Genomic DNA, 288,358 nt, shown 5'->3' with positions numbered 1-288,358 from the left:
CAGAAGGCAATGCCCACCCTTCTGTGGGTGAAGATCCGGGGTGATGGGTGAAGGTCAGCTGCGAAGTCCATGAGCTGCAGAGGAGTCCCTGAAGTCGTCTAGGAGCTGTCCCTCGACTGTCTCCGGAATGCAGACGGGCTAGTGGTCAGGAGAACCACCAGCAAGAACAAGCAAATACAAGTTGGATCTGAAGAAGATTTGCAGGGCTGGAGAGGGCCAGCAATGTCCTGGGGACTCGACCCTTGGCGGGGAGTCTGGGTTGACCCTAAGAAGACAGGAGAGCCAGCAGAAGCAGTCACAGCCTCCAGAAATACCCACTGACGGCAGGCACAGTAAGTCTCAGTGAGGCCCAGGCAGCACACCCGAAGAGTAATCCCATGTTACTGGAGCAGCAGAGAGGAGACTGTCCTTGCAGACGTAGAGTGTTGGGGGCTGGGCCTACTTGGAGCCTGAAGATCCCTTGGAGCAGAAGTCAACAAGCCTTGGTTGGTGCAACAGTCGCGGTGCACAGGGATTCCGTCCTGGAGGAAGGGGCAAAGGCTCACCGTCTCCCAAGCTGGACAGAAGGCAGAGGACCTTTCAGAACCACTACCTGTGTTGGAGAATCTTCGCAGATCCAGAGGACAGCAGATCTCAGCAGCCAGATGTCGTTGCCTTAGGTGCTTGCAGATGCAGGGGAGTGACTCTTACATTCCAAGGGTGATTCCTTCTCGCTTCTTTTGTGCACTTGAAGTCTTGCCCACCCTACAGGATGCATAGCCATGGAAATGTTGGAAAGTGCTGACACCAGCCAGTGAAACAATGCTGCAGGGCGACATGGTCTCGTGTTCACTCTTGTTCATTTCCACTGAAGTCCAGCAGTGGTTTCGGTGGCCAGGAGCAGAAGAGGTTGTTGCAGAGGAGTCCTGGTGGAGTCTTGCACGCCAAATCTGGGGACCCACCCACAAGGAGTCCCTCAATAGCCCAAAAAGGGGCTTGGTCACTTTGCAAGGTGACCACCGATCAGAGGGGGTCACTGACATCACCTGCCTAACCTGACCACTCAGATGCTCCCAGGGGCCTCTGCCCATCTTGGTTTCAAGATGGCAGAATCAAGTGGCCACGTGGAGGAGCTCTGGGCACCACCCCTGGGGTGGTGATGGAAAGTTCGTTTGTCCAGTTTCATGCAAGAGCAGGGATCGGGCATCTCTGGACTGGTGCATACTGGTTTTTGCAAGGAGGGCACCAAATGTGCCGTTCAAAGCAAGCCAGTGGCGTGGGGAGGCTACCCCTCCCAGCCTTGTAACATCTATTTTCAAGGGAGAGGAGGTTGCACCCCTTTCCCACAGGAAATCCTTTGTACTGCCTTCCCCTGCTTGAGCTGGTCAAGCAGCAGGAGGACAGAATCCTGTCTGAGGGGCTGCAGCAGCGGGGACTGCTCACTGACCTTGGACGACTGGTAGCAGCAATACTGGGGGGGTCCTCTGAGGAGCTCCTAGAGTGCAGGAAATCATGCCATTAATCCTGGCATCAGTATTGGGGTATGATTCCGACATGTAATATACCAAACATGCCTAGGTTCAGAGTTACCATGGCCAGTACATAGCTAAAATGGCTTCCCGCACTTGTGAAGTCCAGGGAATGGCAACTGGAATTCATAGGGGCACCTCTGCTCTTGCAGGGGTGCCCACACACAGGGACATGCACCCTGCCCTTAGGGCTAGAAGGGCCTACCATAAGGGTGACTTACAGTGACCTGGTGTAGTGACCAGCAGTGAAAGGATTCACGCAGGCTGCAAATGGCAGGCCTACTGACACAGTTTGCATGGGCTCCCATGGGTGGCATAATACATGCTGCAGCCCATGGGGGATCCCTGATATACCAATGCCCTGGTTACCTAAGTACCATATACTAGGGACATACAGGGGTACACCAATATGCCAATTTTGGGGTGTAAAGGGTACAAAGGTAACCAAATTTAGAGGAGAGAGAGCACAATCACTGGGGTCCTGGTTAGCAGGATCCCAGTGAAAACAGTCTAAGCACACTGACAACAGGCAAAAAGTGGGCGTAACCATGCCAAAAAGAGTGACTTTCCTACAGGCTCCAAAAGCAATCTTCCCTGGTTCGAACCACTCCAGTTCTCACATTTGACTGCTGCCATAACACTTTCACAAGACTTACAGACTCTAGCATTAAGCAGCAGGCCAACAAAATGCAGAACGTTCCAAGGGCCATAGAGACAACCCAAAGAGCCATCTTCCTCATCCCTAATGTACAATCTTGAGTTCACCTATGACACTGGAAAGTGAGAGCAGCTCATCCTCTTGGCAGTAGGTGCAGTGTCCAAGATATTACAGAAATAGCTATACAGATGACATCTTTTGCATTTGATTGGAGCTGGTTTCAGACCTGATAATCAGCGATGATGAAAATTTCCAGTCTCCCTATCCAACCACGTTCTATTACAGTGTGGGGACCACTATCTCCTACAGTAGTTGCTTAGGGCACCTGAAACCATGTTTGTATTCCTATCTTGTCAACATAGTTACTGTTAGACTGACCTGAGGAACAGGCCTGGCCTTTAGCATGTGCAAGCTGGGCCCACGCCCAGACCTTTAGAGGGCACAGGAGCTGCCTGCAGCAATCTTCTACTGATGTGGCTCCAAAGAAAAGTACATTTAAACATTCTTATTGGAGCCTGCTGGTGCCCATGTCTGCCTTTTTGGCTGCTTTTCCTCTCACAACTCTCCATTCTCTTGTCCCCTGAACATTCCCCCCTCCATTCCCATTGCTTTCAGCACACAGTTAAAAGGGCGAATGAAAAAGGGAGCCAAATTTGGTTTTGTAAAGGGGGTGCACTGAGCAAATGCCAGCTCTGCTAACAACAGATCTCTCTCTACAACTATTTTCTCTCCCTTCCTCTCCAGCGATCTGAAGTTTCCCAGGTTCAAGTGTAAAGTTCTCATCCAATCAGGGTTTCTTATTTGTACATTGTGATTCTGTTTATGTCATAAAATCAACACCTGAAGCACCAGAATGCTAAGGAAAGTCGAAGACTATGCAAGCTACTCACAAATGGACCTGGAAAACTTAGTTTCTCTGCCTCTCCTTCCACATCATGTGGTAAGATGAAGGGGACCTCATACAGGAAGCCAGTGTAAAATGAGGCACATTACTGGCTAAATACAAACAAGCATTTCCAATGCAATGGGTCTTGCATTTGCTCCAGTTACAGCTACTGGCAGTGTAAATTCCTAACTGGACTTTTCTTGCCACATAAATAGAGAATGAAAAGTAAAACATTAGTTGACATAAGCGAGCTGATTCAAAGCACCATGGCCACCATGAGCGCGAAGGAGACACAAGGAACAAGCCGATTCAAAGCACCATGGCCGCCATGAGCACGGAGAGACACAAAAGGAAAAATAATTTAGCTCACAGTCAAACGTATCAGCAGTCGTGCAATTATCTATGTAACAGGGTCAGTTTGCAAGGCGGTAACAAAACCGCCCCACAGAGGGACAAAGGTAAATCATTTACCAATGATAAAGGATTTTTGAAAGGCAAGCCCACGAACGAGTGAAAGTGATGGGCGTGAGGTGGGCGTGGTTAAAAGCCCACAATACTTACAATAGGTCAAGCGCTTGTGTGCTTGACCTAAAAACAGGGCGTAGCTGCCACTGTTCTTGTTGGCAGAATTAGAGTCTGTCCCTGCCTGCTAATTATATCATCACTGCAATTAAGAAAGTGGGTCACTTTATTAGCCCTGGTCCTTAGTAAAGGTGAAGTTTTTAATCTTCTTGTCTCCTCCGCAGGTTTGATTGTGAGTTCCTGAGATTTGTGGTAGTGTGTCCGCACTGACATCCTCCAGCGAGCTGAAGTGAGCCTGATTTAGTGATGCCAGGTACAAGGACAGTCTGTGGCCAAACGCAGAGACAGGCACAGACAGGCCTGTAATCAGTGGTTAATTTGTAAAAAAAAAAATGTGCCAGTGCCCAAAGCTCTCATTTGAAACTCGCTGCTGCTGCATTTAAATGTGTAAGCACGGAATACTAAGGCAGCGTAATCCTGAAGCCGTCTGGGGCCTCTTTAATCCATTTACAGCTACTTCCTGCCCCTTCACCTCACTCTTGCATCTTTCTGCTCTCTCCGTTTGTGACACTTTTCAGTCTTTCTTTGCTCCATCTTTCCCATATGTGTCTTTTGCTTGCAGTAATTGCATGATGAAGACAAAAAAAGTTCCGGCCCCCAAAAATAAGTGCCGTGCCACCCACCAGCTCAGGTTAAGCACTGCCTGTAACAGCCAACACATTCTGACCCTGCAGAATCTAACCAGCCAATTGAAAATGATTAAAATAGGTTGGCATGTCCTGCACTGCAAGAGGTATGCTGGAGGCCCTGTACAATGAGTCCCTGCTGTAGGATGACCAGAATTTTGAAGCCCAAAACGGGACATTTCACAAAAATAGAGGGTTTACAATTTTACTTCAACTGAGCGCACAGAATGATACCGCTCATCAGCGCAGAATTACAGAAGAGGCACTAAGGACATCAATAAAATGCGATTTTACAAGCCAGTGAAATGCCTGTTAATTACTTTGCTTTCTGATGACACCTGTTAACTATCTCTGCTTTGCAAAAAAAATCACCTCCTATCATTTTCGGGCAACCCTCTCTAAAAACCGGGACATTTCATAAAAATAGAAATAAGACTACAATTTTACTTCGACCAAGTGCACAGAATGACAGCGCTCATCAGCGTAGAATTACAGCAGAGGCACCGAGAACATAAATAAAATGCAATTTTTAAAACCAGGATCATGCCTGTTAATAAAATTCCTTTCTTATAACAGACGTTAACTATCCCTGCTTTGGAAAACATAAAAAGGTACCTCGCACCATTTCCTCTCAAAAAACGAGGACATGAGCTAAATTTCCTGAAATCTGCCGGGGCAGCTGGTGAAAAACCGGGACTGTCCCGGGAAATCCGGGACGCCTGGTCACCCTACCCTGCCGCAGTTCGCCACTCAGAAGACGCAAGGTTCAAGCTTCATAGCGCCGACTGCGACAGTGGAAATACATGCTACTGAGCACAACAGTGCCTGAGCAGATGCCGGGCCCCTGTGGTACCAGTACTCTCTTTGTCCGAGGAGAAGTTCCGGTACTCAAGAGGAGAAAATGAAAAAGTGCAGATTTAAAGCACTGCCTATTGGCTCTGTCAATGTTTTTTAAATATGTTGCACAGCAGTGCACAATGGCTCAAAGCCAATAAAAACAAAGCACTTTGGTGCAGCCAGCATTGACCATGCTATAGCTCTTTGTTTTTGTTTAGTTTAAGCTATGCTGCACTGCAGCCTGTGCTGCTGTGCAACATCTGAAAAAAAACATTAACAAAGCCAAATAGCTCTGCCCGCCCTGATCGCTGCAGCAGATCCTATGGCCTGGACATGGGGAATCACAAACACAGCAAAGTGAAACTCCACTTTGAGAGGAAGAAACCCTCACTGACAACCTGTGTGGACGCCGGGGGTGACTCGTCTGATTAAGATCTCACAGGGGCTGACTCAGACCTGGATGGCATGGTGCTACTGACTGAGATGAGACACAACATGTGCTTGATCGACTCCAAAACTGAAAATCTCAACCAACCAGCTGGACTAGATGAGCAATAAGTTCCAAAATAATAAATGCTGCTGTTATCAGGACAAGCAGAGGTTGATTGATAAAGAGGATGATGGTACAACTTGCAACGACAAAATGCTGCGGATGGCGAAGGTGTTGGAGGTGATCAAGGACAAAAACGAGGGCCTGGAGGCCCACTCCAGGAGGAACAACATCGAGATCCTGGGCTTGTCGGAGTCCACCACCATGTGGAAAATTGAGCCTTTCATTGAAGACCTGCTGTTTTCCCTCTTCAGTGAACAGCTCATCAGCCTCTTTTTGGTTGAGTGGGCAAATCGCTCATTTGGTCCCAGCCCGTCTACTGGGGCCCTGGTGTGGCTAATTACCACTCAACTCCACTAAAAGGACCGCAACACAATTCTGCGGCTCTCAATGGAGATGAAAGATATTCAACATCAGGGCAACAAGCTCTCCGTACACCCGGACTTCACGCAGGCAATCCAGAATGACAGCAGAGATTTTCTAGCTGCAAAAAGACTGTTAATGAAAGATGTGTGCTAGTGCTATCAGTATTAGAGAAGGGACCGCACAAAGATCTATAGCCCCTTCTGTAATACTACAGAGCCTAACAGGAGCACATTCCCTTTGCGCTTCCAGGGCACTGTATGCAATAAAGCTTCTGCTGCTCATCTAACTCCCTAGGCACTCTCTGTCTATCTACAGATGGACTTCATCCAAATTCTTCTTATGTTTTTAGTGATATCGTGAATGTTTCTAGGCTGAATTGAGGCATATTCTGGTAATCGTCCATACGCTGCTGAGAAAGGGCTAATTATAGATTTCATTTCTGGATTCAAAATCCCCCTTCAACTAGGAAAGTGATAAGGGCTGCCATTACATGCCATCTGTAGCTCAGTAACTGCCCCTAATAACTAGGCAGTACTTATAATGGCCAAACCACCCCCAGTCCCCTGGAAAGAAGAACACTTTCAGTTCACTTTAAAAAAAAAAGAAATCAAGATAACAAAATTCTGTTCTGAGATTGGCCTCACGTGGCACAGTATACTACCCTGGGCACTCTGGTCAACCCAAGCCACTCCCGCTCAAAAGACTAAGGGCCTGATTACGACATTGGCAGATGGGATTCCCCGTCACAAACGTGACGGATATCCTGTAGGAAAGTACCATCTTGCCTGGCATGTTACCCCCATATTTCACTGTATATATGTTGTTTTAGTTGTATGTGTCACTGAGACCCTGCCAGCCAGGGCCCCAGTGCTCATAAGTGTGCCCTGTTGTGTTACCTGTGTTATGACTAACTGTCTCACTGAGGCTCTGCTAATCAGAACCTCAGTGGTTATGCTCTCTCATTTCTTTCCAAATTGTCACTAACAGGCTAGTGGCCATTTTTACCAATTTGCATTGGCATACTGGAACACCCTTATAATTCCCTAGTATATGGTACTGAGGTACCCAGGGTATTGGGGTTCCAGGAGATCCCTATGGGCTGCAGCATTTCTTTTGCCACCCATAGGGAGCTCTGACAATTCTTACACAGGCCTGCTACTGCAGCCTGAGTGAAATAACGTCCACGTTATTTCACAGCCATTTTACACTGCACTTAAGTAACTTATAAGTCACCTATATGTCTAACCTTTACCTGGTAAAGGTTGGGTGCTAAGTTACTTAGTGTGTGGGCACCCTGGCACTAGCCAAGGTGCTCCCACATTGTTCAGGGCCAAATTCCCCGGACTTTGTGAGTGCGGGGACACCATTACACGCGTGCACTATACATAGGTCACTACCTATGCATAGCTTCACAATGGTAACTCCGAGTATGGCCATGTAACATGTCTAAGATCATGGAATTGCCCCACCAATGCCATCCTGGTATTGGGGAGACAATCCCATGATTCCCCGGGTCTCTAGCACAGACCCGGTTGCTGCCAAACTGCCTTTCCCGGGGTTTCACTGCAGCTGCTGCTGCTGCCAACTGCTCAGACAGGTTTCTGCCCTCCTGGGGTCCAGCCAGGCTTGGCCCAGGAAGGCAGAACAAAGGACTTCCTCAAAGAGAGGGTGTTACACCCTCTCCCTTTGGAATAAGGTGTCAGGGCTGGGGAGGAGTAGCCTCCCCCAGCCTCTGGAAATGCTTTGATGGGCACAGATGGTGCCCATCTCTGCATAAGCCAGTCTACACTGGTTCAGGGATCCCTCAGCCCTGCTCTGGCGCGAAACTGGACAAAGGAAAGGGGAGTGACCACTCCCCGGACCTGCACCTCCCCTGGGAGGTGCCCAGAGCTCCTCCAGTGTGCTCCAGACCTCTGCCATCTTGGAAACAGAGGTGCTGCTGGCACACTGGACTGCTCTGAGTGGCCAGGGCCAGCAGGTGATGTCAGAGACTCCTTCTGATAGGCTCCTTCAGGTGTTGCTAGCCTATCCTCTCTCCTAAGTAGCCAAACCTCCTTTTCTGGCTATTTAGGGTCTCTGCTTTGGGGAATTCCTTAGATAACGAATGCAAGAGCTCATCAGAGTTCCTCTGCATCTCTCTCTTCACGTTCTGCCAAGGAATCGACTGCTGACCGCGCTGGAAGCCTGCAAAACTGCAACAAAGTAGCAAAGACGACTACTGCGACACTGTAACGCTGATCCTGCCGCCTTCTCGACTGTTTTCCTGGTGGTGCATGCTGTGGGGGTAGTCTGCCTCCTCTCTGCACTAGAAGCTCCGAAGAAATCTCCCGTGGGTCGACGGAATCTTCCCCCTGCAACCGCAGGCACCAAAGAACTGCATCACCGGTCCTCTGGGTCTCCTCTCAGCACGACGAGCGAGGTCCCTTGAACTCAGCAACTCTGTCCAAGTGACTCCCACAGTCCAGTGACTCTTCAGTCCAAGTTTGGTGGAGGTAAGTCCTGGCCTCCCCACGCCAGACTGCATTGCTGGGAACCGCGTGTTTTGCAGCTACTCCGGCTCCTGTGCACTCACCGAGGATTTCCTTCGTGCACAGCCAAGCCTGGGTCCCTGGCACTCTAACCTGCTTTGCACGACCTCCTGAGTTGTCCTCCAGCGGCGTGGGACTCTCTTGTGCAACTTCGGGTGAGCACCGATTCACTCCACTTCGTAGTGCCTGTTCCGGCACTTCTGCGGGTGCTGCTTGCTTCTGAGTGGGCTCCTTCTCTTGCTGGACGCCCCCTCTGTCCCCTCACGCAATTGGTGACATCCTGGTCCCTCCTGGGCCACAGCAGCATCCAAAAACCCTAACCGCGACCCTTGCAGCTAGCAAGGCTTGTTTGAGGTCTTTCTGCGGGAAAACACTTCTGCACGACTCTTCAAGACGTGGGACACCCATCCTCCAAAGGGGAAGTTTCTAGCCTTTGTCGTTCCTGCAGAATCCTCAGCTTCTACCATCCGGTGGCAGCTTCTTTGCATCCCCAGCTGGCATTTCCTGGGCATCTGCCCACTCCCGACTTGATCGTGACTTTTGGACTTGGTCCCCTTGTTCCACAGGTACCCTCATCTGGAAATCCATCGTTGTTGCATTCCTAGTGTTGGTCTTTCCTGCAGAATTCCCCTATCACGACTTCTGTGCTCTTTGGGGAACTTAGGTGCACTTTGCACCCACTTTTCAGGGTCTTGGGGTGGGCTATTTTTCTAACCCTCACTGTTTTCTGACAGTCCCAGCGACCCTCTACAAGGTCGCATAGGTTTGGGGTCCATTCGTGGTTCGCATTACACTTCAAGAGTATATGGTTTGTGTTGCCCCTATCCCTATGTGCCCCCATTGCATTCTATTGTGACTATACATTGTTTGCACTGTTTTCTATTGCTATTACTGCATATTTTGGTATTGTGTACATATATCTTGTGTATATTTGCTATCCTCATAATGAGGGTACTCACTGAGATACTTTTGGCATATTGTCATAAAAATAAAGTACCTTTATTTTTAGTATATCTGTGTATTGTGTTTTCTTATGATATTGTGCATATGACACTAGTGGTACTGTAGGAGCTTCACTCGTCTCCTAGTTCAGCCTAAGCTGCTCTGCTAAGCTACCTTTTCTATCAGCCTAAGCTGCTAGACACCCCTCTACACTAATAAGGGATACCTGGGCCTGGTGCAAGGTGTAAGTACCCCTTGGTACTCACTACAAGCCAGTCCAGCCTCCTACATTGGTTGTGCAGCGGTGGGATAAGTACTTTGCAACTACTTACCACTTTTGTCATTGTACTTTTCATAAGAGAAAATATACAAAACAAGTTCAGTGTATGTACACCTAACCAAAAAGTTTTGCTTTTCTTCTCTCACTTCTTTACTAAGTGCTGAAAAGTACCTCTAAAACTTTCAAAAAAGTTCTTTAAAAGTTTTTAAAGTTTTTTTCCTGTTCTTTAAAAAATTCTAAAAACTTTTTCTTTCTTTTTCTATCCCTTAAACACTTTATATAATGTTGGCACAGGCCAAACTGTTGACCTGTCCAAGACTGCTTATGATCACCTTAGCTGGAAGGCAGCAAGGAGTCTCTGTGTAGAAAGAGGTTTAGGGGTAGGGAAGAATCCCTCTAGAGAACTATTAGTTAACATGCTAGTTGAACAAGACAAAACTTTTGTTGGTACTTCTGGTGAGAAATTAGCTGATGGTTCCCAGTCTGATTCTGGGGCACCCCTAGCAAAAGAGTTGGGTGGGAATCTCTCCAACCTGCCCCTTAGCAGGCCACCTAGCATAGCTGGTATTGATGTGAATTCACATCACAGTAAGAGTGTTGCTTCACATCACAGTAATAGTGTTGTTTCTCATCACAGTAGAAGTGTCACTTCTGTAGGCCAGAATGTTAGTGTGCCATCTGTTAGGGCCAGGTCTCCTTCTGTTCATTCTCACCATTCCTCTGTTTCAAGACATGCCCTACCCACCCACCCTGATGACAGAGTGTTAGAAAGGGAGCTCAATAGATTGAGAGTGGAACAATCCAGGCTGAAGCTCAAGAAGCAACAGCTGGATTTAGATAGGCAGTCCTTGGAAATAGAAAGAGAAAGACAGAGATTGGGTTTAGAAACCCATGGTGGCAGCAGCAGTATTCCAAATAGTCATCCTGCAAAAAGCATGATTCTAGGAATCTGCACAAGATAGTTTCCCCTTACAAGGAGGGGGATGACATTAACAAGTGGTTTGCTGCACTTGAGAGGGCCTGTGTTGTACAGGAGGTCCCTCAAAGGCAGTGGGCTGCTATCCTATGGCTATCTTTCAGTGGAAAGGGTAGGGATAGGCTCCTTACTGTAAAAGAAAGTGAGGCCAATGATTTCAAAGTTCTTAAGAATGCACTCCTAGATGGTGATGGCTTAACCACTGAACAGTACAGGATGAAGTTCAGAGAAACCAAAAAGGAGTCTTCACAAGACTAGGTAGACTTTGTTGACCATTCAGTGAAGGCCTTGGAGGGGTGGTTACATGGCAGTAAAGTTGCTGACTATGAAAGCCTGTATAACCTAATCCTGAGAGAGCATATTCTTAATAATTGGGTGTCTGATTTGTTACACCAGTACCTGGTGGACTCTGATCTGACCTCTCCCCAAGAATTGGGAAAGAAGGCAGACAAATGAGTCAGAACAAGGGTGAACAGGAAAGTTCATACAGGGGGTGACAAAGATGGCAAGAAGAAGGATGGTAAGTCTTCTGACAAGGGTGGGGACAAATCTAAAAATGAGTCTTCATCAGGCCCACAAAAACACTCTGGTGGGGGTGGTGGGCCCAAATCCTCTTCAAATCAAAACAAAGAAAAGAAACCATGGTGCTATTTATGTAAAATAAAAGGCCATTGGACAACAGATCCCAGTTGTCCAAAGAAAAGCACCAAGCCTCCTACCACTACAACCCCTGCTGCTACACCTAGTGCCCCTAGTAATAGCAGTGGTGGTGGGAGCAAACCTACTAATAGCCAATCCAAGGGAGTAGCTGGGCTCACTTTTGGTAACTTAGTTGGGGTTGGTCTTGTTAGGGAGACCACAGAGGCTGTGTTAGTCTCTGAGGGGGCTATTGATTTAGCCACCTTGGTTGCTTGTCCCCTTAACATGGATATGTACAAGCAACTACCCCTAATAAATGGTGTTGAGGTTCAGGCCTACAGGGACACAGGTGCCAGTGTTACCATGGTAATAGAGAAACTGGTCCACCCTGAACAACACCTACTTGGTCACCAGTACCAAGTAACCGATGCTCATAACAACACACTTAGCCACCCCATGGCTGTTGTAAATCTCAACTGGGGGGGTGTTACTGGTCCAAAGAAAGTTGTGGTTGCCTCAGATTTACCTGTAGACTGTCTACTAGGAAATGATTTAGAGACATCAGCTTGGTAAGATGTGGAGTTGGAGGCTCATGCAGCAATGCTGGGCATCCCAGGGCATATTTGTGCTTTAACCAGGGCTCAGGCCAAAAATCAAAAAGGACAGGGTGACTTGGATCCTGGAAGAATGGACCAAGTGCTCCCTAAAGCTAGGGTTAGTAAGGGTAAATCACTACCTACTATCCCTCCCTCTACAGTGGATTCAACTTCTGAGGAAGAAGAATTTCCACCCTGTGCAGAACCTACACCAGAGGAGCTGGAAGCAGACACTGCTGAGCTTTTGGGTGAAGGGGGGCCTGCCAGGGAGGAGCTGAGTGTGGCACAGCATACCTGTCCCACATTAGAGGGTCTAAGGCAGCAAGCTGTCAAACAAGCAAATGGGGATGTCAGTGACTCTCGCAGAGTTTACTGGGAGGACAACCTCTTGTACACTGAAGCAAGGGATCCAAAATCTGGAGCTGCCAGGAGATTGGTGATTCCTCAGGAGTACAGAAAGTTCTTCCTAACTCTAGCGCACGACATTCCCTTAGCTGGACATTTGGGGCAAATGAAAACTTGGGACAGGCTTGTCCCCTTGTTTCATTGGCCTAGAATGTCAGAGGACACAAAGGAATTTTGTAAGTCCTGTGAAACCTGTCAAGCCAGTGGCAAGACAGGTGGCACCCCTTATCCCACTGCCTGTGGTTGGGGTTCCCTTTGAAAGGGTAGGGGTTGACATAGTTGGCCCCCTTGACCCTCCTACTGCTTCAGGCAATAGGTTTATCTTGGTGGTAATGGACCATGCCACCAGATATCCTGAAGCAATTCCTCTAAGGACCACTACAGCTCCTGCAGTGGCAAAGGCCCTCCTGGGAATCTTTTCCAGGGTGGGCTTCCCAAAAGAGGTGGTATCAGACAGGGGAAGCAATTTCATGTCTGCTTACTTAAAGGCCATGTGGAAGGAATGTGGTGTGACATACAAGTTCACCACACACTATCATCCACAAACAAATGGACTGGTGGAGAGATTTAACAAAACTCTCAATGGCATGATTATGGGACTCCCTGAAAAACTCCGCAGGAGATGGAATATCCTGTTACCTTGCCTCCTTTTTGCTTACAAGGAGGTACCCCAAAAAGGAGTGGGCTTCAGCCCCTTTGAACTCCTATTTGGACACCCTGTGAGAGGTCCTCTAACACTTGTTAAGGAGGGTTGGGAACAACCTTTAAAAGCTCCAAAGCAAGACATAGTGGACTATGTACTTGGCCTAAGATCTAGGATGGCTGAGTACATGAAAAAGGCCAGTAAAAACCTTCAGGCCAGCCAAGAGCTCCAAAAGCAATGGCATGACCAGAAGGCTGTTTTGGTTCAGTACCAACCAGGGCAGAAAGTGTGGGTCTTGGAGCCTGTGGCCCCAAGAGCACTCCAAGACAAATGGAGTGGACCCCACATAATTGTTGAGAAGAAGGGTGAAGTCACCTACTTAGTTGACTTAGGCACTGCCAGGAGTCCCCTTAGGGTGCTCCATGTCAATCGCCTGAAACCCTACTATGACAGGGCTGATCTCACCCTGCTCATGGCAACAGATGAGGGACAGGAAGAAGAGAGTGACCCTCTCCCTGATCTCTTCTCTTCCACAGAACAAGATGCTATAGTGGAAGGTGTAGTTTTGGCAGATTGTGTTGAGCAGAATGACCACTGCATAAATCTCCTGGGTCAGTTTTCTGAACTCTTCTCTACTGTGCCAGGCACCACGTCTTGGTGTGAGCACACTATAGATACTGGAGACAGTTTGCCTGTCAAAAGTAAGATCTATAGGCAGCCTGACCATGTCAGAGACTGCATAAAGCAAGAAGTACAGAAAAAATGCTTGAACTGGGAGTGGTTGAGCACTCTGAAAGTCCATGGGCCTCTCCTGTGGTACTTGTACCAAAACCTCATTCCAAAGATGGAAAGAAAGAAATGCGGTTTTGTGTAGACTATAGAGGTCTCAACCAAGTAACCAAAACTGATGCTCACCCTATACCCAGGGCAGATGAGCTAATAGATACACTGGCATCTGCCAAGTATCTAAGCACTTTTGATTTGACTGCAGGGTATTGGCAGATCAAGTTATCAGAAGATGCAAAAGCAAAAACTGCTTTTTCAACCATTGGAGGCCATTACAGTTCACAGTAATGCCTTTTGGATTGAAAAATGCACCTGCCACTTTTCAGAGGTTGGTGAATACAGTCCTGCAAGGGCTGGAAGCTTTTAGTGCAGCATATCTAGACGATATAGCTGTCTTTAGCTCCAGCTGGGATGATCACCTGGTCCACCTATGGAAAGTTTTGGAGGCCCTGCAAAAGGCAGGCCTCACTATCAAGGCTTCAAAGTGCCAGATAGGGCAGGGGAAAGTGGTTTATCGGGACACCTGGTAGGTGGAGAACAGATTGCACCACTTCAGGGGAAAATCCAAACTATTATAGATTGGGTTCCCCCTACAACTCAGACCCAGGTGAGAGCCTTCATAGGCCTCACTGGGTATTACAGGAGGTTCATAAAGAACTATGGCTCCATTGCAGCCCCTCTTAATGACCTCACATCCAAGAAAATGCCTAAAAAGGTATTGTGGACAGCTAGCTGTCAGAAAGCTTTTGAGGAGCTGAAGCAGGCGATGTGCTCTGCACCTGTCCTGAAAAGCCCCTGTTACTCCAAAAAATTCATTGTCCAAACTGATGCATCTGAATTAGGGGTAGGGGCAGTCTTATCACAACTTAATTCTGAGGGCCAGGATCAACCTGTTGCTTTTATCAGCAGGAGGTTGACCCCTAGAGAAAAGTGTTGGTCTGCCATAGAGAGGGAGGCCTTTGCTCTGGTCTGGGCACTGAAGAAGTTGAGGCCAGACCTGTTTGGCACTCACTTCATTGTTCAGACAGACCACAAACCTCTACTTTGGCTAAAACAAATGAAAGGTGAAAACCCTAAATTATTGAGGTGGTCCATATCCCTACAGGGAATGGATTATACAGTGGAACATAGACCTGGGAGTACCCACTCCAATGCAGATGGACTCTCCAGATATTTCCACTTAGACAATGAAGACTGATCAGGTCATTGTCCTTCGTTTGGGGGTGGGGATTGTGTAGGAAAGTACCATCTTGCCTGGCATGTTACCCCCATATTTCACTGTATATATGTTGTTTTAGTTGTATGTGTCATTGGGACCCTGCCAGCCAGGGCCCCAGTGCTCATAAGTGTGCCCTGTATGTGTTACCTGTGTTATGACTAACTGTCTCACTGAGGCTCTGCTAATCAGACCCTCAGTGGTTATGCTCTCTCATTTCTTTCCAAATTGTCACTAACAGGCTAGTGACCATTTTTACCAATTTACATTGGCATACTGGAACACCCTTATAATTCCCTAGTATATGGTACTGAGGTACCCAGGGTATTGGGGTTCCAGGAGATCCCTATGGGCTGCAGCATTTCTTTTGCCACCCATAGGGAGCTCTGACAAATCTTACACAGGCCTGCCACTGCAGCCTGAGTGAAATAACGTCCACGTTATTTCACAGCCATTTTACACTGCACTTAAGTAACTTATAAGTCACCTATATGTCTAACCTTTACCTGGTAAAGGTTGAGTGCTAAGTTACTTAGTGTGTGGGCACCCTGGCACTAGCCAAGGTGCTCCCACATTGTTCAGGGCCAATTCCCCGGACTTTGTGAGTGCGGGGACACCATTACATGCGTGCACTATACATAGGTCACTACCTATGCATAGCTTCACAATGGTAACTCCAAATATGGCCATGTAACATGTCTAAGATCATGGAATTGCCCCACCAATGCCATCCTGGTATTGGGGAGACAATCCCATGATTCCCCGAGTCTCTAGCACAGACCCGGGTACTGCCAAACTGCCTTTCCCGGTGTTTCACTGCAGCTGCTGCTGCTGCCAACCCCTCAGACAGGTTTCTGCCCTCCTGGGGTCCAGCCAGGCTTGGCCCAGGAAGGCAGAACAAAGGACTTCCTCAAAGAGAGGGTGTTACACCCTCTCCCTTTGGAATAAGGTGTAAGGGCTGGGGAGGAGTAGCCTCCCCCAGCCTCTGGAAATGCTTTGATGGGCACAGATGGTGCCCATCTCTGCATAAGCCAGTCTACACCGGTTCAGGGATCCCTCAGCCCTGCTCTGGTGCGAAACTGGACAAAGGAAAGGGGAGTGACCACTCCCCTGACCTGCACCTCCCCTGGGAGGTGCCCAGAGCTCCTCCAGTGTGCTCCAGACCTCTGCCATCTTGGAAACAGAGGTGCTGCTGGCACACTGGACTGCTCTGAGTGGCCAGGGCCAGCAGGTGACGTCAGAGACTCCTTCTGATAGGCTCCTTCAGGTGTTGCTAGCCTATCCTCTCTCTTAAGTAGCCAAACCTCCTTTTCTGGCTATTTAGGGTCTCTGCTTTGGGGAATTCCTTAGATAACGAATGCAAGAGCTCATCAGAGTTCCTCTGCATCTCTCTCTTCACCTTCTGCCAAGGAATCGACTGCTGACCGCGCTGGAAGCCTGCAAAACTGCAACAAAGTAGCAAAGACGACTACTGCGACACTGTAACGCTGATCCTGCCGCCTTCTCAACTGTTTTCCTGGTGGTGCATGCTGTGGGGGTAGTCAGCCTCCTCTCTGCACTAGAAGTTCCAAAGAAATCTCCCGTGGGTCAACGGAATCTTCCCCCTGCAAACGCAGGCACCAAAGAACTGCATCACCGGTCCTCTGGGTCTCCTCTCAGCACGATGAGCGAGGTCCCTTGAACTCAGCAACTCTGTCCAAGTGACTCCCACAGTCCAGTGACTCTTCAGTCCAAGTTTGGTGGAGGTAAGTCCTTTCCTCCCCACGCCAGACTGCATTGCTGGGAACTGTGTGTTTTGTAGCTACTCCGGCTCCTGTGCACTCACCGAGGATTTCCTTCGTGCACAGCCAAGCCTGGGTCCCCGGCACTCTAACCTGCATTGCACGACCTCCTGAGTTGTCCTCCGGCGGCGTGGGACTCTCTTGTGCAACTTCGGGTGAGCACCGATTCACTCCACTTTGTAGTGCCTGTTCCGGCACTTCTGCGGGTGCTGCTTGCTTCTGAGTGGGCTCCTTCTCTTGCTGGACGCCCCCTCTGTCCCCTCACGCAATTGATGACATCCTGGTCCCTCCTGGGCTACAGCAGCATCCAAAACTCCCCAAACCGCGACCCTTGCAGCTAGCAAGGCTTGTTTGCGGTCTTTCTGCAGGAAAACACTTCTGCACGACTCTTCACGACGTGGGACATCCATCTTCCAAAGGGGAAGTTTCTAGCCCTTGTCGTTCCTGCAGAATCCTCAGCTTCTACCATCCGGTGGCAGCTTCTTTGCATCCCCAGCTGGCATTTCCTGGGCATCTGCCCACTCCCGACTTGATCGTGACTTTTGGACTTGGTCCCCTTGTTCCACAGGTACCCTCGTCTGGAAATCCATCGTTGTTGCATTGCTGGTGTTGGTTTTCCTGCAGAATTCCCCTATCATGACTTCTGTGCTCTTTGGGGAACTTAGGTGCACTTTGCACTCACTTTTCAGGGTCTTGGGGTGGGCTATTTTTCTAACCCTCACTGTTTTCTTACAGTCCCAGCGACCCTCTACAAGGTCACATATGTTTGGGGTCCATTCGTGGTTCGCATTCCACTTCTAGAGTATATGGTTTGTGTTGCCCCTATCTCTATGTGCCCCCATTGCATTCTATTGTGTCTATACATTGTTTGCACTGTTTTCTATTGCTATTACTGCATATTTTGGTATTGTGTACATATATCTTGTGTATATTTGCTATCCTCATACTGAGGGTACTCACTGAGATACTTTTGGCATATTGTCATAACAATAAAGTACCTTTATTTTTAGTATATCTGTGTATTGTGTTTTCTTATGATATTGTGCATATGACACTAGTGGTACTGCAGGATCTTCACTCGTCTCGTAGTTCAGCCTAAGCTGCTCTGCTAAGCTACCTTTTCTATCAGCCTAAGCTGCTAGACACCCCTCTACACTAATAAGGGATACCTGGGCCTGGTGCAAGGTGTAAGTACCCCTTGGTACTCACTACAAGCCAGTCCAGCCTCCTACATATCCTGTCCGCTCTATTACAAGTTCCATTATATCCTATGGAACTTGCAAAATGGCTTGGGATGTCCGTCATGTTTGTGACGGAGTGTCCCATCCGCCAAGGTCGTAATCAGGCCCTAAGTGAAGTCACCATGACATAGTCAAGAGGAGTCCCATGCATCTCCTGTCCAATTCCTTAGTGTTTCTAGCTTGACTAAACTTGCACTTAAATTATGACAACTATTCAGTATTGCACATAACTTATTTGCTGTTTCTAGAGTTTCTGTTCTCAGGTCTGTTACAATTTGCAGCCAGAAGACGCTAAAAGGAATCTACCCTCCAACCTCTTTGTCTCCATGGCTTCTAAGTCCTGCTCAACACACACGCTGCTGTAAAGTACCATGGAGTACTACCCTGCATCCAAGCAAGCCACTGCAAGAGGACCACTGACCCAAAAGACTCCAACTCTGCAACCACCTCTGTGAGCCAATCTTCTCTTACACATCCTGACCCTGCACTACTGAACAGCTGTGCTTCACCAGCATAGGCAGTAACCCCAGCTGGCACCTTCCTTCAACCTGCTGCTCCAGGCCTCCTCTCACAGCTGAGATAGTGCAAATCCTCACATCTACCGAATTCCCAGATGGATCCGGGTTGCCTTCTTTCCTAAAAGTCGTTATTTGGCTCTGCTCAGAACGGCCTGGGGGAGGGTGCCAAGAGGCCATCAACTTACACCCTCTCTTACACCTGCAGTGCCTTGAGACCCTAGGGGTGATTAGCCGTGCTTTACAAATCATTGATTGATTTATTGATTTATTGATTGACCCTGCCTGCTGCTCATGAGAGGAAATGATGATCTCTGTACAGGGGAAGCACTTACTCATATTTCCTTGAGCAGTATGGACAGTGTCTTAACTTCTTTTCTTAGTGGGCCTGTTCCCACTGATGCCCAGGGAGGGCACGAAGGGTTACGGCCTCTATTAGTTTTAATGAAGAACAATGTTCTGACATGTACTTGTAAGGAAATGCCTCTTTTTGTATGGTCACCCCCAGGTTTTGACAGATGCTGCTTGTTTTTCGACTCGGAGAGTGCACTGAGGCCGCTAACCAGACCTTAGTGCCCTGATCCTAAAGTGTATGTTGAATTGATTATGCCCGATTGAAAATGGTTAACTTACATGTAAGTCCTTAGTGAATAGTACCCCTGGTACCCACAGCATGTAGGTTAAAGGGGTACCCAAGGGCTTGCAGCACTGATTGTGCCATCCTGAAGGTCCCCAAGTAAAACAAGTCTGCCAGTCCACCAATGCAGACTGGTAGAACAGTCGTGCACTGCTAGCCAGTCTTTGCCACTGAAAGCAACGGCAAACCCACGGCTTTCCCTGGACTTGTGTATAAGTCACCCCTCTGGTAGGTCCACTGAGCTCTAAAGGCAAAGTGCAACATATGACACATGCAGGACATGTACTTTACATGTCCTGACAGTAAAACACACAAAACAACAATTTTTACTGTGAAAAGACTTGTTCAGCCAATTGGTGAGTACCGGATTACATGCAGACTCTCAGCTGTGCTAACTCCTGACTGATGCAAACAAAGTGGGCACTCCAAGGTACCAATCAACTTGTTACATTAAGCCCTACTTGTATCTTAAGTCAAAATAAATATAACTTGTAGTATGCAGTTTTAGCAAAGTTGCCACTTAATTGCCTTTAAAACTCCTGTGCCTTCCTGGGCACACATGGAGCCTGCTCCATGAGACAGCTTTCTGGCCTCTTGGAGGGAAATGCTAATGACTCGCAGGAAGGAGAATAATGAGGGATTGCAGGCCAGGGAGGTTGCATATCCCTCCTGCATGAAGCCACTCAGGTTTTAGCCCCAAAAGACAGGCTTCAAAGGTGAAGCTGCCTTTGAAGATCAGATGCGAGGGCTGCCCTACTGTCGAGGTAGACAGGCATGAGGAACAGGGAGGGGAAACCAGGTGCCATACTGGCCTCCCCAGGGGTGTGTAGGTAGCCCTGAAGTAGCCACAACAAGGGGAAGAGCTAGGGAGGTCTGTACAGCAGGAGAGAGGTCTCACCATCTCGGGAGTGGACAGAATGGTGCATTATGGGATAGCTAGATGCCATACTCCACAGGAAGTGGTCACTAGTTGGGAAGGAACCGCATCATGCCTTGCAGGCAGTTTCTGAGCATAAAGAGGCACCCATATCGCAGATCTTGACTGACTTGGAAGAAGGACCAAAGAAGGACTGCCCTGCTGCAGTGAGGGACCAGCAAAGAGAGGCAGCACCAACGAGAACTGCACCAGATGGCTAGCAAATAAAGGGACTCTGCCTGCCGTGTCCTGCTCAAGGAGAAGCTGTCTCAAAAACCCAGTCAAGTCAAGAGAACTCCAAGGGCCAGCTGACTGGCCTCCTGTTTGCAGCACAGGAACACAATAGCTGAAGAAGCTGGCGCAAGTTGGTAGCCCAAAGTCTTCAAGCCACTACCACCATGGCCGTACAAGCGACCTCGACCCTTGTGGCCAGGACCATCTAACCAAGTTCGTGGACTAAGGAAAAGCCACAGGAAGACCTCCCACCCATTGCCCGCCATGCATCTATAGCACCATTGACCATCTTAGCATCCTGTATCCGCTGCATTAGGACAACTTCCATAGGAACCTATATCAAAGAAGTGCCTTGAACTTACGAAAGACTGATTCTTCCTCCAAGGTAACTGTTTCTGTGGACCTTGCTGTTCTCCTTGACTGGCTTCCTGCCATAGTTGTTTACCTAAAGTAACTGAAAGTAACCACAATGATACTTACTGTTAGATCTGTCAGCCTTAGCATGGTCTTCCCCCAATCTTTTTGCCTCACTCCTACATTCTTGCTGATCTCGTTTTTGTTGGACTTAGGACTCTGTGCACTTTGCCACTGCTCACCAGTGCTAAAGTGTGTGTGCTCATTTTCTAAAACATGGTGAAATTGGCTTACACTCAATTGGCACCGTTAATTTAAAGTCCTAGGGCATATTAATTAAATGCTACTAGTGGGCATGCAACATTGATTGTGCCACCCACTTAATTAGCCATTTAAACATGTCTTAGGCCTGCCATTGCAGACTGTATGTGCAGTTTAAACTGCCATTTCGATCTGGCAAAACAAACCTTTTGCCAGGCCTAAACCTTTCCATTTTTATACATGTAAATCACCCCTAGAGTAGGTCCTAAACAACCCTTAGCGATGGGTGCACTGTATCGAAAAAGTTGGACAAGTACTTTTAAATGTCCTGGTAGTGAAAAACTCTTAAATTTGTTTTTCACTAACATTGGGTTACCTTATTACAGTTAATAAGTGATAACTTTCAATTGGGAGCACGGATAGCGGAAGAGTTTGGTGTGTAAAGAATTGTAATTTAAAATTCTCTTTTATGTTTTTTTTTTTTTAACGTATTTGTTTACTAGTATTTCAGACGGTTCATCATTTTATTCACGAGATCATAACAGGTTACATGGCTGTATACGACACCTTTCCATGACAACTTTGAAACAGTTAACCAGCACTGCTATTGTCTTATATTACCCCCGCTCTGAGGGTTGTTCCTCGCAGAACTCTGCTTACAAGGTAATAATCTGCGGTGGGGGTCGCCAGTGGGTCTCTGGTTCAGTGCGGCACATCCGTGAAGCAGGGTGGTTTATCACCACCACTTGCAGCTCTAGGACCTCAGTTTCCCATCTACTCTTAACACAACAATTAACAAGCAAAACATACAACTTGCCCAGGGATCTGAACCAAACTACTTGGCATATGGGTGTGCCTGCATTTGCATGGGGTCTAACTGGGGGAGAGAAGAGGGGAGGGCCATGCATGATCGTTGAGAGAGGTCCCAGAGGGATGAGTTTGCCATAGTCCTAACTCCGCGGTTAAGCGGTCCATCTGCAGCGTCATCTATAGTCGCCTCGAGATTTTCCTCTGCCCATATCGGTCTGTTCCTCAACCCTCTCATTTCTTCCCTCTGAAGTGCACGTTATTCCACCCTGGCCCCGCAAGTAACGTCTGCTACCCATGTGCTCAACCTCGTCCATTTCTATTCTTCTAGGCCATTGCTACCCTCCTACGTGCTAGTCCCAATGCCAGGTCAATAAACCTGTTCCCCACCTTTGTTTTGGTGGGGGCTATCGAAAAGCAGACAGTCGGGCCATTATCCATGTGCCTGTCCAGGGTGCTAGGAAGTCTAGTAATAACCTCCCCCAAGAAGCGTTGCAACACCGGGCATCTCCAAGTCATATGGCATAACTCTGCGTCGCTCAGCCTGCATTGTGGGCAAGTCCTTGAAGTTGCACCATATATCCGATTAATTCTATGCGGGGTAAGATAGGTCCTATGCACATAGTGATACTGGATATACTTCAAGCGTGTGTTTCGTGATATTTTGTATGGGTATACCAGGATTCGGTCCATTCAGTGTCTGTCAATTGTGTACCTAGATCCGTGTTCCAATTACTTCTTAGTCCCTCCAATGGTCGGTCTATCATCCGATTCTGGGCTCTGTAGAACCACGTCACCAGTTGATCCGCCCCCAAGAATCAGCATGGATTGTAAGATCGCAGCCGCAGCGGGTTCCTCACTTCTATCCCCCCACATCGCTTTCAGGGCTCTTATGATGGCCCCATAATTTAAGAACTGGCCATTGACTAAGCCTGTTTGTTCCGTCAAGTCGCCAAAGGGGATCAACATCCCTCCTTGGTACAGGTCCCCCACCATTGCGATCCCCAACTCCATCCACTGTTGTAGCTGTCATGCGGTAAATGTGGGAAGCCAACAAGGGGAAGGGCTGGGATATATGGGTTTGTCGTGTGTGTTCGCCTAAGGGCCCTGCACTAGGCTGCCAAGGCCACGGCCACCAGTATACTCGATCCAGGGAGAGCCCGTTTCACCCGAAGTAGGCAAGCCAGGAGTCACACCTCTTGAGTAGGCCCCTCGTCTAGGTCGACCATCGAGGGGTCCCGCCCATTGAGCCATCCGCCAGCCACTGAAGCTGAGCTGCCAAGTGGTACCGCTCGAAGTCGGGTACCCCAATCCCCTCCTTCCCAGACGGCAGGCGTTGGTGCCCCATTTCCCACACCAATTCTCGTAAGAGCCTGTATAAGGTGTGAAACCAGCACGCTGGGATGAGCAACAGTAGGTTGGCAAAGTAATAGAGAAGCCTGGGGAGCGTCACCATTTTGGACAGGACGATCCGTGCCATAATGGGGAGTTTGCTGATTGCCAAAAGGCTACTGCAGTCTTCAATGCCTGGAATACTTCTCCCAGGTTTCCCTCGCAAAGGTCTTTCAAGTCATTATAAATTTGGATTCCCAGATCCTTAAAGGTGCAGGGGGCCCACTGGACATCATCTGGACAGGAGAGAGGGCGTGGCATCCCTGCTATCATCGGGAAGACACACGTCTTTTGTCTGTTGAGTTGCAGGCCTGAGAGATTGCCAAAGTCCTCCAGCATCTGCAAGACCTGTGACAGCACCTCAATCCCATCCCGTAAGTAGCTGAGGAGGTCATCTGCATATGGGGAAATAATGTGCGGGGCTTCCCGCCTGATCACTCTCTACTCTCTGGCTACAGCTCGGAAGCTCTCCGCTAGCAGCTCTATAGCTATGACAAACAATAAGGGCGAGAGGGGGCATCCCTGCCTAGTTCCCCTGCAGATTTCATAGCTACTTGAGATTGTGTGTCCTGTCTTCACCATTGCCGTGGGTCGGGTGTAAAGCAGATTAACCCATCAAGCCCATTGCTGCTCCATCCTCGTCCTGACCGCTTCAAGGTAGTCCCATCGCACTGTGTTGAAGGCCTTTTTCAAGTCCACAACACTATCATAGCTGCCATCTCCTGGGGACATCGACCATCATAAAGTAGGGAATAGAGTTGCCATAGGTTGTGCGATGTACTACACGTAGGAATAAACCCATTCTGGTCCTTAGGAATGAGTGTCTGCATGTGAGGTAGTAACATGGTCGCGAGGACCTTGCTAAGCACCTTAATGTCAGTGTTTAACATTGACAATGGGCGGTAATCAGCCACAGTCATGTCAGTCCATTTACCCTTGGGAGAGGTGTCACCAAGGCCTCCCTTGTGGATGGCGGTAGCACTCCCTTCTCGTAGGTCTCTGTATACATCTGTACCAGTCGCGGCGCCAGGTTTCTGGTAAATCTCTGATAGAATTCTGGCAGGAGGCCATCCGCTCCCAGGGTTTTTCCTATTGCCAGGGCTTTGATGGCAGTTCCCACCTCCTGAGCGCACATCTGTGCCCCTAATTCTGCGCTGTCCTGCTCCAGTAACATCACCAGCCGTAGACTCTCCAGATAAGTTTGGAGAGTCCAAGTCATCCCCCCCTTGGTGTGCTATACAAATATGTGTGATAGACTCTAAACTCATCATTGATGTCTGTCAGAAGAATAGAGTGGAGTCCCGGCTCTGGACTGCAAGCGGGTAATTGGGGTGCCCTTGCCCTCTTGGTTGATCAGCCAGGCTAATACACTCCCCGCGATTCCCTCTTCTTCATGTATCCTGCCCAAGTATGCCTTGTAATCGTGGCATTTAAGGTGCTCTAAGGCTTCGGTGTGGGCTTCTCGCATTTCTGCTAGCTGTCGAGTGGCGCCCGGGTCTGTCCCCAGCCTTGATTCCCACCTACGCAGCTCGGTCTCAAAGCGAGTTAGTTAAGTTTCTAGTTCCTTCTTAATCCCCACTGTTTGTCCAAGGCAGTACCCCCCTAATGACCACTTTCAAGGCTTCCCATTCCATCCCCCTCGAGGAGGCGGTCCCCTTGTTCAGGGAAAGATAGTCCGTCAATTTAAAGGCTAATGCAGTTCGGAAGACCTCATCCTCTATGGCCCCAGGGTACAGTCGCTATGTCGGTATCGGGGCGGCGCCTCCCCAATGTCTGCAGTGTCAGCAGCAATGGGCTGTGATCAGAGACTGCTCTACCCAGGTATTCAGTATGTAGGACATCGCTCATGAGGTCAGCGGAGCAGAATATGTGATCTATCCTTGTGTGTCCTTGGTGGAGGGAAGAGTAATGTAAGTATTCGCTACTGTGAGGGTGTTAAGTCCGCCATGTATCTTCCATACCCCATTGGTCTATCCATTGCACCATGCCCTTCACCACTCTAAGTGTTGCTGCTCCCTGCAAAGGGGGAGTGGAGCGGTCTCAATCTGGGTCAATGATACTGTTGTAATCCCTCCCCCAGTAAATAGGGCCCATCTGTGAATCACGCAAGGCGGGCTGAAAGAACCTGCCAAAAGATATTCTGGTCTTGGTTAGGGGCGTATACGCTCCCCAAGACTATCGGTCTGCCACTAAGGCCTCCCTCCACAAAGACATATTGCCCTTCTTTGTCAATGTCTACTGTGATAGCCTTGAAGGGCACCCACACCCGCACCAATATCAGTGCACCTCGTGCATATGCTGATTAAGCAGTGGCAAAGAGTTGCCCCCGCCCGCGCCAGCGAAGACTATCAGCCTCTGGCTTAGTGAGGTGGGATTCTTTTAGGAATGCTATATGGACCCCTCTCCGCTTCATGTAGGTCAGTATATTATGCCGTTTTAATGTGGTCCCCATCCCTCGGATGTTCCAGGACATTAATTTAATTGCAGTGCCATTATTCAACATAGTTTTGCAATATCCACTGATCAACTTTCCGGACTCTCCTCCCTTGTCCCTCCGTCCAACCCACACTGCCAACACCTCACACCAATTACATATCTGGGCTTCAACAAGAACAACAATATTCAAAACCCAACTCTGCGACCCAAGGGCAGTCCAGCAATGGCCAACCGCCCAAACCGGCAAAACTGAACTACGAAATTCACCCATCATCGCCCTTCTGAAGCAGACCAAGGGCTAGTGGGGGGTAATATGGCCATAAGCCTATAACAAACCGGACGCTTGACCAGACTGGCACCGCCCAGTTGCAATCCGCCGCTCCCGCCAGAAGCCTTTAGCAAAGCAAGGGTAGGCCCTTGGGGGAGCTCCTCAGTCACACTGGCAACAGACTCAAGATCGGAGGTGTCCTCCGTTTTGTGTACATCAGTGGAGTAGTTTCTGTCCCTATCTGAGATAGGCGATTCCGTTAGCAATGCTGCATCCTAAATCTCCGCACATTGCTCCTGGGTTGCTTGTAGTTGCGTTGGTCGCACTAGGCAGTCTGTGACAGTTCAACCCTTGGAGCGGCGTCTTTTCCCACGACGACCAGCTGCCCTGGGCTCATTTCCCCGCACCGTCAACTTTTCCACCTTTATAAGATTCAAGCCAGGCCCATGCTTCTTCCGGGATCAGGCAAAAGTGCATTTTGCCTTCCCACATTATCCTCAGCTTTGAGGGGAAGAGCAGCGCATAATGGACCCCTTCGTCACGTAGTGCCTTCTTCGCAGTCATATATGAAGCCCGCTTTGCTGGCACCTCTGCTGTGTAATCGGGAAACATGTTGACATGTTGACTCTGCTGTTCTCTACTGCAGAAGGCCCCGCCTCTTGTGGTCTCTGTAACAGGATGTCTCGGCCCCTATAATGTAGCAGCTCAGACACTACAGTCTGGGAGGCCGGCCTGGTGCCAAGGGGGCCTAGGCAGCACCCTGTGCGCTCTTTCCAGTTCAAAAACTGAAGTAAACTGCTGCTCGCCAAGGAGGGACTTCATTCAGGGTTCCAAGAAGGCCACCATATCAGCACCTTTGGCCCCCTCCGGGAGCCCTAAAATGCATACATTATTGCGGCGACTGTGTCCCTCTGTGTCCTCCTTCCAGTATTCTAGCCTCTGCACTTTATCGGTGAGGTAGGCTATCTGTGTCTCGTGCGACCGTTGCTGGGTTCCAAGGCTTATCAATTCTTCCTCTGTAGTTTTCACCCTGTCACAAAGCTTCCAGTGGTCTGCCCGTAGGTGGCTCAGCTCTGTCGAGACAGACCCGGGGGACACCCGATCTCTTGCCTAAGGGTGTTTTTGGATTCCTCAATTGCTTACAGGATCTTTTGTAAGGTGGCTTGCTTTGGGGGGGGTTGTGAGTGCGGATGTAAGATCCGCTCCCCCGCACCCTGTTCCCTCTCAGGGCTGGGTGGTCTCTGCGCCTGTGTTTTAAGGCGTTGTTTTCCCATTGGGGGGAGGGCTCTGTGCTTGTTCCCGTATTCGTCTGGTTGGCCACAGTGGGAAGTGTCTGGGGACAGGACCCGTTAGTCCCCCCCCCCTCAGCCAGCAGACTCCCCAGGCATCCCGCTGGCCCGATGCCTGTTTCCCATGCAGGCACCCTCTGCTGGTGGGTCTCTGACACTCGATGACCCACCAGGTGTAGCTATGTGCAGACGGTGTGCTCCAGACAGGGCCACACTTCTCTGGACCCAGAACATTTCTGGGGGCCGCCTCGCTTACCTCTCAGTGGAGATTTCGCAGACCCCCATCACCTCTACTCGTGCCCGACGGGGGACTAGGGGCCCCCGAGACTCATACTTGCCCCGCAGGGGAGCAACAGTGTCTGATAGTCCCCACCCCACTGGCGAGTCTCCTCTGGGGCCCACCCCACTCACGCAGACCCCTTCTCTCTGTCTGGCCTAAGGCGCCAGCCCCAGCAGTACACCCCTCAACTCCGCCACAAGAAGGTGCCTTGCCTCCTGCCTTCCAGCGACCTTCAATCCCCAAGCTGTCAACGCCACAGTCCCTTCCGGGTTCGTGGTCTCTGGGCTCTGCCTGCACCCCCAACCAGTACTCTCCTCCTCACCTGGCTGGGAGGGGGCCGTCCGGGCCCCGTCGTGTAGATCTCCTGCGCCTCCTAGTCTTCTGAAGTTGGGCCTCCCACCTCTACGCTGCTGCTGGCAGGGAGGCCCAAGCGCTATGGCTTCGTTTTCCTCTCCCTCTGTGGCCAACTCGGCGTCTTCAAAGCCGCATGGCCGCCATCTTGCCCTCTCACTGGCGCTGCCAGTCTCCTCCACCTGTTTCCGTGCCAGCTGATGGCAGCAGGGGACCGCCGCTCGCTCCCCCCAGTCGGTGCACCTCTTGTGCACCTAGAGGTCACATCCGCCTGCCTCGGCTCCAGGCCGCGGCCTCGTAGTGTCAGGATCACCACGGGCCAGTCTGGAGTTTGTCTATGTGTAGGAGGCTGGCCTGGTTTGTAGTGAGTAACAAGGGGTACTTACACTCTGCACCAGGTCCAGGTATCCCTTATTAGTGTAGAAGAGGTGTCTAGCAGCTTTGATAGAAAAGGTAGCTTAGCAGAGCAGCGTAGGCTGAACTAGGAGACATGCAAAGCTCCTACTATACCACTGGTGTCATATGCACAATATCATAAGAAAACACAATACACAGATATACTAAAAATAAAAGTACTTTATTTTTATGACAATATGCCAAAAGTATCTCAGTGAGTACCCTCAGTATGAGGATAGCAAATATACACAAGATATATGTACACAATACCAAAAATATGCAGTAATAGCAATAGAAAGCAATGCAAGCAATGTACAGTCACAATAGATTGCAATGAGAGCACATAGGTATAGGGGCAACACAAACCATATACTCCAAAAGTGGAATGCGAACCACGAATGGACCCCAAACCTATGTGAGCTTGTAGAGGGTCGCTGGGACTGTAAGAAAACAGTGAGGGTTAGAAAAATAGCCCACCCCAAGACCCTGAAAAGTATGTGTAAAGTGCACCTAAGTTCCCCAGAGAGCACAGAAGTCGTGATAGGGGAATTCTGCAAGGAAGACCTACACCAGCAATGCAACAACGATGGATTTCCAGACGAGAGTACCTGTGGAACAAGGGGACCAAGTCCAAGAGTCACACTCAAGTCGGGAGTGGGCAGATGCCCAGGAAATGCCAGCTGAGGGTGCAAAGAAGCTGCCACCGGATGGTAGAAGCTGTGGATTCTGCAAGAACGAAGAGGACTAGGAACTTCCCCTTTGGAAGATAGATGTCCCACGTCGTGAAGAAGCTTGCAGAGGTGTTCCCACGCAGAAAGACCGCAAACAAGCCTTGCTAGCTGCAAGGGTCGCGGTTAGGGTTTTTGGATGCTGCTGTTGCCCAGGAGGGACCAGGATGTCGCCAATTGCATGAGGAGACAGAGGGGGGTGCCCAGCAAGACAAGAAGCCCTCTCAGGAGCAGGCAGCACCCTCAGAAGTGCCGGAACAGGCACTACGAAAAAGAGTGAACCGGAGCTCACCCGAAGTCACAAAAGAAGGTCCCATGACGCCGGAGGACAACTCAGGTGGTCGTGCACTGCAGGTTAGAGTGTCGGGGACCCAGGCTGGGCTGTGCACAAAGGAAATCCTGGAAGAGTGCACAGGAGCCGGAGTAGCTGCAAATCACGCGGTACCCAGCAATGCAGTCTAGCGTGGTGAGGCAAGGACTTACCTCCACCAAACTTGGACTGAAGAGTCACTGGACTGTGGGAGTCACTTGGACAGAGTTGCTGAGTTCCAGGGACCACGCTTGTCGTGCTGAGAGGGGACCCAGAGGACCAGTGATGCAGTCTTTTGGTGCCTGCGGTTGCAGGGGGAAGATTCCGTCCCACAGGAGATTTCTTCGGAGCTTCTAGTGCAGAGAGGAGGCAGACTACCCCCACAGCATGCACCACCAGGAAAGCAGACGAGAAGGCGGCTGGATCAGCAATACAAGGTTGCAGTAGTCGTCTTTGCTACTTTGTTGCGGTTTTGCAGGTGTCCAGAGCAGTCAGTGGTCGATTCCTTGGCAGAAGGTGAAGAGAGGGATGCAGAGGAACTCTGATGAGCTCTTGCATTCGTTATCTAAAGAATTCCCCAAAGCAGAGACCCCAAATAGCCAGAAAAGGAGGTTTGGCAACTTAGGAAGGAGGATAGGCTAGCAACACAGGTAAGAGCCTATCAGAAGGAGTCTCTGACGTCACCTGCTGGCACTGGCCACTCAGAGCAGTCCAGTGTGCCAGCAGCACCTCTGTTTCCAAGATGGCAGAGGTCTGGAGCACACTGGAGGAGCTCTGGGCACCTCCCAGGGGAGGTGCAGGTCAGGGGAGTGGTCACTCCCCTTTCCTTTGTCCAGTTTCGTGCCAGAACAGGGCTGGGGGATCCCTGAACCGGTGTAGACTGGCTTATGCAGAGGTGGGCACCATCTGTGCCCATCAAAGCATTTCCAGAGGCTGGGGGAGGCTACTCCTCCCCAGCCCTGACACCTTTTTCCAAAGGGAGAGGGTGTAACACCCTCTCTCTGAGGGAGTCCTTTGTTCTGCCTTCCTGGGCCAAGCCTGGCTGGACCCCAGGAGGGCAGAAACCTGTCTGAGGGGTTGGCAGCAGCTGCAGTGAAACCCCGGAAAGGTAGTTTGGCAGTACCCGGGTCTGTGCTAGAGACTCGGGGATCATGGAATTGTCTCCCCAATGCCAGAATGGCATTGGGGTGACAATTCCATGATCTTAGACATGTTACATGGCCATGTTCGGAGTTACCATTGTGACGCTATACATAGGTAGTGACCTATGTATAGGGCACGCGTGTAATGGTGTCCCCGCACTCACAAAGTCTGGGGAATTTGCCCTGAACAATGTGGGGGCACCTTGGCTAGTGCCAGGGTGCCCATACACTAAGTAACTTAGCACCCAACCTTTACCAGGTAAAGGTTAGACATATAGGTGACTTATAAGTTACTTAAGTGCAGTGGTAAATGGCTGTGAAATAACGTGGACGTTATTTCACTCAGGCTGCAGTGGCAGGCCTGTGTAAGAATTGTCAGAGCTCCCTATGGGTGGCAAAAGAAATGCTGCAGCCCATAGGGATCTCCTGGAACCCCAATACCCTGGGTACCTCAGTACCATATACTAGGGAATTATAAGGGTGTCCCAGTATGCCAATATGAATTGGTGAAATTGGTCACTAGCCTGTTAGTGACAATTTGTACAGAGAGAGTATAACCACTGAGGTTCTGGTTAGCAGAGCCTCAGTGAGACAGTTAGGCATCACACAGGGAACACATACATATAGGTCACAACCTTATGAGCACTGGGGTCCTGGCTAGCAGGGTCCCAGTGACACATAACAAACATACTGAAAGAACAAGTTACTTACCTTCGATAACGCTTTTTCTGGTGGATACACTGACGACCTGTGGATTCCTCACCTTATGAATTCGAACCTTGCGCCAGCATCCGACGGAAAGTCTTCTTCCTAGCTGTCTACGTCGACGAGGACGTCATAATGGCACGGCTCCGCGTGACTCCGTCTGACGTCAACGTGCAAATAAGAGGTCCCCGTCGGCGTACTAACGTCAGTTTCACCTCACTTTTTTTGTGCCTTTAAAGCAAATAGGAGTAAACCGACCATGAAAATTGATAAATAATATAGAAAGATATACACACACAAAAACATTGATCATTTAAACAATCCATTCTTATTGAGAGCTGGAATACATAAATATACAAAATAAATAGAGAAATATCACTATATACATATAAATATACATATATATGCGCTTTCATATATATAAATATAAAAATATAAGAATAAATATTAATCTAAATACTGCAAGATAAGAGGGTAACCAGGCAGGCAACGGGGAGGCGGGAGGGACCGTGAGGAATCCACAGGTAGTCAGTGTATCCACCAGAAAAAGCGTTACCGAAGGTAAGTAACGTGTTCTTCTGATGGATACAACTACCTGTGGATTCCTCACCTTATGAATAGAGTCCCAAGCAGTACCGCACTCGGTGGTGGGTGCCCACCTGATTACACTAAGAAATCGTGCAATACCGAGCGAGCAAAGTGACCGTCCCTCCTCATCTCTGAGTCTAAACAGTAATGTTTCACAAAAGTATGGAGGGACGCCCAAGTTGCCGCTTTACATATATCCATCAATGGAACTCCCCTCGCCAAGGCCGAGGATGCGGATTTAGCCCTAGTAGAGTGGGCCCTGATACCTTCAGGAGGGACTTTTTTTTGCCAAAGAGTAACAGATCTTTATACACAAGATGACCCACCTGGAGAGTGTCCGTTTCTGTACAGCTCTGCCCTTTTGTTGACCAGCATATCCAACAAACAGTTGCTCATCCAAACGAAAGTCTTTAGTTCTTTCGAGATAAAAACTCAGGGCCCTCTTAGGGTCCAACCTATGGAGTCTCTCTTCTTCTTTAGACGGGTGGGGAGGAGGGTAAAAAGCAGGAAGAGTGATATTCTGCCCTAAATGAAAAGGGGTGACAACTTTCGGCAGAAAAGCAGCCCTGGTTTTTAGAACCACTTTATCAGGGAAAAACACAGTGAAAGGAGGCTTAACGGAGAGCGCCTGAAGCTCTCCAATCCTCCTAGCAGAAGTGATTGCGATCAAGAAAACAGTCTTGAAGGCTAAATATCTCAATGGACATGAATGCATGGGCTCGAAAGGCGAACCCATTAAGAATGTTAAAACAAGATTTAAGTCCCACTGAGGCATGTGAAAAGGAGTAGGAGGAAAGCTATTCACCAAACCCTTAAGGAACCTATGTACAATGGGAGACTTGAATAAAGATGGCTGATCCGGAAGGCAAAGAAAGGCTGACAGAGCTGCCAAATAACCCTTAACTGTAGCTATAGCACAGCCTTTCTTCGCCAAACTGAGAACAAACAAAAGTACATCTGAAAGATGGGCCTTTAAAGGATCTTTTTGTTTCTCTCCACACCACAACACAAATTTTGCCCACCTTCCGGCATAAACAGACTTAGGCCCTCATTCCAACATTGACGGGCGGCGGAGGCCGCCCGTCAATGTTGCTCGTCAGGAATACCGCTCCGCGGTCCAGAGACCGCGGAGGGTATTCCAAGTTTTCCCCTGGGCTGGCGGGCGGCCGCCGAAAGGCCGCCCGCCAGCCCAGGGGAAAACGACCTTCCCACCATGAAGCCGGCTCGTAATCGAGCCGGCGGAGTGGGAAGGTGCGACGGGTGCTACTGCACCCGTCGCGTATTTCACTGTCTGCTATGCAGACAGTGAAATACATTTTGGGGCCCTCTTACGGGGGCCCCTGCAGTGCCCATGCCGTTGGCATGGGCAATGCAGGGGCCCCCAGGGGCCCTGCGACTCCCCCTCCCGCCATCCGGTTCCCAGCGGGAGAACCGCCAGGAACTGGATGGTGGGAGGGGGAGTCGGAATCCCCAAGCCGGCGCAGAGGATTCCTTGGGGGCAGCGGGAAACCGGCGGGAGACCGCCGGTTTCCCTTCTCTGACCGCGGGTAAGCCGCCGCGGTCAGAATGCCCCGCGGGGCACCGCCAGCCTGTCGGCGGTGCCACCGCGTCCCGCGGCCCTGGCGGAAGTAATCCGCCAGGGTCGTAATGACCACCTTAGTGTAGTGTCGCCTGGACGATAGTATAACATCCACTAAATCCGGTGGGAGAGAAAAAGAACTCAGGTTGCCCCGTTCAATCTCCAGGCATGAAGGTGCAGGCTCTGGAGGTGGGGGTGTAGAACCTGCCCCTGCGATTGAGAGAGGAGATCTGCCCTGAGCGGGAGACGGAGCGGAGGGCACTGAGAGAGTTGAAGTAGGTCTGTATACCATACCCTTCTCGGCCAGTCCGGTGCTACCAATATGACTTGGGCCCGGTCTTGACGAACCTTCCTCAAAACCCGAGGAATCAAGTGTATGGGGGGAAACGCGTACAGCAACTGGCCGTTCCAGGACATCTGAAACGCGTCCCACAACGCCCCTTGCATCGGATACTGGAGGCTGCCGAATAACAGGCAATGTGCGTTCTCCCGAGTGGCAAATAAATCCACCTGAGGAGTACCCCACATCTCGAAGATGTGGAGGACTAGATCCGGATGGAGACGCCACTCGTGATCTAATGAGAAGTGACGACTGAGAACGTCCGCACGTACATTCAACACTCCGGCCAAATGATTTGCCATCAAGCAAATCTGATGGTCCTGAGCCCAGGACCAGAGTCGTAGGGCTTCTCGGCAAAGAAGATACGACCCCACTCCTCCCTGCTTATTGATATACCACATCGCGGTAGTGTTGTCCGTCAGAATCTGAACTGACTGACCGCGAAGGGAAGGGAGGAATGGCCTTGAGCGCCAAACGTACAGCCCGCAATTCCAACAGATTGATATGCAACATCTGTTCCACTGGAGACCAACGACCCTAGATCTCCAGGTCCCCCAGATGAGCTCCCCACCCTAGAGTGGAAGCATCCGATATCACTGTGGCCACCGGAGGTGGTAGTGAAAACGGTTTTCCTTGGGAAAGGTTGCCGTCCACTGTCCACCAATAAAGATCCGCTACAGCGTCCCTGGAGATCTTTATTGAATCCCTGAGATCCCCCTTGTGCTGGAACCACTGTCTGCAGAGACACCACTAAAGAGCCCTCATATGCCAGCGAGCATGAGTGACCAACAGAATGCAAGAAGCAAACAGACCTAGCAGGCGTAAGACTTTGAGGACTGGAACTGCCGCTCCTCCTTGAAACAAAGGAATCAGCGCCTGAATGTCCCGTACCCGCTGAGGCGGGGGGTAGGCCCGAAACCTTGTTGTGTCCAATACTGCCCCTATGAACTGACTGACCGCAAAGGGAAGGGAGGAATGGCCTTGAGCGCCAAACGTACAGCCCGCAATTCCAACAGATTGATATGCAACATCTGTTCCACTGGAGACCAACGACCCTAGATCTCCAGGTCCCCCAGATGAGCTCCCCACCCTAGAGTGGAAGCATGCAATATCACTGTGGCCACCGGAGGTGGTAGTGAAAACGGTTTTCCTTGGGAAAGGTTGCCGTCCACTGTCCACCAATAAAGATCCGCTACAGCGTCCCTGGAGATCTTTATTGAATCCCTGAGATCCCACTTGTGCTGGAACCACTGTCTGCGGAGACACCACTGAAGAGCCCTCATATGCCAGCGAGCATGAGTGACCAACAGAATGCAAGAAGCAAACAGACCTAGCAGGCGTAAGACTTTGAGGACTGGAACTGCTGCTCCTCCTTGAAACAAAGGAATCAGCGCCTGAATGTCCCGTACCCACTGAGGCGGGGGGTAGGCCCGAAACCTTGTCGTGTCCAATACTGCCCCTATGAACTGACTGACCGCAAAGGGAAGGGAGGAATGGCCTTGAGCGCCAAACGTACAGCCCGCAATTCCAACAGATTGATATGCAACATCTGTTCCACTGGAGACCAACGACCCTAGATCTCCAGGTCCCCCAGATGAGCTCCCCACCCTAGAGTGGAAGCATGCGATATCACTGTGGCCACCGGAGGTGGTAGTGAAAACGGTTTTCCTTGGGAAAGGTTGCCGTCCACTGTCCACCAATAAAGATCCGCTACAGCGTCCCTGGAGATCTTTATTGAATCCCTGAGATCCCCACTTGTGCTGGAACCACTGTCTGCGGAGACACCACTGAAGAGCCCTCATATGCCAGCGAGCATGAGTGACCAACAGAATGCAAGAAGCAAACAGACCTAGCAGGCGTAAGACTTTGAGGACTGGAACTGCCGCTCCTCCTTGAAACAAAGGAATCAGCGCCTGAATGTCCCGTACCCGCTGAGGCGGGGGGTAGGCCCGAAACCTTGTCGTATCCAATACTGCCCCTATGAACAGGAGGCGTTGAGAGCGCTCCAAGCGAGATTTGGGTACGTTCACCGAAAAACCCAGATCGAACAACTGCGTTGTCATTCGCAGATGAGACAACACAATCTCTGGAGACTTGGCTTTGATCAACCAATCGTCCAGGTAGGGAAAAACCGCTACCTCCCTCTTTCTGAGATGTGCTGCAACAACTGCCATCACCTTTGTGAAGACCCGGGGTGCTGAAGTAAGACCAAACGGGAGGACCGCAAACTGGTAATGTTGCGATCCGACCACAAAACGGAGATACTTCCTGTGCGACTTGATTATGGGAACATGAAAGTACGCATCCTGCAAGTCGACAGACACCATCCAGTCTCCTTCGTTCAACGCCAACAGCACCTGCGCTAGGGTCAGCATTTTGAATTTTTTTCTGCTTGAGGAACAAATTCAAAATCCTCAAGTCTAGGATCGGCCTTAGACGACCGTCCACTTTGGGAATCAGGAAATATCTTGAATAACACCCCTGACCCCTTTCCTGCAACGGTACCAACTCTATAGCGCCCTTTGCCAACATGACTACAACCTGCTGTTGCAACAACAGAAGATGTTCTTCTGAACAAAAGGAGGGATGGGGAGGGAAGGGAGGAGGAAACTCCTGAAAGGGGAGAGCATAGCCCTTTTCCACAATTCCTAGCACCCACGAGTCTGTTGTAACTGACCTCCATTGCTGCAGAAAAAGACTCAATCTTCCCCCTACAGGAGAAGTGTGACTGATAAAGTGGGGAAAACTAGGGCTGCTTCTGCTGTTGTCCACCAGAGGAGGATGAAGAAGAAGAGAGCTGCTGGGCTGGACCTCTAGCCCTACCCCTACCTCGCCCTCTGAAGGCACGATAGGGCGGGTTGGCAGGTTGTTGGGCATAAGATTGAGACCTACGAAAGGCAGAACCTCTAGCAAACCCTCGAAACCTACGAAAAGGCCTGTACAATGTAGCAGAAGGGGTCTGCAAACCCAGGGACTTAGCTGTAGCCCAACAGTCTTTAAACCGTTCAAGGGAAGAGTCTGCCTTGTCCCCAAACAGCTTTTCCCCATCAAATGGAAGGTCCATTAAAGTGGATTGTACATCCGACGAGAAGCCCGAAGACCTTAGCCAGGCATGCCTTCTCGTAGCCACCGATGTTCCCATGGCCCTGGCAATAGAATCCGTAGTATCCAGGACAGATTGAATAATCCAAGAAAAGGGCCCCAAAAGATTTTTGCACTTCCTGTGGCAGATCTTTTGCCATCTCCTTAGCAGAGTCCATTAGGGCATGAATGTATCTGCCTAGCACACAAGTGGAATTGGTAGCTTTCAGGGCCATGCTGCAAGAGGAGAACATTTTCTTCGAGGATTGCTCCATCCTCTTGGATTCTCTGTCTGTTGGAACACCAGGGAATGTACCAGGGGCAGATTTTGCAGAACCACCAAACTCTCCGGAGTCGGGTGACGAGATAGAAAAACTGGATCTCCTGGGGCACTCCTATGCCTTCTCGCCACTGCCCTGTTCACCGCAGGAGATGTCACCGGCTTTTTCCACAGGTCCATAATAGGCTCAGTCAAAGCCTCATTAAAAGGCAACAAAGGGTCAGCACTGGAGGAAGAAGGATGAAGAACCTCTGTGAGCAGGTTAGTCTTAACTTCTGCCGTGGACAAAGGCAAATCCAGATAGTCAGCTGCCTTCCTCACCACAGCATGGAAAGAGGAGGCCTCCTCAGTAAACTCCCCCGGAGAAGCAATGTCCCACTCCGGGGAAGTATCCAAACCACTTGCAGTGGCAAGTCCCTGGAAATCATCAGAAGGCTCTATCCCACCTTCCTCAAGCCTTCTGTATTCCTCTTCCTCCAGAAGCCTCAACGCCTTCCTTCGAGATCTTAAATGCATCTCCAGAGCCGGTTTGACAATGACACCATCGACGCCGATGATCTCAGACCTTGAACGGGTTCCGGAAGGCTCCCGGATTCAACCGGCGCCGGCCCGAAGTCGGCAGATGACCTCCTCGACACCGAATGTACAGAAGGAGATGGAGCCGGTCTGGATGAGGCCACCAATGACGCCGGATGGCGTGGAGAAGGAGTCGGACGAGAAGCCGACGGATCCACGGTCCCAGGCGAAGGACTCCTGCCAGGGGAAACCCCCGGCGCCGAACCACCAGGCTCTGTAGGGCAGAAGGGCATGAATGGAGCAGCCCTGTACGACGCCGGCGAGCCCAAATTGAATGCCAATGGCCCCGTGGGACCCGCCGGTGCACCAGCAGGGGCCATGGATTGAAAAACAGCATACATTGCATTCAAAAATGCGGCCGGATCCGTCCCTGGAGTCGGGAAAGCCGGGTACTGCTGTGTAGATGTCTGGGGAACATCAGGATCCCTCGGTGCCGGTGAGAAGCGAGGACTACCTTGAGTGACCTCATAGACTGAAGGCGCCGGTGACAACCCCGGACTCTCCGGCTGAGGCGTGACCGTAGGACTCATCTCCCACGTCTTCTGGCGCCATGACGAACGAGATCTCGACCTCGAACGACTCCTCGATCGGCTCCGCTCCGAACGGCGCCGAGAGTCATGACGGCGCCGAGAGTCATGATGACGCCGCTTCTTATGTTTTTTGGGAGAAGCATGGGAAGAAACCTTCTTGTGTTCCTTCTTCTTTGCCTTGGCCAAGAAGAGCTTCGCTTCACGTTCCTTCAGAGATTTCGGATTCATGCTCTGGCACGAAGAACACCCTTCCACATCATGCTCGGAGCTTAAACACCAAATACAATCCGAATGGGGGTCGGTCACTGACATCCGACCCCCGCATTCCCTACACGGCTTAAACCCAGACTTCTTCGGAGGTGACATTGTAACTTCAAGAGATCGCTACAGTAACCAACGGGCCAGGAAGAAAAAAACTTTGGAGTCGAATGCACGGAAAAAGGAAAAACTGACGTTAGTACGCCGACGGGGACCTCTTATTGGCACGTTGACGTCAGACGGAGTCACGCGGAGCCGTGCCATTATGACGTCCTCATCGACGTAGACAGCTAGGAAGAAGACTTTCCGTCGGATGCTGACGCAAGGATCGAATTCATAAGGTGAGGAATCCACAGGTAGTTGTATCCATCAGAAACATAGGGTTTTCACTATGAGCACTGGGCCCTGGCTAGCAGGATCCCAGTGAGACAGTGAAAACACCTGACATATACTCACAAACAGGCCAAAAGTGGGGGTAACAAGGCTAGAAAGAGGCTACTTTCTCACACTATGCGGCCGCCATCTTCGGCGGTTGGCTCCACCTCCTCAAATTCTCTTTAATGGTTAAGTTAGATTTTAAGTCACAATACTGAAACTGCCATTTTTAGAAGGTGGTATTTTCTTTTCTCAGTCATTTGGTGCCTGCAGCCAGGATCCTGGGTTACATGACTAGGTGTAGCTGGCAGTTGGTGTTTGTGTATTGCTCCCAGACAGTGAGACAAAGGGGAAACAGGTGTTGGCAGGATGGGTCATCATTGACTTGATCGGGGCAGAGCTGTCACATACCACATTTGCACATCACTAAGGCTCTGCCTCAGCACACTCACAAAGGGTTTCACACTAGTTTATTGTGCCCTCAGACAAGCAGGGGTCAGGGCACACTCACAAAGGGTTTCACACTAGTTTATTGTGCCCCAGACAAGATGGGGCCAGGGCAGGGAGGCGGGAAATTCAAAACACCTCTGGGGGTAGAAAAGCTCCAGAACCTTCTCCTACTGGCATCAAGTATAAATACTGGACCTTCAGACTCAACTCTTCAGTACACTCCTAGACCCGTGGATACTACAGAAGGACACCCTGCTGCACTGCTGCTTGAGACCTACCATGTTTGCTGAGAAGGAAGACTGGTCTTGCACCCTTCATCCCAGGATGAAGTGACGCCAGTGATCAGCTGACAGATGATCTGTTCTGAGCTCCAAGGACATACAAGTTCCAGAATCCTCCCTGCATCTGCCCAGCTGACCTGCTGCCTTAGCGCTGCTGGCTTCAGATGGAGTGAGCGCCCGATCCTCAAGAGGTGCCCCTCAGGTCCTGGACACTTGGGGCCTGATTTATGAAAAGTTAGCGCCGCCTTAACATAATGTTTTGATGCAAAAGCAGCGCAAACTTACAAAATATAATTATTTTGTGCTGCTTTTGCGTAAAAAAATGACGTTAAGGCAGCATTAACTTTTCAAAAATCAGGCCCTTGGTGTAGCTTTAGCTGAACTCTCCTTTCTAGAAAAGGAGAAATCCTGAGGTTTTGGGCTCTTTGTGACTGAAAAACGTGCCTGTTCAAGCCAAGATCTTGCCACCCATGCTGGCCAGCAATGCAATACTTTGGTAAATCTGACTCTAAGCTACAGCAACCACCAGCAACGACTGCCAATAAAAGATCTGCACTTCTCACTACAGCATTGACAGCCCGCAGTGGCCACCAACATGAATCTCCCACGACGCCCGACACAATCTTTGCGCTACAGCGACGACCATCCAGAACACCTGGCGTGCTCTTCCCTCTACAGCAATGACCAACTGCATTGCTCTCCCTGATTTACGTGGCCCCATCCATGCTGGACTTTAGAAGGTAACTTTCAGCGTGACTATCCTGGTTCCCGTACCAGGCCTGCGCTTCATTGCAGTCAGCCTGAACTTGTAACTTTCACCAGGTCTCGCATGACCAGATAACCACGAGTGGTGCCTTGTGCTTTTAGGCGTTACACTTACCTTAGTTTGACCTTTATTTCGGCCACCAGGGCAATAAAAGTACAACACAGTTCAAATAAAATTATAAATATAGCATTTGACAGACACATATACGCAGCAAGAAAACATTTAGAAAAAAACAACCTAAAATCAAGATCATAATATTCTTTATACAAATAACCTACAATTACATAATCAACTGTGCATACAAGGACATGGCCACATCGATAATGATAAAAGCCCCATGGCTCCAAGACACTTTGCAACAGAAATAACTAAAACCTGAGGGGTATCTGATCTAAGAATATAGAGAGTGACAGCATGGCTTTGAACACCTAGTAGTCTACAGGCAGGAGCAAGCCAATTCCTGCAAGGCGCTGCGTAGACAGGACAAGGAAATAAGACATGGGGTACATTTTCAGTGTGGGCGTTGCATGCTGGACAGGTCGCTACTCCCCCCGGCGACCAATTGCAAGTAAATGATCTCAACGGTAGAGATCCCACGCAAAACTGAAAATAAAGCTTCCTGTCCCTTGGGGCCAAAATGATATCCCAGAATGCCTCATATTTACACACATCTTTAAAGTCAGAACAATCATGTAACAGCTTGGAACAAGTCGCAATACGCATCTCATCAGAGTCTGCCACCCTTCAGTAGTACTTCTTTAAGTTGCTCTTCGAAGGAAATGAGGCAACATCTGGGCAGTCCCAAAGCTCACGCAAGCCTAGGCGGTATAACAAGTCTTTCATATTTTTAAGCCTGGGGACACAAGAAAAACCAAGGGCTGAAGTATAGGAGGAAAGCTCTGGGGTGGTCCAGACCCACCTCCAATATAAAAGAGAACGCAAACGAGTTTTGGGTCCAATCCTCTTGATACCCAAGTGTAAAGAAATGGCTCCCTGTTGCAGTTACCCCCCACTTTTTGCCTGATACTGATGCTGACTTGACTGAGAAGTGTGCTGGGACCCTGCAAACCAGGCCCAAGCACCAGTGTTCTTTCACCTAAAATGTACCATTGTCTCCACAATTGGCACAATCCTGGCATCCAGGTAAGTCCCTTGTAACTGGTACCCCTTGTACCAAGGGCCCTGATGCCAGGGAAGGTCTCTATGGGCTGCAGCATGTCTTATGCCACCCTAGGGACGCCTCACTGAGCACAGGCACACTGTTTGCCAGCTTGTGTGTGCTGGTGGGGAGAAAATGACTACGTCGACATGGCACTCCCCTCAGGGTGCCATGCCAACCTCACACTGCCTGTGGCATAGGTAAGTCACCCCTCTAGCAGGCCTTACAGCCCTAAGGCAGGGTGCACTATACCACAGGTGAGGGCATATGTGCATGAGCACTATGCCCCTACAGTGTCTAAGCAAAACCTTAGACATTGTAAGTGCAGGGTAGCCATAAGAGTATATGGTCTGGGAGTCTGTCAAAAACGAACTCCACAGCTCCATAATGGCTACACTGAATACTGGGAAGTTTGGTATCAAACTTCTCAGAATAATAAACCCACACGGATGCCAGTGTTGGATTTATTAAAACATGCACAGAGAGTGCATCTTAGAGATGCCCCCTGTATTTTACCCAATTGTTCAGTGCAGGACTGACTGGTCTGTGCCAGCCTGCTGCTGAGAGACGAGTTTCTGACCCCATGTGGTGAGAGCCTTTGTGCTCTCTGAGGACAGAAACAAAAGCCTGCTCTGAGTGGAGGTGCTTAACACCTCCCCCCTGCAGGAACTGTAACACCTAGCAGTGAGCCTCAAAGGCTCAGGCTTCGTGTTACAATGCCCCAGGGCACTCCAGCTAGTGGAGATGCCCGCCCCCTGGACACAGCCCCCACTTTTTTCAGCAAGTCCAGGAGAGATATTGAGAAAAACAAGGAGGAGTCACTGGCCAGTCAGGACAGCCCCTAAGGTGTCCTGAGCTGAGGTGACTCTGACTTTTAGAAATCCTCCATCTTGCAGATGGAGGATTCTCCCAATAGGATTAGGGTTGTGCCCCCCTACCCTCAGGGAGGAGGCACAAACAGGGTGTAGCCACCATCAGGGCTAGTAGCCATTGGCTACTAACCCCCCAGACCTAAACACACCCCTAAATCGAGTATTTAGGGGCTCCCAGAACCCAGCAAGACAGATTCCTGCAACCTAAGAAGAAGAGGACTGCTAAGCTGAAAAACCCTGCAGAGAAGACGGAGACACCTGCTTTGGCCCCAGCTCTACCGGCCTGTCTCCCCCCTTCTAAAGACACTGCTCCAGCGACGCTTTCCCCAGGGACCAGCGACCTCTGAATCCTCAGAGGACTGCCCTGCTCTAGAAGGACCAAGAACTCCAGAGGACAGCGGCTCTGTTCACCCAAGACTGCAACTTTGTTACAAAGGAGCAACTTTAAATCAACTTGCGTTTCCCGCCGGAAGCGTGAGACTTGCTACTCTGCACCCGACGCCCCCGGCTCGACTTGTGGAGAACAATCACTTCAGGGAGGACTCCCTGGCGACTGCGAGACAGTGAGTAGCCAGATTTGCCCCCCCTGAGCCACTACAGCGACGCCTGCAGAGGGAATCCCGAGGCTCCCCCTGACCGCGACTGCCTGTTCCTCAGATCCCGACGCCTGGTAAAGACTCTGCACCCGCAGCCCCCAGGACCTGAAGGATCCGAAGTCCAGTGCAGGAGTGACCCCCAGGAGGCCCCCTCCCTCGCCCAGGTGGTGGCTACCCCCAGGAGCCCCCCCCCTTGCCTGCCTGCATCGCTGAAGAGACCCCTTGGTCTCCCATTGATTTCAATTACAAACCTGACGCGTGTTTGCACACTGCACCCGGCCGCCCCCGTGCTGCTGAGGGTGTACTTTCTGTGCTAACTTGTGTCCCCCCCGGTGCCCTACAAAACCCCCTGGTCTGCCCTCCGAAGACACGGGTACTTACCTGCTGGCAGACTGGAACCGGGGCACCCCCTTCTCCATTGAAGCCTATGCGTTTTGGGCACCACTTTGACCTCTGCACCTGACCGGCCCTGAGCTGCTGGTGTGGTAACTTTGGGGTTTCTCTGAACCCCCAACAGTGGGCTACCTTGGACCCAAACTTGAACCCTGTAGGTGGTTTACTTACCTGCAAAAACTAACAAACTCTTACTCCCCCTAGGAACTGTGAAAATTGCACTGTCTAGTTTTAAAATAGCTATGTGATTTATATGAAAACTGTGTATGCTATTTTGATTATTCAAAGTTCCTAAAGTACCTACCTGCAATACCTTTCATTTGAAGTGTTACATGTAAAATTTGAACCTGTGGTTCTTAAAATAAGCTAAGAAAATATATTTTTCTATACAAAAACCTATTGGCCTGGAATTGTCTCTGAGTGTGTGTTCCTCATTTATTGCCTGTGTGTGTACAACAAATGCTTAACACTACTCCTTTGATAAGCCTACTGCTCGACCACACTACCACAAAATAGAGCATTTGTATTATCTCTTTTTGCCACTATCTTACCTCTAAGGGGAACCCTTGGACTCTGTGCATACTATTCCTTACTTTGAAATAGTGCATACAGAGCCAACTTCCTACACCACGTCCTTAAAAAGAGGAAACAACAGAGTACTCTGAGGAAGGGAAACACGCTTCCTCACAAAGGTGTTTTCGATAGAGGATAGTTCTTGAACATTGGAATAGCCCCATAACTCTGCACCATAGAGGGCGGAACTCATGGCCTCAGCCTCATAAACCTGGCGTGCCGGGCGAATGGGTTTAGTATAAGAAACACCAAATTCCTTGATCAAGGCACCAGCAATTTGCTTTTGTTTCAATGCCGCCTTTGCAGTGTGTGGTTTCCAAGACACGTTCTCCTAAATCATTAGACCAAGGTAGCTGAAAGATTTCACTGTCTCAAGTAGGATACCTCTAAGTGTAATATTCCCTTTAAATGATCTGTGGGGGTTATACAACATCAATTTAGTTTTGGAGGTATTGATCTCCAATCCCTGAGAAGAAGAACTCCTCCAAGCGGATTAGGAGTTTCCGCAAGCCACTAGGGGTCTTGGAGATCAAGAGAGTGTCATCTGCAAATAGTAGAACTGGAACTTTACCAGCCCCTAGAAATGGCGCATCTACCTCCACCTGTGCTAAAAAGGGGGCAATATCATTGATATAAAATGAGAATAACGTAAGAGCAAGAACACATCCTTTGCCGTACTCCCATTGAAACTGGAATTATAACAGTTAACTGACCTTGGTCACCCCACCTTATGCATGCATAGTTACCCTCATGAAGGCGTACAAGTAGTGAGAGAATATGGGAATGTATTGCGATACCCGAAAGAGCATTCCACAACTTTGCACCAGGTACTAAATAAAATGCTGATTTTAAGTCTACGAAAGCAACGTAAAGATTCCCTCTATCAATTAAAACCGTTTTCCAATATAAAAGCAGATACTTAAAAACTTGGTCTATTGTAGAGATTTTCCTGTGAAAACCAGTATATCAAAATCAGACATCCAATCCTGAATTTTCCCTAACAATGACAGAAAACGTTTTGTAAACAGTCCAAGAGACTAATCGGTCTATAGTTACAGGGCAAAGACATGTCACCCTTTTTATGGCTGGGTACAACAAAGGTACCTCTCCATGAATCAGGAATTGGAGCCCCTGCCACTCTCACACTGGATATAAAAAGGATGTAACTAGACCAAGCCTCCACATCAGGGAAGAACAAGTCAGCTGGAACACTATATGGAACGGGCGCCCTACCGCGCTCAATCATGCCAAGTGAATGTATAACATCGGAGAGTGAACAATTGGGTATTTGCAGAACTAGACAGTTGGCCAAGATCAACAGAAAGAGCCCAAGAAGGCTGATGTGCCACACTAGAGTGATCTGCAGCATACAATTGACTAAAATAATCTACCCAATCGGATGCAGCAATATTCGTTCTGACGTCCAATGCACCCTTGTCGGAACCACGCGCAACCAAAGACCGAAACATTCAACAGTCCTCTTCAAGTGATGCATCTTTTAATGCTACCCACCACCGCTCGTCTTGTTCACATTTGGCTTTCCAAAGGGCAGCCCTGTAAGACTTCCTGGTTGTACGAAATGGAACCAATATCCTTAAATTTAATGGCTTTGGCCAGTATTCTATTTAGTACCCGGCATTCTTTATTAAACCAGGGATGTTTCTTTTTGTGTCTGCCTTTATTGCGATCTACCAAAAAATGAGCCGCAATACTCTCAGAACAAGAGATATGAGATGTTATCTGTTGGGCGTTGTTAGTTATGGAATCCTCCTCTAAAAGCACTAGCATGGACCTCAGAGCCTCATTCACACCATTTAAAATGTCGGGCCGTGCTGCTACGTGATGCATTTTCAAGTGACGTTTGTCATTAGACATGCTAATGTCCTTTGACAATGTGCTGAGAGTAGAGGACACAAGTGATTGACCCCAAGGGGCAAGCATTAGAAGAGAAAGTGGGTTCTGATCGCTCTCAGTCCTCTCGATGACCATCATATCAATGACGAAAGACCACAGTCTTAAATCAGCTAGGCAGTCGTTAATTCTACTTGCGTGATTGACCCTGTTGTTCGTGCGACAACCCTTTGCATCTGATCTAGTTCTGCCATTAAGGGCCTTCAGCCCAAACTCAATAGACAGTGTTTTTAAATGCAAGGCTGCATGCGACCACCTCTTAACGGGGGGATATCTAAAAAGGGAATAGACCACACAAATCCTCCCCATACGTGATGCTAAGATCGTCCCAATTAAGAGGCTCAAAAGTGACATTAAAGTCACCCGCCACAATGAGCTTAAAATGCCGAGGACATTGCCTAACGAACAATTACAAAATGAGGCGAGTACAGGAGCCCAAGCTCCCCCTGACCCATCTTCCATAAACACTGATAATAATCACTCCTGAGCTTTGCCCGCATTGCAACTGAATACCTAGTATGTCAGGGGAGTCAATAGTTAACTGCTGAATGCAGCAATTTAATGTAGTTCTAACCCAAATGGTAGGCCGCGGGAAGGTCTACCCCTCTTACTAGGGAATGCTAGGGTATGAAAGGTCAAATAGCCAGACCTAAAGAGCGGATCCAAAGCCCATGTTTCCTGGAAAGGACGGATGTCGTAGTCCTCAATGAACCTTAAAACTTTGAAATTGCATATCTCCAGCTCCACTGATTAGATTTTTTTTGTTTTGACGTCAAATAATTTATTAAAATAAACCAATTTTTCTAAATTGGGGTGGGATTTTTCTTGTGTTGTGTTTTCACTTTAATACTGTTTCAAGTGCTGCATAAATACTTTACGCATTGTCTCAAAGATAAGACTTTTGCGGCCAGCTACCAGGGGGAGACGCACAGGTACTTTTGGGGTTTGCTTGTGACTTCACCCTGACAACAGCTGAGGTTGCTGCTTGAGTAGGGTTTCACCTCCTCAACCAGTATCCCATTTTCCTACATTGGTGTCGACCGGTGAGGATTAGGACTTGTGTTTGTGCAGTGCCATACAGTGATTCTGTGTTACAATAAAAATCCCAGATAAATTATTTGATACCAATCTGAGTTTCTTTTAAATTCTCCTTGATTGGCTCTTTTGCTTTTCCCAAACTCACTAACATTCACCTGTTTTTTACTATAACTGCAGAAACTGAATTCAAAGTCATCAACTTGGAGTGCTACAACATGGTTAAGCTCAAGGAGATCTGTAGGGAAATGGGACTTCCAACTACAAAAGGCACAGGTCCTGAACTGCAGCACACAGGGGAGGGGGGATGACTTGTCTCCTGAATTGAAACTCTCTCCTGGAGCAGAATTACATGCATCTTCCCAAGTCCTGTCCCCAGAGGAACTGGCGTGCAGGAAGGTTGACAGGAAGTGTAGGCTGCAACTTAAAATGAAGGAAAAGAAACTGGCCATGGATGCAGAGGAGAGAAAAATGGCTTAGGAAAGGAGCATCAGCGAGCTGTAAAAGCTAGGCAAGTAGAGTCCAGAAACAATGGTGGCAGTATACCTGCAGCATCTGAGAGGGACAGGAAAGTCCACCTACTTAAAGATCTGGTGCCCAGCTAAGTGGTAGAGGGTGACATTGACAAACTGTTTTCTTCCTATGAGGTGGCCCTTAAGATGCACAGGGTCCCAGAAGACTACCGGGGGAGGAGAAGGGGCATCACTCTAGAAACATGCCAATAGTGGAGAGGGATAGCTTACTTACACTGGAGGTGGGAGACCAGATGAAGTACACTCCCATGAAAACCATCTTTGTCACCAAGTATGGGCTCACCCTAGAGAAATACTGCGTTAGGTTCAGGGATAGCAAAAAGTAGCAAAACCAGTTTTGGGTGGATTTCCTGGATTACAGCAGCAAAGCACTGTATGATTGGGCGTGAGGCAGCAAAGTTGATAATCTTACTGGAATGTTTAATCTGATACTGAGAGCGCACATGTTCACTATCTGTTTTACAGAGCTGCGCCAGCACCTAACTGATAGTAAACTCATGGATCCCAGGGAGCTTGCTGAGGAGATGGACCTCTGGGTCAGCACCAGAGTTACCGAAAAGGTATCTGGGGGAGTTATCACCAGAAAGGTGTCCAGGGGTCCCACCAGTAGTAGGGGAGGGGCTTAGAAATAAGGAATTCTCTAAAGGCCCCCAAAATAACTACCAAGGGAACAACAGTAACCAGTCTAAGCCTAAAAAAGAGGCGTCATGACAAACAGACAGGGAGATTTGTCCCCCAGTGTACTGAGCATTGTGAATATGCACACTCAAAGGGAGACACCAAATGACCAAAGAGGGCATAGCCCCCCACTGGTGGCAGACACCTGGGTTGGCCTGTGTATTGTTTGGAGGGGAGAGAACAGAAGTTAGCTTAGCGTCACTCAGCAATAGAGAGATGGTGCCAAAAGCCCATGAACCTTCAAATATTTCTTATTATAGGCAGTGGGTCACCATCAATGGAAAATGATGGCGGCACTGAGAATCATAAGAGCCAATATGACTACTGAGAGGTGTCATCTGGTGGCCATTCCAAATACATTCCACCAGGTCACAGCTGAAGACAACCGTGAGAGTCCCTAACCAGCGGCTCTAGTTCCCTTTGAGTGGGAGGCTCAGGTTCTCTAAAAGTAGTTGTGAGCCATGCCATGCCTGCAGACTGTCTGTTGGGCAATGACCTAGAGCACATTGTCAGGAAGAATGTGGACCTGAGATGTTAGGGTTGCCTGAATGGGTCTGTATGACAACAAGGTCCATGGCTGCCCAAGAGGAGAGTCAAGGTAGACTGGATCCTGGAAGAATGACCCAGGCAGCTGCAAAGAATAGGAAAGGCAGGGGCACAGGAAACCAGCTCCTGGCACTCCCACGGTACCAGTTGATGGGGTACCTGAGGAAGCCGCCCCTCAGCCAACCAAGGAGGACACTGTCACCCTGGGAGACCTAGCTGAGCTTCATGGATGGCAAGATGAGGGTGGCACACCAGGGAGGAATTCTGTAAGACGCAGAAAGAGTGCCCAGCTCTAGAGAGCTTGAGGTGGGAAACTGAGCCACAAGCAGCAGGTTATACCTCTGGAGGTCACTTTATCTATTGGGAGAATGATCTCCTGTATAGTGAGACTAATGTTCTTGGACCTGGGGGAGCCTGTATGCTGGTGGTCCTCCAGCGTTACAGGGCCTTCCTACTGGGGCTGACTCATTAAATACCCCTGGCAGGACATCTGGGGCCGGACAAGGCCTTTGGCAGGACTGTCCCCCATTTCTATTGGTCCCTGAAGGAAAAACCCTCATTCTGTAGATCTTGTCCCACCTTCCAAACCAGTGGGAAAAAGAGGACAGAAGCTGAAGGCTTCCCTAGTCTGTTGTTGCACTCCCTCTGAGGGGGGGGGGGGGGGAGTCAGCTACAAACTGTCTCTCCTCAACCAGGGGCAGTGCTCCTGGAAGAAGGCTTTATTACTGTTGAAGTGCTGCATAAATACTTTACACATTGACTGTAAGTTAAGCCCGACTGAGTGAAAAGCACAGGTGGATTGGGGTATGCTTGTGACTTCACCCTGACAAGAATTGTGGTTGCTGTTTGAGTATGGTTTAACCCCAATCAATCAGTAACCCTATTTCCTACACTTAAGTTTTTCATGAAAACGTTTGTCAAATTCACTGATTTTGCTAATGCTTCTTCCAGGCTAAGTAAAAAGTGCACATTTACTATACCTTGTAAGGAAAATGTTACTTACCCAGTAAGCCTGTTTGTGGCATGTAGTGCTGTAGATTCACATGCTTAGCATAACCTGTCAACTAGTGTTGGGCTTGCATGGATGCAAGTTGTTCTTTTAAGAAAGTTTTTTGAGTCACGAGGTAGTGTGACTCCTCTTGCTGGTAATGCACATGGTCATCGATTCCATTTTTAAATTGTTTTCCCGCAAGGTGGGTGAAGATGGAATGAGAAGCAGAACATAGTATAGTGAAATGTCCAATCTAAAGTATTTTTTGATAACCCATTAAAGTATCTAACAAACACAAGTGTCTCGGGAGGAGGATGGGCGCATGTGAATCTATAGCACTACATGCCACGAACAGGAGCTTACTGGGTAAGTAACATTTTCAGTTCGAAGCATCTGTGGATTTAGATACATATGCTTAGAATAGACTGTAAAGCAGTCCTTCTCCTTAAGCGGTGGCTAACCTGGGGGGGGTTACAGTTGTTTGAAATAATGTACCTAGAACTGCATGGCCCACATTAGCTTGTTGACGGGCCAGTACATCTACACCGTAATGCTTTGTAAATGTATTTGGCACAGACCATGTAGCTGTTTTACATATGTCATCTATAGGCATATTACCTAAAGAAGGCCATATAAGGGCCAGATGTAGGAAAAAAGCAATTTGCGACTTGCAAATTGCGAATCCCTCCGACTCGCAATTTGCAAGTCGCAAATTGCTATGCAGTACGGTGTCTCAGACACCGACTGCAACTCGCAATGGGGTCGCAATGACCCACCTCATGAATATTCATGAGGTGGGTCGCAAATTGCGGCCCCATTGCGAGTATAGGCACTCGCTAACATGGAGGCCTGCTGACGTCAGCAGACCTCCATGTTAGCGACCTGCTTTTAAATAAAGCAGTTTTTTTTTTTTTGAAGTGTAGCCCGTGCGAGCTGCACTTAAAAAAAAAAACGAAACCTTTAGTTTCGGTTTTTTTCAGGGCAGGGAGTGGTCCTTTGGACCACTTCCTGCCCTGAAAAAATATTTTGGGCTCCAGTCACAAACTGGAAGGGGTCCCATGGGGACCCCTTCCAATTTGCGATTGGGTTACCATCCACTTGAAGTGGATGGTAACTGCGATACCATTTGCGACCGCATATGCGGTCGCAAATGGTATTGCATCCCAATGCGACTCGCAAATAGGAAGGGAACACCCCTTCCTATTTGCGAGTCTGAAATGCATTTTGCGAGTCGGTAACGACTCGCAAAATGCATTTCTGCATTGGGATACGCGTTTTGCGACTCGCAAACGGCAAATTTTGCCGTTTGCGAGTCGCAAAACGTTTGCTACATCTGGCCCTAAGTTCCTTTTTTACGAGTGGAGTGAGCTCTAGGCAGAATGGGAAAAGGTATTTTAGCTTTAGCATAGCACGTTTGGAAGCAATTAACTATCCAACGTGCAATGCCTGACTTAGAAATGTCCCTTCCTTTATGTGGTTTCAAAAGGGCAACAAAGAGCTGTTGTGTTTTTCTAAATGATGTGGTTCTATCAACATAGTACTAGGGCTCGTTTTACGTCTACGTTATGTACAGCCCTTTCCACAACTGAGCCAAGTTGGGGAAAAAAGACTGCCAATTCAATAGATTAAGATGGAATTGAGACCCCAACTTCAGACGAAATTTAGGGTTGGTACGTAGTACCACCCTATCTTTATGCAGCTGGAAGAAGGGTTCTTCTGAAGCTAATACTTTAAGCTCACTGGCACATTTGAGTGAAGTGATAGCAACCAGGAATGTTACCTTCTAGGACACAAACTGGGGGGTCTTTAATGGAAGGCCCATTAATCTTGTTAACACGAAATTGAGATTTCAAGTGAAAGCTGTCGCATCCTAGGAGGAAGGACTCTTAAGACCTCCCAGGAAGGCTTTAATAACTGGAATCCTGAATAGGGAATTGTGGTGTTTGTTTTGAAGATATGCGGCTGCTGCAGTGTTTTACTCCTGCATTCCTGGTCGCTGGGGTGTACTGTGCTACTTACCTTTGTGTTTTTCTGATACCCCCAGCTCCCCTCTACACATTTTACTTACCCAGGTGGGCGTGCCTTATTTGCATTCCCTTTTTTTTTAGTATGTGGTTTGTGTTACCCCTAGGTTCACTATTGGTTATTGCTATTTGCACAGTTTTCTAACATTTTCTAGGCCAGTTTCTGATTACTAGTGTATATATTTAGTGTATTACTTACCTCCTAAGGGTGGGTCTCCTATTATTTTGTGATTTGTTCCAAAAATAAAGTACCTTTATTTTTGTACAACTGAGTGTTTTTGTTTTCATGTGTGTAAGTGCTGTGTGACTACAGTGGTATTGCATGAGCTTTCTTTGTCTCCTAGATAAGCCTTGGCTGCACAGCCACAGCTACCTCTAGAGAGCCTGGCTTCTAGGCACTGCCTACACTTCACTAAGAGGGGATACCTGGTATAAGGTGTAAGTACCATAGGTACCCACCACACACCAGGCCAGCTTCCTACCCCACCTCAAAATGATCTCGGCTAGATGGGCAAGCTGAGGGGACCTGGTGCCCCCTGCACTTAGAGATAATACGTCAGTCATATTGTCTGTTTTGATTAGGACTACTGTGGTACTGTGCATGTTTATCTTTTACTGTCTACATTTATATATTATGGTATGTTCCCTTTTCTTCCTTTGTTCCACCTACTTCTTTTCCTTTGCCTCAGCCACAGTTCTATTAGAAAGTTAGGTTTTGAATGTGAGGAGTTGGATACTGTTGGTGATTTGTACAGCGAGGGATTAGCTGGACTTCCTGTGTTATGAAAAATAAACAACTTTTTCTACACAACAAAGTCTTTCTTTTGGATTCATCGACTTCACATTGGTGACGAGGATGGGATCTGAACCAACGCATGCAAAGCATAATGGATTAGCACTTGAGAAATCTTTTGGGAAAAGAAAACCGAATGAAGGTGAACCTGGAAAAGATTTTGTCACTGCACTTAAGAAATTAGCAGGGCTACATCATCCTGGTGACAACACTGAGGAAAGGATATGCAACCAGTTCATGGTAGAGTGTAGAAACGACAAAGTGCGTGAGGAGTTGTGGGTCAAAAATGATCCTAGTCTGATTAAGATTATCACCAGCAACAAACAGGTGGAATATTCCTTGCATTGTATACGAGAACTTGGAAAGTCCAAAGAAAAGGAGTTTTCTGTTCAAGCAAGTGGTGTAATTGGAAAAATCAACCCAATGTAGTCAAGCCAGAGATTTTATGTTATCGTTGTGGGAATCCAAATCATTTGGCGAGTTGTAAGGAGTGCCCAGATGCTCATATCACCTGTAGGTTGTGTGGCAAGAAGGACCATTTCACCAAATGTTGCAAAGCCCTGGCAGTTAAAGAGAAATTCAATGAAATTGACTTTGAAGACAACAATGTGATCTTGCAAATTGTTAATGATGTTAAGTGTGTATCATGTGTGAAATGTAACCATCCAAACCGACATGGTCAGGGTCAATGAAATAGATTTGTTCATGATGATAGACTCAGATGCAAGGTTATCTCTGGTGTCTGATGTTGATTTTGCTAGACTATTTAAGAGATAGGTAAATCTTCTGGACCCTGATGTGAAACCATTTAGTTACTGCGGAAAACCGATTGAGATGGTGGGGTATTTTGAAGCAGAGTTTGAATTTAAAAGAAATCGTGCCTCAGGCAAGGTATATGTTCCTGTGAAGGGCGATACTATCCTGAGCTGGCCACATCAAAAACTCCTTGGGATATTTTTGGATCCCAATCATGATCCCCAGGTACACGTTAAGGTGGAGAATGCATCAGACATATTCTGTGGAGACGTCCGAGTTGTGTTCTTAGACAAAGAAGGATGCGAAAAGGGCTACTCCTACCACATTGTCTTTAAAGAAAATGCTATCCCAACTGCTTGCAAAGTGAGAAGCATGGCAAAAAATGTACATCCCGCTGTCGAAGCTGAGCGTGAAAGATTAAAAAGTGAAGGAATGATCAAACCTGTAGAAGCTGTAAGCTGGGAAGCTCCAGTGATGGTAGCAACAAAACCCTCAGGGGATACCTGTTTATGTATTGACCTAGGACACCTTAACAGAGAGGTTGTCCCCAACATTCAGGAGATGACTGCGATGCTAGGCAAGGCTAAGTACTTTACAACATTAGACTTGACCTTGGGCTATCATCAGATTCATCTCACTGAAGATTCTAAGAACCTCACAGCATTTATCGCGCCGTTTGGTGATTTTAGGCTTAACAGGATGCCGTTTCAACTGTGTACAGTGGCATCAGTATTCCAAAGACTCATGGCCTGTTTCTCAATTCATTAGGACAGGACATAAGTTCTGAGTTGTACAACTTGAACATTTGGCTCATTTAGGACACCAGGGTATTTCCAAAAGCAAAGAAAGACTTATGAGTATTTATTGGTGGCCAGGGATGGATACAATGGTAGAGTGCATGGTGAAGTATTGCAGGGAGTGCAGGTTGAGTGATAAAACTATGAAAGTAAGAACTGTCCCCATGGTTTGCAGGGAAGTTGCATGTGATGTATGGGAATTACTGTGGCTGGAGTTCCTGAGTTATTAAGAATAAACTTCACTTTTTCTACACAAGATACGGATTCCTCTGCTTTGCAACTAGATTGCCAATCAGGTGAGGAAGGAAGGCTTTGAGCGCTAGGTGAACAGCTAGCAACTCTAGGTGATTGATATGGAGTTGTGTCTGGCTGCATTTTCAGCATCCCCAGACAGTCAGACCATGTGAATGTACTCCCTGTCCCCTGAGGGAGGCATCTGTTGTTTTAGTTTTTTGCGTTACTGGGTTTATGGAAGGCCGTCCTTTTACGAGGTTGTTGGTGTTCCACCACTGCAGCGAGTAGTAAGCTTGCCAGGCAACCAATCTTCCCATTGACCATCTGCTTGAGTCCATTGTTGCGCTAAGCACTCTTGCAACAGGTGTTCAGTTTGGCATGAGATACCACGGCTAACACATGATGCATCCTATCGGGGAGAACATGACTGTCCTCACATTCACCTGTTGATAAGGCTGAAACTGCGGAATGGGTGCCTGGAAGGATTGAATCCTGGCACCATTGGGATAAGTTATTCCCCATTGAGAGTCAAGGGTAACTCACAGGTAGGGTTGTATTTGAAGGGGTTGGAGGTGGGATTTGACTGCTTGGTTAGTAAAGCATAGTTGATTAAGTAGGTTTATGGTGGGCTGAGGGTTTTGGAAGTGCTTTTGATGAGCCAGTCATCTAGATATCGAAAGACATGTATGCTTTGTCTGAGCAGGTGAGCAGCTACTACTGCAAGACATTTGGTAAAGACTTTGGGAGTGGTTGTGACGCCAAAGGGAATCACTTTGAATTGGAAATGCTGCCAGTTTATTACAAACCTGAGATACCAGTGATGTGTCAGGTGAATAGGAATGTGGAAAGCGGTGTCCTTGAGGTTGAGTGCGGTCATGACGTTGCCTTGTTGTAATAATGGGGTGACATCTTGAAGAGTGACCAAGTGAAAGTGCTCAGAGAAAATTTATTCATTTAGGGGTCTGAGGTCCAAGGGGACCTTTCCTTTTTGGGAATAAGGAAGTAAAGTGAATAGACTCCTGTGCCCTGCTGTTGGAGTGGCACTGGTTCTATGGCACCTTTTTTGAGTGCCTGCGCTTCTTCCCTGAGCAACTGCTGATGTTGTGGTGTAAGTCTGCATTTGCAAGGTGGAATGTTGGAGGTGTGGAAGTGAGCTCCAGACAATAACCATGTTGGATAATATCCAACACCCACTGGTCAGAGGTGATACTGCGCAAGGAGCAAAACAACTCTTGTATTCGATCCACGACATCCACGACTGGGGGAGAATGGTTGGCAAGTCAGTTTTCGGTGGTTGTGGCAGAGGGTTTTGTGAATCCGATCTTGCCTCTACCTTTAAAATTGTTACCCCTATAGGAGCCTCTGTAGTATCCTCTAGGCGAGGTGGTTTGTGCTTGGGGATGCTGGTAGGAGGTGGAAGCCTCAGTCTTCATTGTCATCTTTTTTATTTTTTCAAGGAGCGCTAACTTGGAAACCGAAAAGGTATTCACAGCCAAATGGGAGGGCCAAGCAGGTTTGTTGGACCTCAGGTTTAAAACCAGAGACTTAGAGTAAGGCATGTCTTCTGAGGAGGACACTAGAATGTATGCCTCTAGCAGCAGTGTCAGCAGGGTCGAGGGCACATCAGACGGTCATGTTAGAAATGAGCTTGCCTTTAGAGGCAATCTGATAAGCTTGTTCTCTCATAGGGGAATCCATGTATAGTCATAAGCACTGAATAGTTCCGCCCGCCTGCAGGGACCGCAGAGCATTTCTCTGAAAATATCTTCTTAAGTGTTGAAGTTCGCCTTTCTTCGGAAAGGCCTGCAAAGTCACTTAAGAATGTCATTATGCAGCCTAAAGGAGAGGCTACAAATGCCAAAATTATTCATCCTGTTTGGGTGAAGAAAGGTCCTGCCAGGCAGATATGCATTCAAATGCATGAATATTTGGAATGTTTTAAAGAAAAAATCTTTCACAAACCTTTTTGCAATAATACATAAAGGCAAAGAAGTGCAGGGCAGAGTAGCCCATAGGCTGCCATTTTACAGACTAAAAAGTAAATCTGTGCCTTTAAGAGCAGGTGGTCCTCCCATATCCCCTCATGCTTAGCAAAAGGCAGTTACCTCAGTTCTTTTTTCCAGCTCCTGCTAACAGGACCCTGAAGCCTGAGCCCCACCTAGAGTTTTTTTCACAAAAATGTTTACTCAAATACTTTAGATTACATCTTCATTCGACGTTTTTCATCTTGCCTGACTATTTTCTGTCATTTCTTTTAACAATTCTGACAGAAATTTAAGGTATTTTACCATCCAAATGTCTTCACTTTTTGACAAGTGCCCTTGCTGTGGCAGGAAGAAGGCCAAAACAGACCAACATGAGGTCTGTATTATCTGCCTTCCGTCTTCACGCCTGTGATATATGTAAAACTTCTCCAGACGCACTCTGCGTGACAGAGAGAAAATTCATCTCCACGCCAGGAAGGACATCAGAAGAATAAAGCAGCCTACCGGTAGGACCTTAGAGCGAGGGGAAGGCCTGTCTTCCACCAGGGCTCTCACTTCATCGGCCAGTGGACACGGAACATCCCAGAAATTACGTAAGTCCCGGTCGATGCCGAGAACGTCACCGTTGAGGCAAGTAACAGCGCCGTCGAGAGCAAGTTCGCCGTCGAGGAGCAAGTTCAACGGCGAGGAAGCAACACTGAGTCCTCTCGATGTTCATTGACATCGAGAGTCAACACGCCGTCGAAGGGACATGGTCATCCGACGTCGAGAAGTACTTCTCTGTTGAGGTTGCCGCTGGCACAGCGTGGACGGTAGACGTCGAGGGACACCCAACGTCATGAAGGATCGACGTCGAGAGAAACACTTCAACGTCACACATCGACATCCAAGAGCTTGTCAATGTCGAGGAAGTCACCAAGGAAGAGGAGGATGATCTACTCCACATTTGACGCTTTTCCTTCTCTCGTGATGGTTCCATCAACTTCCTCCTCCACATACCACAATGCCTTCATCGATTTTGCCGCCTCCACCTGATCTTCTCGCTCAATGTAGTGCCTCGAGTACCACACCCTGAACCGGCTCCTACGACTCCTATAGCCTCATCAAGACATTCGTGTCACCGTTCATCTAGATGTTCCTCTAGTTCCAGACATCACCACCATCACAATAGATCAAGTTCTTGATCTCATCGACGTCATTCCTCTTCGTCTACCGGAGACTATTCTCCAACTCTGTCTGACTCTCCAACACCCAGAGTCTCTCCAATTGATGATGTGAACACATTTCCGGAAGTTCTTGTCTGAGGTGCTACAAAGCTTAATACTCCTATGGCGGCACCTACACCCACATCATCCGTGGTCTTCAAGACTTGCTTCCGCTGGTCCCAGGCCTCCTAGAATCGGCAATGAACTTATTCCTGACACCAGCCACAGCCAAGCCCGCGCCTTCTAGGCTCCAAAAGAAATATCGTCCTCCAGAGCAGGATCCTTTATTTCTAAGGGCAGAACCAGCATCAGATTCCATGGTTATTGTAGCCGCTAAGAAGTTGCATTCTACTTCTCCTTCGTCCTCCTCTCCACCAAACAAGGAGAGCAAAATACTGGACGCAGCAAGCCGCAAAGTTTGCTCAACATCTGCAATTTCCATGAAGACAGCCAGTGCCACAGCCCTCTTGAGCAGATATAACTGAGTTCTTTGGGACTCCATCCTTCAATTTGCTGACCATCTTCCCAAAGATAAAAAAGATAATTTCCTTGAAGTCATCAACAAAGGTGTTATGGTTTCTAATCAGATAATTAGCGCAGCGGCGAATTCTTCTATATTAGCAGCACATGGATATTGTCATGGAATATCCCTGAGAAGACACTCATGGCTACGTCTTACTTCTGTGAAGCCAGAAGCACAACAAAGAACACAAAGCCTTCCTTTTACAGGTTCTACTCTGTTTGGTTCTCACGCTGATGAGATGTCTAGAATGAAATCAGAACTTGACACTCTTAAAGCTGTAGGCATTGAAAAAGCTAGAGAACAGTGTAAGTCGTTCTGTCCTTACCACTGCAGGTGTTTCTCACAGACATTCCAAACTCCGCAATGGGGGCCACCTAAATCTCAACAACACCAGAGATCATATCAAACTCAGCGCAAGCAAATGCGAGGTTGTTCCACTCAACAAACAACCCAAGGAGGACGTCAACCTTCTATGTCTAAGCCCTGAACCATTCCTCCCCCCTCGTCCGTTACCCACTTCGGTAGGGGGAAGTATCTTGCATTACCTGACAGAGTGGCAGCGCATCACATCAGACGCCTGGGTACTGAATAGTGTGCAAAATGATTATTGTCTCAGGTTTACAAACCCTCCGCCTTCTATTCCACCAAAGCCCTCCATGTCCCATTCTCTCAGGGCAGAGGTCAACATTCTATTACAAAAGAAGGCGATAGAACCAGTTCCCACCGATCAAGGTGCAAAAGGGATTTACTCAAGGTATTTCCTAGTGCCAAAGAAAGACAAGCACAAATTCAGACCTATTCTCGATCTAAGAATAGCCAACAAATGGATTCAAAAGGAGAAGTTCAGAATGATGGCTTTGCATCAGATATATTCCCAGCTTCAGCAAGGAGACTGGATATGTTCCATCAACCTTCACAATGCATACTTCCACATTCCCCCATTGCCAGGAAGCATTGGAAGTTCCAAAGGTTTCTTGTGGGACAAGACCATTTCCAATTTGCAGTGCTCCCATTCGGCCTCAAGTCAGCGCACGGAACGTTTTCCAAATGCATGGCTGTGGTGGCAGCCCATCTAAGAAAGCATCGAATCTTTGTCTATCCCTATCTAGACGATTGGCTCATAAAGGCATCCACATCTCAAGAAGCCAAACTACATTTCAATTGGTACTTACCAACTTATTCAACGATTGGGCCTTCAAGTCAACCTCGTCAAGTCAACGTCATCACCTGTCCAGAGGTTGCACTACTTAAGCGCCACCATCAATACCATTCAGGCAAAGTTGTTTCCTTCGGACGTGAGACGTTTATCGATCCTTCTGAAATGTCAAGTTCTCGAGAAAGCTCCTCAGTCAACAGCAAGAATAGTCTCATCTCTTCTAGGATCGATGGCTTCTTGCATCCACCTCACTCCCAATGCTCGCCTCCACATGAGACCCTTGCAGGAGTGTCTAGAAAATCAATGGAATCAGCTAATAAATGATTGGGAGGACAGGATTACTCTCTCCCCACAGGCAACACGGTCCATCATCTTCTGAAAGGGATGTCCTTCCACCAGCAAGTCCTCTCGCAGACGATAGTCACGGATGCATTGTTGCTAGTATGGGGTACCCACATGGATCATCTGCAGATTCAAGGCTCTTGGTCTCAGAAGGAGAGATTGCATCACATCAATCTCCTAGAGCTATGGGCAGTTCATCTGGCACTCAAAGCCTTTTTCCCGGCATTCACCACGAACAACCTACTTGTTCAGACAGACAATACAGCCACCATGTATTACTTGAACAAGCAGGGGGGGCACCAGATCCCGATCTCTATCATTGAAGGTGCAGACAATATTGAATTGGCTTCTGGCCAGAAACCTAACAATAACACCAATTCACCTCCCTGGCATAGAGAATGTACACGCAGACACTCTCAGCAGAGCGCCGAACGAAAACCATGAGTGGGTGCTGCACAACAACATCGTACAAAACATCTTCTCAATGTGGGGCACACCTTCTATAGATCTGTTTGCAACAGCAGACAACAGAAAAAGCCTAAACTTCGCCTCCAGGTACTACCATCGAGGGACATTGGGGAATGCCCTATGGATAGACTGGTCAAACATAGTTCTCTACACCTTTCTGTCACTTCCCCTGATCCCAGCAGTCCTGATCAAACTGTCCAGCTCCAAAGAGAAAATGATCCTCATCGCTCCGGAATGGCCCCGACAGTGGTGGTTTCCAGACCTTCTTCACCGGTCAGGCTGTCCATATATCAGGTTGCTATACAGGCCAGACTTTCTGAAGAAATTCGGAGGACAAATGAGACATCCCAATCTCTCGTCGTTGAATTTGGCAGCATGGCTCCTGAGCTACTGCAGTATGTTCACCTTAATTTGCCACAACGCAGTATGGACGTTGTAAGAAAAGCAAAACTACCATCTACCAGATCAGCATATGCCTTAAAATGGAAAAGATTCTGCATTTGGTGTTTAGACAAGAACATAGATCCCACAGCATGTGGGTAAGATGTTATTCTTCCATACCTATTGCAGCTAGCAAAATCTGGTTTGCAATTCTCATCCATAAAAGTACACCTAGCAGCTCTCACTGCATACAGGAAAAGTCCTTCACAAACCTCTTTCTTTAAAATTTCAGTCATTAAAGACTTCCTAGAAGGGTTAAAGAAGGTTTTTCCAAGATTGTAATGAGAACACATCCAAAATTCCTACCAAAAGTTATATCTGATTTCCATGTAAACCAGACTATGGGGGTGATTCTAACCTTGGCGGACGGCGGAGGCCGTCCGCCAAGGTACCGCCGTGAAATGACCGCACCGCGGTCAAAAGACTGCGGCGGCCATTTAAACATTTCCTCTGGGCCGGCGGGCGCTCTCCGAAAGAGCGCCCGCCGGCCCAGAGGAAATGCCCCTGCAACGAGGACGCCGGCTCAGAATTGAGCCGGCGTAGTTGCAGGGGTGCGACGGGTGCAGTTGCACCCGTCGCGTATTTCAGTGTCTGCAAGGCAGACACTGAAATACTTTGCGGGGCCCTCTTACGGGGGCCCCGCGGCACCCCCTACCGCCATCCTGTTCATGACGGGTTTCCCGCCATGAACAGGATGGCGGTAGGGGCTGTCAGAATCCTCATGGCGGCGGAGCGCGCTCCGCCGCCATGAAGGATTCCCCCGAGCAGCGGTAAGTCGGCGGGAGCCCGCCGACTTGCCGCTTCTGACCGCGGCTGAACCGCCGCGGTCAGAATGCTCGTGGGAGCACCGCCAGCCTGTTGGCGGTGCTCCCGTGGTCGGTGGCCCTGGCGGCCACCGGCCGCCAGGGTCAGAATGACCCCCTATGTCTTTACCAACTTTTTCAAAACCCATCTACTCCTGCAGAAAGAACACTTCACTCTCTTGATGTGAAGAGGGTTTTAAAATTTTACTTAGACAAAACGAAATCCTTTCGCAAGTCACAGCAACTGTTCATTAACTATGGTTCAGTTCGAACAGGCCTTGCCACCTCCAAGCAATCTTTTTCCAGGTGGATTTTGTTGTGTATTTTGCTTTGTTACCAGTTAGCCAATAAGTCCCTTGTTGGCAGACCTAAAGCACATTCTACCAGGGGCAAAGCAGCCGTGACTGCTTTGATGAGAAACATTCCTTTAGCAGATATTTGTCCTTTACTTAGCACTACTGTCTTGATTCTGATGCTGGGGCAGATGCGCAAGTAGGACAGGCTTCTCTTAGAAATCTCTTTGCATAAAGAAATATCACTCTATTGTTCTGTCTAATCCACCACTCTCAGGGGGATGGGCTTGCTACTTTATTCAGCGCTTATGACTATACATGGAAATCCCCTATGAGAGAAGGAATAGTTTCTTACCTGTAACCCTACGAGAGAACTGGAGTTACAGGTAAGAAACTATTCCTTTTTTTGATTCTCTGGGAGATGTTGGAGAATTTCCTCAATCTTGTCCCAGTGGGCCCTGTCGCAGACGGAGAGGAAGCCAATGGAATTGGCAATCCACCAACGGTTGGCGCATTGTACAGCCACCCTCTTACCCGCAGCATCAATCTTTTTACTCTCTTTATCTGATGCCTCACCAGATGTTTGGGAGTTGGCCCTCTTGAGTGCTGTGGGAATCAGGTGTATGATATTCCTTTATGTATAGGGTCACTGGGCGAAGCCTTATATTTTTTGTCGACCTGTGGTGTAATTACCTGAGACCTAACAGGGTCGTTGAAGATGTCTGCAGTGTCTCAACATGTCTTTTAGCATTGACAGGCACTGTGCCTAGCGTTGGGTAGAGGACAAGGTCTCAAATAAAAAATCGTCCTCGAGAGGCTCACTGTGTAGCTGCACCTTATGAAAGGTGGCAGCTCTTACTATAAGGTCATGGTCGTAGTGGTGTCGTCCGGAAGAGAGGGTTTAGCAGGATACAGATCAGTGTTTGTATCAGCAGGTGGTTCTGAATCGTAAGTGACCCATGGGTAGGAAAGAAAAACCGCCCATATCTTCCCTCCCACCTCTCCTCCCTGTGTAAGAGTGGAGGGAACCCTCTGGTAAGTATGGTGCAGGGGAGGCTGGTGAAGCTAGTGGTGACTGTGTGTGGCTATGTTTTGGTGGAGGTGGGGTTTCCAAAGCCTCTTCAAAGGACAACTGACTCTAGGATGGCTGTGCACCAGTAAGAGGTCTTGTGATGATGTGTCCGGATATCTCATAGTATGTTTTGTCTGGAATTCATCTCCTCTTGTAGACACTGAAGCACAGGTTCCAGACGCTCAGAACAATGCGCTGGTGTGCCTAAGGTAACAGATTTAGATTCCGAACTCAAAAGTTTCAATGCCGGTGGTTTCGGTGCAGATGATTTCTGGTCCACAACAGATACTTTCTGTACCAGTGTTGCAACAGCAAGGATTTCAGCTCCAATGCAGGAGGGGTTGTTTAGGGAGCGTGTGCTGTTTTTTTCGGCGCCAAGCGAAGGCTGGGCGTGTCTGAGACCACTGGTCGGTGCCGACCGTGGTCTGAAGGCAGTGGTGACCCAACAATGGATTCTGGCCGATCTGGCGTGCGTTGGTGACAGTTTATGGTGGTCTGTTGGGGCCAGGGTCGAGGTGAAGGGGGCACAGTACTCAAAGCATGACCTGAGGTGAGCTCCTGCAGCTCTATGTCAGAGCCGGAGCGTCGTCATGGGAGAAGGTGTCTTTGTCTGCAGCCGACACCTGCACCTGTGCCTCCTCTTAATGGCCCTTGGGTCCGAAGTGTTTTTCAAGCTGAGGTGGGACACTTTAAGATATTGAGCTCGACAATGGCACAGCGTCTTCTTGGACTGAAAGGATTTGCAGGCCTCTGTTAGCCTCTTCACGTTCAGGAGAGAGGCATAAATTACACACATGGTGGCGATCCGTGCATGGGTACTTGGTGTGAAATCGAAGATAGAAGCAAAAGGGCATCTGTTCCATTACCAGGTGGACATGGTGCAGAGGGAACGACAAAGATGTAAAGTCTGCCCGAAGGGTGAAGCCCCACAGGGGCAGCAGCCACTCGAGTCGCCCAGACAAAGACAACGTTGATGAACGGACGAGGGAGTCAGGAAAAAAGACAAAATCTAAACAATACCGACGATAAGCCTAAGAGAAATAAGTGACGGAGCAGAGGAACACATGTCCGAACCCAATAGCTGAAGAAAACAATCTAACAATGGAGTCGATGACCATGTGCATCACCAGCAAGAGGAGGAGTCACACTACGTCATGACTGTAAAGACTTTCTTCAAAACAAAACAACTTGCACACTTCCAAGTACAACACAAGATGGCAGGATTATGCCAAGCATGTGTATCTACATCCACACATTCCTCGAACATTCTACATCTCTGGAACCCTCGATGGATCTTTTTCAGGTAAAAATGTATAATAAAATCTAACCTATTTTAATAAATTAGTGTTTTTCACTGCTGTGTTTGTTTCTTCTGCAATTATTTTGTTGCTGTTTCAATAATTTACCTGTTTTTCTTTGTGTAAGCCTGACAACTTTCAGCCAAAAAGTCAAAGCTATCCAGGATTAACAAATGAAACCTAATGATCCGGAAGGGCTTGGTAAGTGTATTAGACAGTGAGGTCACCGAACCACACCACATAATACACCCCATTTTCTCACAATAAACATTTTCATACTTTGTGTAGACATGTGAGCAGATTTCTTGAACCAGGAGCATGAATGAAAGCTTATGTATTATTATATGAATGTGAGAGACAGCTCTATCCTCATTTTCACAGGGAAGTAGTTGAAGAACTTATCACACTTTTTTTCTGGAGGTATTTGTATGCGTACATCAGATTTAGGAAGAGTGAAGTGTTTTATGACATTGAACAACTTTTTCTGGTGTTTTTGTTTTGTTTGCTCCATATTTGCTTTCCATTTACACTAATTTGGCTTTGAATATTATTATTTAGGCACTTCCTATAAGGAGCTTTTTTCTGTTGAAGGTCTATTGTCTCCAATTCATTTTGATCAATATATAAATATGTATATTAGACAGTGTAGCTATAATTAAGACCATGTTTACATAAGAAATAGTTTTTTTGGTTTGCTAATACGTTTGGCGCCATTTTAGGAAGCTTCATGAAACTGTCCACAAAAAAAATGCTTTCCATCTCAGCTCCTTCCTGGAAAGTTTTGGGGTGAACCGTCAAGCGGGACACAAGGGAAAAAAGGGAGGGGGCTGAGGGAGGTGTCCCAAAGCATTTTCCCCATGAAATTTCCCACCGGAACTTTAGACAGCGTTACGGGCAAAACGGCTGAACAGAATTGAATCAAATTTGGCAGAAAGCTACATATATACTTAGAAACCATGTTTTTTGTGATTTTGTGTAAATCAGTTCAGACGTTTGAGAGAGTTTAAGCTTTAACATTTATAGATATCTAGCGGCGTGGTCCTACCAAGGGAATGACGAAGTACTAAACATGAAATTAAGCATACTGATTGGCTCTCGCAGGACCAAGGGCTGTGATAGGCTGGCTGCAATATGAAAAAAAAATTTGTGGCTGCCATTTTAGGACTCAGAACCTCAGTCAAAGAAAACAGCAAATAAAAGGGCACATGTAAGGCTACCCAGACCCCTGGTCCTTGTGGGTCGGGACTTATGGGAGCCACCATGGGGTCAAAGTGAAAGAAAAAATAAAAGATTTTTAGCATTGTTGCGGGTCTCGCACAGTTTGAGTGTGGAAAAATCACCTAAGTACAGCAAAATTACTGTGAATTTCTGCTAAATTACTGTGGGACAAAATCAAAAAATAAAAGTTGGGTGGGTGTCCGTGGGTTGTTGTGCAACTCTGAGGGGTCGGTCAGCAATAGGGGGTGGAGGGCTGGCCACCAGCAGGGGGTTCCCTGGGCGGCCTGGGATTGACGAGGCGCTGCGGTCACATGCACTCCTCCGCACACAGCCAAAGGCCTTGCACAGCACGTGGTAGGTTTACTTAGGTATGGTAATAAAATATTACTTTACATAAAAAACATAGGAATTCACTGAAAAAAAAATCAAAGGTTAAAGAGTTGTTATAGTTAGGTGGAAATAACAGTTAAAACATTACATTTTAAACTAAAAATCACTGAAATACATCAGGTATATTTAACTCAAGAAACTATAACTTGTGTACTTGCCATGAACTGCTTATAAGCTCACATTTGACATCATTCATGACATATTCAACCACACCTTTGATAAAATCACTAAAGACATATGAAATGACATCATTGATGACCACAATGTGTATGTGGGGACACAAGTTAGAGTTTCTTGAGTCAACCATAACTGGTGAATAACTGATCATGCCTGTAAGTGGGCAGATTTTCCTCATTTTTTGTCTTTTCATTTAGGGATGTAAAAAACAGAATGTTTTTGCTCTTGAGCTGGATGATGAATATGTGACTCAATAGCTCACAACAACATTGTTCACATATCCACGCATAAATTAAAATCTGAAAGTTCTAACTTGTAATTGGTGGCTAAAAGTTACTTCATAATGAAACCCAAAGCCCCATGTTTCTGAAACTCCCACACCAAGTTTAATTTTGACCCTGAGGTTAGCAAATAAAACGGAAACATATTTTATCATCCAACCACCAATAAATGCAATACAAAAACTACCCCCTGGACTGGTAGAAAGGCCAATTAACATAAGAAAAGTATTTGGGGGAGGCTTGGAGGAAGCGATGGAGGGGCAGACTGTCACTTCAGTAAAGCGCTGTAGGAATTTATAAGAACACAAAAGAAAAAAAACAATTTTGCAGCTGGAAGGCACTGTAGATACACAAGTTGTGCATGCCTTTGCCACCTTCTTACTGGTTGGAAAAATATATTTTATTTCATAAAGTATTTTTTTCTTTGTGGTTGTCAAGAATGGCTGTGCCTGCCACAAGAGGCTCCCATGATTTCACAACTGCTCCAGAATCTCAATGGATCCTTGTCATTTTTAGACTGCACTTGTGACTGATTTTAAATGTACGACAGACCTGAGATGGCAGTTAAGGTGGCCCTACCCTACTTAACGCAGATCACATGGCGCCATCCTGTGGACCTGACTCGTACAAGATGAGGATGAGTAGATAAAACGCTGTGAATGGAGATGGACGTGGAAAGGAACTGTGCTTGATTACTTTAAAAATAAACTGTTATCTAGAATTATACTATCACAGGCCTCCACCTCATTATATTCTGTTCCCTGTAACCTAGTTTCACCAAGAGTGCATGCGGGAATGCACATACACACATGTAGGCACAGGCCCAAAACATGCCCACCACTCCCCACTCCGCCATTCCCATCTGTGTAAGCCACCTGATGGTTGAGATGCTAGTGCTGCAGTAAAATTTTTCTCTGTAAAGTGGGTCACAGGTGCTTTGAGCCAGGCTCATGACACAAATACTTAAAGCAAACCAACAAAAAATGTCCCTCCTTTGCAAAAACTGAAGATCTCAATTTTGTTTTTGCACTAATACAATGTACAATCTTTACCAACTTTGTTGACCCATTAAATACTTCCACACACTACAAAACACAAAGTCTTAAATAAAACAAATCACTTTGTGGTACAAAGACATTTCCTGAGGACGATGTTCAACATCCGGTAACAGCAGGCCTCTGGAGAGGGTGGACATCTTGAAGGTAGCAGGTCTGGCTTTAAGAAGACTGAACAGGCATGCTGAAGGTTCTAAGCCACGTAAATATTTTAATATTACAGGAACTATTTGGATCACAAGTTCCAATCAATGTTCACTATTGTTTTACCTTTTGTGTCAAGTACACACAGTGACCATTTCTCATTCACACATTCCTCCCACAAAATACAAAGACTAGCAAACAATGTCTTTTTCTCTAAGAACAATATATATTTTTTCCTTTTCAAAATAAATACAAACAGAAACTGTGAAATAAGATTCCAAAAGAAGGACCAGTCACATAAAACAAAACTGGCCCAGAAAATTCTACTCAACAGCATACTGCCTAACTCTGAAGGCATCAGACAAGTAATAAACATTGTATTGCAAAGATACAATTTGCTGTCAGTCCTGTTTAGTAAATAAAAAAAGTCACAAGGTTAAAGTAGCATACCAATGTCATTCGCCTGAAAATGGCTTATAGGTGAGAATAATTTAAATTCTCCTCGAATGTACACTATTTACAGTCACAAGAAGGGGACAAAAGGGCCTAGCCAAAATATTGTCAGTTAAGGGCATGGAAGCCGGGCAAAATACAATTTTCCTTCAGATTGTCAGTTTTCTGTGGTTTGCAGGCGCTTTGCGTTGGGGTACAGCATGCAAGTGTTGTGCTGTAACTTCAACATGCTTGATTCTGAATTATCCTACAGCTTAAGACCCACCAGCGAGACTTGGGAGCCACAGCCTGTCCTCCGCGACCACTCTAGGGGGATCACTCGTTTATCTCGGTAGCAACCACAACTTCAAGAAAAACACCATTATTGAGGGTGAGGCAGGTTTGGATCCACACTCTGCTCTTCTAAGAAAAACTGGTGAGGCTCCTGCAAGCTATATATGAAGCTGATTCTCCATCTTCTATGTGAGATCACATAACAAAACATAAGATTATGAAAGAACTGCTTGCCCTTGCCCCCTTCCAGCAATATTTAAAATGTAAACAATCCCTGTTTTCCTTTTTACAGCATCCTATGGCTGAACCCCTACCGGTTGAAGCTTGGCTGCCGGTCCTTCCAGATCTGGAAGCTCAGGATCTCCCTAGTCATCGGCCAAGAGCAGTGACCGCGTCTGCCGATTGAACGCCCGTGCCAAGAGAAAGATGACGAACTCTTTCTGTTGCATCACATTATCAACGGTTAACACAAAAAAATGCCTTGAAGAGTACATTTCTGACAATATGAACAATACGTACAAAATAGGGAGGGGGGGACTATACAGGGAAATCAGTGACACATCCTCGGCCACAGTGTTGTCAAGTAGAAAGTCTGCGCTGCACACACGTCCACCGTTAGTCGCTCTCACTGGAGTCACTCGTTTGGTCACCTTGGACTTTGTTGCGGTGCTGCATCGCACGGTGGTACGCAATTTGCACAGACTTGCGGATGTTCGACTTTCGCCCTTCGAGCATTTTTTCCTTATCCATCTCCTGGTTGACGCCCAGAGGAACCAGCTTCGACCTGGGTAACCACTGCCTGCAGGTAAGAAGTAAACACAGCATCATCAGTTATGTAATACTGTAACGTGAACCTGGGTGCCAGAGAAGCAGGCTGCACCTGGGACCTGTGTCAGAGGCAGCAATACGCCCCCTTGGACTCCGGCACGCCACACCCTCCCTTTGAGCAGACAGGACTAGGATTCAAGCCACATCATTTCTCAACCTTTGTGGATACACAAACAACCAGGCGCGCTTTCCAAAGCCTAGTCCCAGCCAACAGACTGGGGAAACCGATCCTCACCACCTAACCAACTATCCATTTAAAATGATACCTGAAGAATGGACACATACCTCTCTCTGCTGCAACTAATCTCTACCCTTTAAAAGAGCAGTCAAGAAATGACATTTCTGGCTGCCCACATGAGAAGAGCCGTACAAGCTAGCACAGCAGAGGACTGTTAACACTGCAACCAGGAACGTGATGCAACAGAACCAGCACTGATGCAGTACTGAGAGTGTCCTACCATGAGTTTAACAGCAGATGGATGGATCTGTGAGGTGAGAGGACTGCAATTCTGATCTTATTTATAAAAAAAGACTGATTTGAATTGTTCATCATTACCAGTGATTATCAGTGCATCATTTTCCACAGTGAGGCAACTGGAAGATACTTGAAATAGACAGTGTACATTTTTTTACGGATCCAACTGCTTAGCTACGCAAACAGCAGTCTCCGGAGGAACTCCATGAAAATGTAAGGTCCAGAAACATATCAATGTCCACCTCATGAGTCAGGCGTGTGCATAGACAAGGACTTCCTGAAATTGGGGTAACCCCTTAAAGAGCTTTGTTTCCCCATTCTGGTAACAGTGCCATCAAAGAGCACTTTTACCATGGGGAGAATCTCCTCTGCTTGCAACGTAATCTACAAAACTGCAGGTAAGCCACTTACCAGGTACGCTTATTGTCAAAGAACAGAACAAGGTAGAGGTGTTCTCGTGCTTCCTGCGTCATCTGCTCGCCCAGCTTCAGCACTTCCACTGGCGGAACCGGGATGGGGACGCCGTGATGGAACACGCCTTCCCTTGGCATTTTTGGATCAATAATCTGTGCGGGCAGTAAACATATCAACACGGCAAAAGCAAATTAGAACCTGCTCATCAGCACTGAGATCCTGTCTGGAAGATCCCCGCAGAAGTATACACCAAGACCAAGCCGCTGCTCTCGAGAAGTGGCCCTGCGACTGCAAAACCAAAGCTTCCTGCAACTGGCCAAATCATGTCGTAGGTGGTAATAAGGACTGCAGTATCGTTTTAGCATGGTTTTGCGAAAACAATCGGATTTCTAATTATGGATTTCACATATTACCCAATTTCTCTTTCCTGATTAACAATTTTTTGCGCCGTTGCCTGAGTTTAGTTATCTGCAAACCACCCGTATAAAGATCTCAATAGAAACTTGACAACTACGTTTTCTTCACATACAATCCATTTACAAATGTGTTAAACTCCTAGGTGCCCTGTCCAACCTAGAGAAACCTTTGTGAAAGTTTCACTCAAATGAATCCATGCTTATTTTAGCGTAATTAAGTGTTTGGGGGCTTGCAAATTATCCTGTAAGGAAATCATCAGTTTAAAAAGTTACATTTTAAAGAAGTGGGCAGCATTTCGCTTGCTCACCCAAGACTATCCACAACCATATCTCACTCTCAAGTTTAATGGCATGCACAAGTACACATAGTCCTCAACACCCCTCCCATCTATGGCTAAAGAATAGCAACCTCACTACTGAGCTGTATCCTGAGTTCATCAAAAATAGCAGGCGATAAAGATTATCTACCAGTGCAGGGTAAGATGGGTATCCTCGGCACTTTGCCCACACCAGGTCCAAGGAATCAAGAGGTGAGTCTTCATCCTCGGAAAGCCACCCTGATCCTCGCGACATTGATTTGCGCATCACTAAACCAAAAAAAAACACAAAAAGCCTTGTTAAAGGTAGAGTGAGCCTAGCCTAGCACACACACAAGAAATTAAGGTGTTTTAGATACATCTACTACCAGTCCCTTTTCATGACTCAATACAATGCAGTCATTTAACCCCACTGGGCATGGCCAAATGTTATCTGGGAGAGAGAAGAACTGTACACAGGACATCTGCTGCACCTCACTCTAAGGTGTTTTTGGGCCTCTCAAACAAATGTCATGTGTTAATACTTGTATTTTACTTTTATACCCAGGTTGTGTTTGGTGGGAACTACTGAACACTTGTCGTCCCTTCTAGTGCTAATCTGAACATAACATAATACCTGCCAGAAGTTCACTCCATTTTTTGCCAAATTTGTCTTGTGTGTTCTCCAAATGTTAAGAATTACCTTTACAATACAATGTTCCAGTGGCAGAATTCGCATGGATACCGCCCATATATGCTAGGTGGGCTTGTGTGCCAAAAACTACCACCAATATTTTAGAGATAAAATTTGTATCATTGTGTGCTCTCCCCCCCCCCCAAAAAAAAACCTCCCTACCCCTTGAAGTCCCCCTGCCAGCCCCAGTATACTCTGGCTGCCCTCTCAAAGGCAAAGAATTACCTCCAAGGTCCCAGCACCAGCCGATTACCACCTGTTCCCCACGCCACAAATTTAATCCATTATGCCAGCGTGAGCTTCAGCTTTTTTTTCCAAAGAGCGCTACAATGCCAGTAATTACTTCTAGTGTGTCAGGGCTTCACTCTCCCACGAGTGCCTTCCCTTATGCTAGAATTATCGTCAATATGCCAGCTGCAGTATGTCACCTTGTGTGCAGTCATAAGCACAGAATTATATAGCTATGCAATGACCAGCAGACAACTGACAATCATAAAACACACAAACACACTATTACTCACTCACACTCTCTCACGCTCATTCATACTCAGTCTTGCATGCTCTCTTCCCCCTCACTTCCTCTAACTCCCACTTACTCATTCTCACAGTCACTCATTGTAAGGAAATGCCTCCTTGGCATGGTTGCCCCCTGACTTTTTGCCTTTGCTGATGCTATGTTTACAATTGAAAGTGTGCGGAGGCCTGCTAACCAGGCCCCAGCACCAGTGTTCTTTCCCTAACCTGTACTTTTGTATCCACAATTGGCAGACCCTGGCATCCAGATAAGTCCCTTGTAACTGGTACTTCTAGTACCAAGGGCCCTGATGCCAAGGAAGGTCTCTCAGGGCTGCAGCATGTCTTATGCCACCCTGGAGACCTCTCACTCAGCACAGACACACTGCTTGCCAGCTTGTGTGTGCTAGTGAGAACAAAACGAGTAAGTCGACATGGCACTCCCCTCAGGGTGCCATGCCAGCCTCTCACTGCCTATGCAAGTATAGGTCAGCCACCCCTCTAGCAGGCCTTACAGCCCTAAGGCAGGGTGCACTATACCATAGGTGAGGGTACCAGTGCATGAGCCTGGTACCCCTACAGTGTCTAAACAAAACCTTAGACATTGTAAGTGCAGGGTAGCCATAAGAGTATATGGTCTGGGAGTCTGTTTTGCACGAACTCCACAGCACCATAATGGCTACACTGAAAACTGAGAAGTTTGGTATCAAACTTCTCAGCACCATACATGCAAACTGATGCCAGTGTACATTTTATTGCAAAATACACCCCAGAGGGCACCTTAGAGGTGCCCCCTGAAACTTAACCGACTGTCTGTGTAGGCTGACTAGTTCCAGCAGCCTGCCACACTAGAGACATGTTGCTGGCCCCATGGGGAGAGTGCCTTTGTCACTCTGAGGCCAGTAACAAAGCCTGCACTGGGTGGAGATGCTAACACCTCCCCCAGGCAGGAGCTGTAACACCTGGCGGTGAGCCTCAAAGGCTCACCCCTTTGTCACAGCACCGCAGGACACTCCAGCTAGTGGAGTTGCCCGCCCCCTCCGGCCCCGGCCCCCGCTTTTGGCGGCAAGGCCGGAGAAAATAATGAGAATAACAAGGAGGAGTCACTGGCCAGTCAGGACAGCCCCTAAGGTGTCCTGAGCTGAGGTGACTCTGACTTTTAGAAATCCTCCATCTTGCAGATGGAGGATTCCCCCAATAGGGTTAGGATTGTGACCCCCTCCCCTTGGGAGGAGGCACAAAGAGGGTGTACCCACCCTCAGGGCTAGTAGCCATTGGCTACTAACCCCCCAGACCTAAACACGCCCTTAAATTTAGTATTTAAGGGCTACCCTGAACCCTAGAAAATTAGATTCCTGCAACAACAAGAAGAAGGACTGCCTAGCTGAAAACCCCTGCAGAGGAAGACCAGAAGACAACAACTGCCTTGGCTCCAGAAACTCACCGGCCTGTCTCCTGCCTTCCAAAGAACTCTGCTCCAGCGACGCCTTCCAAAGGGACCAGCGACCTCTGCATCCTCTGAGGACTGCCCTGCTTCGACGACGACAAGAAACTCCCGAGGACAGCGGACCTGCTCCAAAAAGACTGCAACTTTATCCAAAGGAGCAGCTTTAAAGAACCCTGCAATCTCCCCGCAAGAAGCGTGAGACTTGCAACACTGCACCCGGCGACCCCGACTCGGCTGGTGGAGAACCAACACCTCAGGGAGGACCCCCGGACTACTCTACGACTGTGAGTACCAAAACCTGTCCCCCCTGACCCCCCACAGCGCCGCCTGCAGAGGGAATCCCGAGGCTTCCCCTGACCGCGACTCTCTGAAACCTAAGTCCCGACGCCTGGAAAAGACCCTGCACCCGCAGCCCCCAGGACCTGAAGGACCGGACTTTCACTGCAGAAGTGACCCACAGGAGTCCCTCTCCCTTGCCCAAGTGGAGGTTTCCCCGAGGAAGCCCCCCCTTGCCTGCCTGCAGCGCTGAAGAGATCCCTTGATCTCTCATTGACTTCCATTGCGAACCCGACGCTTGTTCTAACACTGCACCCGGCCGCCCCCGCGCCGCTGAGGGTGAAATTTCTGTGTGGGCTTGTGTCCCCCCCGGTGCCCTACAAAACCCCCCTGGTCTGCCCTCCGAAGACGCGGGTACTTACCTGCTGGCAGACTGGAACCGGGGCACCCCCTTCTCTCCATTGAAGCCTATGCGTTTTGGGCACCACTTTGAACTCTGCACCTGACCGGCCCTGAGCTGCTGGTGTGGTAACTTTGGGGTTGCTCTGAACCCCCAACGGTGGGCTACCTTGGACCAAGAACTGAACCCTGTAAGTGTCGTACTTACCTGGTAAAACTAACAAAAACTTACCTCCCCCAGGAACTGTGAAAATTGCACTGTGTCCACTTTTAAAATAGCTATTTGTGAATAACTTGAAAAGTATACATGCAATTGAAATGATTCAAAGTTCCTAATGTACTTACCTGCAATACCTTTCAAACAAGATATTACATGTTAAATTTGAACCTGTGGTTCTTAAAATAAACTAAGAAAATATATTTTTCTATACAAAACCTATTGGCTGGATTTGTCTCTGAGTGTGTGTACCTCATTTATTGTCTATGTGTATGTACAACAAATGCTTAACACTACTCCTTGGATAAGCCTACTGCTCGACCACACTACCACAAAATAGAGCATTAGTATTATCTATTTTTACCACTATTTTACCTCTAAGGGGAACCCTTGGACTCTGTGCATGCTATTCCTTACTTTGAAATAGCACATACAGAGCCAACTTCCTACATTGGTGGATCAGCGGTGGGGTACAAGACTTTGCATTTGCTGGACTACTCAGCCAATACCTGATCACACAACAAATTCCAAAATTGTCATTAGAAATTGATTTTTGCAATTTGAAAAGTTTTCTAAATTCTTTAAAGTCCTGCTAGGGCCTTGTGTTAGTCCCTGTTAGCATTTCTTTTAGAGTTTAAAAGTTTGGTAAAAGTTTGAATTAGATTCTAGAACCAGTTTTAGTTTCTTAAAAAGTATTCCAACTTTTAGAAGCATAATGTCTAGTGCAGATGTGAATGTGGTGGAACTCGACACCACACCTTACCTCCATCTACAGATGAGAGAGCTAAGGTCACTCTGTAAACTAAAGAAAATAGCAATGGGCTCCAAACCTACCAAAGTACAGCTCCAGGAGCTTTTGGCAGAGTTTGAAAGAGCCAACCCCTCTGAGGATGGCAACACAGAGGATGAAGATAGTGACTTGGAGGGAAATTCCCCCCCTCCAGTCCTACTTAGGGAGAACAGGGCTTCTCAAGCCCTGACTCCACAAATAATAGTCAGAGATGCTGGTTCCCTCACAGGAAGGACCAACAACTCTGAAATCACTGAGGATAACTCCAGTGAAGAGGACATCCAGTTAGCCAGGATGGCCAAAAGATTGGCTTTGGAAAGACAGATCCTAGCCATAGAGAGGGAAAGACAAGAGATGGGCCTAGGACCCATCAATGGTGGCAGCAACATAAATAGGGTCAGAGATTCTCCTGACATGTTGAAAATCCCTAAAGGGATTGTAACTAAATATGAAGATGGTGATGACATCACCAAATGGTTCACAGCTTTTGAGAGGGCTTGTGTAACCAGAAAAGTGAACAGATCTCACTGGGGTGCTCTCCTTTGGGAAATGTTCACAGGAAAGTGTAGGGATAGACTCCTCACACTCTCTGGAAAAGATGCAGAATCTTATGACCTCATGAAGGGTACCCTGATTGAGGGCTTTGGATTCTCCACTAAGGAGTATAGGATTAGATTCAGGGGGGCTCAAAAATCCTCGAGCCAGACCTGGGTTGACTTTGTAGACTACTCAGTAAAAACACTAGATGGTTGGATTCAAGGCAGTGGTGTAAGTAATTATGATGGGCTGTACCATTTATTTGTGAAAGAACACCTGTTAAGTAATTGTTTCAATGACAAACTGCATCAGCATCTGGTAGACCTAGGACCAATTTCTCCCCAAGAATTGGGAAAGAAGGCGGACCATTGGGTCAAGACTAGGGTGTCCAAAACTTCCACAGGGGGTGAGCAAAAGAAAGGGGTCACAAAACCTCCCCAGGGGAAAGGTGGTGAGACAACCAAAAATAAAAATAGTAAAGAGTCTTCTACAGGCCCCCAAAAACCTGCACAGGAGGGTGGGCCCAGAGCCTCTTCACAAAACAATCCTGGGTACAAGGGTAAAAACTTTGATCCCAAAAAGGCCTGGTGTCGAAACTGTAGTCAGTCTGGACACCAAACTGGAGACAAGGCCTGTCCCAAGAAAAGTTCCACTCCAAACTCCAATCCAGGTAACACTGGAATGGCTAGTCTCCAAGTGGGATCAACAGTGTGCCCAGAGCAAATCAGGGTCCACACTGAAGCTACTCTAGTCTCTGAGGGTGGGGTGGATTTAGCCACACTAGCTGCCTGGCCGCCTAACATGCAAAAATACAGGCAGCAGCTCTTTATTAATGGGACAAGTGTAGAGGGCCTGAGGGATACAGGTGCCAGTGTCACCATGGTGACAGAGAAACTGGTTTCCCCTGGCCAATACCTGACTGGAAAAACCTATACAGTCACCAACGCTGACAATCAGACTAAAGCACATCCCATGGCCATGGTAACTTTAGAATGGGGAGGGGTCAATGGCCTGAAACAGGTGGTGGTCTCCTCAAACATCCCAGTAGACTGTCTGCTTGGAAATGACCTGGAGTCCTCAGCATGGGCTGAGGTAGAACTAAAAACCCATGCAGCCATGCTGGGTATCCCTGAACTGGTGTGTGTAAAAACAAGAGCACAATGCAAGGCACAGGGTGAAAAAGTAGAGCTGGAGTCTGGAAGAAAGGCCCAGCCTACCAAGAGAAAAGGAAAGTCAGTTGGGACACCAACTGAAACACAGTCAGAAAAAGAGAACCTCTCTTCTCAGGAAGAAGTTCTGCCCTCTGAGGGAACTGAGCCTTTGGAGCTTGAACCTTATCAGGTTGAGCTCTTAGGCCCAGGGGGATCCTCAAGGGAAGAGCTGTGTAAGGGACAAGAAACCTGTCCCTCTCTTGAAGGCCTTAGGCAGCAAGCTGCTGAAGAGTCCAAGGGCAAGAAAAATGGAACACATAGGGTCTATTGGGAAGATGGACTCCTGTACACTGAGGCCAGAGACCCCAAACCTGGTGCCACTAGGAGAGTGGTAGTGCCTCAGTCGTTCAGAGAGTTTATTCTGACCTTAGCCCATGATATTCCCCTTGCTGGGCATTTGGGACAAACCAAGACGTGGGAGAGGTTAGTCAACCACTTCTACTGGCCCAATATGTCCCACAAGGTTAAGGAGTTTTGCCTCTCCTGCCCCACCTGTCAAGCCAGTGGTAAGACAGGTGGGCATCCAAAGGCCCCCCTCATTCCACTTCCAGTGGTGGGGGTCCCCTTTGAAAGAGTGGGTGTGGACATAGTTGGTCCACTAGAACCTCCCACAGCCTCAGGAAATATGTATATCCTAGTAGTAGTGGATCATGCTACTAGGTATCCTGAAGCTATTCCCCTTAGGTCGACTACTGCCCCTGCAGTAGCCAAGGCCCTCATTGGTATCTTTACCAGAGTGGGTTTCCCTAAGGAGGTGGTGTCTGACAGAGGTACCAACTTCATGTCAGCATACCTAAAACACATGTGGAATGAGTGTGGAGTGACTTACAAATTCACTACACCATACCATCCACAAACTTATGGCTTAGTTGAGAGATTCAACAAGACATTAAAAGGCATGATCATGGGGCTCCCAGAAAAGCTCAAAAGGAGATGGGATGTCCTCTTGCCATGTCTGCTTTTCGCTTACAGAGAGGTGCCACAGAAGGGAGTAGGATTCTCACCCTTTGAACTTCTGTTTGGTCACCCTGTAAGGGGACCACTTGCTCTTGTTAAAGAAGGCTGGGAGAGACCTCTTCATGAGCCTAAACAGGACATAGTGGACTATGTACTTGGCCTTCGCTCTAGAATGGCAGAGTACATGGAAAAGGCAAGCAAAAACCTTGAGGCCAGCCAACAGCTCCAGAAGTTTTGGTATGACCAAAAGGCTGCAATGGTTGAGTTCCAACCAGGGCAGAAAGTCTGGGTTCTGGAGCCTGTGGCTCCCAGGGCACTTCAGGACAAATGGAGTGGCCCTTACCCAGTGCTAGAAAGGAAGAGTCAGGTCACCTACCTGGTGGACCTGGGCACAAGCAGGAGCCCCAAGAGGGTGATCCATGTGAACCGCCTTAAGCTCTTCCATGACAGGGCTGATGTAAATCTGTTGATGGTAACAGATGAGGATCAGGAGGCAGAGAGTGAACCTCTCCCTGATCTTCTGTCATCAGACATAAAAGATGGCTCAGTAGATGGAGTGATCTACTCAGACACCCTCTCTGGCCAACAGCAAGCTGATTGTAGGAGAGTCCTACAACAGTTTCCTGAACTCTTCTCCCTAACCCCTGGTCAGACACACCTGTGTACCCATGATGTGGACACAGGAGACAGCATGCCTGTCAAAAACAACATTTTTAGACAGTCTGACCATGTTAAGGAAAGCATCAAGGTGGAAGTCCACAAGATGCTGGAATTGGGAGTAATTGAGCGCTCTGACAGCCCCTGGGCTAGCCCAGTGGTCTTAGTCCCCAAACCTCACACCAAAGATGGAAAGAAAGAGATGAGGTTTTGTGTGGACTACAGAGGGCTCAACTCTGTCACCAAGACAGACGCCCATCCAATTCCTAGAGCTGATGAGCTCATAGACAAATTAGGTGCTGCCAAATTCTTAAGTACCTTTGACTTGACAGCAGGGTACTGGCAAATAAAAATGGCACCTGGAGCAAAAGAGAAAACAGCATTCTCCACACCTGATGGGCATTATCAGTTTACTGTTATGCCCTTTGGTTTAAAGAATGCCCCTGCCACCTTCCAAAGGTTGGTGAATCAAGTCCTTGCTGGTTTGGAGTCCTTTAGCACAGCTTATCTTGATGATATTGCTGTCTTTAGCTCCACCTGGCAGGATCACCTGGTCCACCTGAAGAAGGTTTTGAAGGCTCTGCAATCTGCAGGCCTCTCTATCAAGGCATCCAAATGCAGATAGGGCAGGGAACTGTGGTTTACTTGGGCCACCTTGTAGGTGGAGGCCAAGTTCAGCCACTCCAACCCAAGATCCAGACTATTCTGGACTGGGTAGCTCCAAAAACCCAGACTCAAGTCAGGGCATTCCTTGGCTTGACTGGGTACTACAGGAGGTTTGTGAAGGGATATGGATCCATTGTGACAGCCCTCACTGAACTCACCTCCAAGAAAATGCCCAAGAAGGTGAACTGGACTGTAGAATGCCAACAGGCCTTTGACACCCTGAAACAAGCAATGTGCTCAGCACCAGTTCTAAAAGCTCCAGATTATTCTAAGCAGTTCATTGTGCAGACAGATGCCTCTGAACATGGGATAGGGGCAGTTTTGTCCCAAACAAATGATGATGGCCTTGACCAGCCTGTTGCTTTCATTAGCAGGAGGTTACTCCCCAGGGAGCAGCGTTGGAGTGTGTAAAGAAATGGCTCCCTGTTGCAGTTACCCCCCACTTTTTGCCTGATACTGATGCTGACTTGACTGAGAAGTGTGCTGGGACCCTGCTAACCAGGCCCCAGCACCAGTGTTCCTTCACCTAAAATGTACCATTGTATCCACAATTGGCACACCCTGGCATTCAGATAAGTCCCTTGTAACTGGTACTTCTAGTACCAAGGGCCCTGATGCCAAGGAAGGTCTCTAAGGGCTGCAGCATGTCTTATGCCACCCTAGAGACCCCTCACTCAGCACAGACACACTGCTTACAAGCCTGTGTGTGCTAGTGAGAACAAAATGAGTAAGTCGACATGGCATTCCCCTCAGGGTGCCATGCCAGCCTCTCACTGCCTATGCAGCATAGGTAAGACACCCCTCTAGCAGGCCTTACAGCCCTAAGGCAGGGTGCACTATACCATAGGTGAGGGTACCAGTGCATGAGCACTGTGCCCCTACAGTGTCTAAACAAAACCTTAGACATTGTAAGTGCAGGGTAGCCATAAGAGTATATGGTCTGGGAGTCTGTCAAACACGAACTCCACAGCACCATAATGGCTACACTGAAAACTGGGAAGTTTGGTATCAAACTTCTCAGCACAATAAATGCACACTGATGCCAGTGTACATTTTATTGTAAAATACACCACAGAGGGCACCTTAGAGGTGCCCCCTGAAACTTAACCGACTATCAGTGTAGGCTGACTAGTTTTAGCAGCCTGCCACAAACCGAGACATGTTGCTGGCCCCATGGGGAGAGTGCCTTTGTCACTCTGAGGCCAGTAACAAAGCCTGCACTGGGTGGAGATGCTAACACCTCTCCCAGGCAGGAATTGTCACACCTGGCGGTGAGCCTCAAAGGCTCACCTCCTTTGTGCCAAACCAGCAGGACACTCCAGCTAGTGGAGTTGCCCGCCCCCTCCGGCCAGGCCCCACTTTTGGCGGCAAGGCCGGAGAAAATAATGAGAATAACAAGGAGGAGTCACTGGCCAGTCAGGACAGCCCCTAAGGTGTCCTGAGCTGAGGTGACTCTAACTTTTAGAAATCCTCCATCTTGCAGATGGAGGATTCCCCCAATAGGGTTAGGATTGTGACCCCCTCCCCTTGGGAGGAGGCACAAAGAGGGTGTACCCACCCTCAGGGCTAGTAGCCATTGGCTACTAACCCCCCAGACCTAAACACGCCCTTAAATTTAGTATTTAAGGGCTACCCTGAACCCTAGAAAATTAGATTCCTGCAACTACAAGAAGAAGGACTGCCCAGCTGAAAACCCCTGCAGCGGAAGACCAGAAGACGACAACTGCCTTGGCTCCAGAAACTCACCGGCCTGTCTCCTGCCTTCCAAAGATCCTGCTCCAGCGACGCCTTCCGAAGGGACCAGCGACCTCGACATCCTCTGAGGACTGCCCCTGCTTCGAAAAGACAAGAAACTCCCGAGGACAGCGGACCTGCTCCAAGAAAAGCTGCAACTTTGTTTCCAGCAGCTTTAAAGAACCCTGCAAGCTCCCCGCAAGAAGCGTGAGACTTGCAACACTGCACCCGGCGACCCCGACTCGGCTGGTGGAGATCCGACACCTCAGGAGGGACCCCAGGACTACTCTGATACTGTGAGTACCAAAACCTGTCCCCCCTGAGCCCCCACAGCGCCGCCTGCAGAGGGAATCCCGAGGCTTCCCCTGACCGCGACTCTCTGAAACCTAAGTCCCGACACCTGGGAGAGACCCTGCACCCGCAGCCCCCAGGACCTGAAGGACCGGACTTTCACTGGAGGAGTGACCCCCAGGAGTCCCTCTCCCTTGCCCAAGTGGAGGTTTCCCCGAGGAACCCCCCCCTTGCCTGCCTGCAGCGCTGAAGAGATCCCGAGATCTCTCATAGACTAACATTGCGAACCCGACGCTTGTTTCTACACTGCACCCGGCCGCCCCCGCGCTGCTGAGGGTGAAATTTCTGTGTGGACTTGTGTCCCCCCCGGTGCCCTACAAAACCCCCCTGGTCTGCCCTCCGAAGACGCGGGTACTTACCTGCAAGCAGACCGGAACCGGGGCACCCCCTTCTCTCCATTCTAGCCTATGTGTTTTGGGCACCACTTTGAACTCCGCACCTGACCGGCCCCGAGCTGCTGGTGTGGTGACTTTGGGGTTGCTCTGAACCCCCGACGGTGGGCTACCTTGGACCAAGAACTAAGCCCTGTAAGTGTCTTACTTACCTGGTTAACCTAACAAATACTTACCTCCCCTAGGAACTGTGAAAATTGCACTAAGTGTCCACTTTTAAAACAGCTATTTGTGAATAACTTGAAAAGTATACATGCAATTTTGATGATTTGAAGTTCCTAAAGTACTTACCTGCAATACCTTTCGAATGAGATATTACATGTAGAATTTGAACCTGTGGTTCTTAAAATAAACTAAGAAAAGATATTTTTCTATATAAAAACCTATTGGCTGGATTTGTCTCTGAGTGTGTGTACCTCATTTATTGTCTATGTGTATGTACAACAAATGCTTAACACTACTCCTTGGATAAGCCTACTGCTCGACCACACTACCACAAAATAGAGCATTAGTATTATCTATTTTTACCACTATTTTACCTCTAAGGGGAACCCTTGGACTCTGTGCATGCTATTCCTTACTTTGAAATAGCACATACAGAGCCAACTTCCTACATTGGTGGCAGCGGTGGGATACAAGACTTTGCATTTGCTGGACTACTCAGCCAATACCTGATCACACGACAAATTCCAAAATTGTCATTAGAAATAGATTTTTGCAATTTGAAAAGTTTTCTAAATTCTTAAAAGACCTGCTAGGGCCTTGTGTTAGATCCTGTTTAGCATTTCTTTTAGAGTTTAAAAGTTTGTAAAAGTTTGAATTAGATTCTAGAACCAGTTATAGATTCTTAAAAAGTATTCCAACTTTTAGAAGCAAAATGTCTAGCACAGATGTGACTGTGGTGGAACTCGACACCACACCTTACCTCCATCTTAAGATGAGGGAGCTAAGGTCACTCTGTAAACTAAAGAAAATAACAATGGGCCCCAAACCTACCAAAATACAGCTCCAGGAGCTTTTGGCAGAGTTTGAAAAGGCCAACCCCTCTGAGGGTGGCAACTCAGAGGAAGAGGATAGTGACTTGGAGGACAATTCCCCCCTACCAGTCCTATCTAGGGAGAACAGGGTCCCTCAAACCCTGACTCCAAAAATAATAGTCAGAGATGCTGGTTCCCTCACAGGAGAGACCAACACCTCTGAAATCACTGAGGATAACCCCAGTGAAGAGGACATCCAGTTAGCCAGGATGGCCAAAAGATTGGCTTTGGAAAAGCAGCTCCTAGCCATAGAAAGGGAAAGAAAAGAGATGGGCCTAGGTCCCATCAATGGTGGCAGCAACTTAAATAGGGTCAGAGATTCTCCTGACATCCTAAAAATCCCCAAAGGGATTGTAACAAAATATGAAGATGGTGATGACATCACCAAATGGTTCACAGCTTTTGAGAGGGCTTGTGTAACCAGAAAAGTAAACAGATCTCACTGGGGTGCTCTCCTTTGGGAAATGTTCACTGGAAAGTGTAGGGATAGACTCCTCACACTCTCTGGAAAAGATGCAGAATCTTATGACCTCATGAAGGGTACCCTGATTGAGGGCTTTGGATTCTCCACTGAGGAGTATAGAATTAGATTCAGGGGGGCTCAAAAATCCTCGAGCCAGACCTGGGTTGATTTTGTAGACTACTCAGTCAAAACACTGGATGGTTGGTTAACTGGAAATGAAGTGTGTAACTATGTTGGGCTTTATAATTTGTTTATGAAAGAACACATTTTAAGTCACTGCTTCAATGAAAAGTTGCATCAGTATCTGGTAGACCTAGGTCCAATTTCTCCCCAAGAATTGGGAAAGAAGGCAGACCACTGGGTCAAGACTAGAGTAACCAAAACTTCCACTGGGGGTGACCAAAAGAAAGGGGTTACAAAAACTCCCCAGGAGAAAGTGGGTGACACTAGAAACAAAGAAAAAGAGTCCTCTGTAGGCCCCCAAAAACCAGAACAGGTGGGTGGGCCCCAAGACACAACCCAAAACAAAGGTGGGTACCAGGGTAAGAACTGGGATGCCACTAAGGCATGGTGCCACAACTGTAAACAGTCTGGGCACCACACCAAGGACACTTCTTGTCCCAAAAACAAACCCCAGAACAAGATTCCAGGGGTAACCAGTGTAGCCATGGGAGATGACTCCTCAGATGAGGAGGTCTTCATAGCCTTCAACTGGAAACAGGGCCCAACAGGTGAGTTGGAGATTCCAGAGGGAAGTAGACACTTCCACCACCTACTGGTGAATGGAATCCCAACCACTGCCCTGAGAGACACTTGTGCCAGTCACACTATTGTGCATGACAGGCTGGTGCTCTCAAACCAGTACATCCCAGGTGAGACTGCCAGGGTAAGAGTTAGCCTAGACAGGGTCACTAAGAGACCTGTGGCTTTAGTGCCCATAGAAGTGGGTGGCACTCTTAGCTGGAGAAGGGTAGTAGTCAGTACAGACCTCCCCCTTGATTGTCTCCTTGGAAATGACTACCCAGAGGTTAGTCAGAGCCCAAGAGAGGAACTGGTCCAGTGCCAGTCCTCTCCCAAGGATTCTGGAAGTCCTGCCCCTGCAGTAAATGCAAGCAGACCCCAGAAGAAGAAGAAAAGAAAACAGAGTAGGAAGGGTGGACAACCTTTAGCCAAGGTTACAGCAAGCCAAGGAGATTCTGCTCCAGTAGGGGAGAACTCCAAAAATGGCCCTGATAAAGTCCAACCTGACCCACAAGAAGTCCTGGCTAGTCAGGCAACTGTTAAACCTGAGTGGGTGGCTCCTCAGCTAACAGAAGAAAGAGTGGAAGAAGGGTGTTTACTACAAGATGTGGTAACCCCCCACTCTAATACAGCAGGCAGGCAACCTGAACCCAAAGAAGCCTGTAACTTAGCCCCTTCCCTTTTAGGTGAAGAGCTAAAGGTGTGGTTCTGGGCACTGACAGCTGTCAGTGGCCTCTGCTGGGTGTTAGCCTTTATGGCTGCACTATCCTTGGCATGGTGGTCTGACCCCATGCCAAATAACAAGTTAGGCCCCCTGACCCTGTTGGTCATGGTGGGGTTACTCCAGCTCTGGGTAACCTCTTTGGGTAAGCTAGGGGTGACCCTGGCTAAGATAAGATTAGCAGAGGTGGATACCTCTGACCTCAAAATAGAGAGAATGGGTGAAGACATAAAAAGCACAGACAAGAGGCAGTTCAGACTAGGTCCTATCACTGTGGAAGTGGGTCAGTTCCCCAGAGGGAATGACCTGAACAGGAGGATGTAAGGCAGAGTAGGCCCTGCAACAAACCAGCCATTTCCTCTACTCTTCCTCGCCTGACAGACTAGGAAGACTCTTCCAGCGTTGGCTGAGTCTCCTGGCCTGTGGGCTGGGGGGGGCTTGTGTAAAGAAATGGCTCCCTGTTGCAGTTACCCCCCACTTTTTGCCTGATACTGATGCTGACTTGACTGAGAAGTGTGCTGGGACCCTGCTAACCAGGCCCCAGCACCAGTGTTCCTTCACCTAAAATGTACCATTGTATCCACAATTGGCACACCCTGGCATTCAGATAAGTCCCTTGTAACTGGTACTTCTAGTACCAAGGGCCCTGATGCCAAGGAAGGTCTCTAAGGGCTGCAGCATGTCTTATGCCACCCTAGAGACCCCTCACTCAGCACAGACACACTGCTTACAAGCCTGTGTGTGCTAGTGAGAACAAAATGAGTAAGTCGACATGGCATTCCCCTCAGGGTGCCATGCCAGCCTCTCACTGCCTATGCAGCATAGGTAAGACACCCCTCTAGCAGGCCTTACAGCCCTAAGGCAGGGTGCACTATACCATAGGTGAGGGTACCAGTGCATGAGCACTGTGCCCCTACAGTGTCTAAACAAAACCTTAGACATTGTAAGTGCAGGGTAGCCATAAGAGTATATGGTCTGGGAGTCTGTCAAACACGAACTCCACAGCACCATAATGGCTACACTGAAAACTGGGAAGTTTGGTATCAAACTTCTCAGCACAATAAATGCACACTGATGCCAGTGTACATTTTATTGTAAAATACACCACAGAGGGCACCTTAGAGGTGCCCCCTGAAACTTAACCGACTATCAGTGTAGGCTGACTAGTTTTAGCAGCCTGCCACAAACCGAGACATGTTGCTGGCCCCATGGGGAGAGTGCCTTTGTCACTCTGAGGCCAGTAACAAAGCCTGCACTGGGTGGAGATGCTAACACCTCTCCCAGGCAGGAATTGTCACACCTGGCGGTGAGCCTCAAAGGCTCACCTCCTTTGTGCCAAACCAGCAGGACACTCCAGCTAGTGGAGTTGCCCGCCCCCTCCGGCCAGGCCCCACTTTTGGCGGCAAGGCCGGAGAAAATAATGAGAATAACAAGGAGGAGTCACTGGCCAGTCAGGACAGCCCCTAAGGTGTCCTGAGCTGAGGTGACTCTAACTTTTAGAAATCCTCCATCTTGCAGATGGAGGATTCCCCCAATAGGGTTAGGATTGTGACCCCCTCCCCTTGGGAGGAGGCACAAAGAGGGTGTACCCACCCTCAGGGCTAGTAGCCATTGGCTACTAACCCCCCAGACCTAAACACGCCCTTAAATTTAGTATTTAAGGGCTACCCTGAACCCTAGAAAATTAGATTCCTGCAACTACAAGAAGAAGGACTGCCCAGCTGAAAACCCCTGCAGCGGAAGACCAGAAGACGACAACTGCCTTGGCTCCAGAAACTCACCGGCCTGTCTCCTGCCTTCCAAAGATCCTGCTCCAGCGACGCCTTCCGAAGGGACCAGCGACCTCGACATCCTCTGAGGACTGCCCCTGCTTCGAAAAGACAAGAAACTCCCGAGGACAGCGGACCTGCTCCAAGAAAAGCTGCAACTTTGTTTCCAGCAGCTTTAAAGAACCCTGCAAGCTCCCCGCAAGAAGCGTGAGACTTGCAACACTGCACCCGGCGACCCCGACTCGGCTGGTGGAGATCCGACACCTCAGGAGGGACCCCAGGACTACTCTGATACTGTGAGTACCAAAACCTGTCCCCCCTGAGCCCCCACAGCGCCGCCTGCAGAGGGAATCCCGAGGCTTCCCCTGACCGCGACTCTCTGAAACCTAAGTCCCGACACCTGGGAGAGACCCTGCACCCGCAGCCCCCAGGACCTGAAGGACCGGACTTTCACTGGAGGAGTGACCCCCAGGAGTCCCTCTCCCTTGCCCAAGTGGAGGTTTCCCCGAGGAACCCCCCCCTTGCCTGCCTGCAGCGCTGAAGAGATCCCGAGATCTCTCATAGACTAACATTGCGAACCCGACGCTTGTTTCTACACTGCACCCGGCCGCCCCCGCGCTGCTGAGGGTGAAATTTCTGTGTGGACTTGTGTCCCCCCCGGTGCCCTACAAAACCCCCCTGGTCTGCCCTCCGAAGACGCGGGTACTTACCTGCAAGCAGACCGGAACCGGGGCACCCCCTTCTCTCCATTCTAGCCTATGTGTTTTGGGCACCACTTTGAACTCCGCACCTGACCGGCCCCGAGCTGCTGGTGTGGTGACTTTGGGGTTGCTCTGAACCCCCGACGGTGGGCTACCTTGGACCAAGAACTAAGCCCTGTAAGTGTCTTACTTACCTGGTTAACCTAACAAATACTTACCTCCCCTAGGAACTGTGAAAATTGCACTAAGTGTCCACTTTTAAAACAGCTATTTGTGAATAACTTGAAAAGTATACATGCAATTTTGATGATTTGAAGTTCCTAAAGTACTTACCTGCAATACCTTTCGAATGAGATATTACATGTAGAATTTGAACCTGTGGTTCTTAAAATAAACTAAGAAAAGATATTTTTCTATATAAAAACCTATTGGCTGGATTTGTCTCTGAGTGTGTGTACCTCATTTATTGTCTATGTGTATGTACAACAAATGCTTAACACTACTCCTTGGATAAGCCTACTGCTCGACCACACTACCACAAAATAGAGCATTAGTATTATCTATTTTTACCACTATTTTACCTCTAAGGGGAACCCTTGGACTCTGTGCATGCTATTCCTTACTTTGAAATAGCACATACAGAGCCAACTTCCTACAGAGTGCCATTGAGAGGGAGGCCTTTGCTGTGGTTTGGTCCCTGAAGAAGCTGAGACCATACCTCTTTGGGACTCACTTCCTAGTTCAAACTGACCACAGACCTCTCAAATGGCTGATGCAAATGAAAGGTGAAAATCCTAAACTGTTGAGGTGGTCCATCTCCCTACAGGGAATGGACTTTATAGTGGAACACAGACCTGGGACTGCCCATGCCAATGCAGATGGCCTTTCCAGGTTCTTCCACTTAGAAAATGAAGACTCTCTTGGGAAAGGTTAGTCTCATCCTCTTTCGTTTGGGGGGGGTTTGTGTAAGGAAATGCCTCCTTGGCATGGTTGCCCCCTGACTTTTTGCCTTTGCTGATGCTATGTTTACAATTGAAAGTGTGCGGAGGCCTGCTAACCAGGCCCCAGCGTCAGTGTTCTTTCCCTAACCTGTACTTTTGTATCCACAATTGGCAGACCCTGGCATCCAGATAAGTCCCTTGTAACTGGTACTTCTAGTACCAAGGGCCCTGATGCCAAGGAAGGTCTCTCAGGGCTGCAGCATGTCTTATGCCACCCTGGAGACCTCTCACTCAGCACAGACACACTGCTTGCCAGCTTGTGTGTGCTAGTGAGAACAAAACGAGTAAGTCGACATGGCACTCCCCTCAGGGTGCCATGCCAGCCTCTCACTGCCTATGCAAGTATAGGTCAGCCACCCCTCTAGCAGGCCTTACAGCCCTAAGGCAGGGTGCACTATACCATAGGTGAGGGTACCAGTGCATGAGCCTGGTACCCCTACAGTGTCTAAACAAAACCTTAGACATTGTAAGTGCAGGGTAGCCATAAGAGTATATGGTCTGGGAGTCTGTTTTGCACGAACTCCACAGCACCATAATGGCTACACTGAAAACTGAGAAGTTTGGTATCAAACTTCTCAGCACCATAAATGCACACTGATGCCAGTGTACATTTTATTGCAAAATACACCCCAGAGGGCACCTTAGAGGTGCCCCCTGAAACTTAACCGACTGTCTGTGTAGGCTGACTAGTTCCAGCAGCCTGCCACACTAGAGACATGTTGCTGGCCTCATGGGGAGAGTGCCTTTGTCACTCTGAGGCCAGTAACAAAGCCTGCACTGGGTGGAGATGCTAACACCTCCCCCAGGCAGGAGCTGTAACACCTGGCGGTGAGCCTCAAAGGCTCACCCCTTTGTCACAGCACCGCAGGACACTCCAGCTAGTGGAGTTGCCCGCCCCCTCCGGCCCCGGCCCCCACTTTTGGCGGCAAGGCCGGAGAAAATAATGAGAATAACAAGGAGGAGTCACTGGCCAGTCAGGACAGCCCCTAAGGTGTCCTGAGCTGAGGTGACTCTAACTTTTAGAAATCCTCCATCTTGCAGATGGAGGATTCCCCCAATAGGGTTAGGATTGTGACCCCCTCCCCTTGGGAGGAGGCACAAAGAGGGTGTACCCACCCTCAGGGCTAGTAGCCATTGGCTACTAACCCCCAGACCTAAACACGCCCTTAAATTTAGTATTTAAGGGCTACCCTGAACCCTAGAAAATTAGATTCCTGCAACAACAAGAAGAAGGACTGCCTAGCTGAAAACCCCTGCAGAGGAAGACCAGAAGACAACAACTGCCTTGGCTCCAGAAACTCACCGGCCTGTCTCCTGCCTTCCAAAGAACTCTGCTCCAGCGACGCCTTCCAAAGGGACCAGCGACCTCTGCATCCTCTGAGGACTGCCCTGCTTCGACGACGACAAGAAACTCCCGAGGACAGCGGACCTGCTCCAAAAAGACTGCAACTTTATCCAAAGGAGCAGCTTTAAAGAACCCTGCAATCTCCCCGCAAGAAGCGTGAGACTTGCAACACTGCACCCGGCGACCCCGACTTGGCTGGTGGAGAACCAACACCTCAGGGAGGACCCCCGGACTACTCTACGACTGTGAGTACCAAAACCTGTCCCCCCTGAGCCCCCACAGCGCCGCCTGCAGAGGGAATCCCGAGGCTTCCCCTGACCGTGACTCTCTGCAACCTAAGTCCCGACGCCTGGAAAAGACCCTGCACCCGCAGCCCCCAGGACCTGAAGGACCGGACTTTCACTGCAGAAGTGACCCCCAGGAGTCCCTCTCCCTTGCCCAAGTGGAGGTTTCCCCGAGGAAGCCCCCCCTTGCCTGCCTGCAGCGCTGAAGAGATCCCTTGATCTCTCATTGACTTCCATTGCGAACCCGACGCTTGTTCTAACACTGCACCCGGCCGCCCCCGCGCCGCTGAGGGTGAAATTTCTGTGTGGGCTTGTGTCCCCCCCGGTGCCCTACAAAACCCCCCTGGTCTGCCCTCCGAAGACGCGGGTACTTACCTGCTGGCAGACTGGAACCGGGGCACCCCCTTCTCTCCATTGAAGCCTATGCGTTTTGGGCACCACTTTGAACTCTGCACCTGACCGGCCCTGAGCTGCTGGTGTGGTAACTTTGGGGTTGCTCTGAACCCCCAACGGTGGGCTACCTTGGACCAAGAACTGAACCCTGTAAGTGTCGTACTTACCTGGTAAAACTAACAAAAACTTACCTCCCCCCAGGAACTGTGAAAATTGCACTAAGTGTCCACTTTTAAAATAGCTATTTGTGAATAACTTGAAAAGTATACATGCAATTGAAATGATTCAAAGTTCCTAATGTACTTACCTGCAATACCTTTCAAACAAGATATTACATGTTAAATTTGAACCTGTGGTTCTTAAAATAAACTAAGAAAAGATATTTTTCTATACAAAACCTATTGGCTGGATTTGTCTCTGAGTGTGTGTACCTCATTTATTGTCTATGTGTATGTACAACAAATGCTTAACACTACTCCTTGGATAAGCCTACTGCTCGACCACACTACCACAAAATAGAGCATTAGTATTATCTATTTTTACCACTATTTTACCTCTAAGGGGAACCCTTGGACTCTGTGCATGCTATTCCTTACTTTGAAATAGCACATACAGAGCCAACTTCCTACACTCATAGACAAACATACTCACATTCACTGTGTGTGACTCTTACACACACATACCCCTTCCAACTCACTCACTGATACTGACAACTCCTGTTGTACAGGTGCACTGGGCTGATAAATGGGATCCTGTAGGTCCCTAATGCCTCTGGCCCTGGTGCAAGTACAACAGCTGCACACTTTATAGCTACAGTCCTGAGTTACTTCCATGTCACCTCACAATCCCCTCCACTCAATCCTAAACACACTCAAACTCCTCTAATCACTCGCTTTCCAAGCTTACATTATTCATGTTTCGGAACACCGAGGAGATCCACATACAAGAAGCTCACACAAATACATACAGCATACACTGTTTCTATAAAACCTTAAAATTAATTACGGTATACACAGACACACATCGCTAGCCCAAAGTTCATAAGAAAATCAATACAAGTTTAAAAAACATATAATGAAGTAACAAATGTGACAGCAGAACAATTCATTAGGGGATCCATCAGTAATTGTACGGCTTCCGAGGAGGATCGTACAGACGGTTTCAGCAAAATAGGCCTCAACCATTTATGGCGATACAATAAAAGAGCGGGACAGACGAATAACGCGATTCAGATCTTGGCTCCCATTATGGCAAAAATTGCATATCTCAGAGGTTCCGTACCATTTAGTAGTAAGACAATTTAAAGCAAGCATATCTAACCGCAACAAGATCCAAAATCGTTTAACCCCATGGGGCATGTTCCATTTAACATACGGTTGTACTTTATTCATTAAAATCCAATCTTTTATTATTTGGTATCCCTTTTTTTTTTTTTTTTTTAAACACACACCTCGCTGTCCAAGCGAAAGCTTAAGGCCCACAAGGCATGTTTTAAACTAGCCTATAATTCGGGGGGCACTGAGCGAAAGTACCAGGCTTGACTTCAGTTGGGCTCCAGCATACTTGAAACTCCTGTAGATGAGAATCGTATCCTTCTTGTCTACAAGGGTTTCTTTTCTTGTAAAGTGCCCTAGTATGTCCCCTTCACTCCTCTCAAGACAGGCCACCCAATATGCAACACCAGTCAGGCCTTGAACAAGAGCGCTTTTAGTTTCCATTTCTAGCCTTAATGCTGTCACTGGTATTGAGGTATCACCGGCAGAACGTTCCCTCAATACTGGCCCTTCAATTTTATTCAAAAATCCCCATGACGCAATATCTATAAGCTCCACTGCATAAAGTAGAGTTTCGGAGATTTTAGCTCGCTAAACCTCTAAAAGGTGTGAAAAACGTCTTCTGCCTGTAACCACATACAGTGCACCCAAACCCTTGGCCTGAGACCGAGCTTTACACGTGTTTTTTAAAATGTGATCAATGTCACTCAAATTACAGCACATTATTTTCCCTAGAGAAGTAAAGGATTTTACCACTTCCAATTTTTGGGCATCCAAGTGCCAAGAAAAATTGGCATGTTTAGTTTTTTTCTTGCCATTGAAGCAGAGCATTTTGCTCTTGAAGATGTTAATCTTTAAATAGTGTACATCAGCGAATTGTTGAATTGCCTCCAGTCGATTGAGACCCTTGAGGGTAAGATCCAAGATCACTATGTCATCCGCATATAGGAGATATGAAACTGGTTACCTCCCACCCCCTAATAATCGGGGATAAACCCGTACTCTCTGGTAGGGAAGCTTATATAAAGAGAAGAGCAGCGGGGCCCTTGTTTTAGGCCATTTGTCGTTGAGATTTCCCTTGCAAGGCCACCTTCCCCACCTAATAGGGCCTTGCACGAAGTAGAAGAATGGAGGGCAATGATTAAATGCAAGATGGTACCCGGCATAACTAGATCAGACAGCTTTTATTCACAGCACGGATCGCTCCGCTTTATCAAACGCCGTGGAAAAATCTATGAATGCTGCATAAATCACACCACCTCTAGTAGGCACATATATCTCATTAATTAATTGTAGGGCAGCTACATTGTCAAGGTTTCCATGTATTTTCCTACAACCTGTCTACTCAAACGGTATAATTTTGTTATCTTCTGCCCACGAGTTTAGCTATGCCAACAAACATTTAGAGAAGACTTTATCAACAGCATCTACTAAAGCAATCTGGTGACAATTTACTGGCAGATTACCGTCTATCTTTTTAAACAGAAGGGGCAATAATACTTCCGGTTCAGGAGAGGGGCACATTCCTAATCTCATAGCAGCTTCCAAAGACCAGAAACAGTAATTTGGCCGAAAGGGAGGCTTCCTGTTTCACTAGAGAAACTGGGACTTGGTCCGGCAGAAGAGAACATTTATAAAATTAGACTCAAAAAGATGGAGGATTATGGGTGGATGCGCTGGATTCCAAAATGGGGAGCTTCTCTGACTCCCCACTTGCCGCATACAGAATAGAGATGAAGATGATCCAGATATCTTCCACAATTGGGGAAGGAGTAGACCCAACTCTTGCCCCACACCCTTCTACCACTATTTCCCAGAAATTATTCATCTGCCCCCTTGGGAAACCAATGAAATGTCACGGCTTTGGATTAAATTAAAGCTCTTAGTATCTGCGCAACATGCAGCTAAAAATCCACCATTCAGGATTTAGTCAAAGTCAAAAAGGGAGAAAAAAAATCCAGCAAAAAGGGATTAGCATCACTGAAGAACCAAGGATTATCTCCCTGATGGAATGATGTTAAAGATCCTTTCGCCGTACACGAGTCCACAAATGGAGCAGCCGCCGGATTGCGAGAAGGAGGGCATTTAATTGGTGAAAATGAGGGGAAAGGGATGTGGAATTCCTATAGCCCAATGCACAGGACATATTATTTGGGGACAAAGACAACACATGTTCATGTTTATTTTGTCCTTGAGATAAGTAGGCCCTACCCCCGTCGTACAAACCCTTTGGCTGCCAGTTTACAGGGAAGGGAACTGTTTGCACTTCAGGTAATATTTGTGTCTATAGGTTAATGCTGTTTGAACTTGTATTTGTGGTTCATTAATGCAAAGCCTCTTTTATTAGGGGGAGCACTATAAATAAACTTGTAAGGTCACCCTGCACTACTGACAGTGGTTTCAGAAAAAAGAAAGGGTATACGTTTGAAAAGTTTAACAATACGAGGTTAAATATAATACTCCCAGAATGCTCTCTGATTAGAATTAAGTAAGATTCATTATTCTTTCCTTTCAAAATAAAATGTAAAAAAAAAAAATGCAAGTAGGTAAAAAAATAATTTGCCAAATTAATGTGATATTTTAGATACTATTTCTTTAAAGCATCATTTAGTAAAATATGTTGATGCATGCTAGTATTTCCGAACAAGATTCAGAATGGAAAATCAGAAACCCTTTATGGGAAACATGAAAATAAACAGGTACTGTCAAAGCGAACTAATCTAACATTGGTTGTCAGTCTTCTGGTTTTGTCAATGCGTGTCTTGTTTTGACACGGTTAAAGTCACAAAAGTGCACCCATGGTATGGCTTGTCTCATAGCTGAACTATGTTGCCTACACGTCGTGGTTAACTCCCATCCCCAGCATTCAGCTGTTCAATAAATTTAGTTTATGCATTCATATTGAGGACAGACATGATTTAAAGATTTGATTTTGCAGAACCATGAGTAAATAGCTGTCTAGTTTAACTTTGTGTAATTGCAGACAAATGGATGACCAGAGCAAACCAGAGACGGCTTCACAAGAATGTCTAATATTAAAAAGTAAACAAGAATCACCAGACTGTTCTGGAAGCATTAACGTATTTCAGGGTAGCAATAAAATTCTATACTCCAATGAAAGACTTCAATAGAAGATACTGATTACACTCCTTAGTCTCGAGTTTGAATTTAAATCTCTGAGAGGCAAGAGACTGCCTAGAGTTTATCTACCAAACATCTTGAATAATGTAATCTGGGCAGCAACCTAGCTTCTCCACCAATGGGTGTCATTATTTTATAGACCTGGGTAACTGCATAAAGGAGCATTGGTACACATAAAATGACTTCCGTCTAGGGACCACAAGCAGTTTTATCTAGGACAAGTGTTGGATGCCTTAATTTTTTTATTTAACAACTAACAACATTCAACCATTATGGCAAAGGAGAGAGTGAACTGAAGTATTCCTCTAACTCTATCACTCTTTAAACTCTAAACAGTAAGATGACTACTGCTGTCCGATCAGGACGATAAAGCACAGGATTGCTTTCTGGAGTGACTGCGCTTTCATGATTGGGGCATCCAGAGCGGGTCACTGTGGACAAAGACTTGCCTGTCCCAGGGTTCTTGAACTGATGCTGGTAGGACTGCCCTTTGATGCGGCTGTGAATGTGGCTGTAGAACACGCTTCTGCAGTGCGATCCCACACTCACTTGCAGGTACAACTCACAATGATATGCGATTTTACCCAAATTAGAGAACTATCACTAGTCCTGGTTATGGTGCCACCTTTATTATTACTATAATGTACGGGCGGTGCTTTAGTGGAGGAATAAAAGATGGAACATGCTGTGAGGGAAGAGGTAGGCACAGATACCTGCCATTCCTTGAACACACAAGACCCGTCAATACCAGGCTCAGACTCAGTATATGAGAGAGCAATTTGGCTAAGACTAAAAAATGAAAACATTTTTAATAAAATAAACACCATAAACTCTGCCCCAAGCAAAGTAACGGAAGAAGGACAAGTGGTTCTCGGTTTACTGTTAAACTTGTCCATGTTATTGTATTCGGAATCATAATTTTCATATACAAATGTGAAATTGTCAATGCTACCATATTTACATAGGCCACAGCACGAATTTATAAAATAAAAACAGAAGACTACTGGTAATAGGCTTAAAAGAGACGGGGTGGTTTGACACGCCCTGTAGGCGGCAACAGCGGTCTACTGATGAGTGTTAGTCTTACTTCGACTTGGTAGCTACCGACTTATTGGGGCATGACGTGCAATGCCTACAGCTTGGCCAGTGCCTGGATACCCCCACGGGTGACAAGCAGCAATCTACAAAACCACCTTACATTACACCTTTGAGGGAATGAAAGCAGAGCGGCCTCAACTCACTGCTCAAAAGCAATAGGTTTATAGCAGTGAGTAATTTTTATTCTAAGACAGCATAAATTCTGCTTCATACCAACTGGATTACTGGATCAGTTAATTGCTATTCCTTTTGTAAACAGCAGCAAATGTCCTTGTGACTACTTCTTCACCATGTAAAGACCTCCAATTATTACATACGTAAACAACTGCTAATAAACCATTCCAAACACTAAGCACAGCAGCAGTTGTAAAGACTTAATTTGTCTGATTCTTGCGCACAGCGGGATACTATGTTACCTAGACCATAAACTGAAACACACCGTACAATATCAGACTTGTTTCACACATGACGGATACATTTCTGTCAACAAAACGTCTGAAGAATGGTAACAGTGCATGTGTAGTTTTGGCTCTGTGTTCAGCACAACACTGACGGCTGTCCTACTAAATACTCACAGCCATGTCCAACTCCTCGCCCGCTGCCTGCAGTGTACGACTCATTTTCAGTACCAGATGTGTCCTCACTGCTGTAATCTTGGAAGCTCTCGCGAGAAAAGGAGGGCTTCCCCCTGCCCTGCTTTGAAGGGGTTGTACTGGAAAGAAAGTAACGGTTACAGAGAATGTTAGTAACTTAATTCATGCTCACGCCACTACCCCATTCTGAATGCAAAAACATAATTTGAGAATGCACTGCGGTACACATGCAAATACTTTTGTAATCACAGGGCCAACAACACTGTTAATCTCCAAAGTAAGAAGAAAGGGAGATGCACAGATCACCAACAACAGTATGAAACACTGGAAAAGCAACATTTCACATTTTCACTGTAACAGCTTGGAATACCTGCATTACTATCCTGTCCAGATGAGGTCAAAAAAGACGTGGTGGTATAGAGGCATTTTGTGGGTCACAGAACATGGAGCAATTGTATCGCACTGTACGGATACTGAGACAAAGATGATAAAGGAAACTGAAGTGTGGGGGTAAGGTTCAACAGTAAACAACCGTTTGCCTTGCCTCCTTCCCATAATACAATGCATCAGTGTTCCCTAGTCACCATGCTGTAGGTATCAAGGACATGATGAAAAGGGGCCCATCAAAGATATACAGCATAGTTCCAGGAGAGTAAGATTCATGGCAGATGAATATAAAAAGAAATAATTTACATAGTTTAGTCTTCTCTTCCAATACACAAGTCACTGCTAGACGAATACTAGGCACCCTCAAAGTAACAGATATATGGACCTCCTACTCGTTTATGATTAAAGCTTGAGACTTCTACACCAAAACAAAAAAGGAAAGAAAATTAGTTACTTACCGGTAACTTTAGTTCTCCAGTATTGGAATCTTTCATAGAGTCACATGCTTGAATCATTCCCCGCCATCGAGATGGGAGCCCCGGTACCTTTAATCAAGTAGTATTAACCTAGGCTTAAACCTAGAGGCCCTTAGGCCTCTAACTTTAGCACTCAATCAGAGTCATTTTAAGAAATAAGGACCAAACTTCAGGGCCCACCAATCAGCCGGCACCACCCTCTAGAACCTTCCTGAGAGAAGCTCCAGTTCCTTAGATTTTCTAAGCACAAGTGCGTATAGGATATAATAGAGGTGAAGTGAGCTTCTCCGGGGAGGCGGGAGGGTCGCATGTGAATCTATGAAAGATTCCAATGCTGGAGAACTAACGTTACAGGTAAGTAACTCATTTTCTTTCTCCAGTATTGGATCTTTCATAGATTCACATGCTTGAATCGGAGTAGTACGCAGTGTTGGTGTACATTGTGTTGCACATCCTTCTGTTCAATATATACATTAATCTCATGTTTAAATAAATATATACATAATATAAAATGCCAAACATTACAGGCTAAACTTTTATGAAAATTTACCATGTACTTCAAACATCTTTTTATAGGCAATGTGCATACCTGAAATCAGGATGGTTGGATGAAAGGTATCGCTCACCTTCACTGGAAATGATTCCTGAGGACCGCCTGGCCCGCCACTACCTCTCCTTGAGATAATGCACCCAAGCAGTAATGCCTGGTAAAATTATGGCAGCTTTTCCAAGTTGCTGCCCTGCAAATGTCTAGGAGCGGGACACCTGCAAACGGTGCTGCTGATGAGGAAAGTGCCCACGTTGAATGTGCGCGGACAGAGGTTTGCCCACTGCCTGATGGCAAAAATCAGATTGCTGAAGAAATCCATCTAGCGATGCTCTGTTTAGCAATCGGCTGGCCCTGTTTCGGTGCGCTGAAAGCCACAAATAGTTAGTTGGTTTTGCAAAATGCGTTGGTCCTGTCCCGATAGAATTTAATGCATCTTTTAATGTCTAAAGAGTATAATGCCTTCTCTGCTGGAGTTGTAGAATTTGGAAAGAATGTTCTGAAAACTAAGGGCTAATTTAAATGAAAGTCTGAGGGGACTTTTGGAATGAAACGTGGGCTTGTGCGCATGATTATTCTACATGTTTAATCTATAAAAACGGATCCTGTATGGATAGTGCTTGTATCTCACTGACATGCCTGGCTGAAGTGAGAGCAACAAGGAGAGTCACTTTCAAAGAAAGACATTTCATAGAAGCTCTATGTATTGGTTCAAATGGCGGCTTCATGAGCTGCGCAAGAACAATGTTTAAATTCCAGGAGGGAAGAGGAGGTCTGAAGGGTGGAAAAACTCTGAAAAGCCCTTTTAGAAAACATTTGATCAATCTAGAGGACCATAACGAAGGCGAAGAGTCTGACTGCCTATAAAATGCAATAGCCTCCAGGTGAACCTTTACAGAGGAATGGGCGACACCTGAGTGTGCTAAATGTAGCGAATAAGGCAAAAGTTGTTCCGGTGATAAAGGAATGAGGATTAATTTGTTGTTGTTGGCACCATAAACAAAATCTCTTCCACTTACATGAATTTGTTGGTGCTAATTGCTCTGGCCTTGGACAGTAGATCTCTGCACTCCTGTGGAATGTTTAGGTGTGCGAACTCAAGGTGCTCAGGAGCCATGCTGATAACTGCATTGATTCAGGATTCGGATGTAAGGCTTGTCTGTTGTTCATTATTAGCAGATGCGGAGATATTCTCAGTGGATGCGAGGCTTCACTGACAGGAGAAGAAGCTCTGTGAACCAATGCGGGCGAGGCCAGTATTGGGCTATTAATATTAGCGTGCATGGTTCTCTCTTCATTTTTGTTAGGACTCTCTGGATCAAAGTAATGGGCGGGAAAGCGTAGGTAAAGATTCCTGACAATGCTGTGGGAAACACATTCCCCGATGATCCCCTCTGGTGATGCCAGCTTGCGTAGTATTGGCATTTTGTGTTTGACCGGCTGGTGAAGAGGTCGAGGTTGGGTGATCCCCACTGGGAAAATATGTGGTTGACTGTAGGCTGGTCAAGTTCCCATTCGCGACAGACTGATTTCAGTCTGCTAAGCGAGTCCGCTACCTTGTTCTGGATGCCTGGAAGGTGAACTGCTGTTAGGAGTACACCATGCTGGACAGCCAAGTTCCAAATGTCCTGTGCTTCCTTGGAGAGAGGAAGGGATCTTGTGCCTCCCTGCTTGTTGATGTAATGCATTGTAGTGGTATTGTCTGTTCTTATTACCACTTCTGAATAGGCTATCTTCAGGAGGAAAGCCTGCAAGGCTAGGCGGACTGCTTTCAGCTCTAGCAGATTGATGTGCATTGCTTGTAACGCCGGTGGCCATTTGACACTTATCTGAAGGACCTTTAAAACTGCTCCCCAACCCTTCAGAGAGGCATCTGTGGTGATTATCCACGGGGCTGGGCGATGCAGAAAAGATAGGCCAATGGGAATATGATGTTTCTGAGACCACCACAGCAGAGCCTTGGTGATTGCCGGAGTGATTTTTGATGCAGTCTTCGAAGCTTCCTGAGACCTGGAACCATTGCATATTGAGCTGTTCTTGCATGGGGCGAATTTTGAGTCTGCAGAGAGGAACTGGAGCTATGCATGTAGACATCATCCCCAATAAGGATTTGTAAAGGCGTACTGAAACGTATTATCTTTTTGCATTGACTTTGCCAGAGATAGTAGTTTTTGTTGTCTTTCTACAGTGGGGCAGGCCATGCTGGATTGAGTGGTGTTTTTGTCGAAGATACTGGAGTAGTTCTTCCATCTTGTCCCAGTGGGCTGTCATACCTCGCCAGGAGTGCCAGAGAATTTGCAATTCTCCAGTGATTTGCAGCTTGAGCAGCTACCCTTTTGCCTGCTGTGTCTAGTTTTTTCCTCCCTATCTGGAGGAGGAGCATCCCCTGTAGACTGGCTAATAGCACACTTTCACACCGCACTTACCACTATAGAATCTGGTTGTAGTTATGTTCTTATAAACGGTGGATCTGAGGGTGCAGCTCTATATTTTTCATCTACCCTTGGTGCAATGATCTTTGCCCTAACAGGTTCTTTGAATATGGCTATGGCATATCTGAGCATACTTGGTAGCATGGGTAGAAACGGACTCTCTATGAGTGTTGGTTAAAGTATCAAAGAGGAAATCCTCTTCGATTGGGTCAGTATGCATTTTCACATTATAATATGCTGGTGCCCTTGACATAACTTGTTTATATACTGTTGTACCCTCAGGGGGTAAAGGCCTTGCTGGATAAAGGTCAGGGTCATTAGGGAGAATGGGATCTGAACTGTATAGATCCCATTGATCTACATCTTTGGCACATCAGTTAATTCATCCCTATGAGGTGACTATGACCCTTTTGGAGAGAATTATGGTTGTGTAAAGGATGTAGGAGATTGTGGTGGTGGTGGAGTAGGAGGAAGTATAGGAGAGTGAGGTGGAGAAGGCGGAGGTTGGTCTGGAGCCTTGTCTTTTTCTTTGGAGAATTTCTCAGGGGGAGGAACAGTGTCCAATATTTCTTGGAAAGTAAGTCTCCTTTTAACTGGAATGGGAGGAGAAGCAATTATTTTCCCCGTTCCCTTTTGTATACGAGTTTAGCGCTGGCCAGCGGCCATGACTTCCAAAATAGGCTCCACAAAAGAAGTCTCTTCAATTGATACTGTAGTCTTTGCCAAGGATAATTTTTGGTTCTGAAATGTTCGATACTGAAGTCTTTTTTCGAGCCAAAAGTTTTGGCTCCAAAATCGATGGTGATGGTTGCTTTTTCAATGCCGAGGTGGTCAATTCGAAAGTTCGACCCAATCCCGATATAGATTGGGATGGCACTGAGTCTTTGGTCAGTGCCGAGGGCATCTTGGTCTTTATGAATTTCGGCGCCAAAACGGAGGGTGGGGCATCCAAATGTAATTTTCGGATCTTACCATGGTCCGAAGGTAGTGGTGGACCGATGACCAACTTAGAAGTCTTTCTTAACATCTTTGCATGCTGAGATGCGGCTGGTGTACTCATGTACTGCGCTGCTGGCTCTCGATGTCAGAATCTTGGTCAGACTCGGAGTCTCGTATTGAAAGGGCTGCCTGATGTCCAAGTTCTTCTTGTGTATGTTCCTCTCCAAAGATGTCGGGAGTGTAATTCGTTGTCTTCGATGCCATTTCAAACTGACCCGCTCTTCTGTCCGGGAGGGTCTTTTTGGAACGAAAATACCTTCAGGCGTCACAGGTCTCTTCCTTATTTTCCAGGGACAAGCACGATTTACACACCAAGGGTTGATCCATGTACGGAAACCTGGAGTGGTATCGAGGATAGAACCTAAACAGAGTTAGTTCCATTAGCTCAGCATTTTTTGACAACAGTTGGCGAAGTAGGCCCAAAAAGGGCGCAGACGGCCCTAGGGGCACTGAACCGACCCTGACCATGAAAATTGGATCGATTGATTAAAGTGTACAAATATGCGAAAACTATACCAACGTCGAAAGACAGATGGAAATTAAAGTTCGAAACTGACTGAAACAAGATCTACCGGAGCAAGAGGAAACATGTCTGAACCCGACGGCAGAAAAAACACAATCTAACAAAGGGCTCATTGCTCATGTGCACTATCACCAAGAGGAGGAGTCACTCGAACTCGTGACTCAAAAATATTATTCGAAGAAAAACAACTTGTAACACTCCAAGCCCAACACTAGATTGATGACGTATGCAAAGCATGTGTATCTACAGCCACACATGCCACTGAACAGTTACTTTCCCTCTTTTACAATCTTTCTGGTGGATATTCTATCTGCCTGCAGATTCCTCATCTGTTGAATACCCCCCCAGGAGCCTCACTGGATCCAGAAACGTAATAGCTTCCCTATGCCGGTTAGGGGCGCAGGCGCCATCTCGCAACCAGAAATTACACTGACATGACATTCCTGGAACCACTATGTGACAGCCTGGTGCACTGACATCAGACTCCCTTCCATTTTTTCCATGCCCTCACAGACAGACGAGCAAATGATTATCAGTTTGAGGCCATACAGTGCAACCCTCTAACTCTGTCATTTTACAGTGTGACTAAGACCATCTATCAGAATGGGAAGTAGAATGGAATCAATGAAGAATCTGAGGACAGACAGACTAGCCACCAAAAATAAAATGTTGCTTACCCTGTAAGCATCTGTTCGTAGCACGTAGTGCTGTAGATGCACAATGCTCTGTATACTCCTGTCATCTATTGCTTTTCTTCAAAGAAGTCTTCTAACTCTCAAAATCTGCTGTGACTCATACCATACAGAATAATGAGCATGGGCACAGACTCCATTGTTTTTCACACAACACGAAAGAATGTGTATGGATTGTCAAGTGAGAGTGTACTACGTGTATTGTTAATCTAGTTAACAGGAAAAGAGATATGTATCAACACAAGGTTGCTGGGAGGAGGATGGGTGCCGTCTTCACGACAGTGTAGCAGATCTTAATGTGCAACACAAACCACCGGGAAACTTGACTCTTCTGCATGGCCCTGTCCTTTTCACACCCACATATTCCATTGATAGCTGATCATGAATTTAGTATTCTCGTATTCTTTGCATACAGAAGCTCCTGGCCCTGAGAGAATCCAAACAGTAAAGCATTTCTTCCTCCTTGGTGTGATGAGGTGGTGGATAGAAAGTAGCCAGATGATGGACTGGCTCATCTGGAATGAGTCACCACTTTTGGAAAGAACAAAGCTTTTGTCCTCAGGACCAACTTTCCTGAGAGAAAGCTGTTCAAGTCGAAAGAACACATAATGCCTACAACTCACTAACGCACTGAGCAAAGGTAACGGCAAATAGGAAAACTGTCTTTATCGTTGTAGGAAGCTGGCCCTTTATGTGGTAAGTTAATACCGTGTAAAGGGTCCGTGGGTTCCCCAGTGAGTGGAAAGGGCTTGCTATGTAATCCCAAGTGCTCTATTTAGGGGTAGTGTACTGAGCAGCCTTATGTATAACACAGAGGAGTGCAAGGCATCTACAAATACACAGAATAAATGAGACCGACGACTCACAAAGGAGACCCACAACAATTTATAAAAATAGCAAGTTCAGTTAGGTATGCTTTTATATAGGAATTCTTTTCACTTTAAAAAGTGGGCAAAGCGCAATTTCTGCAATGTTATCCTATAGGAGAAAAAATAAGTTCTACTAACAGAATACAGCGACTTACAAGACCAATCTCCAGGAGTTGAGCTAAGTGGTGGGCAAGGTCCACGGCACCACCAGCAGCACAGGGGAGACTGAGTTCAGGGTGCAAGACAGCGTTGGGTGCCTAATGTTTTTCAATGGCGATCAGTCACTGTGGAAGGAGGCCAGTAAGGCTGAACCAACAGCAGGACTCAGGCCTCACGATGCTCGGGCAGAAGTAGGCATCTTTGGTCCGCTTCTTCACAGCTCAGAGGGGATGAATGCAGAGGTGTCGGGTTTTCCTGGGAGTGGTTGCAGTGGTGGGGGGCTGCATGCCGAGGCAGCAGGCGTCGCCGGGTAGTCCAGGAGGGGTGAAACCACAATGGACTTGGGCTCTAGAGGGCTGGGGTACCTTTTTGGCACAGGTGGTCTACTTCAACTTGGGTCAGAGACGACGGGTTCAGTGGTGACATTAGGTGTTGGGTTTTGGCGTTCCTGAAGGCTTCAGAGTCCCTTCTTTGAAGTTTGCTGGAGAACAGGTCTGCTCTTCACAGGAGATCTTGAGTCTTTTTTGAAGACAGGCAGCCCTCCCAGGTTTCTGGAGTCCCAACTGAAAGTTGAGTCGACTTTGGTGCAGATTTTGACGAGGGATGCAGACAGGCCAGTGGGGTTGGTAACAGGTCAGCCTTTTCTTTGTCTCCTCTTCTGCAGTTCTTTGGTGTCCCTGGACTTCTAAGGTTGTCAAGATCTGCTTCTTTGGCGCCAGGGATGCTCCTAAATACTGAATTTAGAGGCATTAACCAATGGGCTACTGACCCTGGGGTCACTATGCTCCCTATATGACCACTTACAGTGGGAAGTGGGCATCACCCCTGTCCCAGATTTCATAAAGATGGCTACTTCTGAAATTCGTGTCCACCTCACAGTAGCCACCTTAGGGGGTGGTACTTGCCTGGGAGTGGCACGCCAACCTGACTAGCTGATTTTCCTACCTATCCAGGTGCCAATGCAGGCTCTGGACAGAGTGGGTGGCATCCTCTCCTGTAAGGGGGCCAGATTAGCATTCCAAAGAAAGCAGCTTCTTTGGAGCCCCCCGGTCATAGGAGGCTAATCAGCAGGTCATCCTGTGGTAGGGGGTGTTACAACCTATCCCCAGACAGGCCTTTGTTCTGGGCCTTGAGAGCAAAGGCTCTCACCCAACAGGTCAGATCAGCAGAAACCAGTCAGCAAAGGCACCAGAGGTTGGTAGGTTTTTAGGAGGCACCTCTAAGGTGCCCTCTAGGTGCATGTATTGGTAAATACAAGACTGGCATCAGTGTGGGTTTACCAATACTAGATGTTTGATACCAAAAAAGTGAAGCCATCATATGGCTGGGGAACTTATTTTCACCAGTGTCCTGGCCATGGTTTAAAATGGTTTCTTTGGTCACTTGCACTGGCAGTAATGGACTGACCCACACAGGGGCATATCTGCTCATGCAGGTATGCCCTCACATGTATTATTAAGCACCCTGCCTTAGGGCTGTCAGGCTGCTGTAGGGGCGACTTACAAATATTACATGCAGTGTTAGGGGACATGGCACACAGGGATGTGCGACATGTCATGTTTTCACTTTTGTCTGCACCAAGATACGCTGCCTGCTGTGGCACCCTATCATGTACTTGGTGAGGGGTCCCTCAGGGTGGCACAATTTGTGCTGCAGCCCTTAGGGACCTTTCTCAGTACCAGGGGTACCATTTACTAGGGACTTACAGAGGGTGCTAAAGTATTTGCCAAATGGACAGTTTTAGGGGAAAGAACACTGGCACTTGGGGACCTGGTTGACAGGGACCCAGTGCACTTCAGTCAAAGTTGCATCAAATACCAGGCAAAAAGTGGGTGTACTGCAACAAAAAGCCCAGTTCCCTACAATAGTCAACAGCCGCAATGGTCAGCTGTGCAAGGACTCGAGTATGCTTCCTCCTAGAAACACTACTACCAACCCAAAAAGGAAACCTCTACTTGCCCATGCTGCCAAGCATCCTGGACCAGGGCAAAGAGGCTTCTAGGGAACCAGTGAACGCCAGGGCCCTCACACCTAGAGTGGAGAAAAAATATAAACACTCCACACCAGATCCTAAGTATATCAAGGGGAATGTCCCCACAGACTCAATCATTGTGACCACTGTGAGGAAAAGAAACAATGCTCCCACCTCCACGAGTCCACCACTCGAGAACGAGAGTAAGAGGCTGGACCTAGTGGGAAGAAAAATGGAGAGGGAAGCCGCGACGCAGTGGAGGATAGCCAAGTCCAACAGCCTTCATGAACGACTACGGGCACCAGCAGTGGCAGGAAATAGAGGACATCTGGCAACACCTCCCAGATGATTACAAAAAGAGGGTCAAGGCAGTCATCCAGGAGGGAAAAGGCTTTGCAAATAGATGCCTAAAGTCTGCGCTGGATGCAGCAGATACGGCCAGCAGACAGATGTGCACAGGCACCACCTTAAGAAGACATGCCTGGCTGAGTATATCAGGATTCAAGCCAGAGGTGCAGGCATCCATAATAAACATGCCTTTCACAGCGAAAACCCTGTTTGGACAAGCTGTGGATGAGATCCTAGAGTAAATAAAAAAGGACAATGTGACTCCAAGAGCTATGGGCGCTTTACAGTTCTGAGGCAATCATAAAAAGGAGCACACCCAGTAGAAAACTCACAGGCAGTACGCCTTTCAATGCGGGGCAACAACAGGGGCAGCAGTGGAAGACTTCCTTTCAGACAACACAACCACAGCCTTATCAACAGTGGCAGCATCCATCAAGACAGCCCTTTCAGGGAAGGGCGAGAGGAAGGGGACAAACCCCCAGAGGTGTTTCAAGCAAGTGACTGCCAATCCAAGGACCCAAAACACATAACACCAGAGGGGGGCAGAATTAAAGGGTTCCTCCACCTTAGAGGAACACCACAGACAAATGGATCCTAAACATTATCTGCCACGGATGCTGCATAGAATTAAACAAACAACCCAAGCACGGACCACCAATGGCAAGGCCTTACAAGGGGATAGAACTAAAATAGCTAAAAACAGAAGCAGAAAGGAGAACAACTCACATGAGTGGGAGCTAAAGCAGGAAGTCATCCAGGGAATCTTCAAGATCTGGGGCACACCAAGCATAGACTTGTTCGCAACAGCATCAAACGCAAAATGCCAACACTTCGCCTCCTGGTTTCCACACCCCCGGTCAAAAGGGAATGCCCTGTTAATAAACTGGTCAGGAAAATTTGCATACGCCTTTTCTCCGACTCCCCTAATCCACAGGGTGCTGGAGAAAGCCAGAGACTCGGGGAGCAAAATCATCCTCATAGCCCCACAAAGGGCAAGACAGGCCTGGTACTCCGATCTACTGAGATGTCCAGGGAACAAATAATCCCACTGAAACCAGTGAAGGATTTACTAACTATACAACACAGGGAAGTCTACCACCCAGTGCCAGTTGCGCTTAACCCAGCAGCTTGGCTCCTGAATACTTAAGAGTTCAGACACCTACAACGTCCTCCAAGGACAATGGAAGTCCTAAGGGAGGCAAGGAGACCAAGTACGCAGAAATGCTACACTCTAAAATGGAAAAGATCCATCCACTGGTGTACAGCCAACAATAAGACTGAATCCAGAACACATCAAACCAGGCATTAATATACCTCACCCATCTGCTAAACAGTGGCCTCACCTATGCTTTGTTAAAGGTACATCTGGCAGCAACAGTGGCATACACTAGGGCACATCCGGAGCCAGCCTCTTTACATCCACAGTAGTAAAGAGATTCCTAGAAGGGTTAAAGAGGGTAGCACCACCAAGATCAGCGCCAACACTGTCCTAAACACAGTGTTAACACCACTGATGACAGAGTCGTCGAACTCATGCACAAGTCAGATCTGAAGTCAATGTCTCTAAGGACTGCCTTCCTAATAGCAGTCACATCACTTCACAGAGTCAGCGAACTACAAGCGCTAACGGTACAGGAACCGTATTTACAAATACACAAGGACAAAGTGGTTCTCAGAACTAACCCGCAGTTTAAACAAAAGTTAGTAATGCAGTTCCATGTTAATCAGCGCAATCTACTGTCGGCCTTTTTCCAGGAGCCAGAGACTCAAGCAGAGAGAGACCTTCACACTCTTGATGTCCGAAGGTCCCTAATGTACTACTCAGAAGAGACAAAAGCTTTTCGCAAAGGAAACCAGCTTTTCGTGTCATTTGCCAACGCAAACCAGGGTTCACCAGTATTTGAAGCAACTATCACCAGATGGATTGTCAACACCATCCAAATCCGTTACGAAAAAGCAGGCAAGCAGCTAGCTATCAAGCCCAAAGCGCATTCAACCAGAAAGAAAGGCGCCACACTGGCCTACCTGGCAAACGTACCAATCGAGGACATCTGCGCCGCAGCGACCTGGGCAACCTCACACACATTTGCAAAATGCTACTGTGTGGACATCCAATGAACAAAGAAGCACAAGCAGGGCATAAGATACTTGTAGGAAGTTGGCTCTGTATGCACTATTTCAAAGTAAGGAATAGTATGCACAGAGTCCAAGGGTTCCCCTTAGAGGTAAGATAGTGGCAAAAAGAAAATTCTAATGCTCTATTTTGTGGTAGTGTGGTCGAGCAGTAGGCTTATCAAAGGAGTAGTGTTAAGCATTTGTTGTACACACACAGGCAATAAATGAGGAACACACACTCAGAGACAATTCCAGGCCAATAGGTTTTTGTATAGAAAAGGAAAATGTCACTTACCCAGTGTACATCTGTTCGTGGTATTAGTCGCTGCAGATTCACATGCTGTGCACATCCCGCCATCTGGTGTTGGGCCCGGAGTGTTACAAGTTGTTTTTCTTCGAAGAAGTCTTTTCGAGTCACGAGACCGAGGGACTCCTCCCATTTCGACTCCATTGCGCATGGGCGTCGACTCCATCTTAGATTGTTTTCCCCGCAGAGGGTGAGGTAGGAGTTGTGTATGCTAGTAATAGTGCCCATGCAATGGAGTGAATGCGTATGTACATAATAAAGTTTCAAGTAATCTATTTACAAATGTACAAATGTTTAAGATCTACTTCTAAACGGCTACAGGCTCCCGGGGAGGCGGGTGGGCGCATGTGAATCTGCAGCGACTAATGCCACGAACAGATGTACACTGGGTAAGTGACATTTTCCGTTCGGTGGCATGTGTAGCTGCAGATACACATGCTGTGCATAGACTAGTAAGCAGTTATCTCCCCAAAAGCGGTGGTTCAGCCTGTAGGAGTTGAAGTAGTTTGGAATAATGTTCTTAATACAGCTTGACCTACTGGTGCTTGTTGTGCAGTTAGCACATCTACACAGTAGTGCTTGGTAAATGTATGAGGCGTAGACCATGTCGCTGCATTACATATTTCGTTCATTGGAATATTTCCTAGAAAGGCCATGGTAGCACCTTTCTTTCTGGTTGAGTGTGCCTTTGGTGTAATAGGCAGTTCTCTTTTAGCTTTAAGATAGCAGGTTTGAATGCACCTAACTATCCATCTAGCAATGCCTTGTTTTGAAATTGGATTTCCTGTATGAGGTTTTTGAAAGGCGATAAATAGTTGTTTTGTCTTTCGAATTAGTTTTGTTCTGTCAATGTAGTACATTAGTGCTCTTTTGATGTCTAATGTATGTAGTGCTCTTTCAGCTACAGAATCTGGCTGTGGGAAGAACACTGGTAATTCTACCGTTTGATTCAAGTGGAACGGTGAGATTACTTTTGGTAAAAATTTGGGATTTGTTCGTAGAGCAACTTTATTTGTGTGTATTTGAATAAATGGTTCTTGAATGGTAAACGCTTGAATTTCACTCACTCTTCTTAGAGATGTGATGGCAATTAAAAATGCAACTTTCCACGTTAAGTATTGCATTTCACAAGAGTGCATGGGCTCAAAAGGTGGGCCCATGAGTCGTGTTAAGACAATGTTGAGGTTCCATGAAGGAACTGGTGGCGTTCTTGGTGGTATAATTCTCTTTAGGCCTTCCATAAACGCTTTTATGACTGGTATCCTAAATAATGAAGTTGAGTGCGTAATTTGCAGGTAAGCTGAAATTGCAGCAAGATGTATTTTTATGGAAGAGAAAGCTAGTTTTGCTTTTTGCAAATGTAGTAAGTATCCTACTATATCTTTTGTAGATGCGTGTAAGGGTTGAATTTGATTATTATGGCAGTAATAGACAAATCTTTTCCATTTATTTGCATAGCAGTGTCTAGTGGTAGGCTTTCTAGCCTATTTTAGGACCTCCATACATTCTTGTGTGAGGTCTAAGTGTCAGAATTCTAGGATTTCAGGAGCCAAATTGCTAGATTCAGCGATGCTGGATTCAGCGATGCCTGATCTGTTGTTTGTGTTGTGTTAACAGATCTGGTCTGTTTGGTAGTTTGACATGAGGTACTACTGACAGGTCTAGTAGTGTTGTGTACCAAGGTTGCCTTGCCCATGTTGGTGCTATTAGTATGAGTTTGAGTTTGTTTTGACTCAACTTGTTTACTAGATATGGAAGGAGTGGGAGAGGGGGAAAAGCGTAAGCAAATATCCCTGACCAGTTCATCCATAGCGCATTGCTCTGAGACTGATGTTGTGGGTACCTGGATGCGAAGTTTTGGCATTTTGAGTTTTCTTTCGTTGCAAATAGATCTATTTGTGGTGTTCCCCAAATTTGGAAGTAAGTGTTCAGTATTTGTGGGTGAATCTCCCCTTCGTGGATCTGTTGGTGATCCCGTGAGAGATTGTCTGCTAACTGATTCTGAATTCCTGGAATAAATTGTGCTATTAGGCGAATGTGGTTGTGAATAGCCCAATGCCATATTTTCTGTGTTAGGAGACACAACTGAGTTGAGTGTGTCCCTCCTTGTTTGTTTAGGTAGTACATTGTTGTCATGTTGTCTGTTTTGACAAGAATGTATTTGTGGGTTATCATGGGTTGAAATGCTTTCAGCGCTAGAAATACCGCTAACAGTTCTAGGTGATTTATGTGTAACTGTTTTTGCTGTACGTTCCATTGTCCTTGGATGCTGTGTTGATTGAGGTGTGCTCCCCACCCTGTCATGGAAGCATCTGTTGTTATCACGTATTGTGGCACTGGGTCTTGGAAAGGCCGCCCTTGGTTTAAATTTATACTGTTCCACCATTGAAGCGAGATGTATGTTTGGCGGTCTATCAACACCAGATCTAGAAGCTGACCCTGTGCTTGTGACCATTGTGATGCTAGGCACTGTTGTAAGGGCCGCATGTGTAACCTTGCATTTGGGACAATGGCTATGCATGAGGACATCATGCCTAGTAGTTTCAGTATTATTTTGACTTGTACTTTTTGTTTTGGATACAAGGTTTGTATCACATTGTGAAATGTTTGTACTCTTTGTGGACTTGGAGTAGCAATTCCTTTTTCTGTGTTGATTGTTGCTCCTAAGTATTGCTGTGTTTGGCACGGCTGCAGGTGTGACTTTGCGTAGTTGATTGAGAAACCTAGTTTGTGTAGGGTTTCTATGACATATTTTGTGTGTTGTGAACACCGTTTTAGCGTATTGGTTTTGATTAACCAATCGTCTAGGTATGGGAACACATGTATTTGCTGCCTTCTGATATGTGCAGCTACTACTGCTAGGCATTTTGTAAAAACTCTTGGCGCAGTTGTTATTCCGAATGGCAACACTTAGAATTGGTAATGTATCCCTTGGAATACAAACCTTAGGTACTTTCTGTGTGAAGGATGTATTGGTATATGGAAATATGCATCCTTTAGGTCTAGTGTTGTCATGTAGTCTTGTTGTTTGAGCAGTGGGATTACGTCTTGTAGAGTAACCATGTGAAAATGGTCTGATTTGATGTAGGTATTTAATGTTCTGAGATCTAGTATCGGTCTCAGGCTCTTGTCCTTTTTGGGTATCAGGAAGTACAGCGAGTAAACTCCTGTGTTTAATTGATCTTTTGGTACTAATTCTATTGCTTCTTTCTGTAGCAATGCCTGAACTTCTAGTCCTAGAAGATCTATATGTTGTTTTGACATATTGTGTGTTTTCGGTGGGACGTTTGGAGGGATTTTGAGAAATTCTATGCAATAACCATGCTGGATAATTGCTAAGACCCAAGTGTCTGTTGTTATTTCCCCCCAATGTGTGTAAAACTTGGTTAGTCTCCCCCCCACAGGTGTTATGTGTTGGGGATTTGTGACCTTGAAGTCACTGTTTGTTTTGAGGAGTTTTGGGACTTTGGAACTTTCCTCTGTTTCTTTGAAACTGTCCTCCTCTATATTGTCCCCGAAAACCTCCCCGCTGATACTGGCTCTGGTAAGTGGGCTTTGTTTGTGAGGTTGTGGCTTCTGTGGTTTGCCCTCGAAACCCCCCTCGAAATTGTGTTTTTCGAAATGTGCCTCTGGTCTGCGGGGAGTAGAGCGCGCCCATGCCTTTGGCCGTGTCAGTGTCTTTTTTAAGTTTTTCAATTGCAGTGTCCACCTCCGGCCCAAACAACTGCTGTCCGTTGAATGGCATATTCAGCACAGCTTGCTGTATCTCTGGTTTAAATCCTGATGTACGCAGCCATGCATGCCTCCTTATCGTTACTGCTGTGTTGACAGTTCTAGCAGCTGTGTCTGCAGCATCCATTGCTGATCGAATTTGATTATTGGAGATATTTTGTCCCTCTTCGACCACTTGCTGCGCTCTTTTTTGAAACTCCTTTGGCAAGTGTTCAATAAGGTGTTGCATCTCGTCCCAATGGGCCCTATCATATCTGGCTAGCAAAGCTTGCGAATTTGCAATACGCCACTGGTTTGCTGCCTGTGCCGCCACCCTTTTGCCTGCCGCGTCGAATTTTCTACTCTCTTTATCTGGAGGTGGCGCGTCTCCTGAAGTATGAGAGTTAGCTCTTTTGCGCGCTGCTCCAACTACAACAGAGTCTGGTGATAGCTGTTGTGTGATGTACACTGGGTCTGTTGGTGGCGATTTATATTTTTTATCTACTCTTGGAGTAATGGCTCTCCCTTTGACAGGCTCTACAAACACTTGTTTGGAGTGTTTTAGCATTCCGGGCAACATTGGCAGACTTTGATATTGACTGTGCGTAGACGACAGTGTATTAAAAAGGAAGTCATCTTCAATGGGTTCGGAGTGAAGGTTGACATTGTGAAATGCTGCTGCCCTTGATACCACTTGAATGTAGCCTGTACTATCCTCAGGTGGCGAGGGTCTTGCTGGATAGCATTGAGGACTATTGTCTGACACTGGTGCGTCGTAAAGGTCCCATGCATCAGGGTCATCTTGACTCATCCCCATATGTGTTGGGGATTGCATCATTGGTGGAGTGGTTACCGGTGATAGTTGTGGAGAGTGATGTGGGGATGGTGGTGGTGTTATTTGTTTAGCCACTTTTGCTTGTGGCTGTTTCTCCTTGTCCTTGTCTTGGAAGGCAAGTTTTCGTTTCATTCTGATTGGGGGAAGAGTGCTGATCTTCCCTGTATCTTTCTGAAAAAAGAGCCGCCTTTGCGTGTGATCTGGCTCTATTGTCTGTAATTCTTCTTCAAATCTGTGCGTCTTCATTTGAGAGGACAGTCCTTGTTCCTCTGAATAGGAACTAATTTTCGGTTCGGAGGCCGGATGTTTCGGCACCGAAACCTTTTCTGTTGCTTTTTTCGGCTCTGACAAAATCTTTTTGCTTTTCGGCGTAGTGCCCTCTCGGTGCCGACCAATTTCGGTGCCGCTGTCTCGGTGCCAAATCTTTTCGGAGCCACTCTCTCGGGCCCGAGATTGCTGCATGCCTGTATCTCAACCGGAGTCGGATGACTTCGACACCAGCTCACCCTTTTTCGGTGCCGATGGACGGTCACCTACTTTTCGGGTTAAGCCATGGCCTGTTGGCGGTGGCGTCCCCTGGGCTTTGGCAGTCTTTTCGTGAGTTTTTTGTTTCGACTTCTTACTCACGGTTTTCGGCGTTTCTTCGGGATCGACCTCCTCCGAGTCCGAATCCTGGATGGAGAATGTTTCTTCCTCCTCCTCGAAACACCCTTGTCCTGTCGGCGCAGACGCCATTTACAGTCTTCTTGCTCTTCGGTCCCTGAGTGTCTTCCTCGACCGAAACGCTCGACAGGACTCACAAGTATCCTCCTTGTGTTCTGGTGACAAACACAAGTTACAGACCAGGTGTTGATCTGTATATGGATACTTGTTATGGCATTTTGGACAGAAGCGGAATGGGCTCAGTTCCATCAGCCTTGAAGAGACACGTGGCCGGGCCGACCAGGCCCGACGGGAATCGGAAAACCCCGACGGGCCACCGGAGCTCTTCTCAATTCGTTGTCGATCTGTTGTAACTAACCCGATACCGAACGCAAACAATACAGACGATTTTTCAGAGATTCTAACTAACTTTCCGACCCGAAACACGGAGCGAAAAGGAACACGTCCGAACCCGATGGCGGAAAAAAAACAATCTAAGATGGAGTCGACGCCCATGCGCAATGGAGTCGAAATGGGAGGAGTCCCTCGGTCTCGTGACTCGAAAAGACTTCTTCGAAGAAAAACAACTTGTAACACTCCGAGCCCAACACCAGATGGCGGGATGTGCACAGCATGTGTATCTGCAGCTACACATGCCATCGAACATATATTTTCTTAGTTTATTTTAAGAACCACAGGTTCACATTTTACATGTAATACTTCAAATGAAAGGTATTGCGGGTAGGTACTTTAGTAACTTTGAATAATCAAAATAGCATACACAGTTTTCAAATAAATCACATATAGCTATTTTAAAACTAGACAGTGCAATTTTCACAGTTCCTAGGGGGAGTAAGAGTTAGTTAGTTTTTGTAGGTAAGTAAACCACCAACGGGGTTCAAGTTTGGGTCCAAGGTAGCCCACCGTTGGGGGTTCAGAGCAACCCCAAAGTCACCACACCAGCAGCTCAGGGCCGGTCAGGTGCAGAGTTCAAAGTGGTGCCCAAAACGCATAGGCTTCAATGGAGAAGGGGGTGCCCCGGTTCCAGTCTGCCAGCAGGTAAGTACCCGCGTCTTCGGAGGGCAGACCAGGGGGGTTTTGTAGGGCACCGGGGGGGACACAAGTTAGCACAGAAAGTACACCCTCAGCAGCACGGGGCGGCCGGGTGCAGTGTGCAAACACACATCGGGTTTCCAATGGAAATCAATGGGAGACCAAGGGGTCTCTTCAGCGATGCAGGCAGGCAAGGGGGGGGGGGGGGGGTCCTCAGGATAGCCACCACCTGGGCAAGGGAAAGGGCCTCCTGGGGGTCACTCCTGCACTGGAGTTCCGATCTTTCAGGTCCTGGGGGCTGCGGGTGCAGAGTCTTTACCAGGCGTCGGGATCTGGGAAGCAGGCAGTCGCGGTCAGGGGGAGCCTCGGGATTCCCTCTTCAGGCGTCGCTGTGGGGGCTCAGTGGGGGGCAACTCTGGCTACTCACAGTCTCGTAGTCGCCGGGGAGTCCTCCCTGAAGTGTTGTTGCTCCACAAGTCGAGCCGGGGGCGTCGGGTGCAGAGTAGCAAGTCTCACGCTTCCGGCGGGAAACGCAGTTGTTTTAAAGTTGCTTCTTTGGAAACAAAGTTGCAGTCTTGGGTGAACAGGGCCGCTGTCCTCTGGAGTTTCTTGGTCCTTCTAGAGCAGGGCAGTCCTCTGAGGATTCAGAGGTCGCTGGTCCCTGGGGAATGCGTCGCTGGAGCAGTGTCTTTAGAAGTGGGGAGACAGGCCGGTAGAGCTGGGGCCAAAGCAGTTGGTGTCTCCATCTTCTCTGCAGGGTTTTTCAGCTTAGCAGTCCTCTTCTTCTTAGGTTGCAGGAATCTGAATTCCTAGGTTCTGGGGAGCCCTTAAATACTAAATTTAAGGGCATGTTTAGGTCTGGGGATTAGTAGCCAATGGCTACTAGCCCTGAGGGTGGGTACACCCTCTTTGTGCCTCCTCCCAAGGGGAGGGGGTCACATTCCTATCCCTATTGGGGGAATCCTCCATCTGCAAGATGGAGGATTTCTAAAAGTCAGAGTCACCTCAGCTCAGGACACCTTAGGGGCTGTCCTGACTGGCCAGTGACTCCTCCTTATTATTCTCATTATCTCCTCCGGCCTTGCAGCCAAAAGTGGGGCCGTGGCCGGAGGGGGCGGGCAACTCCACTAGCTGGAGTGCCCTGTGGTGCTGTAACAAAGGGGGTGAGCCTTTGAGGCTCACCGCCAGGTGTTACAGTTCCTGCAGGGGGAGGTGTGAAGCACCTCCACCCAGTACAGGCTTTGTTACTAGCCACAGAGTGACAAAGGCACTCTCCCCATGTGGCCAGCAACATGTCTGGTGTGTTGCAGGCTGCTTGAACTAGTCAGCCTACACAGATAGTCGGTTTAGGTTTCAGGGGGCACCTCTAAGGTGCCCTCTGGGGTGTATGTTACAATACAATGTACACTGGAATCATTGTGCATTTATTGTGCTGAGAAGTTTGATACCAAACTTCCCAGTTTTCAGTGTAGCCATTATGGTGCTGCGGAGTTCGTGTTTGACAGACTCTCAGACCATATACTCTTACGGCTACCCTGCACTTACAATGTCTAATGTTTTGCTTAGACACTGTAGGGGCACAGTGCTCATGCACTTGTGCCCTCACCTATGGTATAGTGCACCCTGCCTTATGGCTGTAAGGCCTGCTAGAGGGGTGACTTATCTATACTGCATAGGCAGTGTGAGGTTGGCATGGTACCCTGAGGGGAGTGCCATGTCGACTTACTCGTTTTGTCCTCACCAGCACACACAAGCTGGCAAGCAGTGTGTCTGTGCTGAGTGAGGGGTCCCCAGGGTGGCATAAGACATGCTGCATCCCTTAGAGACCTTCCCTGGCATCAGGGCCCCTGGTACCAGGGGTACCAGTTACAAGGGACTTACCTGGATGCCAGGGTGTGCCAATTGTGAAAACAAAAGTACAGGTTAGGGAAAGAACACTGGTGCTGGGGCCTGGTTAGCAGGCCTCAGCACACGTTCGAATCAAAACTTAGCATCAGCAAAGGCAAAAAGTCAGGGGGTAACCATGCCAAGGAGGCATTTCCTTACAGTACTGCATTCACTTGTTTGCCAACTCATCCACATTTCACCACAGCCAGCCCAAAGGAGGGGATACCACTGTGAAACAAAATGGTTTATTTCCTGTAAAAGTAGTTTTGCAGCTTGAAGAGCTTTCTGGGTTCACATGCAACCCTCCACCTTCCCAAGAAATGGGATAAGAAGCAAACAGGTTGAAGAAAGGAAAAAAGAATAAATAAATAAATAAATAAATAAATAAAAGGAAACAGGAGAAAGAAGAAAAAAGAAAAAAGAATCTGAAGATGGAAGCCACGCACAGGAACTTCTGACGTCACACAAAGGATGGACTAAGCACCAAATGGTTGTCAACGACACTCCCGAAAAAAAAAGAAAAAAGCCTAGATTAGAAGACAGCTTTACGGACCCAACCAATAAATGTCAGAATAATGGACTGCATGTGAATCCAGAAAAGGATTCATGCTGCAAAACTATTTAACAACCACCTACGACACCCCAACCACACTCTCCAAGTGCTGAAGAAAGATGGAGTAATCAAACCGGTGTTGGCTGCTGGAAAATAAATTAGCCTAAAAAGGGCAGGATTACTTGTATACATAATTTAAAAAATAGACAACTGAACGTGGAAGAGGGCAGCTTTTCCCTGCCCCAATCTGGGTGAAAAACAGAATGCGAGCTAACCCTATTTTATGAGTCTCAAAATAGTTTTGTAGTTGTAGGGCTGCTGCCCTTTCCAGAAACTTTAACATAAGATCTAATTTTTGGGATCTTTGGCTGCGAGCGGTATCATAATATATTTATTTATTTTTTGAAGCGGATGACCCCAGCTGGTTTAGTTTTAGCTATTATGTTCTAAGTAATGTGAAAAATGGGACTGTTATGACTTTCACCAAGGGATGATCCAGTAATTTCATTCATTGGTTTGTTGCTACAGAATATGGAATGCCACGAGTTATATATATTCCAATACCTGAATTTGAATGCAATTACAACTTGGCAGCTCCATTGAACAAAGACTTGGTGGTGTTAACATTCTTCTTTGCAAACCTTTTGTTCTTTGAACGTCACTTGTGTTTGTGAGAAATCCTGAGACAACACTGGGTAGAAAGATTAAGTATTGGATCAAATTAAAGTAAGGGTGGTGATGGGATAACCGTTTAGAGAGTTCGATTGTGGGTGAAAATGTTCTGCAGCATCAAGGAGACGCTGAATGAAGAATGTGGGATCTGCACTGGGTGACATACGGCTTCAATCCGCAGGCATCAGGGACGAGCCAGTAACATGAACATCAGAGATGCAGAGATCGGACTACGGGGAGACAAGTTTATTGTTGGGAGTGAACAGAACAGAGCAGCGCTGCTTGTCATGGGGGAAATGAACTGGCGCAACAAATGAACCGCAAACGGAGGCCAAAGTGGTGCCAATATTTCACAATCAGATGAAATCAATACTAGTTTGTTTTGTACCGTATTATCAAATGTTCCCTTTTTATATTAGTCTTTCTAAATTGTTTCCAGGTATGTAGGTGGATGTGTTATGTACGTGTACTACGAGGTGAATCCTACCGTGTCACTCACTGGGTGTCATGTGGAATGTCGCCAGCAGTTTGTTCCAATTCTTGAATCTGGGGTGAGTCCTCCTCAACTGCTCCTGTCACAGGATACCTGGCGGTGTCAAGAATCTTTTCTTCAGTAAAGCTTGTGCGCTTTGACCCTCACTGCCATTTATTGGGACCTGCACCAGGGACATGTGTGTTGCAATTATTATTAACACATTTTGAGGAACAAGTGGCCTCCTGTGGAAAGCCTCCTTCTGGGTCGGCTAGAGGATGCGTGCAATCTTCTCTTGTGAGGAGGGAGAGCTGGACGAAGAAGCATTACGCAGCAAGAATCATACGACAAACATGAGAAGTAAAAAGAGCAATACCTTGTCCGATCGGAGGCAGCACTGCTGCTGCTGGTGGTGCTTGACTCTGAATCGGAGCTGCTCCTGGGAAGATTGCAATCATTTCGATAGACTAGAAAACTCTTCTTCACAGGCTGGTTACTGCTACTGAACCCATTTGCTGGCAAGTCTGTATCAAAGAACGAATGGAAAAGGTAAGACGTAGATGTCCACTACACCTCATGGACACTGAAAGAGGTAGGTAAAAGTGATCGCTGTTTCAAAGGACACAGGACGATGGAACACAAGCAGTCAGCAATAAGTAACTAAATGGTTACTTACCTGTAGTAGTTTTACAGCTTGAAGAGATTTTTGTATTCACATGCTGTGCATTCTGCCATCTCGTGGATGGGTCTGCAATTGTGTCAATCTTCTCTTTTTTTTGTGGGCGTTGTCGTTTACCACTGTCTGATTGTATGCCAAACCACTTGTACAGCTTCATCATCATGTGCACTGCTACCATCTTCGGAATCTTTTTTCCCTTTTACAACATGTAGGTACTGAGGTTCCCCTTTTGTGGGGCTGAGTTGTTGATTTGGCCTGTCTGATCCATTTTTATTTCTGGGGAAGTGGGCGGGTTGCAGGTAAACCCCAAACACTCTTTGAGCTGTAAAACTACTCCTACAGGTAAGTTACCATATGATTTTACAGTATGACTCTTTTCTAGAGTCCCATGCTGTGCACTGATTTTATAGTGGTTTCTGTCATCTTAGGGAGGCTTGGTAGAAATGCATTTAAACTTGCACACAGGTGTTCTAGTGCATACAGATGTCATTGATCGAAACATTTGCTTGGAAGGCCAGGATTGGTCCCCTTTTTCCTAGTGGACTCTGCTTGGTTTGTTATTTAATGGCTTTCTACTTTTTTTTATTTTTTTTATCACACTTGAATTGCCTATACTATCCATTATGCAATGGTTCCCTTGGTTACCGGCGTCCCCTTGGTGCTTCAGCGAAAGAGATAAATAATTGATTTCCTTTTTCTTGGGTGCTTTGTTTCCTGGAGGTAGTACGTGACAGCTCTCTGTACACCTAGATTGTGCAGGGCTCTTTGGGTGAGCATCTTTGGCTGCCGGAAGAAAGCTGGCAGTTCTATGGATTGGTTAACATGAAAAGGTAATACTCCCTTAGGGAGGATTTGTGGTTTAGTCCTCATAACCCCACTGTCCTTATGTAATGAAATGGAAATATATTTAATAAAGCGTACGTATGCCCGAGGACGACATGGCGCTAACCACAGCCAGAAGCAAGAAAAGAAGGGAGAAAGCCCTGCTGTCTAAGAACTAGAAAACAGGTTTTAGGATTTTTCCTAAAACAATGGAATGAAGAGCAGTTCTTCAAATCCACCGGAAGAGTTCCACAGTTTCGTGGTCCCGTAGATAAAACTGCGTTCCCCTCTCCCCATGGGCTCTCTTGACTTGAGGGACCATCAGATTAAGAGTTGACGATAACCTCAGGGGCCTTGCTGGAACATACCAAACAAATGTATCTTTTAGATATTGTGGTCCAAGGCCATGCAGAGCTTCAAAAGCTATACATAGAACTTTAAAATCGATGCGCTTGTGCATGGGAAGCCGGTCCAGTTGGACCAGAGCCTCGAAGACTGACTGGTATTTCAGGATTCCTAAAAGGAGCCGAGCTTCGTCGTTTGGCATAATCTGTCATTTGTTCAGTAGCCGCTTCTGTAGGTTCATATACAAGGCATTGCAGTAATCTAATTTTGGAAGAATAATATGGTGATTACTAATTTCCTCAACTCTAAAGGTATAAAAGGAAGAGCCTTTCTTAAACGTTTCAGAGCAAGAAAGCAAGAGGCAGTAACTGCATTAGTGTGTTTGTCAAAGGAGAGCTGCTCATCAATGACAAAGCCCAGATCTTCAACCTTGGAAACTGGGACTGGGAGACTACCCAAGTCTCAAGGCCACCGATCTGGAGACCAGAAGGAAGTGTTGTTAGCTAGGAGCAACACTTATGTTTTGCTTGAATGCAATTTCAGACAATTATTTGACATCTAATCACTGATCTGCTGCATGCAACAAAAAAAAACATAGCTGCTGAATCTTGTTAATGGTTTCCATGCTGGTTCCCTGAGAAGGACGATCGGAATGACGTACACGTAACGAACAACAGAAAATCCGTATGATTTGATCAAAGAGGCCAGTGGTGTCACATATAAATTGAAACGGGTAGGGCTTAAAGAGGGCTTATAGAGGGACCACATAAGGAAAGGAGAAGGAACTAGAGGTAAAGTCATCCAAGGCTACAGATTGCTTTCTCTCAGAGAGAAAAGACTTGAGCAGATCTAAAGCTGAGCCTCCGATGCCCAGGGATTGAACACGGTCAATCAAAACCTCATGACTGACCGAGTGAAATGCGGCCATCAGATCCAACATGATCAGTGCTGCAGCACACCCCTTAACTAGTATGGACCTCAGTTCTTCCACAATACTGTTAGCAGGGCTTTCTCAGTGCTGTGCTGGTCTTTGAGTATGATTAAGAAAGCCATTGGATTCGATAAAGGAGGTCAAGCCTTTATTTATTGCCTTCGCCACAATCTTAGAAGGATAAGGGAGACAAGAGATGGGGCGGTAATTAATGCAGTCCATGGCATTAAGATGAGGCTTTTTTGTTTACTTTTTTAGCAAAGGCAGAATAGACGCTACCTTCTAAGCCTTTGGAAAGTAGCCTTGGCGAAACATTTTGTTAAAAATAGGAACCTGATGGCTGGTGATAATTCTGGGTACTGACTGCATTATGGATTTGGAAGAATGGTTCTAGAATGGTGAAAGTTTGCTGCCTCTGCGTAAGCAGGTGATGGCTACCTAGTAAAGTTGTCTTTAAGGTTAGTTATTCGAGTCCAGCTTTGTGAATTGTTTCAAATGGTTCCCACATTAGTTGAGCGAGTACTGCATTTAGGTTCCATATGGGTGTGAGTGCCGACCTTGGTAGGGCTACCCCATCGCTACTTCTAGGAACCTCTCTATGACCAGTAAGGTAATATAATGATTAATTACTGGTAGGAGTTGTTTTGCAGCTAGAAGAACTTTCTAGATTCACATGCTGTTCATTAATCTGCCATCTACTGGTTGGGTCTAGAACATCTTGTATTTAATAGTTCTCAGTTTTTGTGTGTTTTTTTTTTTGGCATTGACCACCTCTTCCATTTTGTTCTAACCTCCTGGGACGTCACAACCAGAAGCCTCCCCGTTGGCCACCATCTTCAGCTTCTTTTTTTTGGCTTCCTGTTAGTATCCTGTATGAATGAATGCTGAGATCAGTGGTATCAGTCAAAGAAAGTAAGCAAATTTCCCTGATCAATTTAACAACATTGCATTCTCTACGGACTGAAGGTATGGATGTCTGGAGGCGAAGAACTGGCATATTGCGTTTTGTGGTTTTGTAAACAAGTCTGTTTTTGGTGTTCCCCACCTTTGGTACACTCAAATACCGTCTGTTTCAGTTCCCACTCATGATATGGATGCTTGCCTGCTCAGTTTGGCTGCCGGCACACTGTTCACTCCTGGAAGATGTTTCACCGTTAAAGTTATCTGTCTTTGAATGGCCCATTTCTGTATCTGATGTACCACCCTTGAAAGAGAAAAGCACTTTGTTTCTTCTTGTTTGTTTAGATAAAACATTGTTGTTGTGTTGTCTGTTTGTATTTGTATTGATTTGTTCCACAACTGCTGCTGAAGGCCTTTAAGGCTAGGGACACAGTTTTTAACTCCAGGAGGTTTATGTGTTGTACCACTTCCTTGGGATGCCATATCCCTCTCACATCGAGTTTCCCAATCTGACATGTGAGGCATTTGTGGAGTTGGTCATTGTTGGGGCTGTAGCTATAAATGGTATTCCTCCTGTTATATTTGTTTCGTTCGACCTACTCATTCACTCTAGTGTCCTTTGTGTAACAATCACTAGATCCCCCAGCTCCCTGTTGCGTGTGGCCACTGACTCCGTAGCCATTCTTGGATTGGTCTCATGTGAAGCCTCACGTGTGGCATTGGTGGTATGCATAAGGCAATCATTCCCAATAGCTTCCCCACATTCCTCACTGTCTTAGACTGACCCCTGGGTAACAGAGAGCTTCTTGCATGAACGCTTGTACTCTCTCGTCACATGGAAACGCTTTCTCCTGAACTGAGTATCTTCGCTCCTAAAAAGAGTTTCTGTTGCTCTAGTTTTGGCAAAGACTTTTCTAAATTTATTGTGAATCCCAATGTATGTAGTGTTCTCATCACTGTCTCTATGTATTCTGCACTCTTTTGTGCATGGGTAGACATGCATTTCTATTCTTCTCAGATGAGCTGCCACTGCAGCTAGACATTTTGTGAAAACCCTTGGCGTGACTTTATGCCAGAGGGTAGCCCTTTGAATTGGTGTCCTGTTCATCACAAAACGCAGATGATTTTGTGCTTTGGATTTATTGGGATATGTACATACGCATGCTTTAAGATCTATGTTGCCATGAAATCCCCTTATTGGATTTCAATGAATAACCTCTTGTAAAGTTGTCATCTTGAATTTTTGCGTTCTTATGAATTTGTTTAAAAAACATAGGTCTAGTATAGGTCGCAGTGTCTTGTCTGGTTTTCTAACCAGAAAATATGTGAGTAGATTCCTTGATTTTTCTCCCTGGAGGGTACTCTTGTGATTGCTTGTTTTTGTAGCAGCACTTTTAGTTCCTTTTGTAGGTATGTTATTTCTTATTTGTTGTGTGTTTTTTTGTTTTGGGTAACGCGTTGCTGGCTGTTTTTCCAACCCTATACAGTATCCGTGTTGTATTATATGGAGTACACACTTGTCTGAAGTCATCTCCTGCCACTCGTGAAGAAAGTTTCCAATTCTTCCCCCCACCAGAGTTGCATGTGGGCGAATGGGTGTTTAATTTTACACAGTCGCTTTGATGGTGTCACTGCCCCTCTTGATGACAGGCTTCTTCCTCTAGTTTGTCCCTGAAAGGACTGTCTTGTGGCATTTGAAACCGCCACTGTTGTGAAACACACTATGCCGGCTCGTGCTTTGGAAGCTTTGATGCGGTGTTCCTGTGTAAAAACCACCTCGTCCTGCAGGTCTCCTATTTGAGGGTGTTTCCCTACGAGGCTGGCCCCTGAACTGTAGTGGCCTTACAGATTTTGCTGTGTCATTGACTTTTCTAATTTGGTGCAGCGTATCGTCTGCAGCTTTTCCAAACAGATGCCACCGTCGAAGGGGCTGTTGACTATGTTGGCATGTACTTAATTCTTGAAGCCGAATATTCGCGGCCATTTGTCGTCTCACAGTTGTTGCTGTCATCATCTGTCTTGCTACTTTCTCTGCTGCATCTAGTGTGACTTAGCAATGCCCTTCCCCTCTTCCGCTAGTGCTCCTGCCCTTTTTTGATGTTGTTCAGGCAGGTGTTTCATGAGCTCCACCATCTCTTCCCAGTTCCGATGGGCATAGCTGTTGAGTAAGGCATTTGAGTTTGCTGTCCTCCATTGATTAGCGGCTCCTCTTTCAAACTTTCTCCCCAACATATCAATCCTTTTGAGCTCCCTGTCCAGTAGGGGCCAGAGGTGGAAGGAATATTGGCTCTCTTCCTGGCTGTGGCCACGATGATTGAGTCACCACTACACTGCCCTAGATGTATGCCAGATCTTTGGAGGAGTGCTTGTACTTTTTCTCCATCCTAAGAGTTACTGCCCTGAAGGTTGCTGGCTCCTTAAAAGCCTCTCTCCCTTGGTCCATGGTGGTTGGCGGCAAAATGGTTGTATAGGGGCTTGTTTTGTAAGAGCACCATAGTTTCAAGCAGGAAACAAGTTTTTGCTTTCTCTTCTTCCATCTGAATATGTACGTTTCAGCTTTGAGTCTTCTTTTCTTATGTTCCGCTTCAAGTGTGCATTCTTCGGCGTTGAGGGTTTGCGGTGTTCTCTTTTTCAACATCGAAGTTTTGTCTGGTGTTGTAGTAGTCTGCTGTTTTCTGTTCCTTCTCTCAACTTCATTAATCCTTTGACATCGAAGTTTTTTCAGCACTTCCTCCGCCTGCGGTATCCTTTGAATGGGACTCGACGGGATCTTTGTGCCTTGTGTTGCCTTCGGTCGGCAAGATCTTCAGCGCAGTGGGCGACTTTTGCGAGACTTTTTTTTCACTCTACCACCATCATCATTTTCAGCATTAGAGCATTACCTGTACATGCACTTTTTCGCTTTTGATCTTTTGATGTTAATGATGTCTTTTTCAAAGTCGGAGTATTTACCTTATGCTTCCTCAGTGGCGTTTCCCGACTCCTCACTCAATAACCTAAAGCCTCTGAGTGAAGTAGTGTTCTTATGGCCCTGGATAGCATAATGTGCACACCTCGGCTTGTCTTGGGTATTCAGCATCATTGCCCTGAACTCTACTCAGGACACGCAGGAACCCGAGTCATGATCGGTTAAGCAGACAAAGGTTGAAAACCTGATGAGTGTCACTGTGCAAACTTGTGGTGGCACTGTTGACAGAAACGGAATGGCATGTTCTCCCTGCTGTTTATGCATTCTCTGTTTCTCAATGAAAAAAAGAATCTCCACCTACTTCGATTCGCCAATATCAATTTCCTGGAGATTTCTGAGTTTTTTCTCCGCTTCCCTTCGACGAAAAACTCTTGCTTCTTTTAATTCTCTTCAGGTTTGGAGATTTACCCGACGCTTCCAGGCCCAACTGAAAAAAAGAATATGAAGATGTCGACCAAGAGGGAGGCTTCCATGCTGGGCATATGGCGTCACAGGAGGATGGAACAAGCACCAAATGGTGGAAGTCGTCGACACCCCTCATCCCCCCAAAATAGGTAAATAAATAAATAAAACAGAGAAGGGGTACTAAAAACAAGAAATTCTGGATCCAACCACTGGATGGTGGAATAACGCACAGCATGTGAATTCAGAAAAGATTCACGCCGCGAAACAAGGCTTTCCCAAGTGACTCCGCTAGAACACACTATAATGGCAGACAGGTGAACTTCGAGTGATGCGTAGGTTAAGTTTCAATCTAGTAAGTGAGTCACGTATTTTAAGACGTTGGCCCGCCCGGTTCTATTATTGATAAGACCTTGTTTTGTGCAGCAGAGTATACATCTGCTCCACTTTGTAGTAAAGCCTTTGTGTGTACCTAGAGGGAGACAGAGATGTCTGAACTGTAAGTACTCAGGAGTCAGGCTGCTAGGCTGAAGCTGATCTGTTCCAGGTGGCAGACCTCCCCCCCTGTATTGTGAGTAGATACTGGGGTACCAGAAGGCTTACCCTTCCTACCCACGAGATCTCTAGTAGGTCCAAGAAACATGTCTGTCTTCCCACTTTGGGGCTATTCAGATTAACGTCATGTTTGAGTGCTTGAATCTGTCTATCATTGGGACACAAAGGTCCGACTAGTGTACAGATAGGGCATTACCCTTGGAACAATGGTGTGGTTACATGGACGCAAAGTTTCTACATTTTACGTTCTCTTAACTTGCAAACAAATCACTGCCCTCAGAGTTTGTTGTTTTAGCTTCCACTTGAGTGGTGAGGTTGCTTGTCTTCATGTACGTTTTGAATGCTGTAAGTGTACTGCTACCAGGGTTGTTTCCCTTTGAAGGGCCTATTTGCATTTGCCCTTGAACCAGTTTGACATTTGTAAGACCTAGTTACTCCCTGCTTGTTCCGAGAGAACATTGCAGATGTACTGTCTATATCGATTAGTACAGTCTTTCCAATTACCTGTGTCTGGAAAGACTTTAGTGCAAGGAACACAGATTTGAGTTCTAACACATTTATGTGTTTAACTGCCTCTATCAGGCTCCCTAGGTCACTGATCTTGAGGGTCCACATGTGTTTTGCAGATCCTGAGTGGGACGCATCTGTGGTGATGGTCACTGTTGGACTTGGCAGTTTGAAGGGTCTCTGCACGGTAACAAGGTCTGTGCTGCACTATTTTATTTTATCTCCTTCTGAATGCCTTCTGTGACAACCACTAAACCCTCCCATCTCACCATGGCTTGTGACTGCGTGTGCTGCAACCATTCCTGGACTGGATGTATGCGTAGTCCGGAATTTGGTATGAGTGGAATGCAGAATGCCATCATCCCCTTTGGCTTCATTATCAATCTCACTGTCAGTGACTGCCACTTCTGGAAGAGTTTGGGCTGTCAATGCCTTGATCCTCTAGGGCACTGGGTATTTTCTTGCCTTTCTTCAATTTAGTGTTGCTCCCAGAATCACGTTCTCTTGTTCTGGAAGCGGGAAGGACTTTTCTTAGTTTACTGTGAAACCTAGTTTGTGTAGGTTTGTACCACAGTTGACTGTTCTCCTGATATTGGCGTTGCAAATTTGCTTTCACCAACCAATCATCTAGGTATGGTTAAACATAAAGACTTTTGGTGCAGACTTTATGCCCAAGGGTACCACCTTGAACTGGTTAATCACCTTGTCATTGATGAGTATGAGGTACCCCTGTGTCTGGATTAATTGGAATGTGCAGGTAAGCATCTTTTAGGCCTACCATGGCCATGTAGTCGTCTCTTGATAAGAGGAAGGGCATCTTGCTACATTGTCATTACGAAGCATTAACTTTATATGCATTTATTACTGTCTGAGGTCTAAGACCCAGCCGAAGGACTGATCTGATTTTGGAAAGAGGAATTATGAGTAGACCCTTTTTGGAGCTTTTTTGGGGACTCTTTCTACAACTCGTTTCTTTGGATGACCTCTTTTACCTTCTGCTGTAGCTGGACAAACTCAATCAAGTGTGCCCTCTAACTTGGTGGTTTGGAGGGTGGATATTTGAGAACTTTGATGCAATATTTTGTTACATTCAGTATCCACGTGTCTGAGACAACTGACTCTCAATCGAGGAGAAACGCCCATATCCTGCCGCCACCCACTGGAGTTTTGTGCTGAGACAGTGAATGAAGAAAGTCACTAGGCAGCTGGCCCTGAATATTTTGGGCTTGACCTCTTCCCCGAATCTCCTCAGAAAGGGCTGATGTGAAAGGTGCTGTAACTGGCATGGGGCGTCCAGTGGCACAGATATCTGATTAAAGGCTAGTTGTTGTAGGGCTGCTCCGTGTTGGAAAACTCCCTCTGTTTGGTGGTCTTCTGGCTGCCTTAACCCTGCTGCAGAGCCTCCATTGCCTTAGCTGTCTTATTGCCCCTTTTAATTTGCTGTAAGGCCTGGCCCACCACCTGAGCGGCACCTGTGAACAGCATATTAACGCATGCGGCTTGTACCTGTGGCTTGAATCCGGAGACTCTTATTCAGGTTTAGCTTCTCAAGGTTGTCCCAGTGCATATTTACCCGCTGGCTGAGTCTGCTACGTTACGGGCAGACTCAAGGCAAGTGTTGGCAATAGCTTTCCTTATTGCAAAACCATCTTTGCTCTCTTTTTTTATTTGCTCTGGGAGATGTTGCTTGATTTGTTTCATTTCCTTCCACTGGTGTGCTGAGTGGCGCACTGGAGTTGGCAATTCTCCTCTGGTGGGTCTGCCGCTTTCTGCATTTTCCTGCTCACCATCTCCATCTGCTTACCTTACTTGTATGGCAGAGGTCCCAATGAAGAGGGAGCACTCACTTTTTTCCTGGCCGTGGTGACGAAGTAAGAAGCCACATTTCCTTTGATGTAGCTGGGGTCTTGCGAGGTGAGCCTGTACCTTTTTCTCAGCACACAGACATTGCCTTTGAAATGGCTGTTTCTCAAAAGTCTCCCTCCTTTAGTCAAAAATGCTTAGGAGCATCAAGAGGTAGCAATTGCTTTTTAGATCAGGCATCAGTGTTTCAAGCTGAAAACTCAATTCTGCCTGTTACTCTTTGTGATGCACCACATATGTGTCTGCTGCCTTCTTTACAAGAGTGCTGTAGACAGTCCGATCAACTGGGGGTGGTGGCCTTGAGGGAGTTGTCCATACTTTTCTTTGGGCAGTCGGCGTGGACGACCTGCAAATCTTCATCCGGTGGTTCTTGTTCCTCAAGCATGGTAGTGTGTCCGTCATCCGCATAGTCGAAGAACTCCTCTTTCTCAAATCTAGAGTGGTTGCCCGGTCGAAGTCAGTATGTTGTCCTTTGGCGTGTTTCCGTTCAGACAACCTTAGTGAGATGTGAATCCCCTTCAACATGCCAAAGTCTTTTTTTCCTTTGAAGGAGTGCCACCATTTCAGCTTTGAGCCAGTTGTGCTGTTACCTTTTATGCTTCTCGGTCAGCCTCTCTCCAGGCTTTCCTCGCGGTTTCCAATCTCTCTACATCGATCACTCTTTCTGTGGTGTCTTAGTTCCTATCCTCGAGTCGGCTCTGTATCTTCAACGTTTTCTTTGTCGTCACTGAATATGCTGAGGATGTTGAGGCAGGGTTGTCTTTTGTGCCTCAACCATAGCATAGTGCACCCAGCGTTGCTTCTCTCGCATTCACCATCAATGGTTGGAATTTGCGCCGGTCTTGCATCCTTCAGCACCACTTTCCCTTGGAAGGCAAATGTTACAAAGTTTGTGTAGATGTTTTTTCACACATTTATGGTGGTCCTTTGGGAGGGATTTAAGAGGTATTCCCATTTTGCCTAGCGTTCCCACCTCTCTACACCCTCCGACCACGTGCCCTTGGACCAACAAGTTTTCCCCTGATGCTATTTAAAAAAAAATGTCATGTTCAGAGTCACGCGTGTTATTCAGTGGATTAATTTGTTCTTTTCTTTTTGATTTTGTTGATTTTTGAGTTTTTAGTGATTACTAAAGACGATGCACTGTATCTCCGATGTCACAGAGATAAAGACATCCTATCAAAGGATGGCCGTCGACAAAACCCACAAAAAAATATATATAGAATTCCAGATCCAACAACCAGATTGCATACCAACAAACAGCATTTGAACTCAGAAAAGAATCACCCTGCAAAACAAATGCCCACTGTGTGCACTTCTGAGACATTGGCCAGAGGAGAGAGAGGCGTAAGCATCTGCAGAGGACACATCAGGAGGCCAAGCGACAGACTTGGGAGAAAGTACTTCTAAATTGCAACTGATTTAAAGCAAGAGTGGCAGCTCCCACAGTACAAGGACTGGTAAGGCAAGAGCAGCATCACACCCAGAAGAGTAAAAATAGACCACACTTCTGCAGTTAGGACAAATTTAAGCAGCAGTGACAACATGCTTACAGCATTAGGAACGGGAAACCCAGACACCCAGAACAAAAGGATCAGCAGCTACATTGAAGATCATTAGACTGTATTCGAATAACTTAATAAAAGCAGAAATGGCAATAAATGTGCCCTCTGGAGGTCTGAGCCCTTGTTGGTTATAGCAGTGTAATGTTTTGACAGAATATTGGACAAGTGAAAGCAATTCTGCAGCATTAAACTGAAAATGCAAATGTGATAATGCTTTGGAGAGCATATCACAGAAAGCTGTCCTTGGATTACAGAAAGCTAATAATTAGGGGTGGGTGGTGAACTCAGCTTGCAGAGTTTTTCCCACTTTGCGCTCCGCTTAGAGGGAGGAGTTTCTTCCTCATTTGTGCTTGCCAATGTTAAGTGGGTGACCGCGATTGAGGAACATCCTACTCAAGAGATTCCAGACCACCTCCTGGTGAGATTTTTCAGCGCGGGCAGTCGTGGATGGTCGCTATCGCTTGCGCTGATAAACCTTCAGTTCGCTTTGAGGAACCTGCAGTTCGAGTAGAAAATCTACTCCAGCGTCAGAAAAAAAGACGGGCACTTTTGTGCTACGCGTGGGGCAGTTCGCGATAAATTTATAGCGCGGGTCAAACACCTGGCACTAATAATCAGCGTGAGCTAACGCACCCTGCTGCTCGCGGAACTCTACGTAGCGCCACAGAGTTTTTTGGTCACTTCGCAGAGATCCTCATAGCGGAACTCTGCCCAGGTCCACTAACAATACACACAACACAACAGTAGTTCGCTAATTAAAGGAGCCAATTCACAGCGCAAAGGGAAATACTGACAAAATTAGCTGAGCCTCTGCTGAAAAGAAGAGGGCATGATGGAATACACAAGAAGAGGTCTGACTCAAAGGATAGATATATGGTTAAAATCTCCATGTTGCAGCGTGAATCCTTGAGCATAGGGAAACATTTTATTTTTATTTATGTATTTCTAGAGTACGAGCCTACATGAAGGAATGGATGTCCTGGGAATCAGCCTGTAGCCATGACCCTGATCTGGAAAGTGAACTAAGGACAGGGTGCCCAAAAGAGGTGGATTTTCAGATGGTTCAGAAAACTCCTGAGATCAGTGATAGCACACATCGACATAGTATGAGAGTTCCAGGCTTTAGCTGTGAGCACTGGAAGAGATTTGCCTCTCTTGCAAGCTTGTTTGAAGCAAGAACCAAATACAAGATTAGTCTTTGCAGAACGGAGGGACCTTGTTGGTATTCAGGATAGCAATACCTTGTGTTAGTAAATAGGAAGACCCATACAGTACCTTGGCAAATAAACTTCTATATAAACATATTTTGTGAATAGGAAAACAGTGCAAAGTGAGTAGATGAGGAATGAAAATGTCACTTACCCAGTGTACATCTGTTCGTGGCATCAGTCGCAGTAGATTCGCATGTTCTGCAATAGCTCGCCATCTGGTGTTGGGCCGGAGTGTTACAAGTTGTTTTTCTTCGAAGAAGTCTTTCGAGTCACGGGACCGAGTGACTCCTCCTTTTGTCTCCATTGCGCATGGGCGTCGACTCCATCTTCGATTGTTTTTCCCCGCAGAGGGTGAGGTAGGAGTTGAATTGTAGTAATAGTGCCCATGCAATGGAGTGACTAAGTATGCACCTATTTAAGGTTGAGATGATACATATATAAATAATTGAAGGTAACTTCCAAACTGCTACAGGCTCCCGGGGAGGCGGATGGGCACATGCGAATCTACTGCGACTGATGCCACGAACAGATGTACACTGGGTAAGTGACATTTTCAGTTCGATGGCATCTGTCGCTGTAGATACGCATGTTCTGCAATAGACTAGTAAGCAGTTATTTCCCCAAAAGCGGTGGATCAGCCTGTAGGAGTGGAAGTAGTCTGAAATAATGTCCTTAATACAGCTTGACCTACTGTGGCTTGTTGTGCGGATAACACGTCTACACAGTAGTGCTTGGTGAATGTGTGAGGCGTAGACCATGTGGCTGCCTTACATATTTCTTGCATTGGGATGTTTCCTAGAAAGGCCATGGTAGCACCTTTCTTTCTGGTTGAGTGTGCCCTTGGTGTAATGGGCAGCTGTCGTTTAGCTTTAAGGTAGCAGATTTGGATGCATTTAACTATCCATCTGGCTATACCTTGTTTTGAAATTGGGTTTCATGCGTGAGGTTTTTGAAATGCAATAAAGAGTTGTTTAGTCTTTCTGATGTTTTTTGTTCTGTCAATGTAATACATTAATGCTCTTTTGACATCTAATGTATGTAGTGCCCTTTCAGCTACGGTATCTGGCTGTGGAAAGAACACTGGAAGTTCCACTGTTTGATTTAGATGGAACGGTGAAATAACCTTTGGCAAAAATTTAGGATTGGTCCTTAGGACGACTTTATTTTTGTGTAGTTGTATAAAAGGTTCCTGTATAGTAAACGCCTGAATCTCGCTTACTCTTCTCAGGGAAGTAATGGCGATGAGAAATGCCACCTTCCAGGTTAGGAACTGTATGTCGCAGGAGTGCATGGGTTCAAAAGGTGGACCCATAAGTCTAGTTAGGACAACATTTAGGTTCCATGAAGGAACAGGTGGTGTTCTTGGTGGTATAATTCTCCTAAGGCCCTCCATGAATGCTTTAATGACTGGTATTTTATATAGGGAAGTTGAATAGGTAGTTTGCAGGTATGCAGATATTGCTGCAAGGTGTATTTTAATGGAAGAGAAAGCCAGGTTAGATTTTTGTAAGTGAAGCAAGTAACCCACTACATGTTCTGGAGTTGTGTGTAATGGTTGTATTTGATTAATATGGCAGTAGCAAACAAACCTCTTCCATTTACTTGCATAGCAGTGCCTGGTGGATGGCCTTCTTGCTTGTTTTATGACTTCCATACATTCTTGGGTAAGTTGTAAGTGCCCGAATTCTAGGATTTCAGGAGCCAGATTGCTAGATTCAGCGATGCTGGATCTGGGTGTCTGATCTTTTGGTTGTGCTGTGTCAACAGATCTGGCCTGTTGGGCAATTTGATGCAGGGTACCACTGATAGGTCTAGCAGCGTTGTGTACCAGGGTTGCCTTGCCCAAGTTGGTGCTATCAATATGAGTTTGAGTTTGCTTTGACTGAGTTTGTTTACCAGGTAAGGAAGGAGAGGGAGAGGAGGAAAAGCGTAAGCAAATATCCCTGACCAGTTCATCCATAGGGCATTGCCTTGGGATTGTTTGTGTGGGTACCTGGATGCGAAGTTTTGGCATTTTGCGTTCTCCCTTGTCGCAAACAAGTCTATCTGAGGTGTTCCCCAGAGTTTGAAATAAGTGTTCAGAATTTGGGGGTGAATTTCCCATTCGTGGACCTGTTGGTGATCTCGAGAGAGATTGTCTGCGAGTTGATTTTGTATCCCTGGTATAAACTGTGCAATTAGGCGAATTTGGTTGTGAATTGCCCAATGCCAAATTTTTTGTGCTAGCAGGCTTAACTGCGTGGAGTGCGTCCCTCCCTGCTTGTTTAGATAATACATTGTTGTCATGTTGTCTGTTTTGACGAGAATGTATTTGTGAACTATTATTGGTTGGAAAGCTTTTAGTGCTTGAAAAACTGCTAGCAGTTCTAGGTGATTGATATGCAGTTTTGTTTGATGTACGTTCCATTGTCCTTGTATGCTGTGTTGATTGAGGTGTGCTCCCCACCCTGTCATGGAAGCATCTGTTGTTATTACGTATTGTGGCACTGGGTCTTGGAAAGGCCGCCCCTTGTTTAAATTTATGTTGTTCCACCATAGAAGCGAGAGGTAAGTTTGGCGGTCTATTAACACCAGATCTAGAAGGTGACCCTGTGCTTGAGACCACTGTGATGCTAGGCATTGTTGTAAGGGCCTCATGTGCAGTCTTGCGTTTGGGACAATGGCTATGCATGATGACATCATGCCTAGGAGTTGTAATACCATCTTTGCCTGTATCTTTTGTGTTGGATACATGCGTTGTATGATGGTGTTGAAATTTTGAATTCTTTGTGGACTTGGAGTGGCTACTCCCTTTGATGTGTCTATTATGGCTCCCAGGTATTGTTGTACCTTGCGTGGCAGAATTTTGGATTTTGTGAAATTGACGGTGAACCCGAGTTTGAAGAGGGTTTGTATGATCTGATTTGTGTGATTTGAGCACTGTATGAACGAATGGGCCTTGATTAGCCAGTCGTCCAAATATGGGAACACATGTATTTGCTGCCTTCTTATGTGTGCAGCGACTACCGCTAGACATTTGGTAAAGACTCTTGGTGCGGTTGTTAATCCGAAAGGCAGTACCTTGAATTGGTAATGTATTCCTTTGAATACGAACCTTAGGTATTTCCTGTGAGATGGGTGTATTGGTATATGGAAATAAGCATCCTTGAGGTCTAAAGTTGCCATGTAGTCGTGTAGTTTTAGCAATGGCAATACTTCTTGTAGTGTGACCATGTGGAAGTGGTCTGATTTGATGAAAGTGTTCACTACTCTGAGGTCTAGGATTGGTCTCAGCGTTTTGTCCTTCTTTGGTATCAGAAAGTACAGTGAGTAAACTCCTGTGTTTATTTGTGTGTTTGGCACTAATTCGATTGCATTCTTTTGCAATAGTGCCTGCACTTCTATCTCCAGGAGATTGGAATGGTGTGTTGTTAAATTTTGTGCTTTTGGTGGTATGTTTGGAGGGAATTGTAGAAATTCTATGCAATAACCATGTTGGATAATTGCTAGAACCCAAGTGTCTGTAGTGATTTCCTCCCATGCTTTGTAATAATGACCTATTCTTCCCCCCACTGGTGTTGTGTGGAGGGGGTGAGTGACATGTGAGTCATTGTTTAGTAGTAGGGGTTTTGGGGCTTTGAAATCTCCCTCTATTTCTAGGGAATTGCCCTCCTCTATATTGTCCCCGAAAACCTCCTCTATACTGTCCCTGGTAAGTGGACGGTGTTGCTTGTGAGGTGCTGGCTTGTGTGCTTTGACCCCGAAACCCCCCTCGAAAGGGCGTTTTACGGAATGTGCTGTAATTCCCTCTGCTCTGCGGGGAGTAGAGTGCGCCCATGGCTTTGGCAGTGTCCGTATCTTTTTTGAGTTTCTCAATCGCTGTGTCCACTTCTGGACCGAACAGTTCTTTTTCATTAAAAGGCATATTGAGAACTGCTTGTTGAATCTCTGGTTTAAATCCAGACGTTCGGAGCCATGCATGCTGTCTGATAGTTACAGATGTATTAATTGTCCGTGCAGCTGTATCTGCAGCGTCCATGGAGGAACGTATCTGGTTGTTGGAGATGGTCTGTCCCTCCTCAACCACTTGTTTCGCCCTATTTTGGAAGTCCTTGGGCAGATGTTCAATGAGATGTTGCATCTCGTCCCAGTGGGCTCTGTCATAGCGCGCAAGTAGTGCCTGGGAGTTCGCGATGCGCCACTGGTTTGCAGCTTGTGCTGCGACTCTTTTACCAGCTGCATCGAACTTGCGGCTTTCTTTATCTGGGGGTGGTGCATCTCCAGATGTGTGAGAGTTGGCCCTTTTCCTAGCTGCTCCTACAACAACAGAGTCTGGTGGCAGCTGTGTAGTGATGAAAACCGGGTCCGTAGGAGGCGGCTTATACTTCTTTTCCACCCGTGGTGTGATTGCCCTACTTTTGACCGGCTCCTTAAATATGTCTTTTGCGTGCCGGAGCATACCAGGGAGCATAGGCAGGCTTTGGTAGGAGCTGTGGGTGGAGGAGAGTGTGTTGAACAAGAAATCATCCTCGACCTGTTCTGAGTGGAGGCTTACGTTATGAAATTGTGCTGCTCTAGCCACCACCTGAGAGTACGCGGTGCTGTCTTCTGGTGGAGATGGCTTTGTAGGGTAGGCCTCCGGGCTGTTATCTGACACTGGGGCGTCGTATAGGTCCCATGCGTCCTGATCTTGGTCACCCTGGCTCATGGTGGTGTGAGCTGGGGAGTGAGATGGAGTTTGTGCTGGTGAAACGTTAATCACGGGCGGAGGAGAGGGTGGTGGTGTAATTCTTTTAACCACTTTTGGTTGTGGTGCTTGTTCCGTCTGGAACTCCAACCTTCTCTTTCTCCTAATGGGGGGAAGGGTGCTTATTTTTCCTGTCCCCTGCTGAATGAAGATACGCTTTTGCGTATGGTCCACATCAGTTGCTTGTAGCTCTTCCTCAAACCTATGCTTTTGCATTTGGGAGGTTAGCGAGTGCTCTTCTGTATAAGAGCCTGAAGCTGGGTCGCTTGCAGTTTGTTTCGGCGTCGAAACTTTGTCTGCGTGTTTTTTCGGCTCCGAGGTGACTTTTTTCCTTTTCGGGGCCGAAATCTCTCGGCGTCGATCTGTTTCGGTGCCGCTGTCTCGGCGTCGAGCCGTGTCCACACCGGTATCTCGGTGTCGAGGCTTGTCTCCAGCACTTTCTCGGTCCCGAGAAGGCTGCGTGCCGGTGTCTCGACCGGAGTCGGACGATCTCGGCACTGTTTTGGCCTTTTTCGGTGCCGACGGTCGGTCACCGAATTTATGGGTCGAGCCATGGCCTGGTGGCAGTGGCGTCCCCTGGGCCTTGTAAATGTTTCTCTGTGTGTTTTTCGACGTCTTACTCACGGTTTGTGTATCGTCGAATCCTTCGGAGTCTGAGTCTTGGATCGAGAAGGTACCTTCCTCCTCCTGTTCCTCGAACTCCCGTCGGGCTGTCGGTGCGGACGCCATTTGAAGTCTTCTGGCTCGACGGTCTCGGAGTGTTTTTCGGGACCGGAACGCACGACAGGCCTCGCAGGTGTCTTCGCTGTGCTCAGGTGACAGGCACAGGTTGCAGACCAAGTGTTGGTCTGTGTAGGGGTATTTATTGTGGCATTTGGGGCAGAAACGGAACGGGGTCCGTTCCATCGGCGTTCCTCAGCACGCGGTCGGGCCGACCAGGCCCCGACGGAGGATCGAAAAACTACCCCGAAGGGCACCGGAGCTCTTCGATCTTCGATGCGGTGTTGAATCTAAGTACGCCGATCCCGAACGCAACAATACCGACGAAAATCTTCCGAAATTAACTATTTTTTCCGTTCCGAAACTCGGAGCGACAGGAACACGTCCGAACCCGATGGCGGAAAAAAAACAATCGAAGATGGAGTCGACGCCCATGCGCAATGGAGACAAAAGGAGGAGTCACTCGGTCCCGTGACTCGAAAGACTTCTTCGAAGAAAAACAACTTGTAACACTCCGGCCCAACACCAGATGGCGAGCTATTGCAGAACATGCGTATCTACAGCGACAGATGCCATCGAACATGTAGATTTGTCAGTTTAGACGAAGGATGAGGCGAGCTGCAATGTTCTGTAAACACCGACCTGGTACTGTGGTGCCTGATTGTTAACTGATATGAAGATCATTCTCTACTGTGCTGGGAGTCAATTAGGTGACCTGGATGCCGTGAAGTGATTTATTTAAAAGAGCCACATAGTCGAATCATAGAATTCTGAAGTGTATGGATCTGGTATGTTGGGAGGCTTGCACACATAGATTTGTGACAGTCAAGGAGAGAGTTAGAGGTATCTCTGACAATTAGAGATCTATCTTCAAAAGCAAGCAATAGGATGACGAGCTTAACATTCTGGTTATGTAGGATAATGTGTAGGTATTAAACAACACGTCAGCTTGAACAAGGGAGCCCAGATTTGTTGCTTTCTTAACCAGTAGGATGTTGTATTAGAAAAACAGAAGCTCAGTTTTAGAACTATAAATTTGGGGCTGTTAGCAGCCATCATCTCCTTAACTCTGCTAAGGACATTAGGTTTTAACAGGGAAATTGTCTTTGGAGAATTTGATGTACACTTCTGTGTCACAGACACAAGACTGGAAGAGGAGCCAAATATAAGAGGACAGGAGACTGGTGAGTTTTTGGGGGTGTAATGACCCCATAAACCATCAGCTGGGAATGGTGCACTGCGAAACAAAGAGGTGAATCAATTCAGAAAGTCTTGGTGGTTAAACAGAACCGGTATAAGAAAAAAAAAAGAGGGCTTGGTCAGATGTCAGCAGAGATTTAGCTAGTAAGGACTTCAGTAGGGTTGATTATTGTTTAATAAATGGAGCCATCCCTCGGTTAATCTACCTCCTTAGGTTATCACAGAAGCATTGAGAAAAAGAGATAGTGTGCGACTGTGGGTTAAATGTGGTAATTTTGAAAGGCATTTTGGGTGTATTTTTAAACCTTTCAATGACTATACTCCCATGACATTTTTGGGTTTTGACAATGTATTTAAGGAAACTCTGATAAGGGGCCTCATCTTGAGGTCTCCAACGTTCCATCCGTTTGGTTCCACTAAGACGACGATTGCACTTGTTTCATTTTATTTACTGTTCGAATAAACCCGGGCGCAGGACTGGATCAAACTTTGAAGGACCAATGCTTACTAAATGCTATTAAAAATGTCCTACTGTGAATCAAAAGAGTGAACGATCTCAAACCTGACTGGCCATTGATCCACACAGAGGAGTGTAGAGAGAACAGGTGGGATTTGCTCTTTAGAGAAGGGTTGAAGTATTAAACACATTCAGAAATCACAGATGGGCAAGAGTGATCATGCAGGCCCAGGTGGATAGACGTGAATAGAACTCCACACAAAATGGAAGGGTTGTTGCAAACTGCATTACACAATGCTAAACAACGTAGTAACAACAGTGAAAAGAGATTAGTGGGAAAAAGGATGAAGAACTAGAAATAAGAGAACATTATTGACAGGAGAAGAATGGATAAAAGTGACTTCTCTGCACATAAGATCGTCAATGCAGACGGGGGAGTGATGGGACTGGGCATAATGCAGGATGGCATGAGCAAAAGTGATACAACTGAAGGGGAGGGAAGGGAAGGTATGTATAGTCCTTGAACTTTCAAAATAAACCATCAATTATGCAAGGACCCAAGGATTAATAGGGCTAGCTTAAAATAGAATAAAGAGACACAACAGGTTTTGTAGCACCAGGAAGAGAGAAAAATGTACCTGCAATTTAACTGCTATATAACTGCAGTTTTACAGGTCATGGGGCTACAAGAAGGATTTATTAGAGACATCCTGGCATTGGTTCTAGATAAAAAAAAAAATATCAATTTTGCAGTCTGTATAGGCGCTAATTCATTAGAATTATCTCTTTAAAAATTAAAATTATTACCAGAAATGTCCTATTTTATTTGTAACATAATAAATTCTCAAAAACAAACCAGTTTTATATTTCTAAAACTTGGGGGTTGTACTCCATCCTTTAAAGGATGTCTGCAAGATAGGTGGCATTTCTGGTGCTGCATACAAGATTTAGCAGTGCATGTTCCCCTGTTTTATAACTCTTCCCTTTTAGACCTACTGGAACTTAGGCACAAGAGTAAGATGGGAGAATTGACTGCACTCACCGATTGGGGAATCCACTCCGGACTTGTCACTGTCGCTCTCTGAGCTGGAAGTCTGCCTTGGGCTCCTCGGTCTTTTGCGTGGCCTTTGTGATCCCCCCATCGAAGGTAGCTGTGGGGGTCCCACTAAGCTGCTTCCATGTCCCGGAGCTAGCTGGTTATCCCGGTTTTTGGGGGGGCGACCTGGACGCTTTGGGGGTCCAGCGACATTAGGGTTCTTCTTGGAGAAAAGGACTGAGGTTCTCCTGCCAACTTCATGTGCTGGGGTGGAAGAGGAGTTTGGCCCGAGCCCTGAGAGAAACATACAAAGACGGCAAGAACAGAGTGGAGAGACAGCGGGATGGGACCAACATTTGGAGGAGCAGGTAGGGAAAGGATGCAGTGAAACAAACACGAAGAAGAGAAAGAAAGGGGCAAGAAGAGAAAGAGAAGGAAGGATGAGTAATGTTTTAATTCCCATCAGATCAACAGCAAAAACAGAGCATCCTAAACCACGTGCACCAGACGCAAACCTCATTAGCTTCTTAGACTCTCGAGAATCAGCCAAGAACTCAACATTTGAAATTCTACATTAAAACTCTCTGTACTTCAAAAAATCAAAAGGAGCAGTGAGTTAGTTTTAAATACACATACTTTATTGAAAATAATATCAAAAGTTTTCCCAAAAAATACAGTGCTGAATTACAACTTTAAAACAAAAATGCTCAATGACAAAATCCCTGGAGGTAAACAAAGACCCCTCTTCTATCATCAGGTGTGTGATACAACCCTCTGAAATGGATCTCTTGACAAGTCAATGGCATTAGCTATCAAATGACTTCCCACCAGTGCTTTGGAATTTTCTATGGTCCCAGGAATGCCAGACCAACCCCCACTAGCTTATCCCTCAGTAAAAAGAGCAACTGATTTCTTGGATACCAAGGATGGAAACTGAGGTGGTCAGGAATTCTTTGAATAGCAGAACTTTCCCGGCGAAAGCAGCACATTCAACTTTAATAAACAGGATCTCCGATCTGACAGCGAGCTATTTAACTCCATCATCATAGGATGCATCTCACAGTATCACAATATACCCATTAAAAATAACAGGAAATACAATAAAAACAAAAAAATCAGATGCTGTGACAATTTGAGGTCAGCACTGTGTGAACTCTGAAATGAAAGACAATTACAGGGGATGGAATGCCTAACATCTCTTCCTCTGTTCAGTAGTGAACAAAATTAGCGCAGACGAAGGAGAGAGCATACCAAAAGAGGTTTGCTAATTCAACACATGACTTCACAAATATGGAAGTGATGGAGGTGAAAGGAGCTTGCAAAAAGATGTGGAAAAGGGAGGTGAAGGGGTAGGTTAAAGCATTCAGAAAGGTGCCAGAGCCACAGCCCAGCACAATCTACAGCTCGAAGTGGCCGGTATTGGAGGTGGGCTTGCTGCCGAGGTAGCATAGTTGAGCACCGGGAACTGATCCCTGTAAGAAGACCAATACCTAGAGATTTAAAGAGGGGTAACTGAGCTGCTTTGCCTTATGGAAGACATGACTAGCTAGCATGAAGACTACCCATAACCATGTAGCCAGGGAGAAGGAAGAGGTCATCAACTACAAGCAAGACCGTAAACAGGGCCCAGGCTTTGGTCTATAAACATTCAGTGTCTTTTACGGGTGTCCGGAGTGGGAGTGTGCAGCCAGGAAATAATTAGCCCTGGGAATTGAGAGGAACGGAAAGGACAGTATAGAAATGTACCTCTCATTAAACTAGCAATCTTAGCTCCACGCTTTCTTAGCTCTGTGGTTACACATAATTTCCAACTTTGAATGTTTACCAACTGCTCCAAAAGTGTTAAATCCAAAAGTGGATAAAAAGGCGCAGTTTTAAAAAATGATCACATACTTTCACTGCTACTTCCCAGATCATCTAAGTTGATGCTTCTGAAACATACGCAATACAAAGATTTACATGTGGAACACTGACTATTACTGGCCATTTTGTTATTTATGGAGTCTTCACGGCATAAGAGCAGAAAGCAATGCTACTGAAATCTATTTCAAACTCTTTACAGACACCACCTCAAAATATTACTCAATCTCTCATAACAGTAAAGTAGTGGAATTCTGCCCCCCACCCCCCAACAACAGTATTAAAGGAAAACAAGCTCCCTTGAGTAGCCCAAGTTGTCTAGCAGATAGTTATTAGAAAGCTTACTTTTTTACAAAAAGGTAATTAAAACCAATGAAGCAACATTATTTTCTCTAACATTGCAGAACCGGTGCCTGAGATTTGTACTAAAGAAGCAGGCGCTAAATTCAGATTTCACTGACCATTGAATGTGCGTGTGCTGCAGAATCGGTATCAGAGCCTATGGAGGTGTTTTGTCTTTGAGGTCCACCTACAACCAAAGTGACCTTTTTAAAAAAAATATTTAAACAGATTTGCCAACATACTTTTGCTTCGCCTAGAGTAGAGCGGCTGCGATCACGGAAAAGGGAACACACAAACTGCTAACAGCCTCCCCTAGATCTGGACTGCAGAAGAGGCTCCAAGGGTCACAAAGCAGGTTGCTCCTGAACGAGCACTGAGTCAGTACCTTTCCTAGTCTCCTGGCTGCTGCTCTCTTCTGCAGCACTGTCCGTCTGTCCATCCTTTTCTGAAGGACCGTGTGGAGGCAGCCCTCCTCTACCGGATGAGCTGTGTCTGTCCATGCCTTCCCTCTTGGATTCACGCTGGTGAGCCAATTTGCGCCGGATGGCGGTAATTTCCTTCTTTAGCATCTTCGCTCGTCGATTGCGTCCAATGCTGTGCTTGCCCGCGCTTGCCTCATCCAACCGTTCCAGCAGGACCTTCAAGTGCTCTTCTAGGGGCAGGTGCTGCTGGTTCTCTGAAATCTGGTCGTCCGCTGCAAAGGGAGAGACGAATGTTATGGGTATGTTTGCCCAAAGCAGGTGTATTGTGTGGAAAAGTTACATTAGAGCAATCATACTACTTGGAACCAACCCATTTAATGGGACTACAGAGAAAGGAAATCGAGTGGAAGAACTGAGTTACTTTCCTGTAACAATGGTTGTGAAGCTTGCAATGCTTCTAGATTTACACACTGTGGTTACTTCCACATACAGTGGTTGGGTCTGGTACTTCATCTATAAATATCCAAGTTTTTATTTTGGCTGTTGGTCATAAGCAGTCATGACAGCTCAATAAGACAGACTATAACCCCCACAATACCCAAATAAGCAACTTATAGTCTAGATTCTCTTTCTCCTCTAATGGGTTCAGAAGTGCAAGAGTGAATTGAAGGAACTTTTGAGAAATTCGACTGTGACATCAAAGTTAGGGAGGTAAAACAAAACAAATATCACCAGATTAGACATACTGTAAATCAGCGCATTCCAAACTTTCTAGACTCAACCCATTTTTTTTTTTAGAATGAGCTAGCTTTAATGGCCATGAGCAAGTGATCTTTTTAATGTGACTAAAGAATTGTGTGGCAGCGCGCTGTCATTTACAGGCAGCATATTTTCCATTAAAATGTCCTCTAAGTTTGCAGACATCTTACTGTGACAACTATACTGCCCAAATGATAATGCATGAAAATCTAGTTTCAGCAAATCACCAAGTAACGTGTCTTAATTTGTTTTGATCCTGTTAAAATCTTTGCTTCCATCACAGTTCAGAATTTAAAAAAAAATTACTTTATTTTTGCTTTCCTAACTGCTGAATACGTACACTTCATTTGAGGGATTTACATTTGTTGGAAGAAAAAATGACATCCTACCCCTTCCTTTCAAACTCTGTACTTCAGCAAGATGGTCTCATAATTCACTTTATTTTTCTTTCTCTGACTGCAAAGTGAGAGGAGTGTGTAAAAATCAATTCCCAAGTTAAAAACATAAGTAGCAGTTTGTCAGAAGACCTAGCCTGAGATTTGACCTCGGTCTCTGGTGTACAGTACCAATTTAGGGAACACTGCTGTAAATGAATAGCTCTAAAAGAAGATGAATGAGTTATTTACCTTTAATAACACTCTTTCTGGTAACTACCCTGTGAATCTGCCCAGGTACCTGACTGAATCAATCAGGTTCCATACCGCCCCCCTCCGGACATGACAACACAACCACACAAAGAAGCCACCAATGCACACTCATGTCAGTTAAATGGTGAGACCGTACTGCACGCAACAACGCAAAGTCCAACTACCAAGTGAACATCACTGGCAGAATGCGAAAGCTACCTTGGGATCTTATCGGAGAGAGTCCATTCTACAGCATTGGGAAGAGGGAAGGCAGTGAGGAATCTGCTGTTAGTGTATCCACCAGAAGGAAAATGCTACTTACCCTGTAAGCATGTGTTCAAAGCATGTGGTGGAGTCGATTCACATACATAGCACACTACTGCCGCTTAGTGCTGGGCTGGGACTCTTGAAAGCTATTATTGTTTGAAGGGGTCACTTGAGTCATAAGATGTGGTGGGCATTCCTTCTGGTGTACACTGAACAGAGCAGGAGATACAGGCTTCCGAGGCAGAGGGCAGGCGCATGTGAATCTACAGAACTACAAGCTACAAACAGATGCATGTTTCGTCTGCAGGATATGTGGTTGTAGATACACATGCTTATCATAGACTGTTAAGCATGTCTTCTGGAAGTGGTGGATAGCTGGTGGATGACGCAGAAGTCTGCAAAAAGGTTCTTAACATTGTCTGACCCATCATGGCCTGTTGACGGGCTAAAATTCCACGCAGTAGTGTTCTGTAAAGGTGTGTGGTTATGACCAGGAGGCTGTCTTACAAATATCCACTAGTGGGATGCGTCATAAGGCAGCCATAGTAGCTCCTTACTTAAAGGGTGGCGTGTATCCTGGGCGGAGCAGGTAGAATCCGCTCCAATCTATGGCAGCAATTCTGACTATTTACCTAGTTACGTCGTCCTTAGTGATGGGACTTCCTCTCTAAGGCATAGCAAAGGAGACAACTTATGGAAAAGCATGGTTCTGTCAATGATCGATTTTGACACTGATGTGTAGAGTGCTTGCTCCGCAACGACATATGGTTGCGGGAACACATCTGGAAGTTCTATGCTTTGGTTAAGGTGGAAAGGTTTTACCACAGTATTAATGTACTTGGATTAGTTGCAAAGCTTCACATGTTCATCTCATGAACCTGATAAGGACTATGTTGAGTTTCCAAATGGGAGCATGAGGCACTCTGGAGGCCCTCTTGAGACCCTCCATGAAGGCCTTAACTTGCACTCAGAAGGTGTCCCCTGATCTGAATGGAAGTTAGGGCTGCAGCTACGTGGAACTGAATAGAGGTGTTGGCAAGGCCTGCTTACTGCAAACGCAAAATGTAGGCATTTTACAAAACTATAGGTTCCAGCAGGAAGGGGCCCCTTAAGATGCAGAGGTGAACAAAACACTTCCATTCTAGCGCAGTACAGGCCTTGTAGTGGGCCAGCGTGCACCTTTTAAGATGAACAACATTCTTGGAGGGAATTCGAGGCTCGCAGGTGCCAAATCACATGACTTGAGCTGCCTGGGCTCCCAATGCCTCACCAAACCTCACCTCTGCGTGAGATCGTCAGGCCTGAGCCGAAGATGCTCCTGAGGGCTGACTGGCATCTTTAGGAGGGTGGAGTACCAGAACTGTCGGGCCTAGGTCGCAGCTGCTAGAATGAGAGTAAGTGATGTTTGCACGAGGTTCCACACCAGGAAGAGGAGCAGTGGGAGCGGTGGAAAAGGGTACGCAAAAATCCCTGATCGGGTCATCCATCATGCATTGTCCATGGGCAGTGGGTACTTGGTGGCAAAGTTTAAGCCTTTTGCATTTTCTGGGGTGGCAACCATGTCGATCTGTGGGATACCACAACATTGGAAATATTGTGAAGGACCTACTCATGAAGTTTCCACTCATGGACTTGTAGATGCATTCTGCCGAGCAGGTCTGCAAAACTGTGGTCTACCCCTGGGCGATGCTCGCCATGAGGTGAGTGTTGTGTCAGAGTGCCCAATGCCAAATCCCCTGGGGTAAGTGAGAGAGCTGGACTGAGTTTGTACCGTCCCTGCAAAACTACTGGGGTTCTGGTTAGCAGGAACCCAGCAGACACAGTCAAACATACTGACAACAGGAAGAAAATGGGGGTAACCATGGCAAGAAAGAGGGTACTTTCCTACACTTTTTATCTTGTGAATCAATACAAAAGTAATGACCCCTTAAGTGAGGTGAGTCTGAGGAGAGGACTTTACACCAGGAAGTCCTGCAGAACTCAGAAGGCAACACAGCCTTTCCTGTTCACTTGTGAAATGATGCTGTACTGCCTGGTAAACAAATGGACAGATGCCCATGTGGCTACCTGGAATATGTCCAAAAAAGGAACACCCCTGACTATGGCAGGGACGGTGCCTTTTGCTCTGATAGAATGAGAAGTAGGATCCTCTGGGGACTCTCCTTTATTCCAGGGCATAAGATAGTTTCAAAGACTGAACAACCGATTGGGATAAGGCCCATTTGTGAACTGCATTTCTCTTTGTTGCACCAGCGATCCAAGCAAACAGCTGATTCCCCACCAACAGCCCATAGTTCAATTTATGTGTGAAAACTAAGGGCGCATTGTGGGTCCAAAAGAAGTATGCACTGGAGAAAAGAACGAGAGGAGTCTGAAGGACTTCGGGTAATGCTGATCAATGTGGGCGGGACCAGCCATGGCAGGCCCCAGGGTATGAACTTGCGCCTGAGGACCTTTGGAGGCGCGGACCCTGGCCCAATAGGCCAGTGCATGGCCACCTACATAATGGGGGGTTTACATATATATTGAGTCCGGCATAGCTGGTCTCTAGGTGCTTACCTGCACCGGGGCGTCATATCCAGCGCTAGCCAATGTGCACACACAGGCACAAGTGGTTTTCCAGGGCACACCTGTCCGGGGGATGCGGAACATCCATGCATGCGTGTTCGCACTGCCCATGACAGCTTCTACGCCCATAAGGTAAAAGAGTCTTATTAGGTCTGGCTGCAATAGTGGATTACAGAGGAGCAGCCTCATGATGTTTGGCATCGCTGAATTCAGAGTGACAAACTCCCTCTAACGGTAAATGTGGTTTTCTTATTAATGCCCTGTAAGGAAATGCCTCCTTGGCATGGTTACCCCCTGACTTTTTGCCTTTGCTGATGCTATGTTTTGATTTGAAAGTGTGCTGAGGCCTGCTAACCAGGCCCCAGCACCAGTGTTCTTTCCCTAACCTGTACTTTTGATTCCACAATTGGCACACCCTGGCATCCAGGTAAGTCCCTTGTAACTGGTACCCCTGGTACCAAGGGCCCTGATGCCAGGGAAGGTCTCTAAGGGCTGCAGCATATCTTATGCCACCCTAGGGACCCCTCACTCAGCACAGACACACTGCTTGCCAGCTTGTGTGTGCTGGTGAGAACAAAATGAGTAAGTCGACATGGCACTCCCCTCAGGGTGCCATGCCAACCTCACACTGCCTATGCAGTATAGATAAGTCACCCCTCTAGTAGGCCTTACAGCCCTAAGGCAGGGTGCACTATGCCATAGGTGAGGGCACCAGTGCATGAGCACTGTGCCCCTACAGTGTCTAAGCCAAACCTTAGACATTGTAAGTGCAGGGTAGCCATAAGAGTATATGGTCTGGGAGTCTGTCAAACACGGACTCCACAGCACCATAATGGCTACACTGAAAACTGGGAAGTTTGGTATCAAACTTCTCAGCACAATAAATGCACACTGATGCCAGTGTACACTTTATTGTAAAATACACCCCAGAGGGCACCTTAGAGGTGCCCCCTGAAACCTAATCCAACTACCCGTGTAGGCTGACTGGTTCTAGCAGCCTGCCACACTCGAGACATGTTGCTGGCCACATGGGGAGAGTGCCTTTGTCACTCTGTGGCCTGTAATAAAGCCTGCAGTGGGTGGAGATGCTAACACCTCCCCCAGGCAGGAGCTGTAACACCTGGCGGTGAGCCTCAAAGGCTTACCCCCTTTTGTTCCAGCACCACAGGGCACTCCAGCTAGTGGAGTTGCCCGCCCCCTCCGGTCACGGCCCCACTTTTGGCGGCAAGGCCGGAGGAGATAATGAGAATAACAAGGAGGAGTCACTGGCCAGTCAGGACAGCCCCTAAGGTGTCCTGAGCTGAGGTGACTAACTTTTAGAAATCCTCCATCTTGCAGATGGAGGATTCCCCCAATAGGGATAGGAATGTGACCCCCTCCCCTTGGGAGGAGGCACAAAGAGGGTGTACCCACCCTCAGGGCTAGTAGCCATTGGCTACTAACCCCCCAGACCTAAACACGCCCTTACATTTAGTATTTAAGGGCTCCCCTGAACCTAAGAATTTAGATTCCTGCAACTTACCGAAGAAGAAGACTGCTGAGCTGAAAACCCCTGCAGAAGAAGAAAGAAGACACCAACTGCTTTGGCCCCAGTCCTACCGGCCTGTCTCCTGCCTTCTAAAGAACCCTGCTCCAGCAACGCTTTCTCAAGGACCAGCGACCTCTGAATCCTCAGAGGACTGCCCTGCTTCAAGAGGAACAAGAAACTCCCGAGAACAGCGGCCCTGTTCAACAAAGACTGCAACTTTGTTTCAGAGGAGCAGATTTAAAGACCCCTGCAATCCCCGCAAGAAGCGTGAGACTTGCAACACTGCACCCGGCGACCCCAACTCGACTGGTGGAGAACCAACACCTCAGGGAGGACCCTCCGGCGACTCCGAGACTGTGAGTAACCAAAGTTGTCCCCCCTGAGCCCCCACAGCGACGCCTGCAGAGGGAATCCCCAGGCTCCCCCTGACCGCGACTGCCTGACTCTAAAATCCCGACGGCTGGAAAAGACCCTGCACCCGCAGCCCCCAGCACCTGAAGGATCGGAACTTCAGTGCAGAAGTGACCCCCAGGAGGCCCTCTCCCTTGCCCAGGTGGTGGCTACCCCGAAGAGCCCCCCCCTTGCCTGCCTGCATCGCTGAAGAGACCCCTTGGTCTCCCATTGATTTACATTGGAAACCCAACGCTTGTTTCTACACTGCACCCGGCCGCCCCAGTGCCGCTGAGGGTATACTTTTTGTGTGAACTTGTGTCCCCCCCGGTGCCCTACAAAACCCCCCTGGTCTGCCCTCCGAAGACGCGGGTACTTACCTGCTGGCAGACTGGAACCGGGGCACCCCCTTCTCTCCATTGAAGCCTATGCGTTTTGGGCACCGCTTTGAACTCTGCACCTGACCGGCCCTGAGCTGCTGGTGTGGTAACTTTGGGGTTGCTCTGAACCCCCAACGGTGGGCTACCTTGGACCCCAATCTTAACCTCGTAGGTGGTTTACTTACCTGCAAAACCTAACAATACTTTACCTCCCCCAGGAACTGTGAAAATTGCACTGTGTCCACTTTTAAAACAGCTAATTGTGTTTTATGTGAAAAGTATATATGCTACTGTGATTATTCAAAGTTCCTAAAGTACTTACCTGCAATACCTTTCAAATGAGATATTACATGTAGAATTTGAACCTGTGGTTCTTAAAATAAACTAAGAAAAGGTATTTTTCTATAACAAAACCTATTGGCTGGATTTGTCTCTGAGTGTGTGTTCCTCATTTATTGCCTGTGTGTATGTACAACAAATGCTTAACACTACTCCTTTGATAAGCCTACTGCTCGACCACACTACCACAAAATAGAGCATTAGTATTATCTCTTTTTGCCACTATCTTACCTCTAAGGGGAACCCTTGGACTCTGTGCATGCTATTCCTTACTTTGAAATAGCACATACAGAGCCAACTTCCTACATGCCCTAAAAATGCCACTTCTAGGAAGTGGGCATTTCTAGATTCTGAAATGTTTCATGTGTCCTGTAAATTCAGCTTAATTTCACTGGGTGCGAGGGGAGAGCACATTTGTGCATTCCTTAAGTGACAGCTATAAAACTTGGGCATCCAGAGCGCTGCCATTTGGGCCCTGGGATAGATCGACTGGAGGGAGAGTTTCCTGACACTTGGGCTCTCGGAGCCAGATCATGGCCCCACGAAAGATAAAGAGCTACAGTCCACCGGGCTGATGGGGAGGAAATTTGGGGGAAGACATCTGTGGTCCAAAGGAGAACCCTTTGAACCACCCCTAACTGCAAAGGCACACTTTAGTATAACTAGGGGTACTATCCTTCACCAAGGCAGAGTTGCATCTATGGTGACGCAAGACCTGTGCTGCTGGACCGAGTGGTGTGCACTGCCAGAGGAATCTGTTGTGCACAGAATAATTGTCTGAGGAAGGGATCAGCACACCCTTCCTGCATTGTGGCTGGCCTGTGCCGACTGCCTGCTGCTGTGTCGTAACTCGAGTTGTGCTCTCCCAGGACAGGGTGGCTGCCCCCTGTTCTCAGTAAAAGTCTCAGGGGCACCAAAGGCCTCCTGTAGGGGACTTACATTGTCTGCTGGTATCATCTGGAGAGCTGTGCCCTCTTCTATGCTTACATTGTATGCTGGACTCCACCAAGCAGCAGCGGCGTCCGCGAGAACCAAGTATTCTGTTTGGAGACCAGAATTACCTGGTGCGGAGCCTGCAAGTACTGCCTGCACTTCAGGTGAATGTCCCTTCATCGTGGGGACCACTGCACGCCGAAAGATCGTGTGGTGTGAGCGTGATCAACCGCTGCGGGACCCCACGTGGCCCGTTGTTGTCGAGTGAGTTGCATTTCTCTTGTGTGACCCCCGGCTGCATGTGCATTGCGTGCTGTGCCCTCTTCCTAGGTTGGGACTCTCAGAGGTGGGGGGTGCAACCAAAGCTGTGCTATACACTGCCTCATATGGTACAGCTGCACTTGCGTTGACCAGGGAGTCTGGTGCGACTAAAGTCATTGCTCAACAGAAGTTATGCCTCATTCCAGGAAGGTAGAGAAACGAAGTTCCTTGTGTAATCAGATGATCTAGGCCGACTCAAGTCATTGAGTACTAGACGTTGTGCCTCATTCTTGAGAGGTCTGGGGGTGTCTGCTGCGTGATGACTTAAACCACATCAGACTACTGCCTCCTCTTCAGGAGGTACTACATTGGGCATTGTGTTTGGAGTGATCGTACGGGTTGGGGTGATCCAGGCCACCAGGCCCCTGACGTTGTGCCTCATTTTTCTGGAGGGACAGTACTTAGCACTTCTGGTGCAACTAAAGTCTTTGTGCACCAGACGCGGCACCTCCTTGTAAAGGGAGTGCAGACCTAGTAACTCATTGTGTGCAACCAGAATTGTCGAGGGCGACTCAAGTCAACACACCCCGACAGTGCAGCTCCATCCAGCAGGTGCCAAAATTGGTAACTATTTTGAAACACTGACTGGCTGGCAGGGCTGGGCACCGCTATGCCTAACGGGCAACCCCAGTGACTCCCCCCGTGTGCGGCAGACCTCCGAGTGAATCTCCTACTGGATGCACAACCATCTCATTGCTAATTACTGATGAATCAGCTGTTGTCTTTCCTTCACGCCTCCCATTTCGTCCCCGGGATCCTGCGTAGTGTAACTGGGGCCGCAAGCGGCCTAGGATCCAGGGGCAAGGTTGATACAATCTATGGTTTGTGGTAGGGCAGAATAGCCGAAGATGGTTGGTCAGTGCACAAGTGCATGTGCACGAGCTGACCGAGGGAGGTAGAAACAGGTATAATAAGCCGACCACACCACCGAATGACGAACTACCTCTGCATAACAAAGGGACCAGATCTACAGACGGAGTGACCCAATGAGTGAAAATAGGCTGAACTGATTCCAACTTCAGCTTCGGGTTGGCCTGCTCTGATATTGAGGGATCCTAATGGGAACAGGGAACTCCCCATGAGGTGCCAGCCATTACAAAAGCCTCAGAGCCTTCCAATAGAGACCCTACTTCACTCTGCTTATTGCTGAAGAGGTTGTGTTGCCCAGCACCCATTGGATTACCTGCTGCTGAACAAAGACCTTTAAGCAGCCGGGTGTTTCACGCATCTAAAATATTTATGTAGTAGTGCTGTTCCATCTGAAGGCAGAAACCACAAATCTCTCATTGTCCAGGTGGCCTCCCAAGCCCAGCGATGATGCATCTGTCACCGCTATACGCTCTGGTGGTGGTAAGGAAATGCAGTTTATGTCCAAAAAGCATTTAAAGCGCTGGGCCCAATGCAGTCGCAGCTTCTATTGAAAAGCCCACATATGCCAAAGGACGTGAAGGACTACCAGGATGCAAACGACCAACAGATCTCAAAACCATCAAGAGTAGCACTTGCTTGAACCATCACAATCACAGCCAGAATGCCCGAGACCGGTTACGGTCGCGGGAAGGCCTTCAAGGAGACTATGTCCAGAATGGCTTGATAAATGGAATCCTCTGCACAGGTCAAAGGTGGGTTTGATGACGGAAAGCTCTGACTTGGAAAGCAATGACCCCATTGTCTGTAGATGGTCAGGCATTACCTGCAGCAAGCTCGCCGTCAGTAGCCAGCTGTCAAGGTACAGGAATACATTTAACCCTGATCAGTGAAGATGTGCTGCAACCACCCCCATGACTTTCATAATGTGAAGACAAAAGGCCGGACAGCGAACTGGAAGAGGCCTGATTGCCGTAAAGCAGAGAAATGCTCTGGGAACTGCTAGATCAACACGTGAAAGCACCCACCCAGTTCTTGGAATCCAGAGCCTGCAGAACCTGGGCACGTTTTATAAATTCACATTTCTACGTTTGAGGAAGCAGTTCAAGGTCAGAAGTTTAAAACAGGTCTCAGTACCTGGTCCTTCCTGGGGGAACAGGAATTACGGACAATAACATCCCCGTCCTGCCTTGGGTGCCAGTTGAATCTCCCATTTAGTGGGTAAGATCATTTCTTTTTTTTCCAGATGAAACATTGGAGTGATCTGCTGACATCTGAAATGAAACGAGAGGAATGTGGGGGAGAGGTATCCAGGAAGGGACACGTATAACCAACTTGGAACATTTAGAAAACCCACTGGTTCAATGTGATGGATCACCAGTGAGGCAGGCAATGCTGAATTCTGCTGGCCTCAACCCTTGACACTGCCCTTACCCATGCCACCATAAAGGTCTGCATGGGTTTGCTGTATGGGCTGTTCATGAGATGCAAAACCCTTCTAGTATCCTGCTGTTGGAACTGGTGAGTATGAGAAAGTACCTCAAGCCACTGGGCCACAGCTCAGCCTTCTTTACATTTCTCCAAGGCTGCATCTGTTGATAATCCAGTGGAATGCATCCGGGCATGTCGTCTAATAAGAACACTGGTACCAATAGCATGAGCAACAGAGTAGTCACCAGTCTGGAACGTAAAACATACTTTAAAGCATAAATTCTTTAAGGTGCCATTCAGGGGGCCACTGGGCTAGCAGGGGCTAGGGGTTGGGGTTGTTTTCTTCGGATGTCCCAGGGTCTGTCCTACTGTGGCTCTGCAAAATAGACCAAGTACAACCCTATAGCACTTTACTCACTGGTGACAATAACAATTAATCACAGACTTCTCAGGGAGGTAGTGTGTGGGGGTGTTCAAGGGCATCCTTTAACAAATATCTATTAGCTTAATTGATTGCCCACCACAATCCTTTAAGAAAATTACTATGAGAAGCATTAGAAATAAATACTTCACATAAGACAAAAACAAGATATATTTAGAGTCCTGAGCAGTTGAGGTTATCAAAGCTGTTTCCAGCTCTGGGCACCAGTATCCCCTTAAAGTCCAGGTGGTTCCCCTCCCTGGGTCATTGTCAAGAGTGATTAGTCCCTACAGAAGATCATCCAGGTACTCTCTGAATGTGCACAGTCTCTTCTCACAGATCATTTCATCTCACCAAGCAAGGTTTCTCAGTCCGTGTTTGGGTTGGCACATCTGGGCCGGCGACTTAAACTGCTTTTGCGTCTGTGTGAGCCAACAGTTCTTGCCAGGGCCTCTTCGGGCAGTCCAGTCTCCAACGAGGCAGCTTCTCCATGTTCTCTGGTCACTGAGGCATCTACAGGAATCTCTGGATCAAATATAGGCTTGGTAAGTAGGTGCTCAACTGGGTCCAGGGTGATGCAGTCACACACAGACCATTCTTGGTTGCCTGGCAATCTCCTTCATAGACTTCGCTCTCTGGTGTATGCAGCACATTTACTGCTGCAACTTCTTTTCTTGTACAGCAGCTCAGGTTCTGCCACCTAGTAACACAGCCTCGACTGGGCTCCAGTAACCTTCTGTGGAGCACTCCCTTCCTTGGGTAAAGAAAAGGTGGAACTAGAACAAGTGGGTCAGTGGTGCCCACCTTTACACAGTCATAGTGGAAATGTGAATTCACTGCCTGTACTTTCAGGACTGGTTTGGGACGGTTCCTTTTAAGTTTCCTTTCAAGGAGGCTTTCCAGACAAATCTGTTACGTTCGGTAATGCTCATCATAGCAGGGAAGTCTCCAGCCTGGACTAATCACAACAGCGGCACAAAGAGGTGTGAACTTTGTAGATATGGATATTGACAGCTAAAGTGAACAGTGATCACGGGAAAGACAAAAGGCTGCTCTCACCCAAAGGAGCCCCTCTCACCTGAAACAAGAGACTGCATTCTCATTCTTCAATCGCGCCAGCTAACAAATGGCAGCTCTACAAGAAAACTAATCAGCAGCTGCTCTCCGCTAAAGGCCTATTTCTAAAGGAGCTCAGTCTCATTTTTTCAGCACTTCAGTGCGTAGACGTCCTCCCCTCCAACTTCAAGAATGTCAGCAATACACTTCCACTATCTGGGAAAAGAATCTGCCCTCATCTTGTGCAAGACAGACAGGCTTGGAGTATCTAACATGGACCCTACAGGCCTCCATTACTCTGGCTCACTTACACACATCGTGCATGTACCACACAGCCACATACACAAAACAGGCACACATACACTTCGGAAGATAGCAGTAGGATCTGGGTACATGCATCGAAGCAGAACTTTACACGAGTTGGTAAGTAGTCCCCACTTCAATGACCCAGATCAAAGGGTGTGGTCACAGTTATGGATTCATAAATTAATATATGCAGTAGCAAAGCTCAATGTGCTAAATCAATGACCAGGACAGCAGTCGACTGTTGGTTCAATGAGGGTGCAACTCGTGTTCTCCAGGCTGGAGATCGCAGGAAAGAACCCGGGCTTCACTTGGGTCAAAGAACAGTTAAACATCAAAACCAGGATACGGTTAACACCCAAGTAAGGCACTTATTCCTGTCACTACAATGACAATCAGATGAGTCAATGGAGGACTCTGCCGCCATCCTTAATGGGTAGGGCTACCCTAGGCAAAATAATGGCCCTACCTCGGTTCATGTATGTCTTTCAAAATACTTCATTTCCAGTCTATCTGGCCTTCTTCCATGAAATCGAGTAAGAAACCTTCTTCTTCTGCGGGATGGGGGAGGGCCAGGATAGCGCTTCCCAAGCCATGAGAGGGGATATGATGGTGGCCTAGATGTCCCCGATATCCTTAAATATTACTGGGTCTCACAGCATGGAGTGATAAATGAGTGGGTGTATGCAGATCTGCATGGGCTGGCGCTCTGGGTGGACAGGGAGGCGATAGGCCCCAGGGACTACCCTACGCTACATAATAGGCGACAGCGGCGAAAAACTCTACCAGTGCGTACACGGACAGTAGTGATGGTGTGGTCAGCAGCCTTGAAACTCCTGGGATGGGACAGTGACTTACTTTCGGAGGTGGGTGCCCTATGGCGTTTCTCTCGCGGGGGGCTCTTGGGCATTGACTGTTAGGGAGATTTGTGGAAAGGGACTGGGCCCTTGCCCTTCGAGACACTTCAGGGTGAACATAATTTGGCAAAAACTGAGCTATATCACTACCTACAGATAGTTCACGCCCTAAGGGTACACATCACAGGTGAAATAGAGGTAGTGGACCCCCCCCCCTTGGAGGACAGGCTTCTACTTGATCCTATGCTTGACAGGGCCATGTCGCTCACATAAAGGAAGATACTGAACAACGCCCTGGATGCTCTGGGTTTCATGAGAGATAGGTAGGTGGCTGACCTGGGGTAGATGGACAATGAGGAATGGTGAGAGACATTGAAGGGCCCCAGTTGTAGCAATAAAAGCAGGGTTGACTGGTCCAGCTCTAAATCTTGCATAGGTCCTATTACTCGACAACAATGCTGCACAAGATAGGGAAGAAGTCCACGTTTCATTGCGTGAGGTGCTGAGGGCAGGTTTCTGCAGATTGTGTGGGCATGCTCAGTTATCCAGACCTTCTTGGAGAGGGTGACGAGAGTGATGTCAAGGGTTGTGGCAACTGAGGTCCAGATGGATGCCAAGAGGCTTCTTCTAAACATACACAGGGAGAGTGACTGGTCTAAATACACAAAACTGTGACTAGAAGTATGGGCTGGGGTGGCTAAAAGGAATGTGGGTAGGTAGTGGGGCACACCAACCCCTCTTGCGATATATGAATGAGAGAGAGACATGGACTGGTGACTGAGTACCAGAGCAGGGGTTGCCCCCCAAAAATGGGAAAAGGTACGAGGCGGCTGGAGTGCCTACTGTGAACACGGAGACACCAAAGGGTTGATGGGATGAAGCAGAGATGATGAGGGCGTCTGAAGCATTGGGGTCAGGGTGTTGGGGATGCGCAGCAGTTTATGACTTGATTGCCAATGTGACCCTATGTATCCACTGCACTGTATCTTTATGGCTGTGTTTAAAATAAAAAGATGTACAATGAAAACTGTGTGCGGTCTCAGTGAAAGTGTTTCACATGTTCTCATGCAAATCTTCGCACGCTTGGTCTCGAAGGGTGTGAGTGCAACAGCTCCGAAGATAACCTGCACTCAGGCAGACTAATGCCAATCACTTTTACCAATGATGTTAATTGTTTTGACTCGCTCTAGGAGAAGTGGTAGGAAACTAATTTGGGTTCACTTTACTCCTAGACCTCTGCAAAACAACGTTTTGGGACAAAAATTCTGTATCACCTGGGCTGACCAGTGATTTCTCCCAATGGAGAGACTCATAGCTGGAGAGGAAAATGGTTTTGACTCAGCTTCCTGGAAAGAATATAGGCTGGAGATTGTTCGGAAGGGAACAGAGAGTCAAAAGTAGTCAGCCCGAATTGTAAAATGTCTGTAAAGAGTTTAGCTGTGTTAAGTTCATGACTGCCTTGGCCCTGCAAACAACAATTGCAAAGAACAAGTTACTTACCCTTTCTACACTCTTTCTGGTAGAGACTCCAAGCCCAGAATCCTCACCTTTTGAATATGACCCAGGCATCAGACTGTATACAGAAACTTTTGAGCAGTATCCATGCGCACTGATAGGTGGCACCATTCAGCTCCGCACTGATCCATTTTGGAAATGACATTTTGGGCCCATATAGCAGACACTCCCACACATAGACGTCAGGTGCTTTCGGGGTTGTCTGCACCACCAGATGCGGAGTCCAAACAGAAAATTGGCTTTGACCAGTGTTTATTCCAAGGATCTTAATAATAGAGTCTAATTCACAGAATACGAAGTACTGAAGGTTTGCTGCGGAATCTGGGGTTAGATAGGTCTTTCAGAAACAGAACCATGAAATAGCTTGTCCTTCTGATAGAGACTTCAAATCTCAGATCCCTCACCTTTAAATAGATACCAGAACAGGATCTATTAGGGTGTGGGTTTGTGAATTGGATCAAAAAAATAAGTCCTGTAGGACTGAGCATGCAAAATGCCCCTTTCTGTGCACCTGGACGTCCAAGCAGCCGTGCTTTGTGAACATATGGAGTGACGTCCAAGTAGCCACTTGACGTGTCCAGAGCAGGCGCTCCGCGTGGCACAGCAGTGGCGACAGCTTTGGCTCTGGTGGAATGAGCTTGGGGGCTGCTCGCTGGCCGATGCGTAGCAGATCTTGATGCAGAGTAGCATCCAGTGGAAGACGGTCCTTTTCTGCTCAGCTTTGCCTTTTTTCACTTCAGTGAAACCCACAAAGAGCTGATCGTGCACCCGGTGTTCTCTGGTACGATTGATGTAAAAGCTCAGCGCTCTTCTGGGATCCAAGTGATGGAGGCTCCCCTCTTTCTTAGAGTGGGGGGTGGGGGATGCTGGTGTGGTGGAGGTTTGAGACACAGAGAACTGCATCACACTTTTTGTAAGCGGGATGGCAGCTTCAGCATACAGAGTTTGTCTGGAAAAAAGGTTGTGTATGGTGAATTTATGTGGGAGTTTGCAGCTCACACACTCTCCACACCTGAAATGATGCACCAGTTACCACTGTCAGCTCTGGGTGAGGTAAGGAGAGGGCTCAGCCACTGACCCAACCTTGTTCCAGTAACTATCACTGAAGGTCATTCACAGTCTGACAGGTGGAAGTAGTTGGAGAAGTCTCCTTAATGGAGGACCCATTAAGACTTAAGATCCTACTCCCAGAGCACGCATAAGCCTCTTGGCGTGCTTCACCAGCAGGATGCAGAAGATCATCAGTCCCAGTGGCCTCAAAGTAGAGACCTCACTGAGATCCAGCACAGAGGCTTAAAGATCACGATCACAGTCCGAATGTCCTGGACTCCTCTTCCAAGGCGTAAAAAAGGTAACAGTGTCCAGAACGGCTCAAATGAGAAGGAGAGTGAGAGGGAGTTAAGCATGTCTTTGGCATGCCAGTAGATAACCCCGCTGTAATCAGGAGGTGGTTGACGACTCTCTGGGGCAAGCCTACCTTGACAGCCAGTCCCTGAGGTAGGAGAAAAATGGGACCCCAAACTACTGAAGGTGTGAAGCGATCACCTCAACCATCACTTTGTGAACACGAAACGGGCGCTGGTGAGACCAAAGGGGAGCACAGCAAACTGAAAATGCTGATCCACCACCAACTGCAGATAGCACTGATGTGCCTGCAGAATGGGTGTATGGAAATAGTTGTCCTGCAGATGCAATGCCACTATTCAGTCTCTAGGGCTGACAAGACCTGGGCCAGTGTGAGCCTTTTGAACTGGTCCGTCCAGAGAAAGGCGTTATGAGGAAGCAGGTCTGAAATAGGACGAAGTCCTCCATCCTTCTCTGCCACCAGAAAAGTAGTGAAAATAACAACCACAACCTACTTCCGGCACAGGCACCCTCTCGATGGCCATTTTGGCCAAAAAGGCTTGCACTTCCTGCAATGAGACGGACAGTCCTCTGTCAGTCATTCTGGAGATGGTGCGTGCTGGGATGGAGTGGCAGTAAAAGGCAAGGAATAACCATTTGTGATTATGTGCAGGACCGACCTGTCTGATGCTACGGTTCTGCCAACCCAGCAAGAATCGTTGAATCCTGCCCCCAATTGGGTGGCTGTGGTCCACAAAGGGCACACTAAAGGGGTTTGGAAAGTAAGCTACTTTTTGGCAGGGCAAGTGTGGCACATTGAGCTTGAGACTGCGGGGTTGGTGGAAGCCACAGCCCAAGCTGCAAAACTGCTGGGCAGCTTGCAGAGGCTGAGGTGGCTGCCAATATGATTTATCTCTGCCGAAACAGCAAAAGAAACGGAATGCGTGATGCGACTGGTGGGATGGGGGAGACAAGGCCAGAAAGCACTGCAGCCCTGGTCCTTTTGAACCACTCCAGAACAGAGTGTGCCCTGACCCCAAACAGGAGAGTCCTGTCTCATAGGCCATGTCCATGAGGGACGATTGGACATCACCTGAAAAACCTGTTGACCACAGCGAGTTTTGGTGGCGAATGGCGACGCTGGTGCCAATGACTAGCCTGATGGAATCTGTGACATACAAGCTACAGCACATTGTGAATTTGGCCACATCACGACCATCCTGTATTTTCTGGGTTAGGACAGGTTGGAGGTCTTCTGGGACACCTGGAGGGACTTGAGCCCCCAAATCCCAAAAGTGAGGGAATAGCATTCACTGATCTGAGGAAAACTGGTGGAAGAAAACATCCTCTTCCCGGGGTTTTTTACTCTATTGGACTGTCTGTGGGGGTGTGTTTGTGTGTGGCGGTGCAGAGGTGGGGGGGAGAGGGATGGGGGGTTGAGAAATGGGGGTAGCGGTCAGGAAAGTGTTCAGATTAGTCCGGCTAGTCAGTTCCAGCACCACTAAGCTCCTGGGAGAGGGGCGCTATGTAATTTAGCAATTTACAGGGGCCACGGAGCAAGGTCTGTCCCAGGCCCTTAAAAGGGTATCTGTGAGGGCCTCGATAAAAATTAAGAGGGGCTCAGGAGTAGTTTGCTCTGGCTGGGGAACTTCAGTCAAGACACTGGTTTTGACCTCTAAGGTGGGCAGCTGGAGGTCAAGAATTGTGGCTGTCCTCCACATGACCACTGCAAAAGAAGCACTCACTTCAGTGATATGACCTGGCGGTGTGAAAAGGCTACAGTCAGGAGACGTAATGAGGCCGCTGGCATATTGCAGGACATCCAGGACTTATAATCCTAATAGGGTTGGCCAATCTCATCTCTTGCTTCAAACATTGTTAGAACCTGTTCCAACAGGAAATGTAATGTGTAGGATCTTCCTTGTGGAGGTGCAATGTCAAACGGTGGCGGTTGTGATTTGACTGCAAGCACTTTCATCAGTCTTCGTTTGTCTTTCGCCATCGTTCGGCCGAATGCAGTGTAATTGCCCTGGGAACCGAGGGGCTCTTTTGTTCTGAGTTTGCCTTCAGTAGTTGTTTTTTTTTAATTTTTGTTTGATGAAAAGGCCCCTTTTTGAGTCAAATGACTTTGACTCTCTCTCAGAAAATGATTTCAGAGTTACTTTGGTTTTTGAGTTGTTTCCTCTCAACGCAGCAGCCTTCTCCTTCTGCCGCCTTCAGTGACGTTATCCTCATCATCATTCGGCAACCCTAATGATGATGAGGATAACATTGATGGAGTTGGCTTCTGGCACTGCATGCCCTGCTTCTGGGAGACGAATTCTCCTCTCAGTGTTTTCGGTTTAAAATCTGCACAAACCTTGCAGTCTTCACTGTTGAGGTCAAGCAGCAGGCACAAGTCACATGCCTGATGTTTGTCCTTTGGGAGAATTTGCTGTGGCACTTCGGGCAAAACGCGAACAGCGTCTTCTCTACATCACCCTTAGCAGGGAACACCCTGCCCGGGCATTCTCTGAAACAAGTTTGATGTATTTGTCCGACACGCCTCCTCCAGTACCTTTCTATCTGCGGTTTCTTCGGTCTTCTTTGATGAAAACTTCCCACAAACTCTTTTTTCGTACTTTGGAGAGCTTTCAGCAATGATTCCGGTCCCAACGGTGGAAAAAAAGAATCTGAAGATGGCGACCATGAATGGGAACTTCCGGGGAAGGCGTATGATGCCAAAGGAAACTGAATAATAAACTAAATGATGCCGCTGTCGAAGCACAAAAAAAAAAAAAAAAAAGAAGGGCTTGTGGTATATTGGAGAATTCCAGTCCCAACCACTAGGTCCACAGCATGTGAATCCAGAAAAGATTCACATGGCAAAAAAAAACTATCTGATGAGGAGTCTGAGCCCTAGTGCATGGGGGGGGTGGGTACCAACAGTGACCTCCAACACAACAATCATTCTTTGAAAAAGAACTGCTTATAACACTCCATGACTAACATTAGATTGCAGGAGTGTGCAGATCACCTGATCCACCTCTATACCTGCAGGCAAGACTTTTATCCTTGATCTTCCAAAATATAAAGAGCTCTGTGGCCATATCCACGGCATAGTATGTGGGGAAACCAATTGTAATTGACACAGGTAACTAGCCCAGGACCTAAAAACAGCAAAGAATCTGCAAATGTGACCTGTGAACAAATCCCAAGCAGTAATGGTTTGGGAAGGTACGGAAAGGTCCGCATATAGTTACGCTGCAAATACCAGCAATAAATATATATTCCAAAGCAAAGCTGCAGAAATCAGCCCTGCCAATAAAGGGAAAGGGTCTAAGTGAATTTTTTGGAAGAGGTTTTCTGGTCTTGAGAAGATACAGTGTGATGTATGTAATGAAGCAATCAACCCAAAACTCTTGTGAATGTAGAAGTAAGCACACAGTCTCTTGCTGTTTACTAAGAACCACTGACACTCTTCATTTTTATATTGCCCCTCCTATTTTAGAGTGAAGTCTGAAGAACTAACTTCACGAGGAGAGCTACATTAACACCTTGCAGGCAGAAAGCTAGAAAAAGTAGACACAAATGTTCTGAAAATGGAAGTCTGAAATTAATAAGCTTTAAAAAAGGGGCAGCAAGTATTTGGTTTTTTTTGTTGGTTTTTTTTAACTATGAATGTGAGTTTGGGCATGAACAACTTTAAGAGAGAAAGGAAAGAACACATAAACAATGCTCTATTAGATGCAGTAAATTACTGACCTAGTCTGTCATTAAAGAACATTTTAAATTTATCAATCCAATTATCACCCCCCTTAACAAATAAGCACTCTTATGTGTCAACAGATTGAAACTTCCCTACAATAAGAATTTCAGAGGACCTGAGAAAGCACTTTATCGTAAGTTGTGAAGCAACAATCTCTTAGTGAAGATACGTCTCATTGTGACATAGCCAGCCCCAGAACTGAGAGGGTCCTTATGCCTCTCCATAAATCAGATGCAGATTTCTAATAAGATATAGAAAATTCGCCATTCTTATACAATTTATCAGCATCTTGTGAGGACAATAAATGATCAGACTATAAGAGGCACGAAGAAGCAGGTAGCCGATCAGCAGTTAAACGGAGGTGCGGAATCCTGGCATTGTGTGTGCATCAGAGTTGCAAGGCTGCCCTTTGTGTTTCTTAGAGTAGGAAATGGTAGTCCAAAGCTTTCGATGGAGGACTTGCCTTCCTTTAGATCTTTCCCATAAAAAATACACACCATTCAACTGCTTCAGTATTAAGAGTCCACCAATTTAACTGTGGTGGCACATGATTGACCACCTCACAAATACGGTGATGTGGACAATAAGCAGGTGTGTGGCACCTGAGCTTCTGTGGTCGCACATGCAAAGACTCCTCCTCTCCGAAGCGAAGGTGCCTGGACCACTCTGAAAGTGGAAGGGTGCAGTAGCTGTATGATGTTAGGCAAGTTAGTCTTTCAAGATTTAAGTAACTGTTGGTAGGGAGATTGTATAACTTCCTAAGAGTACTACTTACTGTGGGATACGTTTTTAATGGTCTCCCTCTAGCTATTACAATTTGCATAGTTCTTTGCGTTTCTCGAAGACCAAGCTACCACAGGTGTGAAAATGTCAAACATTTGGGGTCTTCCGTAACTGGCGTTCCAATCCAGAATGCACAAACACAACAGCCCCAAACAATGAAGCCAATCCTTGTAAATCACTGCCTCTTTTCACTGCGACGTCTTTGCGGATACCTCACTTTATAGCATTAAATAAATCTACAACGCACCTCATCAGCCTTACCACTGCTAGTTCATCAGCATTTATGAAAAGATGCAGAAAACTTTCAACAGAAGACTTCAATACCCACCATCAGTAGTAACACGTTGAGTGGTTTCTTCAACCGGGATGGAAGGAGGAATGTGCATTCCAGTCTCAAAGTCTATCCCAATTTTTTCTGCTGCTTTGCGGGCCTGTCGGAGCACTGCATTTCCCTGCTCACGCATGCGAAGGGCCGACCTATAGAAACTGGTGTCCTTGCCGTTGTATTTCATGCAGTTTGTAACAATCAAATTGAAATCAGCCTCAAACTGGTCAAAGTTTAAGTAGCGGTAAGACTCCAGATTCTGCTTCATGGTCTGGAAATCCATTGGCTTCTTGATGTGCTCCAGATAGTCAGGCACCTAAAACAAAAAGCATTTGAAGGGTTAAAAATAATGTTACAGTTATATTTTCTTCATTTATAGTAGCTAAAATATAGAACTAGTTGATTGAATATGCATTAGTGTTATATGCATGGGTCAGGTCCACTATACATACCCAAAAGATATGTCATCCAGGGTGCAATTAGCTGCAAGAGTTCCATATACAAACACAGGTTAGTGGGGATAAGAATGGCCTCAGGCAGCGGGACCCTTGCATGCCTGGCAGTGTTATGGAGGAGCGTGGGGTGACTAATAACATTTCTATTGCTTTTACCCACATAACCAGGATATGAAGCCTGGGAAGTGTGAGGGGAGTTTAATGACTTCAATGAGGATGCGTATGGTGCAAAATCAGGACTACAAGTAAGTAATCATTTCTTGTGCATTACGGGATCTTCATTGATAGTCATAAACATTTGAATGGAGTATGAAGCAAATAAAAACAGTTTCTCTCCATTGCAGCTCTTAGATACAAGAAAATATAATAACAAGGGGAATTGGGTAACTCCATATCCCAAAAAGCTTCTCAGAGTAGTTAGATAAAGGAATAATTCTCAGCCAAGTTGTGAGAGCCACGTTCAATCCAGAGGAAAGAACCCCGGATCGTCCGACAGAGATGTATTAGCCAAAAATCTTTACATGACCCAATGCAACAAGTGGCTTGTCTGAGAGAGCAGCTTTTCCTCAGCGAATATGACCACAGTTTATAAAGAGCTGGTTAGAGCTGGGAAAAGCCTTTGTCTTGTCCATGTAGAAGTACAAGGCCCTCCTGCCATCTAGTGTGTGCAAGGGACACTCTGCTGCTGCAGATGCACAGCCAAACAAAACAGGGTCAAGGTTCTGCGTCAGTATGAAATTCTGATGCCACGTTTGGAAGGAAAGCTGGACAGGTTCTCATTATTACTCCATTTTCATAAAATACAATACAGGTTTCAACTACTGAAGAGGTTTGAATTTCACTAACACTAGGAGTTGAGAAGCAATAAGCACATGAAAAGAGGAATTCCAAAACAGATGCTGAGTTGAGGTCTTACAAATGGGTTCCAAAGGTGGAACCATTAATGTTGAGACACTGACTGTGCTCCCAAGGAGGTGGTGGCATTCCTTTAAGAGAACAGACTTTCTTTAAGCTTTCTAAAACGTCTTATGACAGGCATCATAAAAAAAATGGATGCTCGATTAAGACTTTTGCTATAAGCTTTGAAAGTTGCAAAGGCTAACTTTATTGTGAGACAAATGGAATTTTGCTTTCACCACATTGAACAAGAATCACTGAAGCTCTTCTTGGCAGCAGATGACCTTTTTGTTGATGATATAATCAAAGTAGAAAAGCTCTTATTTTCAGACATTTAGCCTCTTTCAGAATGTCCATGGAAAACTGGTGAATGTTTAAATGACCGTACTGTCTGATCTCTGGAGCCATGCTTTCAAAATGAAGGATGTCTGGTTCAGGTGGAATATCTGACCCTGTATTCTAGTGAGACGGTTCTGTTTGCACTGCAATTATTGTGTTCTTTCACTGACATTTTCTGCAGGTCAGCGTAAAACCATTTTGAGACAGGGAGAAATGGGCACCATTGTAGCCTGATAATTCTGGATTTTCAGGACTGTTGGTACTAATGGATTCGGAGGAAAGGAGTAATGCTTTTGACCACTTCATCAAAGGGCGTGGTCCAGAGAAGTGGACCCGAGAAGCAAAGTCTTAGCATTAATTATTCTGAGAAGCAAAGAGAACAATTTTTGGATAGCCCAACTCTTTGAAGATTTTGTGAAAACCCACTGCTGTCTAGAATCAATTTGTGGTTTTCTTCTCTACACCTGCTTATAAAATCTGCTTGTTACTTTAAAACTCCTGGCAAGTGAACTCAATTTACTGACAGGCCTCACGTCCAGATCGTGTGACTCTGCAGTAATATCTTGTGCCTCCTTGTTTGCGGAAGTTAAGGACTGTTGTTGTGTTGTCTGTTTGAATGAGAATGCTGTTCAATGTCCGAAATGGTAGGAAGACATTGTGAGCAATGTGGACTACTATGAGTTTTAAGAAATTGATGTGATTACGATTTTCCTTCCTTGAACAAAGATGTGGCACATACAGAGGTCCTAGACAGGCTACCCACTTAAAAAGTTATACATCAATCACAATAATTTGATCTGAAGTTTGCTTTTGAAAAGCTACATCCTGCAGAAGACTGGTTACTATAAATCACTAGGAGAGAGTCTGTTTGGCTGCTTTCAAGATAAAGAATGTCAACCCAGTTGGGACCACTGATCTATTAGACATTTATTGAGAGGGCATCGATGTAGCCTTGCATTTGCACCAAGTAAAATGCAGGAAGCCATGGCACTCAATAAAGATGAGATCTGATTAGCTGATGGCTTTGGAGCCTTAAGTGACACGTCTCCCGGATCAAGGACGCTCTCTACTCAGAAGGAAACACTGTGATTTATGTTACCCCCATACTAGACAGGACTTGTATAGGGAATGTGACAGATTTCTGGTTTTTACTTGCAGACCTAGACTGTGGAACAGAGACTTTGTCCTGCAAGCTTTGTTCTTGAAGGTGGCTCTTTATATAGTACATCAAAATGAGATACACTGTCCAGAGTCCAGGGGTTCCCTTACTAGTGGACTGGAGCGTGCTCTAACAATCCCAAGGAGCTCTCTGCAGGGGTATACTACAGCAACTTACGCAACCAGTCTCCTGGTCTTAAGTATTGGGCAAGAGCAAAGGCCACACCAACAGGACAAACTGGGCAGCACAGGGGCGGCCGGGTGCAGAGCTGTAGTACGGTGTTGGGTGATCAATGTTATGGGGATAGGTCTGGTGACCAAGAGGCCACAGGTTTGGACTGAGAGTCCAGTCGGGGAGAATCAACATGTGGGTTCATGTCTTGAGATCCTCGGGGATGTGGGGACACCTCAGATCCTCTTCTCCACGGGCTAGGATCGACTGGTGCAGAGGTGTTTGGTTTTCTCCACCACAGCATGCACGGTTGAGGGGTCCTGCAGGAGAGGACTGCATAGGTGAGTCCCCAGTGGCCAAGTCCAAGATGGGCTATGTCTCTGGAGGGCCAGGGGACCACACTGGCACCATTGGACTACTTCAACGCTGGCTGGGCGGCTTGGGTGCAGTGGTGCTTTCAGGTGTCAGGTTTTCAGCGGTTTGGAGTCCTTGAGGTTCTCTTGGGGTGCCTGCAAGATGCAGGGAAGCAGCTCCATTGCTACACAGAAGTTCCTTGGTCTTTGTTGAAGGAGGCATTTCTCCCAGGCTTTTGGAGGCACAATAGCTGCAGAACGAGATGACCTTGGTGCAATTCGGCGGGAGCAACACACAGGCCGGCTGGGATGGGTGCAGGTCAGGAGCTTCTGCAGCTCGAGTGTCCTCCTTCGTAGGTCAGCAGGAATCAGATTTCCTGGTGCCAGGGACTCCCCTAAATACTAGATTTAGGGGCATTTCGGGGAGTGTAGGGTAGTACCCAATGGGTAACTTAACCCTGGAGTCACTACATCCCCTATACGACCACTTTCTGTGGGAAGCGGGCATTACCCTGTCTCAGAGTCCCTAGATGGCAGATTTCTAAATGTTGAGTCCACATCAGACAAGCTCATCTTAGGGGTTGGCGGACCTGATGGGTGAACTCACCTCTCTGAATACTACATTGTCTGCCTGTCCAGGTGCCAAATGGGCCTCTTGGGGGGGGGGGGGCGGAGATGGGGGAATCAGCATCTCTCCTTTTAAGCCAGGTGGGGGGGGAGATGGGGGAATCAGCATCTCTCCTTTTAAGCCCCCTGTCTTGGAATGCAGATTCGAGGGTCATCCTATTGGGTGGAGTGAGTAAACATCTTCCAGAGCAGGTTTTGTATCTGACCCTTTGATGGTGCAAGGCTGACTAAAACTAGTCAGTCCACACACTGGTAGTAGTTGTGTTTTTCGGGGACACCTCAAAGGTGTCCTCGGGGTGCATAATTCCATCACTGGGGGACAGGGTGTATTCAGCATCCCTCCTTTGAAGCCCCCTGTCTTGGAATGCAGATTCGCAGGCCATCCTATTGTGTGGAGTGTGTAAACACTTCTTCTAGAGCAGGCTACGTTTCTGACTGCCCGAGAGCAAAGGCTCCTTGGGGGTCAGAAGCATGCCTGATGGTGGAAGGCTGACTAAAACTAGTCAGTCCATACACTAGTAGTTGGTATGTTTTCGGGGGGTCCCATTAAGGTGTCCTTGGGGTGCATAAATCCATCACTGGCGTCAGTGAGGGTTTATTAACACAAGATGTTTGTTACAAAACATCACTATTTTCAGTGAAGCCATCGCGTAGCTGGGAAACTTGGAGTGACATGTGTCCAGCACATGTGCTTAAAATGGCTTCCCTGTTCACTCACTATGTTTAAGAATAGACAAAAACATTGCAGGGGCCTACCTGCTCATGCAGATATGCCCTCACATGTAATATAATGCACCCTCCCTTACGGCTGTAAGGCCTGCTGTAGGGGTGACTTACATATATTGCACGCAGTGTTAGGGGACAGGGCACACAGGCTGCGTGCCATGTCATGTTTTCACTTTTAGCTGCACCAAGACATGCAGCCTGCAATGGCAGTTTGCATGTGCTAGGTGAAGGGTCCCTGAGAGTGGCACAATACAGGCTGCTGCCCTTGGGGACCCTATTTGGTATCCATGCCCTAGGTACCAGGTGTACCATTTACTAGGGACTTACGTGAGGGAGGGAAGAGGGGGGGATTTGCCAATTGGGGTACAACTGCACAGTTTTAGGGAAAGAGATCTGGAACTGGGGGCCTGGTTTGCAGGAATAGAGTACACTTGCAAGTGTACGGAGTTGAGTAGAAAAGTGTCTCCTAGCGAGTGCCGCCGTGGAAACTCCAGCACGCAAAACTGCTGACATTGCATGATCTTGGCAGAGGTGAACCGATCTAACTGATCTCTCCTCACTGCTGAAAGAGACCTTGCGCCACCTTCGGACTGAGACGCCATTCATGATCCACTAGTTTAGGAAAGTGCCACTGTTGGCATGGTTACCCCACACGTTTTGCCTAGTGTTGATGCCAACTTTGATTTTAAGTGTGCTGGGACCCTGCTAACCAGGCACCAGCACCAGTGTTCTTTCCCTAAAACTGTACCTTTGTTTTCACAATTGGCATAGCCCTGGCACACAATTAAGTCCCCTGTAAAAGGTACCCATGGTACCAAGGGCCCCTTGGCCAGGGAAGGTCCCTAAGGGCTGCAGCATGTATTATGCCACCCTGTGGGACCCCTCACTCAGCCCATGCACACTGCCTTGCAGCTTGTGTGTGCTAGTGGGGAGAAAAAAAGTCAACATGGCACCTCTCTCAGGGTGCCATGCCCACAAACCACTGCCTGTGGCATAGGTAAGTCACCCCTCTAGCAGGCCTTACAGTCCTAAGGCAGGGTGCACTATACCACAGGTGAGGGCATAGCTGCATGAGCAATATGCCCCTACAGTGTCTAAGTCTATTCTTAGACATTGCAAGTACAGTGTTTGTTATTACGAACTCCACAACACCATGTTGGCTATCAAACTTCTCAGCACAATAAACCCACACTGATGCCAATGTGGGATTTATTGAAAAATGCACACAGAGGGCATCATAGAGATGCCCCCTGTATGTTAGCTCAACTGCTAGCGCAGGACAGACCAGTCTGTGCCAGCCTGACACTTTCATACGAGTTTCTGACCACATGGGTCAGTGCCTTTGTGCACTCTGTGGTCAGAAACAAAGCCTGTCCTGGGTCCAGGTGCTTCACACCTCCCCCTTCAAGAACTGTAACACCTGGCGGTGAACCTCAAAGGCTCAAGCCTCGAGTTACAGTGTCCCAAGGCACTCCAGATAGTGGTGAGGGCCCCCCCCCCCCCCCACCCCCCTGACAAAGCCACACTTTTGGCAGCAATCCGGTGGGAAAATTAGGGGAAAAAGGAAGGAGTGACCACCCCAGCCAGGACCACCCCTAAGGTGTCCAGAGCTCAGGTGACCCCCCCTCCTTGCAGAATCCTCCTTCTTGGTTTGGAGGAGAGGGACCAAAAGGGATAGGAATGTGCCCCCCTCCCCAAAGGGAGTGGGCACAAGGAGGGTGTGGCCACCCTCAGGGACAGTAGCCATTGGCTACTGCCCTCTGACCCCTAACACGCCCCTAAATCCAGGATTTAAGGGCCTCCCTGTAACCAGCTCAAGAGATTCCTGACGACCTACAAAGAGAAGAAGGACTGCTAAGCTGAAAACCCCAGCAGAGAAGAAGAAAGACGATAACTGCTTTGGCCCCAGCCCTACCGGCCTGTATACTGCTTCAAAGAACTTGCAAGAAGAACAGCAACGCATCCAGTGGACCCAGCGACCTCTGACAACTCCAGAGGACTGCCCTGCATCCCAAAGGACCAAGAACTCCAGAGGACAGCGGCTCTGTCCAAAAGAAACTTTTAGCCAAGGACTCCCACCTCCCTCCGGATGCGTGAGTCCTGACCCCTGTGCACCAGACGCCCACGCCCCGAGTCCAAGTGGTTCACCCAGCAAGAAGGTGTCCCCCTGCGTTTGGGAACAAGAGCCCATCCAGGGTTGACCCCTCCAAGCCCCCACCACGACACCTGCAGAGAGAATCCCAAGGATCTCCTGACCACGAGCTCCGTACGAAGATAACTGATGCCTGAAGAACCACTGCACCCGCAGCCCCCAGGCCTTGGAGAAATCGACCCCCGCTGCAGCATCGACCAGCAAGCGGCCCTCTTCCCTGTCCGACCAGTGGTGTGCCCGAGACATCCCCCTGGACCTCACCTGCAGCCTCTGAATGACCCCCGGGGTCTCCCCATAGACCTGTATTGGAAACCCAACGTCCTGTTTGCACCTTGGACCCGGCCACCCCTGTGCCGCTGAGGGTGTGTGTTTGGTGCCTACTTGTGGCCCCTCCAGCGTTCTTCTAATCCCCCCTGGTCTACCCTCAGAGTCGCGGGTACTTACCTGCTGGCTGATTGGATTCCAGGTTCCCCCTTTCTCCATAGGAGCCCACGTTAACTTGGCTCTCCTCTGCATCCGGCCGGCCCCGTGTTGCTGGTGGTGGGTGTTTGGGGTTAACTTGAACCCCCAACGACAGACTACCTAAACCCAGAGATATGAACTGTAAGCTGATAGGGGAAGACTGAAACCCCTGATCTCCACAGATGAGCTGCAACCACTGCCATCACCTTGGTGAACACCCAAAAGGCACTGGTGAGGCCGAGGAGGAGTAGAGTAAACTGAAAGTGTTCGTGGCCTACCTTGAACTGCAAGTAATGTCTGCGGGCAGGCAAGAAGGGAATGTGAAAATAAGTGTCCTGCACGTCCACTGCTACCATCCAGTCTCCTGGGTCCAAGGCAGACAAGTCCTGGGCCAACGTGAGGATTTTGAACTTCTCCTTCCTGGGGAAGAGACTGAGAGTTCGTAGGTATGGAATGGGGTGGAGGCCCTATTTTTGGGGACCTGAAAGTAGTGGTAATAGCAACCACAGCCTGCTTCTGGCACAGGAACCTTCTCTAGGACTGCCTTCGCTATGAGAACAGTAACTTAATCGGGGAGAAGGAATAGATGCTCCTCCGTCATGCAGTCGTAGGACAATGCCATGGATGGAGGGGTAGTCTTGACGATCTGCAAAACCCACCTGCCCAAAGTAATGGATTACCAGTGGGGCAGGCGATGGGGCAAATCCTGCTGCCAATTTGGTGCCCTTGGTAGGGAAGAGGCAGACTGCAAATGGAGGAGGGGTGGCACACTATTCAGACTGCTGGCCACCTGACCCGCACAGAGGCTGGGCAGCATGCACGGCACAGTGGCTGGATGGTTTACTGGGGCGGTTGATAGCCCCTTCCGTAAGCACGAAAGTAGAGAAAGGCAGATTGGAGTGGGGGGTGGGATGAGGGGATGCCACGAGGCCCAAGGACTTAAAGTAGCATGAGAATACTTGATGCGCTCGATCACCTAATCTGCCTTGTCTCCAAAGAGACCGGTGCCATTGAAGGGCATGTCCATCAAGTAAGTTTGGACATCACCAGAAAAAATGGACGTACTCTGCCAGGCGTTGTGTCTCAGGGCCACTGTCGTAGAAAACGTTCCAACTAGTTGGTTGTGCCTCAGGGATCGTAAACTTTGCTGTATCTCTCCCATCAGCAGTAGCCTGAGAGTAAAGCCCAGGTCTCCTCCAGGACCTGTTACAGCACTTATGCAACTGTATCCCACAGCATGTGGGAATAATGGCCCAATAAGCATGCTGTGATCACAGATCGCAATGCAAGGCTGGTGGAAGAAAACATCTTCTTCCCAAATTAATCCAACCTCTTGGATTCCATATCTAGGGGAGCGGTAGGGAATGCAACATGTGAAATAAAGGCTTGGACCACCAATCTCTCAGGAGTGGGGTGTTGGATCAGGAAACCTGGGTCCCCAGGTGTGGGGAGATGGAGGCGGGCCACCATCCTCTTCACAAGTGCTCCTGTGTTGGGTTTGGACCAGGTACCCAGAAGGACATCAGTGTAGGCATCATTGAAAGGGAACAGGGGTTCGGAGGTGGAAGCTCCCGTTGCAGCACCTCTGTCAAGAGATTAGTCTTGACAGCCACTAAGAATAGCAGAGGGTCCAGGACCTCAGCCACCCTCCTCACCACCATAGCACAAGAAGCATCCTCTGTAGATGTGAACAGTCCACTAGCTTCAACCAAATCTCCGAGACAGTCCATTTATTCTTCATATGGCTGGTATTTTAAAAGGTCCAGCGACCCCTCCCAGTCTTCCCTGTGACCTAGCCCAACAGAGTAGGGCTGAGGATCCGAACGAGGAAGCAAAGCTCCTGCCGGCGATGGAGTCAGACAAGGCCAATCCAGCTCTGTGGCGGAGTCAGGGACGACAATGGGGATGTACTGCTGGTGAGCGCTGGGAAAGTGGGCTTCAGGACTGGCACCAGGGAAGGTCAAGGTGGTATGACTGGTGCCAGTCTGGATCCAAGACTAAATCCCTGAGAGCTCATCGGTGCCAAAGCTGCTGGTGTGAAACCCAATAGAGTCCTCTCCAAACCTGCGGGACCCGAAAGTGCTCCAGCAGAGTGGACCTGCCCACAAATGAGGCGCATGGCCTCATCAATATCTTTTAGTTGGGATGGGGTTGCTCCGGCTCACGGAAACTCAGTGAGGTGCAGAGTTAGCCCAGGCGCAGATTCCGAGGTAGGATGCTTAGAATGACGATGCACCGTCCTTGCGATGGCCGAGGAGAAGTCGAAGAGTGCTTGCTCGAGGACTTTGAATGGAAGGAAGACGAGTTCGGACTCTACGACTGGTCCCGTGACATTCTTATCGACAGAGACCTTGGCATGCCTGGAGTCGTGTGCCAGGTGGCAATAAGTTTTAGGGACTGCTCTCTCAAAGCCTTCGGATGCGTGGCTCAGCACTTGGAGCAAGACTGAGTCGTGGTTATGCTCCAGACACCACAAACACATGAGGTGCGGATCTGTCATGGACATCGCCCGATGACAGGAACCACACGGTTTGAAACCAGTTTTCCTAGAAGAAATCCTTCGCCACACTAGGAGTGATCTCAAAAAATAATTTGACAGAATGTTGAAAAAGACCAGTCAAAAAGCGACTGAGGGGTAGCCCTCTTTGGATCAGCGTTGGGTGGTGCGGAAAGAAAAGAACTGACATTGGCACACCTGGGTGGCGCCTGCAATAGGAACCCTGCTGTCATTTTCGGCACAGACAACAACAATGACGGACACGGAGCCGATCAACGTCACCTATTGGTACGCAGGGGTGCTGCTCACGAAAATCTTCTGGACCCAGTCTGAAGCCTCGGGAGAATTCAAAGGTAAGGAATCTGCAGCTAGAAGTCTCTATCAGATTACAGATTTTTGGGGCCAGAAAGCTGGGGGATATCATAAACCAGAAAGATGATGTGAAAAATTAGGTCTCTATCCCAACAAATGCCTTGAAAGCATCTTACCAAGTGGCATATCACTTTGTCAAAAACGAAAAGCCTTTTGCAGATGGGGAAAAAGAAACTGTCAGCAATTCTCGACAAGGCCAGGACAAGCTTGATGAAAAAGTGGCAAAGTTTTAAATAGTACCACTCTCAGAAAACAGTTTGCTGCTGCATCTGTGACATGTCAGAAGATACGCACAGACAACTCATAGCATGTCTGAAGTTGGGTTTGTCTGCTTTGCAATTGGATGAAGCTACTGACTTATCAAAGGAAGCCAGTCCAATAGTTCCACAGAACTATAATATTGTGAGATTTTTATTCTGCAAACCCAGGGGTAGGCAACAGCATCAACCTTGTTTAAAAATTCTCAATGAGTTCTTGTGTTCCAATGGCTTCAAATAGGACAACTGTTTTGGGATCTGTAGACATGGTGCTCCTCCCATGTGTGGTGCTAGGGCAGCTTAAAAGCCAGAGTTGAAAGTGGCTTCACAGTCTATGTACCCTTGCTGTCCAAAACATGGAGAGAGAATTTGGTGGTCCTGAATTCTACTGTGATTGTTGATAAAGGCTCATCCCACTAGTTTGTTTGTTTGCAATTTAATGTGCAGAAATGGGAGCTGAACATGGGGGTTTTCTTTTCCTTACAGACGTCTGGTGGTTATTTTGAGGGAAGGTGCTGAATTGCATTTTTGAATTGAGAAATAAAGTACAATTCCTTCCGATCCTGGACCCCTACAAAGTAGAACAACTGAGTAATACTGCAGGCTTGAACTTTTAGCATACCTTACAGGCATCTTTGATGAATTAAATTCCTTGAATTTGTCTTTTGGAAGGAGCTGAAAGAATATATAAAAAATATCTGCCTTCAAGAAGAAGTTGGAGTTGTGGGGAAGACTATTTCAAGGTGGCCTGTGTGATGCATTCCCATGTTTTTCAGAAGCTCTCGAGCACACAGGAGTAGACCTTCAAGGTGTGGCTGAGGTCATAAAAGGTCACTTGACTTCTCTCAGGGACTTTTTAGAAAAGTACTTTCCAGAGGACAATGATCATGTCAATGACTGGGTGTTTCAACCTTTTCTAGTGGATGCAGGTACTCATCTTTCCGGTAGCCTTCAGGAAAACCTAGTCAAACTCCAGAGAAACTGCAGATGCTATTCAGCAAACTCTCACGGGGGATGTTGGCTGAAAATGTCTGACAAACACTCAGGTTTTGCAAAAACTGCTTTCCGGACTCTTCTGCCTTTTAGTTCATCATATTTATGTGAGATTTGGTGTGCAATATTACAGATGAAGTACTGTTAAAGTCTTAGAGTGGAGGACAGCCTGATGATGGCAGTAGCAAGAATACAGCCACAAACTGACCATCTCTCTAGAGACAAAAACAGGCTCCTCTGTCACATTAGTTAAAAAAGGTGCCGTCATCCAAGTTTTGTCAAATTAAGTTTTGTTTGTCGAAAATAAACTACCACTGTGCATTTCTGGCAAATTCCTTCTGGAAGCTTTTCATTTTAACTGTGTAGTTAGCCTCTGTCACCTAACTACAGTCACCCACAGACCTTTAGTTTGCTAATCACTGTTTATTAATAATTCCCCAATGTAAAGATGATTTGCAGTGTGAACTGGATGAGGTGATGGAGGTCAATGATGCAGAGTGCCGACTTTCAGGAATTGTTCTCAGGAGGGGGCCTTACTCCTAAAAAAAATTGACAAGAAGGTCTCGGCATCAAAAAGTTTGAAGATCTTTGGAATACTATACATGTTCTACAAAAAAAGTGCTAGCAAATACATTGCTTTGAACTGCCAGTGGCCTACACATCGGATTTTCCGTACCTTATTGAGAAAGACTGATGGCAGACTTTTCATTTTCACACAATACTGTAGTATATAAATTTCAAATATGTCGCACGGCATAATACGTAGACACTGCATACACTGTGCCTGGCCCAGGACCCACAACATTTTCACAGTGCACTTGTGTTCACTACTCGTTTCTCACAATTCAGATAAAGCATGCACAGCAGTACAATCAATGTAATGAGTAATGGATAAATTGATGATGAGGATGGTTCTTACTTGGTAGATTTCTGTTACCTCGGACAGAGGGACAGGCTGGGTGAAGAGGTTGCTAGTATCCTTTTCCTGAAGCTGCTCCAACGTTTTACGAAGCAAAATGAGAAATGGGGTCAACTGCACTTCCAGTGCCACCTGCTGAACCTTGATCTGAAAAAAGATCATATAAGACAGTAAGAGATGCGTCCTCCCCATAAATATAGGGACCCACAGCACAGGAAAAAAAGACACTAAAGAATTATGCACTACCTTCCACCAAGGTAAAAGCAGAATGTCCTCACATAGGTCTCCCAGTAAGGAAGCACTGACTAATTTAGAGAAGCTAAAAGAAAATTCTACCCATCTGTAACCATAGGCCACTTTCGTAGCTTGTTTTAAATTATGGGCTCTGCACAATCCCGCCATCTAGTGTACGCCAAGGGCAATAGCAAGCTGATGTTCTCAACATCTGTTTGACTTCACAAATGGCTCAACAGTAAGTGGCCCTGAAGCTAACAATGTATTAAGACTTAGTCCGCGTCAGCTTATAAACCATCCCACTCACCCAATATTCTGGTCAGTGTTCTCAGGACAACATCTGAGTAACATTTTCTCTATGCGGTACGTGCCTAGAGTGAAGACGTGCGCTGCAGATGGCTGCTGAACAATACTCTCACATCAACGACAATTGTTTAGTAGTATTCAAAGGATTCTGTGCAGTCAACGCAAAACATGGTAGCTGTTCTCATCTCACATGTAGCTGTTCTAAGATTATGGAGCCTTCTTTGTGATCGATGTAATCCATTATAGCTGTTCTGACATGTGGAGTGCATTCTGTGTGATCAATTCAATAAATGGCAGGTGTTCTCAGGTGTAGGGCACCTTATGTATGGACCACACAAAACAAGGCAGTTATTCTTACAAAAGCTGTTCTCAGATTACGGTGCCTTGTGCATGGTCAATATAGTACATGATAGTTTTTCTTGCGTGTATAATGCCTTCTGTGTGGTCACCGTAATACTTGGTACCTCTTCTCACATGCAGGATGCCCTCTGTGTGGTCAAAGTAATACATGATACCTGTTCTCACATGTAGGATACCTTCTGCATAATCAACATAATAGATGATACCTGTTCTCACATGTAGGATACCTTCTGCATAATCAACATAATAGATGATAGCTGTTCTCACATGTAGAAAGCCTTCTATGTAGTCAACTTAATACATGTCAGCTGTTCTTACACGCAATGAGCATTCTGTGCGGTCAACTTTAAAACGCAAAAGCTTTTCTCACATGTAGGGGTCATTCTGTGTGCTCAACGTAACACATGACAGCTATTCTCATATGAATCTGGTAGAATCCACTCTTACGATAATTAAACAAGGGCCACTCCTGCCACACGTTAATACTCTTTTGACCGAAATGCTCATACCTATGACATGTAAGAGTTGACGAGATGGCTGGAGAAGAGTGCAGACTAAAGAAGGATAGCTCGTTCCAGTGTTATGAGGGATTACAGAGACCGAATTTAAAAGGGGTATCCCTACACTATATTTAACACAAAGTCCACTTACCCCCCAAAAGTAATTCCGACAAGACCAATACAACTTGATGCTCTGTGTCAAAGACTCTATTTCTAAGAGTTAACCACATCAGGGGTTAGCACCTCAAGAAATAGTAGCAAAGGGAGAGGTTGCATGTTATTGCATTGTTTGGTTTCAAGATGAGAGGGATGAGCTACTCGGGTCATGCTTGAAAAACGGGCTGCAGAAAAGGTTTGGAACATTTCTGCATCCATCTCTACTACAACCATTTGTACGCACATCTTGCAGCAACTTACCGTTTCTCGCTTCAGCTTCTCTCTTTTACGGATAAGCTCCACCAGCAGTCGTGCTCTTTCGAGGTCGTGACGGAGACGTTGCCATGCTTTCAGCTGTTCTTTGAGGGTCCAGGGTTTATCATCAGGATCTCTCTGTGGAAACAGTAGAGACAGTAAGTGAAAGAAAAAGATAATATGTATTGCCCTTCTGAAGGGCCAACACCCAGACCACATCTTCCTACCCAATCCAGCTCTCAGATCACTAGAAGAGTGCGGTTCTCTAGTTTGTATCCTTGTTATGACACTCGTGAGTGCACAGGAGTGCACACCAAGCTATTAAATGGGTTACGCCAGTGCATCCCAAACTTTTTAGAACCACCAAACATTTTTAAGAACGACAAACCTTCACAACCCACCTAGCTTTAATCAACATGAGGTGGTTGTTTTTTAATGTAACTGTAAGGAAATGCCTCCTTGGCATGGTTGCCCCCTGACTTTTTGCCTTTGCTGATGCTATGTTTACAATTGAAAGTGTGCTGAGGCCTGCTAACCAGGCCCCAGCACCAGTGTTCTTTCCCTAACCTGTACTTTTGTATCCACAATTGGCAGACCCTGGCATCCAGATAAGTCCCTTGTAACTGGTACCTCTAGTACCAAGGGCCCTGATGCCAAGGAAGGTCTCTAAGGGCTGCAGCATGTCTTATGCCACCCTGGAGACCTCTCACTCAGCACAGACACACTGCTTACCAGCTTGTGTGTGCTAGTGAGGACAAAACGAGTAAGTCGACATGGCACTCCCCTCAGGGTGCCATGCCAGCCTCTCACTGCCTATGCAGTATAGGTAAGACACCCCTCTAGCAGGCCTTACAGCCCTAAGGCAGGGTGCACTATACCATAGGTGAGGGTACCAGTGCATGAGCATGGTACCCCTACAGTGTCTAAACAAAACCTTAGACATTGTAAGTGCAGGGTAGCCATAAGAGTATATGGTCTGGGAGTCTGTCAAACACGAACTCCACAGCACCATAATGGCTACACTGAAAACTGGGAAGTTTGGTATCAAACTTCTCAGCACAATAAATGCACACTGATGCCAGTGTACATTTTATTGTAAAATACACCACAGAGGGCACCTTAGAGGTGCCCCCTGAAACTTAACCGACTATCTGTGTAGGCTGACTAGTTTTAGCAGCCTGCCACAAACCGAGACATGTTGCTGGCCCCATGGGGAGAGTGCCTTTGTCACTCTGAGGCCAGTAACAAAGCCTGCACTGGGTGGAGATGCTAACACCTCTCCCAGGCAGGACTTGTCACACCTGGCGGTGCGCCTCAAAGGCTCACCTCCTTTGTGCCAACCCAGCAGGACACTCCAGCTAGTGGAGTTGCCCGCCCCCTCCGGCCAGGCCCCACTTTTGGCGGCAAGGCCGGAGAAAATAATGAGAAAAACAAGGAGGAGTCACTGGCCAGTCAGGACAGCCCCTAAGGTGTCCTGAGCTGAGGTGACTCTAACTTTTAGAAATCCTCCATCTTGCAGATGGAGGATTCCCCCAATAGGGTTAGGATTGTGACCCCCTCCCCTTGGGAGGAGGCACAAAGAGGGTGTACCCACCCTCAGGGCTAGTAGCCATTGGCTACTAACCCCCCAGACCTAAACACGCCCTTAAATTTAGTATTTAAGGGCTACCCTGAACCCTAGAAAATTAGATTCCTGCAACAAGAAGAAGGACTGCCCAGCTGAAAACCCCTGCAGCGGAAGACCAGAAGACGACAACTGCCTTGGCTCCAGAAACTCACCGGCCTGTCTCCTGCCTTCCAAAGATCCTGCTCCAGCGACGCCTTCCGAAGGGACCAGCGACCTCGACATCCTCTGAGGACTGCCCCTGCTTCGAAAAGACAAGAAACTCCCGATGACAGCGGACCTGCTCCAAGAAAAGCTGCAACTTTGTTTCCAGCAACTTTAAAGATCCCTGCAAGCTCCCCGCAAGAAGCGTGAGACTTGCAACACTGCACCCGGCGACCCCGACTCGGCTGGTGGAGATCCGACACCTCAGGAGGGACCCCAGGACTACTCTGATACTGTGAGTACCAAACCCTGTCCCCCCTGAGCCCCCACAGCGCCGCCTGCAGAGGGAATCCCGAGGCTTCCCCTGACCGCGACTCTCTGAAACCTAAGTCCCGACACCTGGGAGAGACCCTGCACCCGCAGCCCCCAGGACCTGAAGGACCGGACTTTCACTGGAGGAGTGACCCCCAGGAGTCCCTCTCCCTTGCCCAAGTGGAGGTTTCCCCGAGGAACCCCCCCCTTGCCTGCCTGCAGCGCTGAAGAGATCCCGAGATCTCTCATAGACTAACATTGCGAACCCGACGCTTGTTTCTACACTGCACCCGGCCGCCCCCGCGCCGCTGAGGGTGAAATTTCTGTGTGGACTTGTGTCCCCCCCGGTGCCCTACAAAACCCCCCTGGTCTGCCCTCCGAAGACGCGGGTGCTTACCTGCAAGCAGACCGGAACCGGGGCACCCCCTTCTCTCCATTCTAGCCTATGTGTTTTGGGCACCACTTTGAACTCTGCACCTGACCGGCCCTGAGCTGCTGGTGTGGTGACTTTGGGGTTGCTCTGAACCCCCAACGGTGGGCTACCTTGGACCAAGAACTGAACCCTGTAAGTGTCTTACTTACCTGGTAAAACTAATCAAAACTTACCTCCCCTAGGAACTGTGAAAATTGCACTAAGTGTCCACTTTTAAAACAGCTATTTGTCAATAACTTGAAAAGTATACATGCAATTTTGATGATTTGAAGTTCCTAAAGTACTTACCTGCAATACCTTTCGAATGAGATATTACATGTAGAATTTGAACCTGTGGTTCTTAAAATAAACTAAGAAAAGATATTTTTCTATATAAAAACCTATTGGCTGGATTTGTTTCTGAGTGTGTGTACCTCATTTATTGTCTATGTGTATGTACAACAAATGCTTAACACTACTCCTTGGATAAGCCTACTGCTCGACCACACTACCACAAAATAGAGCATTAGTATTATCTATTTTTACCACTATTTTACCTCTAAGGGGAACCCTTGGACTCTGTGCATGCTATTCCTTACTTTGAAATAGCACATACAGAGCCAACTTCCTACAGTAACTAAAGCACTGTGTGGTAACACACACTCATTTACACACATCACAGTTTCCATTGAAAAGGACACTACATTTGCACAGGCATACAGTTTAACTCAAAACTATTACACACAAATAATCATGTGTTGAGATTGCATTTCAGTGAATAATTATTATTTGTGTATTACCAAATAAACTGCCTTGATACCTCAATTTTTTTTGCTTCCATCGCACTTCAGAATTACAAAACAAACTGCTTGATTTTTGCTTTCCTAACTGCTGAACTTGTGCAGTTCATTTGCGGGTATTTACATTTTGTGGTGTGTAATGAAGAACGACATCTTACAGTCTTTCCTTTCACACTCCCTATAACCCAGCAAATGTGCTACATAGTTCACTTTACTGATCTTTTTCTAACTGGATAGCGAGAGGGGCTGGTAAACACCGACCCCTATTTAAAAAAACATGAGCAGCAATTTCTCAGAAGACATTGCCTGACATCTGACCTCTGTCTTTAAAGTGCAGCATCAGTGACAGAATTTAAAGGCATCTTTAGTTATTGTGTGAACTTTCACAGCCAACCAAAAATCATCTCATGAACCACTGTTTGAGAAACAATGGTTTGGGGAATAGTATGCTACCTCATTACCAAATTAAATTTTTAACAGATCAAAAATGAAATCATTTTTTTTTCTTTTTTTTCCCGAAAGCACAAATTTAAAGGGTCACATTTAAAACTCTATGACTATCTGTAGGAAAAAAACTATTACAGGAACAATAAACAGACAATACTTTTTCCAATGTTTCCTACCAAACATGGTTATGATCACACATTTGGAATCTCACATTAGCGCTTTAAGCCTTCACTGGCATAAGAAACAAAGCCTTCTAGGTCCTTTGCTCCTGCGAACGTGCCTACTATAATAAAGGTTGCAAAGCTATAGAAACTTTGGTGCTGATAAAGAATATCCAGAGGGAACAGAGTATTTATCTCTGAAATAACCAATCTGCAAGTTAGGACATGGGGAACTTTTGAAGATGGTCATGGGGCTAGGTGGCACCACTTACAGTCCGGGTATCTCACCAGTATGTTGTGCAGCCAAACTGATTTGATGACACAGAGGACATAAGGTAGTGTCCCACCCTATTCCTTCAGTTCCCATAACTATCCAGCCAAGCTAGTGTCGGAACATGCATAGAATGAAGGACAAGAACATTGCACCCTTTAAAATGCCTGCAGATATTTTACCTTTGAACATCTAATGAGCAATAGGCAACCAATATGGATGGAAAGGCCTCTGCAAATCGAGTAGACCCAAAGCTGTACGAACTCGGCTAGGTCTTCCAACCTAAGTTTCAATCCTGGCAATGTTTTACAGAAGTATGGAAAGAAGAGAAATGATCTGTCTTGCAGATCTTCTCCTAAAGCATCCAACTGAACAAGGAAGCAGAAAATGTTTGGCCCCTTGGACACAGTGCAACTATCACCCTCAATTACACATTTACAAATTACGAAAAGCAGTATATCCATCTTGAACTTTTGTAAGTCCCTTTTATGATTTAACCTGTGCAAACTCTCCTTCACTTCAGATGGTGGCAGAAAAAGCATGCAAATAACTTGACTGGTTTAGATGTGGTCTATCATAGCCACCAGAAGCAATGACTGCTTTACCCTCATATTAACTGTCTGCGGAAAAGACTACCGGCCTGATTTAGATCTTTGCTTACGAGTTACTCCGTCACAATGCCAAAGGCTATCCCGTCCACTGAAATAGAAACCCCATAGGATATAATGGGATTTATATTTTAGTGGACGGGATATTCGTCACCATTGTGACGGAATAACTCGTTCAGGCCCTATGTCTTAGCCGCAAATAAGACTCGTAACTCCCAAAATGTTGCGGGTAAAATTGTTGCCACCAGGAATCATGGATCTGATTACACTCCCTCGAGCCCGCGCCCTTTACATCCGATCCAGGCTAGGCTCGAACCGCTACGTTCTTTCACATGCACTTGGTCTAAAGATGATCCTTATGCCAATTTCTGCCCGATGGGCTGCGGCCTTCCCGAATGTAGTGCACGCGTACTATTCCATTGTCCTGCTTATGATAAACAACAAATCAAATGGATTGTACCTCTTTGTAGAATCATGGGCTTCCAGACTCGGTTTACTGCCCTTAGAATTCTTAGGTCAAATACCGAGGGATGGTGGCATTTGCCTTAGCAAGCTACTTAGATGAAATTTGGCGTGCTAGAACAAAAATGCTAAAGTCATCTCATTAATAGGAGCCCATAATGGGAATGCTTTGTACTTTCATACTATCTGTCGTTTTTAACTAGGAGTCTATTTTTGTAAAATTGTGATTTTGTGATGCACTTTTATGGTATTTGTGTCTTACTGAAATAAAGCTAACAATGATGATAAACTCGTTCAGGCCCTATGTCTTAGCCGCCAATAAGACTCATAACTCCCAAAATGTTGCGGGTAAAATTGTTGCCACCAGGAAAACATTTTCAAGAGCAAGATACCGGATGTCACACCTGTGCAAGGACTAAAAAGGCAGAACAGTGAACTGAGCCAACAGAAAATGAAGGTCCCAGTGAGCGCCGGAGAACCAATGCTGTGGAATCTCCTTTCCAGCCTTATCAGACATCCTCCTGTGATGCATAGGTGACTGGGTTCTGCCAGTAGGTTGTCCCTATAATTTATATGGCCAGACAACACCATATGCTTTCACTGTCTGCTTCGCTTCAAACCTACAGGAGACTTTCTAATGTCCCCTGCAGTGCAAGGTTTACCACTGTGGATCTTGCGTGTAGTGGCTCTCACCTCCCATCTACTCCTTTTCCTCTCCTCTAGGGAGCCCTTCTTTTGGGAATGCTGAGAGGAAGAAACAATGCAGTGGAAAGAGCTCTACCACCAAAATCCCCTTGTCAGTGCAAACGTTAGTGAACTCTTCCAGAAAAATAGTTTTCGTTCTGGTAAATAACTATGATGGGAGCATATCTAATCCACTTTTCATATCCTAGCCCAACGTAACCTGCCCACTCCCAGGATGTCCAGGCAAAGACGGGTGTAGTGGATGTAAGGACATGCATCTTTTAGTTTTTTTATAAATCAGCTTGCACTGAGGCCTTCTAACCAGATCTCAGTGCCTATTCCCTGACCCTAACGTTTACGCTCAATTAGCTATACTTAACTAGGAAAGGCTAACTTACCTGTAAGACCCTAGTAAAAGTCCCTAATAGCTAGGGCATGTAAGTTAGAGAGGTAGCCCAGGGCTTGCAGCACTGATTGTGCCACCCTGGAGGTCCTCCATACACAACAAATCCCCCAGTCCGCGACTGCAGTCCGGCAGACCAGTCCTGCACTGCTAGCCCTGCTTCCCCGACACGTGTGTGTAAGTCTCCCATCTGGCACGCCTCCCGAGCCTTAAGGTCAGGGTGGAACATATGGCACAGGCAAGACATGAGTTTCACATGGGCAGACAGTAAAACACGAGAAAGAACCACTTTACTGTGGCCAATTGGCGAGAACAGGGTTACACACTGACCCCTCGGTGGTGCTAACTCCAAAGGAGGCTCTCCAAGGTATCAAACAACTTGTTACATTAAACCCAACTTCTATTTCAAGTATAAATTAATCTAACGTGTTGCAGGGGCAGCTTTAGCTAAGCTGCCTCTTTGATGCCTTTAAGATTCCTGTGCTTTCCTGGGCATGCATGGAGCCTGCTTCACGAGACAGCTTCTGCCCTCCTGGCGAGACATGCAAATGACTCTCCGGAAGGAGAACTAAGCGGCATTGCAGGCAGGGAGGGGTCACCTTCCTCTTGCTGGAAGACACTGATGGGTTAGCCCCAAAAGCCAGGCTTCAAAAATGAGGCTGCCTTTGAAGAGCAGATTTGGGACGTCACGGGGGAAGGCTGTCCCATAGCTGAGGTAGACCGTCTGGCACAGAGAACATAGAAGGAAAAACCAGTTGCCAAATCGGTCTCCCCAGGGGCAGGAAGTCCTGAGGTAGTCACACCCCAAGGGTGGGTTTGAAAGGTCTGAACATCATAGAGAGTGCTCTCGCCATCGTGGGAGTGGGCAGAATAGTGCATCTTGGGACTTCCAGATGCCACAACCCAAAGGAAGTTGTCAGTTGGGGGGGCGTGGGGTGCTAGCCCACTGGCTACCAACCGGAGGGCATTTTCCGAGCACAAGAAGAGCACCCCTGGCATCTAAACCTACGATCTCAACCAAATTAGAAGAAGGATCAAAGGAAGACTGCCCTGCTGCGCACTGACGAGGAATGCACCTGGAGGCTAGCGAAGAGAGGGACTGTGCCAATCATGCCCTGCTCAAGGAGAAGCTGTCTCCAGAGCCCAGTCAAGCCAAAGGTACTCCAAAGGTCAGCTTACTGGCCTCCTGTTCGCAGCATATGTGCACAACAGCTGAAGAAGCCTGCTGGAGCAAGTTGGTAGCCCAAAGTCCTCAAGGCGCTACCACCATTGCCGTGCAGCACTGAGGACCAAGACCCGAGAGACAGAGTTGTGCTCGAGTTCGCTGAATCAGGAAGTGCTGTCGGAGAGTTGCTGGAACCCTCAGAAGGCAAGTTATCGACTTAGGAAGGATTGGCCTGTGACTGCAACGAGCAATTTGTAGTCCAGTGGCAATTGGACTTTGGCCAGACCAGACAGACCTTTGTGGGCATCGACCCTACAAGCCAGGTCCCCACCATCTTCATGGACTGGGGAATCAATGCAGGAAGACCCCCGTCGACTGCGTCGCATCCACGGCATCCTTAGAGCATCTTCAGCATCCTTCATCCCGTGCACCAGGCCCACTCCATAGGAATACACTGCAATGTGGATAAAGTGCCTGGTACTGTTGAAGGCTTGCTCCTCCTGTAAAGGTTCCTGTGGACTTTGCTGGCACCCCTTACTAGCTGCCTGCCGGAGTTGATCACTCCAAATACTTCTAACCAACCACACTGACACTTACCTAAGTTTTCTTTGAAAATGTTTCTGTGTATTTAATTTGTTGACTTTGCCAAGGCTTATATGCAGTTGAAATTGCACATATTTATTATGTTTTGTAAAATCTGTACCTCCAGAACCCTCTGGTGGATCTTTTTCATTCTAGTGACAACATTTTTATAAAAATACAACCTATTTTATAGATTGGTGACAGATTTCTTGAGTGTTGTGTTGATTTCGTCTTCAATTGTTTTGGTGCTGTTTAAAAGCTTAACACTTGTTCCTCTTGTGTAAGCCTTGCTGCTCAGTGCCACAGCTACCCAGGACTGAGCTGAGGGTTTGACAGACAAAATCCAGGGGTCCTAAATGGGTTGGTAAGTGTATTACAGGGTGAGGTTGCACAACTGCACCATAAATACATCCCATTTCTTCACAGTGGATAAAAGCATCTTCTTGTGGCATCTTACCTGTTTGGGCCTACATCCCAAACCCCAGCGCTGCTGTAGACAACCACAACCTTCCATGGGTCACAACTCTCCCTTCTCTTTTTGTGTTCTATAACACAAGCATGATTTCTACAGAGTCACTAATTCAAAGCCTAGCTCTTTGATTCCTTAATGTTGTGCACGCCGGTGAACAAGGCTCTCACTACTGCTGGGTGGACTCCACAGACCTACGTGCATCTTTGTGGCTCCTCTGCAGCTCCTGTGCAGGCTCTGAAGACTATTTTATGGCTGCTGTATGATACTCACTGCTACAGGCTGTTACTTGCTGCCTCTGGCCACATACCTTGGCTAGGTTGATCATTAGCTGCTCTTGTGCAGACTCCTCCAGCCTATCAAACTTCAGATCGTATGACTGCTTCTCTGCTGCGCCACATTGCCAATTATGGGTGAAGTCCTCAGAGAAAGAAACATGGCTAGAGGGCTGGACACATCCCTATGAGCAGCTCACTGAACCTCTGAGGGGAAGGAGGGAGGAACCTCCAGCATATGCTATTAGTTGTTAGATAATGGTTGCTCGTAGGCTCCTGCTCTGTCACTGTATTACTCTTGTGTCCTCCACAGCGGAGTAAGTTCCCAGCGACTACTGAAGTCACCTCATCCTCATCTCACCTGCAATAGCAGAACACCTTCCTCCATCTGGCTCAAAAAAAAGAAGCAGACATCAATAAACAAAGGAACATTTTAGAATTCCTATTATTGATAATTGGTGGTAGTGCAGCAGCAGCTAGATAAAAGTTATTTTGTTTTCACTGGAAGAAAAAGGGAATTAGCATCCATGTGACGTGGACCCACTCCAGCAGCTACAATAATCTTCTCAACACAGACAAAATCTATGTGCACAGCATGTGTATCTGCAGCTACACATGCCATCGAACATTGAGTTTCTATTTTTCTGTACTTGTTTAGTGCGATTAATGTCTAAAATGGGCCTGAACTTTCAACTGGGAGCATAAATGCTGATTCCATACTTTCTGCAGAATCTCCCACATAGACCTATTTAGTTTCACGTTTAACCGTCCTCCACAAGCTGTTCTGTTTGGCAGTGCTAGGTAGTTTGAAGGAAACTCTTGACCTGAAGACTGTACACCACTTCTTACACTCTCTAGGGCCCGTTATTCCAAGGTCAGGCCTAGGTCCTAAGTCAGTCCCTTGCCTTTCACTAAGAGCTCCATCAACATACCTCAAAACAACATCACATGCGCCTATTGTTATCACAGAAGCTTTGCTCGATTTGGCAGGCATAAAGGATCATTCACCACAGGCTAAAAGTCCACTAAATACTGATTTAAACTGACTTCTGCCATGAGAACTACCAGTCTAGGCACTAAAGGTAGCTCTCCTAACATTAGCGAGCAAACCCCTGCAAAAGGATTCTGGTGAAATATCTAACTTTTTCAAGCACATCAATCTCCTAAGTCAAAGGTGGCTTTAAACCCCAAGTGTAAGATACTCTCTTTCACAGAGAAATATGATAATTAGGAATTGTTACCACCTCCCCTTAACACACTCTTGTAAGATATCCACACCACCTGCATCTGGCATGTTCTGGGACTTACTCAGGCATCATTATTGTTCCTTTTTAGCCCAGGGTATGTTTTATTCAGCGAAATGCACACCTCCGATCACCAAGAACTACGTAACCTTCAGAGGCCTAATAATAGACAAAACAACTTGGAACCAAACTTGGAGCAAACTGAAGAATAGTACCAGGGAGTCTGGCAATGGCATGGATGCCACTAGATGTGACTTAGTAACCATCCGGTCCACATACACCCTCTACTGCAAGCTGTCCTTTTGATGCCACAGTTCTGACACACCGCAACTTGCACTGAAGTAGAGTCTCCTGACTATGTGACAAATTCTAAGATAGTGATGTGCTGAAAAGCAAGCATGGTGAGAGTCAAGGAGGCCAACTATTTTTTTTAGTCATCCAGGATAACATGCCAGTCTTGAAAGACTCAAAATGCGCTGTCTTGGGGTCCAAATAACACTTGGCTTGGTAGTTCACCTCCTGAAACTGGTCCAGAAGCAGCTCAGCAAAGGACAAGAGAAAATGCTTGGGTTTGCTACCACGGTCGAAGGCAAGAAGCCAGTGTTTGCCCTTCTTCTCTATCCATATATCCAAATGAACTGGGTGACTTACACTTCTTATATATCTTCAGTACCTGCCCTTATGAGTTCTGGTTCCTCGAGTAGCGATGGAAAAAGGAACAGGAGGCATTTGGGAGAGTTGGAAATAAGTACAGAAGTTAGCAGCACCATTTAAGTGTTCAGAGCGGTCACATCAGATCAATGGTGCTCTATGCCAATCCACACAAAGGACTTTAGTGAACCAACTGGTGCCTTGACACCATGTACGCGTAAAGACGCTTGTAAGGAAATGCCTCCTTGGCATGGTTGCCCCCTGACTTTTTGCCTTTGCTGATGCTATGTTTACAATTGAAAGTGTGCTGAGGCCTGCTAACCAGGCCCCAGCACCAGTGTTCTTTCCCTAACCTGTACTTTTGTATCCACAATTGGCAGACCCTGGCATCCAGATAAGTCCCTTGTAACTGGTACTTCTAGTACCAAGGGCCCTGATGCCAAGGAAGGTCTCTAAGGGCTGCAGCATGTCTTATGCCACCCTGGAGACCTCTCACTCAGCACAGACACACTGCTTGCCAGCTTGTGTGTGCTAGTGAGAACAAACCGAGTAAGTCGACATGGCACTCCCCTCAGGGTGCCATGCCAGCCTCTCACTGCCTATGCAGTATAGGTAGGACACCCCTCTAGCAGGCCTTACAGCCCTAAGGCAGGGTGCACTATACCATAGGTGAGGGTACCAGTGCATGAGCATGGTACCCCTACAGTGTCTAAACAAAACCTTAGACATTGTAAGTGCAGGGTAGCCATAAGAGTATATGGTCTGGGAGTCTGTCAAACACGAACTCCACAGCACCATAATGGCTACACTGAAAACTGGGAAGTTTGGTATCAAACTTCTCAGCACAATAAATGCACACTGATGCCAGTGTACATTTTATTGTAAAATACACCACAGAGGGCACCTTAGAGGTGCCCCCTGAAACTTAACCGACTGTCTGTGTAGGCTGACTAGTTCCAGCAGCCTGCCACACCAGAGACATGTTGCTGGCCCCATGGGGAGAGTGCCTTTGTCACTCTGAGGCCAGTAACAAAGCCTGCACTGGGTGGAGATGCTAACACCTCCCCCAGGCAGGAGCTGTGACACCTGGCGGTGAGCCTCAAAGGCTCACCCCTTTGTCACAGCCCAGCAGGGCACTCCAGCTTAGTGGAGTTGCCCGCCCCCTCCGGCCACGGCCCCCACTTTTGGCGGCAAGGCTGGAGGGAACAAAGAAAGCAACAAGGAGGAGTCACTGGCCAGTCAGGACAGCCCCTAAGGTGTCCTGAGCTGAGGTGACTCTGACTTTTAGAAATCCTCCATCTTGCAGATGGAGGATTCCCCCAATAGGGTTAGGATTGTGACCCCCTCCCCTTGGGAGGAGGCACAAAGAGGGTGTACCCACCCTCAGGGCTAGTAGCCATTGGCTACTAACCCCCCAGACCTAAACACGCCCTTAAATTTAGTATTTAAGGGCTACCCTGAACCCTAGAAAATTAGATTCCTGCAACTACAAGAAGAAGGACTGCCTAGCTGAAAAACCCCTGCAGAGGAAGACCAGAAGACGACAACTGCCTTGGCTCCAGAAACTCACCGGCCTGTCTCCTGCCTTCCAAAGATCCTGCTCCAGCGACGCCTTCCAAAGGGACCAGCGACCTCGACATCCTCTGAGGACTGCCCCTGCTTCGAAAAGACAAGAAACTCCCGAGGACAGCGGACCTGCTCCAAGAAAAGCTGCAACTTTGTTTCCAGCAGCTTTAAAGAACCCTGCAAGCTCCCCGCAAGAAGCGTGAGACTTGCAACACTGCACCCGGCGACCCCGACTCGGCTGGTGGCGATCCAACACCTCAGGAGGGACCCCAGGACTACTCTAAGACTGTGAGTACAAAAACCTGTCCCCCCTGAGCCCCCACAGCGCCGCCTGCAGAGGGAATCCCGAGGCTTCCATTGACCGCGACTCTTTGAATCCTAAGTCCCGACACCTGGGAGAGACCCTGCACCCGCAGCCCCCAGGACCTGAAGGACCGGACTTTCACTGGAGGAGTGACCCCCAGGAGTCCCTCTCCCTTGACCAAGTGGAGGTTTCCCCGAGGAACCCCCCCCTTGCCTGCCTGCAGCGCTGAAGAGATCCCGAGATTTCTCATAGACTAACATTGCGAACCCGACGCCTGTTTCTACACTGCACCCGGCCGCCCCCGCGCTGCTGAGGGTGAAATTTCTGTGTGGGCTTGTGTCCCCCCCGGTGCCCTACAAAACCCCCCTGGTCTGCCCTCCGAAGACGCGGGTACTTACCTGCAAGCAGACCGGAACCGGGGCACCCCCTTCTCTCCATTCTAGCCTATGTGTTTTGGGCACCACTTTGAACTCTGCACCTGACCGGCCCTGAGCTGCTGGTGTGGTGACTTTGGGGTTGCTCTGAACCCCCAACGGTGGGCTACCTTGGACCAAGAACTAAACCCTGTAAGTGTCTTACTTACCTGGTTAACCTAACAAATACTTACCTCCCCTAGGAACTGTGAAAATTGCACTAAGTGTCCACTTTTAAAACAGCTATTTGTGAATAACTTGAAAAGTATACATGCAATTTTGATGATTTGAAGTTCCTAAAGTACTTACCTGCAATACCTTTCGAATGAGATATTACATGTAGAATTTGAACCTGTGGTTCTTAAAATAAATTAAGAAAAGATATTTTTCTATATAAAAACCTATTGGCTGGATTTGTCTCTGAGTGTGTGTACCTCATTTATTGTCTATGTGTATGTACAACAAATGCTTAACACTACTCCTTGGATAAGCCTACTGCTCGACCACACTACCACAAAATAGAGCATTAGTATTATCTATTTTTACCACTATTTTACCTCTAAGGGGAACCCTTGGACTCTGTGCATGCTATTCCTTACTTTGAAATAGCACATACAGAGCCAACTTCCTACATTGGTGGCAGCGGTGGGATACAAGACTTTGCATTTGCTGGACTACTCAGCCAATACCTGATCACACGACAAATTCCAAAATTGTCATTAGAATGAAAATGTCACTTACCCAGTGTACATCTGTTCGTGGCATCAGTCGCAGTAGATTCGCATGTTCTGCAATAGCTCGCCATCTGGTGTTGGGCCGGAGTGTTACAAGTTGTTTTTCTTCGAAGAAGTCTTTCGAGTCACGGGACCGAGTGACTCCTCCTTTTGTCTCCATTGCGCATGGGCGTCGACTCTATCCTCGATTGTTTTTCCCCGCAGAGGGTGAGGTAGGAGTTGAATTGTAGTAATAGTGCCCATGCAATGGAGTGACTAAGTATGCACCTATTTAAGGTTGAGATGATACATATATAAATAATTGAAGGTAACTTCCAAACTGCTACAGGCTCTCGGGGAGGCGGGTGGGCACATGCGAATCTACTGCGACTGATGCCACGAACAGATGTACACTGGGTAAGTGACATTTTCAGTTCGATGGCATCTGTCGCTGTAGATACGCATGTTCTGCATAGACTAGTATGCAGTTATTTCCCCAAAAGCGGTGGATCAGCCTGTAGGAGTGGAAGTAGTCTGAAATAATGTCCTTAATACGGCTTGACCTACTGTGGCTTGTTGTGCGGATAACACGTCTACACAGTAGTGCTTGGTGAATGTGTGAGGCGTAGACCATGTGGCTGCCTTACATATTTCTTGCATTGGGATGTTTCCTAGAAAGGCCATGGTAGCACCTTTCTTTCTGGTTGAGTGTGCCCTTGGTGTAATGGGCAGCTGTCGTTTAGCTTTAAGGTAGCAGATTTGGATGCATTTAACTATCCATCTGGCTATACCTTGTTTTGAAATTGGGTTTCCTGCGTGAGGTTTTTGAAATGCAACAAAGAGTTGTTTAGTCTTTCTGATGTTTTTTGTTCTGTCAATGTAATACATTAATGCCCTTTTGACATCTAATGTATGTAGTGCCCTTTCAGCTACGGTATCTGGCTGTGGAAAGAACACTGGAAGTTCCACTGTTTGATTTAGATGGAACGGTGAAATAACCTTTGGCAAAAATTTAGGATTGGTCCTTAGGACGACTTTATTTTTGTGTAGTTGTATAAAAGGTTCCTGTATTGTAAACGCCTGAATCTCGCTTACTCTTCTTAGGGAAGTAATGGCGATGAGAAATGCCACCTTCCAGGTTAGGAACTGTATGTCGCAGGAGTGCATGGGTTCAAAAGGTGGACCCATAAGTCTAGTTAGGACAACATTTAGGTTCCATGAAGGAACAGGTGGTGTTCTAGGTGGTATAATTCTCCTAAGGCCCTCCATGAATGCTTTAATGACTGGTATCCTATATAGGGAAGTTGAATAGGTAGTTTGCAGGTATGCAGATATTGCTGCAAGGTGAATCTTAATGGAAGAGAAAGCTAGGTTAGATTTTTGTAAGTGAAGCAAGTAACCCACTACCTGTTCTGGAGTTGTGTGTAATGGTTGTATTTGATTAATATGGCAGTAGCAAACAAACCTCTTCCATTTACTTGCATAGCAGTGCCTGGTGGATGGCCTTCTGGCTTGTTTTATGACTTCCATACATTCTTGGGTAAGTTGTAAGTGCCCGAATTCTAGGATTTCAGGAGCCAGATTGCTAGATTCAGCGATGCTGGATCTGGGTGTCTGATGTTTTGGTTGTGCTGTGTCAACAGATCTGGCCTGTTGGGCAATTTGATGCAGGGTACCACTGATAGGTCTAGCAGCGTTGTGTACTAGGGTTGCCTTGCCCAAGTTGGTGCTATCAATATGAGTTTGAGTTTGCTTTGACTGAGTTTGCTTACCAGGTAAGGAAGGAGAGGGAGAGGAGGAAATGCGTAAGCAAATATCCCTGACCAGTTCATCCATAGGGCATTGCCTTGGGATTGTTTGTGTGGGTATCTGGATGCGAAGTTTTGGCATTTTGCGTTCTCCCTTGTCGCAAACAAGTCTATCTGAGGTGTTCCCCAGAGTTTGAAATAAGTGTTCAGAATTTGGGGGTGAATTTCCCATTCGTGGACCTGTTGGTGATCTCGAGAGAGATTGTCTGCGAGTTGATTTTGTATCCCTGGTATAAACTGTGCAATTAGGCGAATTTGGTTGTGAATTGCCCAATGCCAAATTTTTTGTGCTAGCAGGCTTAACTGCGTGGAGTGCGTCCCCCCCTGCTTGTTTAGATAATACATTGTTGTCATGTTGTCTGTTTTGACGAGAATGTATTTGTGAACTATTATTGGTTGGAAAGCTTTTAGTGCTTGAAAAACTGCTAGAAGTTCTAGGTGATTGATATGCAGTTTTGTTTGATGTACGTTCCATTGTCCTTGTATGCTGTGTTGATCGAGGTGTGCTCCCCACCCTGTCATGGAAGCATCTGTTGTTATTACGTATTGTGGCACTGGGTCTTGGAAAGGCCGCCCCTTGTTTAAATTTATGTTGTTCCACCACAGAAGCGAGAGGTAAGTTTGGCGGTCTATTAACACCAGATCTAGAAGGTGACCCTGTGCTTGAGACCACTGTGATGCTAGGCATTGTTGTAAGGGCCTCATGTGCAGTCTTGCGTTTGGGACAATGGCTATGCATGATGACATCATGCCTAGGAGTTGTAATACCATCTTTGCTTGTATCTTTTGTGTTGGATACATGCGTTGTATGATGGTGTTGAAATTTTGAATTCTTTGTGGACTTGGAGTGGCTACTCCTTTTGATGTGTCTATTATGGCTCCCAGGTATTGTTGTACCTTGCGTGGCAGAATTTTGGATTTTGTGAAATTGACGGTGAACCCTAGTTTGAAGAGGGTTTGTATGATATGATTTGTGTGATTTGAGCACTCTATTAACGAATGGGCCTTGATTAGCCAGTCGTCTAGATATGGGAACACATGTATCTGCTGCCTTCTTATGTGTGCTGCGACTACCGCTAGACATTTGGTAAAGACTCTTGGTGCGGTTGTTAATCCGAAGGGCAGTACCTTGAATTGGTAATGTATTCCTTTGAATACAAACCGTAGGTATTTCCTGTGCGATGGGTGTATTGGTATATGGAAATAAGCATCCTTGAGGTCTAAAGTTGCCATGTAGTCGTGCAGCTTTAGCAATGGCAATACTTCTTGTAGTGTGACCATGTGGAAGTGGTCTGATTTGATGAAAGTGTTCACTACTCTGAGGTCTAGGATTGGTCTCAGTGTTTTGTCCTTCTTTGGTATCAGAAAGTACAGTGAGTAAACTCCTGTGTTTATTTGTGTGTTTGGCACTAATTCGATTGCATTCTTTTGCAATAGTGCCTGCACTTCTATCTCCAGGAGATTGGAATGGTGTGTTGTTAAATTTTGTGCATTTGGTGGTATGTTTGGAGGGAATTGTAGAAATTCTATGCAATAACCATGTTGGATAATTGCTAGAACCCAAGTGTCTGTAGTGATTTTCTCCCATGCTCTGTAATAATGACCTATTCGTCCCCCCACTGGTGTTGTGTGGAGGGGGTGAGTGACATGTGAGTCACTGTTTAGTAGTAGGGGTTTTGGGGCTTTGGAATCTTCCTCTATTTCTAGGGAATTGCCCTCCTCTATATTGTCCCCGAAAACCTCCTCTATACTGTCCTTGGTAACTGGACGGTGTGGCTTGTGAGGTGCTGGCTTGTGTGCTTTGACCCCAAAACCCCCCTCGAAAGGGCGTTTTACGGAATGAGCTGTAATTTCCTCTGCTCTGCGGGGAGTAGAGTGCGCCCATGGCTTTGGCAGTGTCCGTATCTTTTTTGAGTTTCTCAATCGCTGTGTCCACTTCTGGACCGAACAGTTCTTTTTCATTAAAAGGCATATTGAGAACTGCTTGTTGAATCTCTGGTTTAAATCCAGACGTTCGGAGCCATGCATGCCTTCTGATAGTTACAGATGTATTAATTGTCCGTGCAGCTGTATCTGCAGCGTCCATGGAGGAGCGGATCTGGTTGTTGGAGATGGCCTGTCCCTCCTCAACCACTTGTTTTGCCCTATTTTGTAAGTCCTTGGGCAGATGTTCAATGAGATGTTGCATCTCGTCCCAGTGGGCTCTGTCATAGCGCGCAAGTAGTGCCTGGGAGTTCGCGATGCGCCACTGGTTTGCAGCTTGTGCTGCGACTCTTTTACCAGCTGCATCAAACTTGCGGCTTTCTTTATCTGGGGGTGGTGCATCTCCAGATGTGTGAGAGTTGGCCCTTTTCCTAGCTGCTCCTACAACGACAGAGTCTGGTGGCAGCTGTGAAGTGATGAAAACCGGGTCCGTAGGAGGCGGCTTATACTTTTTTTCTACCCTTGGTGTGATTGCCCTACTTTTAACCGGCTCCTTAAAGATGTCTTTTGCGTGGCGGAGCATACCAGGGAGCATAGGCAGGCTTTGGTATGAGCTGTGGGTGGAGGAGAGTGTGTTGAATAAGAAATCATCCTCGACCTGTTCTGAGTGGAGGCTTACGTGGTGAAATTGTGCTGCTCTAGCCACCACTTGAGAGTACGCGGTGCTGTCTTCTGGTGGAGATGGCTTCGCAGGGTATGCCTCCGGACTGTTATCTGACACTGGGGCGTCGTATAGGTCCCATGCGTCCTGATCTTGGTCACCCTGGCTCATGGTGGTGTGAGCTGGGGAGTGTGATGGAGTTTGTGTTGGTGAAACGTCAATCACGGGCGGAGGTGAGGGTGGTGGTGTAACTCTTTTCACCACTTTTGGTTGTGGTGTTTGTTCCGTCTGGAACTCCAACCTCCTCTTTCTCCTAATGGGGGGAAGGGTGCTTATTTTTCCTGTCCCCTGCTGAATGAAGATACGCTTTTGCGTATGGTCCACATCAGTTGCTTGTAGCTCTTCCTCAAACCTATGCTTCTGCATTTGGGAGGTTAGCGAGTGCTCTTCTGTATAAGAGCCTGAAGCTGGGTCGCTTGCAGTTTGTTTCGGCATCGAAACTTTGTCTGCGTGTTTTTTCGGTTCCGAGGTGACTTTTTTCCTTTTCGGGGCCGAAACCTCTCGGCGTCGATCTGTTTCTGTGCCGCTGTCTCGGCGTCGAGCCGTGTCCACACCGGCATCACGGTGTCGAGGCTTGTCTCCAGCACTTTCTCGGTCCCGAGAAGGCTGCGTGCCGGTGTCTCGACCGGAGTCGGACGATCTCGGCACTGTTTGGGCCTTTTTCGGTGCCGATGGTCGGTCACCGAATTTATGGGTCGAGCCATGGCCTGGTGGCAGTGGCGTCCCCTGGGCCTTGTAAATGTTTCTCTGTGTGGCTTTCGACGTCTTACTCACGGTTTGTGTATCGTCGAATCCTTCGGAGTCGGAGTCTTGGATCGAGAAGGTACCTTCCTCTTCCTGTTCCTCGAACTCCCGTTGGGCTGTCGGTGCGGACGCCATCTGAAGTCTTCTGGCTCGACGGTCTCGGAGTGTTTTTCGGGACCGGAACGCACGACAGGCCTCGCAGGTGTCTTCGCTGTGCTCAGGTGACAGGCACAGGTTGCAGACCAAGTGTTGGTCTGTGTAGCGGTATTTATTGTGGCATTTGGGGCAGAAACGAAACGGGGTCCGTTCCATCGGCGTTCTTCAGCACGCGGTCGGGCCGACCAGGCCCCGACGGAGGATCGAAAAAACTACCCCGAAGGGCACCGGAGCTCTTCGATCTTCGATTCGGTGTTGAATGTAAGTACGCCGATCCCGAACGCAACAATACCGACGAAAATCTTCCGAAATTAGCTAATTCTCCGTTCCGAAACTCGGAGCGACAGGAACACGTCCGAACCCGATGGCGGAAAAAAACAATCGAGGATAGAGTCGACGCCCATGCGCAATGGAGACAAAAGGAGGAGTCACTCGGTCCCGTGACTCGAAAGACTTCTTCGAAGAAAAACAACTTGTAACACTCCGGCCCAACACCAGATGGCGAGCTATTGCAGAACATGCGTATCTACAGCGACAGATGCCATCGAACATTCATTTTTGCAATTTGAAATTTTTCTAAATTCTTAAAAGTCCTGCTAGGGCCTTGTGTGTTAAGTCCCTGTTTAGCATTGTCTTTTAGAGTTTAAAAGTTTGTTAAAAGTTTGAAATTAGATTCTAGAAACAGTTTTAGATTCTTTAAAAAGTCTTCCAACTCTTAGCAAAATAATGTCTGATACAGAGATGAATGTGGTGGAACTCGACACCACACCTTACCTCCATCTTAAGATGAGGGAGCTAAGGTCTCTCTGTAATATCAAAAAAATAACCATTGGCTCCAGACCTACCAAAATTCAGCTCCAGGAGCTGTTGGCAGAGTTTGAAAAAGCCAACCCCTCTGATGATGACCTCACAGAGGAAGAAATTAGTGACTTGGAGGCCAATGTCCCTCCTCCAGTCCTAAATAGGGAGAACAGGACCCCTCAAGTCCTGTCTCCAACTGTGTTAGTCAGAAATAGTGAGTCCCTCACAGGAGGGTCCCACATTTCTGAAATCACTGAGGATGCTTTCAGTGAAGATGACCTCCTGTTAGCCAGGATGGCCAAAAGATTGGCTTTAGAGAGACAGCTCCTAGCCATAGAAAGGGAAAGACAAGAGATGGGCCTAGGACCCATCAATGGTGGCAGCAATATAAATAGGGTCAGAGATTCTCCTGACATGTTAAAAATCCCCAAAGGGATTGTGACAAAATTTGAAGATGGTGATGACATCACCAAGTGGTTCACAGCTTTTGAGAGGGCTTGTGTAACCAGAAAAGTGAACAGATCTCACTGGGGTGCTCTCCTTTGGGAAATGTTCACTGGAAAGTGTAGGGATAGACTCCTCACACTCTCTGGAAAAGATGCAGAATCTTATGACCTCATGAAGGGTACCCTGATTGAGGGCTTTGGATTCTCCACTGAGGAGTACAGGATTAGGTTCAGGGGGGCTCAAAAATCCTCGAGCCAGACCTGGGTTGACTTTGTTGACTACTCAGTGAAAACACTAGATGGTTGGATTCAAGGCAGTGGTGTAAGTAATTATGATGGGCTGTACAATTTATTTGTGAAAGAACACCTGTTAAGTAATTGTTTCAATGATAAACTGCATCAGCATCTGGTAGACCTAGGACCAATTTCTCCCCAAGAATTGGGAAAGAAGGCGGACCATTGGGTCAAGACAAGGGTGTCCAAGACTTCCACAGGGGGTGACCAAAAGAAAGGGGTCACAAAGACTCCCCAGGGGAAGGGTGATGAGACAACCAAAACTAAAAATAGTAAAGAGTCTTCTACAGGCCCCCAAAAACCTGCACAGGAGGGTGGGCCCAGAGCCTCTTCACAAAACAATGGGTACAAGGGTAAAAACTTTGATCCCAAAAAGGCCTGGTGTCATAGCTGTAAACAGCATGGACACCAAACTGGAGACAAGGCCTGTCCCAAGAAAGGTTCCACTCCAAACTCCCATCCAGGTAACACTGGTATGGCTAGTCTCCAAGTGGGATCAACAGTGTGCCCAGAGCAAATCAGGGTCCACACTGAAGCTACTCTAGTTTCTGAGGGTGGGGTGGATTTAGCCACACTAGCTGTCTGGCCGCCTAACATGCAAAAATACAGACAGCAACTCTTAATTAATGGGACTAGAATAGAGGGCCTGAGGGATACAGGTGCCAGTGTCACCATGGTGACAGAGAAACTGGTTTCCCCTGGCCAATACCTGACTGGAAAAACTTACACAGTCACCAACGCTGACAATCAGAGAAAAGTACATCCCATGGCAATGGTTACTTTAGAATGGGGAGGGGTCAATGGCCTGAAACAGGTGGTGGTCTCCTCAAATATCCCAGTGGACTGTCTGCTTGGAAATGACCTGGAGTCCTCAGCATGGGCTGAGGTAGAACTAAAAACCCATGCAGCAATGCTGGGTATCCCTGAACTGGTGTGTGTGAAAACAAGAGCACAATGCAAGGCACAGGGTGAACAAGTAGAGCTGGAGTCTGGAAGAATGGCCCAGCTTACCAAGAGAACAGGAAAGTCAGTTGGGAAACCAACTGCAACACAGCAAAAGAAAGGGAACCTCTCTTCTCAGGAAGAAGTTCTGCCCTCTGAGGGAACTGAGCCTTTGGAGCTTGAACCTTATCAGGTTGAGCTCTTAGGCCCAGGGGGACCCTCAAGGGAGGAGCTGTGTAAGGGACAAGAAACCTGTCCCTCTCTTGAAGGCCTTAGGCAGCAAGCTGCTGAAGAGTCCAAAGGCAAGAAAAATGGAACACATAGGGTCTATTGGGAAGATGGACTCCTATACACTGAGGCCAGAGACCCCAAACCTGGTGCCACTAGGAGAGTGGTAGTGCCTCAGCTGTTCAGAGAGTTCATCCTAACATTGGCCCATGACATTCCCCTTGCTGGGACAAACCAAGACGTGGGAGAGGTTAGTCAACCACTTCTACTGGCCCAATATGTCCAACATGGTTAAGGAGTTTTGCCTCTCCTGCCCCACCTGTCAAGCCAGTGGTAAGACAGGTGGGCACCCAAAGGCCCCCCTCATTCCACTTCCAGTGGTGGGGGTCCCCTTTGAAAGAGTGGGTGTGGACATAGTTGGTCCACTAGAACCTCCCACAGCCTCAGGAAATATGTATATCCTGGTAGTAGTGGATCATGCTACCAGGTATCCTGAAGCTATTCCCCTTAAGTCGACTACTGCCCCTGCAGTAGCCAAGGCCCTCATTGGTATCTTTACCAGAGTGGGTTTCCCTAAGGAGGTGGTGTCTGACAGAGGTACCAACTTCATGTCAGCATACCTAAAGCACATGTGGAATGAGTGTGGAGTGACTTATAAATTCACTACACCATACCATCCACAAACTAATGGCTTGGTTGAGAGATTCAACAAGACATTAAAAGGCATGATCATGGGGCTCCCAGAAAAACTCAAAAGGAGATGGGATGTCCTCTTGCCATGTCTGCTTTTCGCTTACAGAGAGGTGCCACAGAAGGGAGTAGGATTCTCACCCTTTGAACTTCTGTTTGGTCATCCTGTAAGGGGACCACTTGCTCTTGTTAAAGAAGGCTGGGAGAGACCTCTCCATGAGCCTAAACAGGACATAGTGGACTATGTACTTGGCCTTCGCTCTAGAATGGCAGAGTACATGGAAAAGGCAACCAAAAACCTTGAGGCCAGCCAACAGCTCCAGAAGTTTTGGTATGACCAAAAGGCTGCACTGGTTGAGTTCCAACCAGGGCAGAAAGTCTGGGTTCTGGAGCCTGTGGCTCCCAGGGCACTCCAGGACAAATGGAGTGGCCCTTACCCAGTGCTAGAAAGGAAGAGTCAGGTCACCTACCTGGTGGACCTGGGCACAAGCAGGAGCCCCAAGAGGGTGATCCATGTGAACCGCCTTAAGCTCTTCCATGACAGGGCTGATGTGAATCTGTTGATGGTAACAGATGAGGATCAGGAGGCAGAGAGTGAACCTCTCCCTGATCTTCTGTCATCAGACCCAAAAGATGGCACAGTAGATGGAGTGATCTACTCAGACACCCTCTCTGGCCAACAGCAAGCTGATTGTAGGAGAGTCCTACAACAGTTTCCTGAACTCTTCTCCTTAACCCCTGGTCAGACACACCTGTGCACCCATGATGTGGACACAGGAGACAGCATGCCTGTCAAAAACAAAATCTTTAGACAGTCTGACCATGTTAAGGAAAGCATCAAGGTGGAAGTCCACAAGATGCTGGAATTGGGAGTAATTGAGCGCTCTGAGAGCCCCTGGGCTAGCCCAGTGGTCTTAGTCCCCAAACCTCACACCAAAGATGGAAAGAAAGAGATGAGGTTTTGTGTGGACTACAGAGGGCTCAATTCTGTCACCAAGACAGATGCCCATCCAATTCCAAGAGCTGATGAGCTCATAGACAAATTAGGTGCTGCCAAATTCTTAAGTACCTTTGACTTAACAGCAGGGTACTGGCAAATAAAAATGGCACCTGGAGCAAAAGAGAAAACAGCATTCTCCACACCTGATGGGCATTATCAGTTTACTGTTATGCCCTTTGGTTTAAAGAATGCCCCTGCCACCTTCCAAAGGTTGGTGAATCAAGTCCTTGCTGGCTTGGAGTCCTTTAGCACAGCTTATCTTGATGATATTGCTGTCTTTAGCTCCACCTGGCAGGATCACCTGGTCCACCTGAAGAAGGTTTTGAAGGCTCTGCAATCTGCAGGCCTCTCTATCAAGGCATCCAAATGCCAGATAGGGCAGGGAACTGTGGTTTACTTGGGCCACCTTGTAGGTGGAGGCCAAGTTCAGCCACTCCAACCCAAGATCCAGACTATTCTGGACTGGGTAGCTCCAAAAACCCAGACTCAAGTCAGGGCATTCCTTGGCTTGACTGGGTATTACAGGAGGTTTGTGAAGGGATATGGATCCATTGTGACAGCCCTCACTGAACTCACCTCCAAGAAAATGCCCAAGAAAGTGAACTGGACTGTGGAATGCCAACAGGCCTTTGACACCCTGAAACAGGCAATGTGCTCAGCACCAGTTCTAAAAGCTCCAGATTATTCTAAGCAGTTCATTGTGCAGACTGATGCCTCTGAACATGGGATAGGGGCAGTTTTGTCCCAAACAAATGATGATGGCCTTGACCAGCCTGTTGCTTTCATTAGCAGGAGGTTACTCCCCAGGGAGCAGCGTTGGAGTGCCATTGAGAGGGAGGCCTTTGCTGTGGTTTGGTCCCTGAAGAAGCTGAGACCATACCTCTTTGGGACTCACTTCCTAGTTCAAACTGACCACAGACCTCTCAAATGGCTGATGCAAATGAAAGGTGAAAATCCTAAACTGTTGAGGTGGTCCATCTCCCTACAGGGAATGGACTTTATAGTGGAACACAGACCTGGGACTGCCCATGCCAATGCAGATGGCCTTTCCAGGTTCTTCCACTTAGAAAATGAAGACTCTCTTGGGAAAGGTTAGTCTCATCCTCTTTCGTTTGGGGGGGGGTTGTGTAAGGAAATGCCTCCTTGGCATGGTTGCCCCCTGACTTTTTGCCTTTGCTGATGCTATGTTTACAATTGAAAGTGTGCTGAGGCCTGCTAACCAGGCCCCAGCACCAGTGTTCTTTCCCTAACCTGTACTTTTGTATCCACAATTGGCAGACCCTGGCATCCAGATAAGTCCCTTGTAACTGGTACTTCTAGTACCAAGGGCCCTGATGCCAAGGAAGGTCTCTAAGGGCTGCAGCATGTCTTATGCCACCCTGGAGACCTCTCACTCAGCACAGACACACTGCTTGCCAGCTTGTGTGTGCTAGTGAGAACAAACCGAGTAAGTCGACATGGCACTCCCCTCAGGTGCCATGCCAGCCTCTCACTGCCTATGCAGTATAGGTAGGACACCCCTCTAGCAGGCCTTACAGCCCTAAGGCAGGGTGCACTATACCATAGGTGAGGGTACCAGTGCATGAGCATGGTACCCCTACAGTGTCTAAACAAAACCTTAGACATTGTAAGTGCAGGGTAGCCATAAGAGTATATGGTCTGGGAGTCTGTCAAACACGAACTCCACAGCACCATAATGGCTACACTGAAAACTGGGAAGTTTGGTATCAAACTTCTCAGCACAATAAATGCACACTGATGCCAGTGTACATTTTATTGTAAAATACACCACAGAGGGCACCTTAGAGGTGCCCCCTGAAACTTAACCGACTGTCTGTGTAGGCTGACTAGTTCCAGCAGCCTGCCACACCAGAGACATGTTGCTGGCCCCATGGGGAGAGTGCCTTTGTCACTCTGAGGCCAGTAACAAAGCCTGCACTGGGTGGAGATGCTAACACCTCCCCCAGGCAGGAGCTGTGACACCTGGCGGTGAGCCTCAAAGGCTCACCCCTTTGTCACAGCCCAGCAGGGCACTCCAGCTTAGTGGAGTTGCCCGCCCCCTCCGGCCACGGCCCCCACTTTTGGCGGCAAGGCTGGAGGGAACAAAGAAAGCAACAAGGAGGAGTCACTGGCCAGTCAGGACAGCCCCTAAGGTGTCCTGAGCTGAGGTGACTCTGACTTTTAGAAATCCTCCATCTTGCAGATGGAGGATTCCCCCAATAGGGTTAGGATTGTGACCCCCTCCCCTTGGGAGGAGGCACAAAGAGGGTGTACCCACCCTCAGGGCTAGTAGCCATTGGCTACTAACCCCCCAGACCTAAACACGCCCTTAAATTTAGTATTTAAGGGCTACCCTGAACCCTAGAAAATTAGATTCCTGCAACTACAAGAAGAAGGACTGCCTAGCTGAAAAACCCCTGCAGAGGAAGACCAGAAGACGACAACTGCCTTGGCTCCAGAAACTCACCGGCCTGTCTCCTGCCTTCCAAAGATCCTGCTCCAGCGACGCCTTCCAAAGGGACCAGCGACCTCGACATCCTCTGAGGACTGCCCCTGCTTCGAAAAGACAAGAAACTCCCGAGGACAGCGGACCTGCTCCAAGAAAAGCTGCAACTTTGTTTCCAGCAGCTTTAAAGAACCCTGCAAGCTCCCCGCAAGAAGCGTGAGACTTGCAACACTGCACCCGGCGACCCCGACTCGGCTGGTGGCGATCCAACACCTCAGGAGGGACCCCAGGACTACTCTAAGACTGTGAGTACAAAAACCTGTCCCCCCTGAGCCCCCACAGCGCCGCCTGCAGAGGGAATCCCGAGGCTTCCCCTGACCGCGACTCTTTGAATCCTAAGTCCCGACACCTGGGAGAGACCCTGCACCCGCAGCCCCCAGGACCTGAAGGACCGGACTTTCACTGGAGGAGTGACCCCCAGGAGTCCCTCTCCCTTGACCAAGTGGAGGTTTCCCCGAGGAACCCCCCCCCTTGCCTGCCTGCAGCGCTGAAGAGATCCCGAGATCTCTCATAGACTAACATTGCGAACCCGACGCCTGTTTCTACACTGCACCCGGCCGCCCCCGCGCTGCTGAGGGTGAAATTTCTGTGTGGGCTTGTGTCCCCCCCGGTGCCCTACAAAACCCCCCTGGTCTGCCCTCCGAAGACGCGGGTACTTACCTGCAAGCAGACCGGAACCGGGGCACCCCCTTCTCTCCATTCTAGCCTATGTGTTTTGGGCACCACTTTGAACTCTGCACCTGACCGGCCCTGAGCTGCTGGTGTGGTGACTTTGGGGTTGCTCTGAACCCCCAACGGTGGGCTACCTTGGACCAAGAACTAAACCCTGTAAGTGTCTTACTTACCTGGTTAACCTAACAAATACTTACCTCCCCTAGGAACTGTGAAAATTGCACTAAGTGTCCACTTTTAAAACAGCTATTTGTGAATAACTTGAAAAGTATACATGCAATTTTGATGATTTGAAGTTCCTAAAGTACGTACCTGCAATACCTTTCGAATGAGATATTACATGTAGAATTTGAACCTGTGGTTCTTAAAATAAATTAAGAAAAGATATTTTTCTATATAAAAACCTATTGGCTGGATTTGTCTCTGAGTGTGTGTACCTCATTTATTGTCTATGTGTATGTACAACAAATGCTTAACACTACTCCTTGGATAAGCCTACTGCTCGACCACACTACCACAAAATAGAGCATTAGTATTATCTATTTTTACCACTATTTTACCTCTAAGGGGAACCCTTGGACTCTGTGCATGCTATTCCTTACTTTGAAATAGCACATACAGAGCCAACTTCCTACAACGCTTCTGAAACAAAGAAATTAATTTACAAACTGCACATACCATAGAAGGAAATTTTACTTTATGTGAAGAAGTGATTAAGCACACAATAAGCATGTGTTAAATCAGCCACTTTAACATAATTTAGTTTTCAATATCTTCCAAAGAAACAAAAGTCTGAGTCTCTGAGTGGCATGAAAAGGTGCCCCTAAGACTGTGTGTCAAGCTCAAAAAGCAGGTTGTATAGGTTAACAGATCTGAATTGGAAATGTCTGGATGGAAAATGTCACTTACCCAGTGTACATCTGTTCGTGGCATTAGTCGCTGCAGATTCACATGCTGTGCACAGTCCGCCATCTGGTGTTGGGCTCGGAGTGTTACAAGTTGTTTTTCTTCGAAGAAGTCTTTTCGAGTCACGAGACCGAGGGACTCCTCCCATTTCGATTCCATTGCGCATGGGCGTCGACTCCATCTTAGATTGTTTTCCCCGCAGAGGGTGAGGTAGGAGTTGTGTATGTTAGTAATAGTGCCCATGCAATGGAATGAATACGTATGTACATAATAAAGGTTAAAGTAATATGTTTACAAATGTACAAATGTTCAAGATCTACTTCTAAACGGCTACAGGCTCCCGGGGAGGCGGGTGGGCGCATGTGAATCTGCAGCGACTAATGCCACAAACAGATGTACACTGGGTAAGTGACATTTTCCGTTCGGTGGCATGTGTAGCTGCAGATACACATGCTGTGCATAGACTAGTAAGCAGTTATCTCCCCAAAAGCGGTGGTTCAGCCTGTAGGAGTTGAAGTAGTTTGAAATAATGTTCTTAGTACAGCTTGACCTACTGTGGCTTGTTGTGCAGTTAACACATCTACACAGTAGTGCTTGGTGAATGTGTGAGGCGTAGACCATGTTGCTGCCTTACATATTTCGTTCATTTGAATATTTCCTAGAAAGGCCATGGTAGCACCTTTCTTTCTGGTTGAGTGTGCCTTTGGTGTAATAGGCAGCTCTCTCTTTGCTTTAAGATAGCAGGTTTGAATACACTTAACTATCCACCTAGCAATGCCTTGTTTTGAAATTGGATTTCCTGTATGAGGTTTTTGAAAGGCAATAAATAGTTGTTTTGTTTTTCTAATTAGTTTTGTTCTGTCAATGTAGTACATTAGTGCTCTTTTGATGTCTAATGTACAGGGAGTGCAGAATTATTAGGCAAATGAGTATTTTGACCACATCATCCTCTTTATGCATGTTGTCTTACTCCAAGCTGTATAGGCTCGAAAGCCTACTACCAATTAAGCATATTAGGTGATGTGCATCTCTGTAATGAGAAGGGGTGTGGTCTAATGACATCAACACCCTATATCAGGTGTGCATAATTATTAGGCAACTTCCTTTCCTTTGGCAAAATGGGTCAAAAGAAGGACTTGACAGGCTCAGAAAAGTCAAAAATAGTGAGATATCTTGCAGAGGGATGCAGCACTCTTAAAATTGCAAAGCTTCTGAAGCGTGATCATCGAACAATCAAGCGTTTCATTCAAAATAGTCAACAGGGTCGCAAGAAGCGTGTGGAAAAACCAAGGCGCAAAATAACTGCCCATGAACTGAGAAAAGTCAAGCGTGCAGCTGCCACGATGCCACTTGCCACCAGTTTGGCCATATTTCAGAGCTGCAACATCACTGGAGTGCCCAAAAGCACAAGGTGTGCAATACTCAGAGACATGGCCAAGGTAAGAAAGGCTGAAAGACGACCACCACTGAACAAGACACACAAGCTGAAACGGCAAGACTGGGCCAATAAATATCTCAAGACTGATTTTTCTAAGGTTTTATGGAGTGATGAAATGAGAGTGAGTCTTGATGGGCCAGATGGATGGGCCCGTGGCTGGATTGGTAAAGGGCAGAGAGCTCCAGTCCGACTCAGACGCCAGCAAGGTGGAGGTGGAGTACTGGTTTGGGCTGGTATCATCAAAGATGAGCTTGTGGGACCTTTTCGGGTTGAGGATGGAGTCAAGCTCAACTCCCAGTCCTACTGCCAGTTCCTGGAAGACACCTTCTTCAAGCAGTGGTACAGGAAGAAGTCTGCATCCTTCAAGAAAAACATGATTTTCATGCAGGACAATGCTCCATCACACGCGTCCAAGTACTCCACAGCGTGGCTGGCAAGAAAGGGTATAAAAGAAGGAAATCTAATGACATGGTCTCCTTGTTCACCTGATCTGAACCCCATTGAGAACCTGTGGTCCATCATCAAATGTGAGATTTACAAGGAGGGAAAACAGTACACCTCTCTGAACAGTGTCTGGGAGGCTGTGGTTGCTGCTGCACACAATGTTGATGGTGAACAGAGCAAAACACTGACAGAATCCATGGATGGCAGGCTTTTGAGTGTCCTTGCAAAGAAAGGTGGCTATATTGGTCACTGATTTGTTTTTGTTTTGTTTTGGAATGTCAGAAATGTATATTTGTGAATGTTGAGATGTTATATTGGTTTCACTGGTAATAATAAATAATTGAAATGGGTATATATTTGTTTTTTGTGAAGTTGCCTAATAATTATGCACAGTAATAGTCACCTGCACACACAGATATCCCCCTAACATAGCTAAAACTAAAAACAAACTAAAAACTACTTCCAAAAATATTCAGCTTTGATATTAATGAGTTTTTTGGGTTCATTGAGAACATGGTTGTTGTTCAATAATAAAATTAATCCTCAAAAATACAACTTGCCTAATAATTCTGCACTCCCTGTATGTAGTGCTCTTTCAGCTACAGAATCTGGCTGTGGGAAGAACACTGGTAATTCTACTGTTTGATTTAAGTGGAACGGTGAGATAACCTTTGGTAAAAATTTTGGATTTGTCCTTAGAACTACTTTATTTTTATGTATTTGAATAAATGGTTCTTGTATGGTAAATGCTTGAATCTCACTCACTCTTCTTAGAGATGTGATGGCAATCAAAAATGCAACTTTCCACGTTAAGTATTGCATCTCACAAGAATGCATGGGTTCGAAAGGTGGACCCATGAGTCTTGTTAAGACAATGTTGAGGTTCCATGAAGGAACAGGTGGTGTTCTTGGTGGTATAAATCTCTTTAGGCCTTCCATAAACGCTTTAATGACTGGTATTCTAAATAGTGAAGTTGAATGAGTAATTTGCAGGTAAGCTGATATTGCGGTGAGATGTATCTTTATGGAAGAGAAAGCTAGATTTGATTTTTGCAAATGTAGTAAATATCCCACTATATCTTTTGGAGATGCGTGTAATGGCTGAATTTGATTATTATGGCAGTAATACACAAATCTTTTCCACTTATTTGCATAGCAGTGTCTAGTGGTAGGTTTCCTAGCTTGTCTTATGACCTCCATACATTCTTGTGTGAGGTCTAAGTGTCCGAATTCTAGGATTTCAGGAGCCAAATTGCTAGATTCAAAGATGCTGGATTTGGATGTCTGATCTGTTGTTTGTGTTGTGTTAACAGATCTGGTCTGTTGGGTAGTTTGACATGAGGTACTACTGAAAGTTCTAGTAGTGTTGTGTACCAAGTTTGCCTTGCCCATGTTGGTGCTATTAGTATGAGTTTGAGTTTGTTTTGACTCAACCTGTTTACTAGATATGGAAGGAGAGGGAGAGGGGGAAAAGCGTACGCAAATATCCCTGACCAGTTCATCCATAGAGCATTGCCTTGGGATTGATCTTGTGGGTACCTGGATGCGAAGTTTTGGCATTTTGAGTTTTCCTTTGTTGCAAATAGATCTATTTGAGGTGTTCCCCAAATTTGAAAGTAATTGTTTAGTATTTGGGGGTGAATTTCCCATTCGTGGGTTTGTTGGTGATCTCGAGAGAGATTGTCTGCCAACTGGTTCTGAATCCCTGGAATAAATTGTGCTATTAGGCGAATGTGGTTGTGAATCGCCCAATGCCATATTTTCTGTGTTAGGAGGCACAACTGTGTCGAGTGTGTCCCTCCTTGTTTGTTTAGATAATACATTGTTGTCATGTTGTCTGTTTTGACAAGAATGTATTTTTGGGTTATTATGGGTTGAAATGCTTTCAGCGCTAGAAATACTGCTAACAGTTCTAAGTGATTTATGTGAAACTGCCTCTGATGTATGTCCCATTGTCCTTGGATGCTGTGTTGATTGAGGTGTGCTCCCCCCACCCTGTCATGGAAGCATCAGTCGTTATGACGTACTGTGGCACTGGGTCTTGGAAAGGCCGCCCTCAGTTTAAATTTGTACTGTTCCACCATAGAAGCGAGATGTATGTTTGGCGGTCTATCAACACCAGATCTAGAAGTTGACCCTGTGCTTGTGACCATTGTGATGCTAGGCACTGTTGTAAGGGCCGCATGTGCAATCTTGCGTTTGGGACAATGGCTATGCATGAAGACATCATGCCTAGGAGTTTCATTACCATTTTGACTTGTATCTTTTGTGTTGGATACATGGCCTGTATTACCTTGTGAAATGTTTGAACCCTTTGTGGACTTGGAGTGGCAATCCCTTTTGCTGTGTTGATTGTCGCTCCTAAGTATTGCTGTGTTTGACACGGCAAAAGGTGTGATTTCGCGAAGTTGATGGAAAAACCTAGCCTGTGAAGGGTCTGTATGACATATTTTGTGTGCTGTGAACACTGTCTTAGCGTGTTGGTTTTGATTAACCAGTCGTCTAAGTACGGGAACACATGTATTTGCTGCCTTCTGATATGTGCAGCTACTACTGCCAGGCATTTTGTAAAAACTCTTGGCGCAGTTGTTATTCCGAATGGCAACACTTTGAATTGGTAATGTATTCCTTGGAATACGAACCTTAGGTATTTCCTGTGTGAAGGATGTATTGGTATATGGAAATACGCATCTTTTAGGTCTAATGTTGTCATGTAGTCTTGCTGTTTGAGCAGTGGGATTACGTCTTGTAACCATGTGAAAGTGGTCCGATTTGATGTAGGTATTTAGTGTTCTGAGATCTAGTATTGGTCTCAGAGTTTTGTCCTTTTTGGGTATTAGAAAGTACAGTGAGTAAACTCCTGTGTTTTTTTGTAGATTTGGTACTAATTCTATTGCGTCCTTTTGTAGCAATGCTTGAACTTCTAGTCCTAGAAGATCTATATGTTGTTTTGACATATTGTGTGTTTTCGGTGGGACGTTTGGAGGGAATTGGATAAATTCTATGCAATAACCATGCTGGATAATTGCTAAGACCCAAGTGTCTGTTGTTATTTCCTCCCAAAGTTTGTAAAATTGGCTTAGTCGTCCCCCCACAGGTGTTATGTGATGGGGTTGTGTGACTTGTGAGTCACTGTTTATTTTGAGGAGTTTTGGGGCCTTGGAATTTTCCTCGATTTCTTGGGAATTGGCCCCCTCTATATTGCCCCCGAAAACCTCCCCTCTGATATTGACCCTGGTAAGTACGCCTTGTTTGTGAGGTTGTGGTTTCTGTGGGTTGACCTCGAAACCCTCCCCTAAAAGGTGTTTTTCGAAATGTGCCTCTGCTCTGCGGGGAGTAGAGTGCGCCCATGGCTTTGGCTGTATCGGTGTCTTTTTTGAGTTTCTCAATGGCAGTGTCTACCTCCGGCCCAAACAATTGCTGTTCATTAAATGGCATATTGAGCACAGCTTGTTGGATTTCCGGCTTGAACCCTGAAGTGCGCAGCCATGCGTGCCTTCGTATCGTGATTGCAGTGTTTATTGTCCTTGCAGCTGTATCTGCTGCATCCATGGAAGACCGTATCCGATTATTTGAGATACTTTGTCCCTCTTCCACCACCTGTTGCGCTCTTTTTTGGAACTCCTTGGGTAAGTGTTCGATGAAATGTTGCATTTCATCCCAATGAGCTCTGTCGTATCTTGCCAAAAGTGCTTGTGAATTGGCAATACGCCATTGATTTGCTGCTTGTGCTGCAACCCTTTTTCCCGCAGCATCAAATTTACAGCTCTCTTTGTCTGGAGGTGGTGCGTCTCCTGAGGTATGAGAGTTGGCTCTCTTACGAGCTGCCCCGACAACTACTGAGTCTGGTGTTAGTTGTGTTGTAATATAGATTGGATCTGTTGGCTGCCCTTGCGACCACCTGTGTGTAGGATGTACTGTCCTCAGGTGGTGACGGTTTTGTAGGATAGGAGTCTGGGCTGTTGTCAGACACTGGAGCATCGTAAAGGTCCCATGCATCGGGATCATCCTGACTCATTGTAGTATGAGCTGGTGAGTGCATCAGTGGTGGAGTTGTTGCTGGTGATGCATGTATTGATGGTGGTGGAGACGGTGGTGGGGTTGTTTTCCTTGCCACTTTTGCCTGTGGTTGCTTGTCCTTTTGTTGAAAGGCAAGTTTCCTTTTTATTTTGATTGGGGGAAGAGTGGTTATCTTCCCTGTGTCCTCATGAATATGAAGCCTTCTTTGCGTGTAGTCAGGCTCTACAGCTTGAAGCTCCTCTCCAAATCTATGTAATTGGGAGGTTAATCCTTGTTCCACTGTATAGGAACTAGTTTTCGGCTCCGAGGCTGGATGTTTCGGAACCAAAACCTTTTCAGAAGTCTTTTTAGGCTCCGAAGAAACCTTCTTTGTTTTCGGCGTGGTGTTTTGGTGCCGAAATTCTTTGGTGCTGCTGTCTCTGTGCCGAATTTTCTCGGAGCCGCTGTCTCGGCTCCGAGGTTGCTGTGTGGCGGTATCTCGACCGGAGTCGGATGACTTCGACACCAGCATGCCCTTTTTCGGTGCCTTGGATCGGTCACCTAGTTTTCGGGTTAAGCCATGGCCTGTTGGCGGTGGCGTCCCCTGGGCTTTTGTGGACTTCTCGTGAGTCTTGATTTTCGACGTCTTACTCACGGTTTGGGGTGTTTCTTTGGCGTCGAGTTCTTCAGAATCTGACTCGTGGACGGAGAAAGCTTCTTCCTCCTCGAAACGTTCTTGACTTGTCGGCGTGGACGCCATTTGTAGTCTCCTAGCTCTTCGGTCTCTCAGTGTCTTCCTCGACCGAAACACTCGACAGGCTTCACAAGTATCCTCCTTGTGCCCGGGGGACAAGCACAAGTTACAGACCAGATGCTGATCCGTATACGGATACTTGTTATGGCATTTTGGGCAGAAGCGGAATGGGGTCCGTTCCATCAGCCTTGAAGTCGCACGTGGCCGGGCCGACCAGGCCCCGACGGGGGATCGAAAAAACCCCGAAGGGCCACCAGAGCTCTTCAAAATTCGGTGTCGATTTGTTCTAACTAACCCGATACCGAACGCAAACAATACCGACGATTTTTTCCGAGATTCTAACTAACTTTCCGACCCGAAACACGGAGCGAAAAGGAACACGTCCGAACCCGATGGCGGAAAAAAAACAATCTAAGATGGAGTCGACGCCCATGCGCAAGGGAATCGAAATGGGAGGAGTCCCTCGGTCTCGTGACTCGAAAAGACTTCTTCGAAGAAAAACAACTTGTGATGCTGCGGGAAAAAGGGTTGCAGCCCAACACCAGATGGCGGACTGTGCACAGCATGTGTATCTGCAGCTACACGTGCCATCAAACTGTTTATAACAGCCAACGAGTAACTGAACATTCTGCTACACTACCACGTGGGTTTAGCAAATCACCTTGATCAGGTTGGCCTACTTCCCTCTCTCAGGTCCCCACCCCATCATGCATCACAAGTCTGCAGAGCTAGGAGGAGACACCATGTACCCAGTGATCTGCAACTTCTTCCCAGTTGTACAGATGGAAAGTTAATCAATCCAATACTTGGAATAAGACCCCAGAAATAAGTAATCAAATTCCAGGTTAGAACAGCATTTGTAACCTATTGCAGTCTGAAATATGTGCATCTGCTCGAGCCTATGTTGGATCACTTCAAGCCTTTCCCCCTTGCCTCTCTTCTTGTTAACTCCCTGCAGGTTATCACAGAGACCAAAGATTTAGATTCAACAGAAATTCTTAATTTTAAGGACAAGGCAAAGGAAATGTAAACATGCATTGCTAAAGCAATGGGTTTTGTTTTTGAAAGGCTTTAGACAACCCTTTGGCTTAACCAATGCTTGTTAAATGCAAAAGCACAAAAAGCCAAATGGCCGACCCTAGCATAACAACATTTACACGTACAGGAATCACCACGCATATACACGCAATATATTACCTTTAATTTACTGCTCCAATACGGACACCATCTTGGAATGGTAGATTAAAAAACAAAGTGCAAGAAGGGGCATTAAAAAGAAAGACGCAGTCCCATACTGCTGGGCCTTCATGTTCAAAATAGTTCACTTGTCAAGTCTACACTTTATGCTACCAAGTGCCAAGCTCACCAGTAATGTCCAGTCAACTTCGCTACGGGATTATATGAGACCATTGGGATAGTTAGAGTTACATTCTTGATAAGACCAGGCACAAGAATCTATCGACTAAATCTTCAAAACTGATCTATAAACATTGCAACATACAAACAGCAAACATTCCATTCTTTAGTTTTAAATTATGCCTCACATTGTAAATTAAGCCCTGCTCAAATACACACCGACAATAATTCATTCAAACATTATGCATTTTACATGTAGAAAACAAGTAATCACAGCCTTTGCCTTTATAACAACTTTAAGGAGGTGATTTACCTCTTTGCTAGGATCAGATGTTTCTTCATTGGCTTTGGCAACTGTTCCCCAAAGAAGATCTTCGTCGTCTTCTGCTCCAGGAATCAGCCACTTCATCTCCTGTAGAAACACAAGTCCAATGATATTTGCCACAAATAGAGCTCTTACTGCCTTGAATGCATTATAACAGTGGAAAAGAACAAGAAATAAATGGGTGTCCAACATTAATGCACATGGGATAGATCAACCCCAGGGCAAGCCTAGGCACTGATCCTTCATGTTTTGAGTAAGAATATAGATACTATTCAGGCTACAAAGACTGAGAGTCATGCTGTTAGAAACGGGGTTACCTAGGGAGCGCTGACACTTTAGCACTGATCAGCAGTGGTTAGGTGCGCAGAGACAATAAACCAGCAAAACAGACCTGAAAAAATAGGAGGAAGAAGGCAGTAAGTTTGGGGATAACCCTGCAAAAATGGCCATTTCCAACACAACCACCTCCCAGCCTAAAGTCAGGGTAGGCCAATCAATACCTTGCTGGACGTTCCTGCTCAGGGCGACAGAACCTGGACAATGGCCGACTAAGGCAGGGGCTCTTGCCAGTTCTAAACCACTCTGAACCATGGTTGATCCGTCGGTCAACACTCTCAGGGCCCACTGAACTAAGCCTGGGGGACCTCTTCTCATCTGAGGACTCCATCTGTGCAGCACCTAACCTTACCTTGCTGACAGATGCATCCCAGTAGGCAGACAGTACCACCAGAGCCAACAGTGTGATGTGGCCTCTTCCACCGCTGGGGTCCGACTTCAGTTCCCCTCCCAGGGAAAACTCTGCCAAAGGTGGGCAGGGTTCCCAGAAGAAGGAGAGGAAAGTCAAGAGAGACGCAGACAGGTCCCAGGATAAGGAGGGAGAAAAAGGCTCCCAGGTCCCTTCTGACAGGAGAGAGGGAGGTTCTGGTAGGCGGTGGCATGAGAAAACTCTGACCACAAGGATAACAACCAACAGAGTCTACTGACAGTTGTCAGTGTCAAGAGCCAGGACCCAGGCCATCCTAGGGACTCTAGTGTCCATGATTTTGAAAAGTGGGGGGCAGTAACCCAGGGTGACTTACACCCTTTTTAGGGTCGAGCCTGCGTTGCATGCGCTCGCGCATGCGTTTCGCAGGTAGGCTCTTTTGTATTTATAAAAGGGCTCGGAGCCCTGTCAACTTCACATCAGTGTTTTTTATTGGTTCGTGGGCTTCCCTAATAAAATCTGCTTGCTTTCATTAGTCGAAGGCACGCATATGGCATGCCTTTTCCGGTGGCTAGCCCTCCTCCAGCGCAGCGACCAAGTACAGAAAACATGCAAGGCTCGCTGTTTTCCCATCGGGCTCGTGGACTTCTTTTTCTCTAATTTACGAGCCCGATCTCGCTTGGCAGAAGTCGAGCGCTTTATGTACTTGATTTCACTTTTTCGGGTTATGTACATAAATGCACTTTTGCCCGATAGGTGAAAAATCGGGTTAGGAGTTTACGACGCGATCAGCTCTAACATGAGCAAACGCGAGACCCGATGCATTGTAAATGCTTGTTCTACCTTACCTCCCATCAGTTCAGGGGTGGCATCCTGATACTGGCCACTCACCTCTGGGTCTGTACCCTCAGGCTGAGCAGGGGACAGGGGTGGGCTCTCCCTCCTCCTGTCCCTCTTGTGGGGGACCTGACCTACCGCCTTGGAGTGGTAACCCCAGACAACTGAACTGTGAAGGAGCCTCTGGGGGACATGTAGGAAAGTACCATCTTGCCTGGCATGTTACCCCCATATTTCACTGTATATATGTTGTTTTAGTCTGTGTGTCACTGGGACCCTGCCAGGCAGGGCCTCAGTGCTCATAAGTATGTGCCCTGTATGTGTTCCCTGTGTGATGCCTAACTGTCTCACTGAGGCTCTGCTAACCAGAACCTCAGTGGTTATGCTCTCTCTGCTTTCCAAATTGTCACTAACAGGCTAGTGACCAATTTCACCAATTCACACTGGCATACCGGTACACCCATATAATTCCCTAGTATATGGTACTGAGGTACCCAGGGTTTTGGGGTTCCAGGAGATCCCTATGGGCTGCAGCATTTCTTTTGCCACCCATAGGGAGCTCTGACAATTCCTACACAGGCCTGCCAGTGCAGCCTGAGTGAAACAACGTCCACGTTATTTCACAGCCATTTACCACTGCACTTAAGTAACTTATAAGTCACCTATATGTCTAACCTTCACATGGTGAAGGTTGGGTTCAAAGTTACTTAGTGTGTTGGCACCCTGGCACTAGCCAAGGTGCCCCCACATTGTTCAGGCCAAATTCCCCGGACTTTGTGAGTGCGGGGACACCATTACACGCGTGCACTGTACATAGGTCACTACCTATGTACAGCGTCACAATGGTAACTCCGAACATGGCCATGTAACATGTCTAAGATCATGGAATTGTCCCCCCAATGCCATTCTGGCATTGGGGGGACAATTCCATGATCCACCGGGTCTCTAGCACAGAACCCGGGTACTGCCTAACTGCCTTTCCGGGATCTCCACTGCAGCTGCTGCTGCTGCCAACCCCTCAGACAGGTTTCTGCACTCCTGGGGTCCAGGCAGCCCTGGCCCAGGAAGGCAGAACAAAGGATTTCCTCTGAGAGAGGGTGTAACACCCTCTCCCTTTGGAAATAGGTGTGAAGGCTGGGGAGGAGTAGCCTCCCCCAGCCTCTGGAAATGCTTTGATGGGCAAAGATGGTGCCCATCTCTGCATAAGCCAGTCTACACCGGTTCAGGGATCCCCCAGCCCTGCTCTGGCGCAAAACTGGACAAAGGAAAGGGGAGTGACCACTCCCCTGACCTGCACCTCCCAGGGGAGGTGCCCAGAGCTCCTCCAGTGTTTCCCAGACCTCTGCCATCTTGGAAACAGAGGTGTTTGTGGCACACTGGACTGCTCGGAGTGGCCAGTGCCAGCAGGTGACGTCAGAGGCTCCTTCTGATAGGCTCTTACCTCTCTTGGTAGCCAATCTTCCTTCCTAGGTAGCCAAACCTCCTTTTCTGGCTATTTAGGGGCTCTGCTTTGGGGATCTCACCAGATAACGAATGCAAGAGCTCACCAGAGTTCCTCTGCATCTCCCTCTTCCCCTTCTGCCAAAGGATTGACCGCTGACTGCTCAGAACGCCTGCAAAACCGCATCAAAGTAGCAAGACGACTACTAGCAACCTTGTATCGCTTCATCCTGCCGGCTTTCTCTACTGTTTCCAGGTGGTGCATGCTCTGGGGGTAGCCTGCCTCCTTTCTACACCAGGAGCTCTGAAGAAATCTCCTGTGGGTCGACGGAATCTTCCCCCTGCAACCGCAGGCAACAAAAGACTGCATCACCAGTCATCTGGGTCCCCTTTCAGCACGACGAGCGTGGTCCCTGGAACTCAGCAACTCTGTCCAAGTGACTCCCACAGTCCAGTGACTCTTCGGTCCAAGTTTGGTGGAGGTAAGTCCTTGCCTCCCCACGCTAGACTGCATTGCTGGGTACCGCGTGATTTGCAGCTGCTCTGGCTCCTGTGCACTCTTCCAGGATTTCCTTCGTGCACAGCCAAGCCTGGGTCCCCGACACTCTAACCTGCAGTGCACAACCTTCTGAGTTGTCCTCCGGTGTCGTGGGACTCCCTTTTCTGACTTCGGGTGGACTCCGGTTCACTTTTCTTCCAAGTGCCTGTTCAGGTACTTCTGCGGGTGCTGCCTGCTTCTGTGAGGGCTCCCTGACTTGCTGGGCGCCCCCTCTGTCTCCTCATCCAAGTGGCGACATCCTGGTCCCTCCTGGGCCACAGCAGCATCCAAAAACGCTAACAGCGACCCTTGCAGCCAGCAAGGCTTGTTTGCGGTCTTTCTGCGTGGGAAAACCTCTGCAAGCCTCTTCATGACGTGGGACATCCATCCTCCAAAGGGGAAGTTCCTAGTCCTCTTTGTTCTTGCAGAACACCAAGCTTCTTCCAACAGGTGGCAGCTTCCTTGCACCATCAGCTGGCATTTCCTGGGCTTCTGGCCACTCTCAACACTGTTGCGACCCTTGGACTTGGTCCCCTTGTCTTACAGGTACTCAGGTCCGGAAATCTACTGTTGTTACATTGCTGGTGTTTGTTCTTCCTGCAGAATCCCCATCACGACTTCTGTGCTCTCTGGGGGTTGTAGGTGCACTTTACACCTACCTTTCAGGGTCTTGGGGTGGGCTATTTTTCTAACCCTCACTGTTTTCTTACAGTCCCAGCGACCCTCTACAAGATCACATAGGTTTGGGGTCCATTCGTGGTTCACATTCCACTTTTGGAGTATATGGTTGGTGTTGCCCCTATACCTATGTGCTCCTATTGCAATCTACTGTAACTTTACATTGCTTGCATTACTTCCTTTTGCTATTACTTGCATAATTTTGGTTTGTGTACATATATCTTGTGTACATTTCGCATCCTCATACTGAGGGTACTCACTGAGATATTTTTGGCATATTGTCATAAAAATAAAGTACCTTCATTTTTAGTATATCTGTGTATTGTGTTTTCTTATGATATTGTGCATATGACACCAGTGGTATAGTAGGAGCTTTACATGTCTCCTTGTTCAGCCTAAGCTACTTTACCATAGCTACCTTTTATCAGCCTAAGCTGCTAGAAACACCTCTTCTATACTAATAAGGGATAACTGGACCTGGCACAAGGTGTAAGTACCTCTGGTACCCACAACAAGCCAGGCCAGCCTCCTACAGGCCACCTCTCCTAGTTTCCTTGACACCTCGGGCAACAAGTTTCCCAGAAGGCAGTCTATGGGCCTCTGGGGACTGACTATGACCCGCCTCTGGGTCACCTCCCCACCCCACTCCAGGGATACCAGGGGCCACAGGGTGGAAGAAGTCCTGCTCATGGGCTGGGGTCACCCTACATACCTGACTGCTCTGGTGTAAGGAAATGCCTCCTTGGCATGGTTGCCCCCTGACTTTTTGCCTTTGCTGATGCTATGTTTACAATTGAAAGTGTGCTGAGGCCTGCTAACCAGGCCCCAGCACCAGTGTTCTTTCCCTAACCTGTACTTTTGTATCCACAATTGGCAGACCCTGGCATCCAGATAAGTCCCTTGTAACTGGTACTTCTAGTACCAAGGGCCCTGATGCCAAGGAAGGTCTCTAAGGGCTGCAGCATGTCTTATGCCACCCTGGAGACCTCTCACTCAGCACAGACACACTGCTTGCCAGCTTGTGTGTGCTAGTGAGGACCAAACGAGTAAGTCGACATGGCACTCCCCTCAGGGTGCCATGCCAGCCTCTCACTGCCTATGCAGTATAGGTAAGACACCCCTCTAGCAGGCCTTACAGCCCTAAGGCAGGGTGCACTATACCATAGGTGAGGGTACCAGTGCATGAGCATGGTACCCCTACAGTGTCTAAACAAAACCTTAGACATTGTAAGTGCAGGGTAGCCATAAGAGTATATGGTCTGGGAGTCTGTCAAACACGAACTCCACAGCACCATAATGGCTACACTGAAAACTGGGAAGTTTGGTATCAAACTTCTCAGCACAATAAATGCACACTGATGCCAGTGTACATTTTATTGTAAAATCCACCACAGAGGGCACCTTAGAGGTGCCCCCTGAAACTTAACCGACTGTCTGTGTAGGCTGACTAGTTCCAGCAGCCTGCCACACCAGAGACATGTTGCTGGCCCCATGGGGAGAGTGCCTTTGTCACTCTGAGGCCAGTAACAAAGCCTGCACTGGGTGGAGATGCTAACACCTCCCCCAGGCAGGAGCTGTGACACCTGGCGGTGAGCCTCAAAGGCTCACCCCTTTGTCACAGCCCAGCAGGGCACTCCAGCTTAGTGGAGTTGCCCGCCCCCTCCGGCCACGGCCCCCACTTTTGGCGGCAAGGCTGGAGGGAACAAAGAAAGCAACAAGGAGGAGTCACTGGCCAGTCAGGACAGCCCCTAAGGTGTCCTGAGCTGAGGTGACTCTGACTTTTAGAAATCCTCCATCTTGCAGATGGAGGATTCCCCCAATAGGGTTAGGATTGTGACCCCCTCCCCTTGGGAGGAGGCACAAAGAGGGTGTACCCACCCTCAGGGCTAGTAGCCATTGGCTACTAACCCCCCAGACCTAAACACGCCCTTAAATTTAGTATTTAAGGGCTACCCTGAACCCTAGAAGATTAGATTCCTGCAACTACAAGAAGAAGGACTGCCTAGCTGAAAAACCCCTGCAGAGGAAGACCAGAAGACGACAACTGCCTTGGCTCCAGAAACTCACCGGCCTGTCTCCTGCCTTCCAAAGATCCTGCTCCAGCGACGCCTTCCAAAGGGACCAGCGACCTCGACATCCTCTGAGGACTGCCCCTGCTTCGAAAAGACAAGAAACTCCCGAGGACAGCGGACCTGCTCCAAGAAAAGCTGCAACTTTGTTTCCAGCAGCTTTAAAGAACCCTGCAAGCTCCCCGCAAAAGGCGTGAGACTTGCAACACTGCACCCGGCGACCCCGACTCGGCTGGTGGCGATCCAACACCTCAGGAGGGACCCCAGGACTACTCTAAGACTGTGAGTACAAAAACCTGTCCCCCCTGAGCCCCCACAGCGCCGCCTGCAGAGGGAATCCCGAGGCTTCCCCTGACCGCGACTCTTTGAATCCTAAGTCCCGACACCTGGGAGAGACCCTGCACCCGCAGCCCCCAGGACCTGAAGGACCGGACTTTCACTGGAGGAGTGACCCCCAGGAGTCCCTCTCCCTTGCCCAAGTGGAGGTTTCCCCGAGGAACCCCCCCCTTGCCTGCCTGCAGCGCTGAAGAGATCCCTAGATCTCCCATTGACTTCCATTACAAACCCGACGCTTGTTTCTACACTGCACCCGGCCGCCCCCGCGCTGCTGAGGGTGAAATTTCTGTGTGGACTTGTGTCCCCCCCGGTGCCCTACAAAACCCCCCTGGTCTGCCCTCCGAAGACGCGGGTACTTACCTGCAAGCAGACCGGAACCGGGGCACCCCCTTCTCTCCATTCTAGCCTATGTGTTTTGGGCACCACTTTGAACTCTGCACCTGACCGGCCCTGAGCTGCTGGTGTGGTGACTTTGGGGTTGCTCTGAACCCCCAACGGTGGGCTACCTTGGACCAAGAACTGAACCCTGTAAGTGTCTTACTTACCTGGTAAAACTAACAAATACTTACCTCCCCTAGGAACTGTGAAAATTGCACTAAGTGTCCACTTTTAAAACAGCTATTTGTGAATAACTTGAAAAGTATACATGCAATTTTGATGATTTGAAGTTCCTAAAGTACTTACCTGCAATACCTTTCGAATGAGCTATTACATGTAGAATTTGAACCTGTGGTTCTTAAAATAAACTAAGAAAAGATATTTTTCTATACAAAAACCTATTGGCTGGATTTGTCTCTGAGTGTGTGTACCTCATTTATTGTCTATGTGTATGTACAACAAATGCTTAACACTACTCCTTGGATAAGCCTACTGCTCGACCACACTACCACAAAATAGAGCATTAGTATTATCTATTTTTACCACTATTTTACCTCTAAGGGGAACCCTTGGACTCTGTGCATGCTATTCCTTACTTTGAAATAGCACATACAGAGCCAACTTCCTACATTGGTGGATCAGCGGTGGGGTACAAGACTTTGCATTTGCTGGACTACTCAGCCAATACCTGATCACACGACAAATTCCAAAATTGTCATTAGAAATTGATTTTTGCAATTTGAAAAATTTTCTAAATTCTTAAAAGACCTGCTAGGGCCTTGTGTTAGATCCTGTTTAGCATTTCTTTTAGAGTTTAAAAGTTTGTTAAAAGTTTGAATTAGATTCTAGAACCAGTTTTAGTTTCTTAAAAAGTATTCCAACTTTTAGAAGCATAATGTCTAGCACAGATGTGAATGTGGTGGAACTCGACACCACACCTTACCTCCATCTACAGATGAGAGAGCTAAGGTCACTCTGTAAACTAAAGAAAATAGCAATGGGCCCCAAACCTACCAAAGTACAGCTCCAGGAGCTTTTGGCAGAGTTTGAAAAGGCCAACCCCTCTGAAGATGGCAACTCAGAGGATGAAGATAGTGACTTGGAGGGAAATTCCCCCCCTCCAGTCCTACTTAGGGAGAGCAGGGCTTCTCAAGCCCTGACTCCACAAATAATAGTCAGAGATGCTGGTTCCCTCACAGGAGGGACCAACAACTCTGAAATCACTGAGGATAACTCCAGTGAAGAGGACATCCAGTTAGCCAGGATGGCCAAAAGATTGGCTTTGGAAAGACAGATCCTAGCCATAGAGAGGGAAAGACAAGAGATGGGCCTAGGACCCATCAATGGTGGCAGCAACATAAATAGGGTCAGAGATTCTCCTGACATGTTGAAAATCCCCAAAGGGATTGTAACTAAATATGAAGATGGTGATGACATCACCAAATGGTTCACAGCTTTTGAGAGGGCTTGTGTAACCAGAAAAGTGAACAGATCTCACTGGGGTGCTCTCCTTTGGGAAATGTTCACAGGAAAGTGTAGGGATAGACTCCTCACACTCTCTGGACAAGATGCAGAATCTTATGACCTCATGAAGGGTACCCTGATTGAGGGCTTTGGATTCTCCACTGAGGAGTACAGGATTAGGTTCAGGGGGGCTCAAAAATCCTCGAGCCAGACCTGGGTTGACTTTGTTGACTACTCAGTGAAAACACTAGATGGTTGGATTCAAGGCAGTGGTGTAAGTAATTATGATGGGCTGTACAATTTATTTGTGAAAGAACACCTGTTAAGTAATTGTTTCAATGATAAACTGCATCAGCATCTGGTAGACCTAGGACCAATTTCTCCCCAAGAATTGGGAAAGAAGGCGGACCATTGGGTCAAGACAAGGGTGTCCAAGACTTCAACAGGGGGTGACCAAAAGAAAGGGGTCACGAAGACTCCCCAGCAGAAGGGTGATGAGACAACCAAAACTAAAAATAGTAAAGAGTCTTCCACAGGCCCCCAAAAACCTGCACAGGAGGGTGGGCCCAGAGCCTCTTCACAAAACAATGGGTACAAGGGTAAAAACTTTGATCCCAAAAAGGCCTGGTGTCATAGCTGTAAACAGCATGGACACCAAACTGGAGACAAGGCCTGTCCCAAGAAAGGTTCCACTCCAAACTCCCATCCAGGTAACACTGGTATGGCTAGTCTCCAAGTGGGATCAACAGTGTGCCCAGAGCAAATCAGGGTCCACACTGAAGCTACTCTAGTTTCTGAGGGTGGGGTGGATTTAGCCACACTAGCTGTCTGGCCGCCTAACATGCAAAAATACAGACAGCAACTCTTAATTAATGGGACTAGAATAGAGGGCCTGAGTGATACAGGTGCCAGTGTCACCATGGTGACAGAGAAACTGGTTTCCCCTGGCCAATACCTGACTGGAAAAACTTACACAGTCACCAACGCTGACAATCAGAGAAAAGTACATCCCATGGCAATGGTTACTTTAGAATGGGGAGGGGTCAATGGCCTGAAGCAGGTGGTGGTCTCCTCAAATATCCCAGTGGACTGTCTGCTTGGAAATGACCTGGAGTCCTCAGCATGGGCTGAGGTAGAGCTAAAAACCCATGCAGCAATGCTGGGTATCCCTGAACTGGTGTGTGTGAAAACAAGAGCACAATACAAGGCACAGGGTGAAAAAGTAGAGCTGGAGTCTGGAAAAATGGCCCAGCCTACCAAGAGAACAGGAAAGTCAGTTGGGAAACCAACTGCAACACAGCAAAAGAAAGGGAACCTCTCTTCTCAGGAAGAAGTTCTGCCCTCTGAGGGAACTGAGCCTTTGGAGCTTGAACCTTATCAGGTTGAGCTCTTAGGCCCAGGGGGACCCTCCAGGGAGGAGCTGTGTAAGGGACAAGAAACCTGTCCCTCTCTTGAAGGCCTTAGGCAGCAAGCTGCTGAAGAGTCCAAGGGCAAGAAAAATGGAACACATAGGGTCTATTGGGAAGATGGACTCCTGTACACTGAGGCCAGAGACCCCAAACCTGGTGCCACTAGGAGAGTGGTAGTGCCTCAGCTGTTCAGAGAATTCATCCTAACATTGGCCCATGACATTCCCCTTGCTGGACATTTGGGACAAACCAAGACGTGGGAGAGGTTAGTCAACCACTTCTACTGGCCCAATATGTCCAACATGGTTAAGGAGTTTTGCCTCTCCTGCCCCACCTGTCAAGCCAGTGGTAAGACAGGTGGGCATCCAAAGGCCCCCCTCATTCCACTTCCAGTGGTGGGGGTTCCCTTTGAAAGAGTGGGTGTGGACATAGTTGGTCCACTGGAACCTCCCACAGCCTCAGGAAATATGTATATCCTGGTAGTAGTGGATCATGCTACCAGGTATCCTGAAGCTATTCCCCTTAGGTCGACTACTGCCCCTGCAGTAGCCAAGGCCCTCATTGGTATCTTTACCAGAGTGGGTTTCCCTAAGGAGGTGGTGTCTGACAGAGGTACCAACTTCATGTCAGCATACCTAAAGCACATGTGGAATGAGTGTGGAGTGACTTATAAATTCACTACACCCTACCATCCACAAACTAATGGCTTAGTTGAGAGATTCAACAAGACATTAAAAGGCATGATCATGGGGCTCCCAGAAAAACTCAAAAGGAGATGGGATGTCCTCCTGCCATGTCTGCTTTTCGCTTACAGGGAGGTACCACAGAAGGGAGTAGGATTCTCACCCTTTGAACTTCTGTTTGGTCATCCTGTAAGGGGACCACTTGCCCTTGTTAAAGAAGGCTGGGAGAGACCTCTCCATGAGCCTAAACAGGACATAGTGGACTATGTACTTGGCCTTCGCTCTAGAATGGCAGAGTACATGGAAAAGGCAACCAAAAACCTTGAGGCCAGCCAACAGCTCCAGAAGTTTTGGTATGACCAAAAGGCTGCACTGGTTGAGTTCCAACCAGGGCAGAAAGTCTGGGTTCTGGAGCCTGTGGCTCCCAGGGCACTCCAGGACAAATGGAGTGGCCCTTACCCAGTACTAGAGAGGAAGAGTCAGGTCACCTACTTGGTGGACCTGGGCACAAGCAGGAGCCCCAAAAGGGTGATCCATGTAAACCGCCTTAAACTCTTCCACGACAGGGCTGATGTCAATCTGTTGATGGTAACAGATGAGGATCAGGAGGCAGAGAGTGAACCTCTCCCTGATCTTCTGTCATCAGACCCAAAAGATGGTACAGTAGATGGAGTGATCTACTCAGACACCCTCTCTGGCCAACAGCAAGCTGATTGTAGGAGAGTCCTACAACAGTTTCCTGAACTCTTCTCCTTAACCCCTGGTCAGACACACCTGTGTACCCATGATGTGGACACAGGAGACAGCATGCCTGTCAAGAACAAAATCTTTAGACAGTCTGACCATGTTAAGGAAAGCATCAAGGTGGAAGTCCACAAGATGCTGGAATTGGGAGTCATTGAGCGCTCTGACAGCCCCTGGGCTAGCCCAGTGGTCTTAGTCCCCAAACCTCACACCACAGATGGAAAGAAAGAGATGAGGTTTTGTGTGGACTACAGAGGGCTCAATTCTGTCACCAAGACAGATGCTCATCCAATTCCAAGAGCTGATGAGCTCATTGATAAATTAGGTGCTGCCAAATTTCTAAGTACCTTTGACTTGACAGCAGGGTACTGGCAAATAAAAATGGCACCTGGAGCAAAAGAAAAGACAGCATTCTCCACACCTGATGGGCATTATCAGTTTACTGTTATGCCCTTTGGTTTAAAGAATGCCCCGGCCACCTTCCAAAGGTTGGTGAATCAAGTCCTTGCTGGCTTGGAGTCCTTTAGCACAGCTTATCTTGATGATATTGCTGTCTTTAGCTCCACCTGGCAGGATCACCTGGTCCACCTGAGGAAGGTTTTGAAGGCTCTGCAATCTGCAGGCCTCTCTATCAAGGCATCCAAATGCCAGATAGGGCAGGGAACTGTGGTTTACTTGGGACACCTTGTAGGTGGAGGCCAAGTTCAGCCACTCCAACCCAAGATCCAGACTATTCTGGACTGGGTAGCTCCAAAAACCCAGACTCAAGTCAGGGCATTCCTTGGCTTGACTGGGTATTACAGGAGGTTTGTGAAGGGATATGGATCCATTGTGACAGCCCTCACTGAACTCACCTCCAAGAAAATGCCCAAGAAAGTAAACTGGACTGTGGAATGCCAACAGGCCTTTGACACCCTGAAACAGGCAATGTGCTCAGCACCAGTTCTCAAAGCTCCAGATTATTCTAAGCAGTTCATTGTGCAGACTGATGCCTCTGAACATGGGATAGGGGCAGTTTTGTCCCAAACAAATGATGATGGCCTTGACCAGCCTGTTGCTTTCATTAGCAGGAGGTTACTCCCCAGGGAGCAGCGTTGGAGTGCCATTGAGAGGGAGGCCTTTGCTGTGGTTTGGTCCCTGAAGAAGCTGAGACCATACCTCTTTGGGACTCACTTCCTAGTTCAAACTGACCACAGACCTCTCAAATGGCTGATGCAAATGAAAGGTGAAAATCCTAAACTGTTGAGGTGGTCCATCTCCCTACAGGGAATGGACTTTATAGTGGAACACAGACCTGGGACTGCCCATGCCAATGCAGATGGCCTTTCCAGGTTCTTCCACTTAGAAAATGAAGACTCTCTTGGGAAAGGTTAGTCTCATCCTCTTTCGTTTGGGGGGGGGTTGTGTAAGGAAATGCCTCCTTGGCATGGTTGCCCCCTGACTTTTTGCCTTTGCTGATGCTATGTTTACAATTGAAAGTGTGCTGAGGCCTGCTAACCAGGCCCCAGCACCAGTGTTCTTTCCCTAACCTGTACTTTTGTATCCACAATTGGCAGACCCTGGCATCCAGATAAGTCCCTTGTAACTGGTACTTCTAGTACCAAGGGCCCTGATGCCAAGGAAGGTCTCTAAGGGCTGCAGCATGTCTTATGCCACCCTGGAGACCTCTCACTCAGCACAGACACACTGCTTGCCAGCTTGTGTGTGCTAGTGAGGACCAAACGAGTAAGTCGACATGGCACTCCCCTCAGGGTGCCATGCCAGCCTCTCACTGCCTATGCAGTATAGGTAAGACACCCCTCTAGCAGGCCTTACAGCCCTAAGGCAGGGTGCACTATACCATAGGTGAGGGTACCAGTGCATGAGCATGGTACCCCTACAGTGTCTAAACAAAACCTTAGACATTGTAAGTGCAGGGTAGCCATAAGAGTATATGGTCTGGGAGTCTGTCAAACACGAACTCCACAGCACCATAATGGCTACACTGAAAACTGGGAAGTTTGGTATCAAACTTCTCAGCACAATAAATGCACACTGATGCCAGTGTACATTTTATTGTAAAATCCACCACAGAGGGCACCTTAGAGGTGCCCCCTGAAACTTAACCGACTGTCTGTGTAGGCTGACTAGTTCCAGCAGCCTGCCACACCAGAGACATGTTGCTGGCCCCATGGGGAGAGTGCCTTTGTCACTCTGAGGCCAGTAACAAAGCCTGCACTGGGTGGAGATGCTAACACCTCCCCCAGGCAGGAGCTGTGACACCTGGCGGTGAGCCTCAAAGGCTCACCCCTTTGTCACAGCCCAGCAGGGCACTCCAGCTTAGTGGAGTTGCCCGCCCCCTCCGGCCACGGCCCCCACTTTTGGCGGCAAGGCTGGAGGGAACAAAGAAAGCAACAAGGAGGAGTCACTGGCCAGTCAGGACAGCCCCTAAGGTGTCCTGAGCTGAGGTGACTCTGACTTTTAGAAATCCTCCATCTTGCAGATGGAGGATTCCCCCAATAGGGTTAGGATTGTGACCCCCTCCCCTTGGGAGGAGGCACAAAGAGGGTGTACCCACCCTCAGGGCTAGTAGCCATTGGCTACTAACCCCCCAGACCTAAACACGCCCTTAAATTTAGTATTTAAGGGCTACCCTGAACCCTAGAAGATTAGATTCCTGCAACTACAAGAAGAAGGACTGCCTAGCTGAAAAACCCCTGCAGAGGAAGACCAGAAGACGACAACTGCCTTGGCTCCAGAAACTCACCGGCCTGTCTCCTGCCTTCCAAAGATCCTGCTCCAGCGACGCCTTCCAAAGGGACCAGCGACCTCGACATCCTCTGAGGACTGCCCCTGCTTCGAAAAGACAAGAAACTCCCGAGGACAGCGGACCTGCTCCAAGAAAAGCTGCAACTTTGTTTCCAGCAGCTTTAAAGAACCCTGCAAGCTCCCCGCAAAAGGCGTGAGACTTGCAACACTGCACCCGGCGACCCCGACTCGGCTGGTGGCGATCCAACACCTCAGGAGGGACCCCAGGACTACTCTAAGACTGTGAGTACAAAAACCTGTCCCCCCTGAGCCCCCACAGCGCCGCCTGCAGAGGGAATCCCGAGGCTTCCCCTGACCGCGACTCTTTGAATCCTAAGTCCCGACACCTGGGAGAGACCCTGCACCCGCAGCCCCCAGGACCTGAAGGACCGGACTTTCACTGGAGGAGTGACCCCCAGGAGTCCCTCTCCCTTGCCCAAGTGGAGGTTTCCCCGAGGAACCCCCCCCTTGCCTGCCTGCAGCGCTGAAGAGATCCCTAGATCTCCCATTGACTTCCATTACAAACCCGACGCTTGTTTCTACACTGCACCCGGCCGCCCCCGCGCTGCTGAGGGTGAAATTTCTGTGTGGACTTGTGTCCCCCCCGGTGCCCTACAAAACCCCCCTGGTCTGCCCTCCGAAGACGCGGGTACTTACCTGCAAGCAGACCGGAACCGGGGCACCCCCTTCTCTCCATTCTAGCCTATGTGTTTTGGGCACCACTTTGAACTCTGCACCTGACCGGCCCTGAGCTGCTGGTGTGGTGACTTTGGGGTTGCTCTGAACCCCCAACGGTGGGCTACCTTGGACCAAGAACTGAACCCTGTAAGTGTCTTACTTACCTGGTAAAACTAACAAATACTTACCTCCCCTAGGAACTGTGAAAATTGCACTAAGTGTCCACTTTTAAAACAGCTATTTGTGAATAACTTGAAAAGTATACATGCAATTTTGATGATTTGAAGTTCCTAAAGTACTTACCTGCAATACCTTTCGAATGAGCTATTACATGTAGAATTTGAACCTGTGGTTCTTAAAATAAACTAAGAAAAGATATTTTTCTATACAAAAACCTATTGGCTGGATTTGTCTCTGAGTGTGTGTACCTCATTTATTGTCTATGTGTATGTACAACAAATGCTTAACACTACTCCTTGGATAAGCCTACTGCTCGACCACACTACCACAAAATAGAGCATTAGTATTATCTATTTTTACCACTATTTTACCTCTAAGGGGAACCCTTGGACTCTGTGCATGCTATTCCTTACTTTGAAATAGCACATACAGAGCCAACTTCCTACATCTGGGGAGACAAGCCTTTCCACCATCATGGTGTGGCTAGCTCCACTGTCCCTTAGAGCAGTGACTGGGGACCCCATTCACTGTCACCTGGTGGAAGTGATGACTCCCACCCTCGGGGATCACCAACTCACCCTTTGAGTCCACCTCCCAACTAAGGGCATGGTCTATGACCTGCCCTTGGGGGAGAACTTACCCACCTAAGGCCACATTGGCTACCTCAGTAGAGGGCCACCAGTGGGGATTCTCTTAGGACAGACAGAGTCCCCTTTCATGTGTCCTAACTGGGAACACTCAAAGCAACAGGGTTGAAAATGAGGTGTCCTGGGCCACTGCCTACCAGAACTTCCCTCCTTCCTGTCAGAAGGGAACTGGGAGCCTTTTTCTCCCTTCTTATCCTTGGACCTGTCTGCGTCTCTCTTGACTTCCCTCTCCTTCTTCTGGGAACCCTGCCCACCTTTGGCGGAGTCTCACCCATAAACCTTCTGGTGGACCCTGGTACTCACGCAGCGGTCAGCCTCCATAGGAAGCTTCCGGGGTCAGTCAGCTTACTACCAGTCAAGTGCTGACGCAGCTCTGCAAAACACAGACTAGACAATTGTTCCCACGCAATTAAGTTGTACAGCCCCTGAAAATCTGTCACATTACTGCCCTTCACCGAACCATCTAGTGCTCTGCTGAAGGAATCTACACATTCGAACCATGTCTGGGAATGGGTTTTCTTACTCTGCCTAAACTGATACCTGTACGTGTCACGAGTGAGACCATACTGAGTGAGAAGGGCCTCCTTCATGTCAGCATAGGTGAGGTTGGACCCCCTTACCCAAAGCTAGTAAAGTGTCCCTCCCCTCCTCTGAAGTATTCCACAATCCTGCTCCCCAATGCTTCTCAGGGACCCCATTCATGTGGATGGATGCCTCATACCCCTGAAACCACCTCTGTATGTCCTCTCCCTTCTTGTACTCTCTCCCTACGTTCTTAGGAATGTTCACAGTTATGTCTGGCTGCACTGAGGTATTGCTGCTGTCATCATTGCTGGACCTGCTCTTCACAACCAGCTTCTCTATTTTAAGTTTGTGCTCCATTTTCTTCTCCTCCATTTTCAATCTCTTCAACTCAATCTGGTACCTCCTGGCTTCTCTCCTGTCCTCCAGCTCCTCTGGAGTCAGGCTCTTAGAACCACCACTGCTGCCTGACCCAGGGGGGTACCTCTGCCCCTCCCCGCCCAGCAGTTCCTGCACCCTCATCACATCTTCTCCTGGATTTGGGTCCACAGACTCCCCCAATGGATCCACGGACTGCCCACTGGCAGTTCTGGCTGCTACCCAGGACCTCAGCACCTTTTGTAGCTCCTCCTTTTTGGTGAGGCTTCTGACCTGGACTTTGAGGCTTTTACAAACTGCTTTCAGTTCCTTCACGGTATAGGTTTTCAACCTATCCTCCTCAAAAACAAAATTCTGGGATGCAACAGACGAAGCTCCTGACTGAGGCATGATGTCGTTGGAGTTCACTTGAACTCAAGATCAAAAATAGGTCAAAGAGAAAAAAAAAAATCTGTATGTGACACGTAGTGGTCTGCGATATGGTAGTAGTGTACACCAATCACTGCAGGTCAAGTTCAAACACAAGTCCTATCCCACCGCTGCCACCAATGTTAGAAATGGGGTCTCTAGTTGGCAGTTGGTTTGTACCCTGTCCAAGTATTGACCCTCACTCTAGTCAGGATAAGGGAGATACCCGCTCAGATAACCTCTGCTCACCCCCTTGGTAGCTTGGCACGAGCAGTCAGGTTTATCTCAGAAGCAATGCGTAAAACATTTGCACATAACAGACAGTAATAAAAATATGAATTCTGCAAGATTTACTCAAAAATACAATAACTTGAAGTCAATAGCTTCACCTGGGGCTATCACGGCATTGTGATCAACAAAACTAACAGTTCAGGCTGGTCGCAATGTGCCGGGTCAGCTATGGTGTCCAGAAGACCCTCAAACAGTACCTTTGGAATTGCAGGGCGTTGTTCCTTGCGGTGAGCTCCGGATTGCGGCGTCACTGGCGTCGCAGTGTTAGTTCAGGAGTCGGTGCAGGAGTTGTCGGGCCCTTGAAGTCATACGCGGTGCCGATCGAACTCCGGGTTAATTAAGTCAGGAGTTCTGGCGTGGATGGTGTCGGGCTGCGGTGCGAAGCAGGATGATGTGACGTACGGTGCCCACAGGTCATGGTGCAGGCAGCGGCTCAGTGACGGCATCCAGCAGCGTCGGTGAGACCAGGGCTGAGGTGTGAAGTGGGGCGTTGCAACATGCAGTGTCACCAGGTCACAGTGCAGGCAGCGGTGTTGTCGTTGCTGAAGCACTGTCGTCGGTAGGCCCATGCCGGCGGTGCGGGACAGGACGGTGCTTTGTGATCCTCACGAGTGGTGTCCACAGGCAACGGTGCAGGCAGGGATGCCTGGTGACGACATTGTAGTCGATGGTCCTTGCGTCAGTGGGCCGGGGCTGTAGTGCAGGACGGTGCTTTGTGTACCTCACAAGCGGTGTCCACATGCTGCGCTGCAGGCATCGGCGCCAGAAGGAGCGTCGTTGTCAGGGATGCCCAGGCTACGGTGTGAGCAGGCAATGCAGGAGTGCGTTGCCCACAGGTTGCGGTGCGAGCAGCGGCTCGGTGAAGTCGTCCGATGACTGCGTTAGTGAAACCAGGGTCACGATGCGCAGTGGGGCAGTGCAGCGTAGGCAGGCCATGGTGCAGGCCAGCAGTGCCGTTGCCGGCATCACAGTGGTTTCTCTTCCAGAACAGCACAAAACACACAGTTCCCAGTGCTGCAGGTCGAGGAAACTGAAGTCTTTGGTGTCCCTGAGACTTCCAACAGGAGGCAAGCTCTACTCCAAGCCCTTGGAGAACTCTCTTAAGCAGCAAAGTTCACCCTTTGCACTCTTTTCAGGCAGAAGCAGCAACTGCAGGCCAGTCCAACAAAGCAACACAAAAAAGGGACAGTACTCCTCCTACAGCTCTTCTCATGGGCAGAGGTTCCTCTTGATTCTAGAAAGATTCTAAAAGTCTGGGGTTTTGGGGCTACTACTTATACCCCTTTCTGCCTTTGAAGTTGGCAAACTTCAAAGCAAAGTCTCACATGTTTGCAAGATCTTTCCTTGTCCAGGCCAGGCCCCAGACTGCATTGTGAGAGTGCAGGCACAGCCCTTTCAGGTGTGAGTGACCACTCCTCCCCTCCCTCTCAGCACAGATGGCTCATTAGGATATGCAGGCTACAATCCAAATCCCTTTGTTTCACTGTCTAGAGGAGAGGTGTAAACAGGCCAACTGCCAAACCGACCCAGACGGGGAATCCACAAACAGGCAGAGTCACAGAATGGTTTAAGCAAGAAAATGCCTCCTTTCAAACTCACAATCCAAAACCTAACTTCACTAAAAGATGTATATTTAAATTGTGAGTTCAGAGACCCTAAACTCCATATTTCTATCTGCCCTAAAAGGGAATCGGTGCTTTAAAGTTACCTAAAGGCAGCCCCCATGTTAACCTATGAGGAAGATTGGCCTTGCAACAGTGAAAAACGAATTTGGCAGTATCTTTTAAATACACTGCACCCTGCCCATGGGGCTACCTAGGGGGTGCCTTACATGTAGTATAAAGGAAGGTTTAGGCCTGGCAAGTGGGTACACTTGCCAAGTCGAATTGGCAGTTTTAAAAGGCACACACAGACACTGCAGTGGCAGGTCTGAGCCATGTTTACAGGGCTACTTATGTGGGTTGCACAACCAGTGTTGTAGGCCCACTAGAAGCATTTGATTTAGAGGCCCTGGGAACCTCTGGTGCACTTTACTAGGGACTTACCAGTAAATCAAATACGCCAATCATGAATAAACCAATCAAAAGTACAAGTTACCTAGGGAGCACTTGCACTTTAGCACTGATCAGCAGTGGTAAAGTGCACAGAGAAAATAAACCAGCAAACACAGACCTGAAAAAATAGGAGGAGGAAGGTAAAACGTTTGGGGATAGCCCTGCAAAAAGGACCATTTCGAACACAGGGCTACACGCTAATTCGCATCCTGAGCAGGACTTCAGTGCTGCCTTCATTTACATTTAGGTACAGTACAACAGCTGGTCTCCTCATCATATAAAAAGATAAGAGCCAGTTAGTATGTGCACCTTTTGTATATGTCCTTTTCTCTAAATTGAGATTGTCTTGATTTGTAAAAGCTGCCCAATTTGTGGAAGTGGAGAAGCAGAGGTCACTTATTTTAGATAAAGCACTGTGACATCAGTGATCGTTTTATCTATTGCCGTCTGTCATGTATGGGATTAGAAGGGCGGTATAGACATTTGCACATTATAGGCATCTACTTTGCTCTGATGGTCCATTTCTTATTGATGGAGAAAGGGGAAACAATTCTACACGAAGGAGACCCCTTGGATCGTTTCTGGGTTATTCTCAAAATAATGCCAATAGTTTCAAATTAACATAGTTTGTGATTGATTAAGGTGTCTGTGAGACCATTCCAAACATATTCAGCATCTTTATTTGGTCTGACATACAAGCAACAGAACAGTAATGCCACAGTAGTGACAACCTACCTGATCGCAGTTTCTTTGGGACTGCAGGTGTGTTTGCAGGCGTCGCAGCAAGGGCACCCCATTTCGAGACTGTCTCTTTAGTGTCCAGTAACTATGCAACCTCTGCATAAATTGGCTTTTCCTCTGAATAGTTAAACGGTTCGTAATCTTACTGAGCCTAGGGAATAAGGGAAACAGAAAGATTCAGCGACAGCAGCTCCCAGAACCAAACACCAAAGTGTGCAAAAAATCTCCACTAGCTTTGCACTTTACCCTTTCTTTCCTTGAACTAATACAAACCTACGTGCAAGAAAGGAATAGTAACAAACAACAACTTGCAACAAAGAAAGCTGAACAAGCTAACACTAAAAGTACTATTCCCTGCAGCATGTAAAACGGACAGCACTGTAGACTGCTTCGATGTGGCAGCAACACAAGCCGTGCAGGCTGTCCCACAACGGGCAAATTATTTAAAACCTAAGTAAATAATTAATTTGCGTGATTAATCCACTAAATGCAAGCCCCCAGGATTTCTGTCACGCTGTGCAGACCTGCAGAATTATTTATCAAAGCAGAGCAAACAAACTGTTTGCATGGTCTGCTCTCATTTAAATAAGCTTGGAAGCAAACCTTTTTACAGTGGATATTTTAGGGCCTAAACCAATAGTTACAACTAAATATTTGAGAAATTAAAAATAAATGTTCTGTGATATACTTGCACGAATTACACTTTTAACAAAGCACAAAAGGAACTTTTTATTATATTACTTGTAGTTTGATATTTGACAGAATTGTTGATTTGAATTATGCACATCTCAGGAGCGCCGTAAGACCTGTTTAATGGGGCACATACTACACATGGAAACAAAGCAGGGAAAAACTAACAACTCTGTATGTTGGTTGCACCTGCGCATGCGCTGTGAAGGAGGAGGTGCCACCCAACTGTTCCACAACATTTAAAACAACAAGGAGCAGACTCACTTGAACACCGGATGTATTTTCTATGCAGCAGGGTAAGTCTTCACTCTGGGTTTATTTTGTGAGACTGATGCAACTGTCATTCGCTGTGCTGAACAGCTCCAGGGACGGCCAGCGGGGCTCAGCCTGCACCACAGGGATTGGCGGAAGGATACAGAGTCTGGAGCGTGCTTAAGCTCCAGGGACGGCCAGCGGGGCTACACCTGCACCAGAGGGATTGGCGGAAGGATACAGAGTCTGGAGCGTGCTTAAGCTCCAGGGACGGCCTGTGGGGCTCTGCCTGCATCGCAGGGATTGGCGCAAGGATACAGAGTCTGAATGATTCTTAAAAGCTCCAAGGATGGCCAGTGGGGCAGAGCCTACACCGCAGGAATTGGTGGAAAGATATAGAGAGTTTAAAGCAGGCTGGGCAGCTCCAGGGACTGTCAGAGGGGTGCACCCTGCACCACAGGGATTGACGGAAGGATAGAGTCTACAGAGTGCTTAAGAGCACCAGGGACGGCCGGTGGGCTCAGCCTGCAACACAGGGATTGGCAGAAAGATACAGTCGCAGGTATTGGTGGAAGAATATAGAGAGTCTAGAGCATACGGGCAGCTCCAGGGACCATAACAGGGGTGCACCCGGAACCACAGGGATACAGAGTCGGCAGCGTGCTTAACAGCTTCAGGGACGCTGTAGGAAGTTGGCTCTGTATGCACTATTTCAAAGTAAGGAACAGTATGCACTACGGGGTTCAAGTTTGGGTCCAAGGTAGCCCACCGTTGGGGGTTCAGAGCAACCCCAAAGTTACCACACCAGCAGCTCAGGGCCGGTCAGGTGCAGAGTTCAAAGTGGTGCCCAAAACGCATAGGCTTCAACGGAGAAGGGGGTGCCCCGGTTCCAGTCTGCCAGCAGGTAAGTACCCGTGTCTTCGGAGGGCAGACCAGGGGGGTTTTGTAGGGCACCAGGGGGGACACAAGTTAGCACAAGAAGTACACCCTCAGCAGCTCGGGGGCGGCCGGGTGCAGTGTGCAAACACACGTCGGGTTTGTAATAGGAATCAATGGGAGACCAAGGTGTCTCTTCAGCGATGCAGGCAGGCAAGGGGGGGGGGGCTCCTCGGGGTAGCCACCACCTGGGCAAGGGAGAGGGCCTCCTGGGGGTCACTCCTACACTGGAGTTCCGATCCTTCAGGTCCTGGGGGCTGCGGGTGCAGGGTCTTTTCCAGGCGTCGGGATCTTAGAGTCAGGCAGTCGAGGTCAGGGGGAGCCTCGGGATTCCCTCTGCAGGCGTCGCTGTGGGGGGGCAGGGGGGACAACTTTGGTTACTCACAGTCTCTGAGTCGCCGGAGGGTCCTCCCTGAAGTATAGTTTCCCCACCAGTCGAGTCGGGGTCGCCGGGTGCAGGGTTGCAAGTCTCACGCTTCTGGCAGGAAAAGCGGTTGCCTTTAAGTTGCTCCTTTGGAAACAAAGTTGCAATCTTGGGTGAACAGGGCCGCTGTTCTCTGGAGTTTCTTGGTCCTTTTAGAGCAGGGCAGTCCTCTGAGGATTCAGAGGTCGCTGGTCCTGGGGAAAGCGTCGCTGGAGCAGTTTTCTTCTGAAGGGGGGAGACAGGCCGGTAGAGCTGGGGCCAAGGCAGTTGGTGTCTCCGTCTTCTCTGCAGGGTTTTTCAGCTTAGCAGTCCTCTTCTTCTTAGGTTGCAGGAATCTGAGTTCCTAGGTTCAGGGGAGCCCTTAAATACAAAATTTAAGGGCGTGTTTAGGTCTGGGGGGTTAGTAGCCAATGGCTACTAGCCCTGAGGGTGGGTACACCCTCTTTGTGCCTCCTCCCAAGGGGAGGGGGTCACATTCCTGTCCCTATTGGGGGAATCCTCCATCTGCAAGATGGGGGATTTCTAAAAGTTAGAGTCACCTCAGCTCAGGACACTTTACGGGCTGTCCTGACTGGCCAGCGACTCCTCCTTGTTATTCTCATTATTTCCTCCGGCCTTGCCGCCAAAAGTGGGGCCACGGCCGGAGGGGGCGGGCAACTCCACTAGCTGGAGTGCCCTGTGATGCTGGAACAAAGGGGGTGAGCCTTTGAGGCTCACCGCCAGGTGTTTCAGCTCCTGCCTGGGGGAGGTGATAGCATCTCCACCCAGTGCAGGCTTTGTTACTAGCCACAGAGTGACAAAGGCACTCTCCCCATGTGGCCAGCAACATGTCTCGAGTGTGGCAGGCTGCTAAAACCAGTCAGCCTACACGGGTAGTTGGTTAAGGTTTCAGGGGGCAACTCTAAGGTGCCCTCTGGGGTGTATTTTACAATAAAATGTACACTGGCATCAGTGTGCATTTATTGTGCTGAGAAGTTTGATACCAAACTTCCCAGTTTTCAGTGTAGCCATTATGGTGCTGTGGAGTTCGTGTTTGACAGACTCCCAGACCATATACTCTTATGGCTACCCTGCACTTACAATGTCTAAGGTTTTGCTTAGACACTGTAGGGGCACAGTGCTCATGCACTGGGGCCCTCACCTATGGTATAGTGCACCCTGCCTTAGGGCTGTAAGGCCTGCTAGAGGGGTGACTTATCTATACTGCATAGGCAGTGTGAGGTTGGCATGGCACCCTGAGGGGAGTGCCATGTCGACTTACTCGTTTTGTCCTCACTAGCACACACAAGCTGGCAAGCAGTATGTCTGTGCTGAGTGAGGGGTCTCCAGGGTGGCATAAGACATGCTGCAGCCCTTAGAGACCTTTCCTGGCATCAGGGCCCTTGGTTCCAGGGGTACCAGTTACAAGGGACTTACCTGGATGCCAGGGTGTGCCAATTGTGTAAACAAAGGTACAGGTTAGGGAAAGAACACTGGTGCTGGGGCCTGGTTAGCAGGCCTCAGCACACTTTCAAATCAAAACATAGCATCAGCAAAGGCAAAAAGTAAGGGGGTAACCATGCCAAGGAGGCATTTCCTTACAGACGCCCTCTGGAGCTCAGCTCCAGGGACCATAACAGGGGTGCACCCGGAACCACAGGGATACAGAGTCTGCATCGTGCTTAACAGCTTCAGGGACGCCCTCTGGAGCTCAGCCTGCACCAAAGGTACTGGTGGAAGAATACAGAGAGTCTAGAGCATACGGGCAGCTCCAGGGACCATAACAGGGGTGCACCCGGAACCACAGAGATACAGAGTCTGCAGCGTGCTGAACAGCTCCAGGGACCGGGGTGTGGGGCTCAAGATGCACTGCAGGGATTGGCAGAATGATACAGTGTCTGGAAAGTGCTTCACAGCTCCCGGGACGCCGAGTGATACTCACCCTGCACCACAGGTGTATGTGGAAGGATATAGAGAGCCTAGAGCGCGTGGTCGGCTCCAGGGACTATCAGGGGGGTGCTACTTGGACCACAGGGACTGACAGAAGGATACAGAGATTGGAGTGTGTTAGGCGGGTGGAGGGACCAAGAGAGGGGCTCAGCCTGCAACCCAGGGATTGGTGAACAGATATGCAGAGCCAATAGCTTCCTGGACGGATCCAGGGAAGACACCAAATGCATCACTCCTAGTTAGTACTAATCAAATTCATTCTGCCTTCCCTGCGAGTACAGAGACATCTGTCCATTGAGGTGCATAGCTGCCAAGTTCTCAGTCAGCTTACGTGCAACGCTTCCACGTTTTCAGTGGGGATATGTGTGTGACATTTCATTCTCTTATGCGCGGCAGTCTCTTGTTGTAGAACCTGCCAAACACAGCTCGTCAGAGAAAAATCCTGGCATGCACAAAGCAGCAAAGTTAATAAACTTTCAGGCCAAGCAGGAGTTAGCAGGAATTCTTGGAGGGTGCAGCAACTGGGGACATATTTTACAAATAACCTTGAGCTCATCAGCTGTGTCAGGGGGATTGTTTGCCTAATTTTAGAGCTTAACAAAAGCACCTAATAAAGCATACTCAAATATATATATATGTTATTTCTCCTTACGGTTTTTCATTCCCAGATTGTTCCACTCAATCATAAAAAACTCCTCTTAATTCCTATTAAAAATGACCTTGACTTAAAAATCTGATTGCCTGTCATTTTCTTCTGAAGTAACCTCTCCTTACTTGCCCCCTCTTTCTGAGCACAGCATACTGTAAGTCACTTGCATGTTTATCTTGTTCCTTCTTCTAGTATTTCTGCAAATTGCTCACACCTCATTTCAAAGATCACACCTTTTTCTTTAAAAGTCATACCCCTGCAATCTCCTGTAGGTCATCTACTAATGCCACTAACCATGAATTCACATACACCCTCCAAAGAAAGGTGACACCTAATTCTATCAATTTAATCAACCACATAAAAACTGGAGAAAATGCATGGCTTACTATAAACCATATACTATACTTAAGGTCTTGAGGAGCTTACTGTCCAGCTTAAATCTCTTCAATGCTTCCTCAGAGGCAGTATCTGCAATGTCAGCTCACATCCTCTTGCAAACTGCTGCTTATTTTTATAGTGGAGATTGTGGTGTTACTTTTCCTTGTGTGACTGCAGTTAGAAGATTCTGTAAAGTGAACTGTCCAAGGATCCTGCTGGGGTACAGGGAGCGCGAAATGAAAAGCTGTAGGATGTCAGTTGTTTTCTCTAACATCAGAAAGGATGCCAGCATGAGTGACTTTCTATTGTATATTGGGCTGGGCTCCTGCAGCCGCATTAGAAGTGGCAGAACTCTGCTTAGATGCTCATGGGCTTCTCCTCAGCTGGACACCTGCCCAGTCCCACAGTTCTGGGGCATCAGGTACATATGTCAGTCAAGCATTCTTTGCAGAAGTGATGCATATAAAAGCACAAAGACAATAGGTAAAACAACGTAGAAAATGATGAAAACACTTGCTTTCTAAAAAAGGCTTTTTAGCCCTAAATGAATTGACTGTGTCCAGCCATCGAATGGTCACCAAGATAGAAAAAGAACTGTATTTTAACTATCACTGCACTGTATTAGGGTCAGTAGGATAACCTGGCTGCCTTAAACGTAAGATGCATTTCTCTCTCCTTGGAAGCATTTGCTGGTTTCTCTTTCTGGGAGACTCGTAAACTCACAGCTTCTTTCATACTTTGCATTTACAGCTGTTGCTTCTCCGTGGCCTATCACTCCTCCTTGAACAGAGCTCGTGTCTCTGTGCACTTGGACTACTGTATTCTCATGTACTCTGGCCTAAACAAAAAAACTTTACTGACAGACTCTTAACTTTTCATAACCTGGCTGAAAAAATTGGTCTTAACCTTAACAAGCAGAAACCCAATAAGAACTGCCTATAGAGGGTCTCCAATGACTGTGGTTCAAATTCGAGGTTCCGTAAATCACCATCAGTAAATCATACTGTGGGTAAGGCCTGGTATAGCTACGTAAACTGGCACCTCAAGTCAAGCCAGCAAGAGCCCATAGTTCACTGTCCATCCACAGCAAGAACCAAAGATCATTCAAGAATATGAACCACGGAGGAAGATCACTTGGCACACAGGGATCTAAACTTGCGAACATCCTCATGCGGATTCCGAGATCTGAAGCAAACAACAAGCGGCTTAGGAAAGTTTTGCAAACCAGGCTTTCTTTAACTGGGCTCAACACATAACGGGCTGTAATTGAAGAATTTAGGACACTGCTAAGCCCTACTTCTGGGTGGATGTCAACACCCTGCCATCCATCTCCCCACGCTGCTGTCAAGTGCTCTGAAGTAACACAATAGCTTTTTTCTAAAACATTCCAATAAATTAATGTGGGAAGACATATTTAGTGTTTATATCAATACCATGATGGAGAATCAATCAGTCAGTCAATCAGGTATTTATAAAGTGCTGCTTATCATGCAGCGGGTCTCAAGGCGCCGAGGGAAGGATGTGGACCAGTCGAAGAGCCAGGTCTTGAGGTCCTTCCTGAACTGGATCAGCGTGTTCCAGGTCTGCACCGCGAGGTAGGAGAAGGATCTTCCTCCAGCTGATTTCTTGCAGATCCTAGGGAAGGAGGCGAGTGCCAGCTGGTCGGAGCGTAGAAGGAAAGGCGGTGGGTGAGGTAGGAGGGTCCGATGTTGTGTAGGGCCTTCTATGCATGTGTGAGGAGTTGAAGGTGATTCTTTTGATGACCGGTAGCCAGTGGAGGTCCCTCAGGTAAGTGGTGATGTGGCTGTGGCAAGGGATGTCCAGCATGAGTATTTTTCGCAGTGTTCTGGATTCTCTGGAGTCTTGTTTGGAGTTTCTTGCTGATGCCAACATAGAGTGCATTGCAGTGTTTGAGTTTGCTGCTGATGAGTGCCTGGGTGACTGTTCTTCTTGCCTTGATGGGGGAACATTTGAAATTGGCGAAGCATGTGGAAGCATGATGATGAGATGGCGTTGACTTGGGGGAGGAGGGGCCATAAAGAGTGAGGAGTTGAGGATGATGCCGAGGTTGCATACGTGGTTGGTGGGTGAGGTGGGGGCCCCAAAGGGCTGCGGGCCACCAGGAGTCGTCCCATGTGAATGGGTTGGAGCCCAGGGTGAGGACATCAGTCTTATCGGAGTTGAGCTTGAGACAGTTGCCTTTCACGCAGGCGGCGAATGCCTTCAATCAGTGGAGTGAGCTTAAGCACGCTTTTCAATAAAAGTCTATAAAAACAGTAATACCTTGCAAAGTTGTACTTGATTCAAGTCAACCTGAATACGTTGGAGTTATGTTGATAACTGCTTCTCAGTAATACTCCTGCCATATGTAGTTTATAACCTAGAAATTGTTTAGCTATGGTGAAGAATAATTTCCATTGAAAAGCAATGTTTGGGTTTGCTAATAACTTTTGAGCCATTTGGCCAACCTGCACAAAACTTTTAATTTAAATCGTGTAAATCCCAAACGTTTTGCTTGGCAAGTTTCGTGCAGATCTGTCATGGGCATGGACAGACAGTGGACAAAAGCAGGTGTTATTCAGTTTTGTTTTCTATTTTAATTCATGTTGGAAAGTAGAACTAAGTGGGACAGAGATACACAAAATTTAGTATTAAACTACCATTTTACTTGGCAGTGCATTTGCTTCCTTTGGTGTAAATCTGTAAAGTACTATTTGAAATTTTCTGTTATAAAAAATTTGCTTGGTGGGATCTTAAGGGTTAGACAGGTAATTTTGTATATCTAGGTGAGCTGGGTGTTGCGTTCTACAAATAAATGCTATGATTGGCTGGCAGCAACAGTAACATTTTGTTAGGTTGAGTATTAAGAGTATACTAAGCACGAGGTTAGAAGGAAAAGTGACAGAAGTAGTAGAAGGTGGCTGGGTGAGCAACAGCATGCACAGTGGGCACCTTGAACCTAGGGAATGGCTCGGAGCCCTGCCTCCACAGTGAAGGCCCAAAAGCTGTGCATAACTTCTTCAGTGACACTTGGGAATGTGCAGGGTCTGGCTTCATGGCACATTCTCAGAGTCCACTAAGTACTTAAGGCTGTGCACAGCAGGTACAGTGACACAGAACGGCCAGGGGACTGTCAACAGATACAGCCATTTTCCGAGTGCAATTTGTGGACCCTCATAGGCTGTACACAGCTCATTCAGTGGTGCGTTGAGCTACAAACAGCAAAATGCCTACATTTTTGGCACATAGTATAGTAGGAGTTGAATGCGAATGAGATTAGGCGGTGGCAGACTATGCTGTGCATAGCCAAAGGCAATGCTGAGTGAGGGCGGCTACGCAGGAGGTTGAGAGAAGAGCCTGGCCAAAGGCCAGGGCCCGCAGCCAACTGCCACGGATGCCCAGAGCCAAGTGCTTTAGGAGTTGGATGCGTTAGAGAGTGGGTGGGTGTGGGTCTGGCCATCGCCCATGCTCTGCATGGACTGGGCAAGCAAGGGTTCTGAGAGCAGGGTCACCTGCTGTGGCTTTTGGTGAAACTATGCTGCTCTCAGCCAAAGGCAATGCACAGTGGGGAGTGGACGAAACAAAGCACAGCATCGCAAAAGATTAATCGCTGCAAGTCTCTCATGAATTTAAGTTTTTGTTTCTTATGGTTATAAGACCTTAACATTTGCTTTAAAAAGTCCGAAATTCGGTTTAAAACCATAATTATATTGAAGTACTGGACTGTAAACAAGACCAACCGCTCCTTGGAATTAGGTGGGAAAACCTTGGCTTTTGTTCTCATCATGCAACCCATCATACACTTCTTAAAAGTAATGCCTATGACCTCAATATCTAAACCAGATAAGTAACTGGATTTAACAAAAACATCAAATATCGAAGCAAAGAAATCAAACTATAGCCATAGTGAAAAATGTCAACGTTAAGATGATATGCAAAGTCACCTATGAGCTGATGGAAATGAAAATGTTGGCCTGTTCAGAGTTAAACACTAACTGATCACTTCCTAACGTTAAAAAAGCACAGAACTTTGAAACTGCAATCTGCCCATTATTGGCTACATACTGCAGAGGAAGGTTAAAAAAGAGAAGTTCTATCATCATTCATTACTTACCCAGCTGTCTATTCGAGGAAGTTGAACATTCATCAAGGCCATCAGGGGCCGCTATACTCTGCATTGCTGCCAGTAGTTTCAACACTTTCAGGGTCTAGAGCCAGAACATGTTTTCCAAGAAACCAGATCCACCTTTTTCTCAAACCCTGAATACCTAACAACATAATTAACTACTCTGCTTTTTTCCTACAATTGGAACTGTGTAATCCTGCGTGTAACTTACCATTTTACATAAACATGTTCCTGCCTGAAAATACATTTTTCATGCTAATTTCACAAAGATAAACAAGGTATGTAGAAATATAATTAAACAAGATTGTTACATGGCCACGCACAGTCCTGCTGGGCCCCCACCACGGTCCGAACTGCCCAACAGGGGACAAAACACTATACAACAGGGGATGCCTTGTGGCAATGGCAAAGTTATGGCGCTCACCCACGGCCCCACGCTGCCGTGTCATGGATCCGTGTGCCCTGGCCGAAGCCTCAATATACAAAGCCTGCAGATGCCCAGAGAAACGTAAAAAGATATAAGACAAATGGTCAGTCCACTCTTATGACCAGTTACCACAAGTGTGGGAATAATGCGATGCGTACAAATGTTGCTGCTTGGCCATTCAACTTCATCAGCATATGGGAGCCTTGATTTCGGGTATAAGGGCAATCACCGTGACACTGATTAGATTGGTACATTCTTGTTTTGTTTGTTCTGTTCTTGCAAACCAATAAAAAGCAATCAGAACATAAAGAGTGTTATATGGTCCCTTGCTGCCCTCTCGAGCTTCTTAGGTTGCTCCAAAAGTGTTAAAACCTATGCTGGCTGAACAAGCATTAGTAAAGCCAATAGCTCTTGCCTCTGCAAGAGCTATTGGGTTTGTCAATGGGTTTTAGCAATATTGTACGCCAGCGTGGCTGCTGTTCAGCATGGCTCACAGTTGCGTAGCGCAGAGTCAAAAAGTGGACTAGCATAGAGTGGAGCAGTGTGGACTAGCATAGAGTGGAGCAGTGTGCACTAGCACGGAGTGGAGCAGTGTGCACTAGCACGGAGTGGAGCAGTGTGGAGAGGTGTAGAGTGCAGTGAAGTCTGATGGAGGGAACAGAGAGGAGGGCCAGAGAAGAGGGGCATGTCAAGGTGGAGGGGGGTGATGTACAGTGGAATAGTGTAAGGGCATGTAGTGGGGGTCGTAGAGTAAAATGGAGTAGTGTGGGGTAAGCATGGTGTGGCAATGCACTGCCACATTTTCAACTGGAGTGACAATTACATGTGCAGTGACAATTAAATTCTCACAGACATATAGTTTTACTGATAAAACTATAGTGCACAAATGACAATGTGTGGAAATGGCATGACTTCCTGATTTGATTTGATCGTATTAAAATGTTGGTTTCCACCACACTTCAGAATTACAATGAAAGTGCTACATTTGTGCTTTCCTATATCTCATATATTCTGAAATATCTGCACAGTTAATTAACAGGCAATTAAATGTTGTTGTGAGCTAGAAAAAAACCTATCCTTTCACAGCACCATTGTCACATAAATCCTTTCCCTTTGAAGTCAGAGAAAGAAAAGTAAAAACCAGCCTCCTTCAGAAGACAAAGCCTGGCATTTGACCTCTGACTTTGAATGCACAACAAAAGTGACAAGATAAGAACAAAATTTAAAAGGCTGTTTTCAGGAAGTGGGCACTCGTGGAAGAAATAGGCTATGCTCAATGAGAGGAACTAACTCAAGCTGGACGGCTTAAAACAAAATAAAGCAAGCAAATAGAAAGCAAACAATTGCAAGTTACAAAACACAAAGCAAATGGTAACCAATTGACTGAATGCATTCCCAGGAAAGCTTTCAGAATGTCGCCAAGTAGTCTTTAGCAACCCAGACAGATGCACTGTCTGGTAGGATTCAACCTAAAAAGGATACAAATAGGATTCAACCTAAAAAGGAGACAAGGATTGGCAACATTAATGAATCTTTCCCTTTTTAGGGTCAAGCCTGCGAGTGCATGTGCTAGTGCATGCGTCTTGTATGCGAGACTCTGTTGTGTACGGTAAAGGGCTTGGAGCCAGCCTGATGTTCGCCATTTGTTGGTTTGCGTGGCACTCTTTTCTTTACATCTTCGTAATTCGTCGAGACATGCCTGGCATAATTTCCGTTTCTCTGTGTTGAGCAGGGATCAAGCACTGATTGATTTCAACTTAATTAGTGCCCGCGCCCTGCTCCCGACATGACTGAGGTACTATTTGTTGTTTTTAACTTGGAGTACCCCTCAAACAGAAGGCTTGTGACTGGCAAAAACGTGCCCGGCAGGCACAAAGTTGCAAAGTTTTATTTTTTAAAGCTATATTTTATTTTGCCAAGACATCTTTTCTCAGCTTCTTCTCATGATTTCTTTTGTTTCTGCTCATGGGCGATGTTGGCAAAAGATGACAACTTGTTTGAAATATGTGAGACCTATTGTACTGCAAATGCTTGTATTGTGGGTGCTACACTACTGGCTTAGCCAATGCTCATTTGTAAAACATTGTTAAAAAAAAAGTAAAACATTTCAAAATACTGGAGGAAAAAAAACATACATTTTAAGGTACCTCAAAAGTGAATACTGTGTTAAAAAATGTCAACCTCTTGAAGATGATCGGTGCATTTAAAATGTCAATTCTTGTTTTTCAAAAAGCACTCCGTAAACGAACATCTCAAAAACCTTTTGCAAATGATCCAGCTTAAGAACACCAGTAGAGCAGGTTCTTAAGAGCAGTAGAACTGTCTGAGGAAGTATCAGAATTTAGAAGAAAATGTTTCTCATCTACTTTCTATAGAATTCCAGCCATTTGGTGCAGTGTAGAAACCTGGGCGGCACATGTATAGGTCTGCATAAAGGCATCTTTCCAGTTACTTTAAGTACAACTTCTATCACAAATGTAATCAAGTGCAACAGCCTGTCCCTCCGTTGGCGCCATAAATACTACCTTTGTGTGCCCAAGCCTAGGCTTTCAAACACATGTGGATGGCAAAAGATGAAAGCAAATCAATTCGATAAAGTCTGCTCTTTGGACAAACCCTGCATAATATACTTGTTATTGTGCTTTTACGGACAAACTGGGAGGACTGGGGAGGAACAATAAGAGAGCAGGGATATGAGGGGGAAAGCAGAACATGGAGAGCAAGGAAGCAAATACACTCCCATTGAGTGCTCAAAGAAAAAGGTAGTTCCTTGATGCGAGATATGGAAGCAAACAGGACATCCAATCACAAGGACGATAAAGAAGCTATATTGCAGAGAAAGGACAAGCACAAGAGGAAGGAACACTACTGAATAGGGAGCAAATGAGAGTGACAAGTGAGCCAAGAGAAGATAAAAATGGGCTGGCCTAGGGCCCACTGAGTATTGTCATTGTAGCACAATAGTTCTTTTGACAACAGCTGCCTCTAAGCGAGCCAAATATCTATTGACCCTACAATGAAAGCCACTGGCACAGATTTTCCAAAAACATGGAAGAGGTGAGACTTATCGGGTACATCTTTTTAATCATTCTTTTACCTTGTGAAAACTTGCTCAGCAGAAAAGGAAGGGCAAATGAGGCTAAAAAATGTTTTAGAGCTTGATAATTGGGCTGCAATTTCATATTTGGCAAACACGAAAAATCTCAAGAGGAACAAATACTGTGCTCCGGCCCCCACTGTAAAAAAAAAAAAAAAAAAAATGTTCTCCCAGGATTTGCAAATCTACTGCACACCTGTACATTCCGCAAGGCACCACTGTGCTGGCTTTGCGTGGATGCCTTGTGGCACTTCCAGTTTGTGCAGGAAGGGTGCAGTACCTGGACCTAGACAAGGCCCTGGGCCATGAGGCGGCTGCACACCTAGTTATAATGCTACTTAGAAACAGGGCCTAAGCAGGATCTATGCTGAATGAGATGTGGACTTGTGCTGGGCCTAGCTGTAAAAGTTGCTGTGCAACTCTGAAGGTTAAGGTACAAGGAAAACATGTGTCTGGCACTTGAAAACTATTTTGTGTTTGGTTGTGCTTCTTTTAAAAGGGCAGACTGATGTACCGACAATGAAGTTTACAATGAGGTGGACTCACTGCCTCACACTGTATGCTGTAGTAGGCGGAAGAAAGATGTGAATGGCGCAATAACTGAGTAATGGATTAAGAGAGCAGAGTGAAAGTCCCTAATAAATACATTATACATAAAAGTTTGGTAAAATCAAAAGGTCTGGCCTAATGTAGACTTAAAATTAAATATGGCTAGAGCAAGAACTTGGGAATTTCAGTGGCTAGAGTCTGCTGCAAAGTAGGTAGCTGGATTTCTAGTCTTTTAAAAAACAAAGTTGTTCTAGGTCTAGCCGTCGATTTGTGAAAAACACCTGTGTTGTAAATTAGGACCGCAGACTGACTCGAGTTCTCACAAAATAATACTATTATTAAAGTAGAAATAGGGATACTTTCCCTACTGACTGAAAACTGTACTGTGGTGAATTTCACTCAGTACTATGCTATTTTATGTACGCATGGTTTGTGTCCCACTGCATTTCCGGATGTAACTATCTCGTCTAAGGAGGTATTTCAGTTCAGTACAAATGGAAGGTTTCTCTTACAGCGGGAAAGGCAGTACTGTGTGCTTAGTAAGGTTTGAGCTTTGGGTACCTTCTAAGAGTAGGAGAGGGAAGACATGGAGATTTGTGGCCACCATGTCTACATGCTTGCAGTAGGAATAGTCAGTTTCCACTCTCCTGGGAAAACATACTACTTATGTAGACACAATAAAAGGACTCCAATAATATTAATAAAATAACATTGTGATTAGGACACGTCTGCATATACTTTGGGCAGTTAAACCGTAAAGTATCCAGAAGCATGGCCCACATACTGATTTCTTGCCCAGCATGCTTCCACTGCTGCCTTTTTGGAGCTATTTGTTCTTTATTTGCAGCACTTCTTAATAGAGCATATGTTGGGATGCAGTCTCAAGTCCCCCCTCTCCAGCCCCCTCACTTCCAGATCCACAAGGTTGCTTGTTCCCTCCCAGCCCGTGGCTTGCGCTGTTCTATCACCCGCCTCCCAAATTGTTGCTTGCCCCATCCCACCTGCTTTCCTCACTGGCCACCTCAAGGAGCCTTTTTTCCTACGTTTCAGACATGCTGCTGTACAACATGGTTAAAAGATTATCAACAAACTCAACAGCTCTCGCACAGGAGCAACCTATTGACTCTGCCAATGTTTGTGTTTTTATGGGGACCCAATGCTGGGCCCTCAGTGCTAATCTGATATGATCAAAGCCCTTTAGTCGAAACATGCAACAGGCAGCATGGGTCTGAATGGAATAGTTGGAAGACCACTACAAGGCATTACCACTTCAAAAGAGATTTTTTTTGCGAGGTCAGCCAGGGGTGTTTATACTCTTAGCACCCATACATGAGGACCACTGCAGTTGTCGGCATTTATCAAGCACTTCAAAGTAGATATCAGATCATCTTCAATGAACTACGTGCACTAGCAATGGCTTTCAGACTCGGCGGAATTGCCAGGACTAAAAAGAAAATTTGAGGTTTTAGCAGCATTTGTAAACAGGCACATACTATTTTAATAACAAAATACAAATAACACATAAAATTGAAGAAGGTCCCCACGAGTGCAAAAATCATGAATATCTTGGAAAAGGTGGGTTCGATTTCAAGAATTTAAAAATACCTTGTATCACATCTCCATATTCTGTCAAAGCGAACCAGACTGTAACCAAACTTTGTTTTTATTTTAATTGTACACTGCCTTTCTTTATAGAAAAGGACTTTCAAAGCATCTGAAAGCACATGTTTATCATGCAATATATATTTTAGGCAATTTGTTTACCAGTTCTGGACAAAACATCACAGGTTCGGGCCTTAGGTTGACAACTGATGGAATGGCATTTTAAGACCATGTAGCGTATGACTCACTGTGAGGAAATGGGATATATTATAAGGTCTGGTTGTGCAACCTCATCCCTTTAGGACCAGTAGGTTGTTGGTTGTCAAACCTGCAGCTCAGCCCTGGATAGCTACGACTCTGAGCAGCAAGACTTTCACAAAGGAAAGTGTAAAGCATTTAAACAGCATCTGTAAGGAAATGCCTCCTTGGCATGGTTGCCCCCTGACTTTTTGCCTTTGCTGATGCTATGTTTACAATTGAAAGTGTGCTGAGGCCTGCTAACCAGGCCCCAGCACCAGTGTTCTTTCCCTAACCTGTACTTTTGTATCCACAATTGGCAGACCCTGGCATCCAGATAAGTCCCTTGTAACTGGTACTTCTAGTACCAAGGGCCCTGATGCCAAGGAAGGTCTCTAAGGGCTGCAGCATGTCTTATGCCACCCTGGAGACCTCTCACTCAGCACATACACACTGCTTGCCAGCTTGTGTGTGCTAGTGAGGACAAAACGAGTAAGTCGACATGGCACTCCCCTCAGGGTGCCATGCCAGCCTCTCACTGCCTATGCAGTATAGGTAAGACACCCCTCTAGCAGGCCTTACAGCCCTAAGGCAGGGTGCACTATACCATAGGTGAGGGTACCAGTGCATGAGCATGGTACCCCTACAGTGTCTAAACAAAACCTTAGACATTGTAAGTGCAGGGTAGCCATAAGAGTATATGGTCTGGGAGTCTGTCAAACACGAACTCCACAGCACCATAATGGCTACACTGAAAACTGGGAAGTTTGGTATCAAACTTCTCAGCACAATAAATGCACACTGATGCCAGTGTACATTTTATTGCAAAATACACCCCAGAGGGCACCTTAGAGGTGCCCCCTGAAACTTAACCGACTGTCTGTGTAGGCTGACTAGTTCCAGCAGCCTGCCACACCAGAGACATGTTGCTGGCCCCATGGGGAGAGTGCCTTTGTCACTCTGAGGCCAGTAACAAAGCCTGCACTGGGTGGAGATGCTAACACCTCCCCCAGGCAGGAGCTGTGACACCTGGCGGTGAGCCTCAAAGGCTCACCCCTTGTCACAGCCCAGCAGGGCACTCCAGCTTAGTGGAGTTGCCCGCCCCCTCCGGCCACGGCCCCCACTTTTGGCGGCAAGGCTGGAGGGAACAAAGAAAGCAACAAGGAGGAGTCACTGGCCAGTCAGGACAGCCCCTAAGGTGTCCTGAGCTGAGGTGACTCTAACTTTTAGAAATCCTCCATCTTGCAGATGGAGGATTCCCCCAATAGGGTTAGGATTGTGACCCCCTCCCCTTGGGAGGAGGCACAAAGAGGGTGTACCCACCCTCAGGGCTAGTAGCCATTGGCTACTAACCCCCCAGACCTAAACACGCCCTTAAATTTAGTATTTAAGGGCTACCCTGAACCCTAGAAAATTAGATTCCTGCAACTACAAGAAGAAGGACTGCCTAGCTGAAAACCCCTGCAGAGGAAGACCAGAAGACAACAACTGCCTTGGCTCCAGAAACTCACCGGCCTGTCTCCTGCCTTCCAAAGAACTCTGCTCCAGCGACGCCTTCCAAGGGACCAGCGACCTCTGAATCCTCTGAGGACTGCCCTGCTTCGAAAAAGACAAGAAACTCCCGAGGACAGCGGACCTGCTCCAAAAAGACTGCAACTTTGTTTCCAGAAGCAGCTTTAAAGAACCCTGCAACTCCCCGCAAGAAGCGTGAGACTTGCAACACTGCACCCGGCGACCCCGACTCGGCTGGTGGAGAACCAACACCTCAGGGAGGACCCCCGGACTACTCTACGACTGTGAGTACCAAAACCTGTCCCCCCTGAGCCCCCACAGCGCCGCCTGCAGAGGGTATCCCGAGGCTTCCCCTGACCGCGACTCTCTGAAACCTAAGTCCCGACGCCTGGAAAAGACCCTGCACCCGCAGCCCCCAGGACCTGAAGGACCGGACTTTCACTGGAGAAGTGACCCCCAGGAGTCCCTCTCCCTTGCCCAAGTGGAGGTTTCCTCGAGGAAGCCCCCCCTTGCCTGCCTGCAGCGCTGAAGAGATCCGTTGATCTCTCATAGACTAACATTGAAAACCCGACGCTTGTTTCTACACTGCACCCGGCCGCCCCAGCGCTGCTGAGGGTGAAATTTCTGTGTGGGCTTGTGTCCCCCCCCGGTGCCCTACAAAACCCCCCTGGTCTGCCCTCCGAAGACGCGGGTACTTACCTGCAAGCAGACCGGAACCGGGGCACCCCCTTCTCTCCATTCTAGCCTATGCGTTTTGGGCACCACTTTGAACTCTGCACCTGACCGGCCCTGAGCTGCTGGTGTGGTAACTTTGGGGTTGCTCTGAACCCCCAACGGTGGGCTACCTTGGACCAAGAACTGAACCCTGTAAGTGTCTTACTTACCTGGTAAAACTAACAAAAACTTACCTCCCCCAGGAACTGTGAAAATTGCACTAAGTGTCCACTTTTAAAGTAGCTATTTGTGAATAACTTGAAAAGTATACATGCAATTGAAATGATTCAAAGTTCCTAATGTACTTACCTGCAATACCTTTCAAACAAGATATTACATGTTAAATTTGAACCTGTGGTTCTTAAAATAAACTAAGAAAATATATTTTTCTATAACAAAACCTATTGGCTGGATTTGTCTCTGAGTGTGTGTACCTCATTTATTGTCTATGTGTATGTACAACAAATGCTTAACACTACTCCTTGGATAAGCCTACTGCTCGACCACACTACCACAAAATAGAGCATTAGTATTATCTCTTTTTACCACTATTTTACCTCTAAGGGGAACCCTTGGACTCTGTGCATGCTATTCCTTACTTTGAAATAGCACATACAGAGCCAACTTCCTACATTGGTGGATCAGCGGTGGGGTACAAGACTTTGCATTTGCTGGACTACTCAGCCAATACCTGATCACACGACAAATTCCAAAATTGTCATTAGAAATTGATTTTTGCAATTTGAAAAGTTTTCTAAATTCTTAAAAGTCCTGCTAGGGCCTTGTGTTAGTCCCTGTTAGCATTTCTTTTAGAGTTTAAAAGTTTGGTAAAAGTTTGAATTAGATTCTAGAACCAGTTTTAGTTTCTTAAAAAGTATTCCAACTTTTAGAAGCATAATGTCTAGCACAGATGTGAATGTGGTGGAACTCGACACCACACCTTACCTCCATCTACAAATGAGAGAGCTAAGGTCACTCTGTAAACTAAAGAAAATAGCAATGGGCCCCAAACCTACCAAAGTACAGCTCCAGGAGCTTTTGGCAGAGTTTGAAAAGGCCAACCCCTCTGAGGATGGCAACTCAGAGGATGAAGATAGTGACTTGGAGGGAAAGTCCCCCCTCCAGTCCTACTTAGGGAGAGCAGGGCTTCTCAAGCCCTGACTCCACAAATAATAGTCAGAGATGCTGGGTCCCTCACAGGAGGGACCAACAACTCTGAAATCACTGAGGATAACCCCAGTGAAGAGGACATCCAGTTAGCCAGGATGGCCAAAAGATTGGCTTTGGAAAGAGAGATCCTAGCCATAGAGAGGGAAAGACAAGAGATGGGCCTAGGACCCATCAATGGTGGCAGCAACATAAATAGGGTCAGAGATTCTCCTGACATGTTGAAAATCCCTAAAGGGATTGTAACTAAATATGAAGATGGTGATGACATCACCAAATGGTTCACAGCTTTTGAGAGGGCTTGTGTAACCAGAAAAGTGAACAGATCTCACTGGGGTGCTCTCCTTTGGGAAATGTTCACAGGAAAGTGTAGGGATAGACTCCTCACACTCTCTGGAAAAGATGCAGAATCTTATGACCTCATGAAGGGTACCCTGATTGAGGGCTTTGGATTCCCCACTGAGGAGTATAGGATTAGATTCAGGGGGGCTCAAAAATCCTCGAGCCAGACCTGGGTTGACTTTGTAGACTACTCAGTAAAAACACTAGATGGTTGGATTCAATGCAGTGGTGTAAGTAATTATGATGGGCTGTACAATTTATTTGTGAAAGAACACCTGTTAAGTAATTGTTTCAATGATAAACTGCATCAGCATCTGGTAGACCTAGGACCAATTTCTCCCCAAGAATTGGGAAAGAAGGCGGACCATTGGGTCAAGACAAGGGTGTCCAAAACTTCCACAGGGGGTGACCAAAAGAAAGGGGTCACAAAACCTCCCCAGGGGAAAGGTGGTGAGACAGCCAAAAATAAAAATAGTAAAGAGTCTTCTACAGGCCCCCAAAAACCTGCACAGGAGGGTGGGCCCAGAGCCTCTTCACAAAACAATCCTGGGTACAAGGGTAAAAACTTTGATCCCAAAAAGGCCTGGTGTCGAAACTGTAGTCAGTCTGGACACCAAACTGGAGACAAGGCCTGTCCCAAGAAAAGTTCCACTCCAAACTCCAATCCAGGTAACACTGGAATGGCTAGTCTCCAAGTGGGATCAACAGTGTGCCCAGAGCAAATCAGGGTCCACACTGAAGCTACTCTAGTCTCTGAGGGTGGGGTGGATTTAGCCACACTAGCTGCCTGGCCGCCTAACATGCAAAAATACAGGCAGCAGCTCTTTATTAATGGGACAAGTGTAGAGGGCCTGAGGGATACAGGTGCCAGTGTCACCATGGTGACAGAGAAACTGGTTTCCCCTGGCCAATACCTGACTGGAAAAACTTATAGTCACCAATGCTGACAATCAGACTAAAGCACATCCCATGGCAATGGTAACTTTAGAATGGGGAGGGGTCAATGGCCTGAAACAGGTGGTGGTCTCCTCAAACATCCCAGTAGACTGTCTGCTTGGAAATGACCTGGAGTCCTCAGCATGGGCTGAGGTAGAACTAAAAACCCATGCAGCCATGCTGGGTATCCCTGAACTGGTGTGTGTAAAAACAAGAGCACAATGCAAGGCACAGGGTGAAAAAGTAGAGCTGGAGTCTGGAAAAATGGCCCAGCCTACCAAGAGAAAAGGAAAGTCAGTTGGGAAACCAACTGCAACACAGTCAGAAAAAGAGAACCTCTCTTCTCAGGAAGAAGTTCTGCCCTCTGAGGGAACTGAGCCTTTGGAGCTTGAACCTTATCAGGTTGAGCTCTTAGGCCCAGGGGGACCCTCAGGGGAGGAGCTGTGTAAGGGACAAGAAACCTGTCCCTCTCTTGAAGGCCTTAGGCAGCAAGCTGCTGAAGAGTCCAAGGGCAAGAAAAATGGAACACATAGGGTCTATTGGGAAGATGGACTCCTGTACACTGAGGCCAGAGACCCCAAACCTGGTGCCACTAGGAGAGTGGTAGTGCCTCAGTCGTTCAGAGAGTTTATTCTGACCTTAGCCCATGATATTCCCCTTGCTGGGCATTTGGGACAAACCAAGACGTGGGAGAGGTTAGTCAACCACTTCTACTGGCCCAATATGTCCCAGAAGGTTAAGGAGTTTTGCCTCTCCTGCCCCACCTGTCAATCCAGTGGTAAGACAGGTGGGCACCCAAAGGCCCCCCTCATTCCACTTCCAGTGGTGGGGGTCCCCTTTGAAAGAGTGGGTGTGGACATAGTTGGTCCACTGGAACCTCCCACAGCCTCAGGAAACATGTACATCCTAGTAGTAGTGGATCATGCTACTAGGTATCCTGAAGCTATTCCCCTTAGGTCGACTACTGCCCCTGCAGTAGCCAAGGCCCTCATTGGTATCTTTACCAGAGTGGGTTTCCCTAAGGAGGTGGTGTCTGACAGAGGTACCAACTTCATGTCAGCATACCTAAAACACATGTGGAATGAGTGTGGAGTGACTTACAAATTCACTACACCATACCATCCACAAACTAATGGCTTAGTTGAGAGGTTCAACAAGACATTAAAAGGCATGATCATGGGGCTCCCAGAAAAACTAAAAAGGAGATGGGATGTCCTCTTGCCATGTCTGCTTTTTGCTTACAGAGAGGTGCCACAGAAGGGAGTAGGATTCTCACCCTTTCAACTTCTGTTTGGTCACCCTGTAAGGGGACCACTTGCTCTTGTTAAAGAAGGCTGGGAGAGACCTCTTCATGAGCCTAAACAAGACATAGTGGACTATGTAATTGGCCTTCGCTCTAGAATGGCAGAGTACATGGAAAAGGCAACCAAAAACCTTGAGGCCAGCCAACAGCTCCAGAAGTTTTGGTATGACCAAAAGGCTGCACTGGTTGAGTTCCAACCAGGGCAGAAAGTCTGGGTTCTGGAGCCTGTGGCTCCCAGGGCACTCCAGGACAAATGGAGTGGCCCTTACCCAGTGCTAGAAAGGAAGAGTCAGGTCACCTACCTGGTGGACCTGGGCACAAGCAGGAGCCCCAAGAGGGTGATCCATGTGAACCGCCTTAAGCTCTTCCATGACAGGGCTGATGTGAATCTGTTGATGGTAACAGATGAGGATCAGGAGGCAGAGAGTGAACTTCTCCCTGATCTTCTGTCATCAGACCCAAAAGATGGCACAGTAGATGGAGTGATCTACTCAGACACCCTCTCTGGCCAACAGCAAGCTGATTGTAGGAGAGTCCTACAACAGTTTCCTGAACTCTTCTCCTTAACCCCTGGTCAGACACACCTGTGTACCCATGATGTGGACACAGGAGACAGCATGCCTGTCAAGAACAAAATCTTTAGACAGTCTGACCATGTTAAGGAAAGCATTAAGGTGGAAGTCCACAAGATGCTGGAATTGGGAGTAATTGAGCGCTCTGACAGCCCCTGGGCTAGCCCAGTGGTCTTAGTCCCCAAACCTCACACCAAAGATGGAAAGAAAGAGATGAGGTTTTGTGTGGACTACAGAGGGCTCAATTCTGTCACCAAGACAGATGCTCATCCAATTCCTAGAGCTGATGAGCTCATAGATAAATTAGGTGCTGCCAAATTCTTAAGTACCTTTGACTTGACAGCAGGGTACTGGCAAATAAAAATGGCACCTGGAGCAAAAGAGAAAACAGCATTCTCCACACCTGATGGGCATTATCAGTTTACTGTTATGTCCTTTGGTTTAAAGAATGCCCCTGCCACCTTCCAAAGGTTGGTGAATCAAGTCCTTGCTGGCTTGGAGTCCTTTAGCACAGCTTATCTTGATGATATTGTTGTCTTTAGCTCCACCTGGCAGGATCACCTGGTCCACCTGAAGAAGGTTTTGAAGGCTCTGCAATCTGCAGGCCTCTCTATCAAGGCATCCAAATGCCAGATAGGGCAGGGAACTGTGGTTTACTTGGGCCACCTTGTAGGTGGAGGCCAAGTTCAGCCACTCCAACCCAAGATCCAGACTATTCTGGACTGGGTAGCTCCAAAAACCCAGACTCAAGTCAGGGCATTCCTTGGCTTGACTGGGTACTACAGGAGGTTTGTGAAGGGATATGGATCCATTGTGACAGCCCTCACTGAACTCACCTCCAAGAAAATGCCCAAGAAAGTGAACTGGACTGTGGAATGCCAACAGGCCTTTGACACCCTGAAACAAGCAATGTGCTCAGCACCAGTTCTAAAAGCTCCAGATTATTCTAAGCAGTTCATTGTGCAGACAGATGCCTCTGAACATGGGATAGGGGCAGTTTTGTCCCAAACAAATGATGATGGCCTTGACCAGCCTGTTGCTTTCATTAGCAGGAGGTTACTCCCCAGGGAGCAGCGTTGGAGTGCCATTGAGAGGGAGGCCTTTGCTGTGGTTTGGTCCCTGAAGAAGCTGAGACCATACCTCTTTGGGACTCACTTCCTAGTTCAAACTGACCACAGACCTCTCAAATGGCTGATGCAAATGAAAGGTGAAAATCCTAAACTGTTGAGGTGGTCCATCTCCCTACAGGGAATGGACTTTATAGTGGAACACAGACCTGGGACTGCCCATGCCAATGCAGATGGCCTTTCCAGGTTCTTCCACTTACAAAATGAAGACTCTCTTGGGAAAGGTTAGTCTCATCCTCTTTCGTTTGGGGGGGGGGTTGTGTAAGGAAATGCCTCCTTGGCATGGTTGCCCCCTGACTTTTTGCCTTTGCTGATGCTATGTTTACAATTGAAAGTGTGCTGAGGCCTGCTAACCAGGCCCCAGCACCAGTGTTCTTTCCCTAACCTGTACTTTTGTATCCACAATTGGCAGACCCTGGCATCCAGATAAGTCCCTTGTAACTGGTACTTCTAGTACCAAGGGCCCTGATGCCAAGGAAGGTCTCTAAGGGCTGCAGCATGTCTTATGCCACCCTGGAGACCTCTCACTCAGCACAGACACACTGCTTGCCAGCTTGTGTGTGCTAGTGAGGACAAAACGAGTAAGTCGACATGGCACTCCCCTCAGGGTGCCATGCCAGCCTCTCACTGCCTATGCAGTATAGGTAAGACACCCCTCTAGCAGGCCTTACAGCCCTAAGGCAGGGTGCACTATACCATAGGTGAGGGTACCAGTGCATGAGCATGGTACCCCTACAGTGTCTAAACAAAACCTTAGACATTGTAAGTGCAGGGTAGCCATAAGAGTATATGGTCTGGGAGTCTGTCAAACACGAACTCCACAGCACCATAATGGCTACACTGAAAACTGGGAAGTTTGGTATCAAACTTCTCAGCACAATAAATGCACACTGATGCCAGTGTACATTTTATTGCAAAATACACCCCAGAGGGCACCTTAGAGGTGCCCCCTGAAACTTAACCGACTGTCTGTGTAGGCTGACTAGTTCCAGCAGCCTGCCACACCAGAGACATGTTGCTGGCCCCATAGGGAGAGTGCCTTTGTCACTCTGAGGCCAGTAACAAAGCCTGCACTGGGTGGAGATGCTAACACCTCCCCCAGGCAGGAGCTGTGACACCTGGCGGTGAGCCTCAAAGGCTCACCCCTTTGTCACAGCCCAGCAGGGCACTCCAGCTTAGTGGAGTTGCCCGCCCCCTCCGGCCACGGCCCCCACTTTTGGCGGCAAGGCTGGAGGGAACAAAGAAAGCAACAAGGAGGAGTCACTGGCCAGTCAGGACAGCCCCTAAGGTGTCCTGAGCTGAGGTGACTCTGACTTTTAGAAATCCTCCATCTTGCAGATGGAGGATTCCCCCAATAGGGTTAGGATTGTGACCCCCTCCCCTTGGGAGGAGGCACAAAGAGGGTGTACCCACCCTCAGGGCTAGTAGCCATTGGCTACTAACCCCCCAGACCTAAACACGCCCTTAAATTTAGTATTTAAGGGCTACCCTGAACCCTAGAAAATTAGATTCCTGCAACTACAAGAAGAAGGACTGCCTAGCTGAAAACCCCTGCAGAGGAAGACCAGAAGACAACAACTGCCTTGGCTCCAGAAACTCACCGGCCTGTCTCCTGCCTTCCAAAGAACTCTGCTCCAGCGACGCCTTCCAAGGGACCAGCGACCTCTGAATCCTCTGAGGACTGCCCTGCTTCGAAAAAGACAAAGAAACTCCCGAGGACAGCGGACCTGCTCCAAAAAGACTGCAACTTTGTTTCCAGAAGCAGATTTAAAGAACCCTGCAAGAAGCGTGAGACTTGCAACACTGCACCCGGCGACCCCGACTCGGCTGGTGGAGAACCAACACCTCAGGGAGGACCCCCGGACTACTCTACGACTGTGAGTACCAAAACCTGTCCCCCCTGAGCCCCCACAGCGCCGCCTGCAGAGGGTATCCCGAGGCTTCCCCTGACCGCGACTCTCTGAAACCTAAGTCCTGACGCCTGGAAAAGACCCTGCACCCGCAGCCCCCAGGACCTGAAGGACCGGACTTTCACTGGAGAAGTGACCCCCAGGAGTCCCTCTCCCTTGCCCAAGTGGAGGTTTCCCCGAGGAAGCCCCCCCTTGCCTGCCTGCAGCGCTGAAGAGATCCGTTGATCTCTCATAGACTAACATTGAAAACCTGACGCTTGTTTCTACACTGCACCCGGCCGCCCCCGCGCTGCTGAGGGTGAAATTTCTGTGTGGGCTTGTGTCCCCCCCGGTGCCCTACAAAACTCCCCTGGTCTGCCCTCCGAAGACGCGGGTACTTACCTGCAAGCAGACCGGAACCGGGGCACCACCTTCTCTCCATTCTAGCCTATGCGTTTTGGGCACCACTTTGAACTCTGCACCTGACCGGCCCTGAGCTGCTGGTGTGGTAACTTTGGGGTTGCTCTGAACCCCCAACGGTGGGCTACCTTGGACCAAGAACTGAACCCTGTAAGTGTCTTACTTACCTGGTAAAACTAACAAAAACTTACCTCCCCCAGGAACTGTGAAAATTGCACTGTGTCCACTTTTAAAGTAGCTATTTGTGAATAACTTGAAAAGTATACATGCAATTGAAATGATTCAAAGTTCCTAATGTACTTACCTGCAATACCTTTCAAACAAGATATTACATGTTAAATTTGAACCTGTGGTTCTTAAAATAAACTAAGAAAATATATTTTTCTATAACAAAACCTATTGGCTGGATTTGTCTCTGAGTGTGTGTACCTCATTTATTGTCTATGTGTATGTACAACAAATGCTTAACACTACTCCTTGGATAAGCCTACTGCTCGACCACACTACCACAAAATAGAGCATTAGTATTATCTCTTTTTACCACTATTTTACCTCTAAGGGGAACCCTTGGACTCTGTGCATGCTATTCCTTACTTTGAAATAGCACATACAGAGCCAACTTCCTACAGCATCAAAACAATTGAAGCGGAAATCGGCAAGACAGTCAAGAAATCCAACACATTTCTAAAAATAGACCATATTTTTTACACACTACAATGAAAAATATCCACCAGAGTGCTTCTGAGATACAGAATTGACAAAGTATAGTAAGTCAAACCATTTCACTCAACCATGAACAAGCACTGGAAAATTCAATTAATTTGACACAGAAATCATTTTGCTAACAAATTGCGGTAGTTGTATTGGTGTCAATTAGATCCACTTCAAGCAACCAACTCCAGTAGGGTGCCAGCCAGGAGGACCAGTGGGGTCCTCAGAAGCAGTTACCTCCGCAGATGACGCATGCCTCCTTCAGTTCCATGCACTTTATACCCATTGCAATGGATTCCTTTGGAAGTGGTCTTGATGCAAGGGATGAAGGATGCTGAAGATGGTCAATGATGCTGTGAAGGCAAAGCAGGGGTCTTCCTGTGGCTACTCCTCGGTCCACGAAAATGGGAGTGGGGTGAATCTGGTCACAGGGCCTGCGTCCCTCATGGTACAGGTAGAAGTCCAGTCTCTAATGGGCTGCGGCCATGTCCAAATACTTACCGGGGCAATAATACTGCTTCTGGGTGACCGAGCTGCACTTAGACGACTTTCCCTGGCCCTGTGAACTTGAGTGCACCTATAAATGTAGGGTCCTGGTCTCTGGTGCTGCACAGCGAGGGCTTGAAAATTCCGGACTACCAACTTGCTCCAGCAAGCTTCTTACCTGCTGTAGCCCTGTGCTGTGAAAAAGAGGTCAGCCAGCTGACCCTTGGAGTCTCTTGGCTCGACCTCTCAACGAGCACAGCAGTTCCTCTTCTTTGCTAGCCATCAGTTTCAGCAGGTGAAGTCCACGGTGGTGCAGCCTCTCCTTGCTCGTTCCACAGTGCAGGAGGGTAGTCCATCAGTCCTTCTTCAGGTCCAGTTGAGATCAGAGTTTTGGGTGCCAGGGGGTGCTCTATTTATGCTCACAAAATGCCCACAGGGTAGGATCTGGTTGATAGCCCATGGGCTAGCCAGTACCCGTTCCCTCCCTCTTGAGTACCCTTTCCTGGTAAGTTTGGTATCTGGCTATCCCAAGTTGCACAATTCTGCCCATTCCCAACATGGCAGAACTCCTCTTTTGGCGTCCAGAGCTCCTTAGCCCACCCCAGAGGAATGGCAACCGGGGGGAATCACTCTGCTGAAAAAACGGTTTGACAACAGGTTATACCCCTCCTTCCCGGGTGTCAGCTAGTCTTCCTAAACAACGGGTCTCCCCATTTGCTCTTTAAAGGGGGCTTCAGCTTTGAAGCATGCCTTTGGGCTAACACCCACATGGCAACACCTCTCTCCAGTGCAGGCACATATTGTCTCTTTTCCTGGGAGTCCTAGGGAGACGTGCTATCTAGGGTTTAAGCTCCTTCTTTAACTGTTAAGGGCACAGGAGGTTAAAGGCAACAAAGTGTCACTTTGTAAAAATTGCACACTGTAACTTGCTACATTAATTTCAAGAATCAAGTTGGGCTTGATGTAACAAGTTGTTTGATACCTTGGTGCACCAACATTGGTAACGCCGTTCAGGAGTTAATAAAGCTGAGGCAGTCAGCGTGTAACCCCGTACTCGCCAACGGGGCGACCAAGTCTTTACATAGAAAAAACAACAGTTTCAAGTTTTTACTGCCAAACACATAAAATACATGTTCTGCCCATGAACTAAGCTTCACCCTGCCTTAGGGCTCGGCGGGTCTGCCACAGGGGTGGACTTATACATGTTTGAGGACACAAAGTCGGGATACCAGTTCAAAACTTCCAGTCTGCAATGGCGGACTGGGATACTTGCTTTACCTTTGTCACACCCAGGGTGGCACGACCAGTGCTCCAATCCTTTGGATGACTCTCTAACTTACAGGCCATGGCCTTTCAAGTAACTTAGTCTAAGCCAACTGGGTATAGCCAATGTAACATACACGTTGGGATCAGGGCACTGGCACAGAGCTCTGGTTAGCAGGCCTGAGTGCACTCTTAGAAAGTCGAAAAACTAGCAGCATCAGTCAAATAAGCACGAGGGTGATCATACAAAAGGAGGTATTTTCTTCCACTCACTCATTTATTTATTTATTCATTCACTTGAATCACTCGCCCATTCAGTAACTTACTCAAACATCGTGCTGCTGCTTAATTGTCCACTCAGTCCCCTATTGAATGGCACTGAGTCCCAGAGTCATCTAATCACTTTCACTTGTTAATTACTTAGTCATGCAATCTCTCCTCACTAACTCATACCCACATTTCTCCCACTGAGAACATTTCTGCAAAAGCTTTCAAACATACTACAAGAAAATGTGACTGAGCCCAAAATAGGACACAAATGGATGGGGACTTTAAGCAAAATCGAAAATAAGCCACAGCACTGCTGCAAGAAACTATACACAATACCAGAACCTTCGTTTAACATCAGTGATACCACCAATTAAGTCATGCCATACAAAGCACAGTAATGGGACACAAATTAAAGTCTTTTGAGGCGTCTCAAAGTGTGTCTCTTAAGATCACTAGTGACCCAGATCCTGAATCATGGGTGAGTTAGGTGTAGCATCAAAGAGAGCATTTGACAAAAGTAAGGGCTTTATGGTTTCAGGCATTTTCAGATGTCCTCACCCACCCGTCAAGGTGATGAGACAGGGGTAGGATGAATATCACATATTTCCAGAAATAAATTCTCTAGGGTCATATGTAGATCTTCAGGTAAGTATTTATTCCAAGAACCCACGCCAGCATCGACAACCATCCGGGACGAGAGGCTGAAGGCAACTGCCTACAGCGAAAAGACATCTCGAATGTTGCCGACGCTGTCACGGCACGTGAAACATGTTTAAAAAAAAAAATCCGACCATGATCAAGTACTTAACGTTATGTTGTAAACAAACAATCTACAAACAGCATATTACATCACCTTCCCTCCATACAATATTTGAGGAAAACTAGTTTAGCAAATAATCACCAAATATAGAAGGTAATTTAATGGTGCGATTAGAACACGTACGTATAACATCACACCTCCCTCCAATTGAATTTTCATTCTGACTGAAAACATCAGTTGAAACTTCTCCTATTCTATTTTTCCCATAATCTGATGAAGCCTCTGGAGGAGCGAACAAAGCAATTTGCTCATCAGATTGATCACTAGAGCCAATAGAAATGTTAGTAGAAATCGTATTGTCTGCAATAGATTGACAATCTCGGTCAGAATATACTCTCTTCAAAATTTCAGTTTGCTCTGTAGAGAGCGGTACCACAATATTCCTATTCCACCATCCCTTTCCCTCCAACAACAGTGAATTCTTGTTCCCTTTAATAACTTTAACAGGCATGGAAAACTTGGATTCCCCTTTCAAAACCCCTTGCGGTTTTTTAATCAAGACATGGTTTTGAACATTAACTTTACACTCTTTCACTCTATTTCTAATGTCATATTTTTTTCTGCATCAATTGTTTGTTTGACACTGTGTTCTTTAATTTGGTCAAATTAAAAATTTCCATTCCTTTCTCCTTAAATTTACTGTTTTGCATGAGCCAAGTAACATAAAAGGAATCAACTCAGTAGTAAAACGGGGAGTAGTGTGGTATGCCCACATTTTCTCTTAAAGGAACAGAGCAACATCCACATTGGTAGCTACAGCAGTCTGAATACCCTCCTTCAAAATGCAGTTCGCCCTTCCCACCAGGCCATTGGACGCAGGACTGTACAATGCCACTTGCAAATGTTTAATGCCATATTTTCTCATAAAATCCCCCATTTTTTGTGAAGTGAAGTGAAATGTACACCATTATCAGTAATGATTGAAGCTGGTGAACCTTCCAAATAAAAGAGTTTTTCAGGAAATGCAATTACAGACTTCGAATTGGCAAATTCAACAAATAAACAGTAAATCCATTTTGAAAAATAATCTATTACAACAATTAGAAATCTCATCTCTTTTGACAAAATATAGAATGGACCTGAAAAATCAATAGCTATATTATCCCAGGCCTTAGCAGGAAAAGGAACAGGACATAAAGGTTTAATTGTATTTTTCCAGTGTTTATCGGAAACCACAATCACAATCACAATGTGAGCAATTATCCACAAAGTAAGAAACCTGTTTGTCTAGATGAGGCCACTAATACACTTCTTTAAATTTTTTGACAGTAGCTGAAATCCCTAAATGCCCTTCATGAGCAATCCTCACAATTTTGTCTCGTAAGCCATCTGGTGGAACTAACAAATTACCTCTCATGCAAATATTATTTTCAAATGATAATTCACAGGCTACCTGCCTATAAGTTCTCATCTCACTACTTAGAGTCTTCTCTGAAGGCCAACCACTGTTGATAAATTGGAAAACCTGAGATAGGATTTTATCTTCTGTCATAGCTGTCTTCCTTTCATTCATCGAACTGTCACAAGCTGAAATGGCATCAACCAAATCAACTACACATTCATTATCTTGCTTCTCTGTTTCATCACAAGAACACTGTAGTGGCATAAAGGACAAACAATCAGACCAAGTGTTCTTTCCTCCTTGTATGTACTTTACTCTTAAATCATACTCCTGTAACTTAGACACTGGCCGAACCAGGCGAGCAGAAGCCTTTCCCAACCCATTTCCACTGAGTAGATACACTAATGGCTTGTGGTTGGTATATATGTCACAGCTATTACCCCATATATAAGTCTTATATTTTTCTAAAGCTCACACACAAGCCAAAGCCTCCCTCTCAATGGTACTGTAGTCGCTCTCCGCTTCTGAAAATGTCCTAGATGCTAATGCTATGGTATTTTATTGCCCACTGACCAACTGCCCCAAAACAGCACCTAAACCTTTCCGACTGGCATCCAGAGCAATAAAGGATTCGAGCAGATAAAACTAATTCCTTAACCTTCTGAAAAGTACAATCAATTTGGTCAGTCCAAAGAAACCTTTGACCTTTCTTAAGTAAGAACCTTAAAGGTTGAACCATTAAGGCACAACCTGGCACAAAACGTGCATAGCACTCGCACAGTCCCAAAAATGAACGTAATGCATCTTTATCAGCAGGAGGAGGAGCATTTTTGATAACTTCTAAATTGCAAAGTTTAGGTTTTATATTGTCACCAGATATGATGTGACCTAAATACTCAACCTGTTCAACCATAAGCTTACACTTCTCCATTTTAACTTTTATACCATAGGATTGCAGAATGTCAAAAACTTTCTTCAAAAGTATAACATCTTGAAAAGCCACAATGTTCCTCATACTACCGAACAATATGTCCATCATTTTTTGAAAGACACTGGCAGCAGAGGCCAACCCAAATGGAAGTCTACAATATTTAAATGCACCAAAAGGAGTGACAAATGTGGTAAGCACCTAAGATTCTTCACTCAAAGGAATCTGAGGAAATGCTGAGTGAAGATCTATAGCTGAAAAAACCTTAGAGTTGCCCACACCTGTGATCATCTCTTGGATGTGGGGAAGTGGATGACAGCCAAATAATATGTTTTTATTAAGTGATCTTAAGTCCATACACAATCTAAGATTGCTAGATCTTTCCTTTGTGAGAACAATGGGCAAAATCCACTCAGATGAGTCCGCAGGGCTGATTATCCCCTCAGAACTAGCTTGTGCAATAATTCTTTCAAATTCTGTCCGATACTCAAAGGAACTGTTCTAACCTTGTGAACTATAGGTAAGAATCCTTTCTTGAGTTTAATATACAGTTTGAAACCTTGAACATTTCCAACTTTATCCAAAAATACTTTGGGAAATTGAGTTTTCAGCTCTTCCAATACTGACTCGGGAGACAATACCGACAGAACTGAAATGGCATCATTCGGCACATCCCCTAACACGATTGGTATGTCATGACCAGACCGTGTCTTTCAGGTTTACTGCTACATACACCTTTGTGAGTACTTGTCTGCCCACAATTCCTAATTCTGTCCAGAAACAGCCTAGTAAATCTATGTCCTGATCACCAAACGCTTTGGGGTTTATATCAGGATTTTCCAAAACAATAAATTCGGACCATAAAGAAGAAAAAGTGCTATCTGCTGAAATCGTTACTCGAGCTCCAGAATCTGCCATGCCAATTACTTGTTTCCCATCTATTAGAGTTTTACATATGGGTCCCTTGACGCATCCCACCTTTGTCTCTAGAGTAGAATGATTGGGTTTGTCCACTGTCAGAATTACATTAGACAGTCTGTTGGTACACTCTTGGACATCCTCCTCCGAATCCTTAGTATATACATTGCTAATCCGTACTCTAGACAAATTGTTGGTTGAACCAGGATTGAACTTGCTGCTTCTGCACACTTTTTGAAAGTGTCCTGTTTTAGGACACTTCATGCACCTTTTACCTATGGCTGGGCACGATGAACTATTCCCAATGTGATTCGCACATCTGAAACAAACAGACGTGCTTTGCCCATGATTTTTTAAATATTTTAATGATTTATCACTAATAGCGCAAATCGCATTCTGCTCTGTTACATAGCTGACCGCTAAGTGGGAGCTATGATTAAACAAAACTTTAAACAGTCAATGGACCTTTCAATGCTTTTAGTAATATCGACTGTCTCTGCTAACGTTGGGTTGCGACAAGCCAGGAGCCGTTGCTGTATTTTTTTTTTTTAAACAATAAAACACAAATTAATCCAGTGAGTATATATATATATATATTGCTACCAAAATCACATTTAGCTGCTAATACTCACAGCATAGCAACGTATTCTTCAACAGATTCTTCAGCAGACTGCTTGCAAATGGCAAAATTAAACCTTTCCAACAACACACTGGATTCATCTGAGTACTGCATTATCATTCTTTCTTTTCCCTCCTCATACACATTCCACTCAGATTCTTCAGTGTGAGGCGCAGAAGAAAGTGGCAAATTAACAAAACAAAAAAACAAAAAATTGCTGTCCTGCAACACCTAAGTGGTTAAACAACAGGGCAAATCTCCTAACTGGCGAGAAATTATTGGCATTGATTGCTGTAAGGTAATTCTCGAAAATTCTTAACCACTCAGACCACTTTAAATCAGGCTTTCCACCCTTCTGCAAAAAGGGTGGAGGTTGGACAACTCCTTGGGATGACGCCATTGTGGCTAAACAGACTTAAATTGTATGACCAATGAATGCCAGTTTTCAACTAAGCTATTTCAGCATAAAAACCCCACAAAAGTTACTTAAATTAACACTTCTCCCAAAAATCTAAACAACGTGTGAAAGTAACTGAATGTCAATAATTTGAGGATAAAGTTGCTCTCTGACAAATGTCCACAAGCGTCATAACGCTGTCCCTATCAAACAATGAATCCACTAGACCGTCTTCTCATGAAGAAATAACCTAGCAAAGTTTTTTTCCCCCCCAGCGAAGAATAGCAGTTTTCTTTTCTTCACAACCGGCTTGAAGAAACAAACAGGAAGCACGTTGATACAAGATAAGTAGCATCTGGATAATTAGGCAAACAGCGTGTAAACGCTGCGCATACTGTCCGAAGAGCTACTGCGTCGACAGGTTTGGAAAGCGTGCTCCGGTATCCTGGCGTTGCGCGCGTCACTGGGTACCCTAGCAACAAGACGCACTCCTAATGTGACAGCCAGGTAACCGGCACTCACACGTCAAAAGGGTATCCGGACAACAAATCGCACTACTCACGCATCAACGGGGTATCCGGGCAACAAATCGCACTCCTCGCGCGACAGCCAGACAACCTGCAAGGAGAATGTCCAAAAATCCCCCTTTCTTTATACATGACCTTACTACAAACGGAACAAGCAGCAAGTGCCCAAATCTTGAACTCCCGGGATGTAATGTCGAGGTTGGTGAGTCCTCTCAACTAGTCTTCTCCGTCTGGCAAAGAACAACAGCACCCCACTCCTGGTACCATAAAATGTAGGATGGAGATCACGTATTTCCAGAAATAAATTCTCCAGGGTTTTATATTTAGTCCAGGAACGAACCCACAACAGCATCGACAACCATCCGGGACGAGAGGCTGAAGGCAACTGCCTACAGCGAAAAGACTCTCGAACCGTGAATGCTGCGAACGCTGTCACGGCACGAGAAACATGTTTAAACAATCACAACAAGGTCAAGTACTTAACGTTATGCGGTAAACAAACACTCTACAAACAGCATATTACAACAGGTTAAGACTAGAACAAATTACACTTGTCCATTATACCATTAATTAGTCACCACCAATGGTCAATCAATCAATCAGGGATTTATAGAGCGCACTACTCACCCGGTAAGGTGAGTAGTGGTCAAAGAAGATCTTGTGAGAATTCTGGGCTTAAGGTTGGGCAGAAGGCTTAGGGTGCATCTTCAGTTCAGAGCAGCACATTTCATTTAGAGGATGGAAGAAACAAGCAGGGATGGAAACTCTGCTCTCCTTTATGGTAGCTGTGATAATAATGAATTGTTTATGGCTATTATTCCTATAATTTCATGTTTATTGTAAATTAAGTGTAATTTCTTTTGTGTCGTACACTGTATTCTGTATTTTATGGTTGTATTAATCGAAACAAGTCTTTCTAAACTGAAGCCATCAGTGATTTCATATGATGTCTGTGAGGCTATCTGTATCAGAGTTGAGGTGCGACTGCAGAGGGTGCAGTTATGCTTGCTTACCTCACTATTAACTGACAAATTTCAGTGTTTTTTTTAATCTTCAACATAATGTCACTTCAAACTGATTTAATGAAGTATGTATGTTTTATATGCAGTTTTGTTTGTGTTCTTAGTAGGTAACCATAATTTGTTTTACATTTTTTCCTGTCAATAAACAAAAACTATGCAGCAGAAAAAAACAAAAAAGGTATCCCCCCAAAAAAAAATTAGTCCACAGGCCTAGCAGCTGGATCTCAAATAATATTCTATGTAAGTACAAAGACTCGCAGCACATCTCAACGAAAGATAAAATACCAATATCTAATAGGAAGAACATATTAAAGGTTAGGTCCAAGTCAATCTCTGTTACCTAATCTGTACCAATCATGTTTCACAAAGTGTTGTGACCAAACAGAATCTATAATGCAAGCCACAATGGGTGAACTGAAAAAGCTCACCGACAGTGAGGAATCCCATTACATCCTAACACAAGGATGAAACCATAAATGCCCACAGCTGCCTCTGTTCACCTTGTGTACGAAGTCAGAAAAGTAACACAGATTGAAATCTCAGGATATGCTAAAGGAATACACTGCAGAATGTTACACCAGAACCCAAAGTGAATACAATACTCTGGGTATTCATCGGAACCTACCGTTATTTTGTTGCAGACCACAATATTTTTAAACTTAACTTCTTTTTGCTGGCTACACTGCTCTACATTGCAAATGAACTGCTGAATTCAGAATAAACCCAATGGCATTGCTTGCCTCTTCAGTCCCGAGATGTTCCTTCTACTTTCCTATAGCCCTCTTTCTTATTTCAGCTTCTTTTAATTTAGGAAATTTAAGAACTGTGGTTTAAAACCAGACATTTAATGGAGGGTGAATTAAATCTGGGGGAATTAGAAAGGTCTATAAGGCATAAATTCAAAAGGCCAGGGGGGGACACAGAATCCCAGGTCTTTGCTAAGTTAAACAGTCCATGAGAGCCACCATGGAATGGCAGAACAAACCCAAGTGATACACTCTGAAGTGGCACCACAGTTGTTAGATGCAAAATGACCCCCGAATTATGTTTTGCAGCAGATATTAGGGGGGTGAAGTTATAGTAAATCCATTGCCACGTTTGCATTCTCATATAGATGTTCATCACTGTTTTACGGTGCTGCAATGCAGCATTACTCTCAATCTGCAGAGTAGCAAAAATGTCTTAGCCAAAGCATTAAACTTTTTAAAAACAAATACTAGAGTCTTGTAAGAGAGGATAGGTGTTTTAGGGTAGATAGGAGTGGTGGCACTAGCTACTCTCTTCCAAGCACTAGGCAAACGTGATTGAACTTGAACTACAATTTACTGCTCTTCGCACTTCAATCCACACACCGTAACAGACTTCTGAAAGATCTGAGTAACAAAGAGCAAGGAGTACCTGTGTGGTGGGATGCAGGGCACCGAGACAACAGGAGCAGCCGCACGCTTTTCAGCTAGGATTTTTCTTGCTTTTTTCATTTTTATCCTCGACTTTGCTTTTGCTTTCTTGACTTTTTCTGAGCTCCAGCTTTTGCCATCTTCCTCGTCCTCGTCATCCTCTTCCTCCTCTTCGCTGTGTGAGATGTCAGGAAGCTTACGAACGGATCCAGGAGGTGTATGAATGTCACAGTAGGCAGTTTTACGCACGCTGAAGGAAGTGCCATTGGCCCCGGTCTCACGCACAGGCTCCATGTTCATGTAGAGACCGGCTTGCTGCGCGCATGTGACGTGGAAGGCAGTGTAACAGTTTGCTTTGTGGCACTGAATGCAGGCCCCCGAACCGCGTTGTTTACAAATGTAACAGGTCAGCTTCCACCTGGCAGGTGGGATATGTTCGATACTATCAATGGGTTCCAGAAACACAGTGTTGGCAAAACAAACCTCCGGAATCCAGAGGGCACAGACTACATGCGCCCAGCGCCCATCGTCTGTCTGTTTGAAAGCACCACCCTTGTTTGGGCACAAGGCACAGTCCACTGCCCTGGAAGGGGACTGGAGGCATCTCCTGCAGAGCCACTGTCCTTCTGGGATGTAGGGCACACCGTAACACTCCTGGTGCACAGCCAGGTTACACATGTCACAGAAGAGAATGACGTTGCTATTTTGGCATTCCCCGTCGTTGCAGATACAACAAACTGCATCTTCGTCAATGAGGGAATTTGGATCCCCCTTATTATGGCTTTCAAAGTAGGATTCCTTCTCCAATCTATCCATCAGGTACTCGAATACCTCCTGGGCGATGGGGGTCACCCCTTCGGTCTTCCTTCTGTCATTCATAACGTCCAGCCATATGTAGTCCTCCTCGTCCATGTCGTACTCCACATCCTCATCAAGTTCCTCTGCAGACTTCTCAATGTATCTAAGAAGCAAGAACATGAGTGATCACATATAAACATTGGTTCAGGAGAAGGCGTTGCACAGTACATTTCTGCCCTATTCTTCACAACACAAGGGAAGCACAAGATACAACAAAATATGGATTTCTCTCTCCTTCAACAGCTCTTTAAAACCTCATTCTAGCCAACGATTAAATTGTGGGTCTCCCTACCATGAACCACTTCTGTTCCAACAGCACTTCAAACTAGAGAGAAAAAAACATTTAAGATGGGAACCATTAATTTTCTCTTTAGCACAGGGGTTGCCCATTCAGGGTATGAAACTTGCTTGTGATGTGTGATCACTGTGTACCAAGAAAATGATAAAATGCACTACATAAAAAATGTGAGTGTAAACTTTCTGCTCTTATTAGAAGAAAAGAAATTGCCTGGGATGCAAGAGTGGCTTGTGCACAAAATTTTCAGTCTTAGGAAGTGCACAAGAGGGACATCTGGTGTCAGAAAAGACAGACTTTACTTAATTGTACTGTTTAATTTACTCCTCAGTATGTGTATATGGGAGGAATAGATACTACAGTGGGGGCATGAAGGTACCAAGTCTACAAGATAATTTTAAGCCTTGTGCCTCTGTTTAAACCAAATGAAAATAACATATCGATATAATCAAAGTTTGTTTCAGCATTTCTTGAACGAAAATTGAGAATAATGATGATCCTAAGTCACTGAAAAGGTATTTAAGCAATATAAGGCCATGACTGTCATGGCTGATTCAGAAGACATTTTAGGTCTTGCAGGAGTCGCAAATACCTTCACTTGGCGCCTTAAAATGCTGTGCAAGGCAATATCACTTGCAAACGGTGTTTAATAAAGAACTTCTAGCCGAGCTCTTAGAAAGTGCAAGCAATAAAGACCATGGTGTTAACATTCGCCTGAAAATGCTAAAGAAATTAAATAAATCAGGGAATGGGAAAGGGTGAAAGGAAAAATAAAACAGTTCCAAAAGTAATCTATTGTGCAGGATGAGACTTCAAAGCATTAGACCGATAGATCTCAACTTGGGCTTATTAGATCCATCAGCAAACAGCTTCTCAGTAGCTTTAATGGGTGTAGTTCAAAGTGAGAAGTCGGAGCTAAAACAGACTTTTTTTTTCTTCCAAAATGTTCCTATTTGTAGATGTTAAAACGTAGGGGAAAGAGGTGACCGACATACAAGGAAATCTCTCCATAATAAGTTCTATCTTTTCAAAAATTAAGTCATAACAATTTTAAAGAAAGCCCTCCATTACAATGTTGAGACGGAAGGATGCAAACATGTACTAACAAATAACTACTAGCCCGCTCCACATTTTGATCATTTCCCTTAGCCCAGCCTAGAAAATAATGCAAATCCACAGCTCCTAAACTGACAACTTGGAAGACAATGTTGCCGCGTTTGTCATGAATGCAGAATATCACCATCCCCCTGATTCATTCAAACACTCTGGTTGAAAGAGAGTCGCTACTTTGGCAAATATATCTTTAATAATTTAGGAGAGATGTTTTCTCTGAAATGGAGGTGGTGAGATGCGGAGAAAATCAAGTTATGACATGGTTCAATACACTTACAAAATTGCCAGTCTCCAAAAGTTATAAATTTAGATCACAAACCATTATTCTTACCATATGCTGTATCTTTTGTCATGGCCAGGGGTACATAACTGGGTGGAAGCAGTGCTATCCACATAGACCCTGCTTCACTAGCAACATAAACCATTACCTGTGGCATACTTTGCAGATTCTAGCAAAAAATATTTCTAGCTCAATTTGGTTACAAGTTTTAATACTGACACACACTTGCTTCAATGCAGCACCCGACACTTCACAGAAGTAACCTGGTCACCTGCTGTTGATTGCAGTAATTGGACATTTAAAGAGGTGACAATATTGCCCGGCTAGTGTACATATTCCCATTTGAAGTACTTTGAATGTGGGTGTTGGGCTTGAGTCTGTAGCAGGGAACACAAAACTTAATAATTACATGCAATTTAGATACATGGATAGAATGATTCTGTTCCAGTAATTTCTCTATCATTACTAACCCAATATCATGTTCACGTCACAGGGTTCCCAAAGGTGTACCAATTCACCTAGGCACCCGAGCCCAAGAACAACCTAAACATCGAATGCTGCATCTCTTTTTAAGGTCCTTCGTGTTGAATTCTAAGGTGACCCCCAGCAAGACACAAAACAAAAATTAAATCTTCTACACTGTTATACAAAGTTGTTTTTAATGGAAAGTGGGAAAACATACTTTGCAGTTCCTCAAGGCAAACCTTAGGCAACGCTGCAGTCCAACTCATGCCCAATTATAGGGGCCTGGCCATGACCCTCGAAAAGGCTTTACTTCGATGCATTTCAAAGCAATGTGACCTCTTGCTCTCTTATGCATTCTCCCCACACTCTTAATGTTCCCTACGTCTCAGCTAGTAAGGGAGGTCACTGTATGGATAAAATGTTGAGAGTGTTTGTGCTTGGATGAGTGGACAGTTGGAGTGAGAAGGGCTGAGCGGCAGGATGCTGCTGCTGGTGGGACTTTATCTGTAACCTACAACTAAGCTAATAATCCTACATCATGTATAACCCAGGAGTATCCATCTTTGACTGCAACACAAAGTTCATATTAGCCAAGGATAAAAAGATATACCTCAATGCCCACAACAAAAGAATGCACCTCAGTTATCCTCTACAAATCCTAAATGTGCTTTATGCAGTGTATAAAACCATGAATAATTCCACTTAAAATCCATGGTGGCACCACATATTTTCTACACACTGCTTAAATAATAATAATTAAAAAAACAGATTGAAAGCCGACCAGCATCTGATTACCTGTAGTAGGACGAGGGCCGCGCAGGGGCATCAGGTGTGTCCTGGTCCAGCACCCGGTACACCACCTCGGGCAGCTTTGGGGTGGTGCCACCGGAGGTGCTGTGATGGTGGTGATTTGAATCCTTGCGCTTCTCCTTGCTTTTGTGCTTTCCCATTTTTGGAGTGGTGCCAGATATTTCATCATTCTCCTTGTTGCTGCCATTCTCAGGAACCTCTTCGGGAACCTCCTCATCCTCTGACACAACGTCCAGGTTATCAAATATACTTATGCGATGGACTCGCCCATGCAGGTCCACCTCCACAAGCCGCTGAGCCTGGGCATACGTCATCCCCTCACGGACAGGAGACCGTGAAACCTCTGAATGAGTCGGCGAGGGGTGATTGGCGGATCGTTGCTGCCGCCCCTTTTTCTTGGGTTTGCGGATCGGAGTCTGCTGGAGTGGCGGCGGGTTGTCATGATCATAGTGGTAGAGGTGGTACTCAATCCCACTGTAGCTCTTGTAGATCCGACGGCAGGTATCCACCGGGCACTCATAAGGAGGCTTTGTAGCCCTCAAGTTGTGGCAAAATGTCTTCACATCAAAGTCCACACCCATCCTGTTACATCTGAAAAAAGAATGCAAACCAGTTTAAGCTGAGGCTTAATGTGGGTAGATGTCATTTAATAAACACTGATTCTCAACCAGCAATAAAAGAAAACCTGGATTTCCTTGTAAAACTGGACAGACATTCACTCAAATCATCATATAAAGAACAACATCAGATCTCTTATCCACTAAAAAGCCTTAGTAAGGTGAGGAGACAATAAAGCAAAATTGGCCGATGGAGTGCTAATTTTTTAGGGGATGTCTGGTACAAGTCACTGGACAGAATACTAAAGTTGTGAGGCCCAGAGAGAAGAAATTGGTGGGAAGTGGCATGAAGCATCTGGCAGCTTGTGGTAAGGTTGACACTTTTCATGACTTATGAGAATGCTGGGGTTCAAGGGCTGGCTGAAATCAAAGAGCACAGCAAAGATGCAGACAATACACTTGGAAAGGAAGTTATGGAGAAGGGATTGAAGCAAGGTAAGAGTTCATAAGAGAAAGATGGCTCCATGACTACATTGTCTTGCAGTTAGGGAGCAAGCCAGCAGCTGTCAATACAGATCTGTGTACCTCAAGTATTCATTAGTGATGTCTGATGAAGGCAGACCTTCCTGTTTGCTTCCCAATCAGGTTAATAGCAGCACGTTATCCACATAATTTGGTGTTCAAGAATGCAAGGACAGAGGACTGCGGCCAGAGGTCACATACCAATTTTGACCAGGTAGGGGAGACAAGGCAAATTCCACCTCTACTTAAAACTAGTAAATGTGAGATACAATACAACAGTTCTATTCTGTAAAATCATTCAATTAACTCGAGGAAGCAAGACAAAAAGCATCGGTCTATTAGGTCAAAATAACCCATACTACAAGACTGGGTTGTCCGGCTCCTCAGGCCAAGGTGGCATCCTGGAGCTCGGCACAGTTCCCACTCTAGGATAGGAACTGCTGGTACAAGCAGAAGAGTTTCGTGCATTAGAGACCCAAAGAAGCTGGAACATGTGGGGTGACGGAAGATCCTTTATCGATACCCTCCAACCACAGCAGCCAGCCTCCCATCTCCTCTGCCCGAACAATGCAGATGGCTCTGTGAGACTGCAAGTGCAGCTGAGGCACCCGGTGCCTTGTGACGTGACATCAGCCTGGAGGGCACCTGCTTAGAGTGGACATCAGTGGTCAGGGGAGGTGGCCCCCCACCTGCATGAGCGGGCACCTTAGGTACCAGCGTTGAAGAGAGCACCGGTCTGTGTCACAGTCCAGTGTAGCAGTAGACTGAACCAAGAGTAAATGGAAGGTCAGGAACAGACCAATCAGGGTTGGTTATGTCATGAGGAACTCTCCTGCTTCATGACCGCAGTCTGAACACAAGATACTTAACTGCACACTTGAGGTGGCAAAGGAGCAGATACCATTGGGTTATTTGCCTCCAAAGCTACTTCTTCTCCATTTGGTTGTGCCAATGATATAACTGTGCATTTACTCCAACAACTCCAGATTATAGTTGTGTATACAAAATACTGACATAACTAGAGCCTCAAAAGAGTAAAGAAGCAGGGAAACCCAACAACATACACAATGGATTATTCTCTCCTGGAGCCATGACATGCGGTGTGGTTGAATTTAAAGATGGGGTTAACGCGACTTCAAGATGATGCTAATACTGGACCCCACTCTGTCACTGAGTAGTCAGTATCAAGACCTTGGTGCAAGTCAGATACACAGACATCGAAGAGCAACTTTCTTCCTATTGAAAGGTTGTCTAGGAAAGAAAGACCAGGGGTGATTTAGTCCTTCTGAGCTAAGGCAGTGGATATTAAGCAAATGAGTGATTTGTTTGTTCTAAGGAAGTGGACACAGATCCAGCTTGAATGCAGAGGCGACTGCTGCAGGGCCCAGAGGAAGAGAGTGCTAGATGCTTCACCGCTGCCACTTGGCATACGGCAAGCACAGACAACACTCAGCGCAGGGAGGATGCTGCAAGGCCCAGAGGAAGAGAGTGCTAGATGCTTCACCGCTGCCACTTGGCATACGGCAAGCACAGACAACATTCAGCGCAGGGAGGATGCTGCGAACAGAGTGCGGGTGACTGGCTCTCGAAGCCACTCCTGATATTTACTCGCCTCTTACTACAGTCCTATGGAGACAATATTTCTCCAACTAGAGGACTGACAGCCAAGTCTACAGGTCCACAAAATCAGAGTACTCACATGTAGAAGGTTCCAGTGCGTAATGTCCTTACTGGTTTAACTGGGATCTGCAATAGAGGGGTCCTGAAGAAAGTTGAGTACCTGTTCAGGTACAAGTAGGCTGAAAAATGTTGACCATTTGATGTGAAGGACAAGTAATTAGTTCCAATCACATCACGCTGTTTTTACAGTTACCCCATCCCAGTCATACTAAATTAGGAGTTTACCTCAAAATAGGGATAATTTTAACTCACTTTTACTTCGCTATTTCACAGATCCCATTATGTCTCTATAACCATTGGTGACTCTCCCTCCTGGTGGAGGTAAAAAAAAGACCCAATGATGATGCTATCAGCTTTAGTATACCAGAGGCAACAACATACCACTGGCAGAATCTATCTGATGAGGATCTAAAGAAACTTTTTGGAGAATCCTACATAAGCAACCCTGGTTGAGTACATGGAGAGGCTTCATTCTCCTTGATGCTTTTGGCAAACATAGACAACCATCAAATCTTTTTGGGTTGAGTAAAGAGGTGCAGGATGGACTACAGCAGTGGTTCCGAACCTTTTGACTTCTGTGGACCCCCACTGACTCATTATTGGAGTCTGGGGACCCCCCACCAAGTCAATACTATAAACTGGGGACCTAATCTGTTAATACTGCTTAATTTTCTAAGCTGTCGCGGACCCCCTGAGGAGGCTTTGCGGACCCCCGGGGGTCCCCGGACCTCAGGTTGGGAACCACTGCACTAGAGCATGCTGCTAAAAGGTCTAGCTGCAACTGACTGGGGGCATGAGGCGCAGATGGTATATCTTCCAGGGGGTTTTGCGACTGAAGCTTGTGTTTAACTGATACCAATACTGGACCAACAATATTTGGTGAACTCCAAGAAGATTCTCAATAGTTTGGACCATAAAATCTTTTCTCTATTTTGGCAGCACGAAGAGTCGCTGCGCTTAAATATAAGGTTCATTGTGAGGTGAGTTTGTGGAAGAGGTTATATAGGCTTGGAGCGGTTTGTTGACACCTTCAGAGGTGAGAGAGTTTTGAATGAAACGCCTCAAGACCTGGCTGTTCGAGCAGTAGCCCCCCCCCCCCCCCCCCCCTCAGCGCCTTGGGTGAGTAGCACACTGTACAAATGACTGATTGATTGATTGGACCCTTTGATCCGTGGGGAGTAAGGAGAGTACATGAGATTGGACTTGTGGTTAGACTGAAAGCAGGGATGGGTCCACTGGGAAGGCCCGATGAGGTGTGACGGGAACCAGTGACAAACTCCAAAGGAAAATCTAACACACTTTGCCTTACATGATTTATAAACATTTTTAAAGTAAGTGACCGGGTACCAGACTGCTTTGAGTAAATAACAGCATCTGAATAGTATCCCCTTGGCAATCAGAGTACATTTTTGTCTGTCCTAGTTCACCCTTCTCTGCATTATATTTTAACATGGTGCCAATTACCAACCCTGGTATTGTATTACAGGGCACTGGGGGGAACATTTAAGGGTCTGTGTAGTGAGCTGTATGGCACATTAACTGATATTCCATTAGATTTAACTCAGTTTGAGATTTGAGTAATACATTCCACATCATACTGAATACCATGGTAAACCTGGAGCCAGGATGTAAACAATAACATTTGTGTGCACGCGCCATGTCCTCTGGGAGTACATTTGGTAAAAATTGGGGATTTTGTGCAGGGTTTTCACAACATGCCTTGTAATCGAGTAGAACGTGCTGCCCCAGAAATTGTAATAAAAGGTAGAGAATAACATGGCAGAGGAAGTGGGAAAGAAAACCATTAAAATAGTGAAATTATAAGCTATTTGGAGCAATGTTGGGCACGCCATAGGAAACATGCAGTCAGGGGTGCAGTGCAGGTCCCTGTGGTGCCCCCCCCCCCCCCCACCCCACTATCCAGGGCCCCCCATCCAGCCAAAGACCAACGCATATCTGGGAGATACTGGACTCAGGGGTCCTCTTATATAGGTACTGCGAGAGGCAGTGTAAACTAAGTGGGTCTACTGAAGGTGGCTGGGATGCAGAAAGTGAACGCAGTGCTATATTAACGTGGAGGTAGATTTAATGGATGAGTAAAGGTGTCAGAGAGACTGGGACAGTTAGACCTTAGGTATAGTGAGTAGGTCATGCTTAGCACACTTCACTTACTAGTCGTGGACTCATGTTATGCGGTCTGTGCAACCCCTCCTGGGACAGAGAGAGACTGTGATGGCTGAGTAGCATGGGTGCCAGTGTTCACAAGTGGACGCTTTGGGTGGGCAGTGCAAGCTCTTGCCAGTGTTGCAATGTGTCTGGGTGGAACTGTTTATTCCACTGCGTCCCACCTGTCATTCTTGGCACAACAATGTGCACTTTTGGAAACAAGCATGACTACGTTGGTGCTAGGCTTTCATTGTCGATTAGTCCATGAGGTTACTGCAGCAAGAATGGCAATGCCAAACAGACAATGTGTTAAGTACTTCTGCACTGAAGTCTGTGCTATTCTGTAAAGCAGGGGTCTCTAACTACTTGCTTGGGAGCCACTAGTAGCCACTAGTAGCTCGCCAGCTCCCTAGAAGTAGCTCGTGAAAGCCCATCCCAGTGGGTCAAAGGGAGGGTCTGGGCACACTGAAGGAGATAGTGAGTCCCATTTCCAGGCCCTTGGAGTCCCAGCCAGAAAAACCAATGTCTGGTCCCCACACTAACACAAACACACACTGACAGTCTGCAACATGACCACATGCTTTTCTCGCAGAGCATCAATGCTGATTAGAGACTGGTCATTGTTGTGTACCTCATTATGTCAATCACAGGGTGTAAATTAACACTCGGCCATGAAAGAATGGGAGAAGGAACCAGAGTATATTTGCTTTAGAGGGGGGCTGCAAAGAGTGATCCACATTGGTAATCTTATATGGGAAGGTCTGTACTGGAATCTTTTTGGACCTGGTAATCTTTAGAGGTGTGACAAATCCACCTAATTTGCTTTCGTACGTAAGAGGACTAATAACGACTTAAATGTAAATCCATCATTTGATGCTATATTTTAGCGCAAAATATGTCCGCTTGTCAATTTTCGATGCTAGGTTACAGTTTTCACAAATAAGCGCAAAAAACACAGATGCGCAAACAACGAGTGCTTGCATTTGTCTGTTTGCATGTATCTAGCACACCAGCGTGATTTAATTACATGACGTACCATAACGCTGTAATTTTTATTACTATCTTACCACAAAATTATGCTGGTGTAACTTAACTTTCACCCAGGCCTAGTAATATTGTAACAGTGATAATATTAATGAGTAGCTCAGGGTGATATTCATTGACCAAAAATAACTCCTGCCATAGAAAAGGTTGGAGACCCTGCTGTAAAGAACCCAACACTCCATCACACATGGGCAGCACGGAGACAGTCAATGAGGGGAGACACACAATCATTAGAGTCCCCCAAAATCAGTGCCTCCCAAGAAGAAGATATGTGACTTTTGGTTGCAATAACTAGGCACTTAATTATTGGGACCAACGACAAGACCATGCTGGAAATATCCCCTATTCACGGTTATCTATTCTAAGTATCCGGTCTTTTCTGTTTTTGTGATGTGGACACTGGCAAACCACACATTCAGGCCTCTAGGGGTATCCACGTGCTCTGCCCAATAAAGAATAGCTTTCAACTCAAACCTCGATTAAGCCACGGGGGTGGGATGTTGTCGCGGCTGTGATAGTGTGTAATGCTTAGACTATTAGAGCGCCTCTGCTTTCACAGATTAGGAGCTATAATCAGTGGCTCTTCCAGCCCAGTGCAGGTTTGAGAGTGTGCAACGCTTAGACTATTAGAGCTCCTCTGCTTTCACAGATTAGGAGCTATAATCAGTGGCTCTTCCAGCCCAGTGCAGGTGTGACTGTGTGTAATGCTCACACTATTAGAGCTCCTGTGCTTTCACAGATTAGGAGCTATAATCAGTGGCTCTTCCAGCCCAGTGCAGGTGTGACTGTGTGTAATGCTCACACTATTAGAGCTCCTGTGCTTTCACAGATTAGGAGCTATAATCAGTGGCTCTTCCAGCCCAGTGCAGGTGTGACTGTGTGTAATGCTTACACTATTAGAGCGCCTCTGCTTTCACAGATTAGGAGCTATAATCAGTGGCTCTTCCAGCCCAGTGCAGGTGTGACTGTGTGTAATGCTCACACTATTAGAGCTCCTGTGCGTTCACAGATTAGGAGCTATAATCAGTGGCTCTTCCAGCCCAGTGCAGGTGTGACTGTGTGTAATGCTCACACTATTAGAGCTCCTGTGCGTTCACAGATTAGGAGCTATAATCAGTGGCTCTTCCAGCCCAGTGCAGGTGTGACTGTGTGTAATGCTCACACTATTAGAGCGCCTCTGCGTTCACAGATTAGGAGCTATAATCAGTGGCTCTTCCAGCCCAGTGCAGGTGTGACTGTGTGTAATGCTCACACTATTAGAGCTCCTGTGCGTTCACAGATTAGGAGCTATAATCAGTGGCTCTTCCAGCCCAGTGCAGGTGTGAGTGTGTAATGCTTAGACTATTAGAGCGCCTCTGCGTTCACAGATTAGGAGCTATAATCAGTGGCTCTTCCAGCCCAGTGCAGGTGTGACTGTGTGTAATGCTCACACTATTAGAGCTCCTGTGCGTTCACAGATTAGGAGCTATAATCAGTGGCTCTTCCAGCCCAGTGCAGGTGTGACAGTGTGTAATGCTTAGACTATTAGAGCGCCTCTGCTTTCACAGATTAGGAGCTATAATCAGTGGATCTTCCAGCCCAGTGCAGGTGTGACTGTGTGTAATGCTTACACTATTAGAGCTCCTGTGCGTTCACAGATTAGGAGCTGTAATCAGTGGCTCTTCCAGCCCAGTGCAGGTGTGATAGTGTGCAACGCTTAGACTATTAGAGCGCCTCTGCTTTCACAGATTAGGAGCTATAATCAGTGAATCTTCCAGCCCAGTGAGTGACAAACACTTGTGAAAAGCCTGCCAATCGTGCAGGCAGAGTTAAGTGGGTTGGGAAGTGGGGAGGGTGGGGCTTCGTGGTGGGATACAGTGACGTTAGATAGAGAAGCTGGTGACAGGGCAGTGACCAGTGCTTCTGTGGGCAGTATGGGGGGGGTAAGGCCCCTTGTGATGTGCAGTGGTACAAACACGTGGTGAGAGGCAGTGACACTGCCAGCGGTGACTAGTGTGTGGGGAGGGGCGAGGGGTTGTGGACTGGAGTGAAGTGAAGGGTTGCGTGATAAGGAAAGTCGAGTGTGAAGGTGAGATGTAGTCACACGGAGGAGGCAGGGTGGTGTGAAGGAGAGAGCTGTAGTGACTATGAAAGGGAGAGGCATGAGAGGCACAGGTGAGTGGAATTACACTTGCATGACAGCGGTGAAGAGGTGAGAGGGCAGTGTCAGCAGGTAGAATGGCAGAGTCTGAAAGGAAGAGGCATGTGGGGGGAGCTGTAGGGACAGAGGAGTGCAGAGGTGAGAGGTGCAGTGACATTCAGTGGGTAGAGTGGCAGAGCCTGAAAGGAGAAGGCACATGTCAGGGAGGTGTAGTGACAGAGGAGAGCAGTGCAGAGGTGAGAGGTGCAGTGACATTCAGTGGGTAGAGTGACAGAGCCTGAAAGGAGAAGGCACATGTCAGGGAGGTGTAGTGACAGAGGAGTGCAGAGGTGAGAGGTGCAGTGACATTCAGTGGGTAGAGTGGCAGAGTCTGATGGAAAGAAATGTCAGGGGAGCTGTAGTGACAGAGGAGAGCAGTGCAGAGGAGAGAGGTGCAGTGACATTCAGGGGGTAGAGTGGCAGAGTCTGATGGAAAGAGATGTCAGGGGAGCTGTAGTGACAGAGGAGAGCACTGCAGAGGAGAGAGGTGCAGTGACATTCAGGGGGTAGAGTGGCAGAGTCTGATGGAAAGAGATGTCAGGGGAGCTGTAGTGACAGAGGAGAGCACTGCAGAGGAGAGAGGTGCAGTGACATTCAGGGGGTAGAGTGGCAGAGTCTGATGGAAAGAGATGTCAGGGGAGCTATAGTGACAGAGGAGAGCAGTGCAGAGGAGAGAGGTGCAGTGACATTCAGGGGTAGAGTGGTAGAGTCTAGTCTGATGGAAAGAGATGTCAGGGGAGCTGTAGTGACAGAGGAGAGCAGTGCAGAGACGAGAGGTGCAGTGACATTCAGTGGGTAGAGTGGCAGAGTCTGATGGAAAGAGATGTCAGGGGAGCTGTAGTGACAGAGGAGAGCAGTGCAGAGAGAGGTGCAGTGACATTAGGCGAGGGAGGTGGAGGGTCAGATGTGGCTATGGGGAGAAACACAAGGAGGGAAAGGCACTGGGTAATGGGGGGCTCATGGGGAGAGGGAAGTGCACTGATTAGCAGGAAGGGTATTGATTAAGGAAAGGCCCATGGGGGGGGGGATGCGGCGAGTGACCGCATTTAGTGAGACTATTAGGGCAGAGGCAGTGACACGAGGTAGGGCAGTGACAATGGAGCCTGTCCCCAGGGACATCCGGGCTCGGTCCTTGGTACTAGGGTGAGAAGCGGCGGCCTGCCCCTCCCCAACCCCCCGGGCCCTCCACTCCACCTGCCCCCACAGACAGATCACCTGCCCCAGAGATCTTCTGCTCCTACATCACCTGCCCCCTGATCTCTTGCCCCAGAGATCTTCTGCTCCTACATCACGTACCCCACATCAAATGCACTGACAGGTCTCCTGCCCCCACATTACCTGCCCCACAGATGATATTCTCCTACGTCACCTACCCCCCATAGATCTCTTGCCCCCCGCTCACCTGCCCCCACAGATCTGCTGCCCGAGATCTTCTGCTTCTACATCACCTCACCCCACAGATCTCCTGCACCCCGATCTCTTGCCCCCACAGATCTACTGCACCCCGATCTCTTGCCCCCCACAGATCTGCTGCCCCAGAGATCTGCTCCTACATCACCTACCCCCACATCAAATGCACTCACAGGTCTCCTGCCCCCACATTACCTGCCCCACAGATCTTCTCCTACGTCACCTACCCCCATAGATCTTTTGTCCCCCGCTCACCTGCCCAGACAGATCTCCTGCCCCGGAGATCTTCTGCTCCTACATCACCTGCCCCCTGATCTCTTGCCCCAGAGATCTTCTGCTCCTACATCACGTACCCCACATCAAATGCACTGACAGGTCTCCTGCCCCCACAGATCTGCTGCCCGAGATCTTCTGCTTCTACATCACCTCACCCCACAGATCTCCTGCATCCCGATCTCTTGCCCCCACAGATCTACTGCACCCCGATCTCTTGCTCCCCACAGATCTGCTGCCCCAGAGATCTGCTCCTACATCACCTACCCCCACATCAAATGCTCTCACAGGTCTCCTGCCCCCACATTACCTGCCCCACAGATCTTCTTCTCCTACGTTACCTACCCCCCCCCCATAGATGTCTTGCCCCCCGCTCACCTGCCCCCAACAGATCTCCTGCTCCTACAACACCTCCCCCCACAGATCTCCTGCCCCCAGAGCTCTTGCCCCCACAGATCTGCTGCCCCCGCTCTCCTGCCCCAGAGATGTCCTGTCCCCGCTCTTCTGCCCCAGAGATCTCCTGCCCCCGCTCTTCTGCCCAGAGATCTCCTGCCCCCGCTCTTCTGCCCAGAGATCTCCTGCCCCCGCTCTCCTGCCCCACAGATCTCCTGCCCACTCTCTTCTGCCCAGAGATCTCCTGCCCCCGCTCTTCTGCCCAGAGATCTCCTGCCCGCTCTCCTGCCCCCGCTCTTCTGCCCAGAGATCTCCTGCCCCACAGATCTCTTGTCCCTTAGATCTCCTGCCCGCTCTTCTGCCCAGAGATCTCCTGCCCCCGCTCTCCTGCCCCACAGATCTCTTGTCCCTTAGATCTCCTGCCCCACAGATCTCCTGCCCACTCTCTTCTGCCCAGAGATCTCCTGCCCCCACAGATCTCTTGTCCCTTAGATCTCCTGCCCCACAGATGATCTCCTACCCCTGCTCTTCTGCCCAGAGATCTCCTGCCCGCTCTTCTGCCCAGAGATCTCCTGCCCGCTCTCCTGCCCCAGAGATCTCTTGTCCCTTAGATCTCCTGCCCCACAGATGGTCTCCCGGCCCCGCTCACCTGCTCGGCCGCGCGGCTCATGGCGGCCCCCGCCCGGCCTCAGGAGGGGCCCCGGCCCCCGGGCCCATGGGCCGAGGCCTGCGCTGGGCCCGAAGCCGCGGCCTCGCGTGGAGCGCGCGGCCGGGGCGGAGCGGGGCGGCGGCGGCGGCGCCCTCGGGCCTCTCCTCCCTCGGCGCCGAACAATGGAGGCTGCGGAGCGCGCGGCCTCGAGGCGCTGCTAACGGCCGCTGCGGGGGGGTCGGGGGGACGGGGGGGCGCGGAGGCGGCGGCGGCGGCGGCGGCGGCTCCGGGAGCGGAGTGCGGCGGGGAGGGCCGGGGGAGGGTCCGGGGGGAGGAGAGCACCGGCCGGGGGGCGGCTCCGGGGGCGGGGACCGGCGGCCGAGGGGGCGGGCCTGAAGCCCCGACTGAGCGCCGCCGCTGACTGAGCGCCCGGCGCCAGGAGTGACATCCGCCCTCAGTGCACAGACCCTGCGGGAGGCTCTCGCTCACCCAGAATGAGACCCTGCAGAGTGAGCGTAGTCCATCATTCATGGCCGTCCGAGAGAGCACCCTCTGCGCGCTGCTTAATTTGAGCCGGTGCCTGCCGGGGCGGGGACTTACCTTTCAGGGACATCAGGCATTTACTGACAGCAAAAGACGCAAATAAAGGCGGATGAAGAGAAACAAGCATTTGCAATGCAAGGGGTCTCGCGTTTGCTCGAGTTAGACCTATTATTATTTCTAAATTCATAACTGGACTTTTCTTGCCACATAAATTCAAAATGAAAAGTAAAACAGTTGACGTAAGCGAGCCGATTCAAAGCGCCACGGCCGCCATGAGCGCGAAGGAGAGACACAAAACGAAAAATGAAAGCTAAAACAGTATATATATGTGAGCCGATTCAAAGTGCCACGGTCGCCATGAGCGCGAAGGACACACACAAAAGAAAAATGAAGTTCGCTCGCAGGCAAACGTATCAGCAAACGTGCAGCTATCCATGTAACAGGGGCAATGACCAAAGCGGAAACAAAACCACCCCAAGGAGGCACAAACGTAAAGTATTTACCAATCATAACAAAGGGTTTTTCAAAGACAAACCCAGGAACAAGTGAAAGGGAAGAGGCTTCAGCAGGCTTGGTTAAAAGCCCACAAGACTTACAACAGGTCAAAGCGCTTGTGGGCTCAACCTAAACAAAGGCTAACAAAGGGACAAAGCAGAAAAGTGCAAGAGTGACCGGAAGGGGCAGGGAGTGGCTGTAAATGGATTAAAGAGCCCTGAGATGGCTTCAGGATTACACTGCCTCAGGATTACACTGCCTCAGGATTCCATGCTCGCACATTTAATTGTAGCAGCCGTGTCTTCAGGGAACAGCCTTAGCCATTGGTGTTGGGTTTAGGTTGGAATGTTGTGGATGTAATGTTGCTTGGCAACGTAGTGGGATGGAATGGGAATGTTGAGGGGCTGTGGCCCTGGCAGTGGTCGTTGGTATCTGCCAGGGTTGGTAGTACTTTGCTTGTCTGGAATAAAATCAAGAAAAAGAAGATTTGAGTGGCGTCTTTTTAGTGGCGACGAGGATGGGATGCCACAAGTGACCAACCCTGGTGGAGCGACATCCCTACGTCACGAAGAATAGAGCATCCAGGTGTGTTACGAGTTTCATGCTACCAGCAGAGGAGTTCAGCGTGTGACAAAGTGCCTGGCTTGTAATAAACTTGCATAACTTCAGGTGATATTCGGCCTGAAGAGATTCATGAAGATGGTCGGCGATTCAGTATGAGGAAGTGCACGTTGATGTCAAGGTTTGCCGTAAAATTGAGGTACAGCTAATCGGGCATCGCGTTAGTGCAACCTAACTAATTGAGCGCTGTATGGAGACTGTGCTTGACATTCATTTGCCGAAGTTACTTACCTATGTGAGCACCTCACTCTGGATTGTTTATTTTTGGGAGCCTGTTGTTAGGTACTGGTGCGTGCGGAGTGAATCTGCTCGCGCTTACATTTTCGGGTGCCGCAGCAACAGTGCTATCGCGTGCAGAGACTTGTTTGTCTTCAAAGGCTGTAACCGCCCGTGCCAGCGCGAGCCAAGGTGGGAGTGGTCGCGCGCTGGAGTCTTCGCGTGTGTGTTGCCATTGGCGTTTCCTAGGCAACACGTTGTGTGCCACGCTGTTTCACGCTCAATAACAAGGAGAAAAAAAAAAAAAAGGGGAAATCGATGCTCAGGTCGCTGTCATGAAGTCTTTCGATAAGAGGAGGATTTTTGCCTGGATCAAAAAGGGATTGAAAATGAAAAGGAACATTCAGACAACAGAAGAAAAAGAGTATTAACACTAATAATAATAGTAAAAAAAACTGTTTAGGCAGCTGAAAGAAAAAGAATCAAAGGCAACACCTTCATACATCATATACTATGCAGTCCATAGCGCCACCACCTGCATTTTTACCGCTCCCTGGTGACCCCCTTGTGCCATGGGAAGATTGGCAAGAGACCTTTGAAACATATTTGGAGGCATTAGGAGGAGCTATATTCACAGCAAAAAGGAAATTAGCCTTATTGAAGCATAATTTAGGTATTGAAGGCAGGAAAGTATTGAAAACCTTGCCATACAATGCTGTTGTTGTGAATGATGAAGGATCCGATGAAGAAGGGGAAGGTGACGATGTATACGTGAGAGCTATACAAGCGTTAGAAAGTCATTTTAGCAGGAAAGTGAGTATCGTGGTGGAACGCCACAAGTTTTTTTCCAGGGCACAAGCGCATGGTGAATCGATTGACCAGTTTGTAAGTGCATTAAGAACTTTGGCTAGTAGCTGCAAATTTAGGGACCTGCATGAGGAAATAATCAGAGACCAATGAATTAATCGCACGAGGAATTTGAAAATCCAGGAGAAACTTTTAAGTTTAAATGATCCATCCTTGGATGAAGCAATACTTATTGCACGGCGTATCGAAGACACGTCATGTTATATAAAAGAAATGAGTAAAAACACGGCAGAGAATGTGACTGTGCAAGAAGTTGACAGAGTTAAAAGCACCAGTAATGATAATAAGTTGGAAGAAAAAAAGAAAAAGTGTTATAGGTGTGGTAGTGCGAAACATCTAGCATTCTCTGGGAATTGTCCAGCTACTTATGTTAAATGTTTTAATTGTAACAGAATGGGTCATTTTGCTAAAGTGTGTAACCAAAAGAAAGGTGGAATGGCAATGAAAAAGAAAAATGTAAATTGTTTACAGGGCGACAGTAAAAAGGTGGAGAGAACGTCTTCTGATGATGAAGAAGACCACATACAAATATTGATGTTAAGTGATGCCCCTACGGAAGAAATAACAGTTGCGGACAGTGTGATGCAAATAAGGAATGAGTGTCACAGGCCTCCAAAATGTAGTGTAAGCTTGAATGGTGTAGTAATTGATATGTGGGCAGATTCGTGTTCTCCTCATACACTTATTGACAGAGATACGTGGCTCAAGATAGGAAAATTGGAGTTATTTAAATCTAAGATTGATCTAGTGGGTTATGGAGGTACCAAAATACCTGTTGTCGGATGTTTTCAAGGGAATATTGTTTTCAAACGGAGAGAGACCATTGGGTGTGTGTATGTTGTGGAAAAAGGAAGATGCTTGTTGGGTTCGAGTGAGCAAAGAGCATTAGGTATAGTGTTGAACCCAAACTCAGAGGAACAGGTGCTGACTGTGGTACATGAAGACCCTATGATAGAGAAGTGGAGATCCAAGTTTCCGTTGTTGTTTGGGGAAAAGTTGGGTTGCCTTAAGAAATTTCAACATAGGATTGTTTTAAGGGACGGTGCGATACCCAAAGTGCACAAAGTGAGGGCTGTACCATTAGCATTAAGGGATGCATTAAAGGTTGAATTAGCAAGGTTGTTGCAATTGGGCGTAATAGAAGAAGTAGAGTCTTCGGAGTGGTTGAGCCCAGTGGTGTTAGCTCGGAAATCTAATGGCAAAATTAGAATGTGCATAGACCTGAGAGATTTAAACGAGAATATATGGATAGACAGACATCCCATACCGAATATAAATGAGTTGCTGGCCAGTATTCATGGGGGGAAGGTGTTTTCCAGCCTTGATTTATCTAATGCGTATCACCAGATTTTATTACACCCAGACTCTAAACATCTCACCTCGTTTATCACGCCTGAGGGTGCGTATAGATTTGTGCGAATGCCATTTGGCCTGGCATCTGCTTCTGCAGTTTTCCAAAGAGTGATGCAGTGCTTGTTGGGCAAGGTTAAGAATGTAACGTTTTTCCAGGATGACGTGTTAGTGTGGGCAGAAAATAGTGTGGAACATGATAAGGTGCTGAATAGGGTGTGTTCGATTTTGGAAAGGGCAGGTTTGAGTGTTGAGATGAAAAAGTGCAAATTTGAATGCCAGAGTGTGGAATATTTGGGTCATACGGTGTCTGGCGATGGAATAAAACCCAGGGTAGGATTGATGGAAGCGATTGAGAAAGCGCCGAATCCACGGGATAAGGATCAACTAAGATCATTCTTGGGTTTAGCGGAGTACTATGCGAAATTTGTGAGAAATTTTGCGGACATAGCTCATCCTCTACGCGCATTGATGAAGAAAAACCAGACGTTTGAGTGGTCGGAGGCGTGCCAACAAGCATTTATTGAACTCAAGAAGAACATTATAAATGCTGTGGAACTGAAGCCTTTTGTGACAAGTGATCATACCGTTATTTATACTGATGCTAGCATGTATGGTTTGGGTGCGGTTTTGGTGCAAGTGAGGAAGGGCAAGGAAAATGTAATTGGCTTTGCCTCAAGAACACTTAGGGGGGCGGAGACGACCTACTCGGCTATTGAGAAAGAAGCTCTTGCTTGTTGGTGGGGGGTGCAACATTTCAGGAATTATGTATGGGGGAGAAAATTTGACTTGCGGACGGACCACAAACCATTGGTGGATATTTTTACAACCAAGGGTGCCGGCCGTGCGTCACCTCGGATAGCAAAGTGGTTATATAGACTTCAGGAATATAATTTTGCTATTGAATATGTTCCGGGTGTGGCAAACGTGAACGCTGATTGTTTGTCGAGACTACCAATGGAGGGTGTAAAATATGAAGAGGATGGAGATTGGGTTGTGGCAGATATTCACGCAATAGAGACAAAGGCTATAAAGGAGGAGGTATGGAAGACAGCAATGTTGGAGGATGTAGTGATGCAAACGATATTAACCAATTTGAATAAACATTGGTGGGAATTGGGAGAGGATGTGGTGGAGATGTTATCAAATTTTAAATGTGTGTGGTCGTAGTTATCTGAGCAGGGAGGAGTGTTGAGAAGGGGCAACAAAGTGCTTGTGCCGCACAAGCTGAGAGAAAATATTTTGGGAATGCTGCATGAGGGCCATGGGGGTATGTCAGGTATGAAAAGGAAGGCGAGGGAGGATTTTTGGTGGCCGGGTATGGATCGGGATGTTGAGAAGTTTGTCAGAAACTGTTTGTGTTGTGCGTGCAGTGATAACACACATATCGGCAAGTGTACATCTGTGGTTCCCATTCCTTTTCCACATAAACCATGGGAAAGGGTAGGTATGGATGTGTGTGGTCCATTTAATTTGGAGGGTGAGGGAAAAACCTTTGCCATTGTGATGATGGATTATCACTCGAAATGGCCTGAGGTCAGTTTAGTCCGTGACGTTAGATCAAGTGTGAACATTGAGTTGTGTGAAGAAATATGGAAGCGAGAAGGTTATCCTGAGGTTCTGGTAACTGACAATGGTCCACAATTCACGTCTTGCGAGTTTGAAAATTATTTAGAGTGTTGTGGGGTTAAACATATCAAGACGGCTATAGCACATCCCAGGGAGAATGGATTGGTAGAGAGATTTAACAGAGTGTTAGGAGAAAACATTCAGTTGGCATTGCAAAGTGGGTTGAATTGGAGGAAGGAGATCAAAGATATGTTGTGGAGCTACCGCACCACCCCACATTCCCTTACGATGGAGACCCCTTTCATGTTGTTGAAAGGTAGAAAACCTTGTACCAGAGCAGTTCCAGGGTGGATGGGCAAGGCAGGTAGGAAAAGAGTGGATGAGGGAGGCTTAATAGGTCGTGTGACGGATATGCAGAGAAAGTACGAAGGTAAGGCTATGGGAAGTGTGATGGAACGAGAGTTGGCAGTTGGTGATTGGGTGCGAACTAAGGTGTGGGACAAAACTAAGAAAGGCGGTTCCAAATGGTCTATCCCTAAACGTATTGTGAAGGTGAGGAGATATAGGGGGTCATTCTGACCCTGGCGGCCGGTGGCCGCCAGGGCCACCGACCA

General features: G+C 47.1%; 1 protein-coding gene across 2 annotated transcripts; it reads right to left on the bottom strand.

Annotated features, from left to right (window-relative positions):
• Positions 1-66,954: 66,954 nt before the first annotated feature.
• Positions 66,955-282,592, bottom strand: BRPF1 (bromodomain and PHD finger containing 1). 2 transcript variants are annotated; one of them, XM_069206142.1, is made up of 15 exons: positions 282,573-282,592; positions 271,196-271,801; positions 267,391-268,350; positions 231,406-231,562; positions 211,435-211,533; positions 175,590-175,721; positions 173,773-173,919; positions 161,397-161,709; positions 140,596-140,904; positions 138,015-138,302; positions 117,498-117,645; positions 95,453-95,589; positions 70,241-70,359; positions 69,354-69,508; positions 66,955-68,438 (listed from the first exon to the last, which is right to left on the bottom strand). In XM_069206142.1, the coding sequence occupies exons 2-15, from the start codon at positions 271,789-271,791 to the stop codon at positions 68,255-68,257; spliced, it is 3,744 nt and encodes a 1,247-aa protein (XP_069062243.1). In that variant the 5' UTR covers positions 271,792-271,801; positions 282,573-282,592; the 3' UTR covers positions 66,955-68,254. The 2 variants fall into 2 exon arrangements, with proteins under 2 accessions (XP_069062243.1, XP_069062242.1); XM_069206141.1 differs by lacking the exon at positions 282,573-282,592 and adding an exon at positions 282,084-282,220.
• Between the last annotated feature and the right edge of the window lie 5,766 nt (positions 282,593-288,358).

This window comes from Pleurodeles waltl, chromosome 9, assembly GCF_031143425.1.
Source record: "Pleurodeles waltl isolate 20211129_DDA chromosome 9, aPleWal1.hap1.20221129, whole genome shotgun sequence".
NCBI lineage: Eukaryota > Metazoa > Chordata > Amphibia > Caudata > Salamandridae > Pleurodeles > Pleurodeles waltl.
The sequence above is the reverse complement of the archived record's forward strand: the minus strand, read 5'-3'. Positions and strand labels throughout refer to the sequence as shown.

Bases quoted from the DNA above. Each gene is read 5' to 3' on its own strand.
- BRPF1 (XM_069206142.1), bottom strand. From the start codon at position 271,791: ATGGGTGTGGACTTTGATGTGAAGACATTTTGCCACAACTTGAGGGCT. The intron at 231,563-267,390 runs GTACTCCTTGCT...CTTATTCCCTAG, and splicing joins CCCTGCATCCCACCACACAG to GCTCAGTAAGATTACGAACC. The intron at 161,710-173,772 runs GTAAGAACCATC...TTTTTGTTTTAG, and splicing joins AGGTAACAGAAATCTACCAA to GTGCCTGACTATCTGGAGCA.